The 288358-nt window shown below is 41.0% G+C and overlaps 6 protein-coding genes and 2 pseudogenes across 22 annotated transcripts; 4 read left to right on the top strand and 4 right to left on the bottom strand.

Moving 5' to 3' along the window:
* Window positions 1–10682: 10682 nt before the first annotated feature.
* Window positions 10683–39127, bottom strand: NRROS (negative regulator of reactive oxygen species). Of its 3 annotated transcripts, XM_059163032.1 has the most exons (4): window positions 38930–39000; window positions 32419–32533; window positions 16339–16459; window positions 10683–12910 (listed from the first exon to the last, which is right to left on the bottom strand). In XM_059163032.1, exons 2-4 carry the CDS (start codon window positions 32448–32450, stop codon window positions 10940–10942), a joined length of 2124 nt encoding a protein of 707 aa, XP_059019015.1. In that variant the 5' UTR covers window positions 32451–32533; window positions 38930–39000; the 3' UTR covers window positions 10683–10939. The 3 variants fall into 3 exon arrangements, with proteins under 3 accessions (XP_059019015.1, XP_059019016.1, XP_059019017.1); XM_059163033.1 differs by lacking the exon at window positions 32419–32533 and having other exon boundaries at window positions 38930–39078; XM_059163034.1 differs by lacking the exons at window positions 16339–16459; window positions 32419–32533 and having other exon boundaries at window positions 38930–39127.
* A 4692-nt stretch (window positions 39128–43819) lies between these two features.
* On the bottom strand, window positions 43820–47051 carry LOC131825569 (large ribosomal subunit protein eL8-like; annotated as a pseudogene).
* A 30609-nt stretch (window positions 47052–77660) lies between these two features.
* Window positions 77661–93785, bottom strand: FBXO45 (F-box protein 45). The gene is made up of 3 exons (XM_059163026.1): window positions 93155–93785; window positions 85169–85525; window positions 77661–80865 (listed from the first exon to the last, which is right to left on the bottom strand). Exons 1-3 carry the CDS (start codon window positions 93467–93469, stop codon window positions 80680–80682), a joined length of 858 nt encoding a protein of 285 aa, XP_059019009.1. The 5' UTR covers window positions 93470–93785; the 3' UTR covers window positions 77661–80679.
* Window positions 93786–93838: 53 nt separating this feature from the next.
* Window positions 93839–107760, top strand: WDR53 (WD repeat domain 53). Of its 7 annotated transcripts, XM_059163022.1 has the most exons (5): window positions 93886–93934; window positions 95420–95524; window positions 100505–101000; window positions 107139–107313; window positions 107434–107760. In XM_059163022.1, exons 3-5 carry the CDS (start codon window positions 100521–100523, stop codon window positions 107730–107732), a joined length of 954 nt encoding a protein of 317 aa, XP_059019005.1. In that variant the 5' UTR covers window positions 93886–93934; window positions 95420–95524; window positions 100505–100520; the 3' UTR covers window positions 107733–107760. The 7 variants fall into 7 exon arrangements, with proteins under 7 accessions (XP_059019003.1, XP_059019006.1, XP_059019008.1 ...); XM_059163019.1 differs by having other exon boundaries at window positions 107139–107760; XM_059163020.1 differs by lacking the exon at window positions 95420–95524 and having other exon boundaries at window positions 93839–93934; window positions 107139–107760.
* Window positions 107761–122756: 14996 nt separating this feature from the next.
* Window positions 122757–151599, top strand: SMCO1 (single-pass membrane protein with coiled-coil domains 1). 5 transcript variants are annotated; one of them, XM_059163027.1, is made up of 5 exons: window positions 122757–122984; window positions 123068–123148; window positions 142812–142911; window positions 150052–150201; window positions 150621–151599. In XM_059163027.1, exons 3-5 carry the CDS (start codon window positions 142886–142888, stop codon window positions 151063–151065), a joined length of 621 nt encoding a protein of 206 aa, XP_059019010.1. In that variant the 5' UTR covers window positions 122757–122984; window positions 123068–123148; window positions 142812–142885; the 3' UTR covers window positions 151066–151599. The 5 variants fall into 5 exon arrangements, with proteins under 5 accessions (XP_059019010.1, XP_059019012.1, XP_059019014.1 ...); XM_059163029.1 differs by lacking the exon at window positions 142812–142911 and having other exon boundaries at window positions 122758–122984; XM_059163031.1 differs by lacking the exons at window positions 122757–122984; window positions 123068–123148; window positions 142812–142911 and adding an exon at window positions 123953–124087.
* A 4276-nt stretch (window positions 151600–155875) lies between these two features.
* Window positions 155876–201131, top strand: RNF168 (ring finger protein 168). Of its 4 annotated transcripts, none has more exons than XM_059163016.1 (7): window positions 155878–156179; window positions 156526–156862; window positions 175447–175523; window positions 180305–180484; window positions 183259–183380; window positions 193642–193723; window positions 197537–201131. In XM_059163016.1, exons 2-7 carry the CDS (start codon window positions 156562–156564, stop codon window positions 198491–198493), a joined length of 1719 nt encoding a protein of 572 aa, XP_059018999.1. In that variant the 5' UTR covers window positions 155878–156179; window positions 156526–156561; the 3' UTR covers window positions 198494–201131. The 4 variants fall into 4 exon arrangements, with proteins under 4 accessions (XP_059019001.1, XP_059018999.1, XP_059018998.1 ...); XM_059163015.1 differs by having other exon boundaries at window positions 155878–156303; XM_059163017.1 differs by having other exon boundaries at window positions 155912–155930.
* Window positions 201132–226486: 25355 nt separating this feature from the next.
* On the bottom strand, window positions 226487–228207 carry LOC131824673 (uncharacterized; annotated as a pseudogene).
* UBXN7 (UBX domain protein 7) lies at window positions 227086–287742 on the top strand. Of its 2 annotated transcripts, XM_059163014.1 has the most exons (12): window positions 227125–227242; window positions 237589–237655; window positions 245220–245367; window positions 248122–248189; window positions 257301–257366; window positions 260022–260134; window positions 266843–266989; window positions 268676–268766; window positions 269429–269556; window positions 278853–279246; window positions 279371–279450; window positions 281015–287742. In XM_059163014.1, the coding sequence occupies exons 3-12, from the start codon at window positions 245246–245248 to the stop codon at window positions 281174–281176; spliced, it is 1371 nt and encodes a 456-aa protein (XP_059018997.1). In that variant the 5' UTR covers window positions 227125–227242; window positions 237589–237655; window positions 245220–245245; the 3' UTR covers window positions 281177–287742. The 2 variants fall into 2 exon arrangements, with proteins under 2 accessions (XP_059018996.1, XP_059018997.1); XM_059163013.1 differs by lacking the exon at window positions 237589–237655 and having other exon boundaries at window positions 227086–227242.
* Window positions 287743–288358: the final 616 nt, after the last annotated feature.

The raw sequence follows: 288358 nt of genomic DNA, 5'->3' as shown, positions 1-288358 counted from the left end.
CCCTGTGCCTGCCGCTCTACCTATGTGTGCTCTCTCTCTCCATCTCTCAGTCAAGTAAACAAATAAAATCTTAAAAAAAAAAAAAAGTTAAACAAAACTAAAGGGTCTGTGATGTTGAAATCATAGAGAAGACACTGAGCTGTAATTCCCTGATAAGGACATCAGATTTGAGGATGTGGTAGTGGAGTGATAAAGCTGTTTCCTTTTTTTTTTTTTTTTTAAGTCCCAGTTGACTGATACCAAGAAACCTGTGGGCAGTTCTCCAGCAGAGCACCCCTTGTCATGCTTGGTAACTTCTAACCTTCCTCTTGCCCTGTTCTCCTCAGCTGCTGTCCGTTGGTTTGGGGCAGAGGGGAATTCCAGCCCACTTTGAGGGCATTATGAGGGAGGTTTCTGGTCAGTATCCCTTAGGTGGATCCTGGGACCCTGAAGAGAAAGGCAGAGCTCAGACATACCAGTCTCAGAGGGTTACTGGACCAAAGTTGGTGAAAGCCTCACAGACAACAACCAAACAAAAAATCCATATAAGTGTTCTCAGAAATCTGGAAGCTCACAGTTATACACAGTAAGATAAAATGTGTAGCAGAGGCTAATGCAGTTTTATTATCATCTCTGGGCTATCAACACGTCAGGAACCTTTATACTGCTTCATCTCTTACCTAAGCTGATCCCCCCACTAGGTCTAATTTTATTTTTCAAATTAATATTTTATTTATAAACATTTATAATAGTTGCCAGCTTCATTCACATAGTCCAACAGAAAGCTCCTTAGAACCACGGAATGTTAGATTTGCAGAATGCTATAGAGATGATCTAGTCCAACTTCCTTATTTTGCAGGCGAGGAAGGCGAAGTACAAGAGAGAAATGTGTGCATTTAAGGAGATACATCGAGTGAGAAGCCACACTGGGACCATACCCTTGGCTATAACTCCCAGTCTAAACCTCTTCTGTTGTCCCAGTGTGCTCCTGACTTGTGAGTAACCTCAGAATAGATTCAACAGCCAGCCCTGAGACCGTCCTGCCTTCCTACTATCAGTGCTCAGGAACTGACAGTGGAAAAACTTATCATTAAATGGCTAGTTAAAAAAAAAAAAAATCATGGGGCACCTGTCTGTGTGGCTCAGTGGGTTAAGCCTCTGCCTTTGGCTCAGGTCATGATCTCAGGGTCCTGGGATGGAGCCCCATATTGGGCTTCCTGCTCAGCAGGGACCACCCCTTCCCCCCCGCCACCGCCTTCTTCTCTGCCTACTTGTGGTCTCTGTCTGTCAAATAAATAAATAAAATCTAAGAAAAAATCAGGGTGCCTGGATGGCTCAGTGGGTTAAAACCTCTGCCTTCAGCTCAGGTTGTGATCTCAGGGTCCTGGGATCGAGCCCCACATCAGGCTCTCTGCTCAGCCTAAAGCCTGCCTCCCCCTCTCTCTCTGCCTGCCTCTCTACCTACTTGTGATCTCTGTCTGTCAAATAAAAAAAACTTAAAAAAAATTTTTTTTTAAATAAAAAAATCATTTATGTAGAAAAGAATAGTTTGGGCTTGGGAAGAAGACTATCTCCCATGAAAGATAGAAATTGTTAGTCATTGAGGACTAAAAGGAGCAGGATCATTCAAACAGCAACCCTCCCTCATTTGATACAAGCCCCTGGAAGAGACTATATTCAGTCATCTCATAGGAGGTGATGAGCAAGCATTGTCATACCCTGACAGAAATTAAGCAGGATCTAGAATTTAATATTGAAACCCAGTAATATGAGAACCTAGTAGTTTCGGCTACCAACTCAAACTTGAATTGTCCTCTAAAAATGAACAAACCTTACAGACGTGAAAGTTCAGGCATCAGTTAAGTCTTGACAAACGAGCCATGACGGTAACCATCTTGGTTACCATGCAACAGAACTACTTCTCCCTAAATGACTCAGTGATTAAAACTACAAACAAAATACAAAAATAAACAGTAAGTCCAACATTTTGCGAGAGTACAGAGATTGACATTTATGGGGCAAATAAATCAACATTGGACCTCCAAAAGAAATGAAATTTGGTCATGAACTCACAAAAATAAACCCAAGAAGAGCACCTAAAAATGAAAGAAAAGCGAGGGTGGGGGCAAGTGCGTGCAAACTGGTAAGGGAAGATTAAATAAATCAGGAGGGGAAAGAGTGATCAATTCAGTGACCACCTAACGGATTTCAGCACCAGCCACCAGATGCTGAGCTTCTTGAGTAATTAGAGTATTAGCAATATTCTTCCTTTGAGGCTTGGGAAACAAATTGTACCTACTTATGAGTTTTTTTTTTTTTTAACTTTTTAAATTTTTTTAAAAAGATTTATTTATTTATTTATTTGACAGAGATAGATCACAAGTAGACAGAGAGGCAGGCAGAGAGAGAGGAAGGGAAGCAGGCTCCCCGCCAAGCAGAGAGCCCGATGTGGGACTCGATCCCAGGACCCTGAGATCATGACCTGAGCCGAAGGCAGCGGCCTAACCCACTGAGCCACCCAGGCGCCCTCTACTTATGAGTTCTTAAATGCCAAAAAAGGGGAGCGTACTTAAGTTAATAGCTATCAGAAGAAAATAAAATCCAGTCGTTAAAAGGTTTTACCACTTGTCTGAATTAACTTAAAAAGTACAAAGTTGGGGATGCCTGGGTGGCTCAGTGGGTTGGGGCCTCTGCCTTCGGCTCAAGTCATGATCCCGGGGTCCTCGGACGGGGCCCCGCATTGGGCTCTCTGCTCCGCGGGGGGCCTGCTTTCTCCTCTCTCTCTGCCTGCCTCTGCCTACTTGTGATCTCTGTCTGTCGAATAAGTAAATAAAATCCTAAAAAAAAAAAAAAAGAAGAAGTACAAAGTTGAAAAAAAAAAAGTACAAAGTTGTTCTACCTCCTAGAGGAGGAGGGTGGGGTGTGGGACCGCCCAAACCCAGAGAAGGCTAAATAGTTCAGGAACTCCTCCCCCTTGAGAACCTGAATGCAAGTACCAGCAGCCAAAAGTAGACAAAGTATATTTTATCTATTTATTTTTTAAAGATTTTAAAAATTTATTTGACAGAGAGAGAGAGAATAAACACAAGCAAGGGGAGTGGGAGAAGGAGAAGCTGGCTTCCCATCCAGCAGGGAGCCCGACATAGGGCTCCACCCCGGGACCCCGGGACCGTGACCTGAGCCAAACAGACGATTAATGACTGAGCCACCCAGGTGCCCAACAAAGTGTATTTTAAAGAATCTGTGCTTTCATTCCTTTCGTGCACAGGATTCTATTTCAGGAGGGACTTCACAAATACCAGTTTCTTGTTTGTGAACACACTCTTTATGCAAACAGTCCTTTTGTTTCTGAAGGTAACTGCCTTTATGAAATAAAATCTCTTTATTTTCTTCCCCTTTTAAGTCTTTTTTTTTTGTTATTAATTTGTCCTATTTCATATTTTTGTACACTTTGAGTTTCTACTGTTGTGTTAAGCTTTTATCCTTTAATATTCATAAAAATTCTTTTTCCATTTTTGGACTTTTTTCTCTCCCCGTGTAATTTCTTCATCTGTCTATCCTCATACAATATCCAAATGGTACTAAAATCCATGTGAAACTGGAACTTAAATGAAGGCCACTGTGTCTTTGCCTTACCTTGGGCAATTATTTTCTCTAGATCCATTGGATTGATCTTGCTCAACAATTTAACATACTCATGAGCTGCACTGTGTTTTCATTTCTACCCAATCCACATAATGTTACCCTACCCCTTTTTTACATTATGATCATTTAAGCTTTCAATTCCTGGACTATATCTGTACAGTCTTTTCGTTCTTCCTTCTTTCTCCTTCCTTCCTTCCCTCCCCTCTTTCTCTCTTATTTTTAGTAGGCTCCACACCCAGCATGGAGCCCAACATGGGGCTCGAACTCATAACCCTGAGGATCAAGACCTGAGGTGAGATCAGGAGTCAGATGCTAACCAAGGAAACCACTCAGATGCCCCCAGTTTTTCCTTTCTTAATGAACCACTTGCATCATATTGGCTTCAGTTAATGCTTTAGTAGAATTGGTAGCCGTTTTTGCAATTAATGGCAGCATTCCATTTCAACAATGAAAAGGAAAAGAAAACTTAACTTGTCTTCATCACAGTGCTCGCCACTCCCAAAGAGAACCAACTGAGGGAGCTGGGCACCTTCCTCTGGGCACCTTCCTTTGGTGTGTCAGGTTGTCCCTTGACACAGACATCAGGTCTTTTCTCCAGGATATGATACATATTGCAGAATATCTGATAATCTTTGAGAACCTTCAGTCCAGAAGTTAAATACTGTTGGAGCTTCTAGCAAAAAAGAGTGGAGTGAGGTAGGAAAACATTATCTTTAGAAATAAAGTTGGATATAACAAAAAAAAAAAAAAAAGAAAGAAAGGTGATTTTAGCACCCAGGATATCGGTGCCTCTTTGCCTCTATCACTATGCTCCAGGCAGCAGATACTTGGCCAGTTAGGAAAACCGTAGGACACGCAGTTGGGGTAGACAAACTTAGTCATATTTCAAGGGGAAAGTATGACACTTTTGAAAAGTCAGAAAGTCGGAGGGAGTTTCCTTCTCTAATGGACCCTAACGATCACAGTGGAATTTTTGTTGTTTTTATCTCCTTCGGAGGAAGGATGTTCTGTGATGTGAAACACAGGCAGTAGAGGAAGATAATATTGTTAAAGAAATCGAGTTCAGGAAAGTCAGGGTTGGCCTGAAGAGTTTAAAAGAAGTTTCTTGCATCATCTCAAAGTTTTAGGGGGAGGGGGCATTAGCAGACTGCAATTTGAAAACAGCCTTTCCCACAGATCTCCAAAAAACATGATCTAACAGCAAGGCTTGGGGAAGGTACGTGGCCAAAGCAGATTTTAATGGGGATAAAACTGGCGCTTTTTTTTTTTTTAAATTTACCAAACGTCAATTTATTGTAAAATAAATAAATAAATAAATAAATAAATAAATAAAAGGGTGAGAGAAAAGAAAGTTGCATCAGGGAAATATTTTTAAATCCCTGTATAACTTTTGAATTTGTTTGTTTCTTTTTTTTTAATTTTTTAATTTTTTAATTTTTTATAAACATATATTTTTATCCCCAGGGGTACAGGTCTGTGAATCTCCCAGTTTACACACTTCACAGCACTCACCAAAGCACATACCCTCCCCAATGTCCATAACCCCACCCCCCTTCTCCCAACCCCCCTCCCCCCAGCAACCCTCAGTTTGTTTAGTGAGATTAAGAGTCACTTATGGTTTGTCTCCCTCCCAATCCCATCTTTGTTAAAACTGGCTTTTTAAAGAGCTGAAGAAAAAAGCTGGCCAGTGGAAGGCAAGTGAGAATAGCGTATTTTGCTAAGTGGTTTAAGTTTTCTGATGATATAAATAAGTAAATCCGTACGTATGGCAACCTGTTGGTGCTACCTGTTTACTCCACGCCAGGAGCCAGGACGTTATTTCAGTTAAATCTCAGGAAGTATCTCCTAGAGGGTGAAGAACAAGAAGACGCTCTCAGCAGCAAAACAAAACCGAATCTGATTCTTTCCAACACTGTAAAACGTTGGGGGTAAATTCTCATAAACAGAAGGATCTTAAGGGTATTGAACCGGCATACGGGTGGGTTGGGTGCATTTCTTTGGCAATATCTCCCTGTATACATTTCTTTATTCTTCCTTATAAATCTTTGACTTTGTTGTCTATTCTGTTGTCTTTCAAAAAGGTCCTTTTCATGGGAGATGATTTTCTGGATCCTGATTGATGTGAGAAGCAGCTGACATCTGGGATGTACCTTTTTCTCTACCTCTCCAGGAAAAAGGGAGCTGCATTTCCGCCTGGAGTCTGGTATCCCTGACCTAGCCAGAGGAGCTTCCCATTGCTTCCTCTTTTCCCCATTTTTCTTTATTTCTAGCTTGCATTTTGCAGCCCTGGTAAGACAACAGGAAGCTCGGGGCTTCCTCTCCAGGGCATTCAGCAGAAGGGACGTGCTTACTGCATCGATAACAGTAGCCGGAAAAGAAAGAAACACACCCACCCTCCAGAAAGCATGACCCTCCTGCTCGCTCTCTGTGCCCTCCCCACGTTGGCCCCATTTCTCCCTCAGAGGCCCAGAGGCCCCTTTGGGGTTGTACTTTTTAGGCCAGTCCAGTGTTCAAGCCCAATTTTATCCCCATTTAAATTGGATTTGGCCATATACCTTCCCCAAGCCCTCCTCTTAGATAATGTGTTTTGGAGATCTGTGCGAAAGACTGCTTTCAAACTGTGATCTGCTAAGGCTGCCTCCCCTAAGATTTTGAGATGACGCGGGAAATTTCTCTCAGTCTCAGCAACATGGGGCATTGCCTGAAGTAAGTAGGGTTCAGTTGGTATCAGTAACTCTGTGCATGGTCTTATACATAAAATGGTTCATGTTGCCCTTTATAAGCGAAACAGCTGTGAAATAAGCCAAGGGAGGGACTGTCATGTTCAAGGATAAGAGCTTTCAAGATGATGGAAGTTTGGAATCTAGTTTTCCATATTTTCCATATTAATGGATCTGAAGGCGGCAGAAGTGCAGTACTGAGCGCCTGAGGAATGTCCACGAAAGGCTGCTGAGGACACCATTGCATGGACATGATGACGGGACAACGAAAACAAAAGTGTGAAAGACACAAGCAGCCCCTGGGAACACGCATTAAAGAGCATTTTAGGAGCCCTGAGAAGACAGTGTGAGAGAGGCTCCATGTGGAACGTGGAGGCCTGTGTCCAGCAGTTCTCCTCTGCTTGTCCTTTCTGGGGTTTTGGGGTCCTCGTGGACCACACATGGTGACACTGAGACCAAGAGCCGCCTGAGCTCTCAGAGGTCTTCAATACTGTGGACTTGCTCACCTGTGCCCCATGTGAACTTCCCCATACTGACCATTTAGGCAGCCCATGTGCACTGGCCAGCAGCGGCCAGCCCCCTAGGGGGTGCTGTCCGAGGATGGTTGGGTGGACTTGGTAAAGATGGTCAAGTTGCCAAAGCCCCATTCTCTTCTTCAGCTTAAAGCTGATGTCTCCCTGCCCGCTCCGCCCCCCTCACTTTGACCTTGGGCAACACTGAACTGCCCTCAGCCAGAGATTTCCCCAAGTTAAATGAAATTCTCCATATAAAAGCTTAGCCCCAAATAAACACTTACTAATTAATGATAAGGATGGAGAAGACACTGCAGCTAGTGAGGAGTATTTTCCTTTTTCTTTGGTTTATAACACTTTTTTCCCCAGCCCCATTGCCTGTTTTCTTTGGCGTCATGCCATCACAATACCCAGGTCTTCAAATTTTATTTATTTATTTATTTATTTATTTATTTATTTATTTATTTAGAGGGAATGATCAGGGAGAGTTGGGGCAGGGCAGAGGGAGGGAGAGAATCTCAAGCAGACCCCTCACTCAGTGCAGAGCCTACACGGGCCTCAATCTCACAACCTTGACATCTTGACCTGAGCTGAAATGGAGAGTCGGACGCTTAGCTGACTGAGCCACCCAGGTGCCCCACAATACTCACACTTTTTAAAAGAAGGTCTCCAAGCCTGGAAACTTCTCCCTCTCTAGTTTGGAGAGAGACGACCAGCTGTAGGGGATTTGCCTCTACACCCCTGGCTGGATCCTTTAGCCTTCTGTGGCTTTCCGGCCCCGGTACCAAGATTTCTCTGGCTCAGCATTACTAAATACATAGCCGACTGCATTCCTCAGTGTCCCACTGGAACCAGATGGGTAAATGTAGGAATCCTAGTCGAACAAGGATAACTCGAGGAGGATTTAGGAGACTGTTTACGGAGGGATGGGGAGGGAAAGGCAAAGCACAAGGCCTAATGCAGTGACATGGGGTTGGTAATGAAAGGACTTTTACCCATCTCTAGCGGCTCCTAGAACCCCGATACAGCAGTGTGTGTAGAAAGTGCTACCTTAAGAGGAGAGTGAATTTTGGTTTTAAGTGTGACCAGTTTGAGACAAATCCGTAGGGAATGCCCTGACCTCACTATCTTCCTCCTCTCTGATCTACCAAGGCTTCTTCTTAGCCAATTACTATTGGAAACCAGAAACGAGGAAACACATTGAGGTAAATCTCTCGGGGCAGGACAGGGGAGGGTGGGGAGTGCATCTGGAGGGGCACATGGAAGCTATCTGGCGCATGAAGCAAAAGTGGACCCTGTATGGATCCATGATGACCAAGGACCAGTGATACGAAATAAGGATTATAGTTTAGCCAATTTTTTGCAACTAGGGGCCTTCAAAAAAATCAGTGGACCCCTAGCGACTTATTTTGTGCCTCTGGGAAAAACTTAAGTGCTTGTTTTATGACTGAGTTTTAAAAATCTGAATAATTCTCACTCGGGTTAACAGTTCAGTCTCTGACATTATCTTTAATTCTGAATATTCTGGCATGTGGCAACTAGAGGTGGCCCCACTTCCCACCCATTGAGGAAGACCCACTTGGTTCAATCTGGCTGTCTGGGAGGCCCGAGGCACACACCTTCTGGTCCTGCCAGGGAACTCGAAACAGGCCCTGTGGGTCCTCATGCCTCAAGTGGTAGACTTGAGGAAGAGTGGAATCTTCTCCTGTAGGTGGAGAGAGGGATGGGCCGAGGAAGACAAAGGGACAGAATTTGCTGGTGAACCCTAGCTCAGGACAGGATACAGAAATCCACCCGCTCTTCCTGTTCTTCTCACCATATTGACACAAACCTAGGAAATCACCTTTGGACCCTGGTGATGGACTGATCGACTTAGACAAGGCCACAGCCTTCTGAGTCACTACCAGGGGCAAGAGGAGGACTCTGTCCTAAGTCTTTGCAATTTGCCATTCTGCGAGGCTAGGCCCTAAGAACAGGTAGAGTGTGGGTGTTGAGCTACGTGGTGGGACTCAAGTGGCTTTGAAAGCCTTGCCGACCCCTTGAGTCATTCCTTCATGCCAAGAACTTGCTTCACAAAGTCCTCTGCTGAATGCGCATGCTGCCTGAAAGGGTGTGGTGCACATTTGTCTTTCTGTCTTCTCAACATTGAACTTCCCTTCCTGTTTTGAGAACTCCACCCCTTGCAAGTATTTATAGGAAGCAGAACCCTTTTTCTGCTGCCTGGGCAGGGGCACATGACCTAAGGTTAACCGACTCCGGACTGTGGCTCGGGAGCTAGTGACACAAGATGGCAGAATTTGGGAGGCTCTTCGTTTGGGCAATGGGTGGCAGCAGTGGTGGTGACCCCAGTGGCGGTGGCCCCGTCCAGAGCTGTCCAAGGCAGCAGGGCAAACTGTGTTGTCCAGCAGCGATGGCTTGTGGCATGATTTGGACTGTGGTCCCAATGGTCGAGTAGCCTCCTGGTTCCTGCCCACTTCCCAACTCTGTTCCTCAGCCTTCCCAAAGAGGCTGGGCTTCCAGATGTTCTTTTATTCAAACTGCATGCTGCTTAAATCAGAGATTATCCTCGGTTGCAAGAAACTGAGAAAAGTAACTGATGTGAGGGGTAACACATTAACTCAACGGAAGCCATAAATGCACAAGCCGTGGAAAGACTGATTTGTCTCGTTTAGCTATTTGTCACCTTGGGAAACAGCAGGACCCCAGGAAGAAGTGTTTGTGTGGATGGGAGGGGAAATCAGGCCAGTCTGGTCTTTGGGGCATGGGCTGCCGGGGCTTGTAGGCAACAGCACTGGACAGAGGCTCCAAGGCATTCTGAGGTATGTGCAAAGCTCTGGGCTGGGGCATGCAGGCTGGAGAGAGCGCACTGGCAGGAGAAGGGGAGGGGCGGTAAGGGCAACCACTAGTGAGCACAGGTTATCTCCGTGAGTGCCAGAGTGTGGAGCCTTATTGGTGCCCTTGTAGGGCTGCTGAGGAAAGTCTCTGCTTTGTCAAATGAAGACCACTGTTTTTCTCTCTCTGATCAGCCCGAACACTTCTGCTGACGTGTAGTCTCCATGGTAATAGAATCAGCTTGTGGGACTTCTGTCCTTTCCCCACCCCCTCACCCCCAACCCCCACCCCTGCAACTGGGCCCTTTATGATTGGATAAGCGGGATAAAAAGCACAAGGACAGTGACAATTCTAAACTACCAAAAAGGCAAGTCCGTGTCACCACCCCCCCCACTCCAGTCTCCCCCCAACTCTGCAGAGGAGCAAAGAAATTGTTCTCTATTCCCACTGAGAGAAGGAGAAGGAAACCAGGAATGTTGTGAGTGCAGGTGTTCAACCTCTGCTGAGTTGTTTGTGGGGTTTGTGAAGAGTAGGGGCAGCCTACAGGTCAGCAGAAGCCACTCCTGTCTACGTTCTTTTTTCCTTTCCATCAGATCAAGGACTGTGCCTGGTGTTCAGCTTACTGCTTGAATAAACTCAGGGCCCAGTTGTCATTCTCTTAACTTCTCCATGAAAGGGACGTGTTTGCCTGCACAGACTGTGGGCACGAACCCGGGGCATTTGGGCCACCCTGGCTGCGGTGGCAGAGCCAGCCGCCACAGGAGGTGAGAACCCTTCTCTCAGACTCCCAGCTCGGAAACTCCTGTCCTTGGGGAACCCCCGGGGCACGGACTCTCACAACCATAGGACAGGCTCTTGGAGTTGTCATCGTCGGGGAGCTCTGACCTGCCGCCCTCTCTGGTCAGCTCCATGGGGATCACCCAAGGGGAGGACGCTGAAAAGTAATCTGGGTGAAATTACCAAAAAATACAGAAGAAAGAGAAAACAAGCCAGGTTTGATTTAAAAAATATTTAAGAGACACGTGTTTTATTGTCACAGAACATCACTTAATAAATATTTTAGCAGAATGATGAGCCTGAATCACAATGATAGAGGAAGAGCTTGGGGACAACTAGGAAGGCAACATTTTAAACTTTTAACTTAAACCTCAATTCACCAGCTCCATCCTCTGCATCAGGCCCCAAGGTCGGGCGGAGAACCTGTGTCCTTTGGCGCAGGGGCCCAATTTCTCACCTCCGTGTGGAGCCGAGTCAGTATATGGAAGACCAGTAACAGCGGCTCTTGATGACTTGAAGCAGAGGCTTCCTGAAGGTGAGGAAGATGACGGTGCAGGCCACCAGCAGGGTGAGGCAACTGGGAAGAATGAGCACCAGGTACAGCAGGCCCATGTCCACCCGCTCCCATTTGCAGTCCTGAGGCATGCTTCCGGGCAGTTCCATTAGGCGAATGACCTTGGAGGAGAGGTTGCAAGTGACCGTGGCCAGGTCGGCAATGGTGTGCAGGTGCTGCAGGGACCCCCAGCCCTCCACCCCACAGCAGTCATAAGGATTCTGACTGAGGTAGATGGTGCGTAGACTTCGGGTGAGCTGCTCAGACACGGCCCTCCAGGGAAGGGCTGTGAGAGAGTTTCTGCGCAGATCCAGGGTCTGCAGGGCTGGGCTGCCCCTGAACCGTGGGAAACTGGTCAAAGAATTCCCTGACAGATCCAAGTCTCTCAGATTCCCAAACCCAGAGAAGTCCAACTCCGTGGAGCTGGAACGGAGGCCCACGTTCCTGAGAGACAGGACCTGTAACGTGGGGGCGATATCCCGGAGAGGGGTGACAGTCCCGTTCAGAACCCCCCAGTTTCCAGACAGGTCTAAGTGGGTGAGCGCGGTCCCCTGGAATGAACAGTCTTGTAAGGCCCCCAGCCCGCAGCCCTCCAGAGAGAGGCTCCTCAACGAGGCCATGTTCCGGAAATCCACACAGCTTGGGGGGCCCAGGCGGTGCAGGTCCGCCGGCGGGGGGCAAAGGGAGATCTGATTGTGGCTCATGTCAATTGTAGTGATGTTACTGGCATCAGCAAAAAGGCCAGTGGGGACACCCATGAGCTGGTTGGAGCTCAGGTTGAACGACCGGAGGCTCCTCAGGCAGCCGTGGAGGCCTGGGGCCAAGTGCAGCTCGGACAGCTGGTTCTGGCTCAGGTCCAGCTCTTTGAGCGCCCCGGGGGGCTCGTGCTCTCGGATATGAAGCGTCACCAAGCAATTCTGGTTGAGGTTCAGGTGCACAAGGGAAGGCATTTTCTTCAGGAAGCCGTCAGGCAGGTACTGGAACTGGTTCTGGCTCATATCCAGGAAGTGCAGCTCAGCGAGGTCGCTGGAAGCAAACTCCTCCCAGAGGTTGACGGTGGTGATGTTGGTCACATTGCCGTCCACGAGGAGGAACTGGGCCACCATCTCCCGAGGCGAAGAGGCGTTGTACAGGTCCCCGTAGAAGCCCATGTTATTGTCCCGCAGCAGGAGCGTGTGCAGCTTGCCGCACTGGGGCAGGAGCGGGAAAAACAGCAGCTGGTTGTGCGAGAGGTCCAGCGTCTCCAGCTCAAAGGCAGCCTCGGCCCCCGATGCCAGGAACCATTCCAGGACATTGTAGCTGACGTTGAGGAGGCGCAGTTGGGTGAGGCTGAAGTCCACGATGCAAGGAAGGTTGTTATAAGCCAGGTTGAGGTGCCTCAGCTCGGTCAAGCCATCAAAAGCGCCACCCTCAATCTCAAAGATGTAGTTTCTCTGCAAATCCAGCTCCCTGAGGTGCCCCAAGCCCTCAAAGACAGAGTCGTCGAGCCTCATGACGGTGTTCCTCGCCAGGGACACGGACTCCAGCGAAGACAGGTTCCGGAGCATGAGGGCCACCATGTCTTCTGTCAGGGAGTTCCCCGACAGGTCCAGCATCTGCAGAGCCGGCAGGCTGCGGAAGGCAGCTGCCGTCTCCCTGTAGCTCTTGGACAGGGAGTTGTCGGGCAGCGCCAGGCTGCGTAGACGGGCCTGTTCTTGGAAGGCGCCACAGCTGATGCGCTCTAGCTGGCAGCCACGCAGACTGAGGCTCTCCAGGAGCGGGTAGTGCCGGAGGGAATGGTTCCACAGGGTCCTCAGCGGGTTGGCGTCCAGGAGGAGCATCTGGGAGTAGGGCGGGAGATGGCTGGGCACCAATTCAAGCTTCTGCCCTCGGCAGTCGGCCACTCCATCAGCCTAGGCCCAAAAACACACTGGTCAGCAGGAAGGGGGCCTCCAAGGCAGACATTTATGCACAGAATCCTGGCCTGTTCCCTGGACTATTCCTCCAACCACTGGGAGGGATTCTAGAGATTATTTTTTTTTTAAGGGAAAAAAGGACAGGAAAATGTCGCACAAAAGGAACTTTTCTCTGTTCTTTACCGTCGCGCTGAAACAGTCAGCTAGGAGCTGGGGCCCAGACCTCACTCGAGACCCGCTCATATCAGAGGAGAGCTGAGCTCCTGTCCATTGGCTTCTGAGCAGGGACAACTCTGTCACAGTGTGGTTTCAGGTCTGAGAGGAACTGAGGATCAAGGCGGTACCTGGGTGTAAATCCCACCTCTGCCATTTATTTCCCAGCCGACCTTGGGCAAATAACTTAGCCTAAGTCTGTTCTTCCCTGTGAAGAATGGAGATGAAGTAGAGAGTGCCTGCCGCAGAGGACTGCAGTGGGACTGGAAGGGAGGCGGCACAGTGCCTGACACAGGAAGCACCGTTCACCCAAATGGCCACTGTCATATCCTTATCGCTGTTACTGTGACATCTGTGTGTCCAGCAGGATCAATGCCAGACAACTGAGATGCTGTGGCATCTTCACTGCACCTGAAGGAATTTTGCCTGGGATATTCCTCTACATTCTGGATTGATCAATATTAAAGCTGAAAAGGACTTTAGAGCTCATCACCCCTCTGAATGGTACCGAGAAGTGGGGCCTGGAGAGAAGTGAAGAGCCAATAGCATTGCAGGGACAGGAGCCCCAGAGCTCCTAATGCCCAATTCAGTGCACTTCCAGGGTGCTGTTCACCACGACTGTGCTGCATAAGGAGGCAGGATGGATGGGATGACCCTGTTCTCTCTGCAAAAATCACACAAGCCTCAGGATGCTTCAGCGCAGCCCCATGTTTTACGAGACTGGCAAAAACTGTTGCAGGATGTCAGATGTCTAGGAAAAAAAGTTTTAAGGGATACGATAGAAGAACAATGGCCTTCCTTTTCAAGGATTGGTCAGTTAAGGACAAGGCCAGTGATAGCGGGGAAAAAAATGTTTTGTTTTGTTTTTTAATCTTATTTATTTATTTCAGACAGAGAGGGAGAGAGAGAGCACAAGGAAGGGCAGAGGGAGAAGCAGACTCCCCGCCGAGCAGGGAGCCTGATGTGGGGTTCAATCCTGGGACCCTGGGATCATGACCTGAACCAAAGGCAGATGCTTAACTGACTAAGCCACCCAGGCACCCCCCAAAATTTTTAATGAGACCACACTCTGCAAACTGTCTAATAATCTTTTACCATCCTTGATAATATGTGCAGACATATTGCTGTGGCAAGAAAAATAAATTTGACCACATCTGTTAAGCAGCTGTATATTACTTCACTGCACAAAGAGCACAGTGTTAAAGAACAAGAGTTCTAGGGTCGGTCCAGTCTGGTTCTGCTTTTCAACAAATGGGTGACTTTGGGCTGTTACCTAACCAGTCAGGACCTTCATTATTCCATGTGTAAAACGGACATTATATTTATAATTTTCTCACAGGGGCTTCTTTTTCTTGAGGATTCAGTGCGATTATTTATGTAAATCAATACAGAACCTGGCACGTAAGTGCTTGATAAATGTTGGCTTGATGATTAGCATTATTTGATTAATTAATCTATTGTTGAACATTGGAGTTGTTCCCAATTTCCAGATGAACATCAGAATGAATTTGTCAAGTTCCTGTCACACTCCCCCGAAAGACTTTGGAATTTTGATTGGGATTGCATTACAATTATGGGTTAATGGGGGGGGGGGTGGATAACTGATGCCTTTACAAAACTCAGTCTCCCCCTGCAGAAATAATGTATTCCTTTATTTGAGTAAGTGTTGGTCTTCCCCTAACAGGGACTCTCTGGAGAATGTTGTGGTTAGGGGCTTTCTTCAAGCCATGGGACCCTGTTAAAGCACAGCGGCTGCAACTCTGGGGTCCCACCTCTGTAACCCCCTGGCAGCCCTAGTGAAGGGCTATAAAAAGACCACATGACTGTCAGAGCCCAAGAGAACCTCACCATGGCCGCTTTATGACCACACATGGCTTATGCAAGGAAGGGTACTGGTGGAGATAGCTGGACTCTGGAAACTCTCAGCCCTAAGCGAGCCACAGGGAATCCAGTCTTTGAGCTCCTGGCAGCCCCCCCACCCTCCACACTGCTCCTCCCCACCAGGCTGGAAAGGGTCAGGTAGGGGGTCTAGCTGGAGCCCTGAAAGGCTATCAAAGAATTCACACTTTATTCCCTCTTTGTTCTAAGCCTGACTCCCTCCTGAATCAGCTACTGGGAGGTTAACCTTCAGTTGCCTCTGTAAGGGAAGAACGGAAGTCTGAAATTGTAGCAGAGACTAACAACAATAATACTAGATAAAACCCATAGCTCCTATTACATACAAGGCACTGTTCTGAGAGCCTTATATACACTATTTAATCATCATAGCAATGCAGTATTATGGTATTATGGGCTGGTACCACTATTCTGTATCTTACAAAGGAGGAAACTGAGACACAGAGTGCCCCCTGCCCTCCACCAATGTCACCAGCTGGTAAGCTGGGGTTTCAACCCGCTCTGGCTCATAACCACCACTCCATACTGGAGTATCTTACAGCACAGTGGTTAGAGGTTACTAAAAGTGGTTAAGAACCATGATCAGCTGGGCTTTTGAGATTTATCAGTGTTGAATGTAGGTATTACCCCGACATTCAATTTGTCCTCCCAGTGTCTTGTATGGAGGTCAAAAGGCTCCCAAAAGACTGTTTTATTAAATGTATGGACTGTTTATTAAATGTATGTTTCCCAAGCAGACTTTTGATATCACAGACTTACAGGCAAGAGAGAACATTTCCAGAAACGTGCTCAGTCGTTATGAGGCAAGTCTGTTTGCACATACAGGCCAAAAGCCCTGCAGAGGATAAGCTGTAAAAGCTCAGCTCTCCACTCCCTGGATCATCCTCAGCCTGAACGTGATTGAGGATGTCGCTCTCAGCAGCACCCCTGTATTTGAGCCCTTGCTACTGGCTCACCCACAGGCTCTGAGTCAGGGCTTCTCCAACTGTACTACGCCCTGCTCAGGGATTCCAACACCATGAGTGGATCTCGACCGTCCAGACTTTTAACAAGCTGTTCTTGTTCTTGACCTCGGTCTCTGGGGCCTCCTATCTTCAGCAGGTATGAAAAAGATGGGGCAGGGACTGCCTGGTCTTTCCCAGGTATCATCCTGACCTTTGGTTCAGGAGCAGCTTGCACACGACAGCCCGTGGGCAGCTACAGAGTGACTCAGACGTCTTCCTTCTCTGCCCTCTTGGATGGCCAATCCACCAAAATGAGGTGACCTTTGTCAGGGCAGAGGCAACAGACAGCTCAGAGTTCCTGGGAAAACTCACCAACTCGCAGCCCCCTTCAGAAACTGCTGTGGCCATTCCACTTGGATTTCTCCATTCCAGTGTCAAGAAGTGAAAACCCAGGCAGAGCCAGAGGGACAGTAACTCCATCTCAAGTGCAGCACTGCAGACAGAGGGCAAGGAAAAAGTGGGTCAGAGAAGGACATCTCTGAGGGCTGCTTTGCACTCTCGGTCGAAGGAGGTGGTTCCCAGCTGTGTCTGGTCTTGGAGGCCCACAGCTATAAGGAGGCGGAAACCCACAGATTCTTCAAATATCTCAGGTTAGCCAACACTTTCAGCCTCTCACTGCGACTATAGACGGCACTTATTTTTGTTTTGCCTCTGCCATTTGAGGGACAGGTGGCTGAACACTGAAACTTGTAAGAGAGAGGCAAAGGACTCAAGGAACCAGGTCTCAGGTCACCTCAAGTTTTCCATGTTTTTTCGTTCTGTTGAAGTTTTCTTCCCAAAGCTCAAATCTGCCCAGTGCCTCACCTGAGCTCGATAAATATTTGCTGAACAAATGAATGAACGAAAGAACAGTGAATTGGGATTGAAATATTAATTGTAGCTTCTGGTCCCATAAAGTTACTAATGATTGTATTGACACGAGGCTTTCAGGAGGGTAGATATCATTGGAGATGAGCCCTCTGAATACAGCCCTTTGGGAAAGAAAAAGGACTTTGATATTGTGCCTGGAAGAGAGAAAAAACTGAAGGGCAAATGGAGAGTCATCTTCAGATATAATAAGGATTATTGATGAAGTGTGGTCTCTAGCCCTTTGGCCAGTGAACACAGAACAGGAACCAGGAGAAGGCTTAAATTTATACATCTACCAACAGAATTTTAGAACTAAGAGACTGTAAGGCAGAGACATCTGGTATGTCCTCTGCCATCACAGTTTTACAGGATAACATTCAAAGGCCCAGAGATAATAACGGCTTATTCAAGACTCCAGATCAACTTAGGACAGGGCTGAGAGCAGGCCCCAGGCTCCCTTCCCTGAGCTCCTGTAGTAAGCAGCATCATTTCTCTCCCTGAAGGTGCTGTTGAAATGACTGCCCTCTTGTTGGGAGGGCTGATAGCCCAGTGGCATTCCCCTCTCAGCTCTGTGTTCCTTACCCTCAGAGGCAAGCACCTGGCCCCAGCATTTCAACGGCTCCATCCTCTCCTTGACATCCCCCCAGGAGGGACCACAGGCCCTGCTCCCTAGTCATCTCCTAAGCCAGCAGCACCAGCACTCATATGAACCTCCTCACCTATTTCAGGGGACCCACAGACCTTTCTCCCTCACACATCCAGGCCATCTCGGGCCCCTTCCTCTTTCTCTTTCTTTGAATGAGTTTACACATCTCTGAGGCTACCTTTAACTTCCTGGTCAGATCTGAATACTCACCAGTGAAAACAGGCTAGCAGAAAAGCAAAGTGAAACCAGGTAAATCAACTATAGCTTTTATGTCAGGTCAGGTCAGCTCTCCTTACCACAGAGGGAACCTCTAACTCAGAATTCATCAGTCTTTGCTGGACACTGGGAATCCCCTTCCAATCTCCCCTTCCGCTTCTGCACCTGTGCAGAAACTAATACCTCATGGCAGGTACAGGGCACAGATGGCAGGAGCAAAACCATATGGGCTTTGTCCTTAGGATCATTGAAAACACACACACACACACACACACACACACGCAGGAAACAACCTTGGGATCACTGCCCAGCTTGAGATAAGGTTGCCAGATTTAGCAAATTACAGGATGCCATTTGAATGTAAGATAAACAGCAAATAACTCTTAAGTGCAATATGTCCCTTGCAATATTTGCATAATACTTAAAGAAATTGTTTATCTGACATTCAAGTTTTCCTGGGCATCCTATATTTTATTGATGACAGACAGGGAAATGGCAACCATGGACTTGCCCCCTGCCGCCTTCCTCCCTTACCCCCTCTATCAGGCTTGGGATGGTAGATGCTGCTGTCACAATCAACCTTCCAGAAGAGCCATTTCAATCTATATCGAAATGCCAAATCTAGATGGGTGCAGGGAAAACTTTCAATTTCTTCAGGGAGAATGTAACTCTTTAGCCTGGAATGCTAGATAGATAAAATTAATGTAATTTTAATTTCTGGGTCAACGAGAAAATTTTTGCAAATTTAAAATACACTTTCTCCTTTCTCCTAATCAGCCAACCAGGAAAGAAAAATTATTGCTGTTCCTTCCGGGTGACTCCTCTCATGAGGCAGCATGGGAAAATCATAGGCTTTAGAACCAGACAGACAGGGGTTTGAATTCTGGCTCCAGCATTTGTTCTCTATCCTTGAGCAATTCATATAAAGTGTCTAAGACTCAGATAATCCTTCTATAAAATGGGGATAATAATAACTATTCAGAGTTTTTATGAGGTCATATGTGAAAGTGCTTCATTTACTATGAGGATGCTTAATAAAATAATTACTATTTATGAGTTTCAAATACTATTGAGCTGGTTGAGTGGTTGTTATTTATTAACTCCAAGGTAATTTAAAGAAGGAAAAAGAATGAAAAGTGTGGATGGAAGAAGAACTATATCATTATGCTAACAGAACATGTGAAAGGTATGCAGGAAGAGTGCATTAAAAATTCTGTGTTAATAGGGGCGCCTGGGTGGCTCAGTGGTTTAAGCCGCTGCCTTCGGCTCAGGTCATGATCTCAGGGTCCTGGGATCGGGTCCCGCATCGGGCTCTCTGCTCAGCAGGGAGCCTGCTTCCCTCTCTCTCTCTCTGCCTGCCCCACATCTACTTGTGATTTCTGTCAAATAAATAAATAAAATCTTTAAAAAAAGGATACATAATTACGCTAAGAAGAATAAAAGGCTGTCAAAATAATCACCATTCATGTTGAGAAACACTACTCCGGGAGCGTACAGAATGATTTCTCAGAGGCATAGTATTGCAAAGAGTACAAGATGAGTTTGGATGCCAAGTCTTACTGGAAATCCCAGGAACCCTATACTGCATGCTTAAAACAACTTCCCCTCCACCCATAATTAACCCCAGCTGGGGGAGGACCACTCCACAGAGTATCCAGCTGTAAGAGAGCATCTAAACTTACAGCAAATAATAACTGTCCCACTTCACTCCAATCTCTCTGACATCTTCTAGAAAATACATCCATGTATAAAGCCAAGTCATCTTAACTACGTTTTTGGTAGAGAAAGAGAACCAAAAGGAAAATAATTATAATGGAGGGCACACAGGGCAGTATGACATTAATAATTTAAATAAAGTAACCTGGAAACCCACCCCCCAACCCCAGATTTAAAAGGGCCTGGGTCCACGGTTCCCATTTCACGGACTGTGAACCACTTTCAGGAGCCACAAGGACCTGCCAATCAACCTGAGTAGGGTTTGAGTAAGTACCATGTCTCCTCCAGGTCTGGGTGGCCAGCGGGGAAGTCCCCTGTATAAAAGCTGAGGCCCTGACAGGAGAAGCAGATGGCATCTACAGACTCTGCTTGTATCTTCTTCTTAAACCAGATAACAAAATTGAAGTGTTCCTTCTAAGTGTGGAGGCAAAAAATAGTAAGTCTTGCTCTCTTTTATATAGAGTCTATAATTCTGTATTCTTCTATTCAGTTAACAATTTCTATAAGGTCTCTATTTTATCCAGTCATGGTTTTCATGGTCATGGCTAACACCAGAGATTGTGAGCTTCTAATTAATGAAAGACAAGGCACTAGTGACCCAGGTGCTAGCCAGGTCTGTAATACATCTTACCTGGAGGTATGAGGACTTTAAATCTGACCTTCTGTCACAGGAATTCCTCTTAGTATTGCATTTATATTTCTTCTTTACCTTCTAACTATTTTGTTTGTGTTTAGTCATCACAAAATGTCCTTGCCAGTTCTTCCCTAAGAAGTCCTTGAAATATTAGGACCTCTAAATGTTTTAGGGCATCCCCTGGGCAATCCTTAGTCTTGAGGCGCAGCATTCTGATTGACTATCATGGAAACCTGTGACTCAACCCATATCAACCCCAAGTCTATAACAGTGTTCCTTTTAAAAAATTTTATTTATTGGGGCACATGGGTGGCTCAGTGGGTTAAAGCCTCTGCCTTCTGCTCAGGTCATGATCTCAGGGTCCTGGGTTCGAGCCCCGCATCGGGCTCTCTGCTCAGCGGGGAGCCTGCTTCTTCCTCTCTCTCTGCCTGCCTCTCTGACTACTTGTGATCTCTCGGTCTCTGTCAAGTAAATGAATAAAATCTTGAAAAAATTTATTTATTTATTTTAAGTGATCTCTATGCCCAACATGGGGCTCAAACTTTTGACCCTAGGATCAAGAGTCGCATGTTCGACCCACAGAGCCAGCCAGGTGCCCCTATATAGAGTTCCTTTTTCAGGCAGAAATACGATATAGCTTTTTGTCTGGTTTTTCTCTGTTCATACCTAGTTATAATAAATAAGTGGTGAAATTCTTTTCATAAAAGCAACACAAATCAAGACTATATTCTTGAACAAGAGAACACTAACAGTAAGGAAGAAGATCGCAGATCAGCTGTAAAAATTCCTCTTTGTTTTGGAAAGTATGCTTGTTTGCTTTTTCTGGTTCCACAAAATAGTACGGAGAAGCTCCTGCTTCACTGAGCCAAGTAGGTCAAAGAAGACCAAGGGAATGCTTGTGTGGGCTGAAAGGGATGGAGCATAGCATTTCCTCCTCTCAGACAGGGTATCCCGATCCTGCTGGCAGCAGCTGGGCTGTATGCTGGGGGAGTGCTTTCCATATCCATTCCCATGCCCACCTCAGTTCTGGGCTCAGGACTGCTCAAATGGAAGATGGCAACATGTGGCCAAGGAATGGCTTTAGTGAGGGGCTGTGCGGGTGTTGCTTGCTTTTGACAGGGAAAACATGGACATGGAAGAGAGAGTGAGTGAGATCTTTTTGACTTCCCTGACATGGACAGGGAAGAGAGGGGTGAGTGAGATCTTTTGACTGGTCTCTGCTCCTTGAAGTCCTGTCATTTCCACATCCCCGTTGTCACAAAATTTACAATTGTTCAGGGGTGCAGCAACATCCCTAGTTTTGTTAGACAGTCTAACACTGAAACATATACATATACTACTTTTTTCCCCCCAATGCATGTAGATTTTCCTGTATTAATAAAATAAAACCTTTTTTAAAATGAGTGATTAATTCTAAATAGTTTCCTGTCATGATATAATGTCTTAATCAGCAGGTAGTAAAACACAACCACACATAAAGGCCTATCCACGGGTTTGTTTTTTTAAAAAATATTATTTATTTATTTATTTGAGAGAGAGGCAGTGAGAGAGAGCATGAGTGAGGAGAAGGTCAGAGGGAGAAGCAGACTCCCCATGGAGCTGGGAGCCCGATGTTGGACTTGATCCCGGGACTCCGGGATCATGACCTGAGCTGAAAGCAGTCGTCCAACCAACTGAGCCACCCAGACGTCCCTCCACAAGTATTTCTGTCCATAAAAAGATCTCATACTGAAAGTTTGGGAATACTAAGGAATAACTCTGACTTGAGTTTTGGTTTTCTTGTATGGGAGGGTTGTGATTCATTTTCAGGAAAGGATGCTGGATTTCTAATATCCAGAGGCACCCTGAATACCTCACCCCCATATTCTCACTTCCCCACCCTCTCTCACCACTGCTACTACAGAGCGAGGATGGCACCCTCTTTGCTAAAGGTGCTATCAGTAAGTGTTAAGAGTGTTATACATATATTAGCATGTAATTGAGAATTTTCCCCTTAAAAGAATCAGAGAAGCTGAAAAAGTTTTAAACAAAGGGGTCTTTGGAGAAAGATGGCAACTCAGAGATGCTGGTGGCAGAAATAAATATTTATAGGGACACCTGGGTGGCTCAGCCATTAAGCATCTGCCTTCAGCTCAGGTCATGAGCCCAGGGTTCTGGGACGGAGTCTCACATCGGGCTCTCTGCTCAGCTGGGAGCCTGCTTCTCCCTCTGCCTGCCACTTCCTCTGCTTGTGCTCTTTGCTCTCTTTCTCTCTCACCCTCTTTTTCTCACAAATAAATAAATAAGTAAACATATAAACCAACAAAATCTTAAAAAAAGAAATGTTTATAGACTGGTCTGAGGGGAAGAAATCTCTAGAAGCAGAGAATGCATAATCACAGGGTGTGAAAGTGTGAGGTTGGCCTCTGTGAACATAAAAGGCACAGGCGCTAGCTGGAGGTCTCCACAGAAAGGGAATCTGCCTTTGTTTAAAAGTAAAAGAGCAAATCCCACCTGGGATCCTAGAAGAAAGAGAAGGGCAGCTGGTCACACACTGTAGAGAGCAGATATTAAAGAACAGAAACCCCAGTCTGTGACCACTTCAAATAATTCCCACTACCAAGAAGTATTTGAAAGTCTCGGGCAAACAGCTCTGGTCTCTTTGATCCATAGCAAAAAATTCGAGTGACTTTAGTCCCCACCAAATGTTCAAACTTAGCATCTCCCATGGTGAGATCACTTGACACTCCGAGCTTCTGGGTAGGGCGCCTTGGCAAACAGAGCCCCATCTCTGCAGTACCCTTGCCAAGGACATTTGCCCTGGACCCAGTCATGAGGAAACAATCAGATGGATCCAGGCTGTATACTGTCCTATGAGACAACTGGCTTGGGGCACCTGGGTGGCTCAGTGGGTTAAGCCTCTACTTTCGGCTCGGGTCATGATCTCAGGGTCGTGGGATTGAGCCCCACATCAGGCTCTCTGCTCAGCAGGGAGCCTGCTTCCCCCCTCCTCTGCCTGCCTCTCTGCCTACTTGTGATTTCTTTCTCTGTGTGCCAAATAAATAAAATCTTAAAAGAAAAAAAAAAGAAGTCAAAATCTTGAAACACAAAAGGCAGTGGAGGGGAAAAGGGGGAGGTCTGAATATAAGTGAAGAAGCAGCATAGTAACCAAGGGTAATGCATGTACCTCAAGTGGATTTGGGAGTTTAAAAAAGTCTCTAAGAGAGGGTGCCTGGGTGGCTCAGTGGGTTAAGCCTCTGCCTTCGGCTCAGGTCATGGTCTCAGGGTCCTAGGATCCAGCCCGGCATAGGGCTCTCTGCTCAGCAGGGAGCCTGCTCCACCCGTGTCCCCCACCCCACGCCTGCCTCTCTTGCCTCTCTGACTACTTGTGATCTCTCTCTGTTAAATAAATAAATAAAATCTTCCCAAAAAAATCTCTATGAGAAAAATTTGAGACAACTGGGGTAAATTTATATGTATCTCGAATGATGTATTTTCAGATGGTATTATATACAAGTGATATTATCAGATTACTGCTCATTTTCTGAGGTATGAAAATGATATTTTGGCTATGTAGGAAAGTGTCTTTATTCTTGGGAAATGTCTGCTGAAGTATTTAGGGGTGAAGTTTCACGATATCTATAATTTAGGTAACCTACTTTTGCATGGCCTGGGCTGCAGGTGGAGAGAGAAAATTAAAGCAAAATATTACCAAAAGATAAATTTAGCATGATACTTTCTTTTAACTTCTCAGTAAATTTGAAATTTTTCAAAATAAAAATAAACAGGGAACATGAGATAAACGTTGGAGTTCCTAAAAGAAGAGGGGTAATAATAGTAATTTGTTGTCCCAGTATTTCTTGGAACATAACATTTTTTTTTTAAGAATTTATTTTTTTGTCAGAGGGAGAGAGAGCACAAGCAAGGGGAACAGCAGGAAGAAGGAGAAGCAGACTCCCCACGGAGCAAGGGGCCTGATGCAGAACACAATCCCAGGACTCTGGATTATGACCTGAGTCGAAGGCAGACACCTAACTGACTGAGCCACCCAGGCGCATTCCAGAACATAACATTTTTCAAATATTCTCCAGAGAAGAGTACTCAGTAAACATCTGATAAAAATGCATACACATAAACCTTAAAGATAGCCTAAAAATTCTAGCAGTTGACATTCAAACTAGAGCCACCAGATAGCTTCTCTCCTATCTGAAAGGAACCCCTGAGTGTTAGATCACATGTTCTGACTTGAGGTACTAATATAACTTCCATAACTGTCCAGGTCGGTCGATAGCTCTGTCCACCACACCTGCAGTCCCTCTGAGAGGCAGCCCTCAGGGGAAACACATGACCTCCCTGCCACCTTCACCTCTACCTCCACCTCCAACAAGCTCATAGAATCTTGGGGAGCACCTGACCAGAGGAGGTCAATCCTTACATGCAGCCAGCACCCTCTGAGTGATCCCGATGCAGAGACAAGGGAAAGAATTAGGTAATTTAAAAAAAAAAATAGGCTCCACGCCCAGTGTTGGACGCTTAACTGACTGAGCCACTCAGACGCCCTAAATTAAGTAATGAACAGTGGAAACTGGAGCTAAGAGGCACAGAGAGAAGGCAGGATTGAATATTTAAGGGCTCCTGCCATGAGGAAGCAGAAGCTATGAATCAGATGACAAGGTGCATGAATAGAAAAGAATGAGCCTGGTGGTGGGTAGTAAGGAGGGCATGTATTGCATGGAGCACTGGGTGTGGTGCATAAACAATGAATTTTGGAACACTGAAAAAAATTAAATTTAATTAAATTAAAAAAAAAAAAGAAGAAGAAAGAAAAGTCAATAGAGGGCAGAGATCAGAGAAACTGAAATAGGAAGAATGACAAGAAGGTGGGCCCTGCAGGCTGGGTGGCAAAGACGGGCTCTGAGGCTGCCTTTGGCGCTCCTGACAGTTCTCTGCAAGGCCAGGTCCATTTCCAAGCTCCATGTTTTCTCTTGATAGCATCCCCATGCTCCAACCCCCCAAGGGCAACTGTTGGATCTTGCCAACAAAAAGGAGTTAACTAAAATAAGACTTGTTCTTTGGGCATCTGGGTGGCTTAGTCGTTAAGCATCTGCCTTCGGCTCAGGTCATGATTCCAGGGTCCTGGGATCAAGTCCTGAGTCGGGCTCCCTGCTCAGTGGGAAACCTGCTTCTTTCTCTCCCAGTCCCCCTGCTTGTGTTCCCTCTCTCACTGTCTTTCTCTCTTGTCAAATAAATACATAAAATCTTAAAAATAAAATAAAATAAGACTTGTTCTTTAATAAGCTTAAACACAAAGGACAAAATTGAACAAGGTGCATGTGAGTTTTATGATGCTACCTGAAAATTAGAGAAAGTGGCTGAAATACGAATCTAACAATGTATTTTTCAAAGTGCATCCTACAGGCAAGAATGACAGAGGGACAGGAGAACTAAAGAGCAGAAATTTGTTGGGAAACAAGATATTAAACTAGTCTTGAATTATCTCCCTATAGATTACTTATTAATTTTGCAAAGGCAAAAATAGCAGTTATACGGTGGAGAAACTGGCAGCCACCTCCTTAACCAGATGGTCAAGTTACTATAGGGACTTACTGGGGTTACTTTGCAAAATCCGAATATAAACCATGGATGAAATAACAGTATTATATAAGGGCACCTGGGTGGCTTAGCTGGTTAAGTGTCTGACTCTTGATCTCAACTCAGGTCTTGATCTTAGGGTCGTGAGTTCAAGCCCCGCATTGGCATGGAGCCTACTTAAAAACAAAAAACAAAAAACACAGTATTATAGTAATGTTAAATGCCCAGATTTTGGTCATTGTGCTACTTTTATGTAAGAGACAAATCTTGTTCTTAGAAAATATACACTGAATTGTTTGGAGGTAAAGGGGGATGTCTGCAACATTATTCTCAAACCATTCAGGGAAAAAACCATATGTGTGTGTATGTGTGTTTTAAGTAGCCTCCACGCCTAGTGTGGGGCTTGAACTCACAACCCTGAGATTAAGAGGCATGTGCTCTACTGACTGAGTCAGTCAGGCGCCCGCATATATATAGTTTTAACTAAATAAATAAAGAGAGAGAGAGAGAGAGAAAACAAATATGACAAAATTTTAACAACTGATGAATAGAGAGGTAAAGAATTTATGGGAATTCTTTCAGTTAATTTTGCAATTTTTCTGTAAGCTCAAAATGGTTTCAAAATTAAAAGTTACAAAAAATTAACACATAAGAGCACAAACAGTTTTAGGGGCACCTGGGTGGCTCAGTCGGTTGTGGCCAACTCTTGATTTTGGCTCAGGTCATGATCTCAAGGTTGTGAGATTGAGCCCATCATGGAGCTCCTTGCTGGGAGTGGAGCCTGCTTAAGAATCTCTCTGCCCTGGGACGCCTGGGTGGCTCAGTTGTTTGGGCAGCTGCCTTCAGCTCAGGTCATGATCCCAGCGTCCTGGGATCGAGTCCCACATCCAGCTCCTTGCTCGGCGGGGAGCCTCCTTCTCCCTCTGCCTCTGCCTGCCATTCTGTCCGCCTGTGCTCGCTCTCTCTCCCTCTCTGACAAATAAATAAATAAAATCTTAAAAAAAAAAAAAAAAGAATCTCTCTGCCCTCCCCACCACCCCACCCCCACCGACCCTGCTCCCTTCCTAAAAAAATAAAATTAAAATAAAAAAAAATAAAAAGTGTACTCTAAAACTAATTATATTCTTGTAACAGGAAAATTGACTTATTTTGGGTACTGACAAATCATCATGTTAGATAACTGAAGACATCATCTCTGTTTTATGAGAATCTGCACATAAAACTAACTTGATTTGCAAGATTTTTGCTTGGAGAAATTGTTCTGACACTAAGCAAATGGTTTAGGAAGATATATTTACTGCTTAAAATGTAGTCTGGAAAAGGAAAGAAGAACAGGGAGGGAGAAAGGAAAGGAAAAAAAGAAAAGCAAGAATAGCATTTTGGCTCAAATTTTAAATTCAAGATGAGGGGGGACCTGAGTCCTTCTGACCAAGGCCCAAAAGATAGATAGATAGATAGACAGATACAAGATAAAATCTATTCAACTTTTCAATAGTGAGTTTAGGATTACTTTGGTAACAAGCTATGAAATCTAAGAAAGATGTCTAAAAATTTTCAAATTTAATTTGTGCTCTCTTTCCCTACAAATAAGCCACAGGCATACTTTAAAAATTGAGAAAATCTAAGAAAAATGTCTTAAAAAGTTTAAATTTTAATTTGTGCTCTCTTTCCCTACAAATAAGCCACAAGGCATAATTCACATACCATATAATTCACACATTAAACGTGTACAGTTCAGTAGTTTTTAGGATAGTCACAAAGTTGTATAGCTATCATGACCATCTAATTCCAGAACATCTACATTACCCCAGAACAAGGCCCTATTTCCATTAGCAGTCACTTCCCCCATCCCCTGGCAACCACTCATCTCCTTTCTGTTTCTATGGATTTGCCTATTCTGGACATTATATGTACATTGGATCATACAATATATGGCTTTTTATGCCTGGCTTCTTTCACTTAGCATAATGCTTTCAAACTTCATCCATGCTATAAGCATGAATCAGTCAGAAGTTCCTTCCTTTTCGTGGCTGCATAATATTCCATCATATGGCCAAATTTACCACATTTGCTCATGAATTCACTAGCTGATGAACATCGGACTGTTACAATCTTTTGTCTATTATGAATAATGCATCTATGAACACCCATGTTCAAGTTTTTATGTGGCCATGTTTTCAATTCTCTTGAGCATACACTCTGGTAAGAAAATTGCTGGGACACGTCATCCTTCTGTCTGATTTTTGAAGAAATGCCAGACTGTTCTCCAGGTCCTGCACTATTTTACATTCTCCCTAGCAATGTATGAGGGTTCCAATCTGTCCCCATCAACACCGGTTATTTCCTGTCATTTTTATTCCAGCCATCCCAGCAGGTGTGAAGTGCTATCCCTTTGAGATTTTGATTTGCATTTCCGCAACATCTAACAATGTGGAGCATTTACATGTGTTTATTGACTTATTTCTACATCTTCTTTGGATAAATGTCCAAAATGTGTACTATTAATTCCAAGATATTTTAAACTTGATTTTGGTATTATATGTGAAAGAAAACGAAGAATAGTTATACAAGTAAAGAACTGGGTGGCTCAGTCGTTAAGCATCTGCCTTTGGCTCAGGTCATGATCCCATGGTTCTGGGATGGAGCCCCCCATCAGTCTCCTTGCTCAGCGGGGAGCCTGCTTCTCCCTCTGCCTCTAACCCTCCCCACCTCCCGATAGTTCTGTCTCTCTCAAATAAATAAAAAAATCTTAAAAAAAAAAAGTCGTAAATCTTTGGCTGTATTAGTACATTCCTATATTATGTAAAGAATCAATGTTCAGATAGCCAATATGTCTAAAAAGAACTGGCAGGGGCGCCTGGGTGGCTCAATCATTGAGCCTCTGCCTTTGGCTCAGGTAATGATCCCAGGATCCTGGGATCAACTTCAGCTTGGATCCGGCTTCCCTGGTCAGTGGGGAATCTACTTCTCCCTCTCCTTCTGCTGCTCCTTCCTACTTGTGCTCTCTCTCTCAAATACATAAATTTAAACATTTTTTAAATTAAAAAAAAATAAAACCTACATACTGAGGATTGGAGTAACATGGCATTTAGAATTTTTTTTTTAAAGATTTTATTTATTTATTTGGCAGAGAGAGATCACAAGTAGGCAGAGAGAGAGAGAGGAGGAAGCAGGCTCCCCGCTGAGCAGAGAGCCCGATGCGGAGCTCGATCCCAGGACCCTGAGATCATGACCTGAGCAGAAGGCAGCGGCTTAATCCACTGAGCCACCCAGGCACCCGGCATTTAGAATTTTGATGTGTGAATTCTGACTTCATAATTTGCTTCTCTGGCTTTTTTTCTTAATAATGAACTTGTTAAAACACAGGCTCTTAAACTTGTTAAAACAATGGCTTTTGAGGACCCTTTGCCCCCAGAACTTAGACCCTGAAGATGGGAGACAAAATGGGCACACTTCTAAAGGACAAGTTTACAAAATTTATTGAAGGTGTTGAAAATGTAGATTATTTTTGATTCAATCATTCCACTCCTAGGGGATTATCTGAAGGAATTATAATGTATGTAAAAGTACTTTTACGGAGATACTCAGTGCAATATTAGTAATAATAAATTTTAAAAGTGGAAACCAGGGGTGCCTTGGTGGCTCAGTGGGTTAAGCCTCTGCCTTCGGCTCGGGTCATGATCTCAGGGTCCTGGGATTGAGCCCTGCGTCCGGCTCTCTGCTCAACGGGAGCCTGCTTCCCCCACCCCCCACCCTCTGCCTGCCTCTCTGCCTACTTGTGATCTCTCTCTCTCTGTCAAGTAAATAAATAAAATCTTTTTTGTTTGTTTGTTTTTTTTGTTTTGTTTTGTTTTTTGTTTTTTTTTTTGAAAGGCATCTCTTTTTTTTTTTTTTTTAAAGATTTTATTTATTTACTTGAGAGAGAGACAGTGAGAGAGAACATGAGCGAGGAGAAGGTCAGAGAGGGAAGCAGACTCCCCATGGAGCTGGGAGCCCGATGCGGGACTCGATCCCGGGACTCCGGGATCATGACCTGAGCCGAAGGCAGTCGTCCAACCAACTGAGCCACCCAGGCGCCCAATAAATAAAATCTTAAATAAAAAAATAAAAGTGGAAACCATCTACAAGTCCAACAATGAATGGATTGGTTAAATATGTTATGATACACCCATATGATGGGACTACTGTGCTGCAATTAAAAATGCTTCAGTGGTAATAAACTTAGCAACATGGAAAAATGGTCATAATAAAATATTAAGAAAAAAAGGAAGATGCAAAATAGAATGTATAGTGTAATCTCCAGTTTGTTAAAGGAATGTGCATTCATGTATGTGTATGGAAAATAGTTGAAAAAGTGGAAATAGTTGAAAAAGGTACACATCTGAATCTCAGCAGCGGGCAGAACTGCACCTGTTATTTGCTTTTTCCATATCTGTATTTTTGCTTCTTTGTGTTTTCTGATTTTCTAATGAATAACTTTAATTACTATATTAAGACAAGTTGTGGGGCACCTGGGTGGCTCCGTCAGTTACACATCTGCCTCTGGCTCAGGTCATCATCCCAGGACCCTGGGATGGAGCCCTGCATCAGCATCAGGCTTCCTGCTCAGTGGGGAGCCTGCTTCTCCCTCTCCCCCCACCCCTCCTCGTGTGTACACACAGTCTCTCAAATAAATAAAATCTTAAAAAAAAAAAAAAGACAAGCTTTAGAAGAATGGAATCAATCTATTATTAATTAAAATAGATGTTATAATCAGAGGCTAATAAATATCACTAAAATACAGAATTTCTTATAGGTACTTAGAATTGAAATTACTATGAGAATGCTTAAAATGATATATTTGGAGTCAATGGAAGAAAAATATATCATTGACTAATAACCAAAATAAGTTGTTTTATAGACATTATTTTTCTTTTGGGGGGTCCAGGGGATTTAGATTTGGGGCTGCATGTTCTCAGTCTGGCTTCTGGGAAGGTGGCTACTAAGGGCAAAGGAGCAGCACAGGCTAAGGGGACAGATGGAACAGGTTCAAAGCCTGGCTTGACCTTGAGTACATCATTCAACTTCTTGGCCTCGATTTCCTCCCCAGGAAAATGGGAATCATAATGTTTGTGTTATAAGGCAAATTTTCAAAGAAAATTCAAGAAATAGTCTTTGTCATATTTATAGTGTCATCCTTAGCAGGTTAAAGATTATCGACTTGCCTGTGCTTAACCACACCCTGGGTGGGAGCCCCCTGCTTTGTAAACAGCTGGTTGTGCAAATACCCTTCCTATTTGCTTCTAGAACTTGGGTCCCACACTTGGCCTGCACAGATAAGCAAGGAGTTGTAACCATTTGAATTTGCTGGCATCCTCCTTGGACGTGTGGCCCTAGGAATTTATGTGAGAAAGGACTCATCTGTTGCACATGACTGTCCTGGCACATGCCTGTTCCTTCAAATTTAGTAACCGACCCTTCAGAACTGTAGCATTTCTTTTCTTTTTTTTTTTTTTTAAGATTTATTTATTGACAGACAGAAATCACAAGGAGGCAGAGAGGCAGACAGAGAGAGGAGGAAGCAGGCTCCCCACTGAGCAGAGAGCCCGATGTGGGACTCGATCCCAGGACCCTGGGATCATGGGACCCTGGGATCATGACCTGAGCCGAAGGCAGAGGCTTTAACCCACTGAGCCACCCAGGCGTCCCGGAACTGTAGCATTTCTGAAGGCACTGCCCACCAGTATTTTGGAGGTGAGAACACTCGGGTCAGAGAGATGACATGATATGGGCAAGGTGCCACAGGGGACACAGTGTCATGGTTTCCAAGCATGGTTCAAAATACAGATGTCTGGTCCCCACCCCAATTTTCCTCTCTTGGGCTCTTCCCTAGTGACAACACTGGGCAGTCAGTGTGTGGAAGGCTGCTTAAACACTAGCCTGCCGGACTTTGTCTCCTGGGGCTACAAAGGGGTCAGTGGCTTCTGTGCTCAGGGTCAGCCCTTTAGAACGAACAGAGGTCAGTTCACTCCATCCTGTTCCACGGCCACAGGTTTAAAAAAAAAAAAAAAAAAGAAGCAAACAAATGTGCTTCCAGTGGGGTGACAACACCTTGCTCTTACTGGGCTGGCGGTGGGAACGTGCTGTCACTCTTGTTTATGAGAGCCCCACATAATCTCTGTGGACAGGCACCCAGCCAAAGATGCATCAGTTTCAAACCTATCATTTCCTTTCAATATCACAGGTTTGTTCTCTCTCACATTCCAGTGGGGCCGTGGGTGACAATGAGGCCACCACCTTGCTGATCTCACAGGGTCATGTCAAGACTGAATGAGAGAATGTGTGTGGAAAACGTTGTCAATGTAAGGAAATGTGTGGACTTAATCAGTAAGACAAGGTAGCATCAGAATTAAAGGGAAGACAGATTTCCTTTGTGCCAAAGGGGAGTGGGTATTAAAATAAACAAGATGGAGGAGTGGCAGTACTGTTTCCCTCCTGAGTGGAGTGTGCACCTGGGGACATTCAGGGATGGAGAGACCACCCAGAGTCTGTGGGAGATTATGGGCAGGAAAGGGGTTATAGGTGAGAATCAAGGCTTATGGCCCAGAGTGGAAATGTTACGGCCACCCCTTCTACCTTGGCTCTCTTGAGAAAGAGCCCAACTGAGGAATGACACAATACAGATTCTGGAGGGCTGACCAGCTCAGTGGGGTAGGATTCAAGCTCCCAGCTTGCTCCCCAGGCTCGCAGTTGCAACAGCTAATGTTGATCGAGTGCTCACCTTGGATAGACGCCGTTCCAGGGTTTTTCCATATAACAATCCTCACAAAATCCTATAGCAGGTGAATGTTATCTCCATTTCATACATGGTAAATTGAGGCTCACAAAGGTGTAGGCTGTGGAGCCAGAGAATGTCAGAGCTGCAATTGAAACCTCGTCTGAATCCAGCAAAACTCAACCTCAATACCGCAAGCCCCAGCCACCCCCAGATATTTGCTATCCATGACTAAATCATGTATTTTCACACACTGGTTCCCCTGTGGGAAAGGCCCTTTTTCTGGTCTCCTCCAGCTGCCAAACTCCTATTCATCCTACGTGGCCCAATGCATGTGTCTTCTCATCACATCCTAAGAGTTCAGTTGGGCAATGATCCATATAATAAAATTTGGTACAGAAAGTTGTAGCTCTTACAGAAGTTTTTAAAAATTCTTTATTATTTGATTTTATGTTCATGAAAAGGAATATGAGCAGTTACTAGGTATTGTTAGTAATTTAACTTTTCCCCAATATTTTATTATGAACATTTTAAACATATAGCAAAGTTGAAAGAATTTGATGGGGGTTGCTGGTATACCCACAACCTAGCTTCTACTCTGAACATTTTACCACACTCGCTTTTGTCACACAGCTCTCCATCTACCAATCCCTCTATCCAGCCTTCAATCCACCTTAGTTTTTGACACATTTAGAACTAGATTGTAGTCACCAGCATATTTCCCCTTAAATACTTTAGGAAGCATATCAAGTGGTGTAACTAAAAATAAGGTCACTCCTTGTTCAATCTTCTGGATCAGTTTAATTAATTTAATCTCCATTTAATTGAGATTGCAAAGGCTATTTGGGGGGAAGTTTGTCTTGTTAAAACCAAAAATAAGATTTGATAATCACTGCTTAGTGTCCTCAGCCAGAATTAGGAAGAAAGCAGCTGCCACTGCAGTGTGAACGACTGAAACCCTCTTTTATGTGCTGCTCTGTAATGGGTATTTAGATAGGTAATGGTGAAAAGTAATAAAGTTTTCATGGTGTAGTTTCAGGATGACAAGGGAGATCATTTTGTCTTTTTCAAAATCCCTCAAATTGTACTGGCAAGGCGGCTATTTGTTCTAAGGCTGGTCCCCCCCACCCTTTCTAAAATCTATTTGAATTCACAGAAGAATGGGAATAATGGGATTTAAAAACAAAAACAAAAACCCTTCCTCCCCAAAATAACAATTTTTTTTTAAGGAATTCTTGGATAAAGCCAAAACAAGTGGATTGTAACTTACTGCTATTGGATACTAATGGCAATACCAGCACTCGAGGTTGCAAAGGTTTCTTACAGACATTTGAGCTCACTTCGCTCTCTGCAACATTTTGACAAACTAGGCAGTATTACCTCTAGTTTTTACTGGGGTAAAATATGCATAAAATCTACCATTTTAACCCTTTTTGAGTGTACAACTCAGTAGCATTAAACACATTCACATTGCCATGCAATTTCACCATTGTCCTTCTCCAGAACTTTCGCAGCATCCCAAAGCGAACCTCTGCCCACTAAACAGTAACTCTCTGCTCAACACCCCCGCCCCGCCCCCTTAGTTCCTGCTAGCTGTTGTTCTTTCCCTAAACATTCACCTATTCTAGGTATCTCCTGTAAGTGGGGGTTATAAATCATATATCATGTCATATATCGTGTCCTTCTGTACCTGGCTTAGTTCGTTTAGTCTAATGTTTCCAAGGACCCTCCAAGGTCCTCCAGCAGAACTTCATTCCTTTTTATGGCTGAATAATGTTCCATTGTATGTACAGATCACACTGTGTTGGTCCATTCACCCATCAGTGGACACTTGGATCGCTTCCATCTTTTGACCATTGTGAACAGTGCTGTTGTGAACATTGGTGTGCAAACATCTAGGTTCAAATCCATTATCTCCATTTTACGGATAGGAAATTCAAGGCTCAGAAAGGGCAAAGATAATTGCTCGGCAAAGCCAAAACTGAGGCTGAGTTCAGGCCCGGGTAGAAAGTACTAGAAATGCACCTGCTTATTGAGTGAATGTTCAGCAGGAGCACAGGTTTGTACTTGTTGGTAAATAGATATCCTATGAGCCAGGCCCCTCTCCTGGACATGCCAGGACCCCACAGTGATCCAGCAACCAAGAATCCAGCAATCTAGCAACCTCTGCCCCAGCAGAGGTCCTAGGACACTGCTTCTTCTTCTTTTTTTTTTTTTTTTTTAGATTTTATTTATTTATTTGACAGAGAGAGACACACACATTGAGAGAGGGCACACAAGCAGGGGGAGTGGGAAAGGGAGAAGCAAGCATCCCATCCATTGAGCAGGGAGCCCAGTGTGAGGCTCGATTCCAGGACCCTGGGATCATGACCTGAGCCAAAGGCAGACGCTTAACAACTGAGCCACCCAGGTGCCCTAGGACCCTGCTTTTAACGACAATGTCCGTTCTGACTAGACAGGGCCCATCACTTGCAGTGTTTGATGTTCTGAATAGCACCCTCCAGTGTTCATGGGGGAACCTGGGGCTTTTGTGGGGATGAGGTGACCTATGAATGCCCTGGAGTGTACTTGTGACAAATATGAGGGCCTTCACAGTTCTGTAAAAGGAGTTAGAAAGTCTAGAAAAAATCTGGGCCGTTAGAAGGAAATAAGAAGCCATTATTACTAAATATAACAGAAACTTCAGTTCACGTCTTGGAGAAAGGGCTCGAGAACTTTGAATAAGAGTAAAGCCATCAGGAGAGTCTCATGAGGAGGTCGCAGAGTGTCAGTCTGGGAAGCGATAGGGAAACCATTAATGTATATGAACCTGAAGGAGGTGAACCGGGGCCAACCATGGAATGATCTGAGGGGGAGAACCCGGGCTTGGCGTTGGGTGGGACCCCCAAGGAAACATCAGAAAGGCAGGAGAGACCCAAGTGACTGCAGCTGGACCAGATGAGGAGTAACAACAGGGAGGACCAGGAGGAGCCAGTACCCAGCCTGACATCTTAAAAGGAGTGACATGAGGTTACTGGAGAACATGATGTGTACCTCAAGATGAGCCCCTACTGGCATTGTGGGTCCTGGGCTGCCTCAGACATTGAGGTTCTGCTTGACAAGAGTCAAGGTAAAAAGTGCTCAAATGCTAACTTCTGTGGAGAAATTCCCTCCTGATTCTTTTCTTTCCTGGAGGCGCAGCAGAGAGTCTCTTGGGACACACAGCTAGCCCCTGACCACAGCGATATTTGGGTTTAGGCTAGATGTGGGGTGTCCCTGTGTCCTCACAGTGCTTCGTGGCCACATTCAGTCCACCACAGGTACCAGCCCTGCTCCTCTTGCCCACCTTGCTGCTGAGAACATGACGCGGTTCTACTTCCTCCTTTATTCCCTTTGTTCAGTCTGAAATCACTCATGCATTGAAGTGAGAAGACACATGTGGTTTGGTCTCAGCACCTGATTCCATTCACTCTGGAAATCAGTTGATCTTTCCTACCCACAATCATTTTGCCTTCTGGTAACAACTCCTCAATTCCCCTTTGAGAAAATCACCCCTTCATTTCTTTTCTTCTTTCTTTTTTCTTCCTTTCTTTCTCTCTTTCTTTGATTTTTTAGAAAATTATTTATTTGAGGGCACCCGGGTGGCTCAGTCAGTTCAGCATCTGCCTTCTGCTCAGGTCGCAATCCCAAGGTCCTGGGTTCGAGCCCTGCATCAGACTCCCTGCTCAGCAGAGAGCCTTCTTCTCCTTCCCCCTCTCCCTCTGCCCCTCCCCTTGCTCATGCTCAATCTCTGTCAAATAAATAAAAATCTTTAAAGAAATTATTTGAGAGAGAGAGCGCGTGCAAGTGAGCAAGGAGGTGGGGCAGAGGGAGAGGGAAAGAGAGTCCCAAACCAACTCTGTGCAGGGTGCAGAGCCCAACACAGGGTTCCCTCTCACCACCCTGAGAGCATGACACAAGCCAAAACCAAGAGTCAGAAAATTAACTGACTGTACCACTCAGGTGCCCTTTTTTTTTTTTTTTTTTTTTTTTTAATTGTAAAATATACATAACATAAAATTTACCATCTTACTCATTTTCAAGCATAAAGTTCAGTAGTGTTAGGTACATTTAAATTGTCATGCCACCAACCACCTTCCTTTCTTAAGAAGTCCATATTTGTTTGCATTTGACCTCAACCCCTGGCTCCAAGGAGAGGCCTAACCACCAGGCTGGGCCCATCAGAACCCTCTATTTTCTTAACCACAGTGATTGGCTTACAATGGGTACATCACAGATGACAAGCTCATGAGAATCAACAGAAGGATTGTTGTTAAAACTATTGGGGAAAGAGGCTTTCTGTTCCTGCTCCAGATGCCAAACTGGTGGGAACTAAGCTTGGAGCTGCAGTTCTTTGAATTCATAGGGGAATGGGAGTATCTTTGCCACCAACTTTAGGACCTGCCTAATAACAGAAAAAAAGCAAAGCTGTCCATGTTTGAGCACCTGGCTCCAGCCATGCCTGAAGCTTTTCCACAAAGACTTTTTAGTTATTTAAAGCAATATTTTTTTTTTCCCCTGAAGCCAGGCTGAGTTGGGTTTTTGTCATTTGCAACTAAAAGACCCCAGAACTAATGTGGCTTGTGAAGCTTGTTAAGATCTAAATACCAGTGTCCTTTACCACTGTCTTCATCTCTGGGAGCATTCAGAGAGCCTCACCTAGCCTAGCCCAGAAGCTGCCACACACTAGCATGTAATGTTTGTTCAGTGATGTTGAGAAGAATAGTTTGAGGGGTGGGAAAGGTATATAATAAAGAAGTTCTATCCAGGACAAAAATATTTGTCACAAATATGCAGACCTGTCAGTAAGCATCACTAAACATACAGTCTCCCCTGAGAAAGATTATGTTTTTCAGCCATAGTTGAAAGCCCACTGTCCTCTAACTTATGTGGTTGTTATGTGGGTCTGAGGACAGTGTGAGGCACATCCAGTTGTCTATCCAAGAGTCTCGTTACAAACTGCAGCCAGAACGAAGATCATAATTGGTATTGGCATCGCTCTTCTGTGATGAAGAAAGAAGCCAAGGACACACAGAGGTCAATGCATTCCCAACACAGGCCCCAGGCCAAAGACTCCAGGCCCTACTCTCTGGAAGCTTCCTGCTCTTGGACAACAGGTGTAAGCACTAAGTGGGATCAGGTGTATATGAGTTTTCATGAAGATCCTATGAGGGGACCCATAGGATGAAAGCAACTAGATGAAAGCAACTTCTTTGTGAAACTGGCTTTGTTTTGTTTTGTTTTGTTTTAATCTAAAGGCAAGAATCAAAGTCTTGTTTTGTCCCACTTTTTTTTTCTTGGCCCACGATTCCCTAAAATCACCTCTAGGAACTCTTAGACATACCATGTACAAACCTATAGGTGTGTGAGGAGAAGAAATAAGTCTCGGGGCTGTGAAACCCAGCAAACCATCAGCATCCACAGAAGCAGTTTTTGCGGCGCAGTGGGTAGGTGAAGGGGGCACGCACGATCTCACAAGGCAGGTCCTATGTAGTGAGTGTTTCTACCATCCAGACTCCTACAGGCTGTACCCATAAGCGAAGAAACATCCAGTGGAGTCTCCTCTGTTCCCCTGGAAGTGCACCACTCACGACCAGGCCTATCTAGGCCCTCCATTCTTAGGAACCTGTTCAGCCTCCTGTAGTCCCAGGCACGGTTGGACACGTGGCCACCTTCTCTCTGGGGCAAAGTGAGCCAGCAGCCCATTCTGAGGCCATTCCAGAGAAGCCTGGTCAGTGGCCCCTCACTTAAGTCAGCCCTTCAGGGCGTGGGAATACAGCTGAACCCACTACAATCTGGTCCACATGGAGAGGCCACCAGGACTGGGAAGAGTACTGGACAAGGGGTCGGAGGCCCGAGGTTTAGTTTCTCCCTGATACTTAACAAGCTAAGAGGCAAAGTAACAGAACCCTACAGAACCCTACAGAACTTCCCAAGGACAAACACTTGCGGGAAGGGGCTCTGCCTGTCTTGCTCAAGTTCTATCCCCAAAGCCTTGAACACACCTACCCGCTAAGACAGCGGTAAGTCCGTGTCTCAGTGCCTTCATCTATGAAATGGTGATTCTCAAACCACGTTATGGGGGAGGAAGGGATATCCAAGCACTCAGCAGGCTCAGTATTCACAGATAGTCTCATTACCTCCAGTTACTCAGCCCAGGGAGGGAGCATCATTGTTCCCATTTCACAGATGAAGAAATTGAGACTCAGAAATTCTCCCCGGAGCACCAGGACGCAAACCCTCAGAAGAGGAATCTGAAGGCTCCACTGTTTTCACTACAGCACACCACCTCTGTCAGCTCAAGTGCTCCCAGTGGGAGGTTTTCCACCTCCCCGGCGCGGTGGCCCCCAAACTGAGCAGCAAAGCGGTGTTGTTCGTAGGCAGCAAGCCACAACTTCCCCGTCCGTCCCAAGCTGTGGGCCCCGGACACGACCTCCCATCAGCCGGCGGCGCCCGAGCTCGCCCACCCCAGCACGGCCGCCCCGCAGGAAATACTCACGGCTCCCGCAGGCCCAGGCGGCTCCGCGGGGCGCATCCTCTCCCGGGGCTCCGGCCTCCTCGAGGGCAGCCGAGCGCGGGGCTGGGCTGCCTCCTCTCCCTGGGGCATCGGATTATTTTAGCACTTGCGGAAGGAACGGACGGAAACTGTAGTCACATGGAGAGCGAGGCGCTCAGCGACTCAGCACTCGCGGAGAGCAGGCATCTTAGAGGGAACTGCGGGCGGTGGCAGGGGGATGGGGGGCGAGGGGGGCGGCCGGAGGGACGCAGGGCCCCGGGGCGCCTGCAGGTGAGCCAGGAGGCTGGTGATTTAGGGTCTCCCAGCAGTCCTAACCAAGGCTCCCAGGCTTTCTTGCCTTAGAGATTTTCTTTTTTTTAAGTTTTATTTCAATCACCTGCTGTTCATCACAACACGTGCACTCCTTAATTCCCATCGCCTGTTTGACCCATTCCCACACCCACTTGCCTTCTGGTAACCACTCGTTTGTTCTCTACAGTTAAGAGTCGGTTTTCTGGTTTGCCTCTCTCTTTTTTCCCTTTGCTCATTTGTTTTGTTTCTTAAATTACACATATGAATGAAATGAAATAGGGTATTTGTCTTTCTCCTCCGACTTGCTTAAGCATTATACTCTAGCTCAATCCATGTGGTTGTGAATACCAAGGTTTCATTCTCTTTATGGCTGAGTAATATTTTGTTGCATCCCATAGAGCATTGCATATATATACATATGTACATATATTCATATATAAATACATATATATGTATATATATTCACATCTTCTTTATCCATTCATCAGTCACTGAATCAATGGACACTTGGGCTGCTTCCATATCTTAACTAATAATGCTGCTATAAACGTAGAGATGCATGTATCACTTTGAATTAGTGTTTTTGTATTCTTTGTAGTATGATTACTGGATCATAGGGTAGTTCTATTTTTTTTTTTTTAGCTTTTGAGGACCCGCCATACTGTTTCCCACAGTGGCTACACCAGTTTGCATTCCCACTAACAGTCCATGAGAGTTCCTTTGTTCTCCACATCCTCACCAGCACTTGTTTTTTCTTGTTTTTGATTTTAGCTGTTCTGACAGGTGTGAGGTGATATCTCATTGTAGTGTTGATTTGCGTTTCCCTGGTGAAAATGATGATGTGTCTATTGAACATTTGTAGGTCTTTTTTAAGATTTTATTAGTTTGTTTATTTATTTAGAGAACACAAGCAGGGGAAGGGCAGAGGGAGAGGGGAAAATCTCTAGCAGACTCTGTGCTGAGCATGGAGCCTGACATAGGGCTCTATCTCATGACCCTGAGATCATGACCTGAGCCGAAACCGAGTCAGATGCTTAATCTACTGAGTCACTCAGGTGCTCCCATCTGTATGTTTTCTTCTTCTTCTTCTTCTTCTTTTTTTTTTTTTTTTGAAGATTTTATTTATTTATTTGACAGACAGGGATCACAAGTAGGCAGAGAGGCAGGTGGAGAGAGAGATGGGGAAGCAGGCTCCCTGCCGAGCAGAGTGCCAGATGAGGGGCTCGATCCCAGGACCCTGGGATCATGACCTGAGCCAAAGGCAGAGCCTTCACCCCACTAAGCCACCCCGGTGCCCGATGTATGTCTTCTTTGAAGAAATATATGTTCATGTCTTCTGCCTATTTTTAATTGGATTATTTCTGGTTTTTTGGTGTTGAGTTGAATAAGTTATATATATATACACACACACACACGTTATATATTATATTATACATATTATATATATGTATATATATAACAACTCTTTTTTTTAAAGATTTTATTTATTTATTTGACAGAAAGAGACCATAAGTAGGCAGAGAGGCAGGCAGAAGGAGAGGGAGAAGCAGCCTCCCTGCGCAACAAGGTAGCCCAATGCGGGACTCCATCCGAGGCCCCTGGGGTTGTGACCTGAGCCAAAGTCAGATGCTTAACAGACTGAGCCACCCAGGCGCCCAAATTATTTATATATTTTGAATACTAACCTTTTATCAAAAATGTCATTTGCAACTATCTTCTCCAATTCACTAGGTTGTCTTTTAGTTTTGTTGTTTCTGTTCTGTGTAGAGCTTTTGTTTTGTCGTTATCCAGATAGTTCATTTTACTTTTGTTTCCCTTGCATCATGGGACCTATCTAGAAAAATGTTGCTAAGGCCGATGTCAGAGAAATTACGGCCTGTGCTCCATTCTAGGATTTTTATGGTCTCAGGTCTCATATTTAGGTCTTTAATCCATTTTGAATTTCTTGTCTTAGAGATTTGGGGGAGTGGCGAACCACTGCCTATGAGCTCTGTTGACCTAGAAAATTTTCTTCAAGGTTACATCCAAGGGTAAAGCAGGAGCAGACTTGGGAAATGGGGAGGACATGCATTTTTCCAATCAGGAGAGAGTCCACCTTTGGAAGAGCCATTCGCTCAGGTAATCTTTATTAATAATCTCCTTTTATGGATGCCAGGCACTATGCTAACAGCTTTATTTGCCTTATTCATAGCTCCTGTTCTCAAGGAGCTTGAATCTAGTGGAGAAGACAAGATATTTACAGTGTCTGCGGCATCCCAAGTGAGAAATGCAGGCAACCACACTAGGAGAGTCAGAGAACGGATCTCCAGTTCTGTTCTTTCCTATAGAGCAAGAGGTTTGAAGTGTCCGGGAGGGTTGGCTCATATCTCTTATAGCCTGTTGATTTGTGATTCTGTGTGGCATTATTATCCTTGGAATGTCCATTTAAGAAAACAAGAGGGCGCCTGAGTGTCTCAGGCAGTTAAGCATCTGCCTTCGGCTCAGGTCATGATCCCAGGGTCCTGGTATCAAGCCCTGCATCAGGCTCTGCTCAGCCAGGAGCCTGCTTCTCCCTCCGCCCCTCATCCCACTTGTGCACTTGCTCACTCTCTCTCTCAAACAAATAAAATCCTCAAAAAAAAAAAAAAATTAACCAACAACAAACAAGAGCAAGTCCTTCCTGCTCCAAACACCCAACAAGTTGTCTTTGCTCCCGAAACTATTCATCCATAATGGTAATAATGATGACATTAATGAAGAAACTAAAGTCAAATGAAAGAGAACAAAGGCTCTCTCCCAGGCCTTTTTCTTCACGTGGTATGCATTTTCTAGTCACCTGGATGTAATCACCTTTGTGTCTACATATATGCTGATAACTCCTGGATTATAATCTCTAGCTCCAACATTCTCTCCCAAGCTCTTCCCAAGAAGATCCAGACTTATATTTTTAACTGTCTGCTGGTCAATTACTCCTCCCAGAATGGCTGCAACACAATGTGTCCTTAACTGAATTCTTATCATCTGTCCTAGCCGGTTTCTCTCCCTGTTTGGCCACCATTGTTAATGGCATGCCTGCATCCAGGCAGCCCAGCCCCTGACGACTTCACCACTCACATCCAAGGGGTCACCCATTCCTGCTGATTCTAACTCAGAAATGTTTCTTTTCAAAAAAAAAAAAAATATATTTATTTAGTTTAGAGAGGGGGTAGGGGGTGGAGGGAGAGGGAGAGAAATCTCTAGCAGACCTCTCACTGAGTGTGGAGCCTGACCCGGGGCTTGATCCCAAGCCCCCGAGATCACACCCTGAGCTGAAATCAAGAGCCTGGACACTTAACGGACTCAGCCACCCAGGCACCCAAACTCAGAAATGTTTCTTGAATCCAAACCTACCCTTCGTCCTTTCTGCTACTGCCCTGGATCTAGATTCATCATGGCGCATCTGGACTATTTCAGCAGCTGCCTTAAACAGGGCTGTCTCCAATGCCAATTCTGCCCAGCAGCCACGGGCATCCTTCTAAAATGTATATTGGATAGTCTCACCCCCGCTTTAAAGCCCTTTCATGGCTTGCCATTGCCTTTCTTACCTTTAAAATCAAGTTCAACAGCTTTAGGGGTCCCTAGAGGTCCCTCCAGTCTGCCTGGTGGGACTCTAAGCACGCTATCTCCTATTTATCCCAAGCAATTCCGCTTGTAAATGGTTTTTTTTTTTTTTAATTTAATTTATTTATTTGACAGGCAGAGATCACAAGTAAGCAGTGAGGCAGGCAGAGAGAAGGGTGGGCAGGCTCCCTGCTGAGCAGAAAGCCTGAGGCAGACATCGATCCCAGGACCCTGAGGTGGTTATCCGAGCCAAAGACAGAGACTCAACCCACCTAGCTAAATGTTTTATATATTAAGGTTCTTCACAGAATTTATTTTGAGGAAGGCAGCAGTTACCCCTCAAAAAAATCCTTAGAAAACCAGCGGTCTTGATGGATTTACGGAGACAAGCCAGTTTGTTGGCAAATAGCCCCAGCAGCTCTCCCTCTCTCATCTGGACCAAGCTGAAAGGACCTGAGACTTCCAGCTGAAATCGATGCAGCTCTACAGCTGAGAACAACACTTTCTCATGCCAGCAAGACTGTACCCTGACTGCAGAACTCAGGATCGGACCCTCTCCCCTGCAGGCCGCTTAACGCAGAGGGAATCGGACTACTTCTGGAGCACAACTGATGGCACATCCAGCCCCGCCCTTGCCAGGCACATCCCTTCTTGGGATGGTGAGAGTTTGGGGGACTATGTGCCTTTTTCTTTGACCCTGCTCCAAGCGTTGTGGATTCCGTAACCATCTCCTGTTCAACTGTATAACAAAGCCAAGTTTAGTGTCCAGAAGGACACCAGCATTTCCTAGGAGAGCTGAGGTGAAAGCAAGGAGCTGGGTGCTTCTCAGCTGGAGGGGAAAGTCCAGATGCCTCGTGTAGTCTAATCTTGCCTGTAGCCTCTCTTCATTATTACCTGCCATACTTCATTCAACATGTGTCTACAAGTGGGTTTCATCCAGTCTTTTTTTTTTTGAAAGAGAACTTTTATTACTTTTACATACGGAAGATTCAAAGCATCCTCTCAGCCTAGTTTGGTGACCGAGTCTCTAGCCTTTGTCTCTTCCAACTTGGCAACGTGAGCCACCCATTCTGGACCCAGGCTGTTGCCTCTCCAGTGATGGTGGGTCTCATCATATCTGTCATTGTAATTGGTCATGGTGGCTTCCACCAGCTTGGACAGAGCTCCTCTGTCTTGCAAATTAACCTGTGTGAAGGCAACAGTAGTGCAGGTCTTCCCATGAACCAGACGCCCAGGCTAGCCTTCCGCTTGGTAATGCGGTAGGGGACCACCTTCTTACAACACAGGGCAGGCATGAAGACAACCAGTTCAGTGGGATCCACATCATGTGCAGTCACTACCGGCTGAGCCTGCTTGTTTTCCACAAGGTGGTGACAGTATTAACCCTAGCTTGAAGGACAAGAGGCATCTCAGTGGAGACATCTGCTTTGCTGACAACTTTCTTCTCAGCCCAGGCCAACAGTCTTGGCTTCTTCTCTTGCTCTGTCTCTGGTCTGTATCTGGGGGCCAGCTTGGGCAGTTGAGCAGCTGTTTGGCAGTCCAGGTCCTGGGTGAACTGGTTAATCACAGGAGGCACTTTTAGACATTTATGGAGAATGACCCTTTGTCACTGCAGCCAGATGTAGCGGGCCCACTTGACAAAGATGGTGGGGTCCCTTTTGGTCTGGATATCCTGTCTGAGGTCAGAATTCTTGGGCCTTTTCTCAGACAGGGGATTGACCATCTTCTTGTCCTCCTGCTTGTTCCCATAGCAGGGACTGGGGCCACGTTATTCCTCTTAGCCTTCTTTCCTTGGTGGCATCTCGGATGGCCAAAGGAGAGAACGTTCCCCACTCTGTACTCCCTGTACAGTAGAGTTGTACAATAAGACCTCCCTTCCTTACAATGGTATCTCCTCCGCCTACCCCAGTCCTCCCCATCCCCAAGTCATTGCTTGGGCTCCCCTCTTCTGGGAAGCCTCCCCAGCAAGATCTCCACCTGTGGTGTTTTCCACTCTGCCTTGGGCTCTCCGCGCCGGCCACTGACCGGCAGCCCTACCATCTGGGCCTTTACTTTGATGGCTGGGCCTGGCCAAGCAGTGAGCTAGTGCCTCCCCCGCTTCTCCCGGCCTCAGCACATGACAGGAAGGGGATTTCCTTTGGGGCCTTAACTGGGAATTGTTCTCTTGCCCCACGTCAGCTGGCTCCTGGGGGACAGTCTTCAATAGTTTCATTTCCCTCATTTGGAATGTAGTTTTTAAGAACCAAAAGTCGAAAACGGAAAGAGGAGAGGCCACCGCCCACATTGGAACCACTCAACCCCTCATGATGCCAGTCCTGGAAGAGCTTAGGGGTCAATGCGAAGACTGAGGGCAAGTGAGGCTGTCCTGGCTGAAGGTCCTTCTTGGCTTGTATACTCCTCTGCTCCAACCATCTCAGGGAGCAGGTGGGTCTCAAATCATTGGGTCAGCTCCTCTTGCTTCTTGGGGCCCACCAGGTGGGGACTCACACAGTTCATGAAACTCTCCCAGGAGAAGGAGCCCATGGCCTCCCTCAGCCACTCATTCCAGTGACTGGCCTCTGTGTGGACATTGCCTCTTCCTTTTCCGGAAACACTGACAGTATCAACATACGATCAAAGATTTTGTGTGGCACACAGATGACAAGAATCTGGCATAAATCTCCTGTCAGTGCCAGGGTGTGGTGAGCCCTGGGATGTTGAGGGGGAGCGACACGCATAGTAGGCATGTTTCTGTTCAGGGCAGAATTGTGGAGAATCATAGGAATGAGGCGCTGGGAGGGTCGTGGGAGAAGCACCTACGACTAGTGGGTGACTTCAGAGGCAGTTTTGTGGAAGAGGCAGCATCTGAATTGTGTCCTTCAGAGATGGAATTGGGACTGGGGTCAAAGTCTGAAGAAGAGATTAAGGAGGACTGTGTGTTCGATAAAGTCCCTACAAGGAGAGACTATAGGAGAGATGATGGGATCTCTTTGTGTCTCTACGGGACTCTGATCACGGTTCTGTCTAGTGCTGCCCATCGCCAGTTCTTGTTCTGGTTCTGCAGGTCCTGGGATCAGGGGTCCTGCCAGGGATTATGGTGTGCATTCCCAGTAACACCTAGTCTAGCACCTAGTGCGTACCTAGCAATTTTTTTTTCTTTTTTATTGAATTATAATGGGTACACAACACATATGAGATTGTATTTTGTTTTAGGGGTACAACTTAATGATTCAACATATATACATTAAGAAGTGATCTGTGATAAGCCTAACTTTTGTCAACATACAGGGTTGTTATTATTATTAACTATATTCCCTATGGAGTATATGACATCGCCTTGATTTATTTATTTTATACCTGGAAGTTTGTGTCTTTTAATCCTCTTCTCCTATTTTACCCATCCCCCAAGCCCCTTCCCTCTGGCAACCACCAGACTGTTTTCTGTATGAGTCTGTTTCCGTTTGTTTTGTTTTTTAGCAACAAAAATTTCTTTAAATGAATGAAGGTTAAAGTGTCTTGCTCTGGAGCAGTTGGAGAGGTTGAAGTTTTGAAAAAAATCACTTGTTGGTCATTGAGAAATCCTTTTTCATAATTGATGACTATAAATCTGAGTCCTTACCATGGTTTCTAGGCCTTGCATGATCTGGTCCTGTTGGGGGAATGTGATCAAAAAAGACATGACCCCTGGGATGCCTGGGTGGTTCAGTCGGTTCAACTTCTGTCTTCAGTTCAGGTCATGACTCCAGGGTCCTGGGATTGAGTCCCACATTGGGCTCCCTGCTCATTGGGGAACCTGCTTCTCCCGCTCCTTCTGCCGCTCCTCCTGCTTGTGCTCTCTCTTCTCTCTGTCAAATGAATAAATAAATAAATAAAATCTTTTACTTTAACCCACTGAGCCACCCAGGCGCCCCTAAAATCTTTTACTTAAAAAAAAAAAAAAAGACATGACCACTGATTAACCCATGAGCTGGACCAGGGTACTTTCAGGTTCTTCACTCCCTCCTGTATCCTGGGAATGTGGGTTCCAATTGCCTTTCCCGCTGCCAGAGGCTGCTGCTTGGACATAGCCTTGAGATGGTGACAAGTTGTTGAAAACACCTGCAGGGTATATGTGGCTGAGCCTGGTTAGGTCCTCTTTATAAACTTTTAAGATCAGAGGGCAGGTCCGGGGATCTATTCATCTTGCTGCTGCCCACGACAAAACTGGTATGTAAGTTTCCTTTGCTATTATTAAAACTGCCACCTACCAAGCCATCTTCCATCCAGGTATATAGTCTCTTAATAACTCTGAGAAGTAGGTAGAAGTAGGTACTGATAGTCTTAATTTACAAAAAAAAAAAAAAAAAAAAAAAAAAATCAGGCTCAGGTTGATCACATGTTTTGCCCGAGGCCACACACTCAAAAGTGTCAGTATCAAGTTGTTTTTAGTAACAGTTAGTGGTTTCTTTAAAAAAAAAAATCCGATTATAAAAGCATTACATAGATACTGGAAAGGCTAAAAAGAAGAAAATCAACCACAGAGGCATAATACAGAGACAACTCATTATTAACATTATGTTCTGCTGCCTCCCAAGCTTTTTCTATGCCTAAGTGATATTTTTTAATATGAAGTTAAGACAAGATTCCATGTGTTCTTTTTAAAACATATATAAATAATTTATAACAATACGCTGGACTTGTTTTCCTAGGTCCTTAAGTTTTCATGGATAGGATTTTTATTTGCTCCACAGTATTCTGTCACATGGGTGTCTCTAATTATGTATCAGTCCTCTTTCTTGTGGCATTATAGTCCAGGTCCCAAATAATTGTTTCTTATGCCAAAATCCTGGGGCCAAAGGTGTTTTCAAAAATCATAATTTTTCATGATTTATAAGGGTAACACAGGGCATATGCCTGCTAATTCTTTCAACAGGGTCTAAAACCACACTCCCAAACCACATTAACATTTTGGCAACAAACGTACATATCCACTTTCGAGGGTAAATGATAAAGGGAACAAAATAAGCTTCTGTCAGTTCAGGTCAGGTTTTGCAACCGAATGAGTTTGTGCCCAACACACACACACACACATTGCTGGCCTTTAGAGCTTTTTGGGTTTCAGAGTGGTGGACTCCTGGGGCAGATTCGAAGCCCAGCTTGTTCCACATGCCTGAAGACTATGGCATTCTAGAATGGCAGCAGAAGGAAAGGTATAACCATGAAACAAGGTTCCGACTGCTCAGGGGCGAAAAAGAATTTTTAAAAAAATGGTGGGGGGCATCAGGCTTCTTGCTTCTCGGGGAGCCTGCTTCTCCCTCTGCTTCTGCCTGCCTCTCTGCCTGCCTGTACTCTCTCTGTCTCTCTGACAAATAAATAAATAAAATCTTAAAAACAAAATGGTGGGGGGATTCCTCAGACAGGGAGGGATGCAGGCCTGAAGGCCAACTGTAGGACAAAGAGCAGGTTCCTTAGAAGTGAGGGAGTGCTCGGGAGAGAAGGAAGTGCAGGTTATGGAGACTAAAGGGGCCTCAGCAGTGAGGCAAAGTGCAAATGTCACAGAGCACTGGTCAAAAGCTCCCAAATTCACTTCACACACACACACACACACACACACACACACACACACACACACATACACATACACACCCTCAGAAGCTCTACATGTCAAAGAGGAAGACTACCCCAGGGGCTCCTGCCAGGTCTCCTGAGACCCTGGGAGTGAGGAGAGAAGGGCCAAAGGCTCAGAAGCAGCCTGTTGTGGGAGGAGGAGCACAACCTTGTTGATTTCATAAGAGGAGTAGAGTGTAGGCCCCATTCTCCTCCCTGTTCCTGTGTCAAGTGTGGTTTGCTGTCAAGTGGTAGCAGGTTCAGCCACAGCCAAGGCAGGTAGTGGGGAGAGGCGCCCAGAGAGCGAGAGGCCCTGTGCTGGGCGCCCCGAATCCGGAGGGTGATTTGCTATGGCTGTTTTCAGCTGGGGAACAGAATGAATGGTGGGGACTGGGGCTTCTAGGGTGTGCAAGGCATGCTGGGAAGTGTGGGTTTTAATTGGCAGTTGGGCAGTTTAGCCACAGGCTGGGGGCAGGGTGGGGTCCAAAGAGGAGGGGAAGCTGGTGAGCCGGAAACAGGGAGGAATGATTTTTTTTTTTTTTTTTTTCCACATCAGCACACCAGAGGATGATTGACCTATCAGAACCCATTTTTGTTAGCCTAGCACTGACCAAAAAGGCTGAATTTAGGCCTTTCCCCGGCTCTGAAGGACATTCTTCCTCTTCTTCGCTTCTCAGCACAGTTACCAAGATCTGTCACAGCCACGATGCATTTCCCATATGCATCTTGCCAGTTCCCTCCTTCGGGAATCTCCTCATCTCTACCAGGTTATTGTCACGACCCTCTTAGTGATTTCACTAAAGACTCACCTCCCCAGAAACCTGCTCCAATGAATCCCATCCTATTCACTCTCTTATCTCTCCTTACACAAAAATAGCACCTAATTCTTCCAACTGTCAGCATCTTGATGCTTGAAAACATTATACTAAGTGACAGAGTGACATGGTACTTGACCGTACTATCTTGAAAGAGTTGCAGAGTTTCTCTTTGTAGCTGTGGGGTATTTTGAGGCTATACATTTAGCTTTCCAAAGGAAAAATATTTCCCTGCCATTGACCTCTACATTTAACATCTATTTAAATGTTATGTTTTGGAGATTTTTTAAGTTATAGATTTTTTGTTTATCACTCCAATTTTCATATATGTGCCGCCAGAGGGAGTGCTACAAATTTCTTATTTACAATGGAATTATTCTTGGGGCTCCTGGCTGGTTCAGTCAGTTGAGCCTCTGACTCCTGATTTTGACTCAGGTCGTGATCTCGGGGTCATAAGAATGACTCTTGCGTGGGCTCCATGCTCAGCACGGCGTCTGGGAGTCTCTGCCTTTCCCTCTGCCTCTACCCCTCCCCCTGCTCATGCTTTCTAGCTATCAATAAAATAAATAAATAAAATATTTATAATACAATTATCCTGGGGAGCCAGGGTGGCTCAGTTAGTTGGGCGTCTGCCTTGGGCTCAGGTCATGATTTCAGGGTCCTGGGCTTGAGTCCCACATCAGGCTCCTTGCTCTCTAGGTAGCCTGCTTCTCTCTCTCTCCCACTGCCTGCTGCTCCCTCTGCTTATACTCTCTCTCTCCCTGTCAAATAAATAAATACAATCTTAAAAATATATATATAAATAAACATTTCTTTCTCTCTACATGTGAAATAAAGAGCCCTTTGGCTTTGACTAAGAAAAACTTTAAAAAATAAGTAAAATACGGGCACCTGGGTGGTTCAGTTGATTAAGCAACTGCCTTAGGCTCAGGTCATGATCCTGGAGTCCCCGGATCGAGTCCCAGCATTGAGTTCCTCATTGCGCTCCTTGCTCAGTGGAGAGTCTGCTTCTCCTTCTGACCTCTCCCCTCTCATGCTGTCTCTCTCTCAGATAAATAAAATCTTTTAAAAATAAAGAAATAAAATAAAATAAAATAATCCTTAATCCTATGTTGGAGATGGTTGCTAAGGAAATCTTTATTATTATTAATTAAATTTTAAAAATTAATTAATTAAAAAGTATATTAATTAAGCTATATTAATATACTATCCAATTATATTAAGTATAATATAAAGATAATAAATACTTAAATATTTATAAATTTGTATAATTTAATGTAGAAATTAATTATATATCATTAGATATCAGAAAACCCCAGGCAGCTGGTATTCCTTGTTAGAGAGAAAGGGGCACTCATCCCTCTGAGAGAAGAAATGACTCCCTTCATCTGTTTGGGGAAAAGAAGACTGTGTACCCAAGGCTTGGATCTATACTAGTATTTGCTGGGTTGTTTCTGAGGAGTGGTCAGCATCCAAACCCCCTTACTATGTAGGGCAGTCATTCTTTGCCTGGCCTTGGTAGGAAAACAGAGCCCCATCCCTTGGAAATTAGGGAATGATTGCATGATCCAGGTTCATCCACCTGAATCAGAGAACCATGGGTCTGAAGTAAGCAAGACAAAGAAGCTGACTGCACCAGAGGCATGGCAGGAGCCTCTGATGTCTGAGCCAATGGTGGCAGCAATGCCAGGGCCAGGGCTCAGCAGCCAGAGAGACACTGCTTTCCAACCAGGCTGTCCCCTTAGCATGACCATGGCTGTGGTTACAACTGCCCACTTCCCCTTGGTGCTGCTCATTTGCTCATCAGGATCTTCAGCCTTCACATTGACACCCACCCACTCTCCTTCCAAGAATCCCTTTCCTGCTCAAAGGAGGCAGAATCAGTTTCTGTTGGGTGCAGTCAAGAATCCTTGCAGTTGAGAATCCCTCCAAATGGGGGAAAAAAATACAAAAAAAACCCCTCTTAAAGTTGGAAAAGTTGATGGGGGAAAGAGGAGAGGCAGGGGAAGGGAGGAGGTATTGCAATTTAGAAAGGTAAACTATAAGGTTTTTCCAGGAATTAGCAGAAAGCCATGACAGCAACAACTCTTGCTGGAATAAGAACACATTAGGGGCTCCTGGGTGGCTTAGTCGGTTGGGCATCCGACTCTTGATTTCAGCTCAGGTTATGATGTCTTAGGTCATGATCTCAGGGTTGTGAGATCAAGTCCCACATCAGGCTCTATGCTCACTACGGAGTCTGCTTAGGACCCTCTCTTCCTCTGCCTCTCCCCACCGCCCCTGCTCTCTCTCTCAAATAAATACATAAATCTTAAAAAAAAAAATCTCTCTCCCTCTCCCTCGCCCCTCCCACCCATCTCTCTCTCTCTCTTTAAAAAAAAAAAGAAAAAGAAAAAAGAAAAGATAAGAAAAAAGGGGTACGAGTACTTACATTCAGTTATGAGCAAAGCTTTTGGACTCCCAAGGAAACCAGGACTACAATTCAACTGGCACAAGTCAAAAACTAGAGTCCACCGCCATAGAAGAACTTGTGTGAGTGACAAAATTCTTTTCAGAGACAGCTGCGTCTGATATTCTGAAATGGTGTTTTTGGTGTGTGTACTTTAGGAGTTAGGCCTGGAAACACATTAAAGAACAAGAGTGAAATGTTAGCCAAAACTTGATAGTAAGAAAACTGAAGTATTTAAAACATGCCAAAAATATTAGAGGAAATATTAATAAAGAATAATTTTTTCAGGTGAAATCATCTCAGCTCAAACTTAAGAACTGAGAGAATTAGCTTATGATTATGTGGTAGAAATATTGCAGTTTGGGTTATAATTACTATTTAAACTATTCTGAAATTAGAATTCTATGTAATTATAATCACAGTTGTTATAATCAAAATTATTGGCAAGAAAATGGTATTTTCTAAGTTAATAGTGATTTATAGGTTAAATTTGGCAATACTGAATTTAAGATAATTTTAATGAAATGATCCTTCTTTCAACCTTAGGATCATGCATCTTCAGTCATACAGATGGTGATGACTGGGTTTTTTATTGCGTGGGGTAAAGTCAGATATACTCCTGGTGACTGGAAAAGGAAGCAGGCTTGGGCAACAGCTTAATTGAAACAGCATTACTTAAGAAACCCAAAAGGTATAGCACTCTCCAAATTCACATAACTTTAGAAGAGAAAGAAAAACAAACAAAAAGAGCAGAACTCTTTCTTTCAAGGAGGAGCCACAGGAATAACCATTCTACTTGGAATCCATCCCTAACCTCAAGTGGTCTCCAGAAGTGTGCCCCGGTTTTCGTTCTGCCAGCCGTGTCTGTGAGGAGTGCGAGATGGTTCATCGGCAGGAGAAGGCAAAGGTGTTTAAGAGAAGCCTCCCTGCGCCACTTGTTCTATGAGGGGACGAAGGTGTCTGGCAGGTTAGGAATGGATATGGTGTCGGGTTGTAGGTCATGGGGATCAAAGGCTGAATGTGGAAGGAGAGAAGAGATCCAGAAATCAGATCACCAGCCTCTGCATATCAGAAAAATGGCCCCAAAGTGGGGAGATACAGCTGGAGCGGGGAGACCTTTCCATCCTCAGGCTGGCTGGATGTCTGTCCAGCTAGAACCAGACCATGTAACAAGCTCTTTTAACCAGAGACAGAACTTGGGCTTCAGAGTCAGACTCTGGCTCGAATGCTCATGCTTCAGCAGCTGGCAGGAGGATGAACTTGAGCAGACATGTGTCCTTTGGGCCTCGGCTTCCCCACAGGGAAGGCGCCTCTCACACAGCAAGTGTTCAATAGACCTTAGCTATTATTATTGCCTGCTGACAATTTCATCTTTTAGAGAGCAGAGGAAGTACTAAGGGGAACTGCCATGCTAAGCCTAAATTTGGCCAGAAGGAGGAATTGGTTGGCAGAGTGGAAGTGACAGAGCCTTGCAAGAAGGCAACTGTGTCTTCTTGAAGTTGGTGACGGTGAGAAAAATGACAGCACACTGGGAGATGTGGTCCCTCGATTTTAATAATTGAAAGAAAATTCGGGGCTTGAGACTTTAGAAAGATAATTTCTCTTCTTTTTGTTTTTTAAGATTATTTATTTATTTATTTGACAGAGAGACACAGCTAGAGAGGGAACACAAGCAGAGGGGGTAGGAGATGCCAGCTTCCTTCTAAGCAGGGAGCCCCATGTGGGGCTCGATCTCAGGACCCTGGGATCATGACCCAAGCCAAAGGCAGACACTTAACAATAGAGCCACCCAGGCGTCCACAGTTCAGTAGCTTCATAAGATAAGTCACTTTACCCCTCAGACCCCAAGTCAGTGAAAAAAGAGAAAGGAGCTTAAAGAAGCCATATAGGTACATATATGTTTGACTATAAGAGAAAGGCAGCCTAAGATGAACAGAGAGGGGCATGCCCATTGGTGAACACAGAACATGGAACGGATATCCAACACACTTTTGAGAAAGTGAAAGCCTCACATGAATAAAGGCCCATTAAGTGCTCCGTAAAGTCATATTCAAAGCAAAAAAGAGATACTCTGTTTGTGGTCAATGCTGTCATGTTGGTGGGTGACAAAGAGAAAGCAGAACTCCTCAATAAGTGTTTTGCTTCTGTTTTCTCTGTCAGCGGGAATGTTCTTAGAACAGAAACACCCGGAGAAAAAGTTAACTCAAGGTGGGAGAAAAGGCGGCAAGAGACAACCCCAGTGTCTTTACACGAATTCCAGGAATCCGACCAGAAGAAATGATCTTCCAGAATGTGGGGGGATTTGCGAATGAATTACCAGGGAAGCATCGTCCAACTGTGGAAGCAGGCCCTCATCACAATGTTCAAAACAGTGAGAAAATTCAGTTCCATACACCACAAGCCATTGTATTTATTCTGATTCCTAGAACCAAAATGGATTATTAATGAGAAGGTTCATGGGCACCTCAAAGGGGCAGTGGTCACTAAAAGTCAGCGTAGAGGACTACACATTTTGATCCTTGCCATCTCGTCCCCAGGGAAGTTTGCAATGCAAAAACTTTAAATGAATTATGCCAACATTGATTACTTTCCATCAGGAACGTGTTTTCTGGAACAAACAGTAAGTCACTTTAATGCTTTGATCATCTTTCGATGACACTGAGACATTTCCATTTTATCTGTTTTAGTTTAGTCAACTGAAAGATTTTTCACCAGGATCAATGCTTCTTCATTTCAGTTTTTAAATTTTGTCTCATGGCTTGGTTCCTTTATCTGTGTCAGATTGGTCTCAAATTTTACTAAAGTTCCTATCATTTTAGGTGACATTGTGATTGCATCCCTGCCCCCCACCCCAACCACATCTGTTTCCTTATTCCTGGTGACTACCCCAACTTTTGTCCATATCTCCACCAGGCAATCTGGGAACTCTGAGGGAAGCTAACACCACCCCTGGCTGAAGCAATGGGATGTTATTATGGCAGGAGATAAGACATGACTTAATTCAGGCCAATGAGGTTTTTAAAAAGCCTTTTGTGGGGCTTCTAGGGAAGCAGTTCCCTTCTCTTCCTTGCCTAATGTGGTATGAAGATGTGATGCCTAGAAGCACTGCAGCCATTTTGCTGCCATGAGGAAAACTCAGCTGAGGGCTAAGCCAGCACACAGAGTAGGTCAGGACCTGGAGGCTTGCATGGAAACTAAGCTGACAAACTATGTTTGAAGGAGTTACTTATGGGCTTTACAGTTGTAGAAGCCATTGAATCCCCTCTCTGCTCCCCCTCCTTTTTTTTTTTAGCTAAGTTTAGTTGAACTTTCTGTTCCTTGCAACTGAAACTGTCTTAACAACTCTTAGGAGTTGTTTAAATGGCCATTATGGGTATAATTTTTCTTTTTCTTAAAGTTTATGTATTTATTTTTACTTTTTTAAAAGATTTTATTTATTTATTTGACAGAGAAAGATCACAAGTAGGCAGAGAGGCAGGCAGAGAGAGAGGAAGGGAAGCAGGCTCCCTGCTGAGCAGAGAGCCCGATGTGGGACTCGATCCCAGGACCCTGAGATCATGACCTGAGCCGAAGGCAGCGGCTTAACCCACTAAGCCACCCAGGTGCCCTATGTATTTACTTTTAGCAACCTCTACACCCAATGTGGGGCTCAAGCTCACAATACCAAGATCAAGAGTTGCATGCTCTTCCAACTGAGCCAGCCAGGTGCCCCTACGAAGTCTAATTTTTCTGCCTCAAAGTTTGCAGGCCTAAATTTTGTTAAAAATTTTATTTTCAATTGCTTAGTTTAAAAAAATTTGGGGGGTGCTTGGGTGGCTCAGTCCTTAAGCATCTGCCTTTGGCTCAGGTCATGTTCCCAGGGTCCTGGGATCAAGCCCCACATCAGGATCCCTGCTCCCCTGGAAGTTTGCTTCTCCCTCTCCCACTCCCCTTGCTTGTTTTCCCTCTTTCACTGTATCTCTCTCTGTCACATAAATAAAATCTTTTAAAAAAATTTTATGTTTCATTATAAGCAATTATCAGTTTTATTTTCTATTGATTGTGTCTGTCAGTGATAGTCATTATGAATGGGATAAAAGATTAAAGATGGTTTATATTTTTGGTGAATTTCTGAGGGTATTGCTAGCAGTGAGTCAGAAAGAAGGAGGGAGAGAAACAGGTGGAGGGTAATCCTGCAAGCATAATGTAAGAATATAAATGTATGCAACAGAGAAAACACTCAACAAAGCTAAAAGGCAACCTACAGAATGGGAGAAGATATTCACAAAGGACATATCAGATAAGGGCTAATATCCAAAATCTATAAAGAACTTATCAAAGTCAACACTCAAAAAAAAGAAAAAAGCCAGTCAAGAAATGAGCAGAAGACATGAACAGACATTTCTCCAAAGAAAACACACAAAGGACCAAAAAACACATGAAAAAATGCTCAACCTCACTCAGCATCAGGGAGACACAAATCAAGAGCACAATGAGATACCACCTCACACCAGTCAGAATGGCTAAAATGAACAACTCAGGAAAGAACAGATGTTGACGAGGATGGGGAGAAAGGAGAACCCTCTTGCACTGTTGGTGGGAATGCAAGCTGGTGCAGCCACTCTGGAAAACAGTATGGAGTTTCCCGTGAAGCTAAAAATAGAACTACCCTATTGACCCAGCAATTGCACTGCTAGGTATTTATCCAAAGGATACAAAATGGTGATTTGAAGGGGCATCTGCATTCCAGTGTTTATAGCAGGAATGTCCAAACTAGAAAGACACCAGATGTCCACTGACAGCTGAATGGATAAAGAAGATGTGGTAGGGCGCCTGGGTGGCTCAGTTGGTTAAAGCCTCTGCCTTTGGCTCAGGTCGTGATCCCAGGGTCCTTAGATGGGGAGCACTGCATTGGGCTCTTTGTTCAGCAGGGAGCCTGCTTCCCCCTCTCTCTCTGACTGCTTGTGATCTCTGTCTGTCAAATAAATATATAAAATCTTAAAAAAGAAAAAAGAAAAAAAGATATGGTGTCGGGATGCCTGGGTTGTTCCATTGGTTAAGCAGCTGCCTTCAGCTCAGATCATGATCCCAGGGTCCCAGAATCGAGGCCGGAATTGGGCTCCCTGTTCAACGGGGAGCATGCTTCTCCCTCTCCCTCTGCCTGCTGCTCTGCCTACTTGTGTTCTCTAGCTCTCTGTTAAATAAATAAATAAAATCTTTAAAAAAAGAAAAAGAAAGAAACAATGTCTCTAGGGGCATCTGGGTGGCTCTGTCATTACGCCTTTGCTTTTGGCTCAGGTCATGATCCCTGCTCAGGGGTAAGCCTCCTTCTCCCTCTCCCACTCCTCCTGCTTGTTTTCCCTCTTTCACTGTGTCTCTCTGCCAAGTAAATAAATAAAATCTTAGAAAAAAGTAAAAGTAAAATAAAAATAAAAGGATGTCTTTGTGTGAGTTAGAAGGAATGCCACTCCAGCCAGATACAGCCTCCCAGTAAAAGAGGAGGTTTAGCCTTTCCTCCTCCCCTTTGCAGTAACCCAGCACAAGTATATGGCGTGGTGGTCAGCTTGGCAGAAACTTTGGCCCCTGGGCCATGTGACTGGGAGCACCCAGCTGAGGGACCCAAAGTCTCAGGGACATCAGTCTGGGTCATGAAGGGATAGTCTGCTGAGGAAAGAAGCAATGACTGGCCAAGTAGGTTGGCTCAGGGCTGTATAGCTTCCCAAGAGCAGGGCAAGATGAAGCGGCCCCAGCATTGCTCTGATTTTAAATATAGATTAAGTATTAAGTAATTGTAATTAATTTTGCTAGGTATTATATTTTGATTTCAGCTCTGCTGGAAAATATTCTTTTTTTTTCCTTAAAAATTTTATTTATTCATTTGAGAGAGACAGCATGCAGGGGTGGGGCAGAGAGAGGGAGAAGGAGAAGCAGACTCCCCACAGAGCAGGGAGCCAGATCTCTGTCCTGGGATCATGACCCAAGCCAAAGGCAGATGCTTAACTGACTGAGCCACCCAACTGTCCCTGGAAAATATTCTTAGGTTGTAAAGATATATACGGAAGTATTTGGGAACAACATGGCATGATGTCTTTAAATATACTTTTAAATATGTTAACAAAAATTAATAAAGTGAGCTGAATGGGGAAAAAAATATTCCCAGAAGACACTAGGGACACAGGAGGAGGAAAAGGGAATATGTCAAGGTTGTAGTAAACATCGGGGTAAACCCCAGGCTCCCGGGCCAGGAAAGAGCTCACTAAGGGCATTGTTCTCAGCATTTCCTTCCCACTTAGGTTCCTGTCCTGACTCCCTTTGGGTTTGCAAGTTTCTGAGAAACTCGTGCTCTTAGCAGGATCTTCCTGGGGTGTGAGCAGTTAGCCTGAGGACCAAGACATCTGAAGGTCTGTCCCATGTAGAGATGGCAAGAAGGACTGAGAAAAGCAGATTTCATCTGGAGAAAAAGCAAAACAAAGCTGATTTCTTGGGGAAGCAGCCAAACTCCCATCTCTGGAAGTATCAGGCACAGGCTGGAAGACTTGAGATCGTTGGCCTTGACTTCTACACCTTTTCAGCCTCATAGGCCAGGATCCAGGGAAAGGGGTGTGTGAGGCCAGAGGCATCGGAACAAGACAGAGCTGTAGGAAAGGAGGGGCCAGAGCTGGGTCTTGAGCTATTTCTCTGGCTTCCCTCCTGGACCCTGCCTCATAGTGCTGCTTCCTGTCTCTCACCATCTGGAGAAGCCAGTTTCCTTCAGTGGCTGATTTCATTTGATAAGGAAAGGGAGGGGAGCCCCAAGTTAAGCCATCATGGGGCCTGTCCTTGAGCAGAAACTGGAGTTCAGTCTCTCCAGTTCCTACTCCCATCCCGCTCTGTCCCCCAAGGAGGGAGAGTTAGGAGAGAAGATGCAAGCCAAATTATTGCTGCAAGATTTGTTTTGAACTTGGCAAATACTGTATTTCAAGAATGGGGACCACCTGGGTGACTCAGTCGGTCAAGCATCTGCCTCCGGCTCAGGTCCTGATCCCAGGGTCCTGGGATCAAGTTCCATAGTAGGGTCCCTGCTCAGCAGGGAGTTTGCTTCTCCCCCTCCCTCTGCCCCTCCCTCCCACTTGTGCACATCCACTCGCTCATTCGCTCTCTTTCTCCAATAAAAAAGTAAAATCTTAAAAAAAAAAAATAAAAGGATTTTCTATCTCTGTTGAGGACAGAACAATACAGATCAGGTCAACAAAGAGGGCCCCAGGACCATTTTGTGCTGGGCTTAGATGGGATATGATGATGAATAGAGACTTTCCTTCCCTCAGAGCATTCAGAAACCTCAACTGCAGCCAAAGGGCAAAAATAAAATATATAGACTCACTGTAAAACATACTTAGTTCTGAGTTACCAGGAGAGAATATAGAATTTCAGTGGAAACACCTAACAGACTATGTGCCACATTCTTTCTTATCCATCTGGTGTAGTTTAGATGCAGGCTTAGGTGAGGGGCAGGGAAATGGTCAGAGACTAATGACTCTCTGGTGGTCTTGTCCAGACCAGAATTCTAGAGGGAGATATATCCTTATTAGCCTCTCTTGGCCATGGGTTGGGGGTGGGGTGGAGAAACCCTCCTCTCACAGAAGGTTAGAAGCCAAGTCCCTAGAAATAGTCCCACTCTGTTCTGTCCTGTCTTGCTTCTTGATAGCCTTGGAACCTTCAAGAATCTAATTTGTCCCAATACTTCATTCCGTGCCCATGAAACAGGAGCCGAAGAACTCTTGAGGAAGAAATAGTCATGACAAATGATGTTTTGGAAGACTTCTATTGTTAGTAAAAACCTTACCATATCATTATCTTAGGTGACTAGTTCAGCTCTGTGAGATGGTCACAGAGAGCACTGTTAACTTCCATGGGCAGAGGAGAGAACAAAGGCTTGAAGGTAAGTGATTGGCCAAAACCACACAGCAGGAAAATCAGCATGTGGTTTTCCGCCAAGCCCCACCAGACCTGAGGTGATAAACTCCCATGTCCTTTCTCCTCCCCACACTGCCTATACTGGAACATGCCGGGGTAGAGAGACTGTAGAAGGCACTGGCACAGTGGATTTGGGGGGCAAAGCAGTGAGAAGGTACTAGGGTCACATTCTTTTGGAATCCCCACCAAGCTATCTCTCACCAGTGTACTTTGGTCCCCAACCCCACATGTTCGGTTCCCCAACATGCCTTCCCCACATGGCATGTTGGAGCATACCAAGCTACAGTCCAGACTGTAAGTGGGTGCCCACACTCTCCTCCTGTCTTGGCAGGGGATCCAATAATTGACGGAAGGTGTGTAAGAGATAGATTGTCAGAGGCGACTGAGGTCTTGAAGAGAAATGTGATCCTTCTGGGGGCAAGGTGAAGAGCTAGAGGAACACCCCGCTTTGCCCTCCTTCTCAGTGCCTCTCTGCTCCCACAGTGACTGGGTGTCAATAAGGAGATTCTGTAGATTGGTTAATAATCATGGCAGTGCGAAAATGGAGGAAATGAAAGAACAGGAGAAAGAAAGCTAGAGGAACTAGAACTTTCATGGGCAAAAGCAGAAAATAAAGAATAAGGAAAAACAAAGAACAAAAAGTCAGGTCCTCAGAACTACTGAGAGCATCCTCCTCCTTCTAGAAGAAAAACACCATCAGCTTTACAGAAAACACGGTGTTTGTGGCTTAACCCACCACAGGGTGTGTGTTTGGCTCTAAAGTGGAACTGAGGAACTAGTTAACTTTTTCCACTCTATGGGTTTCCTCCTACAAGCTCCTCCCCTCAGAGCCCCTCACAGCACTTCACCCTCCCACTAGCACCTGAAGTGTACCACTATTGCCCCCTGCTGGGAGAACCCTGCTGGACTCCGAGAAAAGGGATGCCTTCCAAGGGTGGCCTCTTTCCACATCAGGGGCATTTAAAGTACTCCAAGGAGTAGGCAGTAAAACACAGTATTTTATTTATTTTTATTTTTTTAAGATTTTATTTATTTATTTGACAGACAGAGATCACAAGTAGGCAGAGAGGCAGGCAGAGAGAGAGGAAGGGAAGCAGGCTCCCCGCTGAGCAGAGAGCCTGATGCAGGGCTCGATCCCAGGACCCTGGGATCATGACCTGAACTGAAGGCAGAGGCTTTAACCCACTGAGCCACCCAGGCGCCCCAAGTATTTTAAATACAGAAACACACTAATGCGGAAACTGTTTGAAAGGTCTGGACTTGTAATAAGCATATAGGCCCGTTAAAAGAAGGCAGGATAAGGAAAGATGCCCCTCCTGCCCCCCCAAGACAAAAGGATTTTAATGGGGCTTAAACTATCCATCTTCTCCCTCTGGCCTTTCTGAAATGTATTAACTTTCCTAAAGCACAGTGTTTATTGTGTGTGTTGGGGGGGAGTCTTCAGAGACTACATACATAACTAAGAGAATAATGTTGAAAATCTTCAGCTATGCTATTCTCACCTCTTATTCCAAAGTCCACAGACTGACATGGACCTACCTTTTCAGCCTTTCCTCCCACGGATCTTCCTTCCACAGATTGTGCTGCTGCTTCTTCCCCTTTTTAAAAAAAGATTTTATTTATTTATTTATTTATTTGTCAGAGAGAGTGAGAGAACACAAGCAGGAGGAGTGGGAGAGGGACAGGCAGGCTCCCTACTGAGCAAGCTACACTTGTGGTGAAATTGCATAATGTATAAACCCATAGAATCACCATGTTTTGCACTTAAACTAATGTAATATTGTGTGCCAACTAGCCTCTTTTTTTTTAAACCACATGCTGACTTCTAAGCGAGATAAATAAGAACAAATTTATATCTGGGCACACTGAGGTGGAATCGTAAAATAATAAGTATAAAGAAAATATCTTAATAGCTATCAGAGAAAAAAAGATTAACTACAGAGAGGTGATAAGACTGACAGCAGACTTCTTATTACCAACTATTCATGACAGAAGATAATAGGGTAATATTTTCAAAGTGCTAAAGAAAAGGAATGGTTAACTTAGTTTTGTTTCACTAGTCAAACCTATTCAAGAGTGATGGCAGGGTACCTGGGTGGCTCAGTTGTTTCAGTGTCTGCCTTTGGTTCAGGACATGATCCCAGGGTTCTGGAGTCCTGGGATCGAGCCTCATGTTGGTCTCCCTGCTCAGTGGGGAGTCTGTGTCTCTCTCTTTCTCCCTCTGCCCCTCCCCTTGTTTGTGTTCTCTCTCTCACTTGCTCTCTTTCAAATAAATACATAAAAAATTTTTTTTTAAGATTTTATGTATTTATTTGACAAACAGAGATCACAAGTAGGCAGAGAGGTAGGTGGGGGACAGGGGAAGCAGGTTCCCTGCTGAGCAGAGAGCCTGATGCGGGGCTCAAAGGACCCTGAGATCATGACGAGTTGAAGGCAGAGGCTTAACCCACTAACCCACCCAGGCACCCCTAAATACATAAAATCTTTTTTAAAAATGAGGCAAAATGAAGACATTTTCTAGACACTTAAAGCATTAAGAGAGCCTCACAAAAAGATAATTGTCAAATGCCCAGACTTTATTTTCTAAATACCATTGCCTACTAAAAGAAACCAGGGCTTCTTGCTAAAACAATTGACTCCTGGTCTGGAACAGGAAAGGTGCAAGATGAACCTAGGACATCTTGTTATGCCAAAAATCTACCCCATGTACAAGATTATTTATTACAGCATATCTGTAATAAGGGAAGACAGAGAATAATATGAATGACCATCAATAGGGTAATAAGTGATTATAGGTAATAATAGGGTAAATAAGTGATGGGTCATCTGTGCAATAACCACATATTAGTGTGAAAGAAGTTTGGGGATTTAGTGTGATGACTCTGGAATCAGACTGCCTAAACCAGAGCCAGTCTCTCCTACTTTCTAGGTTTGTGACCTTGAGCAAGCTACTTAAACTCTTCATTGACTCAGTTTTCCCTATCTAGAAGAGGAATACTAACAGTACATATCCCATAAGATTGTTCTAATGTTGCTTAAAAAGGGTCACCATATATAAACCAGTAGAATTCCTATATGCTGTTAATAAGCAATGAGAAAATGTTATGTGAAACAAACTCTATTTTAATTTAAAGAAATCAGACACCTTAGATACCTCTAAGGAAGAATACTTCTTTCCTACATATAAGATTTTTATCCATTTGAAAGGATCTGCACTGGTGGGTTGCTCCATCACTCTGTCCCATTACTCATTCTGCTCCTTGGAGGACACAGTGACATTAAACAGCATGTTTAGGAGGAATAATCTGGGCATGCCAGGCTCAGTTCTGTTTTTCTTCTTTGGGAGCAAACTGCTGACAGTGTCCTATATATAACTATATCTATTAGATTATTTGCATACATATTTTGAGTGCCTACTAATATTTGTTGGCTTGATCTACTAAGCACTTGGTTATCTAACCTAAAGCCACATCTTCCAACCTGATCTCTATCATCAGTAAAGGTAATATTCTGGGTACTATTCCTGGGTACCCTCCCGGGTTCTACTGTTTTTTCCCTCAGTTTGTTCCAAACCCAAGTGGGCAACCTAATCTAGTTATTGTATCCTCAAAGATAATATTGAAAGATATAAAAGATGGTAAGATATACCATGATCATGGATGAGAATACACTTTATCATAAAGATAACAGTTCTTCCCAAAGCTATTAATTCAAAATGTATATTAATGTATATTTTCTATATTTATTTTTTATTTTTAAAAGACTTTATTTATTTATTTGATAGAGAGAGAGCGTGCGCAAGTGGGGGAGTGGCAGGCAGAGGGAGGGGAAGAAGTAGACTCTCCACTGAGCAGGGAGTCCAACACAGGCTAGATTCCTGGACCCTGAGATCATGGCCTGAGCGGAAAGCAGATGCTTAACTGACTGAGCCACCCAGGTGCTCCTATTTATTCATTTATTTACTTATTTTAAGTAGGCTCCATACTCAGCATGGAACACAACACAGGGCTTGAACTGACCCGGAGATCCAGACCTGAGCTGAGATCAAGAGTCTGACACTTAATCGACTGAACCACCCAGGTGTCTCTATATTTTCTACTTTTAATACAAGTCATAACAAAATTTTCAGATAACTTGGCAAGCTAGGTCTAACACTCATATGGAAGAACAAAAGGACTAAGAATAATCAAAACAATTTTTAAAAATTACAAATTTGAGGGAACTTCTTTTTTAAAAATGATCATAAGAGGGGCGCCTGGGTAGCTCAGTCATTAGGCATCTGTCTTCAGCTCAGGTCATGATCCTGGAATCCTGGGATTAAGCCCATATCGAACCCCACAGTATAAAGTAAGAGCAACAAAGAATAGATATTTAGCCTATGCGTAGATAAATAGACCAAGGAAATACAAGAGACAAAGAAATAGAACAGATAATATATATGGAAAAATTAGTAAGCACAGAAGGGGCATTGCCAGTCAATGGCGGAAAGCATGTGAACCATTCAGTAAGCAGCATTACATATTAACCACATCATTTTATTTTTTTTTAAGATTTTATTTATTTGTTTGAGAGCAACACAGCAAGAGAGGGAACACAAGCAGAGGGAGGGGAAGAGGCAGAAGCAGGCTTCCTGACAAGCAGGGAGCCCGATGCGGGGCTCGATGCGGTGCTCAGTCCCAGAACTCTGGGATCCTGTCCTGAGCCGAAGGCAGATGCTTAACAACTGAGTCACCCAGGTGTCCAATCACTTTGTTCTAAATAAGGAAACTTTGACTTTCTCCATAATAAAAATAAGTTCTACGTAGATTAAAGACCTATATTAAATTTGTTTGAACACTCTCCCTTTGTACTACAGAAAGAACAAAAAACCTTAAAATACCTTTTATAAAAATGCCTTTCACAGTCCATGATGCAAACTCATCACAATGTTGTCAATGAATACACGCCCTGGGTTAGAAAGCCTATATTTAATAAGCTCGCAGGGCCAAGGTGAAATGCAGAGAGAGAAACCAGCTTTTCACCTGAATAACCATGGTGAGCCTCTCTCAGATGGCCTAGCAATAAATTGACTTTTCATGGAACACTGAAAAGCATCTAGTGTATAAATTCTCTGAATTATTGGGCTATTTCTAACACATTTCTCATGCCAGAAAGGCTGACCCCTTAATCACAAAGCCAGCTTGGTCAGACAATCCTGATTCCTCCACACTCCTTATTAACATGTGTGGCAACAGGAATTCTGCTAGAGTCCTTCTGGAGTCTTTCTAGAGTCCTTCTCTGGCACACAGTGCATGTTATGTCCAACTGTGCCTGGCCTGAGTGCACTTGCCCATGAAGTGGTCAGAATCTGGGTTTCCACATATATCCCCTTACTCCCGCAGGTTGAAACGTGGGCTGTGGGCTGGGTCCTTGCACCTGGCTTGATAAACGGAAGTATTGCTCAGAAGAGTAATTGGTCTAAATAATTAATAAACAATTGGGCAATGTCCAGCAAAGGTAAAGCTTGGCTATAACCTATAACCCAAGAGTGCCATTTCTAGCAAAACATTCTAGAGAGAAAATAACATTTGTACAGAACACACCCAGTTTTGTTTGTAATAATAAAAAGTAGGAAATAACCCAAATGGTCATCAACAGAAGAATAAATATATTGGAGTATATTTGTAAATGGAATACCATACAGTAATTTACAATGAATTAACAGTTCTACGATCCAATTTGGTTAAGCCACAGGACATAACTTTATAAAAGGATGTAAGTGGTATTATATACTCATAGATGGTAAATACGCAAAACTATAAACATTCTTTATGGAATCATGCATATGTAGAAAGTATAAAAACAAACACAGGAATGACAACTGTCAGAATCTGGAGGGGAAGGGAAAGGAAAGGAATCAAATCACAGGCAAGGGCATATAGGAGCTTCAACTGTATCTATAGCTTTCTCTGTCTGGGAAAAAAATTATCTGGAGCAAATATGGAAAAAATGATAAGATTTATTAAAGCTGCATGGCGGGCACAAGGGTGTTTGTTGTTATTCTCTTCATTCTTCTGTTTATTTCAAAGATGTAAAAATTACAAAGGAATAGTCACAAAGCAGAGAAAACTTCAAGCATGTGTCAGAAGCAGGGGGTACAAATGGGAATCAAGTCAGTGCAGTCACAGAAGCCCAGGGAGGCAGAGAAATTGATTTTTTTAAAAAAGATTTTATTTATTTATTTGACAGAGAAAGAGCACACACAAGCAGGGGGAGCTTCAGGCAGAAAGAGAGGAAGAAGCAGGCATCCCCCCTGAGCAAGGAGCCCAATGTGGGGCTTGATCGCCGCAGGACGCTGGGATCATGACCTGAGCTGAAAACAGACACTTAACCGACTGAGCCACCCAAGTGCCCCGGGAAAATAGATTTAAAATTGGATGGAAAAGAGAAATAAACCTTATACTATTTCTGACGTTTGGGTCATGAATATCACCAGAGATTTAAATTTTTTAAAAAAAGGAATGAACTCATTATTTGGAAGTCTTGGTGAAAAAAAAAACTCAAATTGCTATAAATTCTACAGAAACTTAAAAGAAACAAGGTTTCAGTGAGCTGATCATTTCACAAATTGATGAACTGCTATTAATCAGTGTTCAATGATTTAATGTTTAGCAAATTGAAAGACGTTTAAACAGTATTTATCCTTTGATAAATGTCCTTTGCTCAGATGACACCTCCTTCATGAGGTTGCCTGGACTGAACCACGCGCTTCCCCCCATATGCCTTCTTCTTCCCCTGAAGTCCCACAGCATTCGCTCTGCACTTTCCTCAGGCCATATCATTTTCTACCACATTTTTGTTATAAGTTTTTAGATGGGTCTTGGCTTCCTTGCAGGACCACAAGATGCCCAAGGGCTAAGTTTTATTTGTCTTTGCTTGCCTGATAATGTGGTGCCCATGGTAGGTCCTTAGTATGTATCCGAACAGAGGAGAGGAGAGGAGAGAGACCAAGAACTCTAAACGAGGAAAGAATCAAGTAACCAAAAACGTCCACTTCTTTCCAGTGTGCAAAGTGAAAGAGGTTTTTACCTACCCATGCTTTGAGTTTAGGCTGCAAATTTCTTTCTTTCTTTCTTTCTTTTTTTTTTTTTTTAAAGATTTTACTTATTTGTCAGAGAGAGAAAGAGCGGGCAAGCACAGGTAGAGAGAGTGGCAGGCAGAGTCAGAGGGAGAAGCAGGCTCCCTGCGGAGCAAGGAGCCCGATGTGGGACTTGATCCCAGGACACCGGGATCATGACCTGAGCCGAAGGCAGCTGCTTAACCAACTGAGCCACCCAGGCGTCCCAAGGCTGCAAATTTCTGCTGTTTCAACATTTTGTCCTCTTGGGCCATTTCCTTTGAGATGAACTTCTGCCAGTTTCTACCTTCAGGCTCAGCCTATGGTGCCGAGGAAGCAAAGTCAGAATAAAAATGATGAGACATTTTCCCTGCCATGACAGTGGCCCCCAGTGTCATACCAGGCTACAGACAGCGGCAGAGGAGGAGTGCTTGGGTGGGGAGCAGAAGCCCAGCCAACCCGCTATCAGGATGCTACACGGAAAAGCCACGGGTTCCCAAGGCTGCTGACAGCTGAGACAAGACAAGAGCCTCTGGCTGGCTTTTAGAGTCACCAGATTTAGCAAATAAAAATAGAGGACACCTGGAGGAATCTGAATTTCAGATAAGTGCCGAATATTTCTTTTCTTTTACAGATTATTTATTTATGTATGTATTTATTCATTTATTTAACAGAGAGCAAGAGATCACAAGTAGGCAGAAAGGCAGGAGGAGAGAGAGGGGGAAGCAGGCTCCCTGCTGAACAGAGAGCCTGATGCAGGGCTCGATCCTAGGACCCTGAGATCACGACCTGAGCTGAAGGCAGAGGCTTAACCCACTGAGCCACCCAGGTGCCCCATTGTACTGAATAATTCTTCAACATAATTACTATCTCGGGCAACATTAGAGGGGCATACTTACACCAAAAAATGATTCATTTATCTGAAATTCAAATTTTACTGGGCATCCTGTGTTTTCTCTGGCAAGCCAGAGATGGGCCAGGGATTGTGTAGTTATTGGTGGCTATAATTAATAGGCAGACTAAGAGGGATTAGTTCACAGAGGTGGAGAGGGGAGCAGAGAGGAGCTCGTCCAGGCCCTGACTTAGCCTTCGGGACCGGTAATTATGTGTCCCAAGCCTGAGAAATAAAACATCTGCATGTGTCTCCAGTCTCTCCAGGCAAGCCAGCCACTGCCACCACTCACGTCTGCCTCTTGAGGAGCACCCACCTGGTGATCTGTGGACATGTCTTATCCCCCCTTGAATGGATAGTGGACCAAGCTTTTGAGTTAGAGATCTGGGTTCAAATCTGAATTCGGACACTTACAGCTGGATGACTTGAACAGGTCACTTATCTGCTGAAAACATCCATTTTTCTTGCCTATGGAAAAGAAAAGCCATCATGGGGTGCCTGGGTGGCTCAGTCTTTAGGCATCTGCCTTCAGCCAGGGTCATGATCCTAGGGTCCTGGGATCAAGCCGCCCATCAGGCTTCTTGCTCAACAGGAGCCTGCTTACCCCTCTCCCTCTGTGAGCTGCTCCCCCTGCTTATGCTCTCTCCCTCTCTCTCTCTGTGTCAGATAAATAAAATATTTTTTTAAAATGAAAGCCATCAAGATGTTGTGATAAATACAAGAGGTTGTGCGGGTAAAGCCCACTGCAGGTGCTCCAACCTAGGAGCACATCTCCAAGGACCCGAGGACGGGGTCCTCCGGGCTGTGGAGGAGGTGCTCAGCAGATGCAGGGACACGAATGAACGGTCCAAGTGAGGAGGGTGAGCTCTCGATTCATTACCTACACTAAAGGCTCTTAAATTTTGCTCTTACTGTTAGTCATGATCTGATGGAAAGAGATAAGAAAGCCTCAGTCATAATTTTCCGCCAGAGGCTACCGATAAGGCTCTGAGGGAGAGAGGCTCCATGGGCAGGGCCTGGGGGTGCTCTTGTCACTTAGCTGGTCCTGTGCTTCCTCCCAGGAGGGGCCCCTGTGGGGAAGAGCCCCAAACTCCTCATGGGGTCCCAAAAGAGGGCAGGCCACAACAGCTTGGACCATGTGGGGACACATCCAGGTTTCGGCAGGTACCCTGTCCCGAGGGTACAGCAGGTCCTCTTGAGCCCCCTCTGGGCAGATGTCTGGCTCCATCTTCCTTCAAGAGCTCCTATTCTCCATCACAATCTGGGCCCGGGGTGCCTGGGGGTCTCAATTGGTTAAGTGTCTACCTTTGGCTCAGGTCATGATCCGAGTCCCGGGATCAAGTTCCTGTGTCGGTCTCCCTGTCAGGAGGGAGTCTGCTTCTCCCTCTGCCCCTTACCTCACTTGTGCTCTCTCTCTCACACATGCACACATGCTCTCTCACTCAAATAAAATTAAAACAACAACAACAAAACCCTGTAGCTCCACCCAATGAGAACCAGGAGCGATTTTGTCTGGTTGAAGCAGTAGAGGCTTTGAACAAAAATTCCCTTGCTGTCTGTTATGGACGGAATGATTTCTACCAAAATTCATAGATTGTGACCCTAACCCCCTCCCCCATGTGACAGTATCAGGAGGTGGAGCCTTCTGGAGGTAAGTAGGATTAGATGGTATTGCAAGGGTGGGGCCTTAGTGAGGGGGTTAGTGACCTTCAGAAATCAGGGGAGAGCATGCATCATCGCTATGCTCTCTGCCTTGCTGGGGTACAAGTCTAAAGTCAGCTATCCGAAGAGGGCCCCTCACCACAGGCCGGCCCTGCTGGTGCCCTGATCTCAGACTTCCGGTCTCCACAACTGTGAGAAATACATTTCTGTCGTTCATAAGCTACCCTGTCGGTTCATGGGATTTTGTTATCATAGCCCCATCTGACGAGGATGCTGTCCTTTCCCTAAAATATTTCCTCAGTTTACCACATCACCAAACTCCCCTCCAGACTGACCCTCCCTTTATGCAGCACCCCAAAAGCAACTAAAATTAAACTCGGGGCAGATCACTGAACTGACTTTCCTTTGAATTACCAACCTCACCCTCCTTCACTCTCTCTCTTAAACAGGGAACAGAAGCTTGAGGCAAGAAGCACAGTCTCTTTTTCCAAGATCCAAAAGACTTGAACTTCTTATTCTTGCCTTTGGCGTAGCTGACCAGCTCCTGCCAAGACGCAGCTCCTGCTGTTTGGGCATTATCTGTTGCTTCTCAGAGCTGAGTGTGGTGCTAAGAAGCAAGTCCTCTCCCTCCCTGTCAGCTTCCTTTGTCTTTTCATGTTCTTGGATTCCTTAAGAATGCTACTCTTTTTACCTGGCCAAACTTTGAAATTATAGCATGTCTGTCAGTGTCCATGCACCCGGCCTCTATGCTTTGTGACTGTCCCCCACCGACCACCCCCACCCCCACCAGCCACAGGGGCTCATAGCAGGGATCCCAGCAGCTTCCCAGGTGCTATGTGAACCTCCTCCCGCTCCTTGACCCCCGCTGAGGGGACCAGCAGGGAAGCGGCGGCCCTCAGAATGTGGTACTAGGACTATGAGTCCAATCTGGTCATGGATTGATCTCTCTCTTTCTCTCTTTTTTTTTTTTTTAAGATTTTATTTATTTATTTATTTATTTGAAAGACAGAGATCATAGTAGGCAGAGAGGCAAGCAGAGAGAGAGGGGGAAGCAGACTCCCCGCTGAGCAGAGAGCCCGATGCAGGGCTTGATCCCAGGACCCTAAGACCATGACCTGAGCCGAAGGCAGAGGCTTAACCCACTGAACCACCCAAGTGCCCCATGGGTTGATCTCTTAAAAGGAGGATATGTGGGACGCCTGGGTGGCTCAGTGGGTTAAGCCTCTACCTTCGGCTCAGGTCATGATCCCAGGGTCCTAGGATTGAGCCCCGCATCGGGCTCTCTGCTCAGCAGGGAGCCTGCTTCCCTCTACCTCTCTCTCTGCCTGCCTCTCTGCCTACTTGTGATCTCTCTCTGTCAAATAAATAAATCAAATCTTTAAAAAAAAAAAAAAGGAGGATATGTACTGGCAATTATTTTTCCACAATGTAGACTGTGCAGAAGAGAAAGTTTAGGGAAAGAGTGATGTCTCAGGGATGAGACAAGGAAGAGGCGAATTTCTGCTCTAAATTTCTATAATGAACTCCTTTTGCTTAAACTGCTTCACGTTTCTGTTGCTTCAAATATTTTTAAGTGTTTCCTACTCCCAATTTTAAGACCAAATGAGTTAAAAGTTGTTTTTCACACGTACACGCAACCTACAAATAAGATGGCTTTTCTTTCATGGTTGGTTCCTAATGATATTTGTGTACTATAGACCAGCTCAGTAATTATATTGAGAAATGGGGGCGCCTGGGTGGCTCAGTGGGTTAAGCCTCTGCCTTCAACTCAGGTTATGATCCCAGAGTCCTGGGATCAAGCCCCGCAACGGGCTCTCTGTTCAGCAGGGAGCCTGCTTCCCCTTCTCTCTCTGCCTGCCTCTCTGCCTATTTGTGATCTCTCTCTCTGTCAAATAAATAAGTAAAATCTTTAAAAAATAATAATAATATTGAGAAATTTACTGAATGTTTACTAGTTCCTGGCACTATTCTAAGCTGCTCAATGTGCCTTTCCTTTCATCCTCACGACCCTTTAAAGGAGGTAGTACTCTTCTACACATTTTACAGATAAGGAAACCGAGGCACAAAGAAATCAAATATCCTCCTCAAAGTAAGTAACAGAACTAGTCAGTGGTAGTACTGGGTTTGACTCAAAGCTGTACCGACTTACTCACTACACTACGCGCTTTCCGAACATTACCGATGCAACCTGACAAAAGACCTCCCAACAAATCTCCCACGCCCTAAAATGTTTCCTGGCCCTTGTTCCAGAAAACCAGCAAACACAGCATCGAAGTTGTCTCCACAGAGAGATAGCAGGATCAGTAAAGAGAAAACTTACCAGGCGCGCTAGTTTCCTAGGGCTGCTACAGGAAAATACCACACACAGGGCGGCTTCAACAACAGTATCATCTCACTGTTCTGGAGAAGTCTGAGACCAAAGTGTGGGCAGAAAGTGGTTCCTTCTGAGAGCCGTGAGGGAGGAATCTGTTCCCTGCCTCCTTCCTAGCATATGGGGCTTGGCTGATAATCTTTGGCATTCCTTGGCTCCTACTGCATCATACCAGTTTCTGCCTTCCTCTTCACATGGTGTTCTCCCCTGTGCGTGCCTATGCCCAAATACCCTCTTTTTATAGGGACGCCAGTCACACTGGATTAGAGGCCCAGCTTTCTCCAGTATGGCCTCAACTAACTATACCTGCAATGACTCTATTTCCAAATAAGGTCATATTTGGAGGTCCTAGAAGTTAGGACTTCAACATATGAATTTTGGGGAAGCCACCATGCCACCCATAAAACAAGGTTTTATTATTTCTTTCCTGTTGCAATTTTTGTAGTTGATGTAATTAATGACACAGGAAAATGATATTATGAAACAAGCTGGTTACAAGGAGGGGCTAGAGGATGACTTCAGTTCTGATAGAAAAATTTAAAAGTATATATGCAAAACATAGGATGGCTATGTACAAAAATATTGACGGGATTTACCTCTTCTCTGTGATTAAATATTCTTCTCTTTGTTTTCGTATATTTTCCTGCTGCAATTATTAGTGATTATATCTCCTTCTTTTCAAAGTGCTAAAAAGTTTAATTCTAAGATGTGACAAACCTCAGGTGCAGCTTTTCGGCTTTGGTTTATTTATTTATTATTATTTTTTATTTTTTAAAGACTTTATGTATCCATTTGACAGATCACAAGCAGGCAGAGAGACAGGCGGGGCGAGGGAAGCAGGCTCCCTGCTGAACAGAGAGCCTGACTCAGGGCTCGATCCCAAGACCCTGAGATCATGACCTGAGCTGAAGGCAGAGGCTTAACCCACTGAGCCATCCAGGCACCCCTCAGCTTTGGTTTAACACTCAAATTTCATTGCTACTCTGCTTCAGTAAGAATACCAACTACACTGTCCCTGAAGAAATCCCGATAAAGACACTGACCTCTCTCTCTCTCTCTCTCTCTTTTGTAAGGTTTGTTTATTTTAAAGAGAGAGAGAGAGAGAGAGAGAGAGAGAGAGTGTGTGTGTGTGTGTGTGTGTGAGCAGCACAGGCAGGAGGGACAGGGGGAGACAGAGAGAGAATCTTAAGCAGACCCCATGTCCAGCATGGAGCCCAACACCTCTCCATCCTACGACCCCTAGACCATGACCCAACCCAAAACCAAGAGTCAAAAGCCCAACCGACTGTACCACTTAGGCACCCCAAGGACACTGACCTCTTTTAAGTGACTGCATAAATGTACGCACTAAGGGAAGGACCAACAGAAGAGATGGCTTCAGTACTAGTTCTGGCTTTGCCAGAAACTTGCTCTCAGCGTATGGTTAGTTGTTTTTTGTTTTTGTTTTTCTGTATGTATTTTCCTGCTCATAAAACAGAAATTTTGCCTCTCCTCTCAGGCTTCTCAAAAATCAGTCCTGAATTGTGATCTCTTAGTTCAAGGGAGAATTACCTGCGAACTTAAAACACAACAAAACAAACAGACACTGAAGCCTGAGTGCATCCCCCCGCTATCTAATCTCATTTGCCTATCTTATAACACCTTCCCAAGTATACAATCTCTTGATCATGATGGGTGCATACAGACGTCAAAAATTATCAAATTAGGACACCTGGGTGGCTCAGTCAGGTAAATGTCTGCCTTCAGCTCAGGTCATGATCCTGGGGTCCTGGGATCAAAAACCAACCGACTCCTTGCTCAGCAGAGAGCCTGCTTCTCCCTCTGTCTGTCACTCCCCCTGCTTGTGCTCTGTCTCTAACAAATAAATAAAATATTTTTTAGATTTTAAAATTTCTAATTTTAGTCTTTAAAATTAAAAGTCTTCCAGGTAATTCTAATGGGCATCCTAAAATGAACACTATTGAGCTGGGAAAACCTCCTGAGTTGAGCAGGTGAATGGCCCTAGAAGGGAAGAAGTCGGCTTGGGCATCATGTCATGGCCAGCAGCACCACCAGCACTTAGAACCTCTAACTCCTGCCTACTGCACCAGTGTTAGCGCCTGAAAACCAAAATGATAGGACATTTATAAATTTAAAAGGGGGCATTAAAATTTATGAAGGACTAAGATTGTTACTCAGAGATGTAGGGCACACAAGAGCTAAAACAGAAAACAATCCACCAGCGTTTACCTGATAGGTAAACCTGTCACCACTTGGAGCGGCAGTTGGGTTGTCTTGTCCATGTCTTTTCACTCTGCCCCGCCCCTGGGGTTGTGGGGCCCTGTGGGGCTAGGAAAGTGAGGAAAGCAACATGTCAGCAGCTCCCGCCCATGTCCAGCGGCCTGTTGGCTGCTCTTTCCTTAACTCCAGACTTCATAGTTCCCACTGCTTTTTGAGTATTTCCACCTCAGATTTAACGTGTTCAGAATTGAACTCATCTCCTTCTCCGATCTATTCCTCCTTCTTAATTCCTTATCTTAACAGAGTGCCATGATTCCACCAAATACCCACACTAAAAAAAGTACCTCATGGGGCACCTGGGTGGCTCAGTGGGTTAAGCCTCTGCCTTCAGCTCAGGTCATGATCTCAGGGTCCTGGGATTGAGTCCCCCCTTGGGCTCTCTGCTCAGTGGGGAGCCTGCTTCCCCTCTCTCTGCGTGCCTCTCTGCCTACTTGTGATCTCTGTCAAATAAATAAAATCTTAAAAAAATAAAAAGAGTACCACACCCTCTACACACAATGACGTCCATTTATCTTCGATGTCTTAAATGCATCCTTCCTTTACATCTTTACAGTCACTTTTGGGTTCTGGTCATTGCCTGCCTAGGCCTCCTGACTCATCTCCCATTTTTCTATCACTGCCTTTTGCAGCTAGAGCAACCATCCAAGACCACAGATCATGCCGTGCCCCCACTTGAAAACCTTTGAACGGCTTTCCCCATGAAAAATAGGATGAAATCCAAACTCCTTAGCATGGCAGTTGATCTGGCCCCAGTTGTCCCATTTCCTATCTTCTCCCACCACTCCTGCGTTGTCCCCATACATACTGGGTCCACTTACACCTCGGTCTCATGTACATACTGTTCATGGGCCTACAATAGTAGATCTACCCTTACTAACTCGAATTTGTCTTTTTTTTTTTTTTTAAGATTTTATTATTTATTTGTCAGAGAGAGAGAGGGAAAGAGAGAGAGCACGAGCACAGGCAGACAGAGTGGAAGGCAGAGGCAAAGGGAGAGGCAGGCTCCCCGCCGAGCAAGGAGTCTGATGCAGGACTCGAACCCAGGACACTAGGATCATGACCCCAGCCAAAGGCAGCTGCTTAACTGAGTCACCCAGGCGTCCCTCGAATTTGTCTTCTAAGACTGTTTAAATAGCACTCCGGGAACACCTGGGTAGCTCAGTTGTTAAGTTTCTGCCTTTGGCTCTGGTCGTGATCCCACGGCCCTGAGATTGAGCCCCACATCGGGCTCCCTGCTCAGTGGGAGCCTGCTTCTCCCTCTCCTACTCCCCCTGCTTGTGTTCCCTCTCTTTCTGTGTCTCCCTCTGTCAAATAAATAAATATACAAGCTCTTTATAAATCAATCAATCAATCAATTAATCTCACTCCAGATTAAGTCAAATACTCCCTCTCTCCCATGCCACACTATTCCTAATACATAATTCCATGAAAACAATTTTTTCTACTTTCATGGTAGTCTATTTCCACATGCTTTCTCACTAGATTGTGAACAACTTTATTTTTTGTAAAGGTTTTTTTTGTTTTTGTGTTTTTTTTTTTTTTTTTTTTGCGAGAGAGGGAGAGCAGGAGCAGGGGGAGGGGCAGAGGCAGAGGGAGAGAATTCACAAGCAGATTCCCCACTGAGTGCAGAGCATGATGTGGGGCTTGGTCTCACGACTCTGAGATCATGACCTGAGCTGAAACCAAGAGTCAGATGCCCAATCCACTGAGCCACTCAGGCACCCCTCAACCATCAAATGAAAAAACCTTTTAAATACTGTTTGAAAAATGTGGACAGGGTAGCTACACTAAAATAAACAAAGATATATGGCCTATTTCCATTACAATATGCCTCTAATTAATCTAACTATAGATATTAGCATTTTAATAAATTACTTCAAGAAGTCTTTCTCAAGGAATATAGGACCTCAAAACTTATTCCCTTACTCAATCTTATCCCTAATTTGTTTATAAAGGAAAAAAGGCAGAAACGTTTTTTAAAAATACAATATAATTTACTAAATACCATACAGCAGATAGACAGAATTCAATTTCCCTAAACTCTTTCTTGCATGTTTTCTTGTCCAAAACAAAACAGATGTTAAGGACTGTTAATCTACAGAGAACTCCCTAAATGAGTCTTACTTCCTAAGTCATTCATCATGAAATCCTGTATTCACGAGCTAATTAATGACAATCTCCAATTCTGAGGGGCTCTTTTAAAGAACCATATACTGAAGAGGATAGAATATGCCCTCAATAACATTTTAATGACTACATCAAATAAAATGCAAATGGTTCAAGGGGAGGTTCCAAAAAGAAAATTAGGACAGACTAGTAAAGCTCTCCCTTACAAAAAGATAAATGCAGAAATTCCACTTTTTTAAGGAAATTAAAATCCTTTGTAAAATTTGAACCTATTAAAAAAGGTTGATGTGTCAAGCAACCTTTAGCAACATGATCAACTAATTCTCTTTTAAGCTTTTGGATCACTGGACCAATTTCTTCAGCCATGCTTGCCTCTTGTAACTCTTGGCAAACAACATTATCAGACATTACCATACCTAGGGTGGAGGTGATAGAACAGGATCCTAGTGAATTAGTATCCCCTGTTCACCTTCCATTCTAAACATGGGAAATGTGGATTCCATTATTAAAAGACATGCATCTTATACATAAATTCCATCACCAAATTGCCTACTAAGCTATACCCCCACTTTCCTTTCCAACCAATAGATATAAAAGTTGTTTTAAATGTAAGCAATCACAGGTGGTTAGTTTTAACTTTTTATTAAGAAACTAAAGCAAAACGACAGAATTTCAAAAAATTAAAATACAGAATTCTAATTTTAATTCTAAACAAATATGAAATCTACACCAAAAACTAAATCAGTTTATCAGTATTTAAGAATAAAGGGGAATGGCTAAAATGCATTCACAGTCATCATTTCTTATTAGCTTCAGATTTATATCCCTTTCCTTCGTGCTTCCCTTCAACAGGATACAGAATTTCTTCCTATCTACCTTTTGTTATAGTCTGTAACCTCAGAGCAGCTTTAGTCAGCCTACGTAATTCTTTCTCTGTTCCTTCAGCAAATATGTGAGCACCTGCCTATTGGGCTCTGATGATGAGGGCATAAATGTAAGTCCGTCAGAGATCCTGTCCTAAGATGTTTAGAGGAGATAAGACACCAACAAATAATAAAAATAAATAAATTTATACAAGGTATAAAGTAATATAGCATGAGTTAAGTATAAATATAAAAATAGGGAAATTTCAAGGAAGAAAAGATCATATCCAGCTAGAGAAATTAGGGATGCTTTATGAGTGTAGTATTTGGATTGGTTATGGGCTGTTCCTTCCAGGAGGGTATAAGAGGGGTCCTAATGATGATGGTGTTGATTTCCAGAAAGTAATCTTTAAAACTCTTTACATTTCTAGTTCTTCAAAACTGTTCATTTTTTTAAAAAGGTGAAAAAATATTCATATTACAGTCTATATAAACAGCAGTTTGGGGACTTAAATAAAAAGTTAATTGTAATGCCTATTATATGGTTTAGGGCTGTTATTTTTGCAACTCTCTTTCCCAGGTCAAATCATATCTAAAAAGCAGAAGATGCCTCATCACTGAGCCGTGACTTTAAGTATTCAACTGGGCAAAACCCACTTGCTTTAGAAGCTTTATAAAATCTATACCTAAACTTATATAAGAATGAAGATGAAATAAATGGCTTTTAATATTCAAGTCAGATAATTAAAAAAATAATGGTTAACTATGAAATAATATATTAACCACAGAACTCCTTGTATGAAAAGTTTTAATGAATTATGAGCCATTGGCCATTACAGACTTTCAGCCTCAATTTTTCTTTCCTATGTAGAACCAGATAATTAAAACAGACTATCTCAAGTATGACAGAAGACCATAGTATGAATAATAGTATTGTTTGTTTACACATCTGCATGCTTTGCTCAAGTTAAGAACCAAAGAGAATGCTCCCAGTTTCCCAAGTCAACAAGATAAACTCAATTACACATTTTTCTTTCCTGATCATAGTTCTAGCTAAAATACAACCAATACTACTTTGCCTTTCAATAGCACATTTTATCCATCATACAAATATTTTTTCTATTATTTTCTCCTTTACCTTCAATATGCTTGTGAGGTAGTGAAGGGAGGGAGCAAAGATTTTTTTTTTTTTTTTAATTTTGCAGATGAGAAGACTTAAGGTGAATTTAAAACTCAAACTTAGCAGCATACTGAAATCACCTAGGAAGTTTTAAAAAATCCTTATGATCATGTCGTATCCCAGACCAACATCAGAATTTTAGGGTATGGGACCCAAGGAACAATATTTTTCAAAATGCACACGACTCCAAAGCACAGCTAAGTTTGAGAACTATTGGTCTAGATGATTTATACTTAACCTTCAGGTGCTGCTGTCTTCTACCTGAATGCTCTCTCAGCACCAATGAAAGAGATTCCTTTTCCTTAAACATTGTTAACAGTTTAATATTCTCTGTACAACTACTATTGGTCTCCAGTAATAAAATAATTTATCAGGTTATAAGTGAAGGCTCTTCATTCCCCTGATGCTCATTCTAAGTATGAACCTTCATTTTATAAAATTTGCAAATAGCATATTAGAGAATTTAAGTCTTTGAGATAAGAATGGCTTTTTGTTCAATATTGACACAATTATTTGATTCTAGGTTCAGTGTGCAATAACCACGTGTTTCTGTTTTCCATTCAGCACCTTCAAAACTTTGTTACAAATGAGTATTAAATGAATATTACACTAATAAAACAAAACGAAAATTATAAGCAAAACTCTCAGCAAATGCTCTTAGAATTGGCTATATCACACCCTGAAAAAAAACAATAAAGTACATAAGGGACTTTATTGTTGTATCATTTATCAACCTTCATCCTAAACCTCTTTTCTTCTATTTTTAAACTTTACCAAATTGAGTTGTTCTACACCAAGAAAAATCAATTTCTGTAGCAGCTATATTCTCTAACACTTTTAACATATAATTTCACTATGTACTATTAAATATGGTTTCCAGGAGGTTTCTTCTTGACGTGTATATTGAAAAGATCATTAACAGAGTTCACCTTTAAGCAACATACCAAATACGCAATAAAAATTTGTGAACCTGTCAGGTGGCAAAAATAAATCTTTGCTCATCACTGAAATCCTGTTTCATAAAAGTATTGATAATCTTAACTCTTGAGGAGCAAGCCAAAAACCCCAGCAAGCTGCTTATTGTCCCTAACTTGATTAGATTTAAAACAAAATTACACACAGCAGTAAGCTGAAAAGCAAAGAACCACCTGCCTTAGCCAAGTCTTATCACAAAGATGTATCTGAAACCATACAGTTATACTTTCATACAGAAAGATATTTGTTTCTCTTACAACAAAAGAAAATCTCAGCTCCTGTATGTTAGATTGTTAATTCAAGAATATTAGTGAAATCGGATTTTGAGTCAAAAACTAAGACGAGGATTAATGTCAAGCTCTTCTACAAGGAAATCTTCAAAATATTGCCAACCTGAAGTTTTCAGCGCAAGGTATTTTATTTCAAGTCCCATGGGGGCAATTATCTATAATGAGATTAAGAACATTCTTAACCTGGGTTCAGGCTGGCACTGTTTCAGATGGGTGAGTAAACATTTCTTGATAACCCCAACGAAGAGTTTGAGGCTTAGATTTGTTGCCATGATGTAAACAATATAAAATTAAAAAAAAAAATTGTAGTATCTACAGCATTATAAAGTTACAAAATAAAAGGACCATTCATTCTTTTCTGAAGGTCTGTGACTAACAGCTTTCATATTTGAGGCCTATAAGAGCAAATGGCAATGTTCTGTATTATTATGAGATACTTTCTCAAAGGGCCAAAAAATAAAACCGACACTATAAGATGCACATTATTATTATTACTACTGACATATGTATGATTAGAAATAGATTTGCCTTCCCTCAATCTTAAACCAGGAGATCGAGGGGTCTATTCAATAATTTTGATTATTAAAAGAAAAAATAGTAGACTGTAACAGCTATGGAAACTATAAACCAAATTAATGTAAAAATGAGCCAATACAACACATCTCCTCTTAAAATCCTCTTCTTTGTAGTTACCTAATTTTCCCTAAATGTTACTGTAATTTTGTACCATGTAGTGGTTTTTAAGAAATTGAACTAGAACAAAGCAACCCCTTTGTCCTTTTTTTTAGTTTTTTTTACACACTTATTATACATACAACTTTTAAAATAGCTGCACAATTTTACATCTCACTGTTAGAGAAGTGCAGTCCAGGCAGACCATGCTTCTCAATATATTAAAAATATTAAATAAAACCCAACCAGTTTCATACTTTTCTAATAGTCAAGCTGGCTGGAAAAAAGGGTCTGGAGAAAAAACAGGCAGTTGTAAAACAGGATCAGTCTTTCTTCACAAACACACTACTTAAAAATCTTGCTATTCCCTTATCTTATCCCTTTTATAGCATCTCTAAAATCTCACCTTAAAAGTTGGTAATGACACATTGCTAACTTAGAGACAAAATCTGTTGCAACATGCATATGTCTACTGCCCACTCAACCAACTGCAACCCTGAGGATTTTTCTGGCCCAGTACAAAGAGGAAACACTAAGATAATCTCTGCCATAGAGTTGCTTCTCCAGTTAACAATTTCATGTGTTTTTCAGGATGTTTCTTGGGCATGCATGTATGACACTGTCACTTCATGATTCTACTTTCCACAAGTAGGTATCTCCTCCATTCTGTCTTTCATCCCAAGAAAGCCACTGTCATCCATCCAAAGGTTTTCCAAGGTAAACCAAAGTCACTTCTGTGTTGCCATATACAGCAGAAACTGCTGGATATAAGCAGACTTTTGGAAGTCCTCTAAAGGCAACCCCCAGGAACTCATATCCACGTTCAAAAGCTAAAGTCTTATCTTCCATGTCTAAGATGACGCGGATTCTTTCTCCTATCTGTAAACAAACAACAAAATAAGGTTAGAAGGAAACTCACCAAAAAGGCATAGCTAGAATAACATACAAATCAACAAGTTGAAAATATTAAGAATATATATCTTAAAAATTATCTGGAAAAATGATCAGAGAAGTTTTCTGGTCAGGGAGTAACATCTAGAAGAAACAAGATATATCAACTTCATCACAAATGCTTATTTTGATAAGTATTTTTTAAGATGGGATCTACATTTAATACCAAAAATTTAAATGCTCCCCCTGAACAGTTCCCAGATTTTATTTACTCTTCATTTAAAGGTTTTTCTTAGGAAGTTTACTACTAAAATCTGTAACTTGGTACATTTCACTCACACACACACACACACACACACACAAGTTATCTAAATAAACTTTTCAAATTATTCTAGTATTGTACAACAGAATATTATTCAGCCATAAAAAAGAAATATAATTTTGATACATGCTACAACATGGATGATCCTTGAAAACATTATGATAAGTGATGAACTGAGCCAGACACAAAAAGGTAAATATGTATGATTCCATTTATATGAAGCACCTGCAATATTCAAGTTGTAGAGTCAGAAAATGGAATATAGGTTGCCAGAGGCTACAGGAAGGGACACAGATGGAAAGTTATTGTTTAATGAGCACAGAGTTTGTGTTGGGGAAGACAAAAAAGTCTTAGGTATAGATAGTGGTGATGGATACACACATTGTATTAATGCCATTGTATTGTACACTTACAATAGTTAAAACAATAAATAATGCTGTGTATATTTTATCATAATAAAAAGTTACCATAATAAAAAACACATAACATCTAAAGTTTACAAGCAGTTCTAAATATAATCATGAGGAGCCAAATCTGACTATAGATTCTGAAGATGCATAATAAGCTTATTAGTCATTTTATAGGCCACTGCTCTGAAATACCAGTTATAAAAACAGCAGCACTGATTGTTAAACTAAAGCAGAAGCACAATATACCCAGCTTTTTTCCCACATGGAAAAGTGGGAAAGCAGACAAATAAGGATATTTTATTTTTACAATTTGCATTTACAAAAGGTTGTTTCACCTATACACTTGGAGGCAGAAAGTCCTAACATTTGCAGTCAAAAATCAGAATTTAGTATTTCCCAATTATGTCAATTCCTGCTGTTGCTGTTACTTTTCTTTGTTGTATTTAAGTAACTGTAAATATCTTCTTCTTTCTTCCCTTTGCCCAACTCATAGATTAACTCATAGATTGTACCCCATTTTATGGACCTAAAAACATCCTAATCACCATCACCACTATTGCCACCAACAAAACAAACAATAAAAATGAAAAGTGAGTATTTTGCTTGGTATTCATTCTGTAGTTTATTTGTATTATCTCATTTAATTCTCCCATCTATCCTAATATTTGTCCCTATTTTACATACGATAGAAACTAAGATGACAGAACCATTCCTGGTGAAATTTGCAAGTCTGCTTCACCACTGACTGATTGAGTGTATAGCAAACACACAACACAGGGAGCAGAAATCAGAAGTCTCACTAGCTTTAGGTGTCAGAGGGCAAAACTTGAGAGATGGCAGAGCACCCAGAAACTTAGAGGAGGAACTCCATAAGCAAACAGAACCACAAAGATGATGAGCCCCAAATCTGAGAATAAACTGCCCAAATCATTGTGTGATCACTGTCTTACATAGACAAAGAGGAAATCCCCACAGAATCAGGCTGGAAAAGTAACGGCTAGAAGTCAAACACCTCTATCCCCCAACCAAAACAAACAAACAAACCTGAACAAAGACCTAGCTGCTATACACCATGGTGGAGACAGAGTTTAGTCTGAAGACTCCAGGCAACTTAACTGCCTACTAGAACATCTATACTTTTCGGAAAAACAGTGATTTCTAAAAACAAAACATTCCAGTATTACTACTACATATTATCTATAATTTCCAATTTTCAATTTAAATAACTGACTGGATGGGACACCTGGGGGGCTTAGTTGGTTAAGCATCTGCCCTTGGCTCAGGTCATGATCCCAGTATCCTGGGATTAAGTCCTACATCCAGCTCCTTACTCAGCAGGGGGCCTGTTTCTCCCTCTGCCTGCACTGCCTATAGCTTTCCGTGCTCTGCTCTCTCTCCGACAAATAAATAAAAATCTTTAAAAAAAAAAATAAAATAAAATGTTTTAAAAAAATAAAATAAAATCTTTTTTAAAATTCCAAAAATAAAAAAATAAAACTGACTGGATAGGAAAAGAAACAGAAAAGTATAATCTATACTCTGAGGAAAAAAAGCAGTCAACAGAAACTTATTTGGCAGACAAAGAATTCAAAGTAGCTATTATAAATATGTGCAAAGAATTAAAGCAAAATCTAAACTGATAAATGGACAGAGATTCTCATAGAGAAATGGAAACTACAAAAAAGAACCAAACAAAAATTTTAGAGCTCTAGAGTAAAATAACCAAAATTCACTAGACTGGCTTAGTAGAAAAATCGATACAGTAAGGAGAATGAATCTATGAACTTGAAGATGGAGTAACAGAAATTATCTAATCCAAAAAACAAAGAGAAAAAAGATTTTTTTAAACAAGAACACAGCTTCAGTGATAGAAAGACAAAGACAACATCAAACAGCCCAACAACTACATTAAATGTAAATGGGTTAAACATTCAGATCAAAAGACAGAGATTATGAGATTGGGATAGATTTAAAAGACCCAACTAAAAAAAAAAAAAAGACCCAATTATATGCCCTCTAGGAGACCCATTTTAAACACAAAGACAGATTGAAAGTAAAAGAATAGAGAAAGAGAGATACCTTGTAATAGTAAGCATAAGAAAGTTGAAGTTGCTATATTAACTTAAATATTATAATTTATATATTTATAATATATATTAAAATATATAATATATAAATATATATTAAAATAGACTTAAAAACAAAAAGTAATGAAATCTCCAACTATACTTGCTAATTTACCTATTCCTTCTTTAAGTTCTGTAAGTTTTTGTTTCATGCGTTTTGGAGATCTATTATTAGGTGCATATATGTTTACACAGTTGTTGTATCCCCCTATATGATTAACTCTTTTATCATTATGAAATGACTCTAATAATATTCCTTATCTTTAAGTCTATAATTCCTTAAAACTTCCAATTTCTTTTTTTTTTAAGATTTTATTTATTTATTTGACAGAAAGAGATCACAAGCAGGCAGAGAAGCAGGCAGAGAGAGAGGAGGAAGCAGGCTCCCCACTGAGCAGAGAGCCCAAAGTTGGGCTCGATCCCAGGACCCTGAGACCATGACCTGAGACGAAGGCAGAGGCCTTAACCCACTGAGCCACCCAGGTGCCCCAAAACTTCCAATTTCTTGTCAGATTACTGTGTTTTAAACTCAGCTGGCTCTATGGTAATCATATGGCTTTTTACAAATAAGAATATAATTTTGACCCCAGAATCAAGTGAGTATGGCATAAGGCTAGGATGAAAAGAATAGGGGCGCCTGGGTGGCTCAGTGGGTTAAGCCTCTGCCTTTGGGTCAGGTCATGATCCCTGGGATTGAGCCCCACATCGGGCTTGGCAGGGAGCCTGCTTCCTCTCTCTCTCTGCCTGCCTCTCTGCCTACCTGTGATCTTTGTCTGTCAGATAAATAAATAAAACCTTAAAAAAAGAAAAGAAAAAAAATGCAATAGTTTGCCTGAATTTGCCTGTCTTATAGAAATCACTGACACCTCAAGAGGCTTTGAATCCAAAAATTAATGAATAGCAGAGGGTATGTGTGTGCATGTGCATGGTGCATTTGTGGGAGTAAGAAGTCTAGAAAAAGGAGATTTGGATGTGCCATGATATATGAAAGATGACAATCTAGATAGAGCACAAGTTGGGAAACTATGGTCATTGGGCCAAATCTGCCTGCAGCCCATAAATAAGGTTTTACTGGAACACAGTTATGCTCACTCATTTACATATCATCTATGGCTGTTTTTGTACTATAAAAACAAAACTGAACAGCTGTGACAGAGACCAAATGGACTGCAATTCCTGAACTATTTACTACCCACCCTGTACAGAAAAAGTTTGTCAACTCCCAACTTAGAGCAAAGATAAGATTGCTCAAGGTCAAATATGTATCAGGAAACAAATATGGAAATACTAAAAGATTATTAGAGTAGCAAAGAAAGGCCAATTACACTATTTTTAAGTTGTCAAAGCTACTATATAAAACTTTATAAATTTAAAACAAATCAAGGCATGATTTGACAAAGGACCAGAACTGAGAAAATAACCCAGTTTCTTACCTGATATTTTGGTGCATTGTTGCATTGTGGAAAACTGCCATTGACTTCTCCGTTATGCAGTAGATTATTGTCCACCAGATTCCAGCCCCAGCTCTGGTCATCACTACCCAGTAATGCCACATAACCTTGGCACTGCATGGGGGCCCGTTTTGTGGCAATTCCAATCACTGCCACAGTGCCCAGAGGGCCTTCCCACCATACTTCCCATGCATGGCGGCCCTCACTGAAACCAATCTTGGTCCTTGCACCATCAGTACTCTGAGCAATGGGGTTTCGATGTAAAGTAAAGCCATTTTTCTTAATGTAGACATTCCTGGAGCAGTCATTAGTGCTGAAGGCATGTTGGAAAGCACGTACCTGAAAACATGAAAAACAGACCAAAGGAACAGAAATTTGATGTTTCTTAAACATTAAAAAGTACCCAAACTTTAGGGGTGCTTGGGTGGCTCAGTAAGCCTCCAACTTTTGATCTCAGGGTCGTGAGATTTACCCCTGGGTTGGGTTCCATGCTAGGGGTGGAGACTGCTTAGATTCTCTCTCTCCCTCACCCTCTGCCCCTTCCCATACCCCCCCCCCCACTCCTGTGTGCTCTCTATCTTAAAAAAAAAAAAAGGTACCAAGCTTTAGGCTCCATGTTTTTAAACAATAAAGTGATATATATATATATATGTGTATCATACATATATATATATATATCACTTTATATGTATGTATCATACATATATATATCACTTTATATATATGTATCATACATATATATATATATCCATATACACACACACACACATGTATTTTTTAAAATCACATTGTCTCATTATTGATCAAAATTCTGAACAGTAGTTTAGTTTCTCCAAATCAATTTCTTAAAATATCTAAAGATATATGCAAGAATCCTTATATTTTAGAGATAATGCTGAAATGTTTATGGATGACGATATCTCAGAATTGCTTTGAAATATCTAGGACTAGCAAAGGAAAGTGGGTGGGGTAAACATGAAAACAGACTATCCATGAATTAATCACTGGTAAAGCTTGGTGGTAGGTTTGGGAGGTTCTTTAAACTATTTTCTCTAGTCTTGTTTATATTTAGTATTTTATATCAAAAAGTTAAGGGATGTATAATTTTCATATTGGCAATACTGTCATAAAAAATATTTTAACAGAGAACTTAGTCATAGCAGCTCTAAAGTTTATGAAAAATTTTAATAACCACAAACAAGGTTAGATCCTCAGCTCCCTTGCCAATTATTACTCACATATTGAGAAAGCACCACTCTCATTTTACCAAATCAAATAACCCCATAAATAGCACCTAATTTCAAACACTAGCGTTTATAAGGAAATAGTCAATACGAATAGCTATCACTGATAGGACAGATTAGTTGACCTGCACTAACCAGTTTTTTAAGCTTCCAAAACCCTGTACAAAAATTTCTACTCTGTACAAATAGTAAACACTTCCCATGCTTTAGTAATTTAAAGTTTTTGATTTGGGAGAGGGAGAAAAAAAGTGTTTGCTTTGTATGTTTGCTGAAATTCTTTCTTTACTTTATTCAAACTACCTCAAAGCAGTCAAAGGTTGGGGCCTATTGCTTTAGTTAACCTAAGCCACCAACTCCAGAATCAAAGATTTCATTATTAGGAGGGGCCTCAAAAAGACCTAGTGCAACACAGGGATGAGGACACAGACCTAAAACTCAACAGCTAGTTAGAGCAAGAACCCCAAAGAGAAGTCAGGTATCTCTTCATCCAGTGTTCAGTTACTATTAGCCAGTACCTCACTGCTTCACTGTTGCACTGAAGACCAGAGACAAAAAACAAACAAAACCCCTGCTTGATTTAGGAGGCTATCATACTGAAATATTTCTAAAATTTTTCCTATCTGTTCCTACTTTTAAGCACATTAAAAAAATCAGAACATAAGATTAAATGGGAGAGTAAAATGTCCCCAAAATATTAAGTATTAAAAAACTCAAGAGGGTTTAACAACTAAAATATAAAATACTTTATAAAATCTTTATTATAAAATTTTTAACATACTTACCTATGTCTATTCCCCAATTCTTATAAATACTAATTGCTTTTTCTCTATGCTTCTTCTCTTTATCACAGAGACATTGTTGACAGCCACTTCTTCAGATTTCTGACTTCTTCCTACTACTCTGGACTGATCTTTCTTCACTGTACCCTTTTCTGGTGGCCATCCTACTTCTGCCCCCTAAAAAACTCTCCAGAACTCAGTCCTTAACTCTCTTCCTAATTTCTTTCCAGACCTAGTTTTCTAAAAGAGCACCTTTATTACATTTCATCCCAGTTCAATAACCACAGATGGTTCCATACTAACTACCATATTAACTGTGAATTTTTCTTCCTGGTTTTCAAAGCCCTTCAGGTATGGTTCTTCCTACTTCCCTTTCTAACTTCACGTCATTCTCCCCTCTCTGTAATATACCTGCTTTCCTTCTCAAACACATCCTATATCCTCTAAGACGAGATCTAGTCTTGCCACCTATATGAAGGTAGTCTAACTGGAACCACCCAATCCCCAATTTCTCTCTCCTAAGTTCTTATCCATCATAGTTGGCACCATACAATATTTAAGTCTGTATCCAACCTGGAATGTCTGGTGGCTCAGGAGGTTAAGCGTCTGCCTTAGGTCATGACCCCAGCCTCCTTGGATCAAGTCCCACATTAGGCTCCTTCCTCAGTGGGGAGCCTGCCTCTCCCCCTGCTTGTGCATGCTCTCTCTCTCTGACAAATAAAATCTTAAAAACAAACAAACAGGGCACCTAGATAGCTCAGTGGGTTAAGCCTCTGCCTTCGGTTCAGGTCATGATCTTAGGGTCCTGATCGAGTCCCGCATCGGGCTCTCTCCTTGGCAGGGAGCCTGCTTCCTCCTCTCTCTCTCCACCTACTTGTGATCTCTGTCAAATGAATAAATAAAATCTTTAAAAAAAATTTTCTAAAACAAACAAACAAGAAGTCTGTATCCAACCCAACTACTTGATTCCAGTAAAAAATATATTGAAAAACAACAGGAAAACAACACTAATCTTACTAAATTGTCCAACTTCTCTCAGCCTAGAACAGAAGGGCATGTTAAGGAACACTATGGGAATGAAATCTGCAAAGTCCAGATTGAGGGAAACAGAGTAAACAACCTGATTTCTTCAACAGATAAGTTGAAGTTGCAGGAATGGAAGTTAGGAAAGAAGGAGGCAGAATCTGTTGGCTAAAATAGCCTTTAAGACAACTGCCTTTGGCTCAGGTCATGATTCTGGAGTCCCAGGATTAAGTCCCGCATCAGGCTTCCTGATTGACCAGGAGTCTGCTTCTCCCTTTGACCCTCCCTGCTCTCATGCTCTCTCTCATTCTCTCTCAAATAAATAAAATCTTTTATAAATGAATGAATGAATGAATGAAATAAAATAGCCTTAAGAAATATATCAACTGTTTGCCATGAGAACCTTATATAGATCTTGATTAAATAAACTTAAAATTAAAATTATAGCATTTGACATTTCTGAAACAATTGGAAATTTTAACAATTTGGTTACATTAAGGAATTATTAATTTCCTTATACTTCATTGATATTGACATTGTTACTGTGTTAAGTGTCCTTATCTTTTCAATACTTTTTGATAATTTTTCTTTTATTTATATCCTTATAGTTAAGATAATTTTTCATCTGAAAAATTCAGATGAAATGGAAAAATAAATACACAAATTAATAAATAAAAAACAATCCATAGTTCCTTTCTCACAGTCTAATGCACAACCTAAATTTTACATTAAAACAAACAATTTTAGGGGCGCCTGGGTGGCTCAGTGGGTTAAGCCACTGCCTTCGGCTCGGGTCATGATCTCAGGGTCCTGGGATCGAGTCCCGCGACGGGCTCTCTGCTCAGCGGGGAGCCTGCTTCCTCCTCTCTCTCTCTGCCTGCCTCTCTGCCTACTTGTGATCTCTCTCTGTCAAATAAATAAATAAAATCTTTAAAAAAAAAAAAACAATTTTAAGACGTACTTTAGGATCTAGGTCTAAAAATTAGAGAATAGGGACGCCTGGGTGGCTCAGTTGGTTAAGCAGCTGCCTTCGGCTCAGGTCATGATCCCAGATCCCAGCATCCTGGGATCGAGTCCCGCATCGGGCTCCTTGCTCGGCAGGGAGCCTGCTTTTACCTCTGCCTCTGCCTGCCATTCTGTCTGCCTGTGCTCGCTCTCTCCACTTCTCTCTCTCTGATAAATAAATAAAATCTTTAAAAAAATAATAATAAAATAAAAAAATAAAAATTAGAGAATATATTATAGTTAGCTGCTAAGTATGACTGAAATAATTGTTGTTCCCTGATGACATACAAAATATGAACTTTTTAAAAAAAGGATTTTTATTTATTTATTTGACAGAGAGAATCACAAGTAGGCAGGGAGGCAGGCAGAGAGAGAGGGGTAAGGAGGCTCCCCGCCAAGCAAAGAGTTTGATGTGGGGCTAGATCCCAAGACCCTGGGATCATGACCCGAGCTGAAGGCAGAAGCTTTAACCCACTGCACCACCCAGGTAGCCTAAAATATGAACTTTTAAAAAGAAGACAAATCTTAAATAGACTGGAAATTCCAAATACTTTTGAGTTTTATGCTATCCTATGCCTATTCCCATCCTCCTCTTAGCTAGACAGGCTCCCTGGAAATCCTAGGACTTTATCTTTCTTCTTCTTCATCTCATTCACTCCCAGTCAGCTGTCCACTTATGTGCATTTGTTCTCTGTGATAGCTCTCCCAGACATCCTCTTCTCCGCTCTGCGTATTTGTTCCATTCTTAAGGACCTCTGGTACAGGTACTAACCCCTGTTCTGTCCAATTCATCTTATGGCCTAGTTCTTCTAAACCACAGCTCTTGTCACTCCTCTGTGCAAACTTCTATGGTTTAAAATGGGAGAATAAAGCCCAAACTATACAATGAAGCCGATATGCCAAGAACATCCATAGTATATCTAGTCTCAACATACCTTTACAATTATACTCCCACTTCTTCAATTCAGTCTCCCTAAACCCTTTTATATCTCTAGTCTTTCCTCTAAGCTCCAAATTGTAACAGCTGCCTATCTGAAATCTGTCAGCTGTCTCAAAAACACTGTAAATTCTACTCTACCAAAATTGAACTCAGGCTATTCCTCCTAAATCTAGCCCAGGTGATTCCCATAATTATATAATCGAGATATCTAGAAGTCATTCTTGGCACCTCCCTCTCCCTCACCCCTATTTCAAATCTATTGCCAAGTCCTGTAGATTTTACTTTCTAAATATTTCCTACATTTCTCCCCATCTCCTACACTACCCACTTCCTAACTGATCTACCCATATTTCTAAGGTCCTCCTCCAATCTGTTCTCTATACTGAAGTCAGAAATAACCTCTTAAAAATGCAAAAAAAAAAAAAAAAATCACACCAATCTCCACACTCCTAACCCCCTCTTGCTTACAATTCAAAATGGCTTCCCTATAGTTTGGCCTCAACCCACCTCTTTCATTTTCTCTAAAACCTGTCTCACCTTTGCTCTCCATGATGCAGCCACACTGATGCATTTTCTACCCCTCATACTCATCAAGTTTCCTCCTGGAAGGCTCTTTTCTCTCCCCTTGGCCTTATTGTTCAGATTTTACTTCATGCATTGTATCCTCAGAAAAAGCCTTCCTTGACCTCCCTACCTTGGTCAAATCCTCCATTACTGACATTCAGAGTACTATGTACTTCTCCTTCACAGTACCTACCACAGATGCAATTTTATAACTGTATGATGATTTTATTAATTATCTATCTCCCCACTCCCCACTAAACTGTAAGCTCCAAAAAGTAAGGCATCCATAAAGTTTTGGGTCTGTTTTTATTCCACTGCATTTGCAAAACTGAGCACAGTGCCTGGCACTCACGTTTTTTAAAATAAAAACATACACTCTACAAATCCTTTGCTTTCCTCTTGTCCTGCTTTGCTCAGGGTATTTCTTCTTAGTAAAATGTTCAAATCCTATCTTTAAAATTCAGCTCAAATATAATCCTAACCTCAAAACTTCTCCAAGCCTCCACTCAACTTGTACATCTTTCCTTTCACTGAAGTTCTAGTGTGTGTGAATATATATATTTCCAGTATTTATAATAACTCTAACAAGAGCAATTTCTATCATGTGTTATTTCTATACATTTTTCTTCTCTCCTTGACTGAGGACTTCCTTACTAGGCTATCTGACTTCTTTTGAATTAACCTTTTTATTCTCAAGACATGCAAGAAAAGTTCTGCAACATCTGAATGAACATATGATTAGTACTAGTTTACAATACCTACCATGAGTGTGGTAGAAAGACACACGAAGTGTTTAAAAACCTAAGAAACCTAAAATATCTCTGGAAGAATACAAAAAACAGGTAACATAGGCTGCATACAAGAAAGGAAACTAAATTGGGTGGCTGGTGCAACATGCAAAACATGCAAACATGCAAAAGAAGACATTTTGCTGATATTATTTTGCTTCTTTTGCATGTTGGCTCACATGAACACATTACCTAACACATACTATAATATGAATCTGGACTCCTGTAAATAGATACATTACAGACCAATTACAAAAAGGTCTTGTTGAAAATAAGTTAAAAACAATAAGGTTTATTTAAAAAAAAGCTAAATAAAATGTATGAAGCCTATCTGTTTTCAGGCAAAGCAGGACAAAACTGCCATGTTCTGCGCTCTACTACATAAATTACAACTAGTATCCACTAAGCATCTACCATGTACAAATATTGTTCTAATAAATTAACGTTATTTCACTTAATAAAAATTTGATAGTTGACATACATAATGGCAATATTCCTTATTGTATTAAATGAAAATTTCCTTTATTACATAAGAATAAATTTTACATCTATTTCATAAAGAAAAAAATTTACTTCTTACTCTGACTCCCCTCCTTGGCAGTCTAGTTTGAAAAGTGGTATATAGCCTTTTTAGTTATAAATGTATTTTTTTATGTTTACCACATTCTAGGGCAGGCTTCATCCTCTCTCATATTTGCTCCCAGTGACTGCTGTACTGAACAGTTATCTATCCAACTGAATACAAGCTCCAGGCCTTTGTTTATATTGCCTGAAGAATCTTCTCAGCCCTGCCATAACCTGTTACTTGAAATTTTCACTTGTATATGAACAAGGCAGGAGTATGCCCAAGAAACTAGGAGGCAAAAAGGCAGCAAAACCGGTATCAGCACATTAGATGACAAATGGAACAGAAAAGGCATACCATCAAGGTGGAACTATGAAAAAGTTGGCAGAGAAGTAGCCAAATAGTGAGACAAGGCAGGATTAGGACAGTTAAGTGGTGCCCATGGGGGAGAAAGGGATGTTCTGTTAAAGCCTGTATCTTGAAACCTAGTAGAATGCCTACGACCACGTAGAAAGTTTACGACCACAGTAGAATGTCTAGGACCACACTCATAAGCCCGAAACATAATGGAGGGAATTAGAGAACTTGGGAGAAAATAGGGGCGGGGGGGGAACAGTTAAAAATCAGAGCCTGGAAAAGGTGAGGTGAATGTGGGGAGAAAGCAAACATCTTAGAAACTAAGCCGGTGTTAAGACAGCCGAGATGACCTCATAAAAAACAAGATAAGAGTACTGAAAGGTACAAAAATGGAGGGGGAGGTGGCCTGCCCTTTGGGGAGAAGACTGTGGAAAGTGGAATGAGTGATGGGAACCAGGAATTGCAAACTATCTGGTCCTTTAAAAAGTACATCACGGAAGTGGGGTAGGTTAAGGAGCAGAACTTCAAAGAGAAGAGGATCTTTATGGAGGGGGGAGGTGAGGTAAGGTATTGACTGCAGCCGCGCAAAGGCGGGATGGTGAGGCGAGGAGTCTGAGTCAGAGCTTAGATGAGCAGCACTGAGACTGAGCGCGGCGCAGAGAAGCGGGACTGGGGGCAGCGGCGTGGCCCGGGGCTCCCTCACCTTGGCCTTGTAGCTGGGCAGGTTGCAGAGGATGTCCGTGCGTAGAGCCTCTTCTGCCAGGCTGCGGGCGCAAAGGCTCCGCCACACCTCGCTGTTCTCATCACCGTGCAGGCAGCGGTACCAGTGCTTGCACACCAGGGCGCAGCTTCGCAGCTCAGACAGCTCCAGGTAGGAGAACACCAATTCCAGCACCCGGCTAGGCAGCCGGCCCCCTGCCCCCGCAGACCCTGAGCCCGAGCCGCCAACCGCGCCGCCGCCGCCGCTACAGCCAGCCCCGCCGGAGGCTCCCCCAGGCCCCGGGGCTGGCGCCGCCATCGCCTCACCAGCCGGCCCAAGGGCCGCCGCTGCCGCCGCCGCTTCTCCCCGTCTCTGCTGGGGAGGCCAAGCCTCGCCTTGCGACCAGAGAACCTCGCTCACCGCCCCTTTCACAGCCAACCACCGGCCCTCCACCACTCCCGCCCCTGCCCGGGGGCGTCCGCCGCGCGCCCCGCCTCACTAAGGGCAGACGCACCGGCTGCACGGGCGTCCCCCGCCCCTCCTCCCCGGCTCAGCGCGGGCGTCGGAACCGCCCGACTCGCACGGCCTCCCCGCGGCGCGCCCGTGGCTCCGCCATACTGGTTGAGGGCACGAAGCAAGGGCTCACGCCCAGCTCGCTCGCGGTTCCTCTCGGCCCCGGATGTGACTGTTTGGCTGAGGCGCCCGGCGCCCAGTCCTACATGGGATTGGGCGCTCACGGGTGAGGTCATCGCGAGGCGCCGAGGAGGGAAGCGGGAAGCGCAGGTATGAGGCTAGCGCTGCGGTTTTGTGGCTGTCCTCCGGTGCCTTTTCCTCTTTTTGATCTAGTGGTCTCGCGTCCGCCTTCCTGGGCCCCTTTCCCTGTGAAGTTTCCCTGTGTCAGATCCCTGCCTCAGGCTCCAACCTAACGCATGAAACTTCCCTCGCTTTGCTAGCCAGTTCCTAGCTTTCCACCTTCGGCTTGAATTGGATCTTCTTTCTTTACTTTTAGCAGCTGAGGTCGTCTTCTCCTGGTCAGACCCTTTTGTTCTTTATTGGTAGTGTACTTAATCAGAACATCTACTTAATCCGAATATCGTATATTTAGCAAGTAAGGTCGTCATTTGAATCTTCCCCTACCCCCGCCCAAATGTTTGGATAGCCTCAAAGTGCCGTGTAATTGCTGATTAAGTGCTCCATTCTTTTGGACAAAATGCAGCCTTTCCCAGTCTTTCCTACTAACCCGATTAGTAGGCGGATCAAGGCAGCGTGTTTTTATATAATTAGGCATTCCAAAAGGGAGAATGATGTGGAGGCTGTAATTACAGATGACATCTTGGAAGTGAAAGAATTTACGCATTTGGTCATACTGCATTTTCCTAAGTGACCAGAAGTTTCCTGACAGGTTTTAAAGAATATTTAGTGAGGGAAAATACTAGCCATCATGTGAACAAGGCACTGTGGTAGAGTCCTTTACTCGGGTTTTATATAACTCTCAAAACAACTCAGAGGTTATTACTATAATAGGGCTCACAGATTCCTTCAGTAGTGAACTCCACTGTCTTGCCTTTATGTAGTAAGAAATCTTTTTAAGTAGTTCCCCTGCCGTGTATAATACATTTCTAGTTCACCATTAAAAACAAAAGAAGAGCAACTGCCTTCTCTACTCTATGGTAAATGGTGTTTGATTATTATTTGCTAGTCTCTTCATCCCGGATGTTTGTTTTGTTTTGTTTTGTTTTTTCTCCCAGCTTAGTATCCCAGATTCTTTCCTTACTAGTGCTGATGCCATAGGCCTTGAATCATTTTGGTCGCTATCCAGCTTCTCCACATCAAGGCCAACTGGAAAACCCTACACATGTGAAGAAAAGTTGGCTTACATTTACTATAGTGATAGTGATATTATTTGAATGGTACTGTAATCTCAGGCTAGGAAGTTTTATTCATTATTCATTTTCAACTTTGAACTGTAAGACATCCAAGGAAGGAGGTCCAAGTTTTGTCTGAGAAGGAACTTAGATTTCTTTTAAAAAGTTTTTTCTTTCTTTTTTTTTTTTTTTAAATAAATTTAAAGATTTTATTTATTTATTTGACAGGCAGAAATCACATATAGGTAGAGAGGCAGGCAGGGAAAGGGGTGGGGAAGCAGGCTCCCTGCTGAGCAGAGAGCCGGATGTGGGGCTCAATCCCAGGACCCTTGAACTGAAGGCAGAGGTTTAACCCACTGAGCCACCCAGGCGCCCCTAAAAAAAAATTTTTTTTCTAAATAAGCTCCATACTCAGTGTGGATCCCCATGAAGGTTTGAACTCACCACCTGGAGATGAAGACCTGAGCTGAGATTAAGAGTCAGATGCCTAACCGACTGAGCCACTCAGGTGCCCTGGAAAAGATTTTCTTTATGACTAAGTTCTTTTCTTTCTACAAATCGGCCTCCTGACCTTGCCCCTCCCCAATTTTTAGTACCCTCTTGCCCTCTGACTGACTGTTCAGAACTTCCATCTTTGTCCTCTACCCTTTCTAAAACTGCTCTCAAGATACCTCACCTAAGATACCCCACCTTTCCCTGCCCTCTCTATGATCTCATAGGTGTTGAAGGAATCTATTATCTAATTAGAGTCATTCACAGGAGGACATGATTACTTGCTGTGCTTTAGACATTACCCTTAGACGTTACCTATGAGAAGAGAAACTTGTTGACCTGATACTTGAATATGGAAATAGTGGCACTACCTACTTCTGGTAGGCTTTCCAGTCCCAGTAAGAGAAAAACAAGAAACAGTGGCTTGACAAATCATTTCTGAAAGATTGTTTTCCTTTAACTCAGATTTAATTATATATTTTTCCCCACTGCCTTCTACCACAGCAGTCTATTGTTAATACTTTTTGACGGTGGTTTTGGGTGTGTTTTAAGTAATAACAATAATTTTGTAGACTAAGGAAACGTGATTTGGGGGGCTCTGGTTGACTCAGTGATTAATAGTCTGCTTAAGCTAATAGGTCTCTATTTTTATTTTTCTAATAGTGATCAGTAAATATTATCCATATGATGTAGAGATTAGAAGTTTAATTTAAGAGGTTAAGGTAGAGCTGACCTTGTTCTTATGAGATTAATAGGTAGATATTACTGCTTCCATTATGGAAGAATTTACGGGAACAGTTTTCTTATCTATAATAATTACTTTAAGTACAAAATCCATTTATTGCCTAATTCCTCACACTTGGGGTGAGCTTAACCAAATGTGTCTTTAAAATTGAGTTAATCGTTTCCTTTAAAAAAATTATATTTAGAAGAAATATACTTTGTCTGATAGCATTTATTTAGGTCCCCTGTGGGTAGAAAATGTGATGGAGAAATAGAAGTACTAGAAGCCCTATTTCATTCTTGTCATAGATAAAATCTAAAATCCCAGCAGGGATCCAAAACCTCTATACACATAAAATCCTAAAGCTGTAGAGGACAGACTTCCGGACTTTAAAGTTGTTTCACTGTAGAAAAACTAAAACTAATGTAGGAAATACGTGATCAGATCTCTAAAGAAAAGAGTTAAACAAAATTATTTGTTTTTGTTTTTTAATATTTTATTTATTCATTTGACAGAGCAAGACACAGTGAGAGAGGGAGCACAAGCAGGGGGAGTGGGAGAGAGAGAAGCAGGCTTCCCGCTGAGCAGGGAGCCTGATGCGGGGCTCTGTCCCAGGACACTGGGATCATGACTTGAGCCAAAGGCAGCCTCTTAACCAACTGAGCCACCCAGGTGCCCCTAAACAAAATTATTTGTAATTGAAGTGGCATTTTCAATGGTTACTACAAATTTCATATTTTAAGGTAGTATATTGTCTCTATTATCTGACAAATCAGTAGTCACCACAGATGACAGTCCCTAAGCCTAAATATTAATACCTTTCATTTTAAATTGTGCTAAGTGTTCTTTTTTCTTGGCTTATCTTGAGCATTTGGCACAAGTTTTTTATGGTAGAAAATTATTTAACTATTTTTTTGGTAGAAAATTATTTAACTTCTGTTCCATTACTTGTCAGCAAAAATCAAACCACCAGAGTTCCCTGTCTTTACCTCTCTCTGAGTCATTTCCTCTCCAAACCTCTCCTTTAAAACTTACTTGCTTTGGTCTCTAATTAGTTTCCTCTGTATTCTAATTCAGTGCTTCTGCTGAAATAAAGTATCTTTTTGTCTTTCCCATTTTGTCCTCTTTATGAAAATTGCTATATATGATTTTGTGACCATGTTTCTGTTACTCCCCCCACCCCTCTGTTACTTTGATTACTGAAAGGTTTTTTTTTAGCAGTCTAGTTATTTTGTGTATGTGTGAGTGCCTAAAAATGGGAGGAAGTAAGCTTTGTGTCAGGAATAGAAACTTTAGGCAGATTGCCAGTACTTTAAATTATTTTTCAAAACAATATTAGGAAATTTATCTGTACAATTGGATTGAATTCAGGTGTCATATCTGAAAATATGAAAGCAGCTGTGGCAGTTTCTCAGTAGAGAAATTCTCCCTTGGCTTGTGAAATTAAACATTAAATTTGTTCAGGTAGATTTGTTTGCTTCTTTTTGTCTGAACATTTAGAGTTATTTCCTTATTTCCTTTTTTGATTTACCCAACATGCAGTTGAGGCAGGGTACTCTTATGTGGCAATTTCATTGTATAAATCCGGGATGCCTAGTGTATCAGGATTCTAAATTTTGCACATAAGGACTACTGTTAAGTGTAAACGGGTGATAAGAAAATTAAAAATACGTGAGTATGGGGTACCTGGCTGGCTTATTCAGTAGAGCATGTGACTCTTGATCTCAGGGTTATGAATGTGAGCCCCATGTTGGGTGTAGAGATAAATAAATAAATAAACTTTAATAAAAAATAGTAAAAATACGTGAGTACATTTAAAAGCCATAATGAGGGGCGCCTGGGTGGCTCAGTGGGTTAAGCCGCTGCCTTCGGCTCAGGTCATGATCTCAGGGTCCTGGGATCGAGTCCCGCATCGGGCTCTCTGCTCAGCAGGGAGCCTGCTTCCTCCTCTCTCTCTCTCTGCCTGCCTCTCTGCCTACTTGTGATCTCTGTCAAATAAATAAATAAAATCTTTAAAAAAAAAATAAATAAAAGCCATAATGAAGGGTCCCTTGGTGGCTCAGTCCTTTAAGAGTCTGCCTTCCATCCAGGTCAGCAAGCCAGGGAGCAGGGTATCAAGCTCTTTGCTCAACAGGGAGCCTGCTTCTTCCTCCCTCTCTGCTTTCCCCTCCCCCTGCTTGTATGAGCACACCACTCACTAAATCTTTAAAAATAAAATTTTAAAAAGCAGTAATGAATTATTTGTGACTTTTGTTTATTTTCTGTACTTTCAGAGAATACTAAAGTTCAAAACTATTGTCAAGGGGTTCCTGGGTGGCTTAGTGGGTTAAAGCTTCTGCCTTCAGCTCAGGTTATGATCCCAGGGTCTTGGGATCTAGCCCCACATCGGGCTCTCTGCTTGTCAGGGAGCCTGCTTCCTCCTCTCTCTCCGCCTGCCTCTCTGCCTACCTGTGATCTCTGTCTGTCAAATAAATAAATAAAATCTTAACCAAAAAAGTAACTATTGTCAGTGGAATTGTTAGAAGACAGTCTTCGTTATTCAAAAATTAGGGAGCCAGGGACGCCTGGGAGGCTCAGTTGGTTAAGCAACTGCCTTTGGCTTGGGTCATCATCCCAGGGTCCTGGGATCAAGCCCCACATCAGGCTCCCTGCTTCTCCCTCTGCCACTCCCCTGCTGTGCTCTCCTGCTCTCTCTCGCTGTCAAATAAATAAAATCTTTAATAAAATAAAAATTTGGGATCCCTTTATATCGGGTCAAATCTTAAAGGCCAGGTGACTTTGATCAAATTATTTAACACTTCTGAAACTCAAGTTTTATTATCTTTAAAATGGAATAATACTAAACAGAAGGGTTGTCTTGAGAATAAAGTTAAATAACGTACTGAATTAGTCTCTGGTGGTAAAACCCAAGGGTCTTTTTTTAACCATTTCCCTGGATGATTATTGGTGTAGTATTCTCAAATTTTAGCATACCTCAGCATCACCTGGAGGGCTTGTTAAAACACATGGCTGGGCCCCAACCCCAGTATTTCTGGTTCAGTTGGTCTAGGGTGGTGTTGGGTAATTTCTAAGTTCCTAGGTGATGCTCACAGTCTGGAGGTTATACTTTGAGCACCATTGGTGTAGATCCAAGATGCCACTTTGACCAGCCTAATAAAATTGGGAAAAGTGAGGGGCATCTGACTGGCTCAGTTGATGGAGCTTGCCACTCTTGATTTCGGGTTGTGGGTTCAAGCCCCACGTTGGTTGTAGAGATTACTTTAAAAAAAAGTGATAATGGTAATATTTGTTGAGCACTCATGTACCAAACACTATTATATGTGCTTTACATATTTTATTTACTTTTCTATGATCCTATAAAATGGTGCTATTATTATTACCACCCCAATTTTATAAAGAAGGAAAATGAATCACAGAGAAGTTCAGTAACTTGCCCAAAGTCACCCAGCTAATAATATATAGTAGATCTATTCAAACCCAGAGAATCTATTCTCTAAAACATTCAGATAAAAGATATAACCTAATGATTGAGCAGCTCTCTCTCTTTTTTAAAAAAATATTTATTTATTTATTTATTTAGCAGACAGAGATCATTAATTAGGCATAGAGGCAGGCAGAGAGAGGGGGAAGCAAGCTCCCTGCTGAGCAGAGAGCCTGATACAGGGCTCAATCCCAAAACCCTGAGATAATGACCTGAGACGAAGTCAGAGGCTTAACCCACTGAGCCACCCAGGCGCCCCAAGCAGATCTCTTTTAAAAAAGTATTTTCTTAGTTTAAGTATATAATGTTTGTTTGTTTGTTTTAAGATTTATTTATTTCAGGAGGGGTAGAGAATGAATTGGGGTGTAGAGGGCAGAGGGAAAGGGAGAAGCAGGCCCCGCTAGGCAGGGAACCCAACATGGGGCTCAATCCCAGGACCCCAGGATCATGACCAGAGTGGAAGGCATACACTTAACCGACTGAGCTACCCAGGTCCCCCTATAATGTTTATTCTTGTGTGGGCCCCACATCAAATACTGGGAGACCAGGTTTGCCTGGGACCCTGATTACAAAGAAAGCCTGTTTATGCATGTGCCAGCCAGGGGCCCCATGATCCTGTGTCTTAGCTAGGCTTTTGTAGACTTGATCTTCAAATGTCTTTTTTTTTTTTTTTAATTAAGTTTTTTTTAGATGTCTTTTAAAAAATATTTAAATGAAATACTGCATATTGCATTTGTCTGCTACCATCAGGATCTTAAATAAGAGATTGTAGTTTTTCCCCCTCCTCTCAGGGTCTCCTGGGCCATAATGGCTGTCAAATGGACTGGTGGACATTCTTCTCCTATTCTCTGCCTGAATGCAAGTCAAGAAGGGCTAGTGGCTTCTGGAGCAGAGGGTGGTGATCTCATGGCTTGGGGTGAAGATGGGACTCCTTTAGGACATACACGCTTCCAAGGAGCTGATGATGTTACCAGTGTCTTATTCTCTCCCTCCTGCCCCACCAAGCTCTATGCCTCACATGGAGAAACCATTAGCTTACTGGATGTCCGGTCCCTCAAAGGTTCCGTGGACCATTTTCATGTGAATGAAGAAGAAATCAATTGCCTCTCATTGAATGACACTGAAAACCTGCTGGCTTCTGCTGATGACTCTGGGTCAATTAAAATCCTAGACTTGGAAAATAAGAAAGTTAGCAGATCACTGAAGAGACATTCCAATATCTGTTCCTCTGTAGCTTTTCGGCCTCAAAGGCCTCAGAGCCTGGTATCATGTGGACTGGATATGCAGGTAATGCTTTGCAGAGAGTACTTGGATAATTTCTAAATTAGGAATGATCAAATTACTGATCAGGCTAAGTAAATCTTTGCTTTTTCTGTTCTCTACTGACATGTCTTTTCTATGTATGAATCATTAGCCTTACTTCTACTGCATTTTTAATGCTAACTTGACAAAGCCTAGTAGGTTTCATTCACAAAGTAATCATTTATCCTTTAGCTTTCCTTTCTCTATACCTGAGAGTCATAAACTGGGAATTCAAATATTTGATTCTAAATATCTTTTTAAAGAAAAGAGCATGCTAAAGGCAGACTTTATCACCCACTCTATAGAAACTTTTTTTAAAAATAAGGATTTTTTTTGTTTTTACTTTAAAATTCTGTGGTACATCTATTGAAGTATTGTGTATTGGTGACCAAGATCAGAGCATTGTATTCATTGAGTTTTGAAAGGAATATCACAAGTTAGACCAAATTCAGAAGAAAGCCATCAGGAGAGAAGATGTATCTAGAAACTCCATTTTGTGGAGGAAATGGAAGTGTTTAATTCTTGGTTTTCATGAGTGGGAAAAGTAGAATGTGCTAGTCTAAATAGAAGTCCTATAGAAGCAGATTTCGGGTTTGTTTGTTAAGATTTTATTTATTTGAGAGAGAGAGGGAGCCAAGCAGGGAGGAGAGGGAGAAGCAGATCCCTGCCAAGCTTGATTCAGGACCCTGGGTTCGTGACCCAAGCCAAAAGCAGACATTTTAACCAACTGAACCACCCAGGTGCCCCCAGATTTTGGTTTAATAAAAGAAAGCTCCCCCTCTGCCCCTGATAGCTTGAATTTTCTCAAAGCAGATGTACTTCTTAAAAGTAAATCTTGTGTCACTGGAGTGAGAATAATCATGACTTCTCTTTGGTGAGCACTTAGTACTTGCCAGCTTTACATATATTAGTCTTCACTCTAACCACACCCTGGTAGTTACTATTTCTTTTTTAGAAATGAGACTGAGGTTTAAAATAAGTGTCCACATAGCTGCCTGAATTGAGATTCCAATCTTCATTCTCTCTGGCTCCAAAGCCTGTATGTTTTTTCTGTGATATCAGTGGTATCAAGCAGGATATCATGTGTAATGTAGTAGAAAAAGTTCTTGGTTTGGGAACAGGTGAGTTCTAGAAAAAAAACCAGCATGTGCCTGTGTGCCCTGCACTGTTATAGGCATTTAATCTACATCCTTAACTATGTCCAGTTATCTTTCAAGACTCTGTGATTCCATTAATAGCATCAAAGATTTGTCTATCTTTGTGGCCAACAACATTTACTGTTCCCTTCTCTACCCTCTGCACCCACTCAAAAGTCAGAAGAAAATGAGGCTGCTTGTTGTTATTTTTATAATGACTGCCATTACCCTCCCCCAAGCTACTGGTATTTAGTAGGCAGAATCAGGGAGTGTCTTAAAGTGCTGGGACAGTCCCTAAACAGTAAAGAACTGTCTTACCTAAAATGTGATCCCAGGACCCTGGGATCATGACCTGAGCCAAAGGTAGAGGCTTTAACCCACTGAGCCATCCAGGAGCCTCTCATTCTTTCATTCTTCAGCTTAATACCAGTTGTCAGTCACTGGTTCATTAACTTACTAGGCATAGCAGTAAACAATTCAGTGTGCAAAAATAACCTATATACTTTTCACATTACATAAGAAATGGGCGTCCAGAATTTATATTTTGCCTCCAGTTCTAGGAGAGAAGTTATAGTGGCAGGCAGCTGCTAGAGGACAGTATAGGATATAAGTATTTTGTGAGAAGCAGATTTAGATGATTTGACTCCCAAGACTTACTAAAATGCCACTGTAGATTAATTTCTGCATTGGGTCGTGCTATACCAACAGTGGTAAGACAGCTCAACTATGCTTTTAAGAAATTACTTTCCTTATCTGAAGTTGAAACTGTAATATATTCCACAGTTTACTTCTTAAAACCTGGCTATCTAGTATTATTCTAAACTTTAAGAATAGCCAGCATGGAAGGGTCCAAGAATGTAGATACAGGGGCACCTGTGTGGCTCAGTGGGTTAAAGCCTCTACTTTTGGCTCAGGCCATGATCCCAGGGTCCTGGGATCGAGCCCCCCATCAGGCTCCCAGCTCAGTAGGGAGCCTGCTTCCTCCTCTCTCTCTGCCTGTCTCTCTGCCTACTTGTGATCTGTCAAATAAACAAATAAAATCTTTTTAAAAAAGAATATACATACAGTAGTGGAAGGGAATTCTTATCAGGTTAATTTTGGGATTGCTTTCTCTCTGAACAAATATTTTATCTCAAGGCAGGAATTGAATTATTGCCACACATAGTAGATGCGTTCATTGTAACTATCTTTGTTATTATAGAAATTATAAAAATTATATCTTTCAATCTAGATAGGTTTAAATAATTAGGCAAGCACACTTAGAGGGGCAGGGACCTTAAAGTGGTTAATTAAGACATTTGAGGGGTACGTGGGTGGGTCAGTCAGTTAGGCGGCTGCCTTTGGCTCAGGTCGTGATTCTAGGGTCCTGGGATTGAGCCCCGAGTCTGGCTCCCTGCTCCTGGCGGGGGGAGCCTGCTTCTCCCTCTCGCACTCCCCTGCTTGTATTCCCTCTCTCGCTGTCTTTCTCCCTGTCAAATAAATAAAATCTTTTTAAAAAAAAAATTTGAGACTGCTTAATATTTATTAAGTAGCTATAAAATATAAAATGGTTAAATATAAGAATAACATTAGGGGCGCCTGGGTGGCTCAGTGGGTTAAGCCTCTGCCTTCGGCTCAGGTCATGATCTCAGGGTCCTGGATTGAGCCCCGCATCGGACTCTCTGCTCGTCTGGGAGCCTGCTTCCTCCTCTCTCTCTGCCTGCCTCTCTGCCTACTTGTGATCTCTGTCAAATAAATTTTAAAAATCTTAAAAAATAATAAAAATTTTTAAAAATAACATTAAATAAATACATGGGTAGCCACCACTCAAATAGTTTTCTCTTGTAAAGACCTTTGGAAATTTAAGACCATCCTATATTTCTGTCGCATAAACATTGATTTTTTTTGCCCTTTCCACATCTGAAAATAAATGATTCAAAGGTTAGTGTTCTTTCTGGAGTTTGAAAGATCACTAGTACCAGCACTTAAGGATCAGGCTGATAAAAGAGGCTTTTTTTCCCTTGAAGATAATTCTTCCGTGTGGAAAGAAATGTTTTTGTAGGAGGAGCAATTCATGAGTGGAGTCTTACTGATGTGATTGCTTTCACTTCTGAACGTTTGCCAGTTGTCCACTTTCTCCTCCTCTGACATTTTGTAGGATCATAAACCCCAAGCTTTTGAATTTGTTTCTTTCAGTATCTCTTGCTTTCCTTCTTAGGGTGACACCGCTGGAACCAGTGGTTGAGAAATTGTGAAACACCTTAGAATATTCAGCAGTTAGGAAGAGTAAAGTGGGGGTATAGAGAATGTCCAGGCAGGAACAGTCTGGAATCTTCAGTATTTGGAAATGATTTTTGAATTGGTAGAATCTGAGATGACTATTACTACAATTAGATGATTTCAGTAAATACAAAAAAGTGTGTAAGCTGCTGAAAACACTCTGGGTATAGTTCTTGTTTAGATGTCTTACGAGGACAGAAAATATAATCCAAGCATCAATGCAGGACTGTGCAAGAAAGACTTGGGGATACCTGCCAAGACATTCAAGCTAGCAGATTTTGAAATGTCTGTCTTCCTTGTGTTTAGACATTTTTATAGAGATTGTTTTACATTTTTTTTTTAAGATTTTATTTATTTGACAGAGATCACAAGTAGGCAGATTGAGAGAGAGGAGGAAGCAGGCTCCCTGCTGAGGAGAGAGCCCGATGCGGGGACCTGATCCCAGGATCCCGAGATTATGACCTGAGCCGAAAGCAGAGGCCCAACTCACTGAGCCACCCAGGCACCCTGTTTCACATTACATTTTTAAAGATTTTATTTATTTATTTGACAGAGAGACACAGCAAGAGAAGGGAACATAAGCAGGGGGGAGTGGAAGAGAGAAGCAGGTTCCCCACCAAGCAGGGAGCCCAATGCAGGGCTCAATCCCAGGACCCTGGGATCATGACCTGAGCCAGAGGCAGATGCTTAATGACTGAGCCACCCAGGCACCCCTCCACCTTGCATTTTAGTACTTGTTCATCTTTGTTATAGTTTCTGATATTTCTTTATTTTACTTTATTTTGATTTTTTTAGTATTCTGTCTTCAGTCAAATAGCAACTGCTGGCTACTTAGTTAATGTTATAAATCTAATCCAGAAGGGTTCAGTGCTTCCTTGATAGAAACAATATAAGTGTTACTGGATGTCACTTCTTTTGGAAGGCTAAGTTGAGGGAAGTTACTGTCAAAAGAAAACCAAATTGTTAGTATCATCAGCAGTAGTAATCTTTAAAAAAAAAAAAATTTATTTGTCAGAAAGAGAGAACACAAGTAGGGGGAGCTGCAGAGGCAGAGGGAGAAGCAGACGCCCCGCTTAGCAGGGAGCCTGACTTGGGACTTAATCCCAGGACACAGGGATCATGACCTGAGCCGAAGGCAGTTTAACTGACAGAGCCACCCAGGCATCCCAGCAGTAGTAATCTTGTCAGTTCAGATCTATGCTTTTGACTGAACATGGTCATGCTTATTCTAGTGTCCATTTAAATTGTGACTCATAATTATGAGCTAATACTAGTTGGTAAAATATGGGGCGCCTGGGTGGCTCAGTTATTAAGCATCTGACTCTTGGTTTCGGCTCAAGTCATGACCTCAGGGTCTAAGGATGGAGCCCATCGTTGGGCTCTGTACTCGGTGTGGAGTCTGCTCGAGATTCTCTCTCTTTTTTTCTCTTTCTCCCCTTTTCCCCTCTGCCCACTTGCACATGCACTTTTTCTTTCAAATAAATAAATAAAATATTTTTAAGAGATATTAGATGGTAAAATAAGGCTGTCTATTCTCTGAAATATGATGAATATTCTCCTTTTCAGATTAGTTGCTGTGGGAATAAAATGCATCACTAGATTATAGAGTAAAATCAATTCACAAAGCTTTTTATTTCGTTTTATACAGGTTTTAGTTAGCCTTTCATTTAAATCAATTTAGTAGATCCAAAATCATAGTATGAAACAACAAAAAACCTGCATGTATCAGGATGTCAAATTAACGAACAGACAAGTATGGAACTTCTGCTTTTCCGGGCATTGTGCTAGATATTAGCAAAGAAGAATTAAATCTCAGGGCTCCTGGCTGGCTTAGCAGTGGAGTATGTGACTCTTGATCTTGGGGTAATGAGTTCCTGCCCCATACTGGGCATGAAGTCTACTTAAAATTTTTAAAAAAGAAGAATTAAATCTCAGGAAACTGACGAGCTAGTAGTATATGTTGGTAAATAGCATAGAAATTAAATATGGGAGAGAAGTAAGCTATGGAATAGTTAGAAAAGACGTCCTAGAGGGATAGGGACTTGAGGTAAGCCCCTAAAATGGGTAATTTAAGTAATGTGAAAGGAAAGAGAAAGCGTTCCAGATTTCATTTATTTAACTGGACAGGCTTTTTGACTTGCAACTGGCATAGGCTAAAATTAATAAATCTCATTATTTATTAATGATTTCAGGGTGCCTGGATGGCTCAGTCAGTTAAGCATCTGCCTTCAGCTTAAGTCATGATCCCACGGCCTGGGATCAAGCCCCACATCATTTTCCTTGCTCAGAGGGGAGTCTTCTCCCTCTCCCTCTGCCGATCCCCCTGTTTGTGCTTTCTCTCTCTGTCAAATAAATAAAGTATTTTTAAAAATTAAATACATTTCATACTCTTCCATTTTACTTGCAGAGATAAGGGTACAATGACTTGAACTGGCAATTGCTTAAGAATGTGGATTGCACTTTAATGGGGTTGTTAATCACAAGTTATTTAGGATCTTGTTTTCTAAATTCTACCTCACTGCCGACTGGCATCCTGGTTTTGGCACCAGGGTAGCATTCCCCTGGCATATTATAGTGCTGTGTGAATTTTTAAAAATTTAATATTGCTGGGCCTGTGTTGTAGTAATTATTATGAGACTACTTTGGTGACTTTATTAGAAGTGGAATAAGCATGGTAATTGAGCAAAATGGCTAAATCTCTGTTTGCATAACTCCCTCTTATTTAAAGGTAATGCTATGGAACCTTCAGAAATCACGGCCACTCTGGATTACAAATTTGCAGGAAGATGAAACAGAAGAGATGGAAAGCCCACAATCGCCTGGTCAGCTTTTAAACCCTGCTTTAGCCCACTCCGTGTCTGTGGCATTCTGTGGTAATATTTTTAGCTGTGGTGCAGAAGATGGTAAGGTTCGAATCTTTAGGGTGATGGGAGTTAAGTGTGAACAAGAATTTGGATTTAAGGGCCATTCTTTGGGAGTATCCCAGGTCTGCTTTCTGCCAGAATCCTATTTGCTGCTTACAGGAGGGAATGATGGGAAGATAATGTTGTGGGATGTAAGCAGTGAAGTTGAAAAAAAACAGAAGAGTCCTACGAAACCTACTCACAGGAAGAAAACTAAGAGAGCATCTTATACGAAGCAGGGTGGAAACACTCATGCTTCAGCAGATGAAGAAGAGCATGGCAAAATTTTACCAAAGCTAAGTATTGAACACGGAGAAAAAGTGAACTGGCTCTTAAGTACAAGAATAAAGGGATACCAAAATATATTAGTAGCTGATCAAACTAGTTGTATATCTGTATATCCCTTAAAGGAATTTTAAATCCAATAAAATCATTTGAAAAACTGCATCAACTTTTTATAGTTTAAAAAAAATCCTGATGGTTCATTTTTGTCATTCTTAATGTTTTTCATATGTGGAATAGTACTATTCCATCGTATAAATTATAAGGCATCGGAATGAAAGATAATTGGGTAATACTTTATATAGTAAGTGACATATTAAAATTTGAGGGAGAATATTTATTGTGTAATGGCCATATTATACCAGCCATTTTACATGTTTCATTTCTTCTTCCAAATCCATGATGTGGGTGATTTCTCTCATTTTATTGCCATAGTAATTGAGACTTAAAGATATTAAGTAACAAAGAATCAGGAAAACTGCAGGCATGATTACTTACCTAGAAAGGATCTTGGTTGTCTTGTCAAGCCTCCTGCCTCAGGGAAGCCCACATGTGATCTATTCCAAGTGTAGTCACCACGTTAGTTATAACTGGTTATTTCAGATCCTAGGATGTCATGAGGAGCCTTACCAAGGTGGAAGAGGAAACCTGTTCTTGCTTGTTCCGTGTAAAGCCCAGAAGGCTTTGCTGACAATTACTTGGTGTTGTTTCTAAGAAAAGGACTTCAGAGTCAAATCAGTTTAGGATATTTTGCAGTAATCCAAGCTGTGATGCTGACAGAACCAAGAATAGGCTGAAGTTACGAACAAGAAATTCTTTTTTTTTTTTTTTTTTAAGATTTTATTTATTTATTTAACAGAGAGACAGAGATCACAAGTACGAAGAGAGGCAGGCAGAGAAAGAAGGGGAAGCAGGCTCCCCGCTGAGCAGAGAGCCCCATGGGGGGCTGGATCCCAGGACCCTGGGATCATGACCTGAGCCGAAGGCAGAGGCTTTAACCCACACAGCCACCCAGGTGCTCCATGAACAAGAAATTCTAAGAAGATAAAAAGTAGGGTGCCTGTGTGGCTCAGTTGGTTGGACGACTGCCTTTGGCTCAGGTCATGATCCTGGAGTCCTGGGATAGAGTCCCACATCGGGCTCCCTGCTTGGTGGGGAGTCTGTCTCTCCCTCTGACCCTCTCCCCTTTCATGCTCTCTGTCTCACTCTCTCAAGTAAATAGATATAGAAAAGGAAAATCATTCTAAAAAAAAATTTTTTTTAAAAGATAAAAAGTAGAGAAGAGATAAAAGAGGTAAAGAATATGGGGCGCCTGGGTGGCTCAGTTCGCTGAGCATCTGGCTCTTGGTTTCAGCTCAGCTCAGGTCGTGATCTCGGTTTGTGGGACATAGCCTGGCATCAGACTCTGGGCTTAGCGCAGAGTCTGCTTGGAATTCTCCCTCTCCCACTATCCCTCTCCTTGCATGCATACTCGTGCTCTCTCTTTCTCCTGTTCTCGCAAATAAAGAAATAAAATCTTAAAAAAAAAAAAAAAAAGAAATGAAGGTAGTAGTATATCAGGCCTGGGTGGCTATCTTCTCTATGCGTTCATTCTGCTTCTACTTACCTTGCCTACTCTTTTTTCTTTTCTTTTTTTTGAAGAGCTTCAGGGCAATTAGGGGGTGGGAGTGGGGCAAGGGAGATTCTTTTTTTCTCTTTCCTTTTTAAGATTTTTTAATTTATTTATTTGACAGAGATCACAAGTAGGCAGAGAGGCAGGCAGAGAGCGAGGGGGAAGCAGGCTCCCTGCTGAGCAGAGAGCCCAATGTGGGGCTCAATCCCAGGACCCTGGGATCATAACCCGAACCAAAGGCAGAGGCTTAACCCAATGAACCACCCAGGCACCCCGGCAAGGGAGATTTTTTTTTTTTTTAAGATTTTATTTATTTATTTGACAGACCCAGATCACAAGCAGGCAGAGAGAGAGGGGAAGGGAAGCAGGCTCCCTGCTGAGCAGAGAGCCCAATGTGGGGCTCAATCCCAGAACCCTGGGATCATGACCTGAGCTGAAGGCAGAGGCTTTAACCTACTGTGCCACCCATGCGCCCCCAGGTAAGGGAGATTCTTAAGCAGGCTCCATGCCCACTGTTGAACCCAGCATGGGGCTGGATCTGAGATCCTGAGATCATGACCAGAGCCGAAATCAAGTCCGATCCAACGGAGACACCTAGGTGTCCTTATACTAACTACTCTTACATTCCATGTTTTAAAGAGAATCTGGTTATCATTATCCTTGTTTGCAAAGAATTTTCTGATAAGTGTGATTTTAGCCTGAACACTTTGCAGTGACAGAAACCAAATTCAAATTGGCTTAAGGGAACAAAAAGGAGTTTTTTTGCTCACATAACTGAGAAATCCAAGGATAATCCAGCATGCACTGCTGGGGTAGCTAAACTGGTAAGATGTGAGTCTACAGGTACCCCACCTACAGAAAGTCTTTCCTAGAGTTGAAGAAGATACGGTGACTTGGAGCCTTGAAACAACAGTACATGAAACAAATGTATTCCTGGAGACTTTTTTTTTTTTCTTTAACTTACAACTAAGAGTCCTGACCAATTAAGTGGGCAATCAATAAATATTGTTGAGTGATCTCACTTGGAATTTAAAGAAAGGACAATACCATCTTGGCTCTAAAAAAAAAAAAAATTCACTGTCAGGGGCAGCGGGCACAGTTAGTGGAGCTTGCAACTCTTCATCTGGGGGTTGTGAGTTTGATCTGCACATTGGGAACAGAGATTACTTTTTTTTTTTTAATTTCATTCATTTATTTGACAGACAGATCACAAGTAGGCAGAGAGGCAGGCAGACAGAGAGGAGGAAGCAGGCTCCCTGCTGAGTAGAGAGCCCGATAATGGGGGGCTGGATCCCAGGACCTGAGATTATGACCTGAGCCAAAGCCAGAGGCTTAACCAACTGAGCCACCCAGGTGCCCCCAGGGATTACTTTAAAAAAAAAAAAAAAAATCACTGTCAAATCACCTTGGCCTGAGTGTTGACAGAAACAAGGTTCTAATTCTAACACTGGGCAAGGCTCTTTCCAATTTGGGCTTTAGTTTCCGTGAAAGTGAACAGCTTGAGTTAGAAATCCTCTAAGGTTCTTTTATGTCCCTGTTAAATGGAATGAAAATACCATCATTATAATATTATGCTTATCCAATGATTCTAATATTAAAATGTCAGGACGAACTAATGCTCATGGCTAATCTCTGGAGGTTTTAGAGGGATCCTTTGAAAAATTACCCAAGTACAGCATCTTTTTGGCTATTGAGTCTGAATAAATTAATGGGAACAAGGTAAGAAGTACTTAAACCAGGGTTGAAACATCAACCCTAAACTTCTTTTGGTTGCTGATAACATACCCACTCAGACTGCCTAAGCAAAAGAGAAGTTTTCTATTAGGGCATACGGAGCAGAATTCTCTAGTTTACTAGAGCAGAAATGCCCCTTCACTTGAGTCTTTAATGCCATAAACATTCAGAACAGCTGGGCCATCTGGGTGGCTCAGTTGGTTAAGCAGCTGCCTTCAGCTCAGGTCATGATCCCAGGGTCCTGAGATCAAGCCCTGATATTCAGGATCCTACCCAGCAGGGAGTCTGCGTATCCCTCTCCCTCTTCCCCTCACCCCCGTTCATGCTTTCTCTCAGTCACTCTGCTTTTTCTCTCTCAAATAAATAAAATCTTTTAAAAAAAAAATGAAAAGGCAAGCTATGGACTGGGAAAAAATTATAGAACATAAACCTGCTAAAGGATTTACATACAGATGATATAAGGAACTTTAACAACTCAAGAAAACAATCAATTAAAAAAAGGAAAATATTTGAACAGACACCTTTCCAAAGTGGATTACAAATGGATAATAAGGGCACCTGGGTGGCTCAGTTGGTTAAGTGACTGCCTTCGGCTCAGGTCATGATCCCGGAGTCCTGGGATAGAGTCGGCATCGGGCTCCCAGCTCCATGGGGAGTCTGCTTCTCCCTCTGACCTCCTCCCCTCTCATGCTCTTTATCTCTCTCTCTCAAATAAATAAATAAAATTTTTAAAAGAATAATTAAAAAAAACAAATGGAGAATAAATGCATGAAAAGGTATCAGTGAATAACCAAATTAATACCACAATGTTATGTCTAGACACATCTGTTAAAGGGGCAAAAATTTAAAGACAGACAATGTTGGTGAAGATGCAAACCAATTGGAACTCTTCCTACATTGTTGTTAAGAATGAAAAATGGAACAGCCACTTAGGAAAAAAGTTTGGCAGTTTTTACAAAGTCAAACATATATTTACTATATGACCCAGCAGTTCCATTCCTAGATATTTACCCAAGAGAAATAAAAACTTGTGTCCACACAAAGATCTCTACCGAAAGGTTTATGCTACTTGCCTTATAATAATAGCCAGTTGAAAACAAACCAAATAGCCATCAGTGGGTGACCCTTGGAACAAATTGTGGTTTGTGCATGCAGCAGAACACTGCAGAGCAGTAAGAGCAACAAACTGATACTTGCAACGACATGGATGAATTTCAAAAACATGATGTATGATGGGAGCTGGACACAAAATGCTGCATGAAGGACAAAGGAGAAAATAGAGGTTACCAGAAGTCAGAGGTAGGGGACAGGATTGATTGCAAAAAAGTGCAAGAGAACTTTTGGTGGTAATAAGGGTAATGTCCTATGCTCTTTATCTTGATTGTGGTGGTGGTCATAGGACTGTAAATATTTGTCAAAACTCAGCAAATCATATTTTTATAATTACTGAATTTTATTGTATATAAATTACATTCAAAATGGATTTTTTAAAGAAAGGTTGCATGCTGTACAAGTGTATTTTCAAGACAAGTGTCTTAGGGCTCTCTTCAAGCCTATTACCACCCAATGCCCTAGTTTATTTAAAGTGCAAGCAGTCTCACACCATGACTGTGTGTCTTGCTTTATCATTACTACTTTTTCACTTAAAATTGGGACTTTTTGCCCTTTAGTTTCCACAATTTATGTTAATGTTTTTTCCATTCTTTTTTCCTAATTTTTAAGTTGTGACCTTAGAAATATCAATACAAACAAGAGTTTAAACTGGGCATGTGTTCAACAGAAACATTTTATTCAGCAGACACCAGTCCTCCAGAGCCAGTAGAGTCACTAAACACAAGTGTCAATAACCACCCCTCTCCAATGTTCCATTATCGGTTCTCCATTAACAGCAGTAGCAGAAATTAACAGGAAGAATTTATCATGTCATAGAGTATCTTTGGCTGAAAAAACTAATAAAATTTAAAAATGTTTTAGGGGCGCCTGACTGGCTCAGTTGGAACAGCATGTGACTCTTGATCTTGGGGCTGTGAGTTCGAGCCCTATGTGGGGTGTAGAGATTACAAAAGAGAGGAAAGGAAGGAAGGAAGGATGGAGAAAGAAATGGAGGGAGGAAGGAAAGAAAAAGGAAGGAAGAGAGAAAAAGGAAAGGAAGGAAGAAAAAAGGAAGAAAGAAGAAAAAATGTTTTAAAATAAATGGCAGGTGTAGTTTGCTTTTTTTTTTTACAGAATTCTGTAAATCTAAAATTTATAAAGTGAGAATGCATGAACCAAGTGATGCACGTAATTCAATTAGAGAAATGTCTTATAACTGAGTCATTGCTCTGCCCAAGGTAGTATCAATTTGCCAAATGCAAAGAACCTCCTCTAAAGCAATTAGTGCCAAATCCATGTGAGAGGTAATTTAGTTTCAGCAAAACAGCATCAGCCATCACAATAAATTAATGTTGGCAATTTAATTTTATTAGTTGTAATTTGGTTTGTATTTAATATGTATGTTTCTTTTCATTTTATAGTCACATAAGAGTTAAAAGAAGTTGATACTAATGATGCATTTGGACATATTTAAGCAACATTATACTAAAAATAATTTCAACATAATTACTAATCAATCCTAGGAGCCTAATTTTTTTATATTTTAAAAAACATACAGTACTCAAGCTTGAATGCATGGACTTGTAGATAAGAGTCTTGAAAATCTTCCGGAGTGGCCTTTAGCATCTCCATCCATGTGAGACTAGGATGAATTGATGTTGCTGGGGAATGTGGGGAAATTGCAAGCGTGGTACCAGTAGTTTGCTGTGGAAGAGGATATTTTGGAGAAGCATAGATTGTTCAGAATAAATTCCAAAATAGCCAGATGGGAAAACTAGTCACATTATTAGTAGGAGGTATTAGAGTCAAGAATGAAGCCCTAAGTTTTTGGTTTCAGTGACTGGGTGGATCCTAGAGCCCTAAATCCATGTAGGGAGCACAAGAGGCTGGGCAGGTTTGACTACTTAGACCTCCCTTATCTGCCCGGACTGGTCCTTGCCATTCTGGTGTCATTACCATCAGCTCTCCAAAATGGCACCGAGCTGTTACTAGTCAGGAATCTGGCTGCACTGGAGAGGCAGGGTGATTTGGAGGATTACTGGACTCCTTAAACCAGAGGGGAGACTAGGTAGACATTTCTTTCTCTTTGCTTCCCTTAAATCGCTTACACTTAGCCTTGTTCCTTTCTTAATAATACACTCTAATTTTCTAATCCGTGTTATTCACGAAGCATTACGTTTTTTGATTCTTAGAATTTTTAACATTTTCCTTTCCTGCATTGCTCTGTAGAGATTTAGCGCCCCCTAGAGACATAATTCATAACTTCCTTTGTTTTCACAGATTTTGATAGCCTCGGATTAGTCAAATAACTTGATTAGCCCAGACCTGGACTTTTTTCTATTTTTTTCTAAGTGATTTGGACAATTATACATCTTCTTCTCAACTTTCTTTCTTCTTTCTTGTTAATAAGGAATTCTTCATGCTCTAAATAACCATTTATTTTTTAAATACCAAAATTTTAATTAATTTTTGTCTAAGTAGACCTCTCTAAAATTAAGTAGACCTCCATTTGGAGATGGGGAGGGAAAAAAATTAAATGAAATCAATTTTTTGAGTTTTCGAAAGTTTAAATAACTATTTTCCAAAAATATTTTCCAGGGTTAAGAATCCTTGTTTGTATTTTGGAAATGTCATTCAGCCCTACTATCCTACCACGTATTTTCATTGTCTATGACATTCCCATCATTGGATATGGCTATTTCTTCAAAGGATGACTTTTCCTTCAAAGCTCTTGTCCTTTGAGACTAGGATGTCTTCATAATCTTAGCTGCAAATCAGATCCACCAATGAAGATTTAAAAATATCTAGAGGGGCGCCTGGGTGGCTCGGTCCTTAAGCATCTGCCTTCGGCTTTGCTCATGATCCCAGGATCCTGGGATGGAGCCCCACATCGGGTTCCCTGCTCTGCTGGAAAGCCTGCGTCTCCCTCTCCCCCTCCCCCTGCTTGTTATGTTCCCTCTCTCGCTCTCTATCAAATAAATTTAAGAAAAAAATAAAAATTTAAAAATTTAAAAAATTTTTTTAAAGAAATATATATATATATATATAAAGAAAATATCTAGATGCCTGAGTCCTGTTCCTCAAACCCAGTTCAGTACCAATTAGAGGTTCAATATATTGCAGATCAACTCACCCTTCAAAAATACTAAATGGTGTAGGGGCACCTAGCCGGCTCAGTGGGTAGAACATGAGACTCTCTATCTCAGGGTTGTGAATTCAAGCCCCAAATTGGATGTAGAGATTACATAAAAGTAAAATCATTTTAAAATACTAAATAATTAGAATGAAATACATTTTTCAATTGATTTGCACACCTGTCAGAATGGCTAAAATAAAAAAACAATGACAACACCAACTGCTGGTAAAAATGTGGGAGAGGGGCGCCTGGGTGGCTCAGTGGGTTAAGCCGCTGCCTTCGGCTCAGGTCATGATCTCAGGGTCCTGGGATTGAGTCCCACATCGGGCTCTCTGCTCAGTGGGGAGCCTGCTTCCCTCTCACTCTCTGCCTGCCTCTCTACCTACTTGTGATCTCTCTCTGTCAAATAAATAAATAAAATCTTAAAAAAAAAAAAAAAGAATGTGGGAGAAATTAGATTTCTCATTTGTCGCTGATGGGAATGTAAAATGGTACAGCTACCCTGGAAAACAGTTTGGCATTTTCCTACCAAAAAATGTGCCCAAACCATGTAACCCAGCAATTGCTCTCCTGAGCGTTTAAACAGATGTTCTCATAAAAACCTGTACGTGAAAGTTTATAGCAGCTTTATTCGTGGATAGCCCCAAACTGGAATTAGCCTAGATTCCTTAAAGAGGTAAATGGTTAAACAATCTGATATATCCATACTGTGGAATACTACTCAGAATAAAAAGGAACAAACAAACAAAAAACTAACAACAACAACAACAAATTTAAAAAAGAAGGAACAAACTATTGATACATACAGCAAACTGGATTTCATGTATTTTCAAATTACTGTCATGAATTTGTTATAATACCCTCTTTTATTAGCCTTGTCATAAGGGTTTTTTCTTCTTTTTTTCTTTTTTCTGTTTTTTAAATAGGCTCCATGCCCAGCATGAAACCTGCAGGGCTTGAATTCATGACCCTGAGATCAAGACCTGAGCTGAGATCAAGAGTCAGCATGTGCTCAACCAACCGAGCCACGCAGGTGTCCCTTGTCAGGAGTTTTTAAAATTTTAATAGCCTTTTCAAAGAAGCAATATTTGCCTTTGATAATACTATTATTTGTTTTCTGCTTAATTGCTGCTCCAATTATTATTATTTCCTTCATTCTGCTATCTTCAGGTTTAATTTGTCCATTTTCTAACACTTTGAGATGGACACTTAGCTCATTGATTTTTTAGCTCCCCCTCCCTTTGGCATATATGCATTTAAGGCCATACAATTTCTTCTAAGTATGGCTTTACCTACATCCTTCCAATTTTATGTGCCACACTTTCATTAGTGCTCTAATATAACATTCTAGCTTTTTAAATATAACATTTTAATTTTTCATTGTGATTTATTCTTTGATACATGAATTATTTAGACATGTGACAAATATTGACACATTTCTCTCTGATACTGGAAACAAGAGATGAGAAGGATATCTCCACCATTATTTGTATTTGACATTCTACTGGAGGTCCTAGGTAGTACAATATGGCAAGGAAAAAAAAAATAAAAGCCATAAAACAAGAAGTAAAACAGTTATTTACAGACATGATTATGTATTCAGAAAATCAAAAGAATCTAAAGATGAGTTGCAAAAATTAAAAATGGATTTATTAAGGTTGCTGAATAAAAAGATAAATATATAAAAAATGGTAGTATTCCTATATAACAGCAACAATAAAGGAAAAATTAAAAATACCACTTATAATAGCAACAGGAAACATCAAATACTAATAAAATGAAAAACAAAATAACTCTACAGATAAAAAGTGTAAAACATGCTTGAGACAAATTAAAATCTAAAAGAGGGTTTTATCATATTCATGAATTAGAAGATAAAGTATTATAAAGATGTCAGTGTAATTCTAATCAATCCCAGCTAGTACTGTTATAAAAATTAGGCAGCATGTTGTAAATTTTATATGAAAATGCAAATGGTCTAGGGACATCTTGATGGCTCAGTCGTTCAAGCAGCCAGCTCTTGATTTTGACTCAGGTCATGATTACCAGGACTCCTGTCCTGGTATCAAGCTCCCTGTCAGATTCCCCGCTGAGTGTGGAGCCTGCTTGAGGATTCTCTCTCCCTCTCAATTAATTTATAAATAAATAAATAAATATTTTTAAAAATGCAGATGGGGGCACCTGGGTGGCTCAGTCAGTTAAGTGGCTGCTTTTGGCTTGGGTCATGATCCCGGGGTCTTGGGATCGAGTCCCACATCGGGCTTCCTGCTCCTCAAAGAGCCCGCTTCTCCCTCTCCCTCTGCCTGCTGATATGCCTACTTGTGCTCTCTCTGTCTCTGAAATGAATAAATAAAATCTATTTTAAAAAATGCACATGGCCTAGAATAGCACAGTTAAACTTGAAGAACAGAGGTGGAGGACTCACACTATATGATACACTTATTATAAAGCTACAGTAACTACGAATGTGGTATGGGCACAAGAATAGATACATAGACCAATGAGGAAGAATAAAGAATAGAAATAGATATTTATAAACATGCAAACTCAATTAGTGACAAACGTGCACTGCAGAGCAGTGAGAAAAGGACAGTCTTTGCAATAAATGGGATTTGTTCGATTGTATATCCATATGGAGAAGAAGTTAATATTGATTCTTTACACTAATCCAAAAATTATTTCTAGGTGTGCTTCAGATCTAAATGTGATAGGTAAAGTAATAAACCTTCTAAATTAAAAAAAAAGAGAAGAAAAATGGTTTCATGACCTTGAAGTATTAAAGATTTCAAATAGAAGACATCAAAATGAAAACATGGATAAATTGGATAACTTTAAATTAATTTAATGAAGACAAAATCTACATTAAAATTAAGAACCTCTGTTCATCAAAATACACTGTTAAGAGGATAAAAAAGGCAAGCCAGAGTGGAAATAAGATATGTGCATTTTATAACTGACAAAGGACTGGAATCCAGAACGAAAAAATAACTGACTAACTGATCAATTAATAAAAGAAAAAATCAGACAATCCAACAGAAAAGTGGGCAAAAGATATGAATAGGCCAATAGATATACAGAAGGGCAATAAACATAAGAAAAGTTGATCAACTGCATTGGACACTGGAAAGTATAAGCTAAAACACACCCACCAGAATGCCTAACATTGAAAAAGTTGACAGTACCAGATGCTGAAGCATGGAGTCACTGGGTTTCCATACATGAGCATGAAAATTGGTGCAACTATTTCATAAAACTAACTGGCAGTACATGTAAACCTGACAATGTACATAACCCATCCAGCAATTCCATTTCTAGATCTATACTCGACAGGAATTCATGTACCAAAAGACAGGTACAAGAATGTTTATAGCAGTATTACTTAGAATAGCTCCAAAATGGAAACTACTCAAATGTCCAACAATAGAATGTATAAGTAAATTGTGATATATTCTGTTATGGAATACCAAACGGAAATAAAAAGTGAGCTAAATATTTCACTCAACAAGCATGAGGGGTGCCTGGCTGACTTAGCAGAACATGTGACTTTTGGTCTAGGGGTTGTGAGTTCGAGCCCCACATTGAGGGTATAGAATACTTAAAAATAAATAAATAAATACATAAATTTTTAAAAATAAATAAATTTTTAAAAAGCGTGAGTCTTACAAACATAATATTGGGCAAAAAGGAACCAGTCAAAAAATAATACACACTGAGCCTGGGTGGCTCAGTGTTTAAAGCTTCTGCCGTGGCTCGGGTCATGGTCCCAGGGTTCTGGGATCGAGCCCGGCATCGGGCTCTCTGTTCGGAAGAGAGTCTGCTTTCCTTCCTCTCTCTGCCTGCCTTTCTGCCTACTTGTGATCTCCATCTGTCAAATAAAATTTAAAAAATTAAAAATCTTAAAAAAAAATACACACGTCTAGCCATGACAGAGTAACTGATATCAGACTAAACCTCCCATCATATGCAACTAGATAACTATAACTGTAATGGCCTATTTAGCCAGAGCAGCTCCATCTCGGTTGAACAGCCATTTTGTTGTTTATTCAGTATAACTTAAACTGACCCTGCCACCCCCGCCAGGGGACTTACTTAAAAGCAAGTCCTGGAAACTAGTAAAATATGGTCAACCAGTCCCAGGTAACAGAGCCCAAATACAAGGTCAGGTCAGGCCAGGTGGAGACATCCAATCACTATCTCCCTAAAAATGTGGGCCCTGCCTTTTGGGTGCCTTTTAGGTGCCTTTTGGGTGCCAATTCTGACCAAGGTAATAGGCTAGTTCAAATATCTACTATAGGGTGAATTGTAATTCAATTGGCCACCAGTGTGTGTCCTAGCATGACTATGCAACTTTCTCTTTGTGTTACAATCTCATTGGCCACCTTGTGTGTGGCCAGGTTCAACCACATGGCCTTTGCTCTATAAAAGTTAGTCTGTGTGGGGCACCTGGGTGACTCAGTGGGTTAAAGCCTCTGCCTTCGGCTCAGGTCATGATCTCAGGGTCCTGGGATTGAGCCCAGCATCAGGCTCTTTGCTCTGTGGGAAGCCTGCTTCCTCCTCTCTCTCTCTCTGCCTACCTCTCTGCCTACTTGTGATCTGTCAAATAATTAAATAAATAAATCTATTAAAAAAAAAAAAAAAAGTTAGTTTGTGAGGCCAGGAGGGGTCGCCCTCTCTGTAAGAGGCTGCCCCGACCAGTCGGTTTGATCGATACTTGGCTCGAAATAAAGTTTTGCTTGACCTTTGCTTTGTATCAGTCTCACTCCTTTGATCATGGATCTAACATAACAAGTGTGAAATAGTTATTTTCAGTCATCGGACCACAGGCAGCACAGTACACTGATTACTGAGAGAAGGGGAGAAAAATGAAGTGAGCCCTACAATTTCCATAGCTTTATTCCTGGTAGCATTTACCAAATATGAGCATAGAGAGGACACAGTGACTGGATGGCTCAGTTGGTTAAGTGTTGGACTCTTGGTTTCTACTCAGTTCATGATCTCAGGGTCATGGGATCAAGCTCCATATCAGGCTCCACCCTCAGCAAGTAGTCTGGTTGAGATTCTCTCCCTTTCCCTCTACCTCTCCCATCTCCCACTAATAAATAGATAAATCTTAAAAAAAAAAAAAAAAAAAAAAGCTGGGGGGCAACTGCGTGGCTCTGTCCTTAGGTGTATGCCTTCAGCTCAGGTCATGATCCCAGGGCTCTGGGATCGAGCCCTCCATTAGGCTCCTGCTCGGCAGGAAGCATGCTTCTCCCTCTATCACTCCTTCTGCTTATGTTCCCTCTCTCACTGTCAAATAAATAAATAAAATCTTTAAAAAATAAAAAAATAAAAATTTTTAAAAAGTGAGTGCCTGGTGCTTCAGTGGGTTAAGCCTCTGCCTTCATCTCAGGTCATGATCTCAGGGTCCAGGGATCGAGTCCCACATTGGGCTCTCTGCTTGGCTGGGAGCCTGCTTCCTCCTCCTCTCTCTCTCTCTCTCTCTCTTTCTCTGCGCTTACTTGTTATCTCTCTCTGTCAAATAAATAAATAAAATCTTTAAATAAAATTTAAAAAGAGAGAGAGAGAGAGAGAGAAGCCAAGGAGTCTCAGTTGGTTAAGCATCTGCCTTCAGCTCAGGTCATGATCTTGGGGTCCTGGGATGGAGCCCCACACGGGGCTCCCCACTCAGTGGGCAGTCCCCTCCCTCACCTTCTGACCTTCCCCTCTGCTCATATTCTATCTTTCTCAAATAAATAAAATCTTTTTTTTAAAGATTTTTTTAAAAGATGTTAAATAAATATTTTTTTTTAGATTTTATTTTTTGAAACAGAGAGAGAGCACAAACAGGAGGAGTGGCAGGCAGATGGAGAGGGACAGCAGACACCCACTAAGCAGAGAGCCCTGAGGGATCAAGTCCTGGGATCATGACCTGAGCCAAAGGCAGATGCTTAACCAACTAAGCCACCCAGGCACCCCTCAAATAAATACAATCTTTAAAAAAAGGGGGGGGGGATCCCAAGTAAAGCCTGGCAGAGTTGATGATCTGAGGAGAAAAAAGTCAGAGCCTATAGAAACTGAGGCAGCTAAAAGTTACAGAGCAGAATACTAGACATATGGAAACGGTGCAAAGAATGAGATCCAGAAATCTGCATAGGAGTTTCCTTATGTCTTGGGCCAAATACAATGCTTTGCAGAAGTAAGATGAGACTCCATGAGGCTAAGCAAAGAAAGCCTACTGGAGAACTATAAGCTGAACAACCATCAGAGAGACTTTGGTGTTGAGAGATCTTGTTGGGAGACGTGTTGACTTTATTGACCCGATACATTCAGTAGGACTAAATTAGACCTACAGAAAAGGCTACTTGAGAGCCACCATTACAAAGCTTAATAACAAGCCTTGAAAGGACATTCTAACTCATACTAAAGAGCCTACCAGGATAAAATTCAACATTTCTCCCCCCTAAATCCAGCACCTTAGACCACTTGGCCACACAACCACCCAAAACTTGACATTTTTAAAGGAACACACCCAAATCCATAAAATCAACAATGTAACAGTTGTAATCACCAGCATCAAATCAGTATTACTAGACAATGGAGAGAGTAGGCAAATTTATAGAGCTAAGAAGTAGATTAGTGGTTGTTTAAGGCTGGGGGCATGAAAGGAATGGAGAGTGACTAATGGTTTGGGATTTCCTTTTGGGTGAACTAAAATGTTCTAAACTTAGATTTGGTGATGGTTATAAAACTTTGTGAATAAAAGGTCCCCCAATAATGGGCCTGTGATTAAAGGAGCGAGACTGATACAAAGCAAAGGTCAAGCAAAGCTTTATTTCGCGCCAAGCATCAAGAATCAAACCAAACGTTCAGGGTCACCCCTCTTACAGAGAAGGCGACCTCTCTCTGCCCCCACAGACTAGCTTTTTAAGGGCAAAGGCCATGTGGCTGGGCCTGGCCACGCACAGGTGGCCAATGAGATTGTAACACACAGAAAGCTACACAGTCATGCTAGGTCACACATAAGTGACCAACTGAATTACAATTTACCCTATAGTAGACATTTGAACTAGCCTATCACCTTGGTCAGAATTGGTGCCCAAAAGGTGGGGCCCATACTCCTTGGTAGCTAGGAGACAGTATGTGCCCCCACTGACTGAATGTCTCCACCTGGCCTGACCCATCCTTGTATTTGGGCTTTGTTACCTGGGACCGGTTTCTGGGACTTGTTTTTAAGTAAGTCCCCTGGGGGGAAGAGGGGCAAGGACAGTTTAAGTTTTACTGCGTAAACAACAAAATGACTGTTTAATCCAAGATGGAATCCTCTGGCTAAATAGGCCCTTACAGTGAATATAGTAAAATCCACAGAATTGTCACTTCACATGGGTGAACTTCTTTTTAGGAAATTCTCTAGATACTGAAATACCAAGAAAATGTGACCTATACTCAGGAGAAAAACTAATCAGGAGAAACTGTAAGGGCCTGGTTGGCCAGAGGCAGTCATTTTGTGTTTATGCAGTAAACTTAGATTGACCCTGCCCCTCCCAGAGGAACTTACTTGCAAAGCCTAGATACAAGGGCAGGTGAGGCCAGGTGAAGACATCCAATCAGTGGGGCGCGCATATATCTACTAGGGTAAAGTGAAATTCAATTGGCCACCCGTGTGTTACCTAGCAGTTTTTTTCTGTGTGTGGCAGACTTAGCATGACTGTGCTGTTTTCTCTGTGTACTGCAATCTCATTGGCCACCTGTGTATAGCCCAGCTAAACTACCTCTATAAAAGTTAGTTTGTGAGGCTGAGAGGGGTCCCCTCTTTGCAAGAGATGGCCCTGGCCGGTCAGTTTGATTCTCGATGCTTGGCGCGAAATGAAGCTTTGCTTAACCTTCGGTTTGTATCAGTCTCGCTCCTTTGATTACAGATCCTCACATTGGAGGGAGCACCCAGATTCAAACGACGAGAACTGAGCCAGCATCGGAATTTTTGGGAAAAGCCTCCGGAGGTAAAATCACGGGATCCTACCTGTCTGTCTGGTTGGAGCTCCAGGGTATGGCCCAAAGGGGATAAACTGGATGCAGCCATGCTCCCCCGGGCTGGAGTGGATGCGGAAACACCCCATCCCTCTGCTGGTAGATGGATGGGAGGTTCGAGTCCCCCTAGACGGTTGGGGGGGTTCGAGTCCCCCTGGGCAGTTGGGGGGGGGTTTGACTCCCCCTGGGAAGTTGGGGGATAAAGAAAGCCCCCACCAGTGGCGGGTTATGGGTAAGAATAGTTGGGCCTGCTTGTCTTTGCCTGGTCCTTTTGTTGTCTGTTGTGTTGTTTGTTACGACTGAAGGAATGGGGCAAGCAGAGAGTAAAGGGACTCTGACTTTCATCTCTCCGTTCCTCATAATAGATGTGAGGCTTCTCGCTCACTCATTTCATGTGTTAAGGGCTATGACTGGAGCCAACTGGGGTTAGTCTAATGCCATGTTAAGGTGCCCAATGCTGATGCTCATTGGAGCTGGGCATGGAATATGAATGCCTAGTGGGCCACTTTTGGTAAGCTGAACTGGCACTACAGGATAAACCGACCTCAGGACAGAGACTTTAAGGAATATTCCCAAGCAGCTGCTGAAACTCCCTTTGTTTTGGGGAATTCCTTGCCTTCTCTGGCCCGACATGGACTGCCAAGTCCCTCCCCCTTGCTGGCAGGAGAGCATGACATCTGAAGTGGAGATGGTTATTTGTCTGTCTCAAGGTTTTTGTTTTTGTTTAAGATTTTATTTATTTATTTGACAGAGAGAGATCACAAGTAGGCAGAGAGAGAGAGAGGAGGAAGCAGGCTCCCTGCTGAGCAGATGCGGGACTCGATCCCAGGACCCTGAGATCATGACCTTAGCTGAAGGCAGCGGCTTAACCCACTGAGCCACCCAGGCATCCTGTCTCAAGGTTTTAATAGGTAATTGTTAAAGTGGCTTCCGAAGTCTTTGGTAACCTGAAACTGTGAAGGGTTGCTTGAATGACAAATGGAATTAGATTTGTTGGACATCTAGGTCTTAACCAAATGGGATAAAATGCTAGAGTGTTGGCTGCTGAACTGGGTTTGTGCTTTTGAAATCTGCTGGTGAATATGTTCTATGCTTAACTGATTGATAAATTTGCCATCTAAAGAATTCTGTTGTAACAACTCACAATTGGTTTATATTTAGTCTTCAATAGAGGTTAAGGTATTTCTAAGAGTACAAAATTCTGTTAAGTGTAATTAAGACTGATGGAAATGAGAAAAGCAACTCTGTATGTAAAAAGTAGGAGATATGTAAAAAGAGAGAAAAACAGCCCCGAGGCCACTGTCGGAGCTAAATCCATTCGTAAAAGAATGGAAGGGGGTGGGGGGAGACTGATCACCTCCCATTAGCCAGGGATACCCAAAGGGGAGGATGTCCAACCTGTTTGAATCTGAAGAGTGCCTGACTGTGCGAATGTGTCTGTATGGCTCCACCGCTTCTACTACAAAGTCTGAGTGGGCTGCACCCTGAGTCTCATGGGGCGTCATATGGCATAACAGTCATCTACTCCACGGAGTAGTCTGGTGCGGGGTTTATGCGGACAGACCTTAGCTAAGACGCTCCTAAGTTCCCACGAGGGACGCAAGCAGGACAGCTTCTGAAAGATCCCCCTCCCTTTGTCTGAGACATCATTCATGATGGGAGGGAAACCTAGTAAACTCATTATCATACTTAAGAAAAAAAAAGACTCAGATATGACTAGATAGCTTAAAGGAACTAAGGCTGACTTTATAAAACCTGGAAATGTAAAGCCCTTTGGAACTGTTGGCCTGATACCTTGCTTAAAGAGTTGCCAGCAGCCTCACCAGGTGAGTAAAGGATGTTACTTCCTGGAAGGTGCAGGAACCTCAGGATTCTTTGGAGGCCTCAGGAAGAGGAATTTGCCCAAATTGACAGATATTGCAGGCATGTCTGATGGCAAGTATGTAGCTTGGCTTCTGGCCTGGAGAGGCTATCATAAGTTCAACCTAGAGATTCCTTATGAGAAGCTCCAGCAGAGCAGATTCTAAAAGATTTATATGATCCCTCACTGTTTTTGCTGAGCTTATGTAAATAATTAGGCCAAGCTTGTTAAAAGTGGACTTGTTTTTCAAATAAATTAGTCCTGGTTTGGCTATCTCTGAAAACGAGGGTTATTTAGAGAGAAAAATTGTGTTTTAATAACACACTTTTATGGATGTTAAATTCTAGATTTGATTGTCTTTAAATGTTTGTTTACTTAAGCTAGACAACTTGAGGTAAACTTCAGGGAAATTGCATGATGGCTCACTTAGACGATCTTGCTTTGTCAGTCAGTCAGCCCCAGATATAGGAAACTTCAGAAAATTGAAGGATTTGAAGGGAAGAATCTGACTGAGTTAGTGGGAATAGCAGAAAAGGTGTTTAACAACAGGGATGCACAAGAGGATGAAAAACAGAGGAAAAAACTGGTTAAGGTTTTGGCATTACATGAGGCGAGGAGGAGATGGGTAGGGGATAGTAAATGGAAGGAAAAGCCTAAGCACAGAGAAGGCAGGTGGGAAGACTTAGATTCAGATCAGTGTGCTTACTGTAAGGAAAAAGGACATTGGGCCATGGAGTGCCCCCAAAAGAAGACGGCAATGCTGGCCACTGGAGTAAAAATTAAAGTTGAAGGGAAATCCGTTGATTTTTTTGATGGACACGGGAGCCCAATTTTCATCATTACTTAAACCTATGGGAAAACTACTTGGAGAGGAAGTCTGGGTACAAGGAGCAAATGGCACAGAGAGACATAAATGGGCAACAGAAAGGACTTTAAATTTGGCCTCAGGAATAGTTTAAACATCAATTTTTGGTCCTCCCTAATGCCCCATATAACTTGATGGGAAGAGATCTCCTCCACAAGTTAAGAGCTGGCATTCAGTTCTCGGAAGGAGGCATGACTGTAACCTAGAGACAACCCACTGTATGAGTGCTTATGGCAGCAGTAGATAACTACCTCTTTTACAAGCCAGTCTCAAAACCAGAGGAGACAAAGTGGGGGAGCCTTCTCCAAATCCTACAGGATGAGATTCCTGAAGTCTGGGCAGAAGGGAAGCTCCCTGGCTTGGCCAAGGAACAACCTCCAGTGGTGGTACAATTAAAGGCAACAGCTATGGCTGTTTGCATTTGGCAGTACCCCCCTACCCTGGGAAGCAAAGGAAGGGATCAGAAAACACATTAACCACCTCTGAGGAGACGGGATCCTAGTTCCTTGCAAATCTCCATGGAACACACCTTTGCTGCCCATCAAGAAGGCTGAGACTGGGGAGTACCAATCCGTCCAGGACTTGCGGGAAGTTAACAAATGGGTTGAAGATATCCACCCGACAGTGCCTAACCCCTATACCCTACTCTCCCTCCTGGGCCCCAAAAGAACTGTGTATACCATCTTAGATCTCAAGGATGCATTTTTTCTGCATGTTTTAGCAAAGGAGTTCTCAGCACCTTTTTGCTTTTGAGTGGTCTGACCCACAGGAAGGATTCCAAAGTCAGTTCACCTGGACAAGACTTCCCAAGGGTTCAAGAATTCGCCCACTATCTTCGACGAGGCCCTACATGAGGATTTTCATGAGTACAGAACCTCCAACCCAGGAGTCACTCTGTTATAGTACGTTGATGACTTGCTAGTAGCTGCTGAGGACTATGAGTCATGTTTGCGGGAGGACGAGAGCTCTCTTACAGACTCTGCAGGAAAAGGGTGTCAGGTGCCAGCGAAGAAAGCACAGCTCTGTCAGAGCCACGCCACTTATTTAGGCTTTGATATCCACAAAGGAGTGCGTTCACTGTCTGAGTCCAGGAAACAGGTGATCACCCGATACCCCCGCCCCACCATGTCCCGACAAGTGAGGGAGTTTCTTGGGACGGTAGGCTACTGTAGGCTGTGGATACCGTGGTTTGCGGAGATTGCCCTACCTCTCTACGAACTGGCAAAAGGAGGGCTCACTGTGATAGAGTGGACAGCTGAGGCAGAAGGAGCATTTGGGGAATTACAAACAGCCTTACTGAGTGCCCCAGCATTGGCCATCCCAGATGTTACCAAGCCCTTCCACTTGTATGTGGATGAAAAAGCAGGGGTGACCAAAGGAGTTTTAACTCAGACTCTGGGGCCTTGGCAAAGGCCAGTAGCCTATCTTAGCAAGAAACTAGATCCAGTAGCAACTGGGTTCCCCCCACCCCCGTGCCTTTGCATAATTGCTGCCACGGCCCTCCTGGTCAAGGATGCAAGGTTTGACTTTGCAAGGATGCAAATTTTGACTTTGGGTCAAAATCTCATCTTGACCACCACCCACGTATCCAGGTCCTTCTCCGGACTCCACCTGACTGTTGGATGATGAAAACCCGAGTGACAGGGTTTCAGGCCCTCCTCCTCAATGAACCAAGAGTGACCTTCCAGCCCCTGGTGGTACTAAATCCAGCTACACTGCTGCCAGAGGAGCTGGCTGACCATCCACACGTCTCGTGGAATAATGCTGGATCTCAGAGACATTCCCCTCCCGGATGCCGAGATGACTCTGTTCACAGATGGGAGTAGCTACATGGTCGACGGAAAGAGGTACGGGGGCTGCAGTGGTTTCTCCTGAGCAGGAACTCTGGACAGCAGCCCTGCCACGTGGAACTTCTGCACAAAAAGCGGAACTGATTGCACTCACTAAGGCACTGCAGATGGCCAAAGGTAAAACCGCCAACATCTATACGGACAGCAGGTATGCCTTTGCTATTCTCCATATACATGGGGCTATTTATATAGAAAGGGGTCTATTAAAAGCAGAAGGAAAAGGAATTAAAACAGAGGAGAAATATTGGTTCTCCTCCAGGCTATTTGGGACCCAAAAGAGGTGGCTGTTATGAATTGCTCAGGACACCAAAAGGGGACTGATCTGATTACAAAAGGAAACCAATTAGCAGATCGAGCCGCAAAGCAAGCAGCCTGAGAAACAGTGCAAGAGCTGGTTATACTCCCAGCTCTAGCCCTACCAGAAAAACCAGACTATTCAGAGGAAGATTTAAAGTCTTTACAAAAATGGGCTAAATTAGACTATGAAGGTGACTGGGCTAAGACTAAAAGAGGAAAGTTAATTCTTCCTCGAAGACTAGGTAAGAAGTTAGTAAACCAGATACATCAGGGTACTCATTTGGGGTCACGCAAACTCAAGGAACTTAAAGGCAAGAGGTTCCAGGTTTCTAAATTAGGACGTATGGTTCAGGATATAGTTGATAGATGTGCTCAATGCCAGTCAGTTAATGTGGGAGGAACTAGAATGGGAAGAGGGAAAAAGACTAAGTAAGAAGTTAGTAGAGCAGATACATCAGGGTACTTATTTGGGGTCACGCAAACTCAAGGACCTTATAGGCAAGCAATTCCAGGTTTCTAAATTAGGGTATATGGTTCAGGATGTAGTTGAAAGATGTGCTCAATGCCAGGCAGTTAATGTGGGAGGAACTAGAATGGGAAGAGGGAAAAGAGAAAGAGGTAAAAAACCAGGAATTTATTGGGAAATAGATTTTACAGAAATGAAACTCGGAAAATATGGGCAAAAGTATATATTAGTTTTTGTAGATACCTTTTAGGCTGGGTAGAGGCTTTTTCTACCATACATGAGACAGCAGGAGTGGTAGGCAACAGAGGCTACTAGAAGAAATAATTCCTAGGTTTGGGCTGCCTCTCGCAATTGGGTCAGACAGTGGCCCTGCATTTGTAAGCTCAGTCTCACAGACATTGGCCAAGGCTGTGGGCACAAATTGGAAACTACATTGTGCCTATTGGCCCCAGAGTTCCGGGCAAGTAGAGAGAATGAACCAGACTCTTAAAGAGACCTTGTCAAAACTAATTCTGAAGACTGGCAGTGGATGGGTGGATCTCCTTCCTTTATCCCTCCTCAGGGCATGGTGTACACCCTATTTAAACAAGGTGACCGCATTTGAAATTTGAAATAATGTTTGGGAGACACCCCCCCCCCCCACTCTGTCCTCGGCTACAAGAGGTTGCCCTAGCAGAAATTACTGATCAGTCTATACTCCAGTCACTGCAGGCATTACAGTCTGTCTTAAAAAAGCCCATGCAGGGATCTGGACTGCCCACACTGGGACGGAGACAGAGGTGGAACCACATCCTTACCAACTGGGGGACTTGGTTTGGATACATCGCTATCAAGTGGGGAACTTGGAGCCTCACTGGAAGGGACCATTTACTGTTATCCTGACCACCCCCACAGCGATAAAAGTAGAAGGCATCAGGGCCTGGATTCACGTGGGTCACGTCAATCGAGCTGAGGATGAAGACGCCCCCCAGAGGTGGAAGCCTCAGCCAATGGACCCCACTGACCATGGACTAAAGCTAAGACTCAAAAGACTATGAGTTTATTGTTGCTCTTATTATTGCCTGTTATGTAAAGTATAGGTAGGAAATTAGATGAAGTGGTAAATGGCTAACTCATCAGCCGATGTCACTCATGTGACACTCATGTGCACTAGTGTCATTGGTACAAAAGAAAACTAGAGCGATAAAAATGTTAGACTTACATGCTCAATATAACCCCTTAGAACCAGAGAACATAGAACTGGCTGAAAAGGCAAGGATTTGACTAATCTCCAAAGAAAAGGGGGGAATATAAGGGCCTGGTTGGCCAGAGGGAGTCATTTTGTGTTTATGCAGTAAACTTAGATTGACCCCATGCAGTAAACTTAGATTGACCCTGCCCCTCCCAGAGGAATTTACTTGCAAAGCCTAGATACAAGGGCGGGTCAGGCCAGGTGAAGACATCCAATCAGTGGGGCACACATATATCTACTAGGGTAAAGTGAAATTCAATTGGCCACCCGTGTGTTACCTAGCAGTTTTTTTCTGTGCGTGGCAGACTTAGCATGACTGTGCAGTTTTCTCTGTGTACTGCAATCTCATTGGCCACCTGTGTATAGCCCGGCTAAACTACCTCTATAAAAGTTAGTTTGTGAGGCTGGGAGGGGTTGCCTCTTTGCAAGAGATGGCCCTGGCCGGTCAGTTTGATTCTCGATGCTTGGCGTGAAATAAAACTTTGTTTGACCTTTGCTTTGTATCAGTCTCGCTCCTTTGATTACGAACCCTAACAAAACAACTTTATATGACATATATGATAGAATTAATGGTGTTTAAAGTCTGTTTTTTAAAAAGCTATGTTCTAGGGATGCCTGTGGCTCAGTGATTAAGCGTCTGCCTTCAGCTCAGGTCATGATCCCAGGGTCCTGGGATCAAGCCCCACATGGAGCTCTCTGCTCAGCAGGAAGCCTGCTTATCCCTCTCCCATTCCCGGGGCCTGTATTCCCTCTCTCACTGTCTCTGTGTGTGTGTGTCAAATAAATAAGTAAAATCTTAATAAATAAAAAAATAAAAGAGCTATTATAAACATTGTCAGGATTTAAGGAAAACATGAACAAATAAGGACAGAAATGAAAACTATAAAAAAATTGCTATGGACTGAATTGTTCCCCCAACATTCACGAATTCATATGGTGAAGCCTTAACTCCCACTATGACTATATATGGATGTAGGGACATAAAAGAGGTAATAAAGGTTAAATGACGTCATAAGGGTGGGGCCCCAATCCAATATGACTACTGTGCTTCCAAGAAGAGACACCAAAGAGGTGCATGTACAAGAGAAAAGGCTATGGAGGACACAGTAAGAAGTCAATAGAAATCTGCAAGCCATGGAGAGAGATTTCAGGAGAAATCAAACCTGCGACACCTTGATCTTGGACTTCCAGCCACCAAAACTATGAGAAAAATGAAATGCCACCCAGCCTATATGTATTCTGTCATGGTAGCTGATGTAGAAAACAAAGGAAGAAAGAAACGTAGATAAAATTAAATGTCCTTTTATAACCTGCACCCCACTGAGAAATACTTGAGATAGGCAGAGCACAATAACTCCTAAATTTATTTTTTTTTTAATATTTTATTTATTTATTTGACAGAGATCACAAGTAGGCAGAATAGCAGGCAGAGAGATGGGGAAGCAGGCTCCCTGCTGAGCAGAGAGCCCGATGCGGGGCTTGATCCCAGGACCCCGAGATCATGACCTGAGCAGAAGGCAGAGGCTTTAACCCACTGAGCCACCCAGGCGCCCCACTCCTAACTTTCTTAATGTTAATGCTTTGCTGGAGGAGTGGGGGGAACAACCCTAGTTTGACAATAGCAAGGCCTCCAGGAACCTGTGAGTCTTCTTTAGCATATTAAAGTCTTTTTGGAACGTCCCTTATCTTCACTTTCCCCAACCCCAAAGTATATAATCAGTTACTACTCACAATCCTGAAGTGTTAGCCATGCTTTCTGCTCAGGAGTCCGGTCCCCTTGTTTTAATAAAACCACCTTTTTGCGCCAGAGATGTCTCAAGAATTCTTTCTTGCCTATTGGCTCCAGACACTACTCCAAAAATCACATTGATAGCCCCAGAAGACTGACACATATGGCTAAACCACAATTTATCTACCTACTCATCAATTGATGGGCAACATTTTGGTTGTTTCCAGTTTTTGTTTATTATGACTAAAGCTGCTACAAATATTCATTATAAGTTTTTACAGCATATTTTGATCAACAGTGTTGGGTATAGTTTACATAATTTTTTTTAAAGATTTTATTTATTTATTTGACAGACAAAGATCACAAGTAGGCAGAGAGGCAGGCAGAGAGAGAGGAGGAAGCAGGCTCCCTGCTGAGCAGAGAGCCCGATGTGGGACTCGATCCCAGGACCCTGAGATCATGACCTGAGCCAAAGGCAGCGGCTTAACCCACTGAGCCACCCAGGCGCCCCTAGTTTACATAATTTTAAAAGTTAAGTATATAGCTCACTGAGTTTTAGCAAACCTTTGTCCGAATAATTATCACAGAACCAGTATCTCTCATGATAGGTAAGTTTTGCCTATTTTCAAACTTCAACAGAATCATACAGCATAACGTCTTGTTCTTAGCATGTTTTTGAAATTTGTATATTTTGTTGTATTTATCCATGGTATATTCAATTTTAATGCTGAGTAATATTGTATGAATATATCACACTTTGTCAATTGATTCACCTATTGATGGAAACTTAGCTTGTTTCTAGTTCAAGCTATTATAAATGCAGCTTCTATGAATATTCACATACAAATATATTGTGGATATACATTTTCATTTCTCTAGGGACACATGGCATATTAGTTTCTTAGCACTGCCATAACAAAGTACTATAAGCTGGGTGGCTGAAGCCATAAAAGAATATGTCTTAAGAATTTTCTGGAAACCAGAAGTCTGCAAACCAGGTATCATCAGTCTGAAGCCTGAGGGGAGAATCCTTTACATCTCTTAGTTCAGCAAACCTTGGCATTCCATGGTTAATAGCCTCTCGGATTACAATCTGTCTTTCTCTTGACACAACCGTCTACCCTTATGTGTCTCTCTCTGGGTCTCGTCTCTTCTTATGAAGACACTTAAACGTGACCCCCCTAAAATGTATATGTTGAAAGCTAACCCCAAAGGTTTTTAGAGGTAGGGCCTTTGTAATGTGCTGAGGTCAGGAGGGTGGAGGCCTAGTGAAAAGGATTAGTGCCTTACAAAAGAGACTCAAGAGAGATCCCTAGCCTCTTGCATCATGTGAGGATACAACAGGGAGATAGCAGCTACGAAATAGGAAAACGGCCCTCACCAGAAGGCAGTCATGCTGGTGCCTTGATCTTGGATTTTCCAGCCTCCAGAACTATGAAAAATAAATTCCTGGGGCAGCTGGGTGGCTCAGTGGGTTAAAGCCTCTGCCTTCAGCTCGGGTCATGATCCCAGGGTCCTTGGATTGAACCCCACATCTGGCTCTCTGCTCAGCAGGGAGCCTGCTTCCTCCGTCTCTCTTGCCCTCTGCCTCTCTGCCTGCTTGTGATCTCTGTCTGTTAAATAAATAAATTAAAAAGCTTAAACTAAATAAATAAATAATAAATTCCTGTGTTTATTTACTTTTTTTTTTAAGATTTTATTTATTTGAGAGAGAATGAGAGATGGAGGGAGCACACATAGAGGGAGAAGCAGGCTCCCCACTGAGAAAGGAGCCCAATGCAGGGACCCAGGTGTCCCAATTCCTGTGTTTATAAGCTACCAGGCCTGTGATATATATTTTTTTAATAACAGCCTAAAAGAACTAAGACAATACTAGTCATATTGGAGTAAGGGCCCACCCTACTCCAATCTTACCTTTCTTATTTATGAATGTCTTTTTATTTCACCTTCAATTTTGCAGGATATTTTTGTTGGATAGAGAACTATAGGTTGATAGTTTTTTCCCCTGTGTTTTTGTTTTGTTTAATTGTATTGTTTCTGATGGGAAATCATCAGTAACGTTTATTTTTGTTTCTCTGTATTTATTGAATCTTTTTTTCCCCTTTGGTGCTTTTAAGATGTTCTCTTCATCACTATCTTTCAACAATTTGATTTTGATGTGCTTTAGTATGGTTTTTTCTTTCCAGCTTTATTGGCAAAATTATAAGATATTTAAAGTGCTCAATGTGATGATTTGTAAGACACACACATTGTAAAAGGATTCTGCCCATCTAGTTAATTATCACATCAATCACCACACATATTTCTTTTTTTCCCTCAGTGAAGACACTTAATTTCTACCCTCTTAGCAAATCTCAGTTATGCAAGAAAGTGTTATCAACTAGGCATCTTTGACATGCTTTTCCATCTTAATATATGTATATGAAGAAGAAGCCCAAGCAGCAGCATATACATACACTGCTTGATGACTTTGAACTTCTTGGACTTATATGTGTCGTATTTGGACACATTTCTTCTATCAAGTATTTTTTTCTACCTCCTCCCTCTCTTTCCAGAATTCTAATATATATATATATTAGAATTCTTGATATTGTCTCACAGTCTACTGAGGCTTTTTTTTAAGGATTTTATTTATTTATTTGATAGACAGAGATCACACGTAGGCAGAGAGGCAGGCAGAGAGAGAGAGGGGAAGCAGGCTCCCCACTGAGCAGAGAGCCTGATTCGGGGCTCGATCCCAAGACTCTGGGATCATGACCTGAGCCCAGGACCCTGGGATCATGACCTGAGGCTTTAACCCACTGAGCCACCCAGGTGCCCCTCTACTGAGGCTTTGTTAATTATTTTTGAGCCTTACTTCTCTGTACTTCAGTTTAAAGAGTCTTTATTGCTCTGTCTTCAGATTCATTGATCTTATTTTCTTATAAGGACACTAGTCATATTGGATTAGGCCTCTACACTTACAACCTCATATAACCTTAATTATCTCTTTAAAAGTCCCTATTTCCAAATACAGTCACAATGGATTTCAGTATATGAATTCTGGGGGATACAATTCAGTCCACTGCATGGCATAATGAAATATTATTCAGCAATAAAAAGGAACGACATATAGATATGTACTATAATGTGGATGAGTCTTGGAAACATTATGCTAAGAAAAAGAGGCAGTCCCAAATAACTGTATATTGTATGATCCTACTTACATGAAATATCCAGAACAAAAAAATCTATAGAGACTGTAAGGGCCTATTTAGCCAGAGCGGCCCTACCTCGGTTGAACAGCCATTTTGTTGTTTATGCAGTAAAACTTAAATTGACCTTGCCCCCCCCAGGGGAACTTACTTAAAATCAAGTCTGGGAAACCAGTCCCAGGTAACAGCCCAAATACAAGGGTGGGTCAGGTTAGGTGGAGACATTCAATCAGTGGGGGCGCATACTGTCTCCTAGCTACCAAGGTGATAGGCTAGTTTCCATAGCTACTATGGGGTGAATTGTAATTCAGTTAGCCACCTGTGTGTGGCCAGGCCCAACCACATGGCCTTTATAAAGGGTCTATAAAAGTTATATATAAAAGTTATATATAAAACTGCTCTATAGGGCTCCTGGGTGGCTCAGTGGGTTAAGTCGCTGCCTTCGGCTCAGGTCATGATCTCAGGGTCCTGGGATCGAGTCCCGCGTCGGGCTCTCTGCTCAGCGGGGAGCCTGCTTCCCTCTCTCTCTCTATGCCTTCCTCTCCATCTACTTGTGATCTCTCTCTGTCAAATAAATAAATAAAATCTTAAAAAAAAAAACCCTGCTCTATAAAAGTTAGTCTGGAAAGCAGGGAGGGGTCATCCTCTCTGTAAGGGCCTTGACCTTTGCTTTGTATCAGTCTCACTCTTTTGATCATGGACCCATTATTGGGGGACCCAACACTGGGGACCCAACAAGACAAAAAGTAGATAAATGGTTCCTAGTGCTGGGGCAGGGGGTAGAAGGGTTAGGAAGGAATGGGGAGTGACTACTGATGGGCACAGGGTTTCTTTTTGTAGTGATGTCAATGTTCAGCATTGATTATGGTGATGGCTGCACAGCTCTGTGAATATGCTAAAAACTCTTGAATTGCACATTTAAAATGGGTCAATTATATGATATGCAAATTATACCTCAATAAAGCTATTAAAATAACACACTGCATGATTCCATTTACAAAGAGGTTTAAAAATGGGCAAAACTAACCTATACTGAGACATAGTAGTTGATTAGGGAGCAAAAGGCCAGCTGAGGACAAAGCACAAGCTGACAACCTGCAAACACCCATCCCCACTCCTAGGTGGGATATGTGTGAGGTTTCATCAGGAAACTCCCAACTATCTTAATGTCAATGCTTTACTAGAGGGGAAAATAACCCTAACTTGACAATGGCAAGGCCTCCAGTATCTTCAATATCTTGTAGGTCTTCTTTAGCACATGAAAGTTCTTTTGCAAATCTCCCTTAACTCCCCCAATTCCAAGTATATAATCAGTCATCCCCCATAACCCTAATGCAGCAGCTCTTTCTGCCCAGGGGTCCTGTCCTTGTGCTTTAAGAAAACCACCATTTTGCACCAAAGACGTCTTGAGAATTTTTTCTTGGTTATTGGTTCCTGACCTCACCAACATTCCAAAACCATAGCAGTAGTTATGTTTTGGGAAGAGAAGGAGAGCAATAATTGGGAGGGCCCCTGAAGACCATGCCAATTCTGGCATGTTGGCCATATTTTATTTCTTGATTTGGGCTAAAGTTACATGAAGGTGTTCACTCTGTGATAAATCTGAAAGGAAAAGCACCATTTCCTCTCTATACTCAATACTTCTGACACCAGATGTGTGGGATTTTGCACACCAAGCCGTTCTCCAGTTCTTGGAAGACCCTGGAGAGGTGTCCTACAATTTAATGCAATTCTAAAACTAACCCCCAAGAGTTAGCACAGACCCTGCAAGGTAAGGACTTAGTCCCTCAAGACTGTCCCCATTTCAAAAAACAATTGTAAGTCCCAAGTTGTCAGGTTCCCATTACCCTCTCTTCAAACTGGATATTTAGTTAGAATGGCTCATAGAACCAGGGAAATAGTTTATTGTTATTACTGATTTATTACAAAGGATATACTAAAGAACATAAACGAAGAGCCAAATGAGAGATACATAAGGGGAGGTCCAGAAGGGTCCTGAGCATAGGAGCTTCTGTCTCTGTGGAGATTGGGGTACATCACTCACTCTCCTGACCTATGGATGTGTTCTTGTTCACCAACCCAGAAGCTCTCCAAACCCTTTTGGTTAGGATTTTTTTTTTTTTTTTGAGGTTTCATTAGAGTAGGCATGACTGATAAAGTGTTGGCCATTAGTGATTAACTTAAACTCCAGCCCTTTCCCCTGGGGTTGAGGGGTGGGGCTGAAAATTCCAACTCTATAATCACTGGTGGTTCACTTGCTACCAGCCCTTATCCTTGGGGGTTTGCTTAAAAATTCCCTCATTACCATAAACTCAGGTGTGTTTGAAAGGGGCTTTTTATAAATAACAGAAGGCACTCCTTTCGCTTGTATCATTCTGGAGCTGTTTTTCAATTGTTTTGGGAGCTGGAGACAGAAAACATAACAGATGTTCTTATGATTCTTATCACTTAAGTTAACCAAGAGTTTTATTAGCTCTGTGCCCAGAACTGGGACAAAAACCAAATATAAATTTCTTATTATATCACATCATAGTCATCAAGCTTATGATATACAGCTTTCTGTGTATATGTAAATTTACTTCAATTTTTAAAATGTCATTAATTGGGGCAGGTGGGTGAGTGGCTCAGTTGGTTAAACAGCTGACTGGATTCTTGCTCTGGTCATGATCTCAGGGTCATGATATAGAGCCCTATGTCAGGCTCCACATTTAGCAAGGAGTCTACTTCAGGATTCTCTCACTCTCGGCCCCTCCCCGCCCTGCTCGCTCTCTAAAATAAATAAATAAATCTTTAAAAAAGCAAAAATAAAATGTCTTTATTAATTTTTAAAAATTCAGTAGACTTGAAGTAGGTAAACCATGTGTATGTCTTTTTTAGCTGCTTCTTAATGGAAGCTTCTATAAGAACTCCACTACCTATGAATGTACCTATATGTGTAAAATAAAATTGAAACTAACACACATTTTGGGATTAATAGCTGCTCTAACTGGTAGGACCTGCTAAGGTTCTTTGAGATTAATGCTTGAACAAGAAATGTGAAACAGATAGTAAGGGTGTAGTCTTAATTTAGCTTACCCTAGAGCAGGACCTATGATGAGAATTGCACAGATTCACACAAAGGAGAATTGAGGTGATTCCAGGAAGCACATACAGTACAGAAGTAGAAAAATGAGACAGCGAAGGAAAGGAACCTGACACAAAGTACACTAACCCCTCCAAAGGTTTTTTGCTACTGCTATGATCCCCATTTTATAAATATAGAAATAGGGGCTGAGAGATATTAATATAAGGGCCCACTTAGCCAGGGCGACTCCATCTTGGTTGAACAGCCATTCTGTTGTTTGTGCAGTAAAACTTAAACTGACCCTGCCCCCCACCCCTAGAGGAACTTACTTAGAAGCAAGTCTGGGAAACCAGTACTGGTCAGGTCAGGTGGAGATAACAGAGCCCGAATACAAGGATGGGTCAGGTCAGGTGGAGACAATCTCATTGGCCAGGTTCAACCATATGGCCTTTGCTCTATAAAAGCTAGTCTGTGAAGCTGGGCGTCGTCGCTTTCTCCATAAGGGACGGCCCTGACCGATCAGTTTGATTCTCCATACTGGCGCGAAATAAAGCTTTGCTTGACCTTTGCTTTGTATCAGTCTCGCTCCTTTGATCATGGGCTCCATCAATTAATAGGTAGAATTAATTAATTAATAGATAGAACTAACTAATGATGGAACTAAGAAGTCGTAGAACAAAAATTTGTGTCAATCTGATCAGAGCCCAAGGATAGTTCGGCCTGTAGGACACTAAACCAGGTTTTAGAAACTGGAATCTAGAAGTAAGGGAGAAGGAAACATAAGCAGGTAGCAAGCAAATGGAGTGATGGCCTAGAATCAGTACAGTTGTCTGGATCTTGTTTTTATATGGTGACTGGGCCAGCTGCAGGGTTGAGTCTGGCAATAGAACTGATAAAATGTATAGAATTCTCTTTCTAGGGGTACCTGGGTGGCACAGTGGGTTAAAGCCTTTGCCTTCAGCTCTGGTCATGGTCTCAGGATCCTGGGATCAAGCCTCTCTGCTCTGTGGGGAGCCTGCTTCCTCCTCCTCCTCTCTCTCTGCCTGCCTGTCTGCCTACTTGTGATCTTTGTCTGTCAAATAAATAAATAAAATATTAAAAAAAAAAAAAGAATTCTCTTTCTATAATACAAGCTCAGACATTATATAGTCTGTATAAACTCACTAATTAAGGAACTTATTTCTCTGACTGTTGTAGTAAGTATCTGGACTGCATACATCTTTCTTAAGATTGCACTATGAGTAAAAGCGCAAAATGGACAAAACCAGGTTGACAGCCCCAGGAACAAAGTATCATTTTAACAAATTCTATTTCTTTGCACATGTCCTACTGTTAAAAGAACTCTTAGGGCAAGATGGCTGTTAGTAAGCTTGCTAATGGTAACTTAATCTCTAGCAAAAACTCCTGGATCTTCTCCCTGAGTTAGAAGCCTCTGAAATTAACATTACTCTGTTTGGTATCTATACTTTGAGTTCAGTACTGAAAGTATCGTTCTCAAAGAATTCGATTGTTAGTACATGATTCAGCTCTATAATATACGGCAACCCTTGCTGCAGCTTTAGAGGTTTGTTGTCTTCAGGTGTTGGTCTTAGCAGAGCAGAGTCCTATTTATTTGCTGGTACTTCTGTTCAACTTTTTTTTTTTTTTAATATTTTATTTATTTATTTGTTAGAGAGAGAGAGTGCAAGCACAGGCAGACAGAGCAGCAGGCTCCCTGCCAAGCAAGGAGCCCGATGTGGGACTCGATCCCAGGACACCGGGATCATGACCTGAGCCAAAGGCAGCTGCTTAACCCACTGAGCCACCCAGGCGTCCCTCTGTTCAGCTGTTGAGCACAGCATTCTTTCAAAGATCTATGCCCTGCAACAAAAAGCAGGAAGGGATACAGGCTACAGCTTTGTTATTTAAAAAAAAAAAAAAAAAAAAAAAAGGTTTGTGGGGGCGCCTGGGTGGCTCAGTGGGTTAAAGCCTCTGCCTTCGGCTCAGGTCATGATCCCAGGGTCCTGGGATCGAGACTCACATCAGGCTCCCTGCTCAGTGGGGAGCCTGCTTCCCCCCTCTCCCTACTTGCCTTTCTGCCTACTTGTGATCTCTATCTGTCAAATAAAAAAATAAAATAAAATCTTTAAAAAAAAAAAAGTTTTGTGGGAGGAAATATTTGAAAAAGACACAACTGATAAATGTGCCAAGAACCCTTAAAACTCAATAATAAGAAATAAGCTGATTTTTTAAAAAGGGCACAACAACAAAAAAAATTTTTTTAAATAAAAAATAAAAAGGGCAAAACACCTGGACAGACATTTCACCAAAGAAGATACACAGATGGCAAGTAAGCCATGAAGCTTAACGTCATTTGTCATTGGGGAAATGCAAATTAAAACAATAACATACAACTACACATCTATTTAAATGGCCAAAATCCAAAACAGTGACAACACCAAGTGTTGGCAAGGATGAGAAGCAACAAAAACTATCATTCACTGCTGGTAGAAATGTGGAATGGTACAGCCACTTTGAAAGACAGCTTGGCAGTTTCTTACAAACATAAACATCCTCTTAACCATGTAATCCAGCAATCATGCTCCTTGGTATTTACTCAAATAAACTGAAAACTTAGGCCCCTACAAAAACCTGCACATGGATGTTTATAGCAGTTTCATTAATAATTGCCAAAACTTGGAAATATTCAAGATTTTTCTAGGAGGTGAATGAATAAAGAAATTGTGGCACATCCAGACAATGAAATATTAATTCAGCACCAAAAAGAACTGAGTTATCAAGCCATGAAAAGACATGGAGGAAACTTAAATGCACTTAAATGAGTGAAAGAAATCAATTGAAAAGGCTCCATACTGTATGATTCCAGCCATATGACGTTCTGGAAAAGGTAAAAGTACAGAGACCATAAAATGATCAGTGGTTACCAGGGGTTGGGGGTGGGCAGCGGGGCAGGAAGGAGAGGTGAGTAGGCAAACCACAGAAGTTTTAGAACAGTGGAACTATTCTGTATACTATTAGAATGGTGAATACATACATGTTATTATACATTTGTCAAAACCCATAGAATGGACACCACCAAGAGTGAACCCTAATGTAAACTATGCACTTTGGGAGATAATGATGAGTCTGTATGCTCATCAGAAGTGGGTACTATAACCGCTGTGGTGAGGAGGTCTATAGTGGGGGAAGCTATGCCTGTCTGAGGGCAAGGTGATCCTGTCTGTACTTTTGGCTCTTTTGGCTGTGAGCCTAAAACTGCTTTAAAAAAACAAGTTGAGGGGGCACCTGGGTGGCTCAGTCGTTAAGTGTCTGCCTTTGGCTCAGTTCATGGTCCCGGGGTCCTGGGATCCAGCCCCACATCGGACTCCCTGCTCAGTGGGGAGCCTGCTTCTCCCTCTCCCCCTTCCTTGCCTTGAGTTCCCTCTCTCCCTGTGTCTCTGTCAAAAAAAACAGATAAAATCTTTAAAACAACAACAAATTGACTAGTTAAAAAAATAGTTTGGAAAGCAATATGACAGGGGACCAGGAGGATAAGGAAGATGAACCTGGCAGATCTGGACATTATAAAAGTTTGGACTGGATAAAAGGCAATCAGGCAATCAAGGATAAAGTGATCAGCTGGTATTGTTTAGGTCTACACAGACAAGAGGTAGTCAGTGGGGGCCACCTGGGTGGCTCAGTTGGTTAAGTGTCTGCCTTCAGCTCTGGTTATGATCTCAGGGTCCTGGAATCAGTCCTAGGATTGGGCTCACTGCTCAGGGGGAATCCACTTTTCCCTCTCCCTCTACCCCTCCTCACCCCCATTTGTGCTCTCTTTCTCTCTCTCTCTCAAATAAATAAAAATAAAATCTTAAAAAAAAAAAAAAAAAAGAGGTAGTCAGTGAAAGTGGGGAGAAGGGAACATATACTGGATCTGGATAGGCAGATAGGACCCAAGAGGAAACAGTACTGGCTGCAATTGGTAGGCTCTGACCCCAGAGCACAACTTTTTTTTACTCTTCGCCTTCTCCAAACATTCTTCCGGGGGTGGGGTTCCACAATGCCTTATTCTGAGCAGAAGAGAGAGATTGCAGCAAAATCAAAGTCCCCACCATTCTCTCCTTCCTTCTGTTTCATATCCTTGTCAAGGTTCTAGCCACTGATCTACTCCTAAGAAAAGCAATGAAGGGCTTCAGAAGAAACCTTAGCAAAGAGGAACCTGATATACAAAGTATCCTTCACTGAACTCTTAACTCCTTAAGAACAGAAGCCCAAAGGGAGCCTGGGTGGCTCAGTCCGTTAAATGTCTGCTTTGGGCTCTAGTCATGATTGCAGGACCGAAACCCGCATCAAGCTACTTTCTCAGTGGGGAGCCTGCTTCTTCTCTGCCTGCTGCTCCCCCTCCTTCTGCTCTCTCTGACAAATAAATAAAACCTTTAAAAAAACAAAAGAACAGAAGCCCAACTATGAAAGGCTTAATAAGGCAAACTTATGCCTTAAAATAAGCACACTAGCACGGGAATTATTCTGGGAGACGTTAATTTGGTGAGAGGTTTCTGGTTTGGGTTTCTGTCCCCATGTTTTAATAAAACGATTTTGCACCAAAAACATCTTGAGAATTCTTTCTTGGCCATTGGTTCCGGACCTCGCCCCACCGAACCTCACCTGTATTCCAAAACATATCAATCCACCCATGGCAACCACTTTTCTATTTCCTGTTTCTGAGTTTGACTTTTTGTGTAGATTTCATATATAAGTGATTAACTCTGCAGTATTTGTTTTTCTCTGTCTGGCTTATTTTACTTAGCACAATGTCCTCAAGGCCCATCCACATTGACACAACAGCTGGATTTCTTTCTTTCTGGACAGTTTAGGTTGTTCCGTAACTTGGCTATTGGGAGTAATCCTGCAAGGAACATCGGAGTGCAGATACCTCTTCTAACATCCACTTTCAATTTTTTAAAACTATATCCCCTGAAGTGAGATTGCAGGTTTATATGATTGCCACTTCTAATTTCTTAAGGAACGTTCATACTTCTTTTTGTCATGTTAGTTTCTTTTCATCTGTCTGCTCTGCTGTCTTGGCTTGCTCTCTGCAGCTCGTTCCCCTCATGGTCATGGAAGGTGACTGCCGCAGTACCAGGCATGACACGAAGATTCAACAATATGAGAGATGAAGAGAGACCACTTCTACTATGTGTATGTTTTCTGTCACCAGAAAAACTTTCTTCCCAGTCACAAAAGGACAAATAGTATACAATTCCACTTATTTCAGGACTTGGAGGACTGAAATTCATAGGGACAAAAAGTAGAGTGGTGGTTTCAGGGACTGAGAGGAGAGAATGTGGAGCTGGTATTTAATGGGTATAGAGTTTCAGCTGGGGAGGATGAAAATGTTCTGGAGAAGGCTGCTGGTGATGGCTGGGCCACAGGATAAACATGCTTAACACCACAGAGCCATACACTTCAAATAGTAAAAAGTGGTTGAGTTTTGTTTTTTTGCTTTAAGATTTTATTTTTCCAGGGGCACCTGGGTGGCTCAGTAGTTAAGCAAGTGCCTTCAGCTCAGGTCAGGATCCTGAGGTCCTGTGATCGATTGAGCCCCATGGTAGGCTCTCTGCTTCTCCTTCTCCCTCTGCTTCTCCCCCTGCTTGTGCTCTCTCTCTCTCTGTCAAATAAATAAATGATTTTATTAAGATTTTGTTAAATGTTGTTGTTTCCTCACATGAATTTTAAAAAAAAAGATTTTATTTATTTGACAGAGAGCACAAGTAGGCAGAGAGGCAGGCTCCCCACTGAGCAGAGAGCCCGACCGTGGGGCTCAATCCCAGGACCCCAGGATCATGACCTGAGCCGAAGGCAGAGGCTTTAACCCACTGAGCCAACCAGGTGCCCCCTCACATGAATTTTTTGCTTAAAGCATATCCACCCATTGTTTCCTGACCACATCATCTACTTTGCCTTTGTGATTTTGCTCACAATGATGAGGGAACAGAAGGCTGGCTGAGAACAAAGCAAAAGGCTGACACCCTGAAACCTTCCCCCACTCCCATTCCTGGGTGGGATATATTGTGACATTCTTTAGGAGTCTCCCAACTATCTTAATGTTAATACCTTGCTAGAGGAAAACACCTTGACAATGACAAGGCCTCAAGGCATCCGGTATCCTGTAGGTCCTCTTTAGCATATGAAAGTTCTATTGAAACCTCCCTTTTTCCTTACTGCCTCCAACCCGGTAATATATAACCTGCCACCCCTCACAACCCCAAGGCAGCAGCTCTTTCTCCCCGTGGGTCCTGTCCGTGTGCTTTAATTTAATAAATCATCACTTTACACCAAAGATGTCTCAAGAATTCTTTCTTGGTCTTCAGCTCCGGACCTCACCCCACCGAACCTCACCTATATTCTTTTTTTTTTTTTTAAAGATTTTATTTATTTATTTGACTGACAGAAATCACAAGTAGTCAGAGGGACCGGCAGAGAGAGAGGAGGAAGCAGGCTCCTTGCTGAGTGGAGAGCCCGATGCGGGGCTCAATAATCAAAGACCTACTTTTCCTTTAAGGATAAGCTCAATTTCTACTTTCAATGTTAGCATTTCTCAATTATCCAAGGATTTAGTGATGTTGGGTCCATGGTCAAAGGAGCAAGACTAATAAAAAGCAAAGGTCAAGCAAAGCTTTATTTCGCGCCAAACATCGAGAATCAAACTGACCGGCCCAGGCCGTCTCTTGCAAAGAGGTGACCACTCTCTGCCTTACAGACTAGCTTTTATGGGCAAAGGCCATGTGTTTGGGCCTGGCCACACACAGGTGGCCAATGAGATTGTAACACAGAGAAAGCTGCACAGTCCTGCTAGGTCACACGTAAGTGACCAATTGAATTACAATTTTCCCTATGTAGATATTTGAACTAGCCTATCACCTTGGTCAGAATGGGCACCCAAGGGCACCTGGGTGGCTCAGTGGGTTAAGCCTCTGCCTTCGGCTCAGGTCATGATCTCAGGGTCCTGGGATCAAGTCCCGCATCGGGCTCTCTGCTCAGCAGGGAGCCTGCTTCCTCCTCTCTCTCTCTGCCTGCCTCTCTGCCTACTTGTGATCTCTGTCTGTCAAATAAATAAATAAAATCCTTAAAAAAAAAAAAAGAATGGGCACCCAAAAGGTACCCAAAGGGTGGGGCGCATACTCCTCGGTAGCTAGGAGCAGTATGTGCCCCCACTGATTGAATACCTCCACCTGGCCTGACCCACCCTTGTATTTGGGCTTTGTTACCTGGGACTAGTTTCTGGGACTTGTTTTTAAGTAAGTTCCCTGGGCTGGGGGTGGGGGTGGGGGGCCTGGGGGGATGGGGGGGGAACAGTGTCAGGATGGAGCTGCTCTAGCTAAATAGGCGCTTACAGTGACTTACTCTAATCTATGATTTTTATGGTCTGTACCTATTTGGTGCACAACCTTGTATATGCATTTTCTTTTTTTTTTTTTTTTTTTTTTTTTTTTAAAGATTTTATTTATTTATTTGTCAGAGAGCGAGCAAGAGCGAGCACAGGCAGACAGAGTGGAAGGCAGAGTCAGAGGGAGAAGCAGGCTCCCTGCGGAGCAAGGAGCCAGATGTGGGACTCGATCCCAGGACGCTGGGATCATGACCTGAGCCGAAGGCAGCTGCTCAACCAACTGAGCCACCCAGGCGTCCCTGCATTTTCTTTTTAAGTGTATGTCCTACCTTCCCAATTAGAGTTTAAACACATTAAATTCAGGGGTCCTGTTTTATGTCTGTTTTTATTTTGTTACGTATTTATGTACATACATATATATGTATGTGTGTATGTATGTATTTATTTTTAAGGATTTATTTGAGGGAGAGAAAGAGCATGCCAGCAGGGTGAGGGGCAGAGGGAGAAGCAGACTCCCCTCTGAGCAGGGAGCCTGATGCAGGGCTCCATTCTGGAACTCCCAGATCATGACTTGAACGGAAGGCAGACCCTTAACCAACCAAGCCATCCAGGAACTCTTGTTTTTATTTTCAATACTTAATCCAATACTAGAAACTCTCAATATTTATTATTTTTTGAGGATGATTAGATTTTTGGCATTGATATAATACTACATATAAGGTCAGGAGATCTTTTTTTTTTTTTTTTTTTTAAAGATTTTATTTATTTATTTGACAGACAGAGATCACAAGCAGGCAGAGAGGCAGGCAGAGAGAGAGAGGAGGAAGCAGGCTCCCCGCTGAGCAGAGAGCCCAATGTGGGGCTCGATCCCAGGACCCTGAGATCACGACCCGAGCCAAAGGCAGAGGCTTCAACCCACTGAGCCACCCAGGCGCCCCAGGAGATCTCTTTAAACTTAATTTAAGATTATAGTTGAATAATTAAGCTGTTAAAATTTGAGAGTAATATTTCCATCAAATTTAATCCTCGTATATATCCATATATACATTTGCTGGAATACACGCAGAGCCATGATTACATCTTGTTTGTTGATGTACTATGGCTCACTTTACAAAAGCAAATATTACAGTGCGTTCTAGGACACCTGTGCTCACACGATGAGTTCTTTGAAACTATATTTGGATATACAAGCTATTAAAAGCTTCTTGTACTGAGTGACCTTTCAGACAGAATTTAGATCAAATACTCATCCTGCCGCTGCCTGTTGCTGTGTGGAAGACAACAGAAAACCCTGGATTCAAACCTCCACTAGGTTTTTGTTTTCCTTATTTTGTTTCCTTTCATTTTGCCTTAAGAAGATGAACAATGAAACCACAACCCTGATATCCTTGAAGGAGGCGATGAAAAGGTTCCTAAGGGCTCCAGGGAGGGAGCAAGCATTGTCTGCTTTTACTGGGAAGATGGGTAAGAGAAGAATAAAGAATAAAAACAGGCAAAGAACTATAGATATGCTAATTAGAATTCTATCTCTGTTTAAAGTGGTTTAAGTTTAAACCACTTTATATTTTTTAAGTTAAAAAATATAAATTAATAATAAAAATTATTTCCATTCCAGGTGACTTCATTCAATTAATGCATGTGCTATATTCTAGGTATACAAAATAAGTAAAACATGTTTTCTGTCCTCAAGGAGTTCAAAGCCTATAGGGAGACCATAAGTATTCAAAAATACTAGAATTTAATGTGATTTTCCTAAAGAGCCCGGAGGACAGGAAGAAAGGATCAATTAATTTTGCCTTTTATACTCGGAAAAGGAACCCTTTATAGAGAGACATTTAAGCTAGATCTTAAAGTGTGAGTAAAGGGTTATGAGAAAGAAAAATATGGGAAGGAATTCTGGGGTGAGGAAAAGTATATGGAAGCCACAGATCCCTGGAATCCCATGCTCTTTTCAGTCAGCTGCTAGATGTCTCACGTGATTAGTGACTAGGCTATGAAAGGACTGGCAGAAGATAAGAGCAAAGGTTAAAGGTTTTATGTTTATCCTCCTGAAGATACCGAGTTTGGCTCTAACTGTATCAACGGGCAACATGGATAATCGGTTGAGTTACATGAACAGAATTATGTTTCAGAAGCACATTTCTAGGGATGCCTAGGTGGCTCAGTCAGGTAAGTGTCTGCCTTCGGCTCAGGTCATGATCCCACGGTCTTGGAATTAAGTCCCACATTGGGCTCCTTGTTCAGTGGGGAGGTTGCTTCTTCCTCTGCCTGCCCCTCCCCCGCTTGTGCTTTTTCTCCTTCTCTCTCTCTCTCTCACTGAAAAATAAAGAAATTAAAAAAAAATTTTTTTTAAGAAACATTTTGGGGTCTCTGGGTGGCTCAGTCGGTTAAGTGTCCACCTTCGGCTCAGGTCATGATCCCAGAGTCCTGGGATGGAGTCCTGCATGCATCAGGCTCCCTACTTCTCCCTCTCCTCTCAGCTCCTCCTCCTCTCTCTCTCTTAAATAAATAATAAAGTCTTTTAAAAATGGCAACAGCATATTTCTAGAGGATGGATTAGTAGTAGCTAATTGAAGAGAAATTGAAAGCAAGGATTCAGTTAGGCTACTGCAATCCTAGGTCAAAGTGTAAGATAGTTATTAACTGGCTCAGTGGTGATAGAGATGAAGGGATAATTTAGAGGCATTAATGGAGAGGGAGAAAAAAAAAGGTAAAAATTATTCTGAGATTTTTAGTTCAAGAAATTGAATAGATGGTGGTATCACTAATCTGGGGAATTGTAGAAAACAGACTTGAATTTGCAGACATGTGGTTTAGGATTTATTTGGAAAGGTATGGGAATGCTTTTTGGTGAGAGGCTTCCAAAAAAACTGTTAACAATTGTGAACTTTTACACTGACTTGACAAGCTGAAAATGACCTACAAGCAACATAGTCTTAAAGGTGTCAAAGTTAATACAAAACAGTATGCCAGATGACATTGCAAAACACCAAACATTTCATAGTGGGCCTTATCTGTATGTAAACAAAATATCCTGAACAGTAAGAAGATTCCACTACAGTAATTTCTGATGATGGGGGTGAGGGATAGTTGGCCTCTCAGTTTAGGACAGCTGAGTTTGACATCTCCACCCAGGTGGAGATGCACAAAACATAAAGATATGGGTCTAGCGCTTAGGAGAGATGTGGTACCTGAAGCTGAATTAGCCTTAAGATAAAGTGAGGATCAAGAAGAAAAGATGGTAAAGGACAGAACCTGGACATAGAAGAACTGGGACATAGAAGCTCAGGGACGTGGTATGTATATTAGTGTATCACTTCTTTGATGAAAAAAAAAAAAAAATGCAGGGTCCTTCAGGCAACTGAGTTGTTGTTTCAGTTCCCTGTGATTCAGTTTGAAGTAATTCTGGTGCCACAGCGCCCCCTGATGATTAAGGCTTTTTAGAGCTACCCAAATGCCCCTGCGGGGTTACACAGCAGCTCAGCAACTCATTCCCATCAGGGACGTCGGTCATATGAGATGTATTTTATTAGTTCTGTCTAAGGCCTTTTCTAGATATTAGGGAATAGGTGTAAAGATGTCCCAGAAATGGTCTTTTTTTTTTTTTCAAAGTTTTTTCTAATGTATTTATTTGACAGGAAGAGGAACACAAGCAGGGAGAGTGGGAGAAGGAGAAGCAGGCTTCCCACTGAGCAGAGAGCCCGAAGTAGGGCTTGATCCCAGGACTCTAGGATCCTGACCTGAGCCAAAGGCAGACGCTTAACTACTGAGCCACCCAGAAATAGTCACTCTGGGTGACTATTCTTACCTGGAGAAATAGTCTCTGATTCCCTCCCTCAAACAGCTTACAATTTCATTCATGAAATGCTAACTCTAAAAATAAAGCAGGAGGTGGGGAGGGACAGGTAGTGGAGGCAGTCCCTGTGAAAATTAAGTCTTTGGCTGGGTGGTCCCCGGGCAGAAAGGCTAGCGGACTCAAACAAACAGTGCAAAGTGAGCTTATCCTTGAAGGTAGGATAGGATTGGGGCAGTCAGAGTAGAGTAGAGAAATGCACCTTATTAAATACAGGTCCCAGGGGCGCCTGGGTGGCTCAGTGGGTTAAGCCACTGCCTTCGGCTCAGGTCATGATCCCAGGGTCCTGGGATCGAGTCCCGCATCGGGCTCTCTGCTCAGCGGGGAGCCTGCTTCCTCCTCTCTCTCTCTGACTGCCTCTCTGCCTACTTGTGATCTCTCTCTGTCAAATAAATAAATAAATTCTAAAATAAATAAATAAATAAATAAATAAATAAATACAGGTCCCAGTACTGGCTAGCTATGACATTGGGTCTCAATCTCTTGGAGACTCAATTTCTTTATCTGTTAAGCTGTTTTTTTTTTGTTTGTTTTTTTTGTTTTTTTTTTAGTAATCTCTATGCCCATGTAGGGCTTGAACTCATGACATGGGGATCAAAAGTCCCACACTCTTCTGACTGAGCCCACCACGCACCCTTGGGTTTCTTTATCAGTAGAATGATAAAAATTACTGCTTCACTTCTTATGGCTGCTGTGAGAATCAAAGTAATGCTTGTATTTAAAGTACCTCTTTCTTTAAAGTAGGCTGTATGCCCAGTGTGGGTCTTGAACTCAAGACCCTGAGATTGAGAGTTACAGGCTCCATTAACTTAGCCAGACAGGTGCCCCTAAAATACTTCTGAAAGTATAAAGTACAATACAAAATCAAGAGGTGGCAGATCATTCAAGTAATTAGACCATTAAAAGTTTGGCAATATAAGGAACATAGGAATTAGGATGATGGCTAAAGAGAACGGCAAATACGAATATCTATCCGTCATCTTAAATTTAAATAGCTACCCCAATTAATAGTGATTATAAACAATATATTAGAGCTTTAAGGCAAAATCTTAGTTTTGTCCCTTGTCCTAAAGTCTCCCTTGATTCTTTTATCCTATAGAGTAGACCACAAACTCCAAGGTTTAGCAGCACAGTTTAAAGAAATGGACTTCACCAAGGATAGTCTGACCCAGAGATTTGAACAGCACAGCAAGGCTTTGGCAAGCCAGGCAGCCCAGGATGAGCTGTGGAGAGCAGTTCTGGCCCCCAAGTGAGTATGCAGTGAGAAATTGGTGGAATTTTGTGGCTTTGTGAGAGCTTGCAGCCGTCTTTCTAAACTTGAATTTCAATGGATTGTGAAGAAATGCTATTTTCTGAGATCAATTGATTCAAAAAAGTTTAACTTGAGCAGCCATTCATATGCCAGCACTGTCATATACATCTTGTCACAGTGTCTCTTGTTTGCCAATGTCTTGCTTAACACAGAAATGGGTGATGCTTTTGAGAAATGTGTAGTATGAATGGCCTGAGAACTAAGCTATCCTGTATAGCGCAGGTCCTCGTTTTAAAATATTTTCTAAAATACTTTCTAAAATGGTTCTTCTCGTGGTTTTGTATCCAAGTAGAATTATTTGTTTGTTTGTGCAGAAAGAGTTCTACTGATTAAGAAGCTCTCCACATTTTTTGTAGATTCACTTCAATGGAACTGAATATTTTATACAGCTATGTCACTGAAGTTCTCATCTGCTTGCACACTCGTGTGCTTGACAAGCTGCCAGACCTGGTGCGAGGTCTTCCCACCTTAACCTCTATCCTGAGACGAAAAGTCAAGAACCAGCGCATTGGAGTTGTGTGGGAGTCTGTCCTGGAGGAGTGTGGGCTGCAAGAAGGAGATATCACAGCACTTTGTACCTTCTTTATTGCCCATGGCCACAGGGCAGAATACTATGGTGCTAAAGTGAGACAGATGTATATCAGGGATATCACTTTCCTAATCACTAACATGGTAAAGAATCAGGCTCTGCAGGATGGTTTGCTGAAGGCTGTTCAGATCATTGAGAAGGGAAAAGCAGTGAGGGCCCCCAAAGAGCAAAAATCATTGCTAAAAGAGTTGCTACCATCAGTCAGAAACTAATTTTGATGACCAAGAGGTTCTACTTCTAGGAATTTATCTTGCAAATGGGGGGAAAAGATGCATGTACAATTTATTACAGGTTTATTTTTATAGCAAAAGTGAGGGAAGCCTTAAATATGATAAATTGATACAATGGATACTTTTTGTGTAGCAATATTAGAGCATGAAGAAGTTCTTTGTGTAACTGTAAAATGATATGGAGTTATCACCAAGATGTATTGTTTTCAAATATTTCCTATATATTGTGAAGTAGGAAAAAAGGGCAAAGGGCAAAAACATACACACACACACACACACACACAAGCTAATATATCCACAAAATTCATAAACTTTTTCTGGAGAGATATATTAGAAAGTAAGAACATTGGTTGTGTCAGGAGAAAAAACAAAGAGGCTAGGGGTCAAAAGTAGGAGGAATTATTTTCACTGTTACTCCATTTTGTAAATTTTTGAATTTTGAGCCATGTGAATGTACTACATACTAAAAGACAAAAAAAAAAAAAAAACAACAATAAAAACACCTAATATATATTGTATGTTGTGCATTGTTTTCTCTGGTACACTACCATAGTTATTTTACACTGGAAATGGAACTCTTACACATTGACTATGTATTAAAATATTCACCGGGGCACTTGGCTGGCTCCGTTGATAAGAGCACATGATTCTTGATCCTCAGGGTTGTAGGTTCGGGCCCCACATTGGATACAGAAATTACTTAAACATAAAATCTAAAGGGGTGCTTGGGTGGCTCAGTGGGTTAAAGCCTCTGCCTTCGGCTCAGGTCATGATCTCAAGGTCATGGGATGGAACCTCGAATCCGGCTCTCTGCTCAGCAGGGAGCCTGCTTCCCACCCCCCCCACCTGCCTCTCTGCCTACTTGTGATCTCTGTCTGCCAAATAAATAAATAAAATCTTTAAATAAATAAATAAAATCTAAAAAATGTTTAAAAATTATTGAACACCAAATGCCATGTACAAGGTGCTGTGAATAGCAGAAACATTTGAAAATGCAGACCCCATCTCCCAGGTAAAGGTTAAATGCTTATGCTTTATTTGAGACATACAGATTCAGATTAACCAAAATGAGGTGACAGAGGATTTGAAGTAATACAATATGATGTGTTACCTTGCTGGCCCCTCTTTGAAAATGAGCCATGAGACACAGCAGCTTGCTTGGTAGATAAATGCACTCAGTCTTGGAGCATCTGGTTGGCTCAGTCAGTAGAGCATTTGACTCTCCATCTCAAGGTTGTAAGTTTGAGCCCCATTTTGGGTGCAGAGATTACTTAAAAGTAACATCTTGGGAAAAAAAAAAAATGCAGTCTTGACCTCTCCAGACACACTGTTTGGAGAAACCATGCCTTGGAAGGAAGATGGAAAGGGCATTTGTCTGTCATGCTCACTTAGTCTACTGTTTTCAGTTGGCTGACGTTTGTTCTGTAGAGAGTGACCTCTCCGTCCCCCCCATACTTCCAGGATGCATCATTTAAGCCCTCCCAGGAGCCAGTGAGAAGCCAGTGCCTGCCTTGCTCAGTCAGTGCTTTACTGGAATTCTGAAGTGAAGGAAGAGATTCTAGAAATGCAATAGGTCAGCATCAGGCAGAGCAAGGGACTGTGGATCCAGAAAGTGAACAAGGCCAAGGAAAGGTAAGGAAGCACATTACATAAGCATAAATATTTGAACATAGAAATCAAAATGCAAGAGTTACATAAAAAAACTACAAAAACCCACTATCACTAAGCAATAAATGACAGGGTGAGTTCAGAGGAGGGTTATCACTGTGTGATAGAGAAATACTTCCGGGAAGAGGCATACTGAATTGATCCTTCAAGTAGTCAAAACAACAAAAGTAAAACATTAGGATGAATTAAGATTTCAAACTATGGCCTGAAAGCACAAGATCTGGATGCCAGTGACTAAATCATAGTTGAATGTTTTAAAAATAATGGGAGAAGGGCAACTGTGTGGCTCAGTTGGGTGTCCATTTCTTAGTTTTAGCTCAGGTCATGATCTTGGGATCGTGGGATCCAGCCTCAAATTGGGCTCCACACTCAGCACAGAGTCAGCATGAGTTTCTCTCCTCTCTTGTGCCCATCCCCACTGCACTCATGCACTCTCTCTCTCTCAAATAAATAAATAAATCTTAAAAAAAAACAAATCTTAAAAAATCTTAAAAGAATAATGGGATATTCCACAGCAAAAAGAAAGTTGGAACTATATTAGGGAGCCTAAAATTTTAGGCTCAAGTGTTGATATCATGGAAATCTAAGGAGTAATCTAAGTAGATGACAACCAAAGGTTTCCGAATTCACATTAAAACAAAACAAAAGCTCCCAAAATGTTCTACCAAGGGCCCACACCTCTTTGCTTTGGCGGCATCTAGAAACCATCTGGCCAACTTCCATGGCCTCAGCAAACCCAAAAGACCTTAAAGACTTATTTATGCAGTGATTTTTTTCTCTTCCTTTATATCTAAGTAACATTTCCTCAAAAAACTCAGGCCTGCTTTTCATTGTTTTTTAAAAAAAAATTCTTATTGTGATAAAATACATACAACATAAAATTTACCCTCTAAACCACTTTTAAGTGGACAGTTCAGTGTAGTATATACATTCATAATATTGTGCAACCATCACTACCGTCCATCTGAAAATAAACTCTGTACCCATTAAACAATAACTCTCCTGGCCCTTGGCAACCATCATTCTATTTTCTGTCTCTCGGCTTTGTTCTGAAGTACTAGGGATTGGTCTATTTAATCCCCATGGTTTTTCTAGCCAAAACCTACTTTTATTTTTTTAAAGATTTTCTTTATTTGACAGAGAGAGAGAGAGAGAGACAGCTAGAACACAAGGGAACACAAGCAGAAGGAGAGGGAGAGGAGAAGCAGGCTTCCCGCAGAGCAGGGAGTCTGATGTGGGGCTCGATCCCAGGACCCTAGATCATGACCTGAGCTGAAGGTAACTGCTTAACAACTGAGCCACCCAGGAGCCCTACTTTTTTTTAAATTAAAAAAAATTTAAGTAATCTTTACACCCAATGTGGGGCTCACGCCATATGAGATCAAGAGTCACATGCTCCACCTACTGAGCCAGCCAGGCATCCCAAAACCTACTTTTATCATAGAATTCAAAACAGTAGGATCAGGTGTCAGGACAAGAACTTAGTATCAAAGTGAAAAAACTTATTTCAGAATGCATAAAATGTTAAAATATTTTTTCACTTCCTTTGTAATTTTGATTGTTCTAGATTGAAATTTAATAATACAGGAGTACATCATAAATGATGCACATGACTGCTAAACCCCAGGACTGAGGCACCCTGTAGTTTGTTTTCTAAGCCCTATGAAACTGCTATGGAAATGAACTGATGGTTTAAAAGGATTATCCACCACAACCAAGTGGGATTTATTCCTGGGCTGCAAGGTTGGTCCAACATCTGCAAATCAATCAGTGTGATACACTATATAAATAAAAGGACATCCTCTCAGTAGATGCAGAAAAAGCATTTGATAAAGTATAACATTCTTTCTTGATTAAAACTCTTCACGGTGGGGGGCACCTGGGTGGCTCAGTGGGTTGGGCCTCTGCCTTCAGCTCAGGTCATGATCCCGGGGTCCTGGGATCGAGCCCCACATCGGGCTTTCTGCTCTGCAGGTAGCCTGCTTCCTCCTCTCTCCCTGCCTGCCTCTCTGCTTACTTGTGATCTCTGTCAGATAAATAAAGAAAAAATCTTAAAAAAAAAAAAACAAACTCTTCACGGTGGGATGCCTGGGTGGCTCAGTCGGTTAAGCATCTGCCTTCAGCTCAGGTCATGATCCCAAGGTTCTGGGATCAAGTGTCCTGCATCGGGTTCTCTGTTCAGTGGGGAGTCTGCTTCTCCCTCTGCCTGCCACTCTCTGTGTTCTCCCTGTCTCTTACAAATATACAAAAACCTTGTGCTCGCTTCGGCAGCACATATACAAATATACAAAAACCTTAAAAAAAAAAAACACCAAAAAAACAACTCTTCACAGTGTAGGCATAGAGAGTACATACCTCAATATCATAAGAGCCATTTATGATAAACCCACAGTTTTTTCTCAATGGGAAAAAACTAAGAGCTTTCCCTCTACAGACAGCAACATGGCAGGGATGTCCACTATCACCACTGCTGTTTAATATAGTACTAGAAGTCCTAGCCTCAGCAGTCAGACAACAAAAAGAAATAAAAGGCATCAGAATCAGCAAAGAAGTCAAACTCTCACTCTTTGCAGATGACATGATACTCTAAGTAGAAAACCCAAAAGACTCCACCCCAAAATTGCTAGAACTCATATAGGAATTCAGTAAAGTATCAAGATATAAAATCAATGCACAGAAATTAGTTGCATTTGATGTGGATGGAACCAGAGGGTATTATGCTAAGCAAAATTAGTCAATCAGAGCAAAACAATTATCTTATGATCTCACTGATAAGTGGAATTTAAGAAGAACTCTAGAAAGCAACCTGAGAGGTTTGGTACAAGATAGCAGAAACAGAAAAGTAGTGTGAGGAGCAGATTTTAAGAAGAGGGAAGAATTTTCAAAATTTCTGTTTGGTCCTTAATTTGTCTTGACGCTTCCCTTTTCCTGCCGGAGACCAACCTCAGGACACTCACTGCTGTCCGCAGTGAAAGGGACTGTAACGTAAAGGGCGGGCCCTCGGCCGGGCGGGAGCGGCGTAGGCCGGGGCGGGCGGCGCGGACAGGACCCGGAAGTCCCGCCCAGCCGAACGTCAGCTGTGTCGGCCCTTGGGCGGTTCTCTGGGTGGGAGGGGCCGTTTGGTTGAGCAGTTGTGACGTCACTGGCCCTTGTCGGGTTGCTACGGCGCCGCTGCCAAGGTTAGGTTTGGGGCTGAGCGAAGAAAGGGGACTGTGGGCTCAGAGCGCCGGAAACGGCTCAAGGTGCACGAAAGGTGGAACGTGGGGGCTCACGTGCTGCTGCCACAGCAACGGTAAAACGGAAGTCGTGCTCCCGCGCAGCCCGGCGCCCGGGCGGAAACAGCGTTCTTCCCGGAGCTGCGGCCCCGAGCTTCGCGCCTGGGCGGCCTCGGGCTTGGCAGCCGGGAGCTACGGGAGCACCCTCCGCGGGTAAGAGGGAGGAGGGGCACTTGGCGCGTACCTCCCGCCGCGCGGGAGAGCTGGAGCGCACCGTCGGCCTTGCCGCAACGGTTGTGTTAATGCCTCGGAGCAGCCTCGGTCTCCCGACGGAAAGGTTCGTTTCATTACCCGACATTTGTCTTAAACATGGATAAACACGCCGCCTTCCGGGGCAGCCCCGTCTCCCTGGATCGTAAAGCGCCCTTTTGCTTCAAGACGTTATGGGATGCTCCCAGTCTCTGAATTCTGATACGCTACTGGGCATAATATTTAAGCACAAAGGTGTTAGTTTCCTTTCTCCGTAGTTGGGCCGGAATTAAGATTCTTTCTCTTTCAGGTATTGATGTTGAATGTGCCTTTTTAGCATATAAAAATGGCTGTACCCCAAAACGCCATCCCCTCCTTGTCGGAATGCCTGTGCCGCATCTGTGTGGAAATCCTAATCGAGCCCGTAACACTGCCTTGTAATCACACGCTCTGTAACCCATGCTTCCAATCGACTGTCGAAAAGGCAAGTCTATGCTGTCCCTTCTGTCGCCGCCGGGTCTCTTCGTGGACCCGATACCACACCCGAAGAAATTCTCTTGTCAACATGGAACTGTGGGAATTAATCCAAAAACACTATCCGAAGGAATGCAAGCTTAGAGTCTCTGGGCAGGAATCGGAGGAAATAGGTGAGTAAAACCCTGCGTCCGTGTTGTCTGAAAAATCAAAATCCTTTAAAAAGTGAATCACCACTAATCCATTTTCGAAAAGAACAAAAAGCCGATTAATATTAGTCTAAATCTTTATTGGAGATTTGGGTTTTATGGGCCCCGAAATGTTGATTGAGGTCGATGGTAACGTTTTGTTAATTGAGAGGATGTCCAGGCTGCATTCAGTTGTTTGTTGGATTGAAGATGACAAACAAACCAGAAGAATGGCCCAGATAGAGCAGTTCAGTCATGTGAAAGTTATATAAATATCCACAGATGAGCAGTAGTCAGTAGAGCAACCCCAGAAGTACAAAAGGTACTGGATTCCTGTATTACTGTTTCTTTTACTTTCAGTTGTTTTCTTTAACTTACTTGACTACAGCAGTATATCTCCATTCATTTAATTCTTCCCTTAAGCATGCAGTGAACCTCAAATAGCTCTCAGGGACCAGTTCCATCTAGTTTAGTTATTCTTTTTTTTTTTTTTAAGATTTTATTTATTCATTTGACAGACAGAGATCACAAGTAGGCAGAGAGGCAGGCAAAGAAAAGAGGGAGGGAGAAGCAGGCTCCCTGCCTAGCAGAGAGTCGGAGGCAGGGCTGGATCCTAGGATCCCGGGATCACAACCTGAGCCAAAGGCAAAGGCTTTAACCCACTGAGCCACCCAGGCGCCCCGGTTCAGTTATTTTTATATAAAGCCGCCCACCCTGTACCCTCAGTAGCTAGCTATTCAGTGTGCCCCATACTAAACACTTGACTCTAGCACACCTGGGTGATCCTTACACTAGGCAGTGTTTTTTGTCTAGACTTTGAATATGGTGCTTTCGGTCTGGTGTATTTGCCTTTTTTGGGGGAATTACTTTTATTTTGCTAAATATGTGTAACAAATTTGCCATTTTAATGATGTTTTCAGCAGTAGTTGTGCTTTATTAAAATCATTATTGGTATCTGCACATAGATTTGATACATTTAAAGTGTACAGTTCACTTGTTTTGGTATTTCACATCCTTAGGTTTTCCAGTATTGTGGTTAAAAATATATAGCATAGAATTTGCCATTTTAATGATTTTTAGTGCACAATTCAGTGGTATTAATTATATTCACAGTGTACAACCATCACCACTATGTTTCCAAAAAAACATTTTTTAAAGGTTTTATTTATTTATTTGACAGACAGAGATCACAAGTAGGCAGAGAGGCAAGCAGGGAGAGAGGGGGAAGCAGGCTCCCCGCCGAGCAGAGAGCCTGATGCGGGGCTTGATCCTAGGACCCTGGGATCATGATCTGAGCCAAAGGCAGAGGCTTTAACCCACTGAGCCACCCAAGCACCCCCACCCAAATTTTTTTAAAGATTTTATTTATTGAGAGAGAGAGAGCAAAGGGATAGGGGTGGGTAGATGGAGAAGCAGATTCCCGGATGATCAGGGATCCTGATGCAGGTGTATCCATCCCAGGACCTTGGGATCCTGACCTGAGCTGAAGGCAGACACTTAACTGATTAAGCCACCCAGGTGCCCCTCCAAATCTTTTCCATCACCCCAGATTCTTTAACCATTTGGCAGTGACTCCCCATTCTTCTCCTTTCCCATCCTTTCCTCCCAAGTTTCTGTCAACTTTGTGTCCATGAATTTGCTTGTACTAGATAGATCATACAAGTGAATTCATACAATATATGATCTATTATGTCAGACTTCTTTCACTTGATGTTTCCAAGATTATACATAGTTGTAGAATGTATCAGTACTTCGTTCCTTTGTAGAGCTGAATAATATTTTCTGGATTGTATATATTTTGTTTATATCTTGATCCATTGTTGGACACTTGCATTGTTTCCATTTTTGGGCTATTGGAGTAGTGCTGATATAAATATTCGTGTATAAGTATTTGAACATTTCCTGTTCTTTGTGTATGTGCCTAGGAGTGGAAGTGTTGGGTCATATGGTAATTCTTTTGTTTTTTTTTGTTTGTTTGTTTGTTTTAATGTAGAAAGGATTTTTTAAAAAGATTTTATTTATTTATTTGTCAGAAACAGAGCACACAGCAGGGAGAGCCGCAGGCAGAGCAGGCAGAGGGAGAACCAGGCTCCCCGCTGAGCAAGGACTCATCCCAGAACTCTGGGATCATGAGGTGAGCTGAAGGCAGATGCTTTTAGTGACTGAGCCACCCAGGCATCCCTCATATGGTAATTCTATGTTTAACTTTTCAAGGAACTGCCAAACTTTTCCATGGTGCTGTGCCATTCTACATTCCTACCTGCAGTATATAATGGTTCCAGTTTCTCCACATCCTCACCAACACTTTTTATCCAATGGTTTTTTGGTGTTTTCTAAATTTTTATTTTTTAAATAGACATCCTAGTAGGTGTGAGGTACCTTAGTATGTGTGTCTTTTTAATTGTCATAGAGTATGCATCACAAAATTTACCATTTCCGCTGTGGGTTTTTTTTTTTTAAGATTTTATTTATTTATTTGACAGAGATCTCAAGTAGGCAGAGAGGCAGGTGGCGGGGGGTGGGGTGGGAGGGTGGGGGCAGGCCCCCCACTAAGCAGAGAGCCCTGGGCTTGATCCCAGGACCCTGAGACCATGGACCTGAGTTGAAAACAGAGGCTTAACCCACTGAGCCACCCAGGCGCCCCTCCACTTTTTTTTTTTTTTTTTTTAAGATTTTATTTATATATTTGACAGAGAGAGATCACAAGTAGGCAGAGAGGCAGGCAGAAAGAGAGAGAGGAGGAAGCAGGCTCCCTGCTGAGCAGAGAGCCCGATGCGGGACTCGATCCCAGGACCCTGAGATCATGACCTGAGCCGAAGGCAGCCGCTTAACCCACTGAGCCACCCAGGCGCCTCTGCACTGTTTTTAATTGTACAGTTCAGTGGCATTAAGTGTAGTCACACAGGTGTACAATCATCACCATTCTTCTCCAGAACGCTTTCATCTTCCCAAACTGAAACTCCATACCCATTAAATATTAACTCCTCAGTTTCCTCTCCCTCCAGACCTTTAATTACCATTCTGTTTCTATGAATTTGACCACTTTAGGTATCTTATATAAGTAGAATCATAGTATTTGTCCATTTGTATCTGGCTTATTTCACTTAGATGTCTTCAGGGTTCATCCATTGTGTAGCATGTGTTAGAATTGCATGTGGCGCTTGTATGGTTCAGTCGGTTAAGCATCCAGCCCCCTTGATCTCAGCTCAGGTGTTGATCTCTGGGTCGTGAGTTTGAACCCCTCGTTGGGCTCCGTGCCCGTTGTGGAGCCTACTTAAAAAAAAAAAAGAATTTCATTCCTTTCTATGGCTGAATAATATTCCATTGAATATATTTACCACATTTTGTTTATTCATCACTGGACACTTGGGTTACTTCTACCTTTTGGCTATTGTGAATAATGGTCCTGGGAACAGTGGTGTACAGGAGTTTTTTTTGAGTTCCTGCTTTCAGCTCCTTTGAGTATGTACCCAGGAGGGAATTGCTGGATTATATGCTAATTCTGCCTTTCAGTTTGTTTGTTTTGTGGGTTGTTTTTTTGTTCATTTGTTTTGAGAGCATGCCATATTTTTCCGTAGCAGCTGCACTCTTATTCCCACCAGCAGTGTGCAAGGACTCCATTTTTCCATATCCTTCTCAGCACTTGTTACTTTCTTACTTTCTGGGGTTTGTTTTGTTTTTGTTGTTGTTGTTTATTTCAGATGGAACCATCCTAATGGGTATGAGATGCTATCTCATTGTGATTTTGATTTACATTTCCCTAATGATTTTGAACATCTTTTCATGTGTTTTTTGGCCCTTTGTTTATCTTCTTTGGAGAAATTCAGGTCTTTTTTCCGCTCATTTTAATTGCTCATTTTTTTTTATTTGCTTATTTGGTTTTTTATTATTGAGTTGTTGTTGGTGTTTTTATATTCTAGATATTAACTCCTTATCAGATGTGATTTGCAGATATTTTCTCCCATACCATAGGTTGCCATTCCACTCTGTTAATTGTGTCCTTTGATGCGCAGAAATTTTTAAGTTTGATGTAGTCCTGTTAGTCTATTTTTGGTTTTGTTGCTTGTGGTTTTGGTGTTATATCCAAAAAATCATTGTTTAATTTCAATGTCATGAAGCTTTTTCCCTGTTTTCTTCTAGGAACTTTATAGTTTTAGGTCTTAATTTAGGTCTAATCCATTTTGAGTAAATTTTTTTTTTTTAAGATTTTATTTATTTATTTGACAGACAGAGATCACAAGCAGGCAGAGAGGCAGGCAGAGAGAGGGGAAGGGAAGCGGGCCCTCCGCTGAGCAGAGAGCCCAATGCAGGCTCCATCCCAGGACCCTGAGATCACAACCTGAGCCGAAGGCAGAGGCTTTCACCCTGAGCCACGCAGGCACCCTTGAGTTAATTTTTTAAATATGGTATGGGATAAGGTCCATCTTCATTTTTTTATGTGTGGATATCCAGTTTTCCCAGTGCCATTTGTTGATAAAATTGCTGTTTTAAAGTTTTTAGGTAGTAAATCTGATGTCTGGACCCCTCAGAAATAGTTTCTGTTGACTTATTTCATTCCTTTGAATTGTCCATCCTTTCTTGTTTCTTTGTATGCCTTGTGATTTTTTTTTTCTTCGAAAATTAGACATTTGAATGGGGTGATGCTGAAGTCAGATTCTTCCCTTTCCTCAGAGTTTACCATTATTTTGATTGTTGAAGGCTGTAATAGTCCATTTGTTTACTAACTTCCCAAACTATTTTTGCAAAGACTATATGCCTTGTATGTGGTCACGTAAGTCTCTGTGCCTTAGCTTGCGTTTAGTTAGCATTTTGACAGATTTCCTTTAATGTCAGGAGCTAAAAACAACAACAACAACAACAAAAAGAAAAAAAAGCACTTTTTGTCTTGGAACATTGGCTTAGTGCAGAGGTGGTCCTTCAACCCTTAGCCAGGCTTGCACTGAGCCTAGGGATCAGCCCAAGGTGAAAGTCTGGGGGTCTTGTGTGTTTTTGGAGCATGTGTCTTGCCCTAGGTATGTTCCACCCCCTATAGAATAGGAACCAGTGGCCTATTCTGAGAATGTGGGCATCCTTTAAAACTGCCACTACACTAAGGAGGAGGTGGGACAAGAGTAAAAATCTTTCCTACTGTTTTGAAGTTGCCTTTTACTTGATTCACCATTTTCTTGGTTGGTAAACCTTTGATTGTTCTCCAGGTTCTGACGATGTTGGCTCTGATAGTTTCTACTTGTTTTTTGATGTCTATATGGAGGGATGAGAGCTTGGAGCTGCCTGCTCTCCATTTTGCTGACAGCACTCCATTGGCCTTCTAAGTGCTTACCACCAAAACTTGTGTGGTTTTTTTTTTTGTTGTTGTTGTTTTTTTTTAATAAAGATTTTATTTATTTATATCCCCACCATGAGGGTGGGGGAGGGGCTGAAGGAGAAGGAGAAGCAGGGCTCCATCCCAGGATCCTGAGATCTCGACCTGAGCCCTAGGCAGATGCTTAACTGACTGAGCCAGGTATGCAAACTGGTGTTAATGCTTGGACTTCTCCACATTCTGTTCTAAATAAACTTATTTTCTTTGCAGGAGATCTTTGGAGCTCTCAGTTCTTATGGTCTGCCTCTTTCCGTGGGCAAAAGCTGAGTCAATGTTCTAGAGCTAGAGGCAAGACGATGGCTGGCTTCTTTATGAACAAGATAGTAGGCTGGCAGAGTAGCCTCCAGTCTAATTGGCTTGCCTGCCCTAGAACCTTTGCCCTATAAATGAGCTGTGTTGAGGGCAATGGGGCCATAGTGTTCTCTACCTGCTGTGCTGGGGGTAACGTTTCTCCTCTACGTTTAAAGTGGATGGAGGAAGGGAGCCCACAGTCTCTCAGGTCCACTTACCTGGAATTCAGCCTCTGCAACAGTGAGTTGGAAGGGATAAGACATGCTGGCAGTTTGTTTCTCCCAGAGGGATCCCATAGCGCTTTACCTGGAGCTGGGGAGACAGGGAGCCCTGGCTTGGCAACCCCGCTTGGAATGGAGCCTCCCTCTTGTTTAGCTGGGTAGTGGGGGGAGGTGGTTATGGCTCAAGTGCCAGAGTTTCTCATTTTTCTTAATAAGATTTAGTAAGTTTTGAGGGAAATATTTCTTCATTTGCTATATGTTCCTAGGATAATTTCCAGGGATTTTTATAGGACCAGTTATCTATTCTCTAGTTGTGGTTGTTTTGTTGAAGAACTCTTCTACAGATCTCCTCACTTTACTGTCCCGGAGGTTGATTCTCCTTGATTTTTCATGTAAATTCTATTGTAGTATAACGTATATACAAAAGCGTACAAATCAAGGGCTCCTGGGTGGCTCAGTCAGTTAAGCATCCAACTCTTGATTTCGGCTCAGGTCACAATCTTAGGGTTGTGAAATGGAGCCTGCTTGGCTCCCTCTCCCTCTGCCCTTCCTTCCCCTGCCCAAGTGCATGTGCACCTGCTTGTGCACGCTTGCTTCCTCCCCCCCCCCCCCCCCGCCAAAGTGTACAAATTGTAAATCTGCAGTTCAGTGAATTTTTGAAGTGAAAATGTCTGTATAACCAGCATTCAGGCCAAGACCCAGAACTTTTCCTTGTGGCCCAGTCTCTAGTCACTTGCCGTCCATGTAACTACTCTCCTGACGTTTGACACCATAGATTGTTTTTACCTGTTCTGAACCTTTTAAAAAAGGGCATCTTGTGTCTTGTGTCTGGCTTCTTTAGATAGCATATCTATAGCATATATTGGGAAATTGATCCATGATATATGTGACATGGGTTTGTTTTCACTGCTGTATAGTACTATGTTGTATGGATATTAAATAGTGAAAACAATGAAAAATGTTACATCCATTGATATTGGGCATTTTGGGCTGTTATGAATAGTGCTGTAACATTTTTATACTTGTATTTTGGTGAACTTATGTCTACATTTCTGTTGGCTATATTCATATACCTAAGAATGGAATTTGGGGTTCACAGAGTGTGGATAAAAAGTTAAATCTTGGGATGCCTGGGTGGCTCAATAGGTTAGCATCAGCCTTTGGCTCAGGTCATAATAACAGGATCCTGGGATCAGGTCCCACATGGGCTCCTTGCTCAGCAGGAAGCCTGCTTCTCCTTCCTGCTGCTCCCCTGTTTGTGCAGATTCGCTCTCTCTGACAAATAAATAAAATCCCTTATTTTTTAAATTTATTTTTAATGATTTTTTAAAAATTTATTTGACACAGAAAGCAAGAGATCACAAGTAGGCAGAGGGGGGTGGGCAGGGGAAGCAGGCTCCCTGCTGAGCAGAGAGCCCTTTGATGCAGGGCTTGATCCCAGGACCCTGAGATCATGACATGAGCCAAAGGCAGAGGCTTAACCCGATGAGCTCTCCAGGTGCCACTAAAAAAAAAAAAAGTTAAATCCTTTCCTGTGCTAGATGAGGATCCATCCTTTGATTAAATCTCTAGTTTTATTTCCCCCAAAACCTGAGGCTAAGAATGTTAATGATGTTACTAGGCAACATTGTTTAATGGGAAAAATGATCCCCAACTGAAAAATTGCCCCTCTATTGGACGGAATTATAAATACTGATTGGGATATTGTGCTTTGTGCTTTTCTGAGAATAGTGACCGTTGTAACTGAGCATGTTCCTTGTGAGGAACCTGTGCCTTTATTGTTGCTATAAGAAATGCTGGTTGTTGTAGAGGAAGAATTATCTGGCCTCCTTGTTCTCATGCTATTAGATTAATGCCAGATGTGATCCTATGGTCATTTTCTGAGTTTAAATGTTGAGTATAGTCTAAGACCACCCCATGGTGGGTGTTACATGTAGAATAGGCCTTAGAAGATCTTGCCAGTTTTCCAGAGTGGTTTTACCAATTTATAGTCGTACCAGTATGTATGAGAGTTGTAGTTGAACCACATTCTACCAACACTTGGTTTTTGTTTCTTTCTTTCTTTCTTCTTTTTTTTTTAAAATTTTATTTATTTATTTGGTAGAGACGCAGCGAGAGAGGGATCACAAGCAGGGGTATTGGGAGAGGGAGAAGCAGGCTTCCCGCCAAGCAGGGAGCCGGATGCGGGGCTCGATCCCAGTGAAGGCAGAAGCCTAATGACTGAGCCACCCAGGCGTCCTTTTTTTTTAAAAGAAATTTTGGTAGTGTACTTATTTTTTTTTCAGCATTTTGTTATGAAAAAAAATTTTTTTTGAAAAATTTTAAACATATAGAAAAGTTGAAAGAATTCTATAGTAAACTGTTATATATCCATAATGAGATTTGACAGTATTTTATTTTACTTATTTTATTTTTTTAAAAAGATTTTACTTATTTGTCAGAGAGAGAGAGTGAGAGAAAGAGCACAAATGAGAAGCAGCAGGCAAAGCAGGCCAAGGGAGAAGCAGGCTCCCCACTGAGCAAGGAGCCCAATGCAGGACTTATCCCAGGACCCTGGGTTCTTGACCTGAACCAAAGGCAGACGCTTAGCTCACCGAGCCACCGCATCCTGGCAGTATTTTAGTTTAGTTAAGATTTTATTTATTTATTTGAGAGAGAGAGAGACAGAGCAAACAGGGAGCTGCAGAGGTAGATAGAGGAAGAAGCAGGTTCCCCAATGAGCAGGGAGCCCAATGTGGGGTTCAGTCCCAGGGTCCTGGAATCGTAACCTGATCCAGGCACCATGGACAATATTTTATATTTGCTGTGTCACGGATCTTTTTTCTTTTTTTTTTTTTTCATTTCAGTTTCCCTTAAATATTTAAGTACACATATTATGAGGGATCAATGAGGGATCAATGTTAGCTTATAACTCTTTTTTTTTTTTAAGATTTTATTTATTTATTTGAAATAGAGAGAAAGAGAGATCACAAGTAGGCAGAGAGGCAACGTAAATTTACATACAGTGTAATGCACAAATCTTAATTGTACCTTCACTGAGTGTTCACATATATATAACCTCTTGTAACATGAACCCTTATAAAAGTACAAAGTATTACCATCACCTTTGAAGGTACCCTCATGTCCTTTCTAGTTAATCTCCACCCCCTCCCCTCCATAAGTCAACCAGTGGTTTTATTTTTTTCCCCACCATAGGTAAGTTTTGCCTTTTCCAGAACTTCATATACATGGAATTCTATAAGTTTACTAGGGTTCATATAATGAAGTACCACAAACTAGGTGGCTCAACAGAAATTTATTTTCCTACAATTCTGGGGGCTAGAAACCCAAAATCAGGGTGTCAGCAGGGATGTATTCTCTTAAAGGCTCTAGAGGAGAATCTGTTCCATGCCTGCCTTTCTTTTCTTTTCTTTCTTTCCTGTTTTTTCATGTCTTCTCTTAGCTCGTGGGTGTTGCTGATAGTTCATGGTACTCCTTGGCTTACAGCTGCATAACTCTAATCTCTGCCTCCATAGTCACATGGCGTTCTACCTGTACCTTACATGACTGTCTCCACTCTCTGTCTCTCTCCTTTTTTATAAGGATACCAGCGATATTGCATTAAGGGCCCATCCTACTCCACTATGAATTCAGTTATGTCCACAACAGCCATTTCCCAGGAAGGTCCCATTCTTAGTACCAATATTAGGACTTCAGTGTATCTTTTTGGGGGATACAGTTCAGCCTATAATAGTAATCATGTTGTGTATATACTTTAGCGTAAGATTTTTTTACTTACTAATTTTTACTTACTAATGTTTGAGATTCATCTTGAGGGTATTAGTAGTTTATTTCTTGTTAAAGTATCATCCTACTGATTAACTATAGTATACTTTATTGGCACTTCTCTGGTTCTTGGTGTCTCAGCTGTTTCCAGATTTGGGCTATTGGGAATAAAGTTGTTGTTAAGATTCTTTTTTTTTTTTTTTTTAAAGATTTTATTTATTTATTTGACAGAGAGAGATCACAAGTAGGCAGAGAGGCAGGCAGAGAGAGAGAGAGGAGGAAGCAGGCTCCCTGCTGAGCCGAGAGCCCGACGCGGGACTCGATCCCAGGACCCTGAGATCATGACCTGAGCTGAAGGCAGAGGCTTAACCCACTGAGCCACCCAGGCGCCCTGTTGTTAAGATTCTTGAAGTAGTTTTGTTTCGTTTTGCTTTTTTGTAGTCATGTGTTTTTGTGTTTTCTTGGGCAAATACCTGGGAGTGGAATTGCTTAGAGTAGGTATATGTTTGGTTATATAAGAAATTATGTACTATCTGCTGTGAAATGTGTAAGCCTGGTGATTCACAGACCTGCACCCCTGGGGCAAATAATACATTATATATTAATAAACAGGCAGTGGGTTTGGGAAAAAAGAAGAAAAAACTATGTACTGTTATTTTCCAAAATGGTTGTATTATTTTCTAATCCCAGCAACAATATTTTCAAATTCTCGTTTCTGCACATCTGTCTTAATTTGGACTGCTCTAACAAAGTATATAGACTGGGTGGCTTTAACAAAGAAGTTTATTTTTCCATAGTTCTGGAGGCTGCGAAGTCCAAGATCTAGAGGCTGTCTGACTTAGTTCATTGTGAATGCCCTCTTCCTGGTTATGTCTTCACCTGGTGGAATGTTAGCTCGCTCTCTGGCCTCTTGTATAGGCACTAAAACCAGCCAGTGAGCCAGAAGCTACACTTCTGACCTAATTATTCCCTAAGCTTTACCTCCAAAAACTATAGGGTTGGGTTAGGGTTTCAACACAGAATTGGGTGGGGTTTGGGAGGATACCTTCAGTTCATTCACAACGTGCTCACTAACATTTGATGTTACCAGCTATTTAGTTTTAACCATTCTGATAGATTTGTAGTCTTATCTCATTGTAGTTTTAATTTGCATTTCCTGTTGACTGATGATGTTGTCTGTTTTTATTGTTTATTGACCATTTATATATTTTCCATTATGAAGTATCGTTGGAATCTTTTGCTTCTAGAGTTATCTTTGTATTACTATTTATAAAGATTTTTATTTATTTATTGTGCTTGTTTTCTTAATAGTGTCTTGATGAGCTGAATGTTTTTTTCCAAGATTTTATTACTTATTTATTTTAAGTAATCTCTACACCCAACTTGAGGTTCAAACTCATAGCCTTCAAGACCAAGAGTCTTATGCTCCACTGACTGAGCCAATCAGGTAATCTGTTGAGCTGAACTTTTTAATTTTCATGAAGTCTAATTAATAAACTTTTCCTTTTATGGTTATTGCTTTCTATATCCTAAAAAACTTTATCCTTTATAGTAATATTAAAATATTTCTGGGGCATCTGTGTGGCTCAGTTAGTTAAGCATACAGCTCTTGTTTTTGGCTCAGGTCATGATCTCATGGGTCATGGGATTAGGCCTCGAGAGTCAGGCTCTGCACTCAACATGGAGTCTGTTCGGGATTCTCTCCCTCAAACAAATAAATCTTTGAAAAAAGTGTTTCTGTGGAGGCACCTGGGTGGTTCAGTCGGTAAGCTTCTACCTTCATCTCAGGTCGTGATCCCAGGGTCCTGGAATTGAGCCCCACATTGGGGTCCCTGCTTAGAGAGAAGCCTGCTTCTCTCCCTCTTCTACTCCTGCTGCTTGTGTTCCCTCTCTCGCTGTGTCTCTGTCCAATTTAAAAATCTTAAGAAAAAAGTACTTATATTTTTTTCCCCTAAAAGCTTTATAGTTTTAGCTTTTATGTTTAGGTTTATGGTCCATTTCAAATTTTGTGAATACCTTGTGAGATAGGGGTTGTGGTTAATTTTTTCCTATACAGATACCACCTACTCCTGTACCTTTGTCAAAATGGCTTTTCTTACCCAGTGTGAGTCTATTCTGTTCCATTGATTTGTTGGCTTTAATGTTAAAATCACACTGTTGATTACTGTGGCTTTATGGAAAGTCAAACTCACATCATAATAGCTCTCCAACTTTATTATTATTTTTCATGTTGGCTTTGGGTATTCTAGGTCCTTTCTATTTTCATGTAGATTTTTCATCATCCTTTCATTTTCTAGCAAGAGCATAGTAGGGGTTGACTTGGGTTGTGTTGAATCTTTAGATCAGTTTGGGGAGAATTGACATCGTAACAACATAGAGCTTTTGTACCCATGAAGATAGTCTCTCTCTCCATTCATTTCGGTCTTCAGTTTCTCTCAGTAATATTTTACGGTTTTTCGGTGAGGACCAGAAATATGTTGAATTGTGTTTTCTTAAAAGCATATGTTGAAATACTAGCCTCTAATACTTTGTTTTTTGGACCTTATTTGGAAATAGGATCTTTACAGAGTTAGTCAAGTTTAGATCATTAGTGTTGTGGGCCTTAATCTATTATGACTGGTGTCCTCATTAAAAGGGGAAAATTGAACAGAGACAGACATACACAGGAGGAGGAGGATATGAAAACCCACAGTGAGAACACTATGTGAAGACAGAGGGTTGGAGTGTTGCATCTCCAATGAATACCAAAGATTGGTGGCAAACTGCTAGAAACTAGGAAGAATCAAGGAAACTTACAGGCTTCAGAGGAAGATTAGATGAGCAGATTTAATTGGGAGAAGAAAACTCTTATTTCCATGATGATGCAAGCGGAGTCAAATTGAGTGATGAAAGTGATTTTATAAACTTTCAGCTAGGCTTGAATTGTTCAAGCCTTGAACAACTTGAATTGTTCAAGTTAGGCTTATTGTGACTTTTGGTTTTGGCCCAGTTTTGAACATTCAGTTCTTTGATTAACTTGGATTTTTCTTTCAGAATAAAGTAAAGAGTATGAGGATAAAATTCCTTTAATGAATCTTGGCTGCTCAGGAGAACACTCATTGTAAGACTGCAATATTTAGTACAGTGGGAAAATTTAATTCTCTGTTGATTTATGTATTTGCAAGTAACTTCTCCCACTTGTTTAATTTTGTGATATTTGTCATATAGAAGTATTAAAAAACAAAATTTAACCAGTAAATTTGAAGATCTGTTTGACTTTATTGAATTCTTTTTTTTTTTTTTTTTTTTAAAGATTTTATTTATTTGACAGAGAGAGATCACAAGTAGGTAGAAAGGCAGGCAGAGAGAGAGAGGAGGAGGAAACAGGCTCCCTGCCGAGCAGAGAGCCCGATGTGGGACTCGATCCCAGGACCCTGAGATCATGACCCGAGCCGAAGGCAGCGGCTTAACCCACTGAGCCACCCAGGCGCCCCTGACTTTATTGAATTCTTATCCAGCAAGCAGTAGAGGGCTCCTCTGAGCTATAGGAAAAGAACGGCAGAGAGGAGTCATTTAAAAAAAAAAAAAATGATGGGTTGCCTGGGTGACTCAGTTGGTTGAGAATCTGGCTTATGATTTTGAATCTGGTCACAATCTTAGGGTCGTGGGGTCGAGCCCCACATCAATCTTGGCACTCAGCATTGAGTCGGCTTGAGATTCCCCCTGCACCCTCCCCCACACGCCTACTCCCTCTCTTAAATAAAAACAAATAAAACAAATATTTAAATTTAAAACAAAATTAAAAACATAAACATTTAAAAACATATTTAACAAATAATAATAATATTTATTAACAAGGAATGCAATGTTTGGGCAAGGTCCCCCTTCTAAGGGGGAAGGGGTCTCTCAGGGGTTGGCCTACATGAAATTCCAGTTTGAGGTTACATTTGGGGAGGTTGACGTTGAAGTTAGGTTAGGTATTAAATCTTGATTTGCTTATGTGGGGCCTTTGGTGCCTGCGTTATACCTCTGTGGTTTCCTTTTTTCTTTTTTAATGTTTATTCCAAAGCCATTTTAAATATTTAAGTGAAAATCCAGCGTTGCCACCCAAAACATTAGCAATGGGTTATGGGTGATCCGAGGTGGCTTTTGTTCTACAAAATGCCTACAAAAAGCATGCTGCTCTCTAAGGGGAAGGAAACAAGCATCCTCCTGTGGTTTTCTTCTTAACAGAAGTTTTGATTGTTGTTGTTTTTATGGTGGTAAAATGCATATAACAGAAAATTTACCATTTTAAGCTTTTTAAAAAGATTTTATTTAAGAGAGAGAGGGAGAGAGATCTCAAGCTGACTCCACTGAGCGTGGAGCCCTAGGCAGGGTTCAGTCTCATGACACTGAGATCATGACTTGAGCTGAAATCAAGAGTCAGGCCAAATTTGGGCTCCGTCTTTTTTTGGAAATGAAGTTTTGTTGGAACAGAGGCACTTGTCTATATCAATGTCTGGTTTGTGCCCACAGTTGCAGGAATTGGGTCACTGCAACAAAGACTGCGTGGCCTGCAAAGCATAAAATATTTATTATCTTGGCCTTTATGGGAAAAATTTGCCACCCTCAAGCTGTCATATCTGGTATTACACGACCTCTCTACACATACCCTATCCTCCTTTATCAGAAGTGCTGTAATTGGGTGCCCCGGTGGCTCAGTCGTTAAGCGTCTGCCATTGGCTGGGGTCATGATCCAAAGGGTCCTGGGATCAAGTCCCGCATTGGACTCCTTGTTCGGCAGGGAGCCTGCTTCTCCCTCTCCTGCCCCTGCTGTGTTGCCTCTCTCTCTATCGCTCTGTCAAATAAATAACTAAAATCTTAAAAAAAAAAAAAAAAAAGTCCTATAATTGAGGTGCTGCCGTCCCTCCTGTCTTCTTGGGCATCGTTTCTAGCTCCTACTATTTTTTTCAGGAGCTTTATACTCTCTCCTGTATTTCCCACTATATTGCCTCAAATGAATCCTCAACAACTAAAATAAGAATTTGGCATACTTCATTGCTACCTGTTAAGGAGTTACATTACTGTTTTTAATTCTGTGAATTTGCAAACTGCTGGTCTATAAGCCGTGTAAAGCCTACAGTCAGGCTTTCTGTGACCCATTCAGTGCTGACATCTAAAATTGGGAGATTTCACTTTAAAATACAGATTTCTGGAAGTTTTGAAAAATCAGAAAATATGGCAAGGAGGGATCTAAGTTTCCTGGTGGCAGGAGTCAGCTGGAGTTGAGTAATAGCTTCCCCTGTGAACAAGCAGTTGGGTTCTCTTTTTCTAGATTTAACTCGAGATGATTTTTTTCCCTCTCTTGTGACTTAGTGTTTCTTTAATCCTCTAGATTAGTTTGAAATGTCTGGTGATTCTTGGTTTTACTTTCACATTTAAAAATGAGGCCCTTCAGGTCGCCTGGGTTGCTTAGTGGGTTAAAGCCTCTGTCTTCGTCTCAGGTCATGATCCCAGGGTCCTGTAATCTAGCCCCACATCCGGCTCCCTGCTCAGCAGTGAGCCTGCTTCCCCCGCCTTCTCTGCCTGCCTCTCTGCCTACTTATGATGTCTGTCTCAAATAAAAAAAATCTTTTAAAAATAAATAAATAAATAAATAAAAATAAAAATGAGGCCTTTCAAAAAAAATTTTTAAATGAGGGCCTAGAATAACCTTACTTGTACATAAGGTGACTTATGTACAAGTATAAGTGTACTTTGTACACTTGGTACTGGCAGACATTGCTGGAGGTTATGCTCCATTGGTGACTGGCAGACATTGTTGGAGGTTATGCTTGGCCATTATGCTTTCCCACTGTTAAGTGCCAGATTTTAGAGGGTTTTGTTCTGAATTACCACAACTGTACTGGTTCTGTCTAGGCAATTCAGTTTCTTTAAAAAATAACCATTGAAGGGCTCCTGGGAGGCTCAGTGGGTTAAGCATCTGACTCTTGGTTTAGGCTCAGGTCGTGATCTCAAGATTGTAGGATTCAGCCTCTGGTCAGGCTCCACACTCAACAGGAAAACTGCTCTCCCTTTTCCCGTCCCCTACTCATGCAAGTGCTCCTGCCCTCTCTCAAATACGTAAATACATCTTTTAAAATAAGCTTTGAATGTGCTTATGTGCACTTACACACACATCTAAGAAGAAACGCCTACCCACCAAGTATTCTGATTTAACAGATCGTGAACTTCTTTTATCAAGATTCTGTTTATTTATTTGAGAGAGAGAGAGAATGAGAAAACAGCATGGGGGGGAGGGTCAGAGGGAGGAGCAGACTCCCCACCGAGCAGGGAGCCTGATGAGGGTGGATTCTGGATCCAGGATCATGGTCGGAGCCAAAGGCAACTGCCCAACCATCTGAGCCACCCAGGCACCCCAGATCATAAACTTTCTCCTTTCCCCACCCCCTCCACCCCCAGATCATGAACTTTTAATTCCCTGTCCCGACTTAACTCACTGTGGTCTCTATTGTGCCTTGTGTTTTTGAGCCTGGGCTGCTTTTCCAGTATATGGTGCAGATCTCCTCCCGCCTCACCTTCCTTTCTGAGCGTTGCATTTTTCTTCATTCAGATATATGTCATCTCTTTTATATCTGCTTCCCATTTTCTAGAAATTCGTTAAAGTTTCTTGTTTACTGATTGACCCCCAATCTCTTTGCTGTTTTAAGATTACTTTTAAAAACTTTTTTTCGTACTGTTATTTTAATATATTCTAGAACAAGAGTTAAGTATATGTATTCATGTGCTATTTTGAACCAGAAAACCTCTGGACTTTCTTTCCTTTTCTCTCTCTCTTTTTTTTTTTTTTTTTTTCTTTTAAGTTTTATTTATCTAAGTAATCTCTACACCCAACATGGGGTTCAAACTCACCACCTCAGGGCATCTGGGTGACTTGGTTGGTTCAACTTTGCTTTCGGCTCAGGTTGTACTCCCGGGGTCCTGGGATTGAGTCCCACATCAGGCCCCCTGCCTGTATCTCCTTCTGCATCTATCTCTCTTTGTCTCTCATGAATAGATAAATAAAATCTTAAAAAAAAAAAAAGAAAAAACTCACAACTACAACATCAAGAGTTACACGCTCCACTAATTGAGCCAGCTATGCAACCCTGGACTTTCTTTTATTTTATTTTATTATTTATTTATTTATTTATTTAAAAGATTTTTTATTTATGTATTTGACAGATAGAGATCACAAGCAGGCAGAGAGGCAGGCAGAGAGAGGCAAGCAGAGAGGAGGAAGCAGGCTCCCAGCTGAGCAGAGAGCCCGATGTGGGGCTCGATCCCAGGACCCTGTGATCATGACCTGAGCCAAAGGCAGAGGTTTTAGCCCACTGAGCCACCTAGGCACCCCCTGGACCTTCTTTTAAAATGGAATTCCAGGGGCGCCTGGGTGGCTTAGTGGGTTAAAGCCTCTGCCTTCAACTCAGGTCATGATCCCAGAGTTCTGGGATCCAGCCATGTATCAGGCTCTCTGCTCTGCAGGGAGCCTGCTTCCTCCTCTCTCTCTCCGCCTACTTGTGATCTCTTTCTGTCAAATAAATAAATAAAATCTTTAAAAAGAAAAATAAAATAAAATGGAATTCCAGGGGCGCCTGGGTGGGTCAGTTGGTTAAGTGTCTGCCTTCAGCTCAGGTCATGATCCCACGTCCTGGGATTGAACCCCTTATCTGGCACCCTGCTCAGGAGAGAGTCATCTTCTCCCTTTCCCTTTGCCCCTCCCCCCACTCATGTGCGTGCTCTCTCTCTCTCTCTCTCTCTCTCTCTCTTAAATAAATAAATCTTTTAAAAATAAGGGGTACCTGGGTGGCTCAGTCAGTTAAGCGTCTGCTTTCGGCTTAGGTGTGCTGGGAATGAGACCTACATTGGGCTCCTGCTCAGTGGGAAGCCTGCTTCTTCCTCTCCCTATGCCTGCTACTCCCTCTCCTTGTGTGCATTCTCTCTGTATGTGTGTCAAAGAAACAAATTAAAAAAATCTTAAAAAAAAAAAAGAAAATAAAAGTGGAATTTCATAGGGGCACTTGGCTGGCACAGCAAGTAGAATCTGTGACTCTTGGGGCGGTTGGGTAGCTCAGTGGGGTTAAGGCCTCTGCCTTCAGCTCAGGTCATGATCCCAGGGTCTTGGGATCGAGCCCCATGTCGGGCTCTCTGCTCATCAGGGAGCCTGCTTTCCCCCCTCTCTCTACCTGCCTCTCTGCCTACTTGGGATTTGTCTGTCAAATAAATAAATAAAATCTAAAACAAAACAAAACAAAAAAAGAATATCTGACTCTTGATCTTGGGGGTGTAAGTTTGAGGTATATGTTGGGTGTAGAGATTACTTAAAAATAAAATCTTAAGGGGCGCCTGGGTGGCTCAGTGGGTTAAGCCTCTGCCTTCGGCTCAGGTCATGATCTCAGGGTCCTGGGATCAAGTCCCACATTGGGCTCTCTGCTCAGCAGGGAACCTGCTTCTCTCTCTGCCAGCCTCTACCTACCTGTGATCTCTGTCAAATAAGTAAATAAAATATTAAAATAAAATAAAATAAAATAAAATCTTTAGGGGAAGAAAAGAAATAAAACGGCACACCATAGAGTAGGTATTGCTAAGCTATTAATGATTTTTTTAAAGATTTTTATTTATTTATTTGACAGACAGAGATTACAAGTAGGCAGAGAGGCAGGCAGAGAGAGAGGAAGGGAAACAGGCTCTCTGCTGATCAGAGAGCCGCATGTGGGGCTCCATCCCAGGACCCTGGGGCCACGACCAGAGCTGAAGGCAGAGGCTTTAACCCACTGAGCCACCCAGGCACCCCAGTTAAGCTATTAATGATTTTACATTTTTTTCTAATTTCACATTTTCATATTAATACAGGTTTAATGAAAGACCAAAGCTAGCCATAAAATTCTGTGTTGCCTATAATATTATTTTCTTTCTTTGATCTGAAACAGTTGATGACTGTCAGCCGGTTCGCTTATTAAGCAAGCCCGGGGAATTGAGAAGAGAATATGAGGAGGAGATAAGCAAGGTAGGTACTAAGTAGTTACTCTTTTTGGAAGAATACTCCTGTGTTTTCAGTTTCAGATTTTACATACAGTTTTGTATTTGTTTAGAAAAATATTTTATTTCTTTTTAGAGAGAGGGTATATGTGTGCGCTGTGGTCGGGGGGAGGGGCAAAGGGAAAGGGACAGAGAGACTCTTAAGCAGGCTTTATGCTTGGCACTCAGTGTGGTGCCCTGTGAGAGGCTTGATCCCATAAGCCATAGTTATGACCTGAGCCAAAATGAAGAGTCGGACATTTAACTAACTGAGCCACTCAGGTGCCCATATATTCCTGTATAAAAAATATATATTGAAATATAAATATTTTTAATGTACTTTACAAAAGATCTGTTTTTTACATGTGTTCACAATAGTTACTAACGTTACATATAATTGGCACTCTTATGTGATGGTGATTTTTTTTCATTTTTCCCCTCCCATCCTTATTAATTTCTTTGTATATTTTTTGAATGTGTAGAATATTAACATGCACCTAAAAGTAAAAATAACATAAAAAGTTATTCGCAGAGAGGATATTCCCTCCTGTATCTTATCTACCCTGTGTGCACCACATTGTAGATAACCAATTTTATCACTGTGTGGTTTATCCTTTTTTTGGTGTTTTTTGTAAAGATAAACTGATATATAATTGCTCTTGTTTTATTAAATATTGCGTACTATATATTCTTTTGGACTTTGCTTTTTTTATTTGGTAATATCCCCTGAAAATCACTGCGTATTACTCAAGAGAGTAAGATATGATAGTTCCCAGTATTTTCTTTTTCTTTTTCTTTTTTTCTTTTTATTTTTTTTAAGATTTTATTTATTTATTTTACAGACAGAGATCACAAGTAGGCAGAGAGGCAGGCAGAGAGAAGGGAGGAAGCAGGCTCCCTGCTGATCAGAGAGCCCGATGTGGCGCTCCATCCCAGGACTGTGGGATCATGACCTGAGCCAAAGGCAGAGACCACTGAGCCACCCAGGCACCCCCCCAAAATTTATTTATTTGAGAAAGAGTGAGAATGAGAGAGAGAGCATGAGAGGGGAGGGGTCAGGGGGAGAAGCAGACTTCCCACCAAACAGGGAGCCTGATGTGGGATTTGATCCCAGGACTCCAGGATTATGACCTGAGCCCTAGGCATTTGCTTAACTGAGCCACCCAGGCACACAACATAGGTTTTTTTTTTTTTAAAAAATACTTTCTTCAGGTAGCATTTTCCTTTAGATTTTATTTATTTATTTGTCAGAGAGAGAGAGAAGGAGAGCGAGCACGCGCAAGCAGGCAGAGTGGCAGGCAGAGGTAGAGAGAGAAGCAAGCTCCCTGCAGAGCAAGGAGCATGAAGTGGGACTCGATTCCAGGACTCTGGGATCATGGCCTGATTTGAAGGTAGTGGCTTAACCAACTGAGCCACCCAGGCATCCCAGGTAGCATTTTTCTTTAGAAAAAATTCCTAGAAATAGTTCTGGATCTGGGAAGTACAAGACCAAGGCACAGGCAGATCTGCTGGTGGATGAGGGCCTGCTTCCTAGCTTGTGGACGGCTGCCTATTTGTTATGTCCTACATGGCAGAGAGAGAGATTATATCTCTGATGTTTCTTCTTCTTTTTTTTTTAAAGATTTTATTTATTTATTTGACAGACAAATCACAAGTAGGCAGAGAGAGAGAGAGAAATAGAGGGAAGCAGGCTCCCTGCGGATCAGAGAGCCCGATGCAGGGCTCAATCCCAGGACCCCAGGATCATGACATGAGCTGAAGGCAGAGGCTTTAACCCACTGAGCCACCCAGGTGCCCCATGTTTCTTCTTTATAAGGGTGCTAATCCCTTTCATAGGGGCTTCACCCTTTTAACCCAGTTACCTCCCAAAGGCCTTTACCTTCACATATTGTCACATCAGGGATTAGGGGTTCAGCATATGAATTTGGGGGGACACAAATAATAAGTTTAGATGAGGAGAGCATGAAGGATAATTGTGAAGAACCTAATGGGAAAAAGAGGGGGGTAATGTTTACAGAAGAGCCTTTGAACTTTATAATACTAGGAGAGCCCTAATATTTTCCCTACAATCCTGCTTAGTATAGAGCAGTTTATCTAATAGAAGTAGGATATGAACCCATTTATAATTAATTTTCTAGTAGCCACACTTTTTAGATATTTTTTAAAAAACAGATGAAATTAATTTTAATGTATATTTTGTTCAACACGGTTAAATATTTCATGTAACCCAAAATACTTGTAATTAATATAAAACATACTATGTAAAATTATATTCATTAACTATATAATAATATATGAGACTATACATAATTAAGACTTGATTATATAAAGTATAAACATCTAAAGTTTTTACATTATTTTTTACTTGGTCTTCAAATCCTTTTGTGTATTTTATACTACAGTATAGATTTGGACTAGTCACATTTTAATTACTCAGTAGCAACCTGTTGTTAGTGGCTATTTTATTGGACCATGCAAGTTCCAGAAGATCGAAAATAATTATGATGGCTGGGGCATCTGGTGGCTCAGTTGGTTAAGCATCTGCCTTCCGCTTAGGTCATGATCCCAGAGTCCTGGGATCGAGTCCTGCATCGGTCTCCCTGACTAGCAGAGAGCCTGCTTCTCCTTTGCCCTCTACTCTTTGCCCTACTTTGCTCTCTCTCTAATAAATTAAAAAAAAAAAATTAAAGGGTTCCTGGGTGGCTCAGTTGATTGGGTAGCTGCCTTCAGCTTAGGTCATGATCCCAGAGTCCCGGGATCAAGTCCCACGTTGGGCTCCCAGCTCCATGGGGAGTCTGCTTCTTCTGACGTTCTCTCCTCTCATGCTCTCTCTCAAATAAATAAAGAAAATCTTTTAAAAATTTTTTAAAAATTGGGATGCCTGGGTGGCTCAGTAGGTTAAGTTGATGCCTTCAGCTCAGGTCATGATCCTGGGGTCCTGGGATCGAGTCCCTTATCGGGCTCCTTGTCCAGCAGGGAGCCTGCTTCTCTCTCTGCCTCTGCCTGCCACTCTGCCTGCTTGTGCTTTCTCTATGACAAATAAATAAAATCTTTAAAAAAAAATTTTTTTTTTAATTAAATAATTATGATGGTTAACTTAACATGGTCTAAGCACTGTTCTTAAGTAAGGGTTTTTTTTATATTTTTATAAAAAATATAAAGTATTTTTATATTTTATCTTTAAAATAAAGATTTATTTATTTGAGAGAGAGAGAGAGCATGAGCAGGAAGGGCAGAAGGCGAGGGAGAAAGAATCTCAAGCAGACTGCACAGAGCTTGGAGCCCGACATGGGGCTTAAATTCACAACTCTATGAGATCATGACCTGAGCTGAAACCAAGAGTTGGACGCTTAACTAACTGTTCCTCCCTTAAGTAAGGGGGTACCTGTGTGGCAATTAAAGGAATAATTTAGTTCTTTCAACAATGTAGTGAGAACAGGTTCTGTAAATATGTTTTTGACTAGAAGTAAAAGAAAACCCAACTTAAACTACCTTACATAAGAAGGTTTTAATTAACTGGAATTCCAGAAGTTCATTCAGAGCTCCAGCTCCATTTCTTTGTTAACTTTGTCAGTTACTTTAACTTAAGGCTAATAGCAAAATGGCTGCACAGTTTTGAACTTGAAGTGCATACACAACATGCAGAGGAAGAGCAGCAGTCGTTTCCTAATGACTTTCATTAGGAGCAAGAAAACTTAGTCTTCAACAAACTTTCCCTTATGTCTCCAACACTTGAACTAGATCAAGGGCTTATTCTTGAGTCAAATCCTTTGGATTTCTAAAACGATTCTTGTATTATTTCTTTCAGGAATTGTTTAAATGATCACAAGAATGGCCTTAAGTCTTAGCATCTGAGTTTGAGTCTCCACTCTGCCACTTAATGACCTTAAGAAAGTTACTGCTTTTCTCTTGTTTCCCCATCTGTAAATTACATAATCACCATTGTGGTTGCTTCTTCGGCAGCCACTCCACTCCTGCCCTAGGCCTAAGGTATTCTTCCTAGCTTCACAGTTAGACCCTTATTAGTGTCAATTTTTATCATTCTATCCCCTTGGCTAGGGTTTGGTTCAGAAACCTCGGCCTAAGTTAGTAAGCATATAGCATTGAGTTAACCGAGGAAAAGTATTACCTAGAGACATTTCCACAAATATTAAAACAGTGTAGTTGAAAGTGTTCTATGACTGAGATGAAGAGGAATGGGAATTTGATCAAGATATCATTGGACTGACTGGGGAAGGCTTCCTTGAAGAGACCTCTTGATCTGTTCTGCAGGAATTTGCCTTCAGATTTGTACTCCATTTGAAACATTTTGTTCCTGCCAATTTGTTCTTTTTTATTACTTTTACTATTCTTTTTAAGAAATATTACAAGTATAGGGGTGCCTGGGTGGCTCAGTTGGTTAAGCGTCTGCCTTTGGCTCAGGTCATGATCTCCAGGTTCTGGGATCAAGCCCAGTAGCTGGGTCCTGCTCAGCAGGGAAGAGTCTGCTTCTCTCTCTTTCTCTCCCTCTGCCTCTCCCACTGCTCATTCTCACTCTCAAATAAGTAAATAAAATCTTAAAAAAAAAATATTACAAATATAGAGGCACCTGGGTGGTTCAGTTGGGTAAGCGTCTGACTCTTGATCTCAGCTCAGGCCTTGATTAGGGTCATGAGTTCAAGCCCTGTGTTGGGCTGCACACTGGACATAGAGCCTACTTTAAAATAAAAAGAAAGGAATGTTGCAAGTATATTAAGTTCAGAGATATGTTCTTTATTAATCATTTTTAAGGTGGAGGCAGAGCGACAAGCCAGTAAGGAGGAAGAAAATAAAGCCAGTGAAGAATACATACAGAAATTATTAGCAGAGGAGGAAGAGGAGGAAAAACTACAGGCAGAAAAAAGGCGAAGAGAGATGGAAGAACAACTGAAAAGTGATGAAGAACTAGCAAGAAAACTAAGCATTAATATTGTAAGTTTTAGGAGAGAACTTTGAAGTATTAATGTTCCTATTGCTTTAGACTATGTGGTTTTCTTTCTTTTCTTTTCTTTTTTTTTTAAAGGATCTACTTATTTGAGAGAGAGAGCATGAGTGGGAGGGGCAGAAGGAAAGGGAGAAAGAATCTCACACTGACCACCCTGAGTACAAAGCCTGACTCAGGGCTAGATCTCACACCCGTGAGTTCACAACCCGAGCTGAAACTAAGAGTCAGCCGCTTAACCAAATGTGCTACCCAGGCTTCCCGACAACATGGTTTTCAAAGAGCTTTCACCATGACTGGAAGCAATTTCTGACATATTTTTCAACAAAACAAATCTTTTTTTGTATATTGTTGTTTTTTTGCATGTTGTTATATATTTGCTCTGATTGAAGTATATGTAAACAAGTGTGACATATTTTTCAACAAATCTTTTTTTGTATATTGTTGTTTTTTGCATGTTGTTATATATTTGCTCTGATTGAAGTATATGTAAACAAGTGTTTTTAACATGTTAGTAAATTCAGAGTATATAGGAAAGCTATTCAAAGTGAAAGGTTCCTTTCTCCCCTTCTACCTCTGTATTCTCATTCCTGTTCCATTAGTTTCTTGCCCCAAAGGTTAGCACTACTAACAGTTTATCTTTTCTTACTCACCTAAAAAGAACATTATCAGTCACACTGTTTTACCTTGCCTTTTTTCACTTGACATATCTTAGAGATTGTTCCTGTGAATACATATAGTCTTATCTAATTCTTTTTAAGAATGGCATAATATTCCATTGCATGGATGCAAATCACTTTTTGGAAGTGAAGCACATTTAATTTTTAAGTAGTACACTAGACCTGGATTTTATTATCTTGCTATAGTTAAATTACTAAATGAATAGAAGGGTGATAAGACATACTTTTAAGACTTGAGAGTACAGTGGGACCCAGTGATTTGAACGAACCTGGCAGAATCACCTGGGTTCGTTTAAAATACAAATTCTCATATCTGTTCTAAATCTACTGCATCAGATCTCTCAGGATGGGTTTTGGGGAATACCATTCCCAGAGACATCTGGGGAAGCCTGGTGTACATTCAGGTTTGAGAACCTCTAAAAACAATTCCTCTGCTTTTGAACAAGTATCTTAAAATGCACTTACCAAAACAAAGTATATTCAGAATTGGGATTTTTTTTTTTTTTGAGATGCATACTATTCATGATAGTGTACCTAAGTTTTAGATTATATGCCCCCCCTTTTTTAGAGGTGGGGAGGTTGGTCAGAGGGAGTGGGAGAGAGAGAGAATCCCAGGCAGGCTCCATGCCCAGTACGGAGCCTAACATGGATCTTGAGGTCATGACCTCAGCCAAAGTCAAGTCAGAAGCTTAACTAACTGAGCCACCCAGGCACCCCTGCCCTTTTTCATATATTTCTTCTTTTTAAAATTTTAGTAGAATAATTTTGAAAAGGTACATAATCCGGAAATTAAATAAAAGACATTGATCAATAGAACAGCAAATGACAGGGGCATCTGGGTGGCTCAGTTGTTTAGTGTCTGCCTTCTGCTCGGGTCATGATCCCAGGGTCCTGGTATCAAGCCTTGCATTGGGCTCCCTGCTCAGTGGGGAGTCTGCTTCTCCCTCTCACATTCCTCCTGCTTGTGTTCCCTCTCTTACTGTCTCTCTCTCTCTGTGTCAAATAAATAAATAAATGACATAGGTAAGAAAATACATTAAAGAGGAAAATTTTGCGTCATCTTTATCTGTCAACAGTCTTTTCTAAACCTTCTTGTTTTGGGGACGCCTGGGTGGCTCAGTGGGTTAAAGCCTCTGCCTCTGGCTCGGGTCATGATCCCAGGTTCCTGGGATCAAGCCCCACATCGGGCTTTCTGCTCAGCGGGGAGCCTGCTTCCCCCTCTCTCTCTGCTTGCCTCCCTGCCTACTTGTGATCTCTGTCTGTCAAATAAATAAATAAAATCTTTAAAAAAAAAAACACCAACAACAAAAAACCTAAACCTTCTTGTTTTAAACAGATTTTAAGAGTAGATCTATTGATATTTTAAAAGAATTCTAGGTTTACTTGAGAAAGTTTGGCCAATTGTGTAATACCATGAAGTATATTAATTTTTCTAGTAGTATAGTAAGAAGCTTATGAGACTAGTATAGCATGTAAATATTTATGATACTGGTATGCTCTTAAATCCCTAAATTAAATCGCTTTTACATAAAATTACCTTTTATTCCAAGTATATCCACAGTCTTTGAATTTTCCCCTATAGATTAAGGTAATTATAATTATATAAAGTCATTCATTAGAATAAGGGTTATTAGTATCATCATGCCCTTTGTGCTTTATAATGTAAAGTAAAAATAATTAATGTAGGCCAACTTGGATGGACATAATCCTATTTATACTAATTTCTGCATGGTCATATAATTCAAAGGATGTGTAGAATTTAAATGTGAGCATAATTCCTGAAAAATTGTGTTGTAGACTCTGAATTAATCAAAATAATAGCTTATTGGGGCATCTGGGTGGCTCAGTGGGTTAAAGCCTCTGCCTTGGGCTCAGGTCATGATCTCAGGGTCCTGGTATTGAGCCCTGCATCGGGCTCTCTGCTCAGTGGGGAGCCTGCTTCCTCTCTCTCTGCCTGCCTCTCTGCCTACTTGTGATCTGTCAAATAAATAAATAAAAATCTTTAAAAAAAAAAAAACTTAAAATAATAGCTTATTTTATTACAATTTTTTAAAATAATGTTTGTTATGCTTTTTCTGTTGAAGAACAATTTCAGTGATGGAAGTGCCTTGGCTTCGCCCTTGAATTACAGAAAATCTGATACAGTCACAACCAAGTCTCAAAAGAAAAGTAAGAACAAACAAACAAACACTGGAGATATTCATAAGTAAGTGAACATGAATATATATGTATGTAATTATTTAGAGAGGGAGAGAGAGGGAAACAGAGTGTGTGTGCACAGACAGGGTTGCAGAGGGCCAATCTTAAGCAGGCTTCATGCCCAGAGTGGAGCCCAATGTGAGGCTTGATCTTACAACCCTGAGATCATGACCTGAGCCAAAATCAAGAGTCAGATACTTAACTGACTGAGTCACCCAGGTGCCTCTGTCAATTATTTATTGATCACTTACTGTATGCTGGTGTTTTTGCTCATTTAGTCGGCTGATGGTTAAGATTTGGTCCATGAACTTTGCATGAAAACTCTCCAAAGGTCGGAGATTGATGTAAAGTGAAAATAAGGGTGCAACTTACATAGCTTAGATGCCTAGTTAGCATGAAGAGAGATGTGAAGCCTTATTTTGTTTTGTTTTGTTTTGTTTTAAGAGAGGGGTGGAGGGGAGGCAAGGGGAGAAGGAGAAAATCCCAAGCAGGCTCCACACCCAGCATAGAGCCTGACACAGGGCTAACTCTCACAACCCTGAAATCATGACCTGAGCCAAAATCAAGAGTTAGATGCTTAACTGACTAAGCCACCTAGGTGTCCCTGAAGTCTTTTTTTATCTTGATAGCTCAGGATTTTCATGTTCCTTTTTTCTCAGAATTAACCACTTGGATTCCTTTTTCCCCTGGTTTAGATTCAAATGAGAAAAGCTAGTCTCATATAAGGTCATCCTCACTGATAGTTTATAACTTGCCATCTAGGTCATTCCCCCACCCTTTTATCCCCTCAGTTTATGCACTATATTTTTTCTCTACTATACAAAAAGCACGAGTCAGGTAGTCTGTAGTGGAGTGGATTTAGTCTCCTCATAATGCCCCCCCAGGAGCAGGTAGAGTTCATGATTTTATGAGGATATAAGCGTTCCCATAGTAATTAACAATTGGAAACATTTAAGAACCACAATCTAGAGTTTAAAAATAGGGACAGCTGGTTGGCTCACTTTGTAGGTAGGTCTTGCAACTCTTAATCTCAGGGTCATGAGTTCAAGTCTCACACTGTTGGGTATGGAGCCTATTTTACTTTATTTTATTTTTTCAAAGATATTATTTATTTATTTGACAGACAGAGATCATAAGTGGGCAGAGAGGCAGGCAGAGAGAGAGGAGGAAGCAGGCTCCCCACGGAGGGGACTTGATCCCAGAACCCCAGGATCATGACCTGAGCCGAAGTCAGAGGTTTTAACCCACTGAGCCACCTGGGTGCCCCTGGGGCCTATTTTAAAAATAAATTAATAAAAATATGTAAGGGGTTTTGGCTCAATTGAGTAAATATGTGCAGGTAATTTTATGTCCTTCCATAACTCAGAAATTTTCATTTTGGAGCAGGGAGGTAGAGATTTGGGGGGCAGTTAAAACAGGAGATTGCTATTAAGAGAGAAAAATAGATGTCTCAATATCAATATTATTAACGCTGATATTTTGCAAAGTAGAAATCAAGACAAAACCATTAAGAGAAAAGCAGAGATTTTTCATATCGATGTAATACTGTTCTGCTTAAGGGATGTAACTGTCAATGGATCTTCATGTACCTAAATACATACTTTGAAATAAATAAAGATAAAAATAAATAAAGATAAAGAAAAAAAATAAAGACAAAAATAAAGATAACCCACTGAGCCTAGGTGGCTCAGTGGGTTAAAGCCTCTGCCTTCGGCTCAGGTCATGATCCCAGGGTCCTGAGATCGAGCCCCTCATTGGGCTCTCTGCTCAGCAGGGAACCTGCTTCCCCCACCTCTCTGCCTACTTGTGATCTCTGTCTGTCAAATAAATAAGTAAATAAACAAATCTTTTTTTAAAAAATTTACTAGAGATTTAAAAATGGGGGGCACCTGGGTGGCCCAGTGGGTTAAAGCCTCTGCCTTTGGCTCAGGTCATGATCTCAGGGTCCTGGGATCAAGCCCTACATTGGGCTGTCTGCTCAGCAGGGAACCTACTTCCCCCACCTCTCTGCCTGCCTCTCTGCCTACTTGTGATCTCTGTCTGTCAAATAAATAAATAAAAATTTTTTTAAAAACTTAAAAAAATAAAAATTAAAAATGGACAGATGAATTTAAAAGCAGAAATTGAAGAGATTAAGAAACTTATAGATTAAAGTTAAAGCAAAGTTAAAAACAAATAAGGACTAATATCTGGACTATATTAAGGAATTCTTCTATGACTTTAAAGACGAAGAATCCAGTTCCAAAATAAGCAAAGGGCGTGAATAGACATTTTTCCAGTGATATACGTATGGCCAGTAAGCACATGTAAAGATTCCCGGTATTATTAGTGATTAGTATTATTAGGAAATGCAGATGAAAACCATGATTAGATACCACTTCACATCCACTAGGATGCCTGTAATCCAAAAAAAAGGAAAATCAGTGTTGGCGAGGATTGGAGAAATTGGAATCTTGTACAGTTACTAGTGAGAATGTAAAGTGGTACAATTTGAAGTTCCTCAGAAAGTTAAAGAGTTACCATATGATCCAGCAATTCCACTCTTACCTATGTATTCAAAAGAATTGAGAGCAGGAATTCAAATAAATATCTGTACATAGCTGTTTGTGTCAGCACTTCAAACAGCCAAAGGATGGACAAACGCAAATGTCAATTGAAGGATGAATAGATAAACAAAATGTGGTATAAGCCATACAACAGTGTATTTACTCAGCTCTAAAAAGGAGTGACATACTGATACATACTATAACATAAATGAACCTCAGAAACACGCTCTGTGAAATAAGCCATACAAAGCGGTTGCCTTTTATACGATTTTATTTATTTATATGAAATAGCTAGAGTAGGTAAATCTATAAGATAGGAAGCAGGTTAGGAGTTGCCAGTGGCTGGGGAGGTGGGAATGGGGGAAGTTACTGCTTAACATATGCATGGTTTCCTTTGGGAATGACAAAAATGTTTTGGAACGAAATAGAGGTGATGGTTTTACAACTTCATGAAATGCCACTGAATTGTATGTTTTAAAATGGTTTATTTTGTGCTATATGGATTTTGTCTCAAATTTAAAATGATTAACAAACTCAGGTGTTTGAAAATTAAGAAAAACTGGTGAGTAATTCTTTGGCTAAAGAAATCTCGATGGAAATAATAAAACTGAAAGTATTATACATCTAAACTTTTGGGAGGGGACTCAAGTATTTAGAAATCCTTAAATGCCATATTAGAAAAGGGAGAAAAGCTGAAAGTAAATAAATACTTTATTTTAAATTTAGTTAATTAATTTTGGAGACAGAGGGAGAAAGTTCAAGTACACAATCTGGGAGGAACAGAGGGGAAGGAAGAGGGAGGGGCAAAAATCCCAAGCAGACTCCGTGCTGGGCGTAAAGCCCAATGCAAGGCTTTCTGTATCACGACCCTGAGATCATGACCTGAGCCAAAATCAGGAGTCTGATGCTTAACCGACCAAGTCACTCAGGTGGCCCAAGAATATACTTAAAATGACAATTCCAGGAATATATTACTGACTTAATATTAGATGATGATGTAATGTTAACGTATTAACTATTAACCCATTAACTGTTTCTTTCTTTCTTTTTTTTTTTTTAAGATTTTATTTGTCACACGGAGATACCACAGGTAGGGAGAGAGGCAGGCAGAAAGAGAGGGGGAAGCAGGCGCCCTGTTGTGCATAGAGCTCAAAGTGGGGCTCAGTCCCAGGACCCTGAGATCATGACCGGAGCCGAAGGCAGAGGCTTAACCCACTGAGCCACCCAAGTGCCCCCCCATTAACTGTTTCAATATCAAAAGCATGGGAATGATAATTCTTAATAAAGTGGGAATAGGAATAAACTTAACCTGTTAATGAATATCTGCTAGAAAATTTATACCAGATAGCATACTTTATGATAGGAAATTGAAATTATTCCCGTTAAGAACAGGAAAATACAAGAGTGGTCTGTTATTTACCACGTCTGTTCAGTGTCGTTCTAGAGATTTCAGTCTGCACAGTAAGATAATAAAAGGAAACAAAAGATATGAGCTTGGAAAAGAAACCATTGTTATTAGAGATGGAATATAGAAAATATATTGCAAATCTGAGAGTTCAGAGATATATTTTTAAAATTAATAAGGGTGGGGTGCCTGGGTGGCTTAGTTGTTAAGCTTCTGCCTTCGGCTCAAGTCATGATCCCAGAGTCCTGGGATCGAGCCCCACATTGGGCTCCCTGCTCCTCGGGAAGTCTGCCTCTCCCTCTCCTACTCCTCTCTGCTTGTGTTCCCTCTCTTGTTGTGTCTTTCCCTGTGTCTCTCTCTGTCAAATAAATAAATAGAATCTTTAAAAAAAAAAAAATAAGGGTTTAGCAAGTTTGGTAGATATAAAATCTGTACAAAAGTTCTGTTGAAAATGTAACTTTAACTAAGATTTAGTTTATTATAGCATTAGAAAATAAAAAGTCCTTAGAAAAAATTTTACAGTAAAATCTGTAAGACCTTATGGAGAATATTATAAAAATTTTTATCATATTAAAGAAATGTGCAGGATTCATGAATTGGAAGATGTCTAATATTACAATAATGCTAAATGTCAGATCTCCCCAAACTGGCCAACAGATTTCAGTGCAATTGAAATCACAGTCCTAATTTTTTTTTAAGATTTTATTTATTTATTTGTCAGAGAGAGACAGAGAGAACCCAAGCACAGAGAGAGGCAAGCAGAGGGGAGAGCAGGCTCCCCACTGAGCAAAGAGCCCGATGCCAGATCTTGATCCCAGGACCCTGGGATCATGAACTGAGCCAAAGGCAGACGCTTAACTGACTGAGCCACCAGCATCCCAATTTGATAATTTTTTTTTTTTTTTTTTTTTAAAGATTTTATTTTTTTATTTGACAGAGAGAGATCACAAGCAGGCAGAGAGGCAGGCAGAGAGAGAGAGGAGGAAGCAGGCTCCCTGTGAAGCAGAGAGCCCGATGCGGGACTCGATCCCAGGACCCTGAGATCATGACCAGAGCCGAAGGCAGTGGCTTAACCCACTGAGCCACCGAGGTGCCCCCCAATTTGATAATTTTTGACATCTGTCACAATCCTAACCTTTTCTTAGACTTGACATACTGACTTAAAAATTTATATAGAAGAGAAAGGGCTTTCAGATACCACCAAAGAGAGAGAAAATGTGTGGTGGAGAGTTGGATGCTTTAAATTGTATAAATAAATATATATGATACTTGCACAGGGATGGATAAACAAAATGAAGCAATGTAGTAGTTTAGAAATACAGCTATTTTTGCAGCCTTCATGAGGGCTTTGGTGTTTATAAAATATGCCCACCAATTCTTTGAAACTCTTCCCCCAAAAAGACAGAGCCCAGTTCTTCACCCCTTGAATAGAGGCTGGACTTAAGTATACACATAGAATTACCTGAACGGTATTTGGGGACTAAGTTGTAAAAGACATGTGACTTTTCTCTTTTGGATTATTTGCTCTGGAAAATTTAGCGGCCCTGTTGTGAGCAGCCCATGTGGTAAGGAACTGGGGCCTTCTACCAACAACCAGTAAAGAAGTGGGACCTCAGAATAACCTTTGAGTGAGCCTTCTTGGAAGGTGATCCTCTAGCCCCACTCAAGCCTTTAGATCTCTGATCAACATCTTCCCTAGACTCTAATGAGAGATCCTGAGCTAGAACCACCCAGCTAAGCTGCCCTTGGATTTCTGACCTTCAGTAACTGAGATAATATTTGTTGTTTTAGACCACTAAGTTTTGAGGTACTTTGGGTAACCAGTACAGTAGTCATCATTGCTCTTTAGCTGTTCAGAAGGATGAATTTGTCAATAAATGCTGTTGGGACAATTGATTATATAAGGAAAAGATGAGCTTGGATCTCTACTCATACTGTGTAGAAAAATTATGATTGATGAAACTATGAAACTTTAGACTGATAATAAAGGAGATTATCTTTGGGGAAGGATTTTATTTGAGAAGATTTTATTTATTTGTCAGAGCAAGCATGCGCAAGCAGGAGGCGTGGCAGGCAGAGGGAGAGGAATGCTCCCCGCTGAGCAAGGAGCCCAATGGAGGACTGGATCCCAGCACCCTGGGATCATGACCTGAGCCGAAGGCAGACACTTCACTGACTGAGCCACCCAGGCATCCTGGGGAAGGAAGTTTTAAAGAGCAAAACATGTAATTAGATTATAAGATTAAGAACGTTTCTATCAAAATACCTTTAAGAGAATAAAATGGTGGTCTTCTATCTTTAAGATATTTTAACTTGGGGTACCTTGATGATTCAGTAGGTTAAGCATCTGACCCTGGATCTCAGTGTATGTCTTGATCTCATGAGTGAATTCAGGCCCATGCTGGGCTCCATGATGGGTATGGAGCCTGCTTTAAAAAAGAAGAAATTTTAACTTACTTAACTGAGAAAAGGTAATGTACTATTAAAGAAATACCCACCTCTGAGTAAGAAAACAATCAGTAGGAAAAATAGGTAAAAAACTTTGACTTCAGGGGCGCCTGGGTGGCTCAGTGGGTTAAGCCGCTGCCTTCGGTTCAGGTCATGATCTCAGGGTCCTGGGATCAGGCCCCACATCAGGCTTTCTGCTTGGCAGGTAGCCTGCTTCCCTCCTCTCTCTCTGCCCGCCTCTCTGCCTACTTGTGATCTCTCACTGTCAAATAAATAAATAAAATATTAAAAAAAAAAAAAAAAAACTTTGACTTCATAGTAAATGAAACCTGAAAGTTAATGTATATTTGAAAAGATACTGAACCTTATTAGTAATTGAGGAAACAAATTAAAATCACAGTGAGGTAGCATTTCACACTCATCCTATTGGAAAAAAATAGCTTTATGACAGTATTAAGTATCGTAGACAATAAGGAGCACTTCTGTGTTTGGTGGAAGTGTAAAAGATTGATACTCTAGAACTCTGGGGGCATAGATGCCAAAGAAACCCTAGAAGATACATAGAGGAATGTTCCCACCAGTGCTGTTCATAATAGCAAAGAGCAGAAGTACCCAGATGTCCCCAAGTCGAACTGAATACTATCCAACAGTCAGAATGAATCTAGCTGAGAATAACACGCATAAATCATGAAAATGGGCGAAGAAAAAGGTTATAGAATACATGAGGTATGGTTCCGTCTATGTAAAGGTCAAAATCCTTCAGTACTAAGGAATACATGTTTAAGGATTCAAAGGTATGGTAAAACTATTTTTAAAAGTAAGGGAAGGAGCGCCTGGGTGGCTCAGTGGGTTAAAGCCTCTGCTTTCGGCTCAGGTCACGATCCCAGAGTCCCGGGATCGAGCCCTACAACGGGCTCTCTGTTCAGTGGGGAACCTGCTTCCCTTCCCCTCCCTCTGCCTGCCTCTCTGCCTATTTGTGATCTCTGTCAAATAAATAAATAAAATATTTTTTAAAAAAAGGTAAGGGAAAACTCAGGATAGTCGAGTCTCTGAGGGGACAAAGAGGGGACCCCATAAAGGTTGTTAAAATAAGTGATCCTCCCCTTACTTTAAGCGAGGTGATAAGTATAAGGGATTTTTGGGGTTTTGTTTGTTTGTTTGTTTTAAAGATTTTATTTATTTGACAGAGATCACAAGTAGGCAGAGAGGCAGGCAGAGAGAGAGAGGAGGAAGCAGGCTCCCCGCAGAGCAGAGAGCCCAATGTGGGGCTTGATCCCAGGACCCTGGGATCATGACCTGAGCCGAAGGCAGAGGCTTTAACCCACTGAGCCACCCAGGCCCCCCATGTTTTTTGTTGTTTTTTTTTTTAAGATTTTATTTATTTGACAGAGAGACAGCCAGGGGGAGTGGAAGAGGGAGAAGCAGAAGCACTGCTCCTGCAGTGCATGAGCCTGACATGGGACTGGATCCCAGGACTCTGGGATCATGACCCGAGCCAAAGGCAGACGCTTAACAACGGAGCCACCCAGGCGCCCCAAGTATAAGCGCTTTTATATAAAGATTTAAAACTTTTAAAAATTGTAACATACATATATTAAAGTACACTATTCTTAAGTGTTGTTTTGGTGAATTTTTAACTACATATAAAGCATCTTCCAGATTAAGCTACAGAGTATTTCCAAAAGGTTAACTAGTGTCCTTTCCCAGTTAGTATCCCCCTCCTTGACCACAGTGTATTATGATTCTTACATATGTTTTGCAACTATTTTCTTGTAAATTAATTGTTTTCATGAGATAGACATATTATATACTTAGATCTTTAGACATAAGTGAGAAAAAAGGAAATCACAGAAGAATATGATTGTTTTAAAAAAGAGATAGTGTAGGGGCGCCTCTAAAAAAGAAATATTGTAGGGTGGCTCAGTGGGTTAAGCCTCTGCCTTCGGCTTCAGTCATGATCTCAGGGTCCTGGGATTGAGCCCCGCATCAGGCTCCCTGCTCGCTGGGGAGCCTGCTTCTCCCTCTCTCTCTACCTGCCTATCTGCCAATTTGTCATCTGTTAAATAAATAAATCTTTTTAAAAAAAAAGTGTGTACTATATAGAAATCATATATTTTTTTAAAATTGGTTACATATGAGAAAGCAAATAGGAATGGAAAGGAATGGTAGCATGTATGTCCTATATTTCTGTACTTTTTTAGAATGAGCATATATTCATACATTACCCAGTTATCGTAAAAAATATTTGGGATAGTTCATCAATCTTTCCTGATTATGTTGAATAAGTGTCTGGTCACGTTTTCTCTGCTTATGGAGTTCAAAAAAAAAAAAAAACTTACGCTGTAGTAATTCTATTTTGATAACTAATATCCAGCTTTGGCAGAAGGATTCTTCAACTTTGGGAAACAAAACTAAAATGAGATTAGGTGTGCTCAGTCAGTTATGCATCCAACTCTTGATTTGACTCAGGTCTTGATCTTAGGGTCGTGGGATTGAGCCACATGTCCCACAGGTCAGGCTCCATGCTGGGCATGGAGGCTGCTTTAGATTCTTTCTCCCTCTCCTTCTGCCTCTCCCCTTCACGTGCACATACGTGCACACGCTTTCCCATTAATTAATTAATTAATTAATTAATTAATGAGACTAAACCTGGGCTCCTGTTTTCTTATTGATTGAAAAGGTAGTTCTTAGGGCACCTGGGTGGCTCAGTTGTTGGGCCTCTGCCTTTGGCTCAGGCCATGATCCCAGGGATCCCTGCTCAGCGGTAAGCCTGCTTCTCCCTCTGCCACTCCCCTGGTTTGTGTTCCCTCTCTCCCTGTCTTTTTCTCTGCCAAATAAATAAATAAAATCTAAAAGAAAAAAAAAAAGGTAGTTCTTTTACTTAGTTTGCAGAGTAAGTATTTAGATTGATTCAACTAAATTTTGATTCAACTTTGATCTAAAAGGGATATTATTCTTTGTTCTTAAATGATATCTTTGTCTAGATTTTATTTTATTGTTCCACATGCTAATTGGTACTTTGGACACAATGAAACTTAGGGTGTTACATATTATTTGCAGTTCAGACATTTTTCTGTTGTTCTCTTTAATTATAAAAACAACAGCTAGATACTCCTTGAAAATCACCCAAAGTTACCACCGCTTGAAGGCAGGCAACATTTTAGGACATCTTTGCCATTTTTAAGCATAGTTATATATGTGTTTGAATTTTTTACAGTTTTTAAAATATACCTGCTATCTCCTTTTACTCCCTTTTGTTTTACAGCATTTTTTCATCGTATTACAAACTTCCATGTTTTCTGTGGCAGACAGCCTATTAAAGATGCTTAGATGTTTTGAGATACCCTTATGCTGATATATTGATGTATCTGTATTTTTCTAGGCAGATAGTTGATACAAAATGTGTATCTAACAAAATCTCTATACAAGAGTGGTAGAGAATCTAATCATGAGTGCTTTCCCAATGGTAAACATTAAAAATGTAGTAAACAGCCAGAATTCCTGGCATTAAAAAGAAATATCTCTTTTCTCCTGATTTAAAACGTCATGTAATTGCGTTTGGAACGATTTTATAGTCTTGTGTTGTTCTGATGTTTATTGAGAATTAAATATTTAGATTTGACTTTTATTTCCTTTGCTGCTGTTTTTCACTAAAATATAATAATATCCAGCCTTTTAGGTATTGCTCTTGTATTGGGCCAAAATACCTGAGACAAGGAGTTAGAATACACTCTTTGTGATCAAATCAGCCAAACAGATCAGACAGTCTTCATGTAAATAGGTAATCTGGCTTATTATAGTGGTCACATGCCACTTGTCTGTCAAAGCATTCAAACTTTGGTAAATCTTTTTTTTTTTTTTTTGGTAAGGTATTTGTCACCTAAATCTCAGTTCGGGTCAGCATCGCAGTCTGAAATTTTACAAGGAAGCCCAAAGAACTGCATGTCTAAGGTATGTGGATGCTAAAGATGTTCTTCCTTTGGCAGATTTACTAACGCTATGGGTTGCTAATACTTGTAGTTTCCTAACTTCTTTATAGTCGCTGTAATATAGGGAATACCCTTCCTTAGTCATTTTAGGCTCCCCTAGACTAGGGGTCAACAAATTTCTCTAAAGGGCCAGATAGTAAATATCTTTGTGGCCTTATGGACTCTGTCACAACTATTCAGCTATGTTTTCGAGTGAAAGCATCCACAGACAGTACATAAACAAATAGGCTTTAATCAAGTAAAACTATTTACAGAAGCAAGCAACAGGCGGAATTTGGTTCATGGGCCATGGTTTGTGGATGCCTGGCTTAGATAATCAAACTTGCAAAACCAAATAGGCTACACCTGGTACCAGCCTCAGTGTCAGTGAAAATTAGAGGATAAGAAACAAAGCATGCTAGTAGGCGTATCTGTGCCCCAAGAACCTTCACTGTAGAGCTCCTAAGTGACAACCTGGAAATGAGACAGTGCAGAGAATGGGGAGGCCCCAGAAGCCCTCTTCCCCGTAAGAGTCAGTTATTTATTGTAATAACCCATGGGTATAGCCTCCAGGGGTCCTGGGAAGGAACATACCGGGTCAGAAGAGTTATAAGTCACTTACAGAAGCCCCAAGACTTGATTTCCCATTGTTTGCTTATAGATCATCATAGTTCTCCTAGTACAGATGCAGTTCACCAGTAAAATCATTTTTACCATAAGCTATGTGAACTAGTAAGACAGGTGACATTGCACCTTTATCAGGTTTTTAGGAAAATAGAACTAGGAAATGTGAGCTGACGCCAAGGTTGATTTCCTACAGAGATGTTTTGTTAACCCTTTACTAAGAGGCTCCTAGATCTTTTAAAAACTCAGCTAGGTAGTTTAAAACCTGTCATTTAATTGGCATTTACCATGTGCCAGATAATGTGTGTATTATTTTCTTCAGTGTCCACCACAAGCACCAACTCTATTAAGGTAGGTATTCATTCTTGTGCCCATTTTACAGTTAAGAGTTAACTACGGCACACACAGATAAGAGACTTGTGCACAGTCCCTTAAGTAGAGATGCTAGAGGGAAGATTCAGGTCCAGATGATCTGGCTCATACTAGAACTGAGGATGGAGGAGGACTTGTAGTGTAGGGATATTTGTCCTACCCTTGTGTTCATATTCACAGCAAAAGCAGGTAAGCAACCTGGGATTTATCCAGTCCAAAGGGGACTGGTTTGTAAGAAATGCTATAAGAAATGATAAAGGCAAAGCAGATAGATAAAAGAATAGATTTAAAGTCTCTAACAACAAGGAGTAATTTTTGTTCTGAGGCAAATTCTCACCAAAGCCAGTCTGTCTGTCTTTTTTATTAACATATAATGTATTATTTGCTTCACGGGTACAGGTCTGTGAATCATCAGTCTTACACAATTCACAGCACTCACTGTAGCACATACCCTCTCCAATGTCCTTAACCCAGGCATTCTATTTCTCCCCACCGACCTCCCAGCAACCCTCAGTTTGTTTCCTGAGATTAAGAGTCTCTTATGGTTTGTCTCCCTCCCGATCCCATCTTGTTTCATATTTTCCTTCCCTACCCCCCAAGCCCCTACTCTGCCTCTCTAATTCCTCATATCAGGGAGATCATATGATAATTGTCTTTCTCTGATTGACTTATTGTGCTCCGCATAATACTCTCTAGTTCAATCCACATCATTGCAAATGGCAAGATTTCATTTCTTTTGATGGCTGCATAGTATTCTCTCTCTCACACACACACACACACCCCCCACACATATCTGTGGGGTGTGTGTGTGTATATACACCACAGGTATATGTGTGTATATATATATACACGTGTGTATATATGGTATATATACACACGTGTATATATATATACCACATCTTTTTTTCCTTTTGAGAGTTTATTTATTTATTTGACAGACAGAGATCACAAGTAGGCAGAGAGGCAGGCAGAGAGAGAGTGGGGGAAGCAGGCTCCCCACTGAGCAGAGAGCCCGACGCAGGACTCGATCCCAGGACCCCGAGATCATGACCTGAGCTGAAGGCAGAGGCTTTAACCCACGGAGCCACCCAAGCGCCCCAACCACATCTTTTTTATCCATTCATCTGTTGATGGACATCTAGGTTCTTTCCATAGTTCGGCTATTGTGGACATTGCTGCTGCAAACATTCGGGTGCACATGCCCCTTTGGATCACTACGTTTGTATCTTCAGGATAAATACCCAGTAGTGTGATTGCTGGGTTGTCAGGTACTTCTATTTTCAACTTTTTGAGGAGCCTCCATGCTGTTTTCCAGAGTGGCTGCACCAGCTTGTGTTCCGACCAACAGTGTAGGAGGGTTCCCCTTTCTCCACATCCTCGCCAACATCTGTCGTTTCCTGACTTGTTGATTTTAACCATTCTAATTGGTGTGAGGTGGTATCTCATTGTGGTTTTGATTTGTATTTCCCTGACGCCGAATGATGTGGACACTTTTTCATGTGTCTGTTGGCCATTTGGATGTCTTCTTTGCAGAAATGTCTGTTCATGTCTTCTGCTCATTTCTTGATTGGATTATTTGTTCTTTGGGTGTTGATAAGTTTTTTATAGATTTTTGGATACTAGCCCTTTATCTGATACATCATTTGCAAATATTCACCAAAGCCTTTCTTAAGGCTTTTCTGTGGTCAAAACTAATTCTAGGTATTTACTTACCTAAGACCTATAAGTGAAAAGAAAAATAATAATGACAAAAAGTCAGGGGTTTCTTTTTTTCTTTTTCTCTTTTTTCTTTTTCCTGCTCTTCTCTTCTTTTCTTTCTTTCTTTTTCTTTTTTTTTTTTTTTTAAAGCAAGGGTTTTTAACCTAAGGCCTGGGTCTGTGGTTAGAATCCAGAGAGTACATATGAACTTAAATGGAAGGAAAGGTTTATCTTTACTTTCACCTCAACTCTCATTCCTTTAGTTACAAATGTAGACTTCAAACTGTAATACTGTTAGCAAAAGCTGTGCCTTTGGTCATCATCAGTGGAAAGCACAGGTTTTTATCATGTTAAATTTGTGGCAGGTTTCTTAAAATATTGTTACTTGTCCCTACTTCAGCATTACAAGTAATTAGACTTGCCTCAGTAGATCTTATTATTTAATGTATTAATAGTTGCACATTGCATTAGGAATGACATTCTAATAATTGTGTTGCAGTACAAATTATTCCCATTATAATCCTATGGATTTATTTTTATATTTTAAAGTATTCAGAAGAGGTCTGTAAGCTTCACCAAAATGCCGAAAGGTGAAGAGTCCATGGCACAAAAAGGGGCTAAAAACCTATGGCCTAGGGGAAATTTATAAGGTGAAAGAGAGGTTAGGTCCTGGTGCCAGCTTATTGGCTATACCCAAAATCTAGTTTGTAGGTTTTAATGGGAGTGAAAATGAAGGAGTGCCCTTATCTAAATTGGCACACAGAATAAAAATACTATTAAGAATTGGGGCGCCTGAATAGCTCAGTGGGTTAAGCCTCTGCCTTCAGCTCAGGTCATGGTCTGAGGGTCCTGGGATCAAGCCCCGCATTGGGGGGGGGGGTCCTCTGCTCAGCAGGGAGCCTGCTTCCCCCTCTCTGCCTGCCTCTCTGCCTACTTGTGATCTCTCTCTGTCAAATATTTAAATAAAATCTTTTTAAAAAAAGAACTAATATGCTTTATTAGTAGTGATGCTATCTTACTGTGAAAACTCAGAGAGTAGACTTCGGTATTGTGACTTGATGTTTTTCTCCGGTTCACTTCAGTCTTTTTCTGTTTTCTACAGAAAACTGACAGTAGTGTTGTAGAGAGCCCTGCATGGCAAGATACAGAAATTGAGGAAGATATGCCAACACTTTCTCCACAAATATGCATGGAAATTCAAGAACAAGGTGAAAAGTCTTCAGAGTCACCTATGCCTCAGTTATGTGCCAGTGGCAGAGAATGGTGCCTTGAAGGAAAAGTCAAAATGAGACCAACCAATCATGATAAAGAGTTATGTGTCCTAAATCATGAAGGACCTGAAGCCAGAGTTCCCTGCTCTGGAGAAGCTGCAGCTAAGCCTTATGGCAAAACCGAGAGTGGGTGCACTGTATCAGGTACGACACAGATAACTGCAAGTAATACAGTTACGACAGAAAATGAAGAGTCTTGCCTACCTATCAGTAAGGATATTTCCAAAAGAAAAAACCCAGAATCTTTGTCTGAAGCAGTCAGGGATCCGTGTGTTTCTGCAAAAAGAAGGAAAACATTCCCCGAAGCTTCCTCAGACCAAGAGGAAGCAGAAATCAACTTTACCCAAAAACTGATAGATTTGGAACGCTTACTTTTTGAGAGACATAAACAAGAAGAAGAGGATAGGTTATTAGCGTTACAGCTTCAGAAAGAAGTAGATAAAGAACAGAAGAAGCCAAACCGGCAGAAAGGATCCCCAGATGAGTATCATTTACGTCCTACGTCATCACCTCCAGACAGATTGCTAAATAGACAGAGGAAGAATTCCAAAGACAGGAACTTCAAAAGACAGACTGATACAGAGCATTCCAAATCTCGGAGAGGCTCGAAAAATGAAAATTGGCAGCCGTCTTTTAAGATCCAGTTGAAACATTCAGTTAATGTTAATGGGAGAAAGATGCCAAATTCTTCTAGAGATAATACTAATGTATCTAAAAGCACTAATTCCCTACAGCCTAGTAAGTCACAGAAAAGTATTTTCCAGATGTTTCAGAGGTATACAAAGTAATGCATGGGGAGAAAGAGGTTTTTATAATCTAGCAAATGGATGGATTAGGAAGCCTTTTTTCATATAGAGACTTTGTAATGGTCACACCCATTGTCTATAAAGGATGGCATGATTATGAGGGAGGAATGTATAAATGTGTTTCTGCCAAACTGTGGTAAGCAGGAGTCCCAATCCTTTGCTTTTTTAATAACTGTGGTGTACTAAGTTTGACAATCCTTATGGGTATAAGAATGCCTTGGCGAGCTCCGAAGAAATCTTCAAGTGCCATTCTGTTTCCCAGAAATGCATGTTTTACAAAAGCCTTTGCTTCCCTTCGTGTCCTAACTAGTAATCAAAGTGAGATGATACATACCAAGTAGTTAGGAACCCAGCAGGGTAAGTTCTCTTGCTACTTCCCATATATTTGCAGAGCACTTGAAATGCATCTCCCATAACACTAAAGGAATCTAGTTTTCATCTCCACTTTAATTATTTTAACCATTATAGCATTTTCTTCGATTTAAAATGGTTTGTGATTAATGTGAAATCAGAAAAATCAAGAGTTTCCTGGAGAATTAGGAGTTAGTTGACAGAAAGGAAACTAGGCTCTTGATGCGAAGGGAGTTGAAGAGTTGGGGTGCGGCTCAGTGGAGCAGATTGATTGAAAGCGTTGGAATGGAATGAGTGACCAGAAGCTGGGCCTGGGATGCAGTAGCAGGTGACATTTATTAGAGGGTTCTCCCTCCTCTCTTTGCTAAATGACATGGAAAACATTTGGGTTTTAAAGCTTTTCATGCCATAGTATCTGGTGTCAAAATCAAAATCAATTGCTAAATTGCCTGAAATTTAGGAATGTCACCTTTTTATTAATCTGCTATTCTGGGGGTGGGGTAGGACTTTACTATAGGAGAGTTAAATATCATAATATCTTTTGTTGTGGGACCTGAGATATAACCATGTGTTTATTTCCTTATATTATCATTTGTATTGATGCTGACTATTATATGTGTTTATCGACAGAAAAAGAAAGTCTGATACTTGGGTTTTGCCGTCTTACCCTTGAAAGTTAAATCAGAAGGCAGTGATTTCATTTTGTGAAATTTAACTTACAGACCATTAATCTTTTTTTTACATTGATATGAACAACTTTAAGCAAATAGTAGTTTTAACAGCATTTCTGCTGATCTCTAGTTGTCCATCCTTTTGAAGTAAAAATAAAACATCCTAGAGCTAATTCGAGCTTAAATTTATCAATATTTTTGTACATTATTAAGATTTTTTCTCCAAATTTTGTAATTAAAATTCTGTTAATCTTTGCATACTTAATGGCATCTATTTCAATATTGATTGGGTAATTATGGGTAGAATTCTGATGCTAATTTAAAATTTAGTTTGCTCTTTCTCAAAAAAAGAAAAACGTTTTTGCCCTCTGAGTAATGATTGTGCTAAAATGAAGTCTAGTCAGAAACTAACCAAATTTCTCCAAAATATGATAAAATCTGTCTTCTCATCAAATCAATATTTTTCTAAGAGCAATTTCACTTAACATTTTAGGGTAGACACTGTTAGAACTCCTCAAAAGTTGTATAATTAAATTTTTCTGGAATAGTCCATGACCAAAAAGGGGTGAAAATAGTGTGACATATATAGGATTTCTGCATTTAACCACTCATTTGTGAAGAAGTCTTCCTGACCTTAAGATAAATTTTAATTTCTCTATTAGTTTTTCTGGTAGTCCTACCTTACATTTCTTTTCATTAGAAACGAATAAATGTTTTGTGTCAGTCATTAGAGTGTATTGCTACTTATTCCTCTCATTTTTGTGGAGGGATAGGAGAATATTGAACTTCTCAGGGAGCACTAGAACTATACAAAGGTTGAGAATCTGAAAATTAAAATAATAAAAATTAAGACAATTACATGTATTTTACCACAATTAAAAAATAAAAATTAACTACCTAAAATTAAAAAATTCTGCATAACAAAAATTACCACCATAATGGAAAATTGGAAAATAAGGCAAATGGTGAGAGGGGTGGAGGGGCGGGGAGTAGATGCAATTTGTCGTGAAGAGCTCATTTCCTTTGTACCAAGGATCTGCTGATAGATTATGAAAATGACTAATAACTCAAAGGGAAAATTAGAACTGTTCCCAAGAAACAGTTCCCAGGAAAGGAAATACAGATGTCTTTTAAGTGTGTGAAAAGATGCATAATGTCACTTATACTCGGGTTTATACATCTGTCTACCCTTCACATTAGTTAAGATAAAGGTGCTTTTTTGTTTTGCTTTGTGTATGTATGTATGTTTAAATCTTGGCAAGAGTATGGGGAAATAAGCACGCTTATGTATTGGTTGGTATCAGTAGAAAATTTAAAACCCCAATTCTGAATTGGGCAATTCTATCTCTAGGAATTTCCTAAAGCTGCCTTTACATGTGTGTAGAATGACATGTACAAAATATTTTTGTATGGCACTGTTTATAATAATAAGCTTAGAAAAAAACCTTAATGTCACATCAATAGATATTAAATGATGGTACAATTGTTATATAGCAATTAACAACAAAACCACGTTACTGATATGAAAAGATAGATCTATGTATTTGCATAATATGTCTAGAAAGAGAAGCAATAAATGTTGCCAACAGGGAGAGAAACCTTGTGGCTGGGAGATAAGGGTGGAAGAATGACTTTTCACTCTGTGTTCTTTCCTACTTTTTGAATTTTCAGTCATACCAAATATATCATCTAGTCAAAATTTAAATGTTTTTAAAATGTTGCAAGATAAGAGTACCCGGGTGGCTCAGTTGGTTGAGTAATGGACTCTTGATTTAGGCTCGGGTCATGATCTCAGGGTCCCGGAATTGACCCCAGCATTTGGCTCTGTGCTCAGCAGCGAGTTGGCTCAGGGTTCTCCCTCTGCCCTATCCATGCTTGCACACGCGTTTTCTCTCTCAAATTAATAGATGAATCTTTTTAAAAAAATGTTGCAAATAGGGGCACCTGGAAAAAAAAAAAAGATAGGGGCATCTGACTGGCTCAGTCGGAAGAGCCTGGGACTCCTGATCTCAGCATCGTGAGTTCGAGCACGGTGTTGAATATTAGAAATAACCTAAGAAAAAAAAAAATTTTTTTTTAAAGATATTGCAAGATAAAGGAAGCTTATTAATTTCAGCCTTCACCACTCTGAAGGGTGTTCTTTGCCTTTACATATTAAAAATCAATTCAGGAAGTTTTTTTCAGTGTGGAAAGAACTATAGCATTCTCAGTTGATTTGAATGTATTTAGCTTTTAGGTACTATTTTTAAATTATTTGAAAAGCAAGATTTATGTTTCCCAGGTAGCATTGCAGCAGGCCTACATTCCTGCTGAGAGTAATGAGAAGAGCCAGATAGAAATGTAAACTTCTTGGGGGTGCCTGGGTGGCTCAGTGGGTTGAGCCACTGCCTTCGGCTCAGGTCATGGTCTCAGGGTCCTGGGATCGAGTCCCGCATCGGGCTCTGCTCAGCAGGGGGCCTGCTTCCCTTCCTCTCTCTCTGCCTGCCTCTCTGCCTACTTGTGATCTCTCTATGTCAAATAAATAAATAAAATTCTAAAAAAAAAAAAAAAAAAAAAAATGAAAGAAATGTAAACTTGCCAGGATACCTGGGTAGCTCAATCAGTTAAGCGTCTGCCTTCAGGTTAGGTCATGATCTCAGGGACCTGGGATGGAGCTCAGTAGTGAGTCTGCTTCTCCCTCTTCCTCTGTGATCTCTCTCTCCTTAAAAGGTAAAAAAAAAAAAAAAAAAGTAAAATTGCCTGCGGAAAAGCATCAGAGAGCTCCTGAAACAATGAGGACTAAACTCAGGGCTAAGATTCTAGAGAAGGGAGACATGAGAAGTGAAATGGTATTTGCAACCAAAAAGTGGTTTTGCTGGTAGCATGTGCCTGTTGTGAATGCAGGACAAGAATCAGGGCTGCTGCTAGTGAACAGAAACTGGCAGAACTCTTGGCCTTCTGATGAAGCTGGAATAACAATATTGGAGACTTGAGGGTCATCCAACACAAGGCCAATTTTCCCATCAAGGTAATTGCAGAGTTTTCAAACTGCTCAGGGCAGAGGCTTAAAAGGCTGAAAACCTCAGAAAAGCAGAGTTGTCATCAGGTTCACACTGCTGATGAGACAAAAGCATTCATGACCTGGGCGCCTGGGTGGCTCAGTGGGTTAAGCCGCTGCCTTCAGCTCAGGTCATGATCTCAGGGTCCTGGGATCGAGTCCCACATCGGGCTCTCTGCTCGGCAGGGAGCCTGCTTCCCTCTCTCTCTCTCTGCCTGCCTCTCCATCTACTTGTGATCTCTCTCTGTCAAATAAATAAATAAAATCTTAAAAAAAAAAAAAAAAAGCATTCATGACCTACCAAGGGAAGGGAGCCTATTGAATACACCAGGACCTCAACTGGAAGCCCTAGCACAGGGGTCTGTAAAATACACCCCCAGGGCCACTTCTGCAAGCTTCATGTTTTTGTAGGGCTTTTGGGCTAAGAATGGTTTTGGTTTTAAGTGCTCTACACCCAGCGTGGAGCCTGGCACAGGGCTTGAACTCACAACCCCAAGCCGGAGCTGAGATGGAGAGTTGGGCACTTAATGGACTGAACCACCCAGGCGCCCCTAGACCTCCCTTCTTAATTTGGTCTCTACCTGTTAGGTGAACTGCTTACCTTCCATTACCTCACTTTCTTAATTTGTAAATGGGAATCCTAATGTAATCAACCAAGTTGCTATCAAGAGGTAAGCACCTGGCACATGCCTTGATTCAAAAGAAGAACTGGAATAAGCGATGATTCCTCCTGCCTGGCTCTTTTCTGACCACACTACTCCACCAGTCCCACTTTTGGAAGAGTCTCACTTTGTTCATTGTTTTCGTCTCCCATAAATCTCCAAATGTGGCATCCAATAAGCTGCAATTTATCTTCCGTCCACTGATGGAGATTCCACTCAGCTCTGCCAGGCATGTCTGCAGCTCCCTGCATCACAAGAGACCCCTGCTTCTAAGTCCCCAGGTCACAAGAGTCCCTGGCCTCCCAAAGGAAACTGAATTCTCAGAAATCCTAAGTGGCTTCTACAAGTCCCTGTACTGGTTCACAGCTGGTGTGCATAAAAGTGTGCGAAACCCTAGAAACTCTGAGATTAAAAAGATGGGAGTTGAGACACTACTGTATGTTGACCCATTTCTTATTCCTGCATAAAGCTCTTAATAAACAATTATAACTTTAAATTTTGAGTCTGGTTTTTCCCCGTAGAATATTTTGCCTTGTCTTGGCAGGACTTGGAGCAACCTTGAGTTCAACTGAAGGGACTCTACATTTTACTTTTACGATCCTCTTCAATTTGGCTTTTGTAGTTCCAGGTTGCCACAATCAGGCTCTGTCCCTGGAAATCGTTCATTTCGGAAGGCTTTCTGTCAGGTGGGAATCATGCACGGAGTCTCCACGTTTTTGTATCCTTCATCTCCCTCTCTCAAGTCCTGTAATAGACTTTTGTGTCCCATCTTTTACTGCAGGTTAGACTGACCCCAGACTTTCCTGAGTCCCAGGATGGGGATGAGAACCCCATTCCTTGCTCAGTTGATAGTAGACAAATGTAGTGTATTGATCTGAGTCCAGTTAAGAAAACAAGAACCACAGTATTTCAGCAGAGGTTATAAAAAGGAATTGGTTAGACAAGTGTTAGACCAAAGGGAACGAACACATCTCTAACCCAAACACATCTCTAACTGCAGGAAGTGGCTACTGCCCTCAGAGCTGGGAAACAGAAGGGAAGAGTCTGAGTTACTAGAACGAGGCACTTAAGAGGTGGGGGAGGGTGTACTGCGGAGCTGGTGTTCAAACCTTTGAGAAAGAACCCTTGTAGGTGTTGCTGGTGCTCCGAAAGGGTCCAGCGAGTCTTGTTTTAGGAAAGCTGAATTTGGAAACAAGTCAACTGCCACTGCTGGGGAAGCACTGATAGGAACAGCAAAAACCAAGACAACCCTTTTCCTCTTGCCTCCTAGTACTTCCTATAATAGAGCGGGAAGCTTGCTGAAGGAGGAGCCTGGGAGAGTGGGAAAATGTCTTTTGTAGCTGAGAAGAGGGTGGGGGAACCACACCAGAGAGGATTCCCTTCAGTGGTTTCTGGGACTAAGATGTCTTGAAATTTCTAAGGTAAAACTACAGAAAGCTTTTATCCTGACAAGATGGAGTAATGTGTGTGGGGGAAAAGATGCGTAAGCACAAATGTGCAGAAGTAAGACTTTGCTAAGGATCTATGGAAGTAAATAATGGAGAACCTTCCCAGCTGCCCAGCTTCTGTTGGGCTCATGGTATCTGAGTGTCCCATCTTGATCAGAGTTGATCATTCAGCATTTTGGGCGTGCCACTCCACACAGACTAACATCACCTAAAGCCACCATTGTCCTGACTCCCTACCAGCTACCCAGTTCCTCACCTACAGGGACGCTAGGCACGCCTCTCTAAAATTTCTTGTATGGAAAATGAAGGCCTCCAGCAGTATCACTAAATTCCCAGAGCTCCCAGGAGTATGTTTCTGGGTACATCTCAGAGATCCTGAATTAAATTTAAAGGAGGGCATTTGAGTAATTGAAGTAGATCATAATGAAGTAACTCTCCAGAGTAAACCTAGATTACAAAAAAAATCAGATGGCAGAGACATTGTATAATTTTAGCAAGAGCACTAAGAGAATACCACGGATCAATTTGGTTTTAACATGTGAGAGAATTGTTCCACTTCCAAAGAGCTAGAAGTGTTGTAGTTTATACAACCGTATTCTTAATTTACTGAATTAAAAACTGTTCAAAATCCCAGGATTTAAAGAATGATTGCCTGCTTGCAAAAGCATCATGTAAGAAAAAAATTTTTTTACTTGATTACTTCTATTGGCAAATGCATAGCAAACTGCTTAAAGCTTTTATTTGCATAAATTTCAAAATTACATTAACTGGCATATTTTTAGAAGAGAATTTTGGGGGGTTGCTGATAAGAACAGGTTACAAACCAAAAAATAGGTAAGTGGCCTAATTACCTAAGTCTTTGGGAGAGGGGGAGAAGTAGCAATTTTAATGTTGCATAATAGCAAAAGATTAAAAAAAAAAGAAAGAAAAAAAAAGAAAAGAAAAATGAGAATGGAGCCCAACCTTTGGCTTAAAAAAAAATCTTTAAAAAAAATCTTCGAGTACCATATATTTTTCTGAAACATTTATTCTAAGTTTGGCGGCTTTTGCATTAAATTATTTATTTTTACTTTTATTTTTCTATTTCTTTAAAGATTTTATTTATTTGAGAGAGAGAGTGAGTGGGAGAGAGAGCACGAGGGAGGGGGGCAGAGACAGAGGGAGAAGCAGGCTCCCCACTGAGCAGGAAACCCAAGGTGGGGCTCCATCCCAGGATCCTGGGATCCAGACCTGAGCCAAAGGCAGACACTTAACTGAGCCACCCAGGCACCCCAGAGAATCTTTTTTTTTTTTTTTTTAAGATGTTATTTGTTTATTTGACAGAGAGAAATCACAAGCAGACGGAGAGGCAGGCAGAGAAGGAGATAGAGGGAAGCAGAGAGCCCGATGCAGGACTCGATCATGACCCAAGCCGAAGGCAGTGGCTTAATCCACTGAGCCACCCAGGTGCCCCCCCGCCACTGAATCGTTTTTAAATGTCAAAAAGTTATTTTGGTGAGAGAAGAGAAAAAACATTATTTTGTCATTTTTATCTTAATTTTATGGAATCTGTTTCTATTTTTCTCCAGTCTTAAGAGCAGTTACTATAGAAAACACTTATTTTGAATGAGATTGAAGTGAGTTTCTTTTTTTTAAGTTCTAAGAACAATACTTTTTTCTGTTTGCATTCTTATTTTTCTGAGTTGTTGGACTTCTTGATTTCTAGGGACTTTTTATGTATTTGGGAAGATTGGCCCTTTCTTTGTAGTAAGTTACAAAAAAATTTCCCAATGGGAATAAAAAAGTCCCCACACTCTGAGAAAAAGATAGATTGTTCTATAGCTGTGGTAACAAGTAACCTTGCCAGAATAGGTTATAAGCCTGTCTAATGAATCAATGACATCTTGATTCATTGAACACACCTCTGAAAACCAACCAGTCAGTGACAGCCTTTAGAAGTCAGCTAATCATCAGTGGTCTATTGCCAGGGAACACTTTCCATACCATCAATACTATCACGCTCCCCTATATACGATTGACCTTTGCTTTGTGAAATGCTGATCAACAGACACCAACATACCTGTCCATTTCTTAGGTAATAAACAGATTTGAGGTCTTAGTTATTGAGTGTTAATCTTATATTTTGACACCAATTTGTCATTTGGCTTGAGTAGCCTTTTTTTTTTTTTTGGCCGTGTTGAAAGTATGTCATTTTTTTTTTTTTAAGATTTATTTATTTATTTATTTATTTATTTGACAGAAATCACAAGGAGGGAGAGAGGCAGGCAGAGGGTGGGGGGAACAGGCTCCCCGCTGAACAGAGAGCCTGATGCAGGGCTCAATCCGAGGACCCTGGGATCATGACCTGAGCTGAAGGCAGAGGCTTAACCCCCTGAGCCACCCAGGCGCCCCGAAGTGTGTCTTTACATAATTTAATTTTTAATCATTTAAAAAACAAATACTGATTTTTTTGTTAAAAGGATTTTCTCCACAGCTATAGAGGTATTACCCTTCCTACCCGCCCTCCCGGAAATGTGTGTGTGTGTCTGTGTGTGTACGTTTTACATTTCAGTGTATGTGACTCATTTGATGTTTAATCTACTGTATGGAGTAATTATGGTCCAACTTTTTGCCCCCATTGTTTATCCAGTTTTCCTATCACCATTTTTTTAAGTTCGTTTGTTTATTTGTTTAGTAGTATCTACACCTGCTGTGGGGCTCAAACACATGACCCTGAGATCAAGAGTTGCATGTTCTGACTGAGCCAGCCAGGCACCCCCATCACGTTTTTTTTTTAAATTTATTCTTTAATTTTTTAAGTAATCTCTCCATCCAGTGTGAGGCTTGAACTCACAACCCCAATATCAAGAGTAATTTATTTATTCTTTAATTTTTAAGTAATCATGTTTTTTTTTAAAAAGCCCATTATCACCGCTGATCTGAGAAGGCCTCTTTACTGTATACTAAACATATTACGGTCTATATCTGGATTTCCCCTTCTGTTTCATTGCCATGCTATCCATCCATGTGTCTAACACAGTTTTAACTACTGAAGTTTTATGATACAGCAAGTTGCCTGAATTGCTCTTTTCTCTTTTCCCTCACAATAACCTGGCTATTCTTATTTTTCTTTTAAGATTTTATTTATTTGACAGAGAGAAACACAGTGAGAGAGGGAACACAAGCAGAGGGAATGGGAGAAGGCAAACCAGGCTTCCCACTGAGCAGGGAGCTGGGTGCAGGGATTGAACCCAGGACCCTGGGATCATGACCTGAACCGAAGGCAGATGCTTAATGACTGAGCCACCCAGGTGCCCCTCTTGTTATTTTTCCATAAAAACTAAAATCCCATTCTATTTCTGGCAGTCTCTTGCCTCTTACTGCTTCCTTTTCTTCAATCACGGTAGCTGCTACCAAGGGATACTGTCCCTGCTTTCTAAAGGGATTCCCTCTCAAATTCACCACCACTAGTCAACTTTCCTCTCTACCTGCCTCTCCTGCCCACCCCCTGCATCCCCCTGCCTTTCCCTGCTTTCCCCTGCAATGCTTATGCCTGGCCCTAATTGTTCCAGGAACCTGCACACAGGAGTTCCTCAGCCCACAGGGGCCCTCACCTTCTGAAAATGAATGCTTGCTGATGTTTTTCTGAGATCTTCCACCTCTAGGACCCCTTGGCATTTCCCCTTCTTGCCCAATGGCTGCTCCTGATCCACTGCACCTTTTAACCTCCCCAGGCTGGCTGTTCCAGCGATGAGTGTTTAAAGCCATCCTGGGGAACCTCACACAGCAAGGAAGCATGAGTGGCCTCTAGCAGCTAAGGACAGCCTCAAAGCAACAGCCAGCAAAACCCAAAGTTCTCGGGGTACCTGGGTGGCTCAGTGAGTTAAACCTCTGCCTTCTTCTCAGGTCATGGTCTCAGGGTCCTGGGATCAAGCCCCGCATCGGGCTCTCTGCTCAGTGGGGAGCCTGCTTTCCCCTCTCTCTCTGTCTCTCTGCCTACTTGTGATCTCTGTGTGTCAAATAAATAAATAAAATCTTAAAAAAAAAATTCTCTATGTTACAGAGAAGTACGCTGCCAACAAGCACATGAGCAGGGAATTAGATCCTGCCCCCATTGGAGCCTCCAAATGAGAACCCAGCTCCTACCAACACCTCGATACCCGCTTGCGAGACCCCAGGTAGAAGATGTAGCTAAGCGGTGCCCAGCTTCTGACTGGGTAATAATCTACATGCTGTTGTTTCAAGACACTGTGGTTACTTTTTTTTTTTTTTTTTAATTTATTTGACAGAGAGAGAGAGAGATCACAAGTAGGAGAGAGGCAGACAGAGAGAGGGGGAAGCGGTGAGCCAAGGCTCGATCCCAGGACCCTGAGATCATGACCTGAGCCGAAGGCAGAGGCTTAACCCACTGAGCCACCCAGGTGCCCCTGTGGTTACATTGTTATGCATCAGTAGTTAAACCATATAGATCATATGGCCTGAGAAACTGCTGAGTTTGCAACAGCCTTTCCTCCCCCCTTGCCGCTCCCCGCAAGAAAACCTTCCCACCAGAGGTCTTGCTCCATCTTCCTTAAACTCACTTATCAGTATAACCCATTTTCTGATTGCCCCTTCAGATTCCACTTTTCACTCTTGTCCTTGGAATGCCCCAAGAAGATAACCTGTAAGGGGCCTTGCTAACCCTCTGACTTCTAGTTGAATTATATTTAGCAGGAAATAAGAGGGAGAGGTGGGTATGATTGGAGTGCTTATCTCCCCCACCTCTCTCCAGGATCACCCTAGTTTGGCTGGCTGGCTGGCTGCATGTCTCAACTGAGTCATAGCCCCGTAAGGAAGTGCTCACCACACAGCCTCTTTCCTGGGTCTGGTAACTGCTTCCTCCTCTCTACCCTTCTGATCTAGGAGTGGTAACAGTTCTCTGGCATTGCTACAAGGAACCATCTTGTGCTTTCCCCACACCATGCCCACGCCTTTATAAATAATCCCTCTTCTCAAATTATCTCATTTTAACTGAGCCATCTATCTCTTGCCAGGCCCCTGAGTGGTACTCTTAACTAGACTAGGAAGCATACCAGCTACTGAAAATCATGGAAATGTTCCATATCTTGAAAACTCATTGAACAGTACACTTAAAATGTATGTATTTTATTGCATGTAAATTTTATCTCAAGTTTAACTAATTAATATCTCAATTTTTAAAAAATTAGTCCATGAAGGGGCACCTGGGTGGCTCAGTCACTTAAGCACCTACCATCAGCTGAGGTCATGATCCCAGGGTGCTGGGATCACGCCCCGCACTGGCTCCCTGCTCAGTGGGGAGTCTGCTTCTGCCTCTCCCTCAGATTATGCTCTCTCTGTTTCTCTCTCTCTCAAATAAATAAAATCTTTAAAAAAATAATAATCCATGAAATCTGTAACCCATGCTCTTTGGTTCCTATGGGTCACTCGATGACCCTTTGCATAGTTCCCATATCACAGGGCACCCCTGCCTACATGCTCCCCTGTGTCTCAAGAGAGCCCCTGGACCACAGAGGAAAACAGTTAACAGGGAGGGGGAAAAAATCCTTATGGCTTCCTCAGGTTATTATACTAGTTCCACATATTTTGTCCTTAATAAAGGTACATTTTTTTAAAGCTTGTAATTTTAAAGTAATAGGAGTGTTGAACTTCACCTGTTTCTCTACCCTGTCTGCAGATCTATATAAATGACAGTTTCACTCTACATTTGGGGATAGTCATCTATTTCTTCTACTCTCTCCACCATTCCTTATTTTAGCTATCTTTAAGCAGTAGTGAGGAGGAGATGACACCTATTCACATGGACTATTTTTTTTTTAAGATTTATTTATTTAGCTTAAGGAGCCTGGGTCTCTCAGTCAGTTAAGCCTCTGCCTTTGGCTCAGGCCATGATCTCAAGGTCTTGGAATCGAGTCCTGCATCTGGCTCCCTGCTCACGGGGAGCCTGCTTCTCCCTCTGCTCATGCATGCTCCCTCTCCCTAATAAACAAATTAAATATATTTTTGAAAAGATTTTTTTTTTTTTTTTTTTTTTTTTTTTAAAGATTTTATTTATTTATCAGAGAGAGAGAGGGGGAGAGAGCGAACACAGGCAGACAGAATGGCAGGCAGAGGCAGAGGGAGAAGCAGGCTCCCCGCTGAGCAAGGAGCCCGATGTGGGACTCGATCCCAGGACGCTGGGATCATGACCTGAGCCGAAGGCAGCTGCTCAACCAACTGAGCCACCCAGGCGTCCCCATAATCCTTTCAACAATTCTGTGAGGCAGATACCATTTTATGCCATTTTACAGATGAAGGAAACTGAAACTTAAGAGATTGAGTAATTTGTCCAAGGTCAGAGAGAAATAGTGAGGACAAGTAAGGATTTGAACCGAGGACTTGACTCCAGAGATGGGACTCTGACTCTATTCTGTTCAGAAAGGGAATAAGTGAAGATCCAATTTAGAAGGAAAAAAGGAAGGGATTATGTGCAGTTCTAGACACCAAGTAAGGGCATGGGATGCCCCATTTTCTAGAGGAAGAACTTGAGACCCGGGCCGTCAACACTTCCCAAGGGGATTCTGACAGTAAGTGGAAAAAGTCAGAATTTATATCCAGATCAGAGTCTAAAACCCAATTCTTTCAAGTATAATGTGCTGCCTTGTTTTGTGTGTGTGTGTGTGCGTGCGCACACGCACGCACGCACTTGTGTTCTGAGAAGGCTCCACGCTCAGCACGGAGCACAATGTGGGGCTTGAACTCCCAATCCTGAGATCAAGACCTGAGCTGAGATCAAAAGTCAGATACTCAACAGACTGAGTCACCCGAACCACCCAGAAGCCCAAAATGTGCTGCCTTGCTAAATATAAATTATATGAAGTAAACACAAGGATTTAATTTATTTATATAACACCTCAAATGTGTAAGTCACATTTATTTTTGGCGCTTAAAGCTGAGGCTACGGTAGGATTTCCTGCCCCACAAAGGAAAAGAGGGATGGGCCTGGGCAAGCCCTGAGGACACAGTGAATGGCCACCAGGGAAGAACAGCTGCAGAGGAGAGAGAGGGCAGGAGGGCCAGAGAGATAGGAGGAAAGATGAGCAGATATGGTACCTTGGAGGCTAAGAGCGAGAGCTTGTCCTAAGAAGGAGGAATAAGCAAATGCTGAATTCTACCCCAAAATTCAGCTGAGATAAAAACCAATAAACATCTATAGGAATTAACAACTTTGAAGTCTTAGGTGACCCCAGCAGACTGGGTGCTGTGTGAGTGGAGTTGCGCATTCAGTGGTTCTGAAGTGAGTAGGAGAGGAGAAAAACAGAGGCGGTTGTGTGGACAACAATGTAGGGAAGTTTCGCTGTGAAAGGAGGTGGGGAGCCGGGTGGGAAGAGGAGGCACCTGGGCACACTGAAATGCCAGCGGAGAGGCTCTCGTTGAGAAGGAACGTTGCCATCTACACATACGAAGGCGAAAGAAGGGATAGATCTTGAGCGGGAGGAGAGATGGCTTTTCCGATGTGAAGGGCTGGGGTGAGTGAAATGACACAGACATATCTGTGGGTGTTGTGACTCCAGGTCAATGGAGTTCTTGCCTGATGGCTCCAGTTTTCAGGTTCTCCATTGAAAGTGAGCAGGGAAGGGAGCTGCCCAAGAATTGGGGAGGGAGAAACTTAGTAGGGACATGGCATCCTCTCTTTGGATGCCTTTGGCTTTTACCTGCTCTTACTGCAGCCACTTCAGCCTGGGCTCCCGACTGCTCCGTGTGGCTGCCACCACGTCGAACCCAGCCGCCAGCCTGTGCTGGGTGTCGGGTCTGCGATGGGATCTGACTCTCCCTACAAGCTCAAAAGTGAGCCGATTCCTGTCTCATGGATGTCGGCAGAAGTCCTGAGATGGCTGGGTCAGAGAAAAAGGACCTCATTACTCATGGTACAGCAGGCAGCATGAGCACCAGTTTTGGGTCAGGTCTTCTCGCCAGGGAGAAGAGCCCAGACAAAAGCAATACTCAGTAAACTTGTTCTTGAACTTCTGTGAGAATCTCTTTGGGAGACATTGTGAAGGGGCTGAGATCCTGTGTGAAAAAGTGAAGGGTGACTTGGTGAGTGCTAATGTGACCCCATTCGCATCCCAGGCGCTGATAAGGCCTGGAGCCTTCAGGTTACACTTCCAAAGGCTGATGCATACATAATATATGTGAAGTGACAAGAAGAGAGTTCTAGAATCAGATAGATGTGGATTCAAATTTACCTTGTAACCAAAGTCCTGACTTCTCTGAGTGTTTCCTCAGCTGTGAAACAGAAAATAAACCCTTCCTCACAGAATTGCTGAGGAGGTTCAGTGATGTCACCTATGTAAGACAGGATCCGTTTTTGAGATATGAACCAATATTTTACTCTGTACTTGCATTATTTGGTCACATTTGCTCATTGAAGCTATTGGACATTCATTTCTCTGGGAAGAGTTCAGCCAGGAAAAAAGAGAGGAAAATAAATTAGTTGTAGGATTTGAGTCTCAAAACCTAGTCCCGAGAGAGAGAACTCAACACAAGAACAATAGATTTATAAGAATACCTAATGCTGAGTAACGGAGCTCAGAATATGCCACCCAAAAATATGTCACTTAGTATAAAGATTATTTTAAGCTGAAGACATTTGAGATTCAACAATTGCAGAAAAAATAGCCTTCTCAGAGCTTTCTTATGTGACTAAAAGCAACATCTAGGAAATAAGGCCGCCGTGAATACCTCTTCAGGGAAGATTTACTCCCAGAAGGGAAAACAGGAACAAAACCTCCCCCAAATTCCTTCTCCAGAGAAATTTTACGACCCTGAAAGAGACAGAAAGACCAATCATAACGTTATAGACAAGCATTACTAAAACTTATCTCCTATTTGTTCTCCTGAAAACCCAGACATTTTTGAAAAGATTTTATTTATTTATTTGAGAGAGAGAGAGGGAGAGAGAAAGCATGAGCAGGGGGAGGGGCAGGGAGAAGCAGAATCCCCACTGAGCAGGGAGTTCTGATTTTGGGTTCTATCCCAAGACCCTTAGATCATGACCTGAGCTGAAGTAGGCGCTTAACCGACTGAGCCCCCCCAGGCATCCCTATAAGAGGGAGTTCTTATGTTGTGGAATCTAATTTGGGACAAATACCCAGGTCCCATCATCATGAACGTCAGGGACTTTTGGCTGAGAATTCATTTTCTGAGATTATGCCATATAACACAATCATGGCCAATGAGAAAAACACCAACAACTGCTTGGGGTTTCTGGGAAAGTTTTTGCTTTGCCCTTCCCTTTCCTCCTGCCTCAAACATTGATTTTGATGTCTAGAGCTTCAAAAGCTATCTTGCAAATATGAAAAAAAGGCCAAGGGTTATCAGGCCTGTCTCCACCAAACCAGTATCAGCCTGCCTGCTTCTGGACATCTTGTATAAGAAAGATAACTTCCTGTTACTCAGGCCACTGGTATTCAGGTTTTCTGCTGTTGACAGGCAAAACCATCCTTAATTAATGCCGAGACAAAGTCGGAAGCAGGAAAAGGAAAGGAGTCAATTCTTGGCTTCTGAATTTCAAAACCTAGGTCTCAAGGTGGTAAATAAAAACAAAAGAAAAAGGGCACCCGGGTGGCTCAGTCGGCTAAGTGGCTGCCTTCAGCCCAGGTCATGATCTCAGTGTCCTGAGACAGAGCCCTACATCGGGCTCCCTGCTCAGCATGGAGTCTGCTTCTCCCCTCTCTCTGGTGCTCCCCCAGCTTGTGTTCTCTCATGCATTCACTCTCTGCCCCCTCTCTAAAAAATAAATAAAATTAAAAAAAAGAAAAGAAAGAAAACCCTAGGGCATGGACTATAGATCTGGGAGCTAAATTGATGATTAGTTACCAGGCTACTCTACCTCTGGACTAAAGGAAGATCTCCTGGAATCCCCTGGAAATAATAAAAATTAAATGGAGTTATGGAAAAATAAAATTATATGTTTTGTTCTATAAGCTTGTGCACTAAGATTTATTCTTACCACATGGTAGCTTTCATTTAACTAAAAATGTTATTCCTGTCTTATCCTTTGTTGTCTTATTATCACTCTGAACGGTACTCGTGGTCATTTTCTCTGAAAATTCACTTTTCTTCTAAACTTCTTGATGGAAATTATCATTCTTTCTTCTCCTAACCTTGAGGATTTGAGGTTGGCCGTGCATCTCTCATGTCTGATCTGCTATTTCTTTTCTTTTTTTTTTTTTTTAAAGACTTTATTTATTTGAGAGAGAGAGAGAAAGCATGCAAGGGGCGAGGGGCAGAGGGAGAAGCCGGCTCCCTGATGAGCAGAGGGCCCGATGTGGGACTTGATCCCAGGACTCCAGGATCATGACCCGAGCCGAAGGCAGTTGCTTAACCAACCGAGCCACCCAGGTGCCCTGATCTGCTATTTCTTGACTTTTCTTTTCTCTCCACCCACCCTCAATCTCTCTCCCTTTTTCTCCCTCTCCCACTTTTCCACTCTCTCCCCTCCTTCTTTCTCTACCTGCCTCCCTCTCTTGCTTCCTCTCTTCTCCCTCCACTTCCTTCCCTTCCTCATTCCTTCTTGAAGTCTTCCAGTACTGGGACTGTGGACGTCTTTACATGAACTCCTCACCACGATGGTGTTGCAGCTCTGGCAAAGCTGGTCTGTGGAGAGAGGTATTTGGATAGACTGTCTTACAAAAAAAACAACTAAAAATCCTGGATACTATTTTAAATCAAAACTTCATAAAACCACTAAAGAGCTGACAAAAAAAGATAGTACAGAATTGTCGGGCCAAAGTCAGAGAGAAGAAATGTAGGATCTCAGAAAGGAAAAGAAACAGTGAAGTCTCCTTTCTTGGAGGGCATATGCCAGATCTGGCCCATGTGAGCTACAATTTTCACAGTCCCTCCGGGTGTGGAATAAAGAAGTCAAAGGCTGGGGGGCCTGGATGGCTCAGTGGGTTAAGCCTCTGCCTTCAGCTCAGGTCATGATCCTAGGGTCCTGGGATTGAGCCCCGCGTTGGGCTCTCTGCTCAGCAAGGAGCCTGCCTCCACCTCTCTCTCTGCCTGCCTCTCTGCCTACTTGTGATCTCTGTCAAATAAATAAATAAAATCTTAAAAAAAAAAAATTAAAAGAAGTTAAAGGCCAGGACGTGCAAGGTGGGGAGTTGCATTCCTTGGCTAGGACTACCATAACAAAGTACTGCAGAATGGGGAGCTGAAACAACAGAAATTTATTGTCTCACAGTCCTGGAGACCGGAAATCAAAGGTCAAGAGGTTGACAGGTTTGGTTTAATTCTGAGGTTTCTCTCCCTGGCTTGCAGATGGAGCTGCCTTTTCCCGGTGCCCTCCCATGGTCTTCCCTCTGTGCATGGGCATCCCTTGTGTCTCCTTTTGTGTCCACATTTCCTCTTTATATAGAAAACCAGTCAGGCTGGATTATGACCGACTCTGTCTCATTTAATTTAATCGCCTCTTTAAAGACCCTATCTCCAAATGCAGACACATTCTGAGGCATAAAGGGTCAGAACTTCAACATATGAATTGGACAAGGAGGTGGACACAATTTGGCCCATAAAAGGAGTATAATATGAAACATTCCCCATAACACTAGGCCCTCTCTGGTAAGAGAGAGAGAACCAGAAATAAATACCCTTTCTACCTCCCGTCACCATGGGGCTGCATGGAAACTTGCCTTGGAGATGGGTAATGGAGAGTGGGGGCTGTCTGTGAGAACGTGTAGCGGAGACCAGCTCTCACATGCTGATTAGTGGCCCAAATTCGTATCTCTTGTGTGATTCAGAAAGCCTCAAAATTGGGGCGCCTGGGTCGCTCAGTAGGTTAAGCATCTACCTTCAGCTAGGTCATGATCCCAGGGTCCTGAGTTCAAGCCCCACATTGGGCTCCTTGCTCAGCAGGGAGTCTGCTTCTCCTTCTCCCTCTGCCCCTCACCCCACTTGTGCTCTCTCTCTGTCTCTCAAATAAATAAATAAATAAAATCTTTTTAAAAAAGAAAAAAAAAGAAAGCCTCAAAATTACTTTGGACTTAAATTGGTCCCCATATGGTAGTGCACCTAAATGGTTGGCAGGAACAAAGGTAAATCTTGAGAGAAACATGCCTTCCCCTTAGACTTCAAAGAATTTCCATAAATACTTTTGGAAAAAACTAAGCACCTCACAGTAAAAAACAAAACCAAACAAAACAATAAAACCTAAACACACACAGAAACCCAGGCATCATGTATAAAAAGCAGTATAAATCAGATAGAATATGAATAGATACTGGAATTATCAGACACGGATTAAAAATTAGTTATGAGGGACGCCTGGGTGGCTCAGTGGGTTAAGCCTCTGCCTTCAGCTTGGGTCATGATCTCGGGGTCCTGGGATCAAGCCCCACATTAGGCTCTCTGCTCAGCAGGGAGCCTGCTCCCCGCCACCACCACCCCCGCCTGCCTCTCTGCCTACTTGTGAGCTCTTGCTCTCTGTCAAATAAATAAATAAAATCCTTTAAAAAACAGTTACGATTATCATGTTTAAAGAAATAAGATGTTAGTTTGAAAGCATCTTCAAGAAACTAGAAATTGTTTTTTAAAAATTGACTAACCAGATTTGAAATATAAATAGAACTTATAGAAATGAAAAAAAAAACAGTAATTAGGGACACCTGGGTGGCTCAGTGGGTTAAAGTCTCTGCCTTCAGCTCAGGTCATGATCCCAGGGTCCTGGGATTGAGCCCCACATCGGGCTCTCTGCTCAGCGGGGAGCCTGCTTCCTCCTCTCTCTCTGTCTGCCTCTCTGCCAAGTTGTGCTCTCTGTCAAATAAATAAATAAAATATTTTTTAAAAATACAGTAATTAAATTTTCTCAGCTATTTCAGGTGACTGTCTGGCTCAGTTGGTAGAGCATGTGACTCTTGATCTCAGGGTCACAAATTTGAACCCCACATATGGTGTAGAGATTACTAAAAAAAAAATCAATTAAAAAATTAAAATTTCTTTTCTCAGCTATCTCAACTGATGAATGGGTAAACAAGTTTCAAAATACAAAAAAGTGGAAAGAAGAGCATAACAAACACCAATACATTACTACTTAGATCCAACAATTGTTAGCATTTTTTCATAGCAATTAGGCACTGGGTGGCTCAGCATTAAGCGTCTGCCTTTGGCTCAAGTCATGATCCCCAGAGTTCTGGGATTGAGGCTCACATCGGGCTCCCTGCTCAGTGGGAAGTCTGCTTCTCCCTCTCCCACTCCCCCTGCTTATGTTCCCTCTCTCGCTGTTTCTCTCTGTCAAATAAATAAAATTAAAAAAAAAAAATCCCTGGGCAGTTTATCAGATTCTTATAAAGTCATACATTCACCATACAACCCAACAATTCTATACCTAGGTATTTTCCCAAGAGAAGTGAAAATTTATATTTACACAGCATATAAATGGGTTTGTGTCCACTATATTCATAATTCCCCCTAACGGGAAACAACCCAAAAGACCTTCAACTGATGACTGGATAAACAGACCGTGGTACTTCCTTACTATGAAATTTTAGTCATCAATAAAAAGGAATGAAATACTGACACAGGAGTAACATGCATGGCTCAGAAATACATTACTCTAAGTGCAAGAAGCTGGACTCAAAAGGATATAACCTGTGTAATTTCATTTACAGAACATTCTGGAAATAGTTAAAGCCATAGGAATAGAAAACTCCAACCCTACACAAATCTTTTTTAAAGATTTTATTTATTTATTTGACAGAGATCACAAGTAGGCAGAGAGCCACGCAGAGAGAGAGGAAGGGAAACAGGCTCCCCGCCGAGCAGAGAGCCCGATTCAGGGATCCATCCCAGGACCCTGAGATCATGACCTGAGCCAAAGGCAGAGGCTTTAACCCACTGAACCACCCAGGTGTCCCCCTACACCAATTTTTAAGTCTTGTATGAGAAGATCGAAGTTTCCATGATCAACATACTCTTCACCACTTTCCTGGTATCAAGAAGCCTGGAGACAGGTTAATTATCACTCAGACGGTTCTAGGTAAAGGTAGTGAAGGAATATTTCATCGTGTTAGAGTGAAACTTTATGAATGGAGCAGATTCTGATTGCCTAATTAACATCCATCCCCTTCCTTCTTTCTTCCTAAAAGCACCAGACTTTAAGGAGGCATCTACCTTCCTCCACAACACCATATGCTTTACTAAACCAGTTATGTTTATCTCACATCCCTTGGCAGGGACGGCTTTAGGAACAAAATTGTGACTCAATTCAGACTGATAAATTTTGAAGGAAAGCCTTCCAAGGGACTTCTAGAAAATGTTTCTCAATTAAAAAAAAAAAAAAAAAAAAAGACCTGTTAGAAGAGATGAAGTAAGTAGTTCCTTTCCCGGATTAAAAAAAAAAAAAAAGATTTTCTTTATTTATTTGACAGAGATCACAAATAGGCAGAGGAGAGGCAGAGAGGGAAGCAGGCTCCCTGCTGAGCAGAGAACCTGATTCAGGGCTTGACCCCAGGACCCTGGGATCATGACCTGAGCTGAAGGCAGAGGCTTTAACCCACTGAGCCACCCAGGTACCCCTTTCCCTAGATGTTATAGTACCTGAATGTGATGCTTGGAACTGCTGTTGATATCTTGCTTTCAGCATAGGACAAAGCTCAGCCAGATGGGAAGTCAAGACAAACAGAGCTGGAGCCTGTGGTACTGGGACAGAGACCCTGCCCTAACTTTTCTTATTATTTAAGCCAGCCAGGTTGGGATTTCCTGATTTATTACATAGTACCCTAAATGACTTAATGCCTGTCTCACGATAATACACTTTTTTGATAGTGTAATACTGGGTCCACCTGAAAGACACCGAAAAAAATAACCAAAATATTTTCATTCTTTGGATTTTCTTTTTACAGTTATGAACACACCACTTCCCAGCAGTTTTGTGAGCTCATTTTTGTTTGGGTTTAAGTTCCAGCCTCACCGCTTACATTACAGACATTTATAATTTGATGTCATCAAATTATCACTTTTTCCTTTTATGACTTGTACTTTTATATCTTCTTGAAGATATCTTTCCCTTCCTTAATCAGGACTTTTGTGATCCACTGGAAGGCTTTCCTGAGATCACTTTGTGTTCCACAGGAATGGCGCCCCCTGGAGCACCAAATGTGCATGGTATCAGTTCCTTAAGTTAGCCGAACAGTTCTACTTCAAGTCTTTCCCATAGGCCCCTAGATTCTCTTCCGCAGGTTGTCAAGTTTTGCTCTTAATTAAATCTTTTATAAATCTGTAATTTATTTTTGTATTTTATGTGGAGTTGAGAACCAATTTTATTTGTACCGGGGTCATGGATGTGTTAGTCTATCCTTTCATTCACTGATTTGTGGTCACTTCTGTCACAGATGTTTGTGTCTCTTTTTTGATAGTGTAATACTGGGTCCACCTGAAAGACACCGAAAAAAATAACCAAATAGACTCTATTTGTCTATATCCCACCATTTCCTTACACACTCAGTTACTATACTTTTACAATAATTCTTGGGATATAGAGGGGTAGAACTCCCCCTTGTTCTTCTACTTCAAAAGTGTCTTTACTATTGTTGATGCTTTGTTCTTGACTTTTAAAATCACCTTATTAAAATACTTGAGAAACTGTGGTATTTTGATTGGAATAACATTGAATTTATTGATTAATATATACAAAATTGACATCTTTATAATATTGAGTCTTCCCATACATGAATATAGATTTCTTTAATTAATGCTTATCAAACAAACTTTATCAATAAAATTTCATAATTTTCCTCATGAAACTTTGTACATTTTTGTTAAATCTATGCTTGGGTACATACTTCATGTAAACATTCTTAGTTGGTATTATGGATTTTTTTTCTTACTTGCAGCTTCAAACTATTTGCTCCTCATGTTTAGGAATACAGTTTTAGAATATGTATACTGGGGGTGGGGGCACCTGGCTGGCTCAGTCAGTGGAGCATGTGACTCTTGATCTTGGGTTGTAAATTCAAGCCCCCATGTTGAGCATGAAGCCAACTAAAATAAAACAAAATAAAATAAAACGTGTATATTGGTTTTATATCCAGAAATATACCTGAACTTTTTTATGGATTCTAAAACTTGTCTGTTGATTCTCTTAGATTTTCTGTGTAACCATATAATCTATAATAATACTTTAAAATTTCTTTTAAAATTCTTTTACATAGTCTTTTTCTCTCTATTTATTTATTTGAAAGAGAGAGAGTGAGCATGAGAGGGGGAAAGTCAGAGGGAGAAGCAGACTCCCTGCTCAGCAGGGAGGCCAATGTGGGATCCAGGACCATGACCTGACCTGAAGGCAGTCGCTCAACCAACTGAGCAACCCAGGCCCCCGTCTTTTTCTCTTTTTAAAAGATGTTATTTATTTATTTGAGAGATAGTATGCAAGAGAGAGAGCATGAGCAAGGAGGAGGGGTAGAAAAAGAGGGAGAAGCGGACTCCCCACTGAGCAGGGAGCTGGACAATGGACGACATGGAATCATGACCTGAGCTGAGGGGACGCCTGGGTGGCTCAGTCCGTTAAGCGTCTGCCTTCAATCCAGGTCATAATCCCAGGGTCTTGGGATAGAGCCTGGATCAGGCTCCTTGCTCAGTGGGAAGCCTGCTTCTCCCTCTGCCTGCCACTCCCTTTGCTTGTGCTCTATCTCTCTGACAAATAAATTTTAAAAAATCTTTTAAAAAAATGGCCTGAGCCGAAGGCAGACACTTAAGCAATTGGGCCACCCACGCACCCTATATTCTTTCTTGTCTTACTGCTAAGGCTAGAATTTCCAGTGTACTGGTTGACTAGAAATAGGGATAGAGTGCATACTTTACATGTTTTGTTAAGTATAATGCTGTTTACTCTGTACTTTTGGTAAATTTATTTTATTAGGTTGAAGAAGTTTCTTTCTCTACCTAGATTAAGTATTTTTTGTTGTTTTGTGAAGGGATATTGATTTATATCATTGGTTTTTCTGTATCTGATCAAATCAATCAAATGGCTTCTCTTATTCGTTCCACCGTTATGAATTACATTAAAAGATCTTTTTACTGTAAAATTATGCTTGTATTCCCGAGATAGATTCATTAAAAAATATATTCGTATATGCATGTGCGTGTGTGTGTAACTGGCTTTCTAAATTTTTGTTTAATATTTTTGTTTTTGTAACCTTAAGTGAGACTGAGCTTTCATCTGCTGCTTTGTTTGGTTTTGATAATAAGGTTCTCCTAACCTCATAGAAGGAGGGGTTTGTCCCCTTTGTTTCTCTCTCTGGAATAATTTGTGTATTATTTATGCATAATAATTGCATATTAGGATTATCTGTCTCTTATTTATTTTTTTTTAAAGATTTATTTATTTATTTATTTGACAGAGAGAGATCACAAGTAGGCAGAGAGGCAGGAAGAGAGGCAGGCAGAGAGAGAGGAGGAAGCAGGCTCCCTGCCGAGCAGAGAGCCCGATGTGCGACTCGATCCCAGGACCCTGAGATCATGACCTGAGCTGAAGGCAGCTGCTTAACCCACTGAGCCACCCAGGTGCTCTCTTATTTTTTTTGATAGAGATCACCTATAAAATCATCTGGGTCTGGCTGTTTATTTGAGTGGTAGCTTCATTAATTGTCATAAGTCTACTCATAGTTGAATCAGTTTTGGCAAATTTTATTTTTCCAAGAAGCTGCCATTTATTCATTTCCTAATTCATTGGCTTAAAATTGTTCATAATATTCCTTTATTTTTAAAACTGCTGCTGTATCTGCTATGTTCCATTTTTTCATTATTTCAATATTGTTTGTCTTTTTCTTTTTTTTTCTTAATATAATTTGCCAAAGGATTTAAATTTTACTTGTTAATTTCACAGATTTAGAGTTTGGTATGTGGATCCTCTTTTTTTCCTTCTCTTTATTGATTCCTGCATTTTCCCCTTCAAATTTCCCTAGGTTTACCCTGTTGCTCCATTAGTAACTTTTTAAAAAAAGATTTCATTTATTTATCTGAGAGAGATAGAGAAAATGTGAGTGTGGAGAGGAGCAGAGGAAGGACGAGCAGACTCTGCCCTGAGTGCAGAGCCCAAGGTGGGGTTCAATCCCACAACACTGAGATCATGAGTCGGGCTGGAATCAAGAGTTGGATGTCTAACTGACTGCGCTACCCAGCTAACTACTTGATTAGATGTTGAAATACTCATTTTCTAATCTTCTCTAATATAAACATTTAAGTTTACATACTTTTCCTTTAGGTACTATGAAAACTCTATGCCACAAATTTTGATATATGTTGCCATGATCATTCAGTTTTAAATACTTTCCACTTTCCCTTAGTGCCTATCAACTTCCCTTTGCCCCTCCAAACCTACTCTCTTCCTTCCTTCTCTACCCTGTTCTCTGGCCCACAGGCTGCCTATACGGACATCAGTGGCTGCTGTGCCCTCCGTCCCCAGTGGGGATTCCTGGCAGGAGATAAAACGAGAGGAGAGCAAGGTCAGAATATTTCTTTCCCTGATCTCTTCTTTGAGATTGCCTCAGCTTGATTACATCCCTTGAGAGGTCATGCTTGGGAAAAGGTGGCCTGCTCTACAAATATGATTCGCTGTCCTTTTGGATTCTGGTAAGACCTCTCTTATCCCTTTGGACCTACAGGTTGTGACTATTCTGCTATTGCAGGTCCCAGATCCTCTACTGACCCTTGATTCCCACATATCCCACCTACCCTATACCTTTAAGATGTGTTCTTTTATAAATCATTTGAATGACATCTGTTATCTGTTGGTACTCTGGAGGAGACACCATTTTTATTTTGTCTTTGGTCCGAGAGTTATTTAGAAGTTTGTTTTTAACTTTCCAGGTATATGAATTTCTTTTTAAGTTATTGTTTTAAAATAATTTCTAATTTAACCCATATGTATTCAGAAAACATGTTCTGTATTATAATGGTTATTTGACATTTGTTGAGACTTGTGGTCAATTTTTATTTTATTCCACATATACTTGAATAGAATAAGTATTTTCTGTATCTTTACTACTTTTGCCTGAGAGAAGAGGGTTATATAATTGCATATGTCAAATTTCTTCTTTAAACATTAATTTTTTTATACACCCTTTAGACAATATCATTGGGTACATACAGGTTTGGAATTATTTTATGTTTCTGGTTACTTGTTCTTTTTGCCATTATATAGTGACTCTCTTTATCTCTGATGATATATTTTGCTTTAAAATTTATCTTGTCTGAAATTAATACAGCTACTCCAGCCTTCATTTTCTTAATACTACCTCTGTATATCTTTTTTACTTTCGCCTTCAGTCTATCCTTACATTTTTGTTATGTCTTGTGTCAACAGTTGAATTTTTAAAAGCTGTCTAATATAGTTATGTTTTTTAAACAAAAGAAATATTGTCATTTACAATCAAAGTATAGTACATTTGTCTACGATTCAAGGAATTGGGATTCTAGGCTCTGCCCTATTGTTTTGTAACCTTAACTCTCTCAAACTCTGAATCTCAGAAGAGTCATGATAAAATGCTAGTGTTGAATCAGATTATGTTGACTATCTCTTCTAGCTCATTTACTGTCATTCCATCAAAGTACAGTAACATGTTACAGATTGTTTTAAAACTAGACCTAAAATTAAAAACAAATCCTAGTGTAATTTGGTGAGATAATTCAAATAGTAATCGATGTTTAGCTTTGGGATATTTGCCCTTTATTATTAAAAATTTTCAATTTTTCAGAGTGCCTGGGTGACTTAGTTGAGCATCAGCCTTGGGTCATGGTCCTGCGGTCCTGGGATCGAGCTCCACCTCAGGCTCCCTGCCTGTTTCTCCCTCTCCTCCCTGCTTATGCTCTCTCTCACTATCTCTATTTCTTTCTCTCAAATAAATATTCTTAAATTTTTTTAAGTTTTTCATTATTCAATATATAATATTTTTGCAGTTTCTTTTCTGAGGATAGTCCATTAAAAAATATTTTCTATGATTTGAAGAATGTATTTAAATATACTTTCTTGGGGCACCTGGGTGGCTCAGTCATTAAGTGTCTGCCTTTGGTTCAGGGCATGATCCCAGGGTCCTGGGATTGAGACCCCTGTCGGGCTCCCTGCTCAGCTTCTCCCGCTCCATCTGCCTCCACCGCCCACCCCCCCCCCCAGGTCATTCTCTATCTCACTCTCTCAAATAAATAAATAAATTCTTTTTTTAAAAAAGAAAAAAAATTAAAGAAAAAAATGAAGGTTTATTTATTTGGGTGGGGGGGAAGAAAGTGCAAGGAGGAGGGGCAGCGGGAGACAGAGAGTCTTTTTTTTTTTTTAAGATTTTATTTATTTATTTGTCAGAGAGAGAGCACAAGCAGAGGGAGGAACAGGCAGAGCAGGCAGAGAGGCAGGCTCCCCTCCGAGCAGAGAGCCCAATGCAGGCCTCAATCCCAGGACCCTGGGATTATGCCCTGAGCCAAAGGCAGACACCCAGCTGACTGAGTCACCCAGGTGTCCAAAGGAGACAGAGAGAGTCTGAAGCTGACTCCATGGTAAGCATAGCTTACTGGCTCTATCTTCTGAGCCTGAGATCACGACCTGAGCTGAAATCAAGAGTCAGATGCTTAACTGACTCACAGCCACCCAGGCACCCCATGGAGTGTGCAACTCTTGATCCCAGAGTTGTGAGTTCAAGTCCCACATTGGGTATAGAGCTTACTTTTAAAAAAAAAACCCAAAACTTTAATAAAACAGTAAGTAAGGGCAACCCTGGCAGGACCCCTCTCACTCCTGAGAGCTTTTCCTGTACCCTCACTTAATAAAACTCTTACCACTTTACTCACTCTCCAAAAAAAAAAAAAAAAAATTTTTTTTAAAGTAATGAAGAGGTCACACTGTTTCTTGCCCTTGTTTTCCTCTTTTTTGTACTTCTGTGTCAGTGTGAGCCAAACAGCTTCCCAAATGACTAGTCCTTAGGAGTCCCCAACACACCCAGAGAATTGCAGCAACCTGTAGGTGCTAGGACCAATCTTTGTTATTTAGTTGACAATACTCTTGATCAGGAGTCCGTTTTCTGATATCATATCAATCATATCTTCAATCATAAGATATCAGTCATATCTTTCTGAAGCTCTAACCTTATAGTTATCTTGACTTGACTTGGTTATTTCTTAATTCTCCCCAACTGCACATTTACACACTCTGAGGATGGGTTAGTTTTCCAGATGACTCCTCTCATGTTTTACTGGGCCATTTTCTTATGTAGATGCAAAATATGTGTGGTTGGGAGGTTAGAACCTAAATTAAGTCTCCTTAATTTTATTCTCATAAATAAAGGGAGGGATCATCAATTTTTAGTGCACCCCTATAATTATTTTTAAAATGTAAGTAATGTATTAATATTATCTTTGTTTACAAATAAAAGATGGGGCAACTGGATGAATCTGTGGGTTGAGCCTCCCACTCTTGATTTCTGCTCTCAGGTCAAGACCTCAGAGTCATGAGATCCAGCCACACTCTCTCAGCTCTCAGTGAGTTTGCCTGCCCCTCTCCTTCTGCCCTCTCCCAACTCACCTGCAAATGCTCTCTCTAAAATAAATAAATAAAATCTTTTTAAAAAAATAAAGGGTTAAAAACACTCAAAGTCCCCCTTTTCCATCCCCTTTATTGCTTCCCTCTCTAGGGGTCATCAGTAAGTATCCTTTTGAGTACAACTTTCCAGTGCCCGCTCTCTCTCTCTCTCTATATATGTATATATATACACACTGTATATACAAAAACATTTTTATTTTTACCTAAATGACACCTCCTCGTTTTATAGGTGAGGAAACGAAGTGAGACCTTGAAGGGAGACATGGGTTGACAAATTTATTGAAGGAAAGTGGACTGGACAATCATTTATTTAAATCTGCTGTATGTCAGACTCTGCACCCAGTGCTTTATTGGCACGAAGGGTTCTGTATTTTACTTTTGTTGGATGGATCGTCGCACTGGTTAGCTAGGCAATTAATTTAGGGGTTGGAGAGCAGGTGCGAAAGACGCTTCAGTGCGATGAGTGTAGGATTTGTATTTTGATAGGAGCTGCAAAAAACCTAGCAGAGGACCATGGAGCTGCAAAAAAAAAAAAAGAAGGAAAAACTGTCATCGGCAGTTGGGTCTGTCAATAAAACTTGTGAAGTTGAAACGCAAAGAACCTATTACCTGCCGAGCCCGAAGTTTACTGCGGAAACCAGGAACAGATACCGCGCCTGTGAGACTGGCCTTGGAGCTTGAATAGGAGGAACCAAAGGTTGTAAAGGATGCTGCCAGGAGGCAGCAACCGGGCAGCCCACCAACGGGGAAAGCAGAGAGCGCTCCCGGACCGGTCTAGAAGTGCGCCTGCGCCGACCGCCGCGAGGGGGGCGGGGCGGGAGGGGCGGAGCTTGGGGGCGGTCAATGAGCATGCGCAAACCGCGCGGCGAGGTGGGGGAGGGCGGTCTGTGTGTGTCTGTGTTGTTGTTCGGCGGCAGCGGCGGCGGCGGTAAGATGGCTGCCCACGGGGGCTCCGCGGCGTCGTCGGCGCTGAAGGGGTTAATTCAGCAGTTCACCGCCATCACCGGTAAGAGACGCGGTTACCGGAAGGTGGAGAGTGGGGTCTGGAGCGGACGGCCGTTCCGTCCCGGGCTTCCCCTTACCTTCATGCATTTCTCCCTCGGGCTTTACCCACAGCTCCCGTCCTCCCTTCTGAGGAAGAGGCGACGACGGCGTCGGGTCTCCGGGTTCAGGCGGGAGACAGCCCCCCCGCGCACCCCATACCTCGTTCTCGGCCTCCTCACAGTGTGGAGGGAGACACCCCCACTACCCCCAACGCCCCCCTTGTCAGTCGAGACCCGGGGAATGGGCCGATCTCATCCGCCCCCGCCGGCCCGGGGACCTGGGGGCGGGAGAGGTGGGGGGCCGCACCCGGGCCACCGCCCTCCTCCTCCTTCATCACCTTCTCTTCTCTGTGCAGCTCTGGGGTGCAGTGCATCTCTTACCTCCTTTTTCCATTCTTCCTCGGCCAGGTCATTCTCCCCCAGTCCCTGGCCTGCCCTTCCCCTTTCTGGGCCCCTCAGAGCCATCGCCGTGGCCCTGGCGTGCTCGGGCCCTCCCGCCTTAACGGCGAGACTGGTGGGTTCGGCAGTGCCTTTACCGATCCTGGGGGATAGGCCGCTAGAAGGGGGGTTGCTGCGGAGTACCTTTAAGACAGAGGTTTTAAGAGAAGAATGAGGGGGACCCCCCCCCCCCAACCTTAATAGGGAAGGCCTGGAGGAATCCTGGGTGGCGTTTCCCACCTCCCCATAATAAAATCATAAAGACTGGGACGATGGCGCCGGAGCCTCCCGCTGATTAAATAGGGATGGCGGCAGAAACTTCTTTGAGAGAAAGTCAGTTTTGGGGTATCAGCATCCCCCAAATCCTCGGTTATTCTTTCCCTTTGGACCCCTGAAAAGGGCACACGGAGATCCTCTTACCGCCTGGAGGAAAGGCCCTAAGCCATTCTATGAATTCTCTATGCCTTGTTTCTCTCTGATGGTGCTGAACTTTTTTTGCATGAGTTATTAGAGGGCGGAGCAAATGATGAAGTTCTCTGTGGAGTGATTTGAGAGAAGAGTACTCCATGTGCCTGAGTGTAATTTTGCCGTTCTAGTTTGTCATTTTGGAAGGAGGTTAGAATGTTAGTTCCCTGAGTAGATCTATACTTAATCTTGTTATTTTTTAGGTGCAGAGAATGTTTCTACTGTTATTGTACCTAGAGTTTGACATGTAAGATCTGATTAAGTAAAATTTTATATTGTTCTACCCAGACAGTTGTATGCGCGTTGATGTTTTATAATTTAAAGCTAGTTTTATCTTTTGCTCTGCAATGACAACTAGAGGTTTGATGCGTTATCTAGATGCTGGGCATGAAACATCACGTCAAAATTGGCAAAGTAAAATTGCAGTAAAATTGGGATGAGGATTGTAATGATCAACTTTTCTTAATATATTAAAATTTTTGTGATTGGACTGTTAAGGATGTAATGCATTTCCCAGTGTCTAAGCAGATTGCTGTTATTGGGAAAATTAGAAAATTATTGTGTATATAAGTTAATATTGGCAGCATTACCTTTTTATAGAAAAATCTTTGTAGTGAATCAGATGTAGAAGGAATTATTAATTTTTAGATTTTTCTAGAATTGGTTTAAGATGCCACCTATTTAATTTCAGTTTTTTATGTTAATCACCTCCACTTCAGGATCTCAGACCGTTTCTATGCTAACGACCACCCCTTCAGGAACTCAGAACCTCACATTATTTTTTCTAATTCAGCATTTTTGTTAGATATGAACAAAACCCAAAGTGTTGAGATAAAACGTCTCACTTGCTTTAAATTCTGTTTCTGTCTGCTAACTTACATGGCTTGTTTCCTGGCCACAGGCCTTTCTGTTCCTGAATCAGGTTGGAGACCCTTAGTAGACAATGGTATCTGGAAGTCTGCAAAAGGGAAAATACCTTAGATTGTTCTTAATGTATTATGAATTTCTACTAATAATTCTGGGGATTCTGGGGCTCCTGGAAGGCTCAGTCACAAGAGCATGCGACCCTTGAGCTCAGGGTCATGAGTTCGAGTCCCATACTGGGTGTAGAGATTACTTAAATTAAAAAAAAATAAATTCGGAGATTTTTTTTTTTTTAACAAAACAGTGATTGTTAGAAACACATGATTAACTCCTTTAGTCTTTTTCACATATTTTAAAAAAGAAAGTTAGGGGTTCTGTCCACATGTATTAAATTGTAGTTTTTATGATAAAAGGGCATTTGATATTTATTCATTGTTGACTGAATTAAATTGACCTTAAGAGCTTTTGCTGTGCTTTCAAAAAGATTTTACTTCTCTGGAAGCTCAACATTATGGTGAAAGCAATGCATTTTAAAAAATGTGAGCCTTACCTTTTCTGTGGCATTTAAAAATAGAACAGAAAATTGAAAGAATTTTAAGTCTTATTTCTCATTAAATAGAACAGATTTCTCTATATGATGTGTGAGTATTAAGTAATGATGGATTTTTTTCTTATTTTTACTTGAGTATAGTTAAGACAATATTGTATTAGCTTTAGGTGTAATGACTGATTTTTTAAAATTTTATTTTTATTTATATAAAGATTTTTATTTTTTGAGAGAGAGCATACGTGTACAAACACAAGCAGAGAGGAGGGTCAGGGAGAGGGAGAATCAGACTCCCCAGAGCAGGGCTCCATCCCAGGATCCTGAGATATGAGTGGCGCCAAAGCAGACCCTTAATGGACTGAGCCACCCAGGTGCCCCTATTTTTATTTATTTATTTTTAAGTAGGCTCCATGCCCAATGTGGGGCTTGAACTTGCAACCCTGAGATTAAAAGTCGTACGCTTTACTGACTGAGCCAGCCAGGCACCCTGACTCTGATTTAAAAAAAAAAAAAAACTTAAATCACACACGTACAAAAATCACAACATGAAATGATTTTGAAAAAAGCAAAAACTAATCTTTCATAACAACAATATATTTTTTTAAGATTTTATTTATTTGATAGAGCATAAGCAGGGGGAGTGGCAGGCAGAAGGAGAGGGAGAAGCAGATTCCCTGCCAAGCAGGGAGCCTGATGCCAGCTGCATCCTAGGACCCCGTATCACGACCTGAGCTGAAGGCAGAAGCCCAACTAACTGAACCACCCAGGCACCCCTCACAGCAACAATATTATTTATTTTACATATTATCTTCCGATTCTTGTTTGCATACTTTTGTTTTTATTTTTTAAAGATTTTATTTATTTGTCAGAAAGAGAGTGAACACAAGCGGGTGGAGTAGCAGGCAGAGGGAGAAGCAGGCTCCTTGCTGAGTAAGGAGCCTGGTGTGGGACTCCATTCTGGATCCTCGGATTGTGACCTGAGCAAAAAGCAGACGCTTAACCCATTGAACCACTGAGACGTCCCATACTTACATTTATTTTTATTATTATTTTTTCTTATTTTTACATTGTGGATCATAGTATACATAATTTAGAATTCAAAGATTTTCAGTTACTATTACATCATAAATATTTTTTCTGTGATCAAACTCTGATAAGCAAGTAGCCAAGAGAAGTTAGTCTTTGTAATATTCAGATTGAGAAACTGTATACCTTTACGATTGATATTAGAGTCATTTGAAGTTGTATAGAAAACCAGTCCTGTTACTTTATGGTCTACTACATTTTATGGTATTATTCAGTTTGATCTCCCTTGATATTCATCATACTTGGGTTTGAATGACTGTTGACTGCTTTCAAAAGCCCTATCAGATTTTTTTTTAAAGATTTTATTTATTTATTTGTCAGAGAGAGAGAGAGAGAGAGAGAGTGCACGCAAGCAGGGGAGCAACAGGCAGAGCAGGCAAAGGGAGAAGCAGGCTCCCCACTGAGCCTGATGTGGAGTACCAATAAATTCAGCATTGATAGACTACTGTGTACCTGATATGGTTCAGGTCCTGGGAATACTACTATGGGCAAGACAAGGTGTCTGTTAAGACAAGGTGCTTTAACCAAAAAGCATTAAGGTTAATGGGAATACAGACATATAAATAGGTATTATAATACAATGGGAGAATGGTAGGTAGCTATTATGGGAGCACAAAAGATGGAGGTAAAGGTTTCCAAGAAGAAATAATTTCTTAGCTAAAACTTAAAGGAGATGGCTAATGAACTTAAATAAAAGAAACAAAGAAAAAAGAGGAGAGGTGTTTCTGACAGAAGAAACATGTGCAAAGGTCTGGAGGAGAGAAGGACAGATATACACACATACAGAAACCAGAAAGAAGAGACAGTAGATTTGGGGAGTTGATCATTCTGAATAAATAGGGCATAGCTAATGGGACATGCAGTAAATTAAGCTGAAGATATAAGTGGGTGGGTGCCAGATTAGGAAGGGCTTTGCATGTTAAATCTTGGCTTTATTCTGAGTGTAGTGTGGAGTCAATGAAAAATTTAATTGGGGGAGTAACATAACCAGATTTAGATTTTTTAGAAAGAGCTGCTTAGCTATACTGGAAAACAGGTAGGTATCAAGATCAGTAAAAGGTTGTTGCTTTTACTTTTTTTTTTTTTTTTTTGAAGATTTTATTTATTTATTTGTCAGAGAGAGAGAGAGTGCGCGCACGAGCGTGAGCACAGGCAGGCAGAGAGGCAGAGGGAGAAGCAGGCTCCCTGCCGAGCAAGGAGCCTGATGTGGGACTCGATCCCAGGATGCTGGGATCATGATCTGAGCCGAAGGCAGCCGCTTAACCAACTGAGCCATCCAGGTGTCCCGAAGGCTGTTGCTTTAATGCAAGAAAAACACTGGTGTCCTTACTGAATTAAGTTTGTGGCAGAAAAGTGGAAAATAAGGGAACAAAGCTACAGGAAGAAGTCAGAGGAGTCAGAATGAAGCCTCAGATTCTGTTTTGGACATCTAGGTATGTAATGGGGCTATTTGTGAAGGTTGTGGAATAGTAGAACAGGTTTGGGAAGAAGATGGTTAGTTCAGTTTCAGATAAGTTGCTGCCTCTGAGACTTCAAGTGGACTCTTCAATAAGCAGAGGACTGGGTCTAGAAAGAGTGATAGCTGAGGAGTTATAGTGATGGCTTTTGAGCTAGCTGTAAATGTGATTAGCATCTTGTAGGAGAGAGTGTACTGTGAGAAAACAGTAGGCTCCAGGACACAAAGCTGAAGGAACACTAACATCTGACACAGCGCAAAGAAGAAAGTATAAAGAAACCAAACATCTCGGAGGAAGGCTAGGAGAATGTAATGAATGGTACTTCCAACATCAGGAGTTTGGCAGTAAGTCAGATATTGTGCAGGCACCTGAAACCAGAAATCATTGAATATTTATAGGTTTTTTAAGAGGGTGGGAGGGGCAGTGGAACAGGGAGAGAGAGAATCTTAAGCTGGCTCCATGACTAGCGAAGAGCCAGATATCAAGCTGGATCTCACAACCCTGAGATCACTCTCAACTGACTGGGTGGCCCAGACTCACCCTGGTGGAAGATATCTTAAAAACCATCTAGACCAATTTCTAAGTTAATAAAATGAGATGTAAAATGACTTAGGGTTATATGTCCAGGACCGTGCTCATCAAACTTTTTTGGAGTGAAGGTCCACCTTTTTTTTTTTTTTTTAAATTTTCAGTCTTCATGGACCAGTACTTGTATAAAATACAATAAAAATTAATTGCTTGAAAAATGAAAAAAAAAAAAAAGATAAACCCAAATACTTTAAAAAATTAAGGTATAATTTGCATACAGTAAAATCTGCCCTTTTTATTGTGTATTGAGCGTGATAAATGTGTACAATTCTGTAACCACAGTGAGGTTGCAAAATAGTTCTGTCATCCTCAGAAAATTCCTCCTGCCCCTTTGTAGTTAGTCCCTCCCCCCATCTATAGCCTAATCTTTTTGTCTATTGTTTTTCTTTTCCAGAATGTCGTATAAATGGAATCACAGTATGTAGCCTTTTGAGTCTGGCTTCTTTCACTTAGCATATTGCATTTGAGATTCATTCATATTGTTGTGGTATGACTAGTTCCTTCCTTTTTATTGGTGAATAGTATACTATTGAATGGATATGCTACAATTTGCTAATCCATTTATTAAGTGAATGGATAATTGCGCTGTTTTCAGTTTGGGAGATTATAAATAAAGCTGCTAAAAACATTAGCATACGATTGGTGTGAATGTAAGTTTTCATTTCCCTTGGATAAATATCTAGAGTGGTATAATTGGATTATATGCTAGGTATGTAACTTTAAGAAATTGCCAAACTGTTTTCCAGGGTCACAAATACCATTGCCATCATCAATGTATGAGAGTTCAGTTGCCCATTTGATACTTTTATTTTTTTATTATTGTTTTATTTTTATTGTATTTTTTTCTTCATTTGGTATTTTTAATTTTTTGAAGTCATTTTAATAGGTGTGTAATGGTATAGTATTGTAGTTTTAATTTGCATTTCCCTAGTGACTAATGATATTGGGAGTTTTTTCATATGATAATTTGCCATCCATAAATCTTTCAAGCCTGAACTTTTAATTATTAGATTCCACAGACATAAAATTACTCTATCATTATAAAAGTTTCTTAATGCTTACACTGGAATTTCTGTTTAATCTTGTCATGGACTAGAGATAGCTGGTCTGAGGATCACACTTTGGGTAGCACAGTCTTAGGTAATGGCCGAACAGGGACTAGATTTCTGGTGTCTACTCCAAGGCCTGTGCATTTTTCATCATATTACTACTACCCTCACTATAGTTTCCTTTTGTTGATCCAACAAAAAATTAGCTTTGTTGATCTGTCCCCTAACTCAGTCATTTCATTTCTCTTATACTTCCTAAATTTAGTTTTCTCAGTATAAGGTTATAAGGTTGGATTTCTTTTCTTTTCTTTTCTTTTTTTTTTTTTTAGTGTTTTCAATTCCTGAATGCTTAAAAACTTATTAAGGATGGGAGACTGATGAGGTTAAGTTTTACTCTACTTCTTGCAACTATCACTCACTCCTGTTTTCTAGGTGGACAGTCTGGCTTACTTTGTTATCATTTCTGGGAGAAAAGTAGAACTAAGAAGCAGTCTCTTTTGTGTCTTTATCATTTCTGTTCTCTATCCTTCTGGAATAATAAGGACTATATAGAGGGATTCTTTTCTCTCTTTCTGACTGCTCTACTTTGGTTCCTTGAAAGTAGTGGAGAGACTAATTTTTTCTATTTTCTATCCTTCTGGGATAATAAGGGCTCTGTAGAGGGATTCTTCTCTTTTTCTTTTCTTCTTTTCTCTCTCTCTCTCTCTGACTTCTCTACTTTGGTTCCTTGAAAGTAGTGGAGAGACTGATTTTTTTTGGCACTTGAAAGTGATATAAAGAATAGGCATAAGGAACTACTGTAGTTTGGAAGGTCTCTTGATTTCTTTCTTCCAGCTGTGGTGGAGATGTGGGCTACATTACAGGTTTTGGGCTATTTCCTTTATCAAGTCATTAATGGAGAGAGAGTGAACTAAGAGGCAACAGCAATGAAATGGCCACTGGTAAATTGTATACCACAGGCTGGGTTAAATAATGCACTTCGGTGCCATTAGCAGGCTTAAAACAGAGGGAAGAAGAAAAAGATAAGGGGTAAATAGGGTTCATGTAGTGAGAAATAGTAAAGTGGAGCTCCTGCCATAGATTATGGATTGAATTTTTGTGTGCCTCCCTCCTCCAATTTTATATGTTGAGATCCTAAACCTTCAGTGTGGTGGTATCAGGAGGTGGGTGCCTTTGGGAAATGATTAGGTCATAAGAATGGAGCTCTTAAGAATGGGACTAGTATCCTTAAAAAACAGACCCCAGGGACTTCTCATCCCCCTTCTGTGAGGACACAGTAAGAAGACAACTGTCTTTTTTTTTAATATACTTGAAAAAGAATTTTTTCTTTCTTTCCTTTTTTTTTTTTTAAATATTTTCTTTATTTGAGAGAGAATGAGAGAGAAAGAGAGCATGAAAAGGGGGAGGGTCGGAGGGAGAAGCAGACTCCCTGTTGAGCAGGGGGCCTGATGTGGGACTAGATCCTGGGATTCTAGGGTCATGACCTGAACTGAAGGCAGTTGTTTAACCAACTGAGTCATGCAGGCACCTCAAAATTTTTTATTTTCTTAAGTAATCTTTACATCCAGTGTAGGGCTCAAACTCCCAACCCCAAGATCAAGAGTTGCATGCTCTACTGACTGAGCCAGCAAGGCACCCCAAGACAGCTGTCTTTGAAACAAGAAGCAGCCTGTACCACATACCAAGTCTGTTGGAGCCTTTATCTTGGACTTCCCAGCCTCCAGAGCTGTGAGAAAGAAGTATTTGTTTAAGCCACCCAGTCAAAGGTATTTTTGTTAGACCAACCTGAACACAGTAAGATGCAGGGTTAGATTAAGCTATCCTGTTGCTGCCTATAATATTGAGACCTCAAAATAAGCCCATTTAAACAAGTGCACAGATAGTTTAAATCTGCAAACTTGTGTTATTAGTCCCTCCCCCATTAAAAACGATATGTTTTTTATTCTGAGTATAATAAGGTAGAAGTTCAAATTTTCTATAGCTGACCTATCAGAAATAGTTGTTACCTCTGAATATATAGGTAAAACTTGCAACTTGATTAAACTTGTTGATCACTGTTCCTTTCCCCTATACCATTTAGCTCTCTACACTTTTTCTCTGCCTTCTCAGTTAACCTTCACTTCATATTCCTATTTAGTTCAGTGGGAGTGTAATTGGCATTTTGGTTTGGACAGTTGTTTTTGTTGTGTAGGACCCTTCTATCCATTTCAGAAGAATTAGCGCTTGTATATATTTCCTTTGGCTACTGAAACAGATTACCACAAACTGCATGGCTTTACACACATTTATTCTCTCACAGTTCTGGGAGGTCATAAGTCTGAAATGAAGGTGTGAGCAGTCTTTGGGGGAAGAGGAGGCATTTTTCAAAGTCTTATGGCATCCCTGGCTTCTCTCCACTAAACGCCAGCCGTGCTCCCCCAGTCCCCAGTCATGAAACACCAAAAATGGTCTCTCACATTACTAAATGCTCTACTACTTCCCAACATTAAGAACCACTGGAACCTTTAATTATCTCTCCATTGTCTTATGTTTCTAAAATGATGCACTAAGTGATACAACCGATACATTAAGAATGATTATACAAGCAAGATGACTCAGATAATTTGGCTTTATTTAAGAAAGTGAATGGTGTACTTTGTTTCTTGGGCCCCTCTCAAATACTGCCTTCTTGAGTTGCCAGGATTTAGCATGTGCTTCCTTTTAAAAAAATATTCATAGGTAGAGACCCCTCTTTCTTTCTTTCTTTTTTTTTTTTTTAAGATTTTATTTATTTATTTGACAGAGCACAAATAGGCAGAAAGGCAGGCAGAGAGAGAAGGGGAAGCAGGCTCTCTGCTGATCAGAGAGCCTGATGTGGGGCTTAATCCCAGGACACTGAGGTCATGACCTGAGTCGAAGGCAGAGGTTTGTTTGACCCACTGAGCCACCCAGGCATCCTGCTCTTTCTTTTTGAACACTCTTAGAGGTCAGTTTCCTGGCAAGTGCCAGTGATGCAAGTTATCCGGTCACATTGTCAACAGAGGTATGATGGGGCTGTCTCTGGGATACGCTGCCTACAGCTTAGATTCTAGTGTTAAAAAGCTAAATAAGGATTATAAATAGGATGGCAATTCTGGGCCTCAAGTATTGACACCATCTGCCCCCAAAATATCACAGTTATTATTTCCTTTATTAATAGCTTTATTTTTGTGTCTTAAAGTCACTCCCTGTAGAATCCCTTTTCATAAATTCTATTTTAATCTATAGTTCAATAAACCTCTAGTCCTAGGAAATTTTGGAATACTTACTTACACTTTTATTAAATTTTCCACTGCCACCACAACACCTTCTGATGCTTTTCAGTCATATTGGAATGCTGCTTAGTTATACATTTCTTTAAAGCAGATCTCTGTTGTTATTGTTTCATTCTTTATAGCCTTCTTTTTTTTTTTTTTTGGAGTGATATTTTTTGTTATATTCCTGCTTTACAAAAATAAACCAGAATGAGTATTTAACATGAGCGAAGGACATGTTCATAGTATCAGATGAGTGAAGGAAAGAAAACTGAGATGTCTTACTCTGCCTGCCTATTTTCTAGGTTCTTTAATGTGAGTTTTCTTAATCTGCACAAGTACTTCATGAAGTTGGTAATATTCTCATTTTGTAACTGAAGAAGCTGAGAGCTAGAGAAATCAGTAATAAGATCAAAGTCACACAACTTGACTAGGAGTCAAACTCAGGTTTATTTGTGTAGTATCCGTGCTTTTAATATCTATACTATACTCCCTAGCTTGGGAACTGAAGGGAACGTGAAGAATGTTTTTTCTTCCTTACAGTGTATAGGACTGGCCAGAGGAAAAATTTGATATCTTCATTCCAGCTGTTTGGTGTCTCTATCCTCAGGTACCCAGTCTCTTTTTCATGCCCTAAGGTACCTCCCACCCCAGTGCAGCACTTCTTTTAGGCCTTCCTTAGCTCTCCTCCAAAAGGCACCTGGGTACTAAAGCTACTCATATCTCTTTCTTCCTGACCGAACTCCCTTAATCTCTTATTTTTTTTCCTCAATTTACGGGGTTTTAGGGAGTAGCTCAACATCTAATGAGGAAATTAATAAAAGGTGGAGCACCTATGTGGCTCGGTTAGGCATCTTGACTCCTGATTTTGGCTCAGGTTGTGATTCAGGATTGTGAGATCAAGCCCTGCCTCTGGCTCTGCACTCAGTGCGTTGTTTGCTTAAGATTTCTCTCCCCCTCTCCCTTTGCCCTGCACCTCTAAAAAAATTAAAAAATAAAAATAAAAATAAGCATGTTTGTTAACCTAAATAAATCTCTTCAGTGGTTGCATTTTAGGCAACATAATAAAGTGAAAAAAAAATGTAGGCAGTTAGAAAAGGACTTTTAAGCAGACCATATTGTTGACCTATGAACTTGGCTGAGGATTGGCTTTACAAGTTCCTGATTTTCATACCTTTTTAAATTTTACTTTAGAGCCCACAAATTCTCTGAAGGGTTCCCAGTCAGTTGGAGTTCTGATAGTTGGAAGTTGGTAGAGAAGATGACAACCCCTATTTGTATGCAGTGGTCATTTTTAAGTTTAATTTCTTTGTGAACACATTTCAGAAGGAGTGAAAACAGCCAGCATTGGTTGCCATTATGGCAGAGGGAGTTTCACTCTCCTACCAACATATTCTTTGTGCTTTTTATGGTGCTTTTGTGCAGTGTTGAGCACCTGGAAAGATAGCCAAAAATGATACGAATTCAGTGATGTTATTCTCTGAAAAGATTAGTAGATGCCTTGTGAAGCTGGTTTTAGGGTTCATTATGAGGCAAATGTAACAGTTCATGCATCTCTCTGCTAGAACAAGCAGCCAGAGTGGTCTACCTACAGGAACATTTTAACTTTCAGAATTGCTGTGTTGATAAGTACATTAAAGTGGAATACAATAGATATTGGACTTTCAGACTAGTCTTTAAGAAATACAGTGTAAAGGTATTAGGAAGGCACTAAAACAAAGCCTCAGGTTTTATGACAGATAATATGGAAGCACGCAAGTCCCAAAATTGTTCATCAAATTTGTGCTGGTGTTGGCCTAAGATTACCTAAAGTTGGCTATTCGGATATTTGAACTCCTTCCCCTCAAAAAGTTGCGTTTGTCTGTGTTTTGAAATTTCTTTCTTTTCTTTTTTTTTTTTTTTTTAAAGATTTTATTTATTTATTTGACACAGAGAGATATAACAGGCAGGGGGAGCAGCTGACAGAGGGAGAGGTAGAGGGAAAAAGAGGCTCCCTGCTGAGCAGAGACCCTGATGCAGGACTAAATCCCAGGACCCTGGGACCTGAGCTGAAGGCAGATGCTTAACTGACTGAGCCACCCAGGCACCCTTGGAATTTTTTTTTTAAACATTTATGTATTAAAGAGAGAGAGTGGGTGTGTAGGGGGAGGGGCAGAGGAGAGGGAGAGAGAATCTCAAGCAGGCTCCCCGCTGGGTGTGGAGCCCAACGCAACCTGGGGCTCAGTTTCATGACCCTGAGATCATGACCTAAGCTTGAATGAAGACTATAGCGATGGACATAGAGCAAAAACGATGGGTCAAAGTGGTTTCAGTTACACGGAAACCTTAGGAATTGTTGGTTGACTAATGGGATGTTTGCAGTGGAAGGAGAGAGAAGGGTTGGAAATTTCTTAAATTTGAGTAATATATGAAGCCTTTTTTTTTTTTTTTTAAAGATTTTTATTTACTTATTTGAGAGAGAGAGAGCGCGCACGAGAGGGGAGAAGGTCAGAGGGAGAAGCAGACTTCCCATGGAGCTGGGAGCCGGATGCGAGACTCCATCCCGGGACTCTGGGATCATGACCTGACCTGAAGGCAGTTGCCTAACCAACTGAGCCACCCAGGCACCCTATATGAAGCCTTTTTAAAAGGAAAAAGCCTCCCTGGGCCTGTGTAACTAAAATGACCATATGTATACCTAGATGTATGGCAAATGCTATGTGAAAGGCAACTCTGTCCAATTCCCAGAAAGATTTCTCACTAACATAAATATGCAAATTTCTAGGGACTTAGGTCAAATGATCAGATGCTTTTTTTGTAATTTTTTTTAAATTGACTTAACATTAAATCCTAATATTATGTATTCATGGTTTATCCACTTGTGTTTCAAGACAAAATTTTTTTTCAAAAAAAATAATCTTGGGGCGCCTGGGTGGCTCAGTGGGTTAAGCTGCTGCCTTCGGCTCAGGTCATGATCTCAGGGTCCTGGGATCGAGCCCCACATCGGGCTCTCTGCTCCGCGGGGAGCCTGCTTCCCTCTCTCCCTCTCTCTCTCTCTGCCTACTTGTGGTCTCTGTGTGTCAAATAAATAAATAAAATCTTTAAAAAAAATTTTTTTTTAAAGATTTTATTTATTTATTTGACACACAGAGACCACAAGTAGGCAGAGAAGCAGGCAGAGAGAGAGAGGAGGAAGCAGCCTCCCTGCTGAGCAGATAGCCCGATGCGGGGCTCAATCCCAGGATTCTGGGATCATGACCTGAGCTGAAGGAAGAGGCTTTAACGCACTGAGCCACCCAGGCACCCCTCAAAAAAATTTTTTTTAAGTAAACTCTGCCCACAACGTAGGGCTTGAACTCATGACCTGAGGTGAAGAGTCACGTGCTTTACCTACTGAGCCAGCCAAGCACCCCTCATGAAATAATTTTGTTCACTGTTTTCCACTGGCATCTTAGATATATGTCTTTGTCAGCTATCAGACAGCAGTATCTGCTCCATCATCTGACAGGTTTTTTTTTGAGCATGTGATTTTCACTTTACATTATTTGAGATAGAGCACTTTTAAAATTTATATGTGATGCTCTCTCTGGAAATTCAATCTTAAGAACATGGATAGATCTTAAGTACCCATTTGTTGTTTGTCATTTCCACAGCATAACCATATTGCTTTATAAATGAAAGTAAAAGATTAAACATATGCACATCGTATAAAATTCAAAGGATATGAAAGTGTTGTTTTGGCTGAAGCCCAATTTTCCTTTCCATGGTATATCAACTGGTGAACTGAAGTACTAGGAGATAGCTCTAACTCAGTTTATTAGACATTGGTCATACGCAAGCAGATACAGTGCTGCATGCTGGGGATACCAAAACAGAAGCCAATCCCTGTGTTCAAGAAGCTTCTGCTCTTTCCTTGGAGCCAGAAGGTAAACCATTTACTACTTGGTAGTATATTCACTTATATAATAGAAGAGTATCATAGGGATGGGAGTGAGGAGAATGCTTAGCACACAGATTGACAAAGTGACAGGGTGGTTCTCGAGCATGCATGAACTAGATAAAGGAGAGATGAGGAGGATAAGGACATTCTAAGCATGTAATTCAGTATGACTGTACTGAATTGTGTAGGATGGGTAAGAAGAGAGGGAAAACCAGAGAGATGAGCTGAGGCCTGATCATGAAGGACTTCCCAGATCATAAGGATTTTGGAATTTATACTGTATACTGTGGTGTCAGCCATTAAAAAGGCTTTATTTATTTATTTATTTTTTTAAAAAGCTGTTAAAGACTTTTAGGTGGATGTGTGTGTGAGAGAGAGAGATTGAGAATCAGACTTGTATTTTGGAGCATAGCTGCAGCAACAACATCAAAGATAGAATGATGATCAATTAAGAGTCTTTTGTAGTAATCTAAGTAAAAAGTATTGTGGGCTTCATTTAAGGCCTTAGAACTAATAGTATAGGAACGCCCAGGAGGCTCAGTCCTTAGGCATCTGTCTTTGCCTCAGGTCATGATCCCTGGGTTCTGAGATCAAGCCCTACATCGGGCTCCCTGCTCTGTGGGAAGCCTGCTTCTCCCTATCCCACTCCCCCTACTTGTGTTCCTTCTCTCGCTCTGATTGTCAAATAAATAAAATCTTTAAAAAAACAACAATAAAAAAAAACCCTAATAGCAGAGGGACGCCTGGGTGGCTTAGTTGGTTAAGTGTCTGCCTTTGGCTTAGGTCATGACCCCAGCATCCTGGGATGGAGCCTTGCATTGGGCTCCTTGCTCAGCTGGGAGCCTATTACTACCCCTGCTTGTGCACATGCATGCTCTCTCTCCTCTGACAAATAAAAAAATAAAACCTGAAAAAAAAAAAAAAAGAGGGGAATCAGCACTTCCATTTCTGACAGTGGGGGTAAACAAGAGAGATCATGAATAACCCTCTTGCTGAGAAAAATCCTAAGTGAAATGTGTATTTAGAAATTTTTTTTCAAAATATATCATTGGGCTGGTGAGAAAGTAAGGAATACTCTGAGGCTAAAAATGAAATGAAATTGGGAATGCAGATGTTAGCTAGATTTAAAGGAAGTCTTTACCCTGGTGGAATCTAACCAAATTAAATGGCTTTAAGCTTCTGCTTTGATAGCCTCATAGGGCCCAGGAAACAGGAAACAATGCCTGTGGTCTTCCTAGGGAAAAGAGTCTGATAGGAGACCCTTCCTTCCCTTTCATGAAACAGACTTTGTTACAACCTTGGCAGTTGGAGAGTGGCAGGAGATAGTCACTGAGAATTTATAACAAGGGTCTTTATAGCATCACATTTTCTATGAGGTCTTATATTACTTAAGTCAAGAATGTATTAAAAATGTATTTAAAATCTTTGTTAGGGCTCCTGGGTGGCTCACTTGGTTAAACATCTGCCTTTCAGCTCAGGTCATGATCTCTGGGTCCTGGGATTGCGCCCTGCATCAGGCTTCCTGCTTAGCAGGGAGTCTGCTTCTCTCTCTCCTTCTGTCTCTCCCCACTGCTTGTTCTCTCTCTTTTAAATAAATAAATGAAATCTTAAAGAAATATAAAATGGTCTTTGTTTGGTAGTGCCCACAGGTGCCTTGCAGAATTTATCGATCAAATCCTCGCTTCAAAAATTGACAGAATTAGGGGCGCCTGGGTGGCTCAGTGGGTTAAGCCACTGCCTTCGGCTCAGGTCATGATCCTGGGGTCCTGGGATCAAGTCCCGCATGGGGCTCTCTGCTCAGCAGGGGGCCTGCTTCCCTTCATCTCTCTCTGCCTGCCTCTCTGCCTGCTTGTGATCTCTCTCTCTGTCAAATAAATAAATAAAATCTTTAAAAAAAAAAAAATTGACAGAATTAAAAATCCAAGGCACATAAGATCACAGGAAAAAAAAATCACGAAATGCACACAAACCATGGCACATGAACAAGAGCCAACAGAAACAAGAGAGGATGACCGCCCACAGACAGCAGACAGTTTGTTTTGTCTTAGTAATTCCAATAAATTTGATCAATATGTTTGAAGAAATGAAAAGTATATGAGTATAAAGGAAGGGTCTCTGAAACATAGCTAGGCATATTAGGAAAAAAACAAGAACAGAACTTCTGGTTATAAAAAATAAACTGAAATTAAAAACCCAGTGAAGAAATTAAAAAACAGCAACAACTACAAAAAGAACAGACTGGCGCAGGATAGAGTGAAGGGTTCTAACATTTATCTAATTGGAGTTCCAGAAAAAATGAGTGTGAATGGAGGAGTATGGTAATTGTTAAATAGAAATAGCTGAGAATTTTTTGGAATTGATAAAAGATAGCAATTCTTACATGATGGAAGTGCCGTGAAACCCAAGGAGATGGTTAAATCAGCCACGACAAATTAGCATGAAACTGCAGAAGACCAAAGACAGAGAAAATCTTAAAAGCAACTAGAGAGAAACAACAGATTGCTATAAAAATATTTTCTCTGGTACAGCAGCTGATTTCCCAGCAGCAGCAACAGAAGCCAGGGGACACTGGAATGCTGTCTTTACTGTACTGAGAGCAAATAGCTGTCAGCCTGAAAATAGAATGTCCAGTAAAACTGTCTTTCAGGAATGATAACAAAATAAGACATTTTCAGACCACACACACACACACACACACACACACACACACAAACACCTTTTAGAAGGAAATTATAAGGTACATGATTCTGGTAGAAGTAAAGTCATTTCAGATGGAAAACCTGCAATGCCTTTTAATGATCACAAATGTTCCAACAAACAGATTCTACTGCTTAGATTCCAGTACTGTTGGACATTTATGTTTCCAGTTTTTCAGTATTAACTGAAACTATACTGGACATGTATATGGACATATATTTATGCTTGTATTTGATATGGAATAGATAAAAGAATAAGTCTTTTGGAGTGCTTGGGTTGGTTAGGTATCTGACTCTTGGTTTTAGCTCAAGTCATGATCTCATGGGTCAGGGTACCAAGCCCTCCTGGGATTCTGCATTCAGCATGGAGTTCTGTTTGAAGATTCTCTCCCTCTGCCCCTTACCCTACTCCCACACTTGCGCATATGCACTTGCTCAAAAAAATCTTAAAAAAAAAAAAAAAAAGTCGGGGCACCTGGGTGGCTCAGTGGGTTAAAGCCTCTGCTTTCAGCTCAGGTCATGATCTCAGGGTCCTGGGATCGAGCCTTGCATTGGACTCTCTGCTCAGCAGTAAGCCTGTTTCCCCCTCTCCCTCTCTCTGCCTGCCTCTCCGCCGGCTTGTGATCTGTGTCTGTCAAATAAATAAATAAAATCTTAAAGAAAAAAAAAAAAAAGGAAGTCTATTTTTGACTAGGAACCCAAATTACTAGGTCAAAAGAAGGAGTGCTTTTTGATAAATGTTATAAAATTGCTATTGTAAAGGGCTTTACCAATTTACATTGCATCTGATGACTGTATTGGCTTTACAAATGAATAAATGTGTATAGGGTCAGTTCTGAATGATGAAGATTGACTTTTTTTTTTTTTTTTTTTTTTAAGAGAAAGCGAGAGTTGGGGTGGGGGAGCAGAGGGAGTTTAATTAAGAGAGATAATCTTAAACAGGCACCACGCCCAGCACTGAGCTGGATGAAGGCCTCATCTCCTGACCCTGAGATGATGACCTGAGCCAAAATCGAGTTAGACACAACTGACTGAGCCACCCAGGTGGCCCTGAAGGTTGACATTTCTTCCAGATTTTGACTTGGTTATAGTTTTGATAGTATGTCCCGTCTCACTTCTCTCCCTTTGTTTTTAAAAAAATGCTTTCTTTTTAATGGAAACAAATGCTAACTGAAATGCATTCTTTTAAAAAAAATATTTCTAACTTTCTAGAATGTAATCTTTCATTTTTCCTTATCATTTTTTCAATTTTTAACAAATATATAGCTGGTTCATTTAAAGACATGCTTTATTTAGTTTGGTTTTATTATGAAGGAGGACCACTGTTTTAATGCTGATAGTTTCTTTTCTAGCTTTGTGTATTTACTAATCAGCTAACATTGTAAAAAGTAAACAAACAGGTTTTTAAAAAGAAGTCATTCATCCTAAAAGGGAAAAGGTACTGTTAATTTGCTTGGGAATTCTGTATTTTAATGTGAACCTTTAGTAAGAAGTTGTCTTTTCTTTTCTTTTCTTTTTTTTTTTTTTTTTACTTTTTCCCTGTCTTTTTGCTGTTTCAGGTGCAAGCGAAAGTGTAGGGAAACATATGCTTGAAGCCTGCAACAATAATCTGGAGATGGCAGTCACTATGTTTTTGGATGGTGGAGGAATTGCTGAAGAGCCCAGTACCAGTTCAGCAAGTGTCTCCACAGTGAGACCACACACAGAGTATGAATTTATTATTCATTATTAGGAGCTACTCCTTGCCTAAATTGAGCAGTTGCATTTTTGTCATTTAGGTTAATTCTCTGGTTTTGAAAAACTTGAAAGCATCTGAAGAAGTGTCACGTGTACATTTTTATGCTTACATACCTTCAGTTCTCTAGAGCACTGTCATGTCCTATTTAATCTTCAAAAGAACCTTGCAGGATGACATTATTATCTACATTTTACAGATGAGGAAGCAAAAGCATAGCCATTTTCCCAGGCTACACAGTAAGTTCGTAGCAGATATGGCAATAAAGCCAATTAAAGCTCAGATTTCCCAATTCTAAATTTTCTTATATTGTCTCAGGAGAGTTTTGAGTTGCCACAAAAATTATTTGAAAAATAATTCTGGTCCTTTATACCTTAATGATAGTTACATGTGGTTAATCATTGGAAGCACTTTAACATATGGAACCATACTCTGTAGGGAACGAGGTAAATGGTGAACAAATTTGGGGTTTTTTGCCCTTTACATTTGATAACCAATGAGAATTTGAAATGAACACCTTATGGGTAAACTTCTAAGTCTTTGGAAAATACTAGAGATGAATGCTACCTAAGGAAAACCATTGACTTTTGAAGCAAAATCAAACAGATCCTTAAATAAGACTTTAAAGCTTACAGCCCTTTATAATTCTGAGTGTTTACAACATGAGATACTAAACAAAAGAAACTCCCTGTTTAAGGGAATAGACTAAATAGACATAGTATATAAATATAATACTATAATATATAAAAATATATATATATAATATATATAAATATATAATATTATTTTTAAGGTAGAGATAGATTTAAAAAGCCAAATGACATTCAAGACATAGTTGCCTCTTTCGTTGATCTAGTTCCAGATTCTAGAGTACTAATTGTTTGCACATGAAGAGTGAACTTTAGAGATCATTATTAATACTTCATAAAGTTTTTTCCTATCAGTGTTGGCTACTATTTCAGATTTTGGTGTTCCATTCCCCCCAATATAGCTCCAATTTTTCATGGAAATCAATCTGAAATGATTTAGCTTACAGAAAAAACAGGTATTCATGGCTGATTTGGGGGGAATATAACTGTTCTCACTGTATAAAACATGTTTTTTTAATTGTGTTTAAAGATAGTTTTGATATGGGGTGCCTGGCTGGCTCAGTCAGTAGAGCATGCAACTCTTGATGTCAGGGTTGTGAATTTAAGCCCCACGTTGGATGTGGAGCCTACTTTAAAAAAATAATAATAATTTTGATAGGTGAATGTCTTTTCCTACTGAATTACATTGTAATTTGACTTAGATTACTTGTATTGCTAATTGATTAACATTTGATAATGGCTCCTAATTCCTAACCTTAATTTTCACTCTTTATGGTTCTTTTTTCTGATTCATTCTTTCATTTTGTTGGGTAGCTAGCAATCTTGGAACGGATACCCTCAAACATACAGTAATCAATTTTTTCTGTATAGGGACTACTACTTAATCCATACGCTAATTGATGTATTTCATCAGATTAAGGTTTGTTTTTTGAGTAATTAAATTGTTACAGATATAGGTAATTACATATATTTTATGAAATCAGGTATAGCATGGAAAGATTTATTTAGGTAAAAGATATCTTTTAAATTCTTAGTTTTCTTAAGAAAATGGACTAATTCTCTTTGATGAAAGAGGATTAATAGAGTTTCCTCTTATAGTTCCATTGTTTCTTCTTTCAGATTATTGAAATTTTGTGTGTGAGCAGTGACTGATAGACTTAATTTTAAACTACCTTTTAATCCTTCATCTTTGCCTAATTGTAGATTTTTTAGTCGATCTAGTTGTTCCTTGATTATAGGATTTTTTTGACAAATGAATATTCATACTTTATTTCATAAAGTATGTTTTGGAGTTCCACCTATCATATCAAAAATAGGGCCTTAAGCTCAGTTATTATTATTAGAAACACCTGAATGGAAAACATTAGGTCTGACTTAAATCAACGTTGTGAGCAGGACAGCAATAAATTTGAAACATACTCTTCCTTGCTGTGAACATTAATCAGCAGAGATTAATACTTAAAACTATAAAATAAACATACACCATTTTTACAATATTTCTAAATGAGTATTTTCTGCTGGAGGAAATGGGTTATTAATAGATCCTCTGGCGGTAGGCTTTGAAGAGTTTATAGACTTTTAAAAGATGAGTAATTACTTTTTCTGTTCTGTATATATTGGAGTTTATTTAATAAATAATCCAAGGGATTACCTGTTAACTGACTCTAAAACTAGCATAAAATTTACTGCTTGTTTAATATAAACTTATTTTAGTATATGTGATTTAATGATCTATTGCTTGATGTAGTAGCAATATAGTACTACTTTTATTACGTCTGTATTTTTTCATTTTTTTTGTCTGATTTTTTTTTGTTTTTAAGCTCCCCCCCTTTCTTTTCCTGTAAAGAATCTAGGGTAGGGAACTTAAGAGGAAAGGGGAGATAATTTTTCTTTTTCTGTTTGTTCTCTTTATAAATCATTTGAGCCATCTATGCCAGATACTTTCACTCGACTTGACCTCTGTCAACTAGTTAATATTTAGTTGACCATCTAACTGTTATTTAACACCGTGGTTCCTAAGAGTCACTAAATTTGGTGTTCATATAACTTGTTAATTTGGATGCGTTCACAGTAGTTATGGAGAGAACATGTAGCAAAAAAGTTTTCCTTTTGATATTTTCCTACTTCTTTTAATAGAGAAGAAGTTCGTGCCCCAATTCCTCAAAAACAGGAAATATTGGTGGAACCAGAACCTTTGTTTGGTGGTAAGTTCATCTTTTTTCCTTAGTTTTCTTGGACTCTGTTGTTATCTTTAGGGTTTTAATGAAGTTATCCTAAGATGTGAAGGCTTGCTCAGAGATTAACTTTAAGTGTAGAGTCAGTTCTTATCTTTTAATTCTGTATCCCTTCAGGAAAATTGCACAGTTGCTTCTTTCCAAGGAGAGAAACAGACTAAAATATTTGTTGTAGAAGACCAAAAGAAGGAACATTAGCAAAGAGAAATAACTGCTTTATAATGGAAACAAACCTATCATTAGATAAAAGACTCTTATTTTGAGGGGCACTTACTTGACTGCCACATCCTTACTGTCTTGATATGCCTTGTCTTTTCTCTTTCTAAATTTCCAGAAGCGCCATTTCTGTTTTGAACAAAGGAGAAAGTAATACCTAATCCATGCAAAAAGTTGTGGTATCAGCCTGGGTGCATAGAGAGACAGTAAAAAATGTAACATTTAATTACATTAAAAGAAAATTTATAGTTTTAGTTTAATAAGCATTTATTTACCTTTTGTAATTGGTATGTTAAAAAAATAGAAAATAAAGTTATAATCTGGGTGGGCAAGGCCACAGAAATGTATATTGTACATACCGAGACCAGTAATGCAGCGAAATAAAAAGTTCTGTAGGTAAACTTGAATAAAGGAGAAGAAATAAATCATAAAAAAGGGATGAAGAAAATAATATAAATGCTGTTTTAATTTGAAAAGACACTGTAATTTAGAGGTTTTTTTTTTTTTTTTTTTTTTTTAAGATCAGCCTGTGACTTGGCAGTTTGGAGTTTAGTGAGAAATAACAGAATATGTTGTCTAGATTCAGAAATAAAGATGGGAGGAAGAAAACTGTAAGAACTGAATATTGAAGTATAATATGGGCTTTCTGGACTTTGATTTAGCCAGTCATTGTGCTGTTTTTATACCAGAAGTAATGAAGCATTGGTCATCTTTTTTTTTTTTTTCGTACAAATGTTATGAATGGATTTTAGAATTGAGGGGTGATGCCCTTGGAAGCTTTATCTTTTCTTTATTGCAAGGAATAAGGCAAGATTTCTGAGTGGGGTAGATTATGGGAAATAAATTCTCTGCTATTTAACTGTTGTAAAGAGGCAAAAGAGTTCTCATTTGAAACCCCTTTCCTCCTTTTACCTCTGGTGTAATAAACATTGAAGAGGGGGATGGGAATGAATGTAGAGTTAGGAAGTCAGTCCTGACTTCTATTATTAGATCTTACTATAACCTGATAAAGGTCTTTGGAGAACTATTTTCTTCTTAGGACAGAATTGATTTAAAGTGTGATTCTAAAAGTGTGGTCTGGGAGTCTAAGCTGAAAACTATTTTTATAACCTTTTTTACATCTTTGGCAATTGGACTGATGGTTCAGAGGCAATGATGGACAGACTGTTGCATCTTAATTGAGTAAGGGTAGTGGCACCAAACTGTAAATTCTTCACTGCCATACACTCACAATTTAAAAAAAAAAAAAAACCTATTTTACTTAATGTTCTTGATGAAACAGTAAAAAATTAATTTCATTAAGTCTTGACTCCTGAGTACACATTTTTAAACTATTCTGTTTTACAAAATAGGATATGTACATAAAGCACTTCTGCATACTGACATAGTGTGGTTACTTTAAGGAAAAAGACTTATACCGTTGTTTGAGTTGTGAGCTAAACTAGCTGCTTTTTTTGTGGAACATTATTTTTACTTGAAAGATTCCTGACAAACTATGGTTTAGACTTCAGGCATTTGGCAGACATTTTCTGAAAAAAAAAAAAAAATCTGTTGCTGCTTTAAGACAAACAACTAATGTTGTTTGTTACCAGTTATTTTAAAAAGAGCTTTCAGGGAAGAATTAGGATTTTAGAGTTTATATCCACAATTAGGAACTTTGATAGCTTCCCATTACTTAAAGGCTTTCTGATGAGATTAGTGGTAGCAATAACAGATGTTAATTTTTTTGTTATTATTGTATAATGAAGTTGGTGTTTGGAATGTTTGCATAACTCAGTGAACAAATATTTTCTCTTTCTTTCTTTCTTTTTTTGGTGGGGGGTAGGGGAAGGACAGAGAGAGAGAGAGAATCTTAAGCAGGCTCCATGCCCAGAGCAGAGCCTAATGCGGGCTGATCTCACAGCCCTGAGGTTGTGACCTGAGCCGAAAGAAATCAAGAGTTGGATGCTTAACTAACAGATCTATCCAGGGGCCCCTGAACTCATATTTTCAAATGACCAGTGTGCCAGATACAAAATTGTGCATAGCTAAAAGAACAGACAATAAGATAAATTGAAGAGAGAGATTAGTTATCTATTGCTGTGTAACAGATTTTTCTAAAATTTAGCTTCCTGAAATAACAAACATTTGTTATCTCACAGTTTCTGTGGTTCAGGAATCCAGGTGCGGCTTAACTGGGTATCTTTGGTTAGGGTCTCTCACAGGGGTATAATCAAGGTGTCAGCTGGAGCTATAATTATCTCAAAGCTTGAGTAGAGGAGGATCTCCTAAGCTTACTGTGGCTGTTTGTTGGCTGGAGACATCAGTTCCTTACCATAGAGCAAATGAGAGAGCAAGAGAAGACAGTGCATTTTAGAAGCCACCATCTTTCTTAGAAGTGACAACACATCACTTCTGCCATATTCCATTTGATCCTGCCCATATTCAAGATACTCACACACAGGTTATGAATATTAGGAAATTGGGATAATTGGAGGCCATCCTAGAGACTACCTACTGCATAGACCAGTGGGTTTTAGTGGAGCAAATAATGAAAAGTTCATTGATAAGATTTTAGATTCCATGCTACAGTTAACCTTTAAGAAACTACTACTGGTTGAGTTGTGGTGCAGTATCAAAGGAGAATATTCACAATGATCTCAAAATACTACTAAAATACTTCTCCCCTTTACAACTATGTATCTGTGTCAGGTTGACTTTTAATTTCCTTCATTGACTTGAGCTATAGGAATAACAACAGATTGAGTGCAGGAGCGGATCTGAAAATCCAGCTGTCTTCTCTTAAACCAGTTATTAACAGAGTGTTATGAAAATGTGATGCAGTGCCACTCTTCTGACTAAATTTTTATTCTCCACCTATCCCACTTGCCTGTTCTATGGATCTCCTTTTGAATCTTTTATTTTTATTTTTATTTTATTTTATTATTATTATTTTTTTATTTATTTGAGAGAGAGAGACAGTGAGAGAGAGCATGAGCGAGGAGAAGGTCAGAGGGAGAAGCTGACTCCCTATAGAGCTGGGAGCCCGATGCGGGACTTGATCCCGGGATTCCGGAATCATGACCTGAGCCGAAGGCAGCCGTCCAACCATCTGAGCCACCCAGGCGTCCCTCCTTTTGAATCTTTATTAGCATTTTGTAGCTTAGTCTCATTGACCTCAGCGACCAGCATTCCTGTTACATGGGCAATAGAGTGAGAATACAAAGGACTAATGTTTGCTATATAGAAGATGGCTTGGAAGAGTCAGGAAACACATACTGAACAGGCAGGTGGGAGTATAGGCATTCCTATCTTATTGTGCTTCGCAGATATTGTGCTTTTTACAGATAAATGGTTTGTGGCTACCCTGTGTTGAACAAGTCTGTCTGCGCCATTTTACCAACAGCATTTGCTCACTTCATGTCTCTTTGTTACATATTGGTAATTCTTGAAATATTTCAAATGTTTTCATTATTACTATATTTATTACGGTGATCTGTAATCCATGATCTTTGATTGTACTATTATAATTGTTTTGGGGCACCATAAACCACACCCATATAAGGTGGTGGATTTATTTGATATGAGTGATTCACCAGCCAGCAATTCCCTCTCTCTCTTTGGGACTCTCTGTTCCCTGAAACACAGCAATATTGAAAGTAGGCTGATCAATAACCCTATCGTCCTAAGTATCCTAGTGAAAAGAAGAGTTGCATGTCTCTCACTTTAAATCAAAAGCTAGAAATGATTAAGCTTAGTTACGAAGGCATATTGAAAGCCGAGATAGGCCAAAAGCTAAGCCTTTTGTGCCAGTTAGCTAAGTTGTGAATGCAAAGGAAGAATTTCTGAAAGAAATGAGAGGTGCTACTCTTTGGAACACAAACATGAGAAAGTGAAACAACCTGTTGCTTGCTGATAAGGAGAAAGTTCTGGTGTCAGGATGGAAGATCACACCAGCCACAACATTCCCTTAAGCCAAAGTTTAATCCAGAGCAAGACACTCTTCAATTCTTGGAAGGCTGAGAGAGGTGAGGAAGCTGTAGAAGAAAAATTTGAAGTTAGCAGAGTTTGGTTCATGACGTTTAAGGGAAGATGCCGTCTCCATGACATAGAAGCGCAGAGTGAAGCAGCAAGTGCTGATATTGAAGCTGCAGGAAGTTCTCCAGAAGATCTAGCTCAGATAATCCATGAAGGTGGCTACACTAAGCAACAGATTTTTCAGAGTAGACAAAATAGCCTTCTATTGGAAGAAGATGCTGGCTAGGACTTCCATAGCTAGAGAGGAGAAGTCGATGCTTCATACCTTCCAAGGACAGGCTGGCTCTCTTGTTAGGGGCTAATGCAACTGATGACTTGAAGTTCAAGCTGGCCCTCATTTACCATTCTGAAAATCCTAGAGCCCTTAAGCTTTATGCTAAATCTTCCCTGCCTGAGCCCTGCAAATGGAGCAACAAAACCTGGATGCAATATATCTGTGTACAGCATGTTTTTTTTTTTTTTAGATTTTATTTATTTGTCAGAGCAAGCGAGAGCGAGCACAGGCAGACAGAGTGGAAGGCAGAGTCAGAGGGAGAAGCAGGCTCCCTGCGGAGCAAGGAGCCCGATGTGGGACTCGATCCCAGGACGCTGGGATCATGACCTGAGCTGAAGGCAGCTGCTTAACCAACTGAGCCACCCAGGCGTCCCTGTGTACAGCATGTTTTACTGAGTGTTTTAAACCCTCTGTTGAAACCTACTGCTTAGAAAAAAAGATTCTTTTCAAAATATGACTCTTCAATGACAATACCCCTGGTCATCTGAGAGCTCTGATGGTATTGTCCAATAAGATTAATGTTGTTTTCAGGTTTGCTAACACAACATCCAATTCTGTAGCCCGTAGATTAAGGAGAAATTTTTATTTTCAAGTCTTATTATTAAAGAAATACATCTTATAAAGCAGTAACTGCCATATATAGTGATTCTTTTGACGGATCTGGGCAGTGTAAATTGAAAACCTCATAGAAAGGATTCACCATTCTAGATGCCATTAAGAACAATTCACGATTCATGGGAAGAGGTCAAAATAACATCATTAGCAGGAGTTTGGAAGAAGTTGATTCCAGCCCTCATGTATGACTTTGAGGGTTCAAGACTTCATTGGAGAAGTGAGTACAAATATGGGTAGAAATAACAAGAGAACTAGAACTAGATGTAGAGCCTGAAGATGTCACTGAGTTGCTGTAATCTCTAGATAAAATGTTAGTGAAGGAGTTGCATCCTGTGGATGAGCAAAGAAAATAGTTTCTTGAGATGGAATCTACTGATGAAGGTGCTGTGAAGATTGTTGAAATGACAACAAAGGATTTACAATATTACATGAACTTAGTTGATAAAGCACCAACAAGGTTTGAGAGGATTGACTCCAATTAAAAAAAATATATGTATATATATATATTTATTTATTTATTAAATAATCTCTGCACCCAGTGTGAGGCTCACGACCCCAAGATCAAGAGTCACATGCTTCACCGACTGAGCAAGCCCAGGTGCTGCTTGGTTCTCCAATTTTGAAAGTAAGTGGGTAAAATGCTATCAAATGACATTGTATACTACAGAGAAATCATTTGTGAAAAGAAGAGTCCATTAATGCAGCAAACCTCATTATCTTAGGAAGTTGCCACAGCCACGCAGCATCAGCAACTAACACCATGATCAGTCTAGCAGCCATCAACATAGAGGCAAGGCCCTGCACCAGCAAAAAGATTGCAACTTGCTGAAAGCTCCAGTGATGGTTAGCATTTTTTAGCAATATTGCACATATAATGGACTACAGTATACCATTGTTCCTGGAACAACTCAGGGGTTAAGGGAGCTGAACCCCAGATAGTTGAAATCTTCATATAACTTTTGACTCCCCCCCCCCCCCCACCTCACCTCCTTTGCCCACTCCAAAACTTAACTAATAGTCTGCAGTTGACTGGAAGTCTTAACCAATAATGTAGTTGATGAACACATATTTTCTATATTATATGTACTATATACTGTATTAACAATAAAGTAAGTTGGAAAAAAGTTATTAAAACATCGTAAGGAAAACACATTTATAGTACCATACTGTATTTATCGAAAATACCCACATATCAGTAGACCTGTGCAGTTCAAATCTATATTATTCGGTGGTCAACTTTAGTGTAAATGTAACTTTCATATGCACTGGGAAACTCATTTGACTCATCTTAATGCGATATTTGCTTTGTTGGGGTAGTCTGGAACCAAACCTACATTATCTCTGAGGTATGCCTATAATAATGGTTTTAGGACTAGAGGCGTTGTATATGGCCTGCGGATAGGTTCTTGGATAGACTTAGCATAAACTAGGAGGAAACAAATGGGAGGAGGTTATGAGCCCAAGAAATAAAAGGGGTTGTGTCCAAGGGTCGCAAAAGAGGAAGTAGGAAACTCCCCCGGGAGATTAGGTGACTGATATAGAAGGGCTAAAGTGGGAAAAAGGTGGGTAGTTGTGAAATATTGAGTGGCCTGACTTTGGCAGTTTCAAAATAGAAGAAAATTATCTTGTATGTACTACCTCTGCAATAATCATATGCTCTGTTTAGGCAGCCATTCTATACCCTTATCCTCAGATATCCTTACTTTCCTAATTGTTACGGTTAGAAAGTATTTGCTAAAGAGTTTTAAGAAAGTATTCTTTGAGAGGCCATGTTATTCCTGCTAGAAACATATACATTTGAAGTAGGAACTCTTGATTAAAATTTAGAAGATTGGAAAGAATAACATTCCTTGCTGCTGCTTTATAAAGGAAAGCAGTGAAAGAAGGAGGAGAAAGTAATGTAATATTTAAATTTAAAAATTTTCAGTTTAATAATTTCAACATAAAATTCAATACAGAACTAAAACATGGAAGTTTCTTTTTCCTTTTTTTTTAGATTTTATTTTTTAAAAATTCATTTATTCATTTATTTGACACAGAGAGAGAGAGAAATCACAAGTAGGCAGAGAGGCAGGCAGAGAGGGAGAAGCAGGCTCCCCATGAGCAGAGAGCCCAACATGGGGCTTGATCCCAGGACCCTCAGACCTGAGCCAAAGGCAGAAGCTTAACCCACTGAGCCACCCAGGCATGCCAGATTTTATTTATTTATTTGACAGAGAAAGAGAGACAACAAGAGAGGGAACAGAAGCAGGGGGAGCAAGAGAGGGAGAAGCAGGGGGAGTGGGAAAGGGAGAAGCAGGCTCAATGCAGGCCTTAGTCCCAGGACCCTGGAATCACGACCTCAGCCTAAGGCAGACGCTCACTGCCTAAGTTACCCAGACACCCCTTTCCTTTTTTAAATCAGATCTCTTTTCCTTGAGACAATTTTGTGGTTCTTTAATATAAATTCACGAATGTGTGGGGCCCTGGGATCAAGCCCTGCTTTGGCCTCCTTGCTTAGTGGGGAGCCTGCTTCTGTCTTTCTCTGCCTGACACTCCCCCTGCTTGTGCTCTCCCTCTCTGTCAAATAAATAAATAAAATCTTTAAAAAAATACAAAAGTGTACATAAGTTATATACAGATAGTACTTCAAAAATGACATTTTTTAGGGGCACCTGGGTGGTTCAGTCAGTTAAGCATGATCCCAGGGTTCTAGGTTCTGGGATCAAGCCTCACTCACATCAGGCTCCCTGCTCAGCTGGGAGCCTACTTCTCCCTCTCCCTCTGCCCCTCCCCCTGCTCACGCTTGCGCGCACGCGTGCGCTCTCTCTCTCAAATAAGTAAGTAAAATATTTTTTTTAAATGAGATTTTTAATGTTTAGTACTGCATTTTGTTTTGTTTTTTGACTTAATTCTTGGATATAAAATTATATAATGGCATGCACAGACTTTTGGGAAAGATGCTTTGACATGGGATGGGGGACTTTATCTATTTACTCTTACCACTATTCATCATTTATTAATATGAAGCATTGCTCTGTTTACATGCTGGCCAGGCATGCCATTAGCCTATTTATTTATTTAAAGAGTTGATTAATTTATTTGACAGACAGAGATCACAAGTAGGCAGGCAGGCAGAGAGAGAGAGGGAAGCAGCCTCTCTGCTGTGCAAAGAGCCCCCCCATGGGGCTTGATCCCAGAACTCCAAGACCATGACCTGAGCCAAAGGCAGAGGCTCAACCCACTGAGCCACCCAGGCGCCCGGCCATAAGCCAATTTAATAACTCTTACCCATATTGAAGGAGTTGTTAAATGTCCTTGTTTATTATAATGTATATAAATGATCTGAACATATACATATAGGAAGATAACATTTTAATGATTTTTTTTAGACTTTATAAAATACTTTAGGATTGGGTAATAGATACTATATCAGGTATCAGAAGATCTTGGTTCTGTTTATTTTTCTTTCAACTAGCCCATTGTGTAATTGTGGGAAAAAAATTTTCTTCCAAAATTAAAAATATTTTTGGTGTTTATAATTCTACATGTGTATCCGTTAACTAATAAGTTATTCTTAGATATGGTTTAGAAGAAAGGAACTCACTCAAGTGTTACACCACAGGATAGTCAGAAACCCCTTAGGCTAACTTGAATTAGATGTTTACAGCATGTATTTAGCTTTGTCACCATGGAGAGTCATTCTCAAAATCTTTTTTGTTCTGTCTTTTACACAAGTTTGGTTAAGTCTCTTAACTGGGTCTTAATTTTCTTATTTGTAAAACAGAATGGTAGGGCTAAAGATGATTGAGTTAATTTTACATGAATGACTTGAAAGTTTTAAAATATTTTTTGAAGGAGGACACCTTTATAATCTATGAGTGTTTTCAAACAAATACATATAGATAAGGAAGATTTTATAACTGTTCCAAATTTAGGTATAAATTTTTGTATCATTTCTGGTTTTTTTCCTCCTAAAGCTCCTAAAAGACGACGGCCTGCACGTTCAATATTTGATGGCTTCCGAGATTTTCAAACTGAAACTAGTAGGTATCTTTTACCAGTTTATTATCTCTCTATTTTCTTTCTTCTCCCTGCTTTTTCTCCCACATAGAAAACCACAAGATGGAGAAGCACCCATATACTCTCCTACAGGTCAGGATCATGGTTTGTTCTATATAGTTTTTCCTAAAAAGAAAAAGATGATTAATATCAGGCGTAATTACTTTGAGGAGTCACTTACTTTATTTATTTATTTATTTATAAGATTTTATTCATCCATTTGACAGAGAGAGATCACAAGTAGGCAGAGAGGCAGGCGGAGAGAGAGGGGGAAACACTCCCCACCGAGCAGAGAGCCCGATTCGGGGCTCGATCCCGGGAACCTGGGCCGAAGGCAGAGGCCCTAACATACTGAGCCACCCAGGCACCCCCGTCACCTTATTTTAAAAGGAAATTATGAATTCAGTCTGTGATTGTTACTAACTTCCCCTTGAGCTAAATTGTTCCAAATGCTAACCTAACTGGTGATAGAAAAATAATAAGAATGATGCAGAAATGTAAGAAATCTGGTAATTGGGGCGCCTGGGTGGCTCAGTGGGTTAAGCCGCTGCCTTCAGCTCAGGTCATGATCTCAGAGTCCTGGGATCGAGTCCCGCATCGGGCTCTCTGCTCAGCAGAGAGCCTGCTTCCCTCTCTCTCTCTCTGCCTGCCTCTCCATCTGCTTGTGATTCCTCTCTGTCAAATAAATAAATAAAATCTTTAAAAAAAAAAAAAAAAGAAAAAGAAAAAAAAAGAAATCTGGTAATTTACGAAGTAAATTAACTTTTGAATGAGCACTTAAATGCTGACTATAATAAAAGAAAAAGATGGTTTCCCTCAAGATCCTGACATCTTACCTCACATGAGTCAGAATGGCTAGTATGAAATAGATAAGAAATAAATATTGGCAAAGATAATAGAGAATGGGGAACTCTTGTGAACTGTTGATGGGATTGCAAATTGGTGCAGCCACTATGTAAAACAATATGGAGGTTCCTGGGCGCCTGGGTGGCTCAGTGGGTTAAAGCCTCTGCCTTCGGCTCAGGTCATGATCCCAAGGTCCTGGGATGGAGTCCCACATCGGGCTCTCTGCTCAGCAGGGAGCCTGCTTCCTCCTCTCTCTGATTGCCTCTCTGCCTACTTGTAATCTCTGTCTGTCAAATAAATAAATAAAAATCTTTTTAAAAATTAAAATTAAAAAATAAATGGAGGTTCCCACCAAAATTAAAGCTAGCAATACCATATGACCTAGTAATTATAATTCTGGGTATTTATCCTAAGAAAACGAATAGGCATCCCTTTGTTTATTGCAACATTTTCTGTAGCCAGGTTATGGAAGCAATGTAAGTGTCCCATCAATAGATGAATGCATAGAGAAGATGTGGTATTTACATGGTGGAATATTACTAAGTCACAGAAAAGAATGAAACCTCACCATTCATAGCAACATTGTGGACCTTGAGGGTATTATGCTAAATGAAATAAGTCAGACAAAGAAAAATACTATATGCTTACACATATATGTGGTATCTAAAGAACAAAACAAACAAGTGAAAAAGAATAAATTGGTTGTTGCCAGAGAGGACTGGGAGGATAAGCAGAATAGATGAAGGGGATTAAGAGGTATAAACTTCCCATTATAAGATAAGTCACAGTGATGAAAACTACAACATTGGGAATATAGTCAGTTAATACTGTACTAACTTGTGTGGTGATAAAGGGTAACTATGTTTAACAGTGGTGAGCATTTTGTAATATATATAATTATCGAATCACTATGTTTTATACCCAAAACTAAAAAAATACTGTATGTCAACTGTACTGCAGAACAATGCATGACTAATTGGTAGAAAAAAGAAAATCCTGAAATCTGTCAGTTAAAGGAATGACCACAATGAAAATGCTTATTATAGGGGATTGAAAAACAGAAGAGGAAAAAGCCACACTACCCAAAGCAGCCATTCTTTAACATTTTGGCTACAGTTGTTTGGAATAGGTTTATAATTTTCTGTGAAGTAAGTTAGAATGACATTCTTGGCCACATACTTTTAGAGGATTCAGTGGTGATTTAGCTGTGGAATCTTAAAAGAAAAGATTTGTTTAGAGAATATGAAAAACCATTGGACCATGCTTGATTTTGTAGTTGATTTATAATGAGCTCATTGCAGACAGATAGGTCTTAAAACTTTGAAGAGAGTTGAAGGGGAACCCAGACTGATTCATGTTATCCAGGGAAGAATGTACCCTTCCAGGAGAAGGTGACAAGAGGTGGTCTTTCTCTCTCACTACCAGAATCTTTAAAGATTGGGAATGTAGCTCAAAACAACAGATAAATTAGGCTCACTTTCAGAACTGGATAAATGGAGATGAAAATTTTCTCCTGTGCTCAAGTTTGCTTGCAATATGAAAAGGAAATATTTTGATAAGTTGACTCTACTGTAAAGCTTTTGTACCTACATTTGAATTTGAACACCAGGAAGTCTTAAGAGTTTCCCCACCTTGCTTTGTATGTGTTTCACAATCAGCATTAGCTGTTTACATTTGCATGAGGTCAGGCATGTTGTTCAGTAGTTCTTGAAGTTGATGCATGTTTTTATATTTTGAGATTCACGCTTTTATTTTCTGACTAACTATATCTTTTCTATCCTCTTGTGTTGCAGTTCGGCAAGAACAGGAATTAAGAAACGGAGGAGCAATTGATAAGAAACTAACTACCCTTGCAGATCTCTTCCGGCCACCCATTGACTTGATGCATAAAGGGAGCTTTGAAACAGTAAGTTTTTGGAAATTGTAAGCCTTAGTTATGAATCCTTTTGCATTTTCAGTGCCATTTTTTTCTTTCTAGGAACAATTTTTCAGAATACAGAGAATTGGCATCTTAATACGTATGACATAAATATGAAATACCTAAAAGATTGCACTGATTTATATTTCTACCAGCAGTACTTGAGATTGTTTCATAAAATCCGTTTATTATGCTTGTGTGGTATCACTTAAGAGTTTTTGCCATTTGGTAGTTTTTTGTTTTGTTTTGTTTTAATCTTTTTTTAGTTTGTGTTTCTTTGATCACTACTGAGAATAGTGTGCCTGTGTTTATTGGCCATTTGTGAATTGTAGGTATTTTTTGCCAATATTTCTATGGGGATCCTATTTTATTTTATTTTTCTAAAGATTTTTATCTATCTGTTTATTTATTTATTTTAAGATTTTATTTATTTATTTGACAGAAAGAGATCACAAGTAGGCAGAGAGGCAGGCAGAGAGAGAGAGGAGGAAGCAGGCTTTCCATGAAGCAGAGAGCCCGACTCGGGACTCAATTCCAGGACACTGAGATCATGACCCGAGTCGAAGGCCTCAGATGCTTTAACCCACTGAGCCACCCAGGTGCCCTAAAGATTTTATCTATTTATTTGACAGACAGAGATCACAAGTAGGTAGAGGGGCCGGCAGAGAGAGGGGGGGAAGCAGGCTCCCTGCTGAGCAGAGAGCCCAGGACCCTGAGATCATGACCTGAGCCAAAGGCAGAGGCTTAACTAACCAAACCACCCAGGCGCCCCAAGGGATCCTATTGTATTTTAAAAGAATATCTGTGTAGTAGCAGAAGATATTCTCCTTCAGTTTTTTGGTTTTAATTTGGCTAAAGCCCAAGAAAAACTTTACAGAACAGGTTTATGTGATTTTCTGCTAAATTATAAGCTTAATGAGGGCAGGGGTAATATGTTTCTTTTTATTTTGGTAATCCTTGAGACCCAATTTCTGGTTTTTGTTGTTGTTGTTGTTTTTAGATTTTATTTATTTATTAAAGTAAGAGGAAGAAAGCAGGAGCTAGGGGGGAGGAGCAGAGGGAGAGGGAAAAGAAGATTCCCTGCTGAGCCAGGGACACCCCCCACACACACCCTCAGCCAAAAGCAGATGCTTAACTGACTGATCCACCCAGGTGCCCCCAGTTTCTGGTATTTTATGTTAAATGAATGAGTTTGCTTAGAATTTTCAATATTCTGTTGCTGTGTTTAGACAGTTGCTTTTGTGTGTTAACTAGCATGTTAATGCTCTTTTGAGTCAGAATAGCATTTCTATAGGTGTAAATCACTTACATTTCAGGTATGACTTTTCTGTTAGCATAAAGCAGGCCAAATAACACTGACAAAAATGATGTTTGTAGCTGCATATTTGGAAGTGAATTACGATTTTTTTTTTTAAGATTTTATTTATTTATTTGACGGAGATCACAAGTAGGCAGAGAGGCAGGCAGAGAGAGAGGAGGAAGCAGGCTCCCCACCAAGCAGAGAGCCTGATGCAGGGCTCGATCCCAGAACCCCGGGATCATGACCTGAGCTGAAGACAGGTTTTAACCCACTGAGCCAGCCAGGCGCCCCAGTCATGATTGTTTTTTAAATGATTTTGTACTTTGACATACTCTTAGAGTAGCCTAAATGAAATACTGAGGATTAAAAATTTAACTAAACCTGTACTTCAGTTTTAATTTTCTGAATTGTAAAACCTGAAAGTGTTTGGCTGCTTGTAACAGAAAATCCAAATGATAATGATTTGTCTAAGCCTGCCTGCCTTCCTTCCAGATTTTATTCACCTATTTGAGGGGAGAGACAGCACAAGCATTGGGGGGGAGGGGGCAGGGACAGGGAGAAGGAGGCCCTTCACTGAGCTTGGAGCACGATCTGGGGCTCAACCCTAGAACCCCAGACCATGACCCAAGTCAAAGGCAGACACTTAACCAACTGAGCTGCCCTGAAGCCCCAAGCATTTCTTTTTGTCATGTAAGTAAGACTAGAGTTGAGAGTCTTTGATGATTCATTAGTCAACTCAAAGATGTTTTCTTCTTGGCCTAGTGCTCTAAATATGGCAGCTGCCTATCCTTTCTTCTGTTCTGGTGTTCAGCCTTAAGAGAGAATAGCAGCAATATAAAAGACAAAAAGGATCTGAGTTTGTTTTGCCATGTTTTCTATTTTTTAGTAGCTTCTGAGTTGCTCTAGGGCTTAATGAAATAACTATGAACTTAGTTTAATTTGATCACTTTGGATTCATAAAAGCAGTTACTTTGTTGCTTGTTCTTTGAAGGGAAATGTTAATCTTTTTTGATATTATCTGACATTTGATTCACTTTGTTAAGTTGTATCACCTTTTTTCTTTGTATTTCATGACCTGTATTATTCACAGCAGTCCATTTATTCGCTGATAATACTAACCTTTGTTTATAAATCTGTAAGTAAACAGTCCCACAAAAGGTAGACATTTAATTATGACTAATGATATATATTAGTTTTATAAAAATTGGGGAGGTAATATGCAAAATTAACTCACTGAAGATTAGGAAGGTGAATGTTAAAAATCAGAGGAACACTGGCTGCTCAGGCAGTGTCCATAGGTTTGGGCACTATCTTAGATGTATTTGAGCCACAGTTTTACAGGTTTAGAAACTGGACTTTCTTAGTGTAATTAGAGGTAACCAAATGAGAGACTGATTAATTCACTTGTTTACTCAGTAACTATTTTTGATATGTATATACAGAGAGAGAGAGTGAGGGGGGAGAGAGAAAGAGAGGAGGAGGAATTTCAGGTTATAGTAGTTGCTGGGAGAAAGAATAAAATAGAGTGAAGGAAAGAGAGAGAGGGCTATTTTTTGTTTAGGGCCATTAAGTTTAAGTGTTTTTACTGGTAAATTGAAAGCAAGGTTGATTTCATTAATTTCATAAAAGTTTATAACTCTGAGGGGACAGAACTATTTTATTTTACTTTTAAAGATTTTTATTTATTTGAAAGAGCACACACACAAGGTGGGGAGAGTCAGAGGGAGAAGCAACTCTCCACCCAGCAGGGAGCCTGATGTAGGGCTCCAACCTGGGACTCAATATCATGACCTGAGCCGAAGGCAGATGCTTAACCAACTGAGACATCCAGGTTCCCCCAGAACTATTTTAGATAGGAAAATGAGGGAAATTTATGAAAGGATGAGATTTGATAGAAACCTGAATGGAGTGAGGGAGTGTGAATTATAGGAAGGTCCAGGGGAAGAGTAGACAAAAGAGTTAAGTGTAAAGGAACTGGTACTAGTTTGGATACAGCCAAGAAAACCAATGTAGCTAGAGGTGAGTGAGCAAAGCACTTCAGATGAATGATCTGACCTGAGCAATGGAATATTTCTTAGGTTTTCTTTTCTTTTTCTTTGGCTTTTCCTTTTTTCCTTTTTTTTTTTTCCTCAAATAGGCTCCATAGCCAGCATGGAGTCCATTGCAGGGCTTGAACACACAAGCCTGTGATCAAGAGTTGGATTATGAACGACTGAGCCACCCAGGCGCCCCTTAGGTTTTCTTATTTTTCTACTTAACCCTTAAGTTCTGTGAACACAGGGACTTTGTTTTATTTACTATTCCATAGTGCCTGTAAGAGTTTCTGGCACATAATTGGCCCTTGTTAAATCTTTGTTAAATTATTGAACAGCATAATCTGGAGTATATTGTACAGAAAGAATCAGAACAATTTCCTTGATATTCCTTATTTTAATAGGAGATGTGTATTTATTTGTTAAAATTGTCATTCAGTTACACATGCACCTAGTCATAATCATTAAGAGTACTTTATTTACTAATCTCAAAAGTACTTGCTATAAATGAGGATAAAAGTAATTAAAATTTCCATAAGAAAGTACTGGCATATTTTAATATTTCCTTTTTAGCTTTGTAGATACATCTTTATTATTGGAACAAATTATTTTTTCTTCTATATCCTTATTTTTCATACTTTCCTGATCTGTCTGGAACTGAGAGAGAGGTTAGTCTTTACTGTTCCCCTTGTCATGATAAATCCCATCACATACCTCTCTGTTTGGTATAGCCACACTTGCCCTTGGGTCTTCCTGTAATGGCTTTTGACTGTTGACTCAGAACAGCCAAATAGATTGCAAGAGGGAAGATTCATCATTGTCACATGGTTCACTCTCACCTCCAGTACTTGACTCATACAATTTGTCTACTTAGTGAGATTGCATTAAGATTTTTACCTTTTGTCCAGACATTGTTGCTATGCATGACATTTGTATTTTCTTCGGCTCCTTCCTTCTTAATAGATCTTAATAGGTTTTTTTGTTTCTGGGTTTTGTTGGGTTTTTTTTAAAGATTTTATTTATTTATTTGTCAGAAAGAGAGGAAGTGAGAAAGCAAGAGAGTGGCAGGCAGAGGGAGAAGCAGGCTCCCCACTGAGCAAGGACCACCTCCCTACCCCCCCGACAATGTGGAACTTGATCCCAGAACCCTGGGATCGTGAACTGAGCCGAAGGCAGACAGTTAACTGATTGAGTCACCCAGGTTTCCCAGATCTTCAGGTGTTTTTGCTGTTAAGAGGTTTTGTCCCCCAATGTGAGCTTCATGAAGGCAGGGATTTTTGTGTTTTGGTAATTGCTGTAAGCCAGCATCTATAACTGTACCTGAAACATGGCAGGTTCTCAGTAAGTAACTGTTGAATGAATGAATCTGATGAATGAAGGCATGAATGCAAGTAAATAGATTTTTTAAACACAGAAAACAAGTGACTTTATCATTTTTGAACTCTGGACTTTATTTTTTAAAATATTTATTTATTTTAGAGAGAGTAGGGAGGGGCAAAGTGGAGGGAGAGAGAAAAGCAGACTCCCTGCTGAGCATGGAGGGCATGCTCATAGGTTTGGGCACTATCTTAGATGTATTTGAGCCACAGTTTTACAGGTGAGCTCCGAGGGTGTCTTCTCCTAGAGTTGGGACGGGGAGCTCCACCTCATGACCCTGAAATCATGACCTGAGCCAAAATCAAGAGTCAGCCGCAAAAAAGTCAGCCACTTAGCCAACTGAGTGTCCTCAGATGCCCCTAAACTCTGAACTTTTATTATTTTTGATTGTACATTTTTTTTCCTTGTCAATGTTGTATTTGAAGCAGATGTAAATTTATCTTGTTATAGGGGTATGTACTCTCCAGTCTGTCTCTCTAGAATGTGTTAATTTTTTCCTTTATTCTTAGATGCTTTTCTTTTCTTTCCTTTTCTTTTTAGAGAGGGAGAGAGAGCACATGGGGGTAGAGCGACAGAGAATCTTAAGCAGGCTCCACATTCAGCGTGGAGCCCAGTGCGGGGCTCAGTCTCATAGCCCTGAGATCATGACCTGAGGCAAAAATTAAGAGTTGGATGCTTAACCCACTGAACCACCCACACATCCCTCAAATACTTTTCTTCAGTTAAGACAGTATACTTACTTAACCACCCATTTATTAAATCTATGTGAATGCTATAGGTATGGAAGTAAGTGGAGCATTATTACTTCTAGGAACAAGGAGTTATTATATTTGTATAATAAAATTCTTATTGTACTATAATTTAAAATAAGGCTTCAACCAGTTAAATACAGCTTCTTGGCTCAGTACATGGATACTTCTTTTTAGAACTTGGGTTTTCACTCGTGGGATCAGCGAATATTAGAAAATTGTTTTTGGGGGATTCATACAAAAAAACAAGTTAACAGTATCTGCAAGATTGTGTAAGCCTTAAAACAGAAGATATTCCTGGCTTTACATCTTATAATACTTCGGAAATGTTTATGTTCTTCAGTGATTAATCTGAGTGAATTGATCCTTAAGATTTTCTCATGTCAAACTGATAGGAAAAGAATATTATTCTAGGACAGAATTATTCAAAACTGTACCTTTCATTTTGGATCTTATGCAGAGGTTTGAGGTACATTTGTCTATTTGCCTTCCTGCTATTCTTTTCCTATTTGGCAGTATTTTATAGGTCTTTGTAGTAATGAGGAACTGTGAAGCAAAAAGTAAGCATTCATGATTGATATTTGTACCATACAGTAGGGAGCCTTGGAGATCATACTGAAATATTCTGTGATGCTGTGATCTCACGTTTTGAAATCCATCTTTAGGAATAACAACTTTAAGAGAAGACACCCTCGGCAGCTCTAATGAAGTGTTTAGGGTGATTCTGTAAGATAGCACATGGCTGATAGTTAGGATGAAAATGTTATTTGAAACTGTGTATGGGAAACACATTTTGAAGTTACGTATACACATGTATGGAAGTATTGAAAAGAAAACAACAAAGTAATACCTACTGCTTACATCTGTTTAAAAGGAGAAATATTTGTGGATAGGGATCAGAAGAGATAATACAATATACTTAGGTGACTTGTCTACCTTGTTTGTGGAATCTTTTTTAGGTAAAGATGTTTAAATGTACTGTAGAAATCTAGTCATTAAATACATAACAGTGTAGAAATGAAAAGCGTTAATTTAAATTTGAAGAACGCTTGAAAATGGAGATAGTATAATTATATACATATATGCAAATTAACGTAAATACCATATAGATACTGAAAACTCTAGATGTTGTACTGAGGAAAAAAATATTTATGAAGACAACTTCTGAATTCTGAAACATATCAGTTACCAAGTAGAAAGTCTTCCTAACAAGTGTTATGTTACTTTATTATTACAGGCCAAAGAGTGTGGCCAGATGCAAAATAAGTGGCTAATGATAAACATTCAAAATGTACAAGACTTTGCATGCCAGTGCCTCAATCGTGATGTATGGAGCAATGAAGCTGTGAAGAATATTATCCGGGAACATTTCATTTTCTGGCAGGTGAGGAGAGTTAATCAAAACTTTTGTGGTATTTTACTTTTATAGTGTGGATGTTGGGGAAGAAGCATTAGGTTATAAAATGGGGAAAAAATTAATAACAGTTAAATTGTGACATGAAAAATTAAAACCACCTATAATGGCTGAAATAGTAAGGGCAAGTGAAAATAAGGGCAGCAATGAAGAACTCCTAAGGAAAGGAGGAAAAAAAGAACCATGCCATGTAAACCATATAATACTCATATCTCAGAAGAGTTTATGTATGTGTATATATGTATATATATTTTAAAAGATTTTATTTATTTATTTGACAGATCACAAGTAGGCAGAGAGGCAGGCACAGAGAGAGAAGGGGAAGCAGGCTCCCTGCTGAGCAGAGAGCCCGATGTGGGGCCCGATCCGAGTACCCTGGGATCATGACCTGAGCCGAAGGCAGAGGTTTTAACCCACCGAACCACCAAGGCTCCCCGAGTTTATATATTTTGAACAAATGTACAACTATACTGTTCAGGAGAAATATAACAGCCACATAAGTAGTTTAAAGTTTTCTAGTAGCCACATTTAAAAAAGGCAAAAGAAATAAGTGGAATTACTTTTAATATATTTTTAAGATTCAATGTTTGTCATACAAAATTAATATTAAAATATTGAAGGTTTTTGTTTGTTGGTGTTTAAGTCTTTAAGATTTGTTGTGTATTTTTAAACTTAGCAGTATCAAACTAGCCACATTTCAGGTACTTCAGTACGGCATGTTCTAGGGGCTACTGTAATTGACAGTGCAGATGGAGAAGTTCTTGGAGTAATGGAAAAACATTGACTAAGGTCTGGATTTTAGCTTGAGTTTAATACTCCCAATATCCTTAGACTTGTCACTTAGGGTCTTCCTGGTTATATTTGCTTTTTATATGAATCATCAGGCTAAAGTTAGATGACCTTGTCCCTGATTTTTTATTTTATGAAAAGTTAACTGAAAATCACAAAGACTTCTGAATGAACATAATTCTTTAACCAATGCAAGTTATGCTATTGTTGTTAATTTGCCTTTTCATGTGTTGTAGGCCCCTAAATTCAGTATGATTTTTCTGAATGGTAACCTTTTATTCAGCATCTGTTAATTGGTTGTCTCTTTGTTTAGCGTTATGCTAGGAACTCAAGCATATAATCTTAATATATTGTGATTTCTTTTTTAAAAGATTTTATTTAATTTATTTATTTGACAGACAGAGATCACAAGTATGCAGAGAGACAGGTGGAGGTGTGGAGGGGAAGCAGGCTCCCTGTTGAGCAGAGAGCCCCATGTGGGGCTCAGTCCCAGGACCCTGAGATCATGACCTGAGCTGAAGGCAGAGGCTTTAACTCACTGAGCCACCCAGGCGCCCCAATATATTGTGATTTATTAAGGTGCATACAGTTGAGAGGAATGACATAGGTAGACAGATAAACAAGAAGAGCAATAAACTGGGAAGGGAGGAAGAACAGATTAATGTTTCTATAAGTTTCCAGAGGGATTGAGGGCAGGAAGTTGAGGGATTCACACCAGATCACTTTCATTTTCTATTTAATTTAGTAAGATTCTAACACATACCAAAGGTGTATTTGGATAATTAATTGCTGTTAGTATATAACAAGGATATAGTTGACACTTAATTTTTAGAAACTGACCTTTTTTTAATACCAATGATTTAACAGGTTTATCATGACAGTGAGGAAGGTCAGAGATACATACAGTTTTATAAGCTGGGGGATTTCCCCTATGTTTCCATCCTGGATCCACGAACAGGTAAGATTTATGTCTGCTTATAGTCTTTAGCCTCTCATTTATCTTTCTTTTTCTCAATAATTGATCTGTAATATTTGACTTGGATCCAGTTTCAGTTATTTGTAATAATTTAGATAAAGGGATTTTATTCATGCCCTTGAGAAATGTTTAAATATCTGTGAAGTATGTGTTTAAGAGTCTGTTTCTGTTAACTTTGGGAGATGGTAGTATTTTATATTTTTGTACAGTTCTGTTCTTTCAAAGAATAGCTTTTTATCTTTCTTGTCCTTTTATAAGGGATCCCCTTAGGTTTTCTATCCTTAAAATATTAAGATTGTTCAATTACTGGGTATAATCCCACCAGAGAAGCAGAGGGTAGAGCTAGTTTTATTATTTTAAGTGAATTTCATATAGATAGTGCTTTGTCTGAATCTCTTCTTAAATGTCAGTTTGTGGTATTAGCAGATAGCGTAGCTCCCCTGCCATGATGGTTGGGAATCTCTTAGGTTGGTTATAATTAATGTATCCTGTAGTTTATGAAGACACAATGTAACTTATGCTGGTGAAGGGTAGAGTGTATGTTCCCATACAGATTTTAATTATACATGTGCCAAAGAAATATTTAATGAGAATGTTCAGAAAGAGTGTTGATTTTATTATATATCCTGGTTTTCAATTTTTAGGTCAGAAGCTAGTAGAGTGGCACCAGTTAGATGTGTCTTCTTTCTTGGATCAAGTGACAGGATTTCTGGGTGAACATGGGCAACTGGATGGACTTTCTAGCAGTCCCCCCAAAAAATGTGCCCGTTCAGTAAGTATGACTGAGAAGTGGTGATGGGCAGTTAAGTGTAATTATATATAAATGTGTTGTGTAAAATGTTTTGAGTAAATGTAATATAAGTTTTGGACAGTTAGTTTGTAGCCATACGGCATCTTAGATACCCTTCTTATATTTGGATAATTTCCCACATAAGAGAGTTCAGTCTTTAAAGTGAAATTATAAGATTCATATTCCCAGTCTCCCTTGCAGTTAGGGTACGGGCATGTGACCTGAGACCTGGATATAAAAGTAAACAATGTGTGTAGCAGCGGACAGGACAACTCCTGTGGCAAGCCCAGTGACAGAGGAGTCCAGTTCTTCAGGGGCAGCACTGCCAGGACTTTTGGTATCCAAGTCTCAGCAGCAGTGGAAATGGTATTTTTCCTAGACTGCACTCATGGTGAAGTAGCTGGGCATTATTATTGATTATATAGCTTTGGGACCTGGCTCTCCAGCCCACCTAGAGATTATTTCTATATTTAATTTCTATAATATGCTATTATGAGGCAGACCTGTTTGATAATTGGAATCAGGATTACTGGCGTGTAAAAGAGCTTCAAAGATATGGGACTCTCCTATTGGTTATAGGAGCTATTTGGGTTTGATGGCAGTGAGAATAAAATTAGTTTCAGAGGATATCACTTTAGCCGTCCATATCATGCAGTTGTACTGTTTCTTAAGTTATGACCTAGAGTAAAGTACCCACAGGCACAAAGTGCTATGAATGCTATGGGTGCTTGCCACGGAGTGGTGTAGAGTTCTTTTTTCCCCCTTAACAGAAGTTTTATTTGGGTAGACATAGTATTGCGGAACTAAAACCTGGTTTCATCTTTATCTATAGATGCAGTATTTGGGGGGTTTTTTGTTTTGTGTTTTGGTTTTGGGGGGATTGCTTTTTCTCATTACTCAGAGAAGTTTTACTTAAGTAAAATTCTTTTTTTAATATATATTTTATTTATTTATTTGAGACAGAGAGAGAGATAGCCAGAGAGGGAATCACAAGCAGAGGGAGTGGGAGGGGGAGAAGCAGACTCCCCACAGAGCAGGGAGCACGATGCAGGGTTCGATCCTATGACCCTGGGATCATGACCTGAGCCAAAGGCAGACACTTAACAACTGAGCCACCCAGGCACCCCTTAAGTAAAATTCCTTTTTAAAGCATAAAAAACTCCAGAGAGTTTTTATAATTGCCTTAAGAGAGTTTCTTATCCTTTGTAGTCGTAAGGCTGACACTTTGAAAAACCAAACCCTGGGCTTGTGAATTGCTGAATTACAACAACGTAAATTGAGTTTACTTCACCAAATCTCTTAAAAAAGTAAGCCTTTTAGTGGGAGAGTGGAACCATAACATTGGACAAATACATAGGGGTGAATCAGGTAACTAGTACCTCAGTCCCCACATCTGAAACTAAATTGAATGATCAACTGTGTGCAAGAGAAACACCAGCAAATAATGTCCTAAACAAGGAAGACATTTGTTTTCTTTTTTGTTTGTTTGTTTTTTAAATATGTATTTTTTTTTTTTTTAAGATTTTATGTATTTATTTGACAGAGAGAAATCACAAGTAGATGGAGAGGCAGGCCGAGAGAGAGAGGGAAGCAGGCTCCCTGCTGAGCAGAGAGCCCGATGTGGGACTCGATCCCAGGACCCTGAGATCATGACCTGAGCCAAAGGCAGCGGCTTAACCCACTGAACCACCCAGGCGCCCCCAGACATTTGTTTTCTTTTTTTTTTTTTTTTTTTTTTAAAGATTTATTTATTTATTTATTTGACAGAGAGAGAGATCACAGTAGGAGAGAGGAAGGGAAGAGATCACAGAGAGAGAGGAAGGGAAGCAGGCCCCCTGCTGAGCAGAGAGCCAGATGTGGGACTCGATCCCAGGACCCTGAGATCATGACCTGAGCCGAAGGCAGCGGCCCAACCCACTGAGCCACCCAGGCGCCCAAGACATTTGTTTTCTTAACACGAAGTTGACATAGGCAGTCCAGGACATGACTCCTATGGATGTCATCAGAGAACTGGGTTCCTCCTCCTGCCCCCATCCCCTCCTTTATTCTTAGTAGTGGCTTTTTGTTTTTATGTTCACAGTATAAATGCTGTGCTCCCAGGCATTATATCCAAGCATGGACAAGGAAGAAGGGGGTAGTGCCTCTATACAAAAGTAAACAGCTACAGATAAGAATTCTGCTTACTTTAGCTGGACACATGTCCTTGCACAAACACAATTGAGGTTCTGTTAAGGAGGCAAAGAAGACTGATGTGAGATAGGAAACTAGTACTGTCCATCATAGTGTCATTCTTTAAAATCAACCTACAATGGTACACAGTGTTATTATCTGTAGTCCATCTAAGCCATTGCATGTCATATGGGCACATGTGTTTGCTTTTGTGGGTGTGATGTTAGCCTTAAGTTTATTTTTATTTTTATTTATTTTTAAGACTTTATTTATTTATTTGACAGAGAGACAGCAAGAGCAGGAACACTAACAGGGGGAATGGAAGAGGGAGAAGCAGGCTTCCCACTGAGCAGGGAGCCCGACACATGGCTCAATCCCAGGACCCCGGGATCATGACCTAAGCTGAAGGCAGATGCTTAACGACTGAGCTGCCCAGGCGCCCCTTAAGTTTATTTTATTTAAAAAAAAGTTATAGGGGCACCTGGGTGGCTCAGTTGGTTAAGCATTGACTCTTGATTTCAGCTCAGGTCATGATCTTGGGATCATGAGATCAAGCCCCACATCTGGCTTTGTGTTCAGCACAGTCTGCCTAGGATTCTTTCTCCCTCCTTTTTTCCCTCCCCCTCTGCTCCTCCCGTGCTTTTGCTCATGTGCTCTCTCTTTCTCTAAAATAAAATAACATCTTAAAAAAAAAAGTTACAGCTTTATGAAGTACAGTTAATGTGCAATAAATAGCATGTTTAAAATTGACAAGTTTTGATTTTTGATATGAGAACCTTTTCATGTGCTTTTATGCTCTCTCTCTTTTGGTAAAGTGTTTACTCAGATCTCTGGCTTATTTTTTTTATTGAGTTGTATATCTCTTATTGAGTTATAAGAGTTCCTTAGGTAATAAGCCTTTGTTGGGTATATGGTCTGCATATATTTTCTCCTAATCTGTTACTTACTCATTTCATAATAGTCTTTTGAAGAGCAAATTTAAAAATTTTCATGAAATCCAGTTTATAAATTTTTATATTTCAGGCTTTTTGTCTCTTATCTAAGAAATCTTTTTTTATTATTTATTTTTATTAACATATAATGTATTATTTGTTTCAGGTGTACAGATCTATGAATCATCAGGCTTATAAATTTCACAAGCACTCACCATAGCACATACCCTCCCCACTGTCCATAACCCAGCTACCCTCTCCCTACCTCTCCAACCCCCAGCAACCCTGTTTGTTTCATGAGATTAAGAGTCTCTTATGGTTTGTCTCCTTCCCGATCCCATCTTGTTTCATTTCCACCCCCATCCCCCACGATCCCCCGCCCTGCCTCTCCAGTTCTCCATATCAGAGAGATCATATGATAATTGTGTGGACTCTTTTCGATTGATTCACCTTTCTTTACACAAATATTTTCTGTCTTAATGATTACTGTAGCTTTTTAAGTCTTGAAATTGCATGGTATAAATTTTTCAACTTTACAGTTGAACTTTACAACTTTACAACTTTTAACTTTACAGTCTTTACAGTTGTTTATTTTAGGTCCTTTATGTTTCCATACAAGTTTTTTTGGTTTTTTCTTTTCTTTTTTTTTTTTTTTTTAATTTTTAACATGGGAAGGATCTATAAGCTTTATTTACTTACTTACTTGTTTTTAAGTTGACTTATTTATTTTAGTAATCTCTGCACTCGCTGTGGGGCTCAGACTCACAACCCTGAGATCAAGAGCGGCATGCTTTTCTGACAAAGCACCCCAAGAACCACATAAGTTTTAGAATAAGTTTGTCACTTTCCACAAGGAAAGCTTCTGGGATTTTGACTGGATTTACATTGGCTTTATGGATCATTTTGGAGAAAATTGACATCATAACAATACTGAGTATTCAAATCCATGATCTCTGTATTTGTCTTAAATTTCTCTCAGCACTGTTCTACAGTTTTTGTATATTGCTGTTGTAGCCTGCAGCCTTGCTAAATTTATTTATTAGTTCTAGTAACTTTTTTGTAGATCCCTTAGGATATTCTGTGTAGATGGTTGTGTTGTCAGCATATGAAGACTTCGTCTATTTCTTCCTTTCCATTCTCTATACCTTTTTCTTAGGTAGGACCTCTAGTACAAAGTTAAATAGAGGTAGTGAGATTAGACTTCCTTGATTTGCATCTGGTAGTGGGGTGAAAATATTCACTCTCTCACGATTAACTTTGATGTTAGCTGTTTCTTATATAGTTTATCAGGTTGAGGGAAGTTTCCTTCTCTTTCTAGTTTACTGAGTTTTTATCTTGAGGAAATTTTGTCAGAAGATTTTTTTATATCTGTTCAGATGTACATTGGTTTTCTTTTTTATTGAATTCTGTTGGTTGACTTTTTTTTTTTTTTTTTTTTTTTTAAAGATTTTATTTATTTATTTGACAGAGAGAAATCACAAGTAGATGGAGAGGCAGGCAGAGAGAGAGAGAGAGAGGGAAGCAGGCTCTCTGCTGAGCAGAGAGCCCGATGTGGGACTCGATCCCAGGACTCTGAGATCATGACCTGAGCCGAAGGCAGGGGCTTAACCCACTGAGCCACCCAGGCGCCCCTGTTGGTTGACTTTTTAATGTTAAACCAAACTTGCATTCCTGGGCTAAAACCCATTTGGTTATCAGTACATTACTTCCTTATGTGTTGTTGGGTTTGATTTGCTAAAATTCTGTCAAGAATTCTTGGGTCTGTGTTCATGAGGGATATTGGTTTGTAGTTTCTTGGTCTTCTGTTTTGTCTTCCTCATAATATCTTTGACTGGTTTTGGTATAAGGTTAATGCTCGCCTCACAATGAATTGGGAAGTGTTTCTTTCACTTCTGTTTTCAGGAAGAGTTTGTATAAAATTGATATATTATATTGATATATTATTTCTTTTTTTTTTTTTTTTTAAGATTTTATTTGAGAGAGAGAGAGAGGTCACAAGCAGGGGAAAAGGGGAGAGGGAGAACTAGACTCCCTGGTGAGCAGGAAGCCCAGTGTGGGACTTGATCTCAAGACCCTCGGGATCTTGACCTGAACCAATGGCAGAGTCTTAACTGACTGAGCCACCCACGCGCCCTGAATCTATAGTTTAAAACTCCCCAAAAAGAAAGCTCTAGGTCCATTCCCGGGATCAAGTTCCACATAGGGCTCCCTGCTCAGTGGGGAGTCTGCTTCTCCCTCTTCTTTGCCTGCTGCTCCCCCTGCGTATGTTCTTTCTCTATGTCAAATAAATAAATAAAATCTTTAAAAACAATAAAGAAATAAACTACAGATTCAGTTTTTTTTTTTAAAGATTTTGTTTATTTATTTGACAGATCATAAGCAGAGAGGCAGGCTTAGAGAGAAGGGGGGAAGCAGGCTCCCTGCTGAGCAGAGAGCCCCATGTGGGGCTCGATCCCAGGATCCTGAGATCATGACCTGAGTTGAAGGCAAAGACTTAACCTACTGAACCCCGCCCCCCAGGCACCCTACAGACTCAATTTAATTAATGGATAAAGAACTACTCAGTTATCGCTTTCTTTCTTTTTTTAATAATAGAAAGTTTGATTACTACACACAGAGTTGGTAGGATACAATAATTTGCTATAAGATATTTACCACATCTTTATTTCATGGAAATAAATTTTTATAACAGTGATAATATGTATTGTCTTATTTCATTTTCTTCAGAATGGTCACTAGTTTTCATGTTCTTGTGACATTGAAGGTCTTTAGCAGATGAAAGTATTGTTTAAAATTTTAAAACAGTTTCAGAATTACAGAAGGATGCAATTATGGTACAAAGCAGTTCTGAACCATTTAAGATTAAATTATCCATTTCTTTCTTTCTTTCTTTCTTTCTTTTTTTTTTTTTTAAAGATTTATTTATTTGGGAGAGAGCTGGAGAATGTGGGGGCATGGGAGGTGACGAGGGAGAGGAAGAGAATTTCAAGCAGACTGCACTGAGGGCAGAACCTCATGAGGGGCTTAATCACATGACGCTGAGATCATGACCCAAGTTGAAACAAGTCAGAGTCAGACACACAACCCACTGTACCACCCAAGCAATCTCATTTATTCTTTAATGAGCTTTAATAGGTTTTGTCTTTCTGTGGGTTTATCCCTTTTACTGTAGAGGTTGACTGTATTGATATAAGGTTGTTCATTTTATTTCCTTGTTATTCCTTCAATGAATACAGTATTTGTAGTGGTTGTTATTAATCCTTAATAATCCTATTAATCCTGTTATTGGTAATTGGTAGTTTCTTTTTTTTCCTGACAGTTTGGCTAGAGGCTTATCAGGTTTACATATTTTAAACAACCAGATTTTGGGTTTAATGATTTTTCTTCTGTTTTCTAGGTCATTGATTTCTTGCTTTCTCTTTTAACATCTGTGTAGTTTGGGTTTAATTTAATTTTCTTTTTCTGTGTGAGTACTTTTTTTTACTTAAGATGTGAAACTTAGTCATTAATTTCAGGCTTTTTTATTACATGTGTTGAATTTTATAATTTCTCTGTAAGTGCTTTCTCAGCTCCATAACACATTTTTTTTTTTCCTAGCTGCAAGGGAAACTGATAAATGGAATTTTTTGGCTGGACATGTTTTCTTTTATAGACACGATTAGGATTCTGTTAAGTAAGAAATCAGGGGAGAATGGATATTGGTTAGGAAGCTAGTAGTGTCTACCATGAAAACAGTCTTTAAAATCAAGTTACATGATGTGCACTATCATTATTGTAAACCTACAATCCGCCTAAAACCCATAGCAGGTCATGTGGGCATTTTACTTGCCCCTATTTTGGTGGTAGATTAGCCTTAAGTTTTTGTTTTTGTTTTTTAAGATTTTATTTATTTATTTATTTGGCAGAGATCGCAAGTAGACAGAGAAGCGGTCTCCCTGCTGAGCAGAGAGCCTGATGTGGGGCTTGATCCCAGGACCCTAGGATCATGACCTGAGCAGAAGGCAGAGGTTTAACCCACTTATGTGCCCCAAAGATTTTATTGATTTATTGACAGACAGAGATCACAATTAGGCCCTGGGATCATGACCTGAGCCGAAGGCAGAGGCTTTAACCCACTGAGCCACTCAGGCATCCCTAGCCTTAAGTTTATTTAACATTTTTTTCTTAAACTTTTTGCTTTATGATTAGCAGATAGTAAAGGTCGAATTGAGGTTCCTTTAGTTTTTTGTTAGTGACCCATACATTTTTTTTTACCTTTTCATTGTGGAAAATTTTCACCATATTCAAAAAAGTAGAAGGAATTTATTGAGCCTCTATGTATCCATTAACTAATGGATAATGCATGTGGCCAGTCTTGATTTATACCTCATCCTAGTCACGTTATTTTGAAACAAATCTCAGAATTCATTTTTTTATTCATTAAATCTTTAAAAGGTAGAGACTCTTGGGGCACCTGGGTTACTCAGTCAGTTAAGTGTCTGTCTTCTTTCAGCTCAGATCATGATGTCAAGGTTGTGAGATTGAGGCCCGTGTAGGCTCTGCACTGAGTGAGGGGTCTGCTTGAGATTCTCTCCTTATTGAGCCCTGCATCAGGCTCCCTGCTCTCTGGGGAGTCTCTTTCTCCCTTTCCCTCTGTCTGCCACTCCCCTGCTTGTGCTCTTTCCCTCTCTCTATGAAGTAAATGAATAAAACCTTAAAAAAAGAAAAACCAAAAATAGACTCTTTATTTTTTTAAAGCTCAGTCACAGTACCAGTAACACACCCTTTAAAAATTAACAGCAGTTCCTTACTATCATGAGATGTATAGTGTTCAACTTTTTTTTTTTTTAAGATTTTATTTATTTATTTGACAGAGAGAAATCACAAGTAGATGGAGAGGCAGGCAGAGAGAGAGAGAGGGAAGCAGGCTCCCCGCTGAGCAGAGAGCCCGATGCGGGACTCGATCCCAGGACCCTGAGATCACGACCTGAGCTGAAGGCAGCGGCTCAACCCACTGAGCCACCCAGGCACCCACAACTTTTGATTACCTTACAAAGTTTTCTTAAAATAATTTGAGTTGGGATCAAAATAAGTTCCATTGAGACAACCCATATTTTGTGACTCAGTCAGTTTACTGATATTTGTGACAAATATACCTGGGGGAAAACTGTTAAAATTTGCAATTCTTGTGATCACAGTGAAACCCTTCATTGTAATTAAGCTTAGGAAAACCTGGTTGTTGGTTTTTCCCATTCATTATATGCTGTTTTGTTTGGTTTGAATGTTAGAGATCTGTTAGATTTTTTGCAAAATGATGATTACTGAGTTTTATTGGTATCTTTCTTTGTGTCAAAGCAGTGCTAGTTGAAGAATAGTAATGAGAAAAGTAGACATCCTTTTCTACGTTGAGTCATTTTAAAAACTAGTGTTTTGGCTTTATATTTAAAACCTCATTGAGGGGCACCTGGGTGGCTCAGTGGGTTAAAGCCTCTGCCTTTGACTCAGGTCATGATCTCGGGAACATGATCCCTGGGATCAAGTCCCACATCTGGCTCTCTGCTCAGCAGGGAGCTTGCTTCCCCCTCTCTCTGCCTGCTTCTCTACCTACTTGTGATCTCTTTCTCTCTGTCAAATAAAATCTTTAAAACCTTAAATCTTATATTTTTCTGGGTTGGGAATAAACTGTTTTCTTGATTCTATTCATTTTGATATAAAGGAAACCTGTGCTTACAACACACAATATGCCATGTGGTAGGATGAGTTTATTTTTGTTTTTAAAATAATACATTATATTACATTATACATTATAATACATTACATTATAATACAATACAACTTGGCTGTGTAAGGTAAAGTTGTTGCACTCAAATAGCTTAAAATTTAGTAAAGAGATACATTCAGCAGAGAGTAATATTGTCTAGCTGACTCTTATATTTCTTTTTTTTGTTAAGATTTTTTTCTTAAGATTTTATTTATTTGAGAGAGAGAGAAGGAGTGGAGAGAGGGAGAAGCAGGCTCCCTGCTCAGCAGGGAGCCAAATGGGGGTCATGACCTGAGCCAAAGGCAGACACTTAACCAACTGAGCCACCCAGGCGCCTTAACTGTTAAATTTCTTATGGCCTGTTTGACTTTACCTATTTTTTTGGTTTAACTGTTTTCTTTTTCTTTCCACCCATGTTTTATGACTGTATCTCTTAGGAGAGCCTTATAGATGCAAGTGAAGACAGCCAGCTAGAAGCTGCCATCAGAGCCTCCTTGCAAGAAACACACTTTGATTCAACACAGACAAAACAGGATAGCCGCTCAGATGAAGAATCTGAATCTGAACTTTTTTCTGGCAGTGAGGAGTTCATATCCGTTTGTGGCTCTGATGAAGAAGAGGAGATAGAGAATCTTGCCAAGTCCAGAAAATCTCCCCACAAAGATTTGGGGCATAGAAAAGAGGAGAATAGAAGGCCTCTGACTGAACCCCCAGCCAGAACTGAGCCTGGAGCAGCCACAAACCACCAAGGATTGCCAGCCGTGGATTCAGAAATACTGGAAATGTCACCTGAAAAACCAGATGGAATAGTGGAGGGCATAGATGTAAATGGTGAGTTATATTCTAGACCTGCTTTACTTAAAACTTGGATGTTACTGAAGGAGTTTATTTACTTAAGTTAGTCTTCTGTCTTAAGTTCTTACTATCTTTTTCCTTTTTTTAACCCTTCCTTTAGGACCAAAAGCACAGCTAATGTTGCGGTATCCAGATGGAAAAAGGGAACAGATCACTCTTCCAGAGCAAGCTAAACTGTTGGTAAGTATATCCAGTTGGAGGTGTTTACTCGAAGCAGAGAAAGTAATTAATTGGCATGATTGGCTTTATGATTCTTTGAAATAGATGGTATTAAGTCTGGCCTCTAACTGGAAACTTCAACTGTGGTGAATCTTTGGATTACTTTATTTCCTTCTTAAATTATCTTAGGCAAGTCACATAGGGTTTGTTCAGTCAAGATTTTCTATTTCATGGCTGCATGGGATAGAAACCCAACGAAATTATACCCGGAAAGAGGGAACTGGGTTACTTGAAGATTACAGTGGGGTTCCTGGGTGTACTAGTAGCTGAACCTGCAAAGTGGTTAAGAATCAAAATTGTTTTTCTGTGTGTTTCCCTCATGGGGCCTGTTTTGTTTCCCTTTTGTGATATTCTGCTTCACACCATTCTTTTCTCTATATACTGGGGTTTTTGTTTAACTCTCGACTTGTACATGGTTCATCATAGTGATGCTGAGGGCCTTTTCATCTAAAGTCCAAAGCTAATGGGCTTTCCTCTGTTTCTGACTCCTGGAAAAGAGAATGGGTCTGACTAGCTTGCCTAAGCCTGTGGGTGAATCCCCCTTGGGTTAGGTGTCCATACCTAGCCACTTGCTATGGCTGGAGATAATCAATCTGATTATTCAAGACTGTATGACTAAAGTAGAAGGTTCTGGTCACTGGTGCTGATACCCAGAACTGTCTTCCTGGCCTAGTATTTGGGTGGGAATGGGAGATGAGATTGTGGATAGAACAAGTCTAGATTACTTCTTTGAGAAGTTTGGTTGTAAAGCTAGAGGGGGAGAATGGACAATAATCAGAGGGGAAAAAAATAATTGAAGGAGAGACTGAGCATGATAGTTAAGTCTGATGGGAAGCATCTATTGAGTGAAATATTGAAGGTACCTATAAAAGGGGATATCGTAGTGGCACATTTTCTGAGAAGGCTAGAAGGGATTTAGTATACAGGTGGCATGAATGTTTGTAGGTAGACTGAAGGACATATCTTTGATAAAAAAGAAAAATATTGTTAAAATGTTTAGAAAGAGGACAGTAATTTTACAAATAGAAATTGAGTTTATTTGGGAGACAAACACAGTCCTGTATATTTCAGTATCACTTAATGGCCCTAAATTATTAGATACAGTTTTATTATCTACCCATCCAGAGTTATATTGGCTCTTCTACAGAGTAAGGTTTGGTTATGTGAAAGCATAACTTAAACTTGGGGTATCTGGGTGGCTCAGTCAATTAAGCATCTGCCTTCAGCTCAGGTCATGATCCTCAGAGTTCTGGGATTGAACCCCACATCAGGCTCCCTACTCAGTGGGGAGTTAATTCTCCCTCTCCCACTGCCCCTCCCCTAGCTTGTGCTGTCTCTCTTGCTCATTCTCTCTCAAATAAATAAATAAAATCTTAAAAAAAAAAAAACTTAATATCTTATATGATGGAAATGAATATAAAATACTTAATGCTTTAAAATATTCTTTTTTTTTTTTTTTTTGCTTTAATATATTCTTTCTTTTTATTTCCATCTAACAGCTTTGTCTTTCTCTTATTTTTCATAGGCTTTGGTGAAGCATGTCCAGTCCAAAGGATACCCAAATGAACGTTTTGAACTTCTCACCAACTTCCCTCGAAGGAAACTCTCTCATCTGGACTATGACATTACATTACAGGAGGCAGGCCTTTGTCCTCAAGAGACTGTCTTTGTACAGGAAAGAAATTAACATCATGGCCTGACCTCTCTCAGCTTACCCCTTTTTTCCCTTTCCTGTGAGATACCGTGTCACTAAGTATGCATTTTGGCTCATAGGACCATAGAGCCAAAGTTGGGCAAGCAAGTCACCTGCCTTCTCTTTTATTTCTTGCTCTCTCCTACGTTCAGTCTCTTTTCCCTCCTTCCCCCACCTTTTCAGTCCTCTTCTGTTTTCTTCTTTTTCCTACTATTCTTTCTTTCTTACCTAATCTGGTGACCAAATGGAAGTGTAAGGATTAGACCTCCTAGTACTGGCAGCAGGAAATGTGTGTTCCAATAAGTGGTCTCTTGCACGGCACTTTTTTGGGATCAAACGATGATGTTACTCCTCAGACTCCTTTGGTAAAGGAATGGCTAGATTCAGAATAAGAACAACCTCCCTTTTTTGTAAGCCCCATTTTTGGTAGGGAAAAGAAATTCTATAACACATGTTTTGTTTTGTTGTTCATGTAAGAAATATCACGTGACAAAAATATCTAGGTCTGTTTACATGGAAAAAGCATCCCTTATAATTATTGCTCATCGTACTTAAAATTTTTTTCAATGGATTCCCATGTTCCCAGCTAGAATTATTTCCATGGTATGTGTTATTGGCAGAATGGGTGTTAAGTGTAGAGTGAGTAGTGTGGGGTGGCTTTCAGTATCCTAGCCTGAAACAGCTTTCTTCATTATTACTTTATAAACTCTATTGATCCTGCTAGTCCTGAAATGGACATTTAGTGAGGCTATTGTGGTGATTGGGATAGGAAGGTATTTGCTGTTTTTGCCAGTACAGCATATTAGTTCCTTTGGCCCTTCCATTGTTTGGGTCCACAGGTGATCTATGGGAAGGCAGCTGTTCAATAATCATGCAGTACAATGGCTTGTAGTTGTAACCACTGTGGTTACTGATTGTCCTATGTGTTTTAAGGCATACTTATGTATGTCCTGGGGGGAAAAAAGAAGAAGATGCAGCTGAGAGTTGCTAACCATGTTCCTACGGTTAGAAAGAATGATTCATTTTTTTACCCCTGGTTGGAATAGTTTCTAAAAGGCTCTGGTGAGTGAATGAACTTAATTCCTCTACTGTTTTCTTGCAAAAGATATCAAAACTGAAAGCCTCTGTAAGGGGAAGACTAAATTCAGTTTATAAAACAACATTTAGTAAGGGAGGTAGAAAAGATTATCAGCAATCTTCAGATGATAATGGGCTTTTTCTGCCAACAAAGCCACAAACAAAATGTAGTTGGTGAAAGCTTTTTTCAGTATTATTTAGAAGAAGCCATCCTGAATCTATATAATACTGTTTGACTTATCACCTTCACTGTATGCCCAATTCTTGTTTCGAGCTTTAAATAGAGTCCTCTGAAGGGGTAGTAATGATCCTGGTGGCAAAAATCAGAACTTTAACCTTGTGATATAGAATGGGCCTATTTTGTCAGTTGGGGATTTGGATCAGTTGATTCTTCTACTTGAGGAGCATAAATTGCTATTGCTCAGAGACCTTTATGTTCCCATCTACTTTAAGATCATTCTCTTGGCAACTAGGGGATTTAAAAAAAAAGATGGTTATGTGTTCCTAGTACACAATTAGAGAATATGGTTCTAATGGTTGGATTTAGAGGGACCCTTCCTAAAGAATTTTTTCCTCAAGGAAATCATGGAAAATTCTGTTTATTCTTCAGTGAGTCCTTTTGAATTAATGTTTTTACATTTTTTTCTAAGTCTGTGTAAGTGCTTATGTATAAGTATATAATTGTATAAATATTTATAAATATATTTATATAATTACAATTTCATTTATACCTTGAGTCAAAGTTCTCTCTTTAGATTGGTGACTGAATAATACCATTTTGGTGTTTTTTCATAGGCTCTCGAGTAACTAGCAGCTTCTGATTTATTGAGGAAACATGGTTTTCATGTTAATTCCTCAATTGTATCTCTGAACTTGGATAATATACTTGCTATCTGAGGAATAGAGCTTATAAACTAGCAAAGGTGCAGTAGAGGGTTAAAAAACTGTTGGTAGTAGACAAGGTCAAAAATCTAAAATTTCAGGGAGGCACAGGGTAAGAACTGAGGGTATGCCCAGCTTTGGTGCTCTGATGGCACCTATCTCCACTCTCAGCAGAGTCACAGCTAAAGCCCAAATCTGTCAAAAATGTGAAGTCAAGAATTTTCCCTGTGGGACTCTTTCATTCTTTCACTTACCAACTTCTCTTTATAAAACATATCTCAAGAACCTGAGACATGTTCATTGATGATAGGATGTAGTTCTACCTTTTTGATGTCAGCCGTGGCATATCCATTTCTGAGAAACCAAAGTGACTTTTTCAACTTGGATTACTGTGAGATGACCAAGTATATATAAAATGATTTAAGTAAGCATATCAAAGACTTAGGGCATGAGATACTGATCCAACTTAGATACAGCTGGTGTGTTTAGAGTACAAGATGTAGAGGATTTTATTTTATTTTGAGGCAGAAGTGTAATTATCCTGGGCTTGCTATCGAGGCCTGTGGGGGAGGGATTACGGATTGTACACGGGAAGAGTAAATACGGAGAATTGCTTCACTCATGAACTTAATTCACTAAAGAAGTAAGCTTCCTCCAGTTTGTCATATTTTCTCTGCAAATTCCTCTGCTCTGTGGAGGAGAGATTTTAAATGAGCTAGTAAGACTGGTTAAAAATAGTCATTCCTTGTAGTTATTGGAAACAGCTGGAAAGAAAAGGTAGGGAGGAAAAGGACAAGATAGACTATGAGAGTGACAAACAAATACAGGGAGATGGAATGAAAACTAGCAGGGGAAAAAAGTGATAGAAAACACGTTTTGAATTTGATTTAGAAAAGAACCAGAGAAGAGAGGGAACAGCCAAATGGTGAAAGAATGGGGAACTAATTTTGAGTAACTAGCATGTGCTAGGTATTTCCTGTACATTTTTTCCTTTAATCTTCCAAAGAACTCTGCAAAATGTAAATTCTATATTCTCCCCATTTTGTAGGTAGGACAAAATTAAAGTTTAGAGAACCTGTTCAGGATGTCACAGCTAGTAATTTGCAAAATCAAAATTGGGATCCAGAGTCCATGCTTTTTTCACTCCCTTGCTGTTGTCTCCTACAAGGGAATCAGTTTACCCAAAAGGTTATCTTCCTGTTATTTGGCTCTGTAAATTATAATTTGTTTTCGTTTCCTTAAGGCTTGTGGGATTTGTGCTATATCTATAAATCCTTATTTACACCACTGTTTTGAGGGACTGATTATTGCTTTTTTAAAAAATGATGCACTGATGAAAATGTGAAAGAGAAATATGTGGCATTATTTGCCAAGAATAAATGGAAAGGATAAAAAATAATTTTATCTTTTTTTAACCATTTTTGGGAAAAGATATAGTTATCTTGTCTTTGTCCCACCCATACCAGATTGTTGAACTCTCTGTGTGTATGTTTTTAGATCTCCTATAACATTTTACTTCCTCGACTCTAGAAAGTCGACGAGTATATATTGAGTCCCTTAATCAAGGTTGGAAATATATGAAGTCTAATACCTGATTTCTTCTGTTTTGTCCAGTTGGAAAGATAGACTACACATGAGATAATCGAAGAACATGTAAATGCTTACCTTTCTGGTGCTGAACTATAAATTAAAATAAAAGTTTAGAAAGGGGAAAGACTTGTGTAGGCTTTCATTAGGCAAGCCCACTAAATAAATAAATAAATAAATAAATAAATAAATAGAAAACTGAAAAGTGGCACAAACACTGTAGCTCAAAGTTTTTGACTTACCTGTATTCATTCTTCAGTTCCACCTTTTGTAACTACTAGACTTGGGGCATGATGTTTATCAGTAAGGTTACACCCAGCACCCAAGTAGGGAAGGATTATTGATCCTAGGACTAAGATTTAGCTAGCAAGGATCTCACTTGGACACTTAGGAAGATACCAGAGGAAGCTACTAGCAAGTGGAAAGTGAAGGAAAGATTTAATTTCTCTCCCCAGGTACAAATCAGATGTATAAAGGGGCATTATATGTAGGTATAAGTACTCTTGGGTAACAGCTCTGCTAGTAATAGAGAATTGGGCTAGATCAATAGTTCTCAGTCTTTTCAAGTAAAAGGGATTAAAATATTAAAATTTGGCAAGAGTAAGGAGTTGTGGTTAAATATTAATAACATTAAGTCCATAGATGAAGAAAATATAGATGTGCATATGGAATTGCAGACCCTTTGCAAAAACTCTAGGAACCCACAGATTGTAGACCACCAAATTAGATTATCTTTGAAGTCCTTTCCACTCTAAAATTTTATTCTTCTAGTTTCTCCTCTTTATATTATCCCTAGGCTAATTAAAAATTTTCTTGTTAATCGGTTCCTGTGCTTTTTAATCTGTGTCCACATTTTATTTGCCCAGTAACTTAATCTAAGCTCACTGTGATAACTAAAATCTCCAAAAAGGAGAGTATAATAGTTCTAGATCTAGTAATGATCTTTTAAATACAGTTCATTAATTTTAAAAACTTCATGCTGTGTTTCTCCCATCCAAGTACTAACCAGGCTCGACCCTGCTTAGCTTCCGAGATCAGATGAGATTGGGCGCGTTAAGGGTGGTATGGCCGTAGAACATGCTTTGTTTCTAATCGGTGTTAAGTATAACTAAAATGTAATCAATGAGAACCAAGTATTTCATTGACACCAGAGTTAAATTTTATTTTTACCTGTGTGCTTAAACAAAGCACTTTATTGGCTGAGCAATTGTTAGGAAATTGATTTATAGAAGTTGTAGAATTCACACTTGGTTTTGGCAGAAACAACTTTTTTCAAGATTCAGTTAAGCTGACTTTCAAAAATACTACTTCTTTCCCGAGTGTATCTCCATTATGTCATTCATATTCTCTCTCTCTCTCTCTGGCCTTCTTTCACTTAACTACTTAATAGTAAATCATAGGATACAGGTTGATGAAAAAGTGATGCCTTGTGTAAAACTAAATGAGGGTAGGAAGAACCAACCCTTCTGATGAACATGGCAGTTTTCCAATATTACAAGCCTTGATGAAAAGGCTACTTAAAGACAGCTGTGTCCTATGAATATTCAACTTCATTGATTTGCCTTGCTTTGACTTGGAACTTGGTATTGCATTGTACACAGTTTAGAGTAGTGGCGAGAATATTCTTCCGTGCAGAAAATAACCAACAGAACACCACAGCACTATCTTGATCTCCTGTTCTATAGAAATTTAGTAGTTCAGTGATGGTTATTTTGGTCTTTGACTCAACTGTGTACCAACACTGCTAAAGAGACCGCTTAGAATCAAGAATATTTTTTATAGAGATTACGATACCCCTTGATAGTTTTCCCATAAAATGAACTTGTGATTAAATTATCGGATGTGATGATGAGACCATTAATTAGAAAATCTTTCCATCCTACTTTCTCTCTTACTTTGCCACTCTCTATTCTTAATTCTTTTGGACATTCATTCACTGAATATTGGTCATGATTTTTAATGAAATTAGCTATGTTTAAGAAATTCCATTGCTAAGTTTGAATATTTAACATTTAAAAATTTTTTCATTAGTATATAAGAGAACAATTTGAAGCAATGTTTTTATAGCTCATTTGCTCTCTCTACCTAAAAATTCTTTTACTCTGAATACAGACTTGCTAGCACCGTGATACCCCTTCCCTTTCTTTGGCCTGCAGAATGCTGTTGAACTATGTAGAATCTCAGTCATTCTCATAAACATAATTGTTGGTTCAAGCCTTTCTTTGCCATATGGTCTCCAAGTAGAGTTGGCCAATCCAATATGAACTACTTCAATAAAATGATTTAACATTTCTGAAAAGTATTTTCAAGAGATGGCCAGATTTACTTGGATTAGAGATACAAATACCAATGGTAGTATTTTGCCCAAGAACAGTCCCACATTAATCTCTAAATACAGGAGGTTGCCTTGTTGTACTTAACTCACTGGCCACAAACAGCAAATTTTTGTGGTTTGCTTATTGATATTTCCTATATAGAGATCAAAATGCCCTGAGATTTTATATCCCTTACAGGGTCACTTAAGTTTCCAAATAGGATGAATAGTCCGGCTACATGGGACTGAACATTAAAATTTTATCTGTATCAAAGCAAGTCTAATTGGGCTACCATGAATCATTCATTTATAAGATGTGGTAAATAAAATGGGAAGCATTTCAAATCACTGGATAATTCTGACCTGGAATTATTTTCCTTTTCTTAAAATTGTTTTTATTTGCTTTTTGCATGGACTCAGTATGAGTATCTTAACTAAAAAGGGAGAGATTCTTGATCTGGAGCTATTTCCTGCTTTATTTTTTTCCTTTTGTCAAACTTGCTGGCTTTAGAAGAGTACAGGTCACTAGGGTCTATTTCAAATTAGTGACGTTGGAATGCTGATGCTCAGTTGGGTATCTTAATGTTTTCAACAAAGTGGATTGATAGTATGTTTTTCAGATTCCTATGTTCTTAATAATGGAAAATATCAATAAATTAAATGGTGTGATTTAAAATATTAAATTAGTTTTTTACCCTAATCATATATGTTCTCAACAATAACTTTCTGATGATTTATTGCCCTGTAAGTTAAACCTCACATAAAGTTAATCATTGTCACCAGAAAATCCCCTTTTACCTGCTAATTGGAATGAAAGTAGTATGTGACCTTCATATTCTAGTTAATGAGTGTAGCAAGCTTGTACTGAGGACTGTTTATCTTACACATTTTGGGACTTGGGCCTTGTTACTTTTCTCATGTTTGTCCCTTCAGTTTTGGAAAGGCTTTTTAAAACTTGCTGGGAAACAGACAGTAAAGCTATGATATAATCCTCTAGTCTTAGATATAGAGAAGTGAGTACCAGCTGATGCTAACATGATACTTAGACTTTGAGGGGCTCTCATCCAAGCTTTGGCATGAATCTGTTAGATACAATTTTTTTACTCCTTTAAAAACTCTTTTCTAGAACAGTTTTCCTTTCGATTGTTAACAACTTCTAAGCATCTGGTGTCTTTTTTTTTTTTTTTTTTTTTTTTTTTTTTGCCCTTTAAGAAAAGTCCTTTTTCGAGTAGGTATTGATTGTTCCATGGATACTCTCAGGAGTGTTTGTAGGCTCTGTGCATGCTTTGTACGAGTTCAGTTTGAATAATGCATTT

Source organism: Mustela lutreola, chromosome 2 (assembly GCF_030435805.1).
Source record: "Mustela lutreola isolate mMusLut2 chromosome 2, mMusLut2.pri, whole genome shotgun sequence".
NCBI classification, from domain to species: Eukaryota; Metazoa; Chordata; class Mammalia; order Carnivora; family Mustelidae; genus Mustela; species Mustela lutreola.
Note: the sequence above shows the minus strand (reverse complement) of the source record. Positions and strands in the feature narration are given on the sequence as shown.

Excerpts from the sequence above, each read along its gene's own strand:
- UBXN7 (XM_059163013.1), top strand. The coding sequence starts at position 227,086 with ATGCGCAAACCGCGCGGCGAGGTGGGGGAGGGCGGTCTGTGTGTGTCT. Across the intron at positions 279,247-279,370 it reads GGAGGGCATAGATGTAAATG|GACCAAAAGCACAGCTAATG; the intron begins GTGAGTTATATT and ends CCCTTCCTTTAG. Across the intron at positions 279,451-281,014 it reads CAGAGCAAGCTAAACTGTTG|GCTTTGGTGAAGCATGTCCA; the intron begins GTAAGTATATCC and ends TATTTTTCATAG.
- RNF168 (XM_059163016.1), top strand. The coding sequence starts at position 156,562 with ATGGCTGTACCCCAAAACGCCATCCCCTCCTTGTCGGAATGCCTGTGC. Across the intron at positions 156,863-175,446 it reads GCAGGAATCGGAGGAAATAG|TTGATGACTGTCAGCCGGTT; the intron begins GTGAGTAAAACC and ends GATCTGAAACAG. Across the intron at positions 180,485-183,258 it reads GAAAACTAAGCATTAATATT|AACAATTTCAGTGATGGAAG; the intron begins GTAAGTTTTAGG and ends TTTCTGTTGAAG.
- WDR53 (XM_059163020.1), top strand. The coding sequence starts at position 100,521 with ATGGCTGTCAAATGGACTGGTGGACATTCTTCTCCTATTCTCTGCCTG. Across the intron at positions 101,001-107,138 it reads CATGTGGACTGGATATGCAG|GTAATGCTATGGAACCTTCA; the intron begins GTAATGCTTTGC and ends TCTTATTTAAAG.
- NRROS (XM_059163032.1), bottom strand. The coding sequence starts at position 32,450 with ATGGAAAAACCCTGGAACGGCGTCTATCCAAG. Across the intron at positions 16,460-32,418 it reads TGGAACGGCGTCTATCCAAG|TGCTGCACTTGAGATGGAGT; the intron begins GTGAGCACTCGA and ends CTCTGTCTGCAG. Across the intron at positions 12,911-16,338 it reads CTGAAGGGGGCTGCGAGTTG|GCTGATGGAGTGGCCGACTG; the intron begins GTGAGTTTTCCC and ends TTTTGGGCCTAG.
- SMCO1 (XM_059163027.1), top strand. The coding sequence starts at position 142,886 with ATGAAGAGAGACCACTTCTACTATGT. Across the intron at positions 142,912-150,051 it reads AGAGACCACTTCTACTATGT|AGTAGACCACAAACTCCAAG; the intron begins GTATGTTTTCTG and ends TTTATCCTATAG. Across the intron at positions 150,202-150,620 it reads AGAGCAGTTCTGGCCCCCAA|ATTCACTTCAATGGAACTGA; the intron begins GTGAGTATGCAG and ends CATTTTTTGTAG.
- FBXO45 (XM_059163026.1), bottom strand. The coding sequence starts at position 93,469 with ATGGCGGCGCCAGCCCCGGGGCCTGGGGGAGCCTCCGGCGGGGCTGGC. Across the intron at positions 85,526-93,154 it reads TGCCCAGCTACAAGGCCAAG|GTACGTGCTTTCCAACATGC; the intron begins GTGAGGGAGCCC and ends TCATGTTTTCAG. Across the intron at positions 80,866-85,168 it reads ACAATGCACCAAAATATCAG|ATAGGAGAAAGAATCCGCGT; the intron begins GTAAGAAACTGG and ends GTTTGTTTACAG.